Source organism: Diabrotica undecimpunctata, chromosome 2 (genome assembly GCF_040954645.1).
Source record: "Diabrotica undecimpunctata isolate CICGRU chromosome 2, icDiaUnde3, whole genome shotgun sequence".
Classification (NCBI taxonomy): Eukaryota; Metazoa; Arthropoda; class Insecta; order Coleoptera; family Chrysomelidae; genus Diabrotica; species Diabrotica undecimpunctata.
The window spans coordinates 136,407,298-136,695,655 of record NC_092804.1 but is presented as its reverse complement, the minus strand read 5'-3'; the positions used below and the strand labels follow the sequence as shown (position 1 = coordinate 136,695,655).

The window sequence follows — 288,358 nt, the reverse complement described above, 5'->3', positions numbered from 1 at the left end:
CAGAAAGAAGATGTAAATATATACGCATATAAAGATACCTCCTTTAACTTTAGATGCAAATATACAAGATGTGGTTAACAGTTATAGTGGAATCAAACAGTAATAAAAAAGTATGCAAAGACATTACCAAGCAATTATTGAAACTTATGGAGTATACTCTAAATATTAAAATTTATTGGTTTGACGAGCCGTTTAATATTTTATATTCTAAATAATTAATGTCTGACTAAATATGTAATTAATAACTGAATAATCAAATTTCTTTTATAAAAAAAACCGTTTAATACTACTCACTATTTAAATTTATATTACTAGAAGTTAAATACATTTTTTTTTTCATTTGTATCAAATAAACATTAACTAAATGAAGCAACTACTTGTTCTTCGTCTTAACAAATCATTTCTTTTATTTTGTGGCTACACGCACTATCGATGGACACTGTACATTAAGCTTAACCCAATTCATTGACCAATCCACCTCTCCTGCACCAAAGACGATCGGATGATCTGAACCACGGACTCGTAAGGACACTAGGCACACATTTACAATTTACATTTACCAAAAAAAGAAGAGGTAGCTGAAATCGTGAAGGACATAAGTTGCAACATAAGTTAGACAAGTTGGTGTAAGAAAGTAAGATCAAAGAACAGTACTGTATAACACTTTCAGTGTCTCACGGTGATAGTCTTTTCACTCGCGGTTCTTTAATAACGTCCAACAAATGTTAATAAACCTCGTTGCGGTTATCTGGTGCGCGGTTGCGGTTTTCGCCGCGAGCGGCCGCAGTTATAAAAATGAAGTGGTCGATTTGTTTCCTGAATTACCGGTGGGTATTGTGGATACGGATAATGTGCTATGTAGGGAACATTCCCGGATTTACGTGGAACATCTTAAAAATTTGAGCTTATGGGCACACGAAAGTACGTAAATAATTATTTATAACTTTTAAAATTATATTTAGCTATCAATTTTATTTAAAAAATAATAAATGATTTATCTTTAGAATAATATACGTTAACTTTTTAGTTGATTTAAATTTTAGTTGGTAAATGGTACTGAAATTATTATTGTTTTGATAATTTTATATTGATATTGGTTTTTGATCCTAAAATCCAAAAGTTAGAAAAGGTGTTCTTTTCCCGATTTTCATAATATTATTTTTATATCCGAGTGTAAAGTTTGGAAAAAAATTGTAAAACCTTAGTTTTCAGTATTTCATCTTGTTGTAGTATGAACTAAAAGTCCAAAAAAATAAGGAATAAGAACAAACATTACCATTAACGGTCATTACTGAAAATGATGTGCTGCGCCGAAAAATATCTAATTATTATTATATCTTCTAGTTTTATTTAGTAATCTCAAGAAATAATAAAGCAAATCATTGGCATTAAAGTGATAGACAGTTAAGTAAGGGTTGACTATTTTTAGTCCGACTTAGAAAAGATCTCTTTAATGATTAATTTAAAATATAAAGGTATAGATATAGTTCCAAATCGAGCTAATAAATTTCTATAGAGTGAAAAATACCGTAAACGTCGCATCATATAAAACGCTTAGGCCAGGGGTGAACCCCCCAAAATATGACCATGGCCTATATTTCGTTGGCAACCGGGCAAATTTTGTACCAAAATGTTCTTAATAAATATCTGCATCTACAACTTGTCTAAATAAATTTTTTTAATCGGTATGGGGGAACAAGCGATATGTAAATAATCAAGAAAAAAGCAAAAAATTTGATTTTATAATTTTAATGAAATTTTATATTTTACTCGCGGTATCTTGGCTCGGTTTAAATATTTTCATTTTTAATTTTGATGTAATATATTATGTACATTTTTCACAAATTTATTGTCACCAATTTTAAAATCTCTCTTTTTAACTAATCAAAATATTGAATTTTAATTAAATTAGTCAAAAAGGCTATAGCGGGATAAGATGGTAAAATCTGCACTCGGCTGGATTTTTTAGGGTTAGACACTCGAAAGTACATATTTAGAAACCGCTTTAGCCAAATTTTTATCTCCCTAGATAGACCCTGGTGTCCCTTACCGCAAAAATGTGCTTTTTCGAAAAAAAAAATTCCTGAGCGATGCTTTGTTTTAAAAAATCTGAAAAGAAATCACAAACATACATTTTAATGCCCAAAAATACTCTGATTTTTTCCGATTTTTGGATCAAAATTGAACTCAGAAAAAATATTTGAATTTTTCAAATATTTGAAAATATTGATTGATATTTGAAAAATTTTAGGTTATATAGGTAATTTTTGGCAAACTTCTGAATCGTTATTTTTTGTGTCTTTTTCCGTTATTTTAAATGGCGGTGTTAAATTTTACATTTTCGCTTTGGAAATTATCAAAATTCGAAAAAATCATTTTTTTTATGTGTCAATAAATAACGATTTTTGTTATAATTTTTTGTCATTTCTAATAGAACAATCAGTTTACCCTTTTCTGACCAGAACATGCTCAAAATACGAAAACCCTATTTTTTGATATTTTTCCCCATGTTTTTAGCACATAACATAACATAATATAACATAACCTAACATAACTGCATATGAATAAAGAACGATTTTTCATCAATTTTTTTTGATTTTTCTAATAGCATGGTCATCTTGGCCATTTACACACTGAAATATACTTTAAAATCGAAAAAACTGCATTTTTCGAGTTTTTTTTTCATATTTTAAGCACATGACCTCATTAAGCACGTGATTATCATTTAAATATTATCATTTATGGATTAAATTAATAAAATAATTATATTTAATTTCATATTTGACCTTTTTTTAATTTCTATTAATAATAATGAAATGAAATGAAATTATAAAATAGTAAAAAATATTCAAAATTACATTAGAATAATAGTTTAAGTCTTCGTCACTATCTTCGTTTATTACGAGGCCATTATCTGATGTGATACACATATCTGAAATAATTTTTACTGGTCTAATAATTTTGACTTATACCTTGCATCGCTAAGATAATAAATAATTGCGTCAATGTGAGAACAAGACCCTACAGTTCTTAATTCATGAGGACAGTCACAAGCATCGTGCAAAATACCGCAGTACACAAATTTTGTATTTGACATCACATTTGTAGTTCTTACTATTCATTTGTCTTGGTCCAACTAAAACTTTAACAATATTAATAAAGTTAAAAATAAATGCATGCATTAAGTATACCGATATGCATGTTGTGCCACTTATATGTAACAATAAAATTTATGCCGTGAAAACGCTTTTAATATAAGCATTTAAATATTTTAAATATTTATATATTTTAAAGCAAAGTTTCTACACCGGCGTTGTATTAATTTTTCCCTATAGCAAATGCAGAGCAGATTGTCACGAAATTAGCGATACGAAATAGTTATGAGTCCATTTACTCTTATGCCGGAAGTCCCTTATACAACACCCTTATGTAAACTTTTCATTTATATTGCTAACTCCTACTGAGAAATCGCAACACCTACAGTACTGTGCGAATTAATGGAACCATAGGCTGTTTTAATGAAAAAACAGTTTATTTATAAAAAAATTATATTTTGTCAAAACAATAAGGGTAAACTTAACATCATTTAGTAGGAAATATGGCTACCTTTGGCTGCAATTACTGCTTTCACCCATTTTAGCATAGATTCTATCAGCTTCTGACAGTTCCTAAATATACTTCCATCTCGAAACCCAACCTGAATGGCCACTTCTATCATTTTTATTTTTGTAGTACAGTCGACTTTGCGCAGTCTAGCTTTGCAAATGGCCCATAAATTTTCAATGGGGTTGAGGTCCGGCGAATTACCGGGCCAATCTGAAACATTAATCTTCTTATATTTGAAAAATTTCATGATTTGCTTTGACTTGTGACAAGGAGCAGAGTCCTGTTGAAGAATCGCTCCTCTTAGGGACTGAAATTATTGGAGTTCTGTGTCCAAATGCTGTTCCAACATAGATTTGTATTTTTGGCTGTTCATCTTGCCTTTGATTGGTACCAAAGATCCAACCTCCAAGTATGAAAAACATTGCCAAAACATTTTTTTGACTGGATGTTTTACTGTTTGCTAAATATGAGATAATGTAAGGTTTTTATTGTCAGACTTCCTGACGAATTTCGACCGCTGTCCCTAAACTACAATGTGAGTTTCTTCTGTAAATAAGATTTTCCTTCAGTCGTCAACAGTCCAATTAGAGTATTTTTTGGCCCACAATAACCTTTGTTTCTTCAGTCGTTCAGTTAGAAGCAGTTTTTTCTGTAAACGTATTGCTCTTCTACCATTCTCCAAAAGTCTTTTCAGAACAAGTGTGTTCCCTTAACGTGATAATATTTTACACTTGCTAGGCGTAATATCATTGATAAAATTAAACGAAATAAACTCACTAATTACCGAAAACAGCAAAAAATAGTACAAAATAACACAAACTTAGTGGGAAATGTTCTAAAACACTCTCAAATAAAAGGCAGAGAAAAGTAAGGTTATGTTTTCAGTGCTTGGTCAGTTGTAAATGTGTGGACACTGTTGCCAACTGTGAATATTGAAGAATGTCACAATGATTCCATTAATTCAAACAATACTGTAAGTAAAGTGAAGACATATTTTAGAAAAAACTTATTTATCCAAATGGTTATGTGCTAAAAACATGGCAAAAAGAGTTTGTCATATTTTGAGCATGTTTTGGTCTGAAAATGGCAAACCTAATCTCGCTATTATAACTAACGAAAAAATAACAAAAATCGATATTTATTGACAGGCAGTTAAATTTATGTGGTGAAAAAATGGGTAGGGGGAATACTAATAAAATGGATAAAAAAAGTTGAATTTTAAGGATGTTACCTACAGAACCTAAAAATTCTTTGAAAAATTTAAATATTCTTCTTCTAAGCCTAATTTTGATCTAAAAAATCTGATAAAATCAGAGAATGTTTAGTATTAAAATGTATGCTTGTCAATTTTTTCAGATTTTTTAAAGCAAAGGATTCCTCAGGAAAAATTTTTTCCGAAAAAACTCATTTTTTACGTTAGGGGATCGCAGGGGCCACATAATAAGCTAAAAAATTGGCTAGAGGGGTTTCTAAATACGTACTTTCGTGTGCCCAACCCCAAATAAAAATCCAGCCGAGTGCAGATTTTACCATCATATCCAGCTATAGCCCTTAATATTTAAAGACTCATAACCATCTTATAGTCGATTAAAATGTTTATATATGTATAAAAATGATCTTCATTTAAACATTTTTGGCAAAAGTAGGATTTTTACCCTAAAACCGTATTTTTGGAAAAAAATATATTTTTTTTTTTTCGACAAACAGTACACTATTCGTAGTTTATGCATCTTTTTCGAATTAGACTGCTATAAGTTGCAATAAAAGCCACGTTCAAGAAAAAAAATTAAATAATTCTCAATTAAAGAACGATTTTCCAGAGAATGAATTTTTGGTTATCAGCAGAAATTGCTTTTTAAATATTATGTAATATAATTTGATTTAACTGTTTTTTAAATATTAATATTTTACTAATGAAGTAAACTATCTCAGAAATAATTTCAAGAGGATTATTTGACAAAGATGATTAAAAGTAAAATTTTATTTCACTCTTATCAAATATATTATTAACGAAATCCAACACTTTTTAGAAAACTTCTTTAAATATTACATTTTACTCTAAAATTGATTAAAAAGGAGGATTGAAAAATTGGTAATACAAATTTTTAATTAAAAAAAATATATAGCATAAGGGTAGCATATTTTCCAAAAATCTCAAAATATTATGTTTTTTATGGGATTAAGGTACAATTATTGATTATGATTGTAATGAAAATCACATTTTTAAGTAGCTAATATTTGACGTTTCAATTTCCACTCCGAAAATCGTTCTCTTCCACCACCTTAAAAAAATGTGTTGTAGCCACTATGGGCCGTTGGCCTACAAGATCTAGGTCAAGCATATCAACTTTAAAATACCATAACCAATTAAAAAATCTTTGGTTATACACTGTTTACATAATTTGTACAAAAAAAACTTTTTTGAGAACGGTTCCCGAAGTGAAATAAATGAAAATAAAAATTTTCCGGAATGAAAATAATTTTGTGGCTTTATCTCACGAAAAACATAATATTTAACTTAACCATGCCACAATGAACTAGTTTCAGAACCTTGCTAAATTAAGTTAGTTTTTACCAAAAACAAGGCTAGATATCCCGAGTTAAATATCAAATTTCATTAAATAGTTCCCCACTCCAATCAAAAAATTTTATTTAGAAAAGTTTTTATTTTAAAGATACTCAGAAGGACTAGAGAAAGAGATGGACAATGAACATGAAATAACAGAAACAATAGAAGAAAAATGGGGAAAATTTAAAAATGCGATGATAAAAACAGCTAAATCAATATGTGGAACCACAAGAAATAACAACAGAGGGAAACGAACATCTTGGTGGAACGATGAAGTGAAAAGAGAAATAAAAGAAAAGAAGAAATTATGGAAAGAATACATCCAAGACAAAACACAACAAAAATATGAAAATTATAAGAGACAAAGAACAAAAGTTAAAGAGATAGTTAAGAAAGAGAAAAAGAAAAGTTGGGAAAAATTCGGGGAAAAGATGGAAGAAAACAGCATAGAAAACGTAAAATTATTTTATAGAACACTGAAAAACCTAAGAAGCAACAAAGAAACGAAACTGAAACAAATAATGAACAAGGAAGGAACAATAATAAACAACGATAAGACAATAATGGAAAGATGGAGGGAACATTTTCAGCTGATACTGAATGGAAATCAAGCGAATACAATGGAGAAGGAAAGCCACAACAGAAGAGTATCCATGAGAAACACGGAAAATCCAGAAGCTATAGAAAAAGAAGAACTGGAAGAAGCAATAAGAAAGATAAAGATTGGAAAAGCACCAGGAAGCGATAAAGTAGCACCAGAAATGATGAAATATATAGGAGTAAAAGCAAAAGAAAAATTGTTATACATATATAACCTAATATGGAAGAGAAAAGTAATACCCAGAGAATGGACAAATGCAGTAATTATACCTATATACAAGAAAGGAAACACAAGAGACTGTAGGAACTATAGAGGTATATCACTACTATGTGTAGCAGCAAAAGTATACGAAACCATAATAGAAAGGAAAATTAGAAAAGAAATAGAACATAAATTAGAGGATGTACAAAGTAGATTCAGGAAAGGACACAACACACAAGACCATATATTCACCATGCAACAAGTAATAGAAAAAGCCTTAAAGAAAAATAAAGAAATACATCTGAGCTTTATAGACATGGAAAAAGCATTCGACTCAGTAAAAAGAAAAGATATATGGGAAAGCCTAAAGAAGAAACAAGTAAGTGAAGAACTGATAGAAGCAACAAAGAGTATATACATGAAAACAACAAATACAGTAAGAATGTTAAATATACAGTCAGAACCATTTGAAACAACCCAAGGATTTAGACAAGGGGGAAGTCTCAGCCCAGTACTATTCATAAATGTAATAGATGAGATAGTGAAAGAATGTAAGAAAACATTCAAGAAATACTGCATCGGTTGGAACAGAATGCAAATGATAAATGCTGAGATGTGTATATTTGCAGATGACATAGTATTAATTGCGGAAACTGCAGAAAAACTGAAACACAACTTAGAGAATGGAAAATAAACAAAGAGAAGACTCAAATAATGAAAATATCAAGGAAACAAGGACGGAAGATCAAATATAAGTAATGATAGACCAACAAAAAATAATACAGACAAATTCATACAAATACTTAGGAACAGTAATCAACAACAAAGGAGACATCGAGGATGATCTTAACAAAAGAATGGAAAACACAGGAAAACTATTCCAAGCACTAAATAGAGGATTCCTTAATAACAAAGAAATATCAACAAAGACCAAGATGACAATATACAAAACAATATATAGACCTACAGTGACATATGGAGCAGAAAATTGGATATTAAACAAAAGACATCAGAGCAGAATTCAGGCAGCAGAGATGAAATACCTCAGAAGAACGATAGGAGTAAAAAGAACTGATAGAATCAGAAATGAAGAAATAAGAGAAAGACTCAAAATCAAACCGATACTTGAGTCAATCAAAGAGAAAAAATTGGCATGGTTCGGACATCTAACCCGGATGGACAATAATAGACAAGTAAAAAGAGTGTGCGACGCCAAACCAATAGGAAAGCACAGAAGAGGAAGACCCATTAAAGAATGGAACAGTGACATCTCGCAGATACTGCAGAGTAAGGGTAAGACTTGGCAGGAAGCAACACAGATGGCATCCAATAGGAAGGAATGGAGAAAGTTCATTTAGAGCTAGGACACCTCAGAAGACTGTCAAATATTGTAATTTAATGATTTGTAATTTAATGAATTGTATTTTAAACGACCCAACACCGAAAGGTACAAATGGGTCTACTGATTAAGTAAAGTAAAGTAAAGTTTATTTTAAATAAACATCCTATTTAATTTGTAATCTGTAAATTTTATAATAGGCAAATGTTAATGACAATAACTGAATATTTAGGAAAACTACCCAGTGACAGTTTATTTTTAATTATCTAAGGTTGGGTTTAGAAAACTTAACTACTTCACAACACTACACTATAGAACAGTACGAAGGGTCGAAAATGTGACATGCAAATCTTATGGAAGATGTTTTTTAACCTTTGCTGGACGGGGGACATCTAATTAGGTGTTGAGCCCATGCGTTGGGGCAATTTTCTATGCGTTCGTCATACTTCTGAAATAAGTAGGATATTTCTTCTTTGACAAATTTCATTTTAAGATCACAAGCAATAACACTGTTAGTTACGTACCATGGAGCGTTTACGATAAATATAAGTACTTTGGACTGGAATCTTTGTAGGATTTGAATATTTAAGTGGGATGATGTCCCCCACAATTGAATTTCGTAGCTCCATATCGGTTTTAGGAAGACTTTGTAAATTAGCAATTTGTTGGTAACTGTTAATTGTGATTTACGACCTAACGTCCAGTACAATTTGCTAAGTTCTAAGCCCAGTTGCTTTTTCTTAAAAAATATATTTGTCCTCTAAGTTATTCGTCGGTTCAGATAGGTTTCCAGATATTTTGTATCTTTTTTTTTACGAGAACTGACCATTTAATACCACAATTAGACAGATACCTCACCGTAAGGTGTAGGTGATATGAATAGATTTAATTTCGTTTGCATTACTTTGACACGTTTTTAGCCAAGAAAAAATACCATCTAACTGAATCTGCAAAATTCTAGAAGCAATGACAGGATCTTTGTGAGATAGCATAATGACGGTATCATCGGCATACGTTGCAATGTTGTATTTTTGCTAGTAGGAAGGCCAGCTGTATAAACGGGACAGAGGATCGAACCAAATGTACTTCCGTGAACCACAGCAGATCTTACTCCCTTATCCGTATCCTTTTTATCCTTTTTTATCACTCCACTCCACAGACGCTACTAAGCACAATTTGTTTTAATGGGGAACAGTTTGGTTTAACAATAAACATAAAGAAAACAAAATTCATATTTACCAGTAAGAGAGGTAAAGTCATATCAAGGATAAAAAAAATGAAGATATTAAACAAGTGGACAAAATAAAGTACTGAGGAGTCTGGATTACTGAGGATCTAAATGAGAAATTTGATCAAAAATAGAGCAATCAAGAGCAGCCTTTTTAAAGATGGAGAAATTTCTAAGTAATCAAAGTCTCAATCTGCAAATCCGAGATCGTATGGTAAAATGTTACATCCACTCTATTCTTCTTTAGGGTGTTAAAGCTTGCACTGTTAGTGTTGACTTGATGAGAAAGCGGGAAGCTTTTGAAATGGGGCTTTTTAAAAGAATTTTGAAAATACCATGAACCGATCATATTACGTACGAAATGGTATTGCACCGAATGGGAATAGACAGAGAAGTTTTAACCGCCATTAAAAGAATAAAGACAACATATTTGAGGCACATATTTAGAAATGGGAAGTACGAGTTGTTGCAGCTGATTATGAAGGGTAAAGTCGAAGGAAACTCTATCAAAACTTCAGGCTTTTGAGCTATGGTCATACAGAAGGATCCTGAAGATACCATGGACAAAGTCACCAATGAAGAAGTACTGCGGAGGATGAACACAACTGCGGATTTAATCAACATCGTGAAGAGCCGTAAGCTGCATTACTTGGGACATATAATGAGAAATCAAGGCAGATACGAGATACTTCAATGCATATTGCAAGGTAAAATTGAAGGAAAAAGGGCCCCAGAACGAAGAAGAATATCTTGGCTTGATAACCTGAGAGCATGGTATAGAAAGACCTCAACATAGCTATTTCGTATAGCAACCAACAAAGTCGTCATAGCCAGAATGATCGCCAACGTTCGGAATGGACAGGCACCCTAAGAAGAAGAAAGTCGAAGGAAAAAGATGTCCTGGTAGACATCAAATATCCTGGCAAAAAAACATTCGCGACTGGACCGGGTTAAACACACAGACACTTTTAAGAAAAGCAAAAGATAGAAACGAATTTGGAATTGTTATAGCTAACTTTCATTAGTGGAGTCGGCACTAGAAGAAGAAGAAGAAGATCACTTTACTTATCCATCTAAGAATTCTCATGTCTCTTCCATAAATTTGTTGTTCCTCTATCCTCTTGGATATTCTGAATGTCCAACATTTAGTCCCGTACAATAAAGCTCGTCTTATGATAGTTTCCATTTAATTTCATTGGAATCTTTCTATCACACAACACACCTAATTCTACTTCATGCATCTTGTAACGATAAGACTACCAAAGAGAATTGAAATACTATTATAAAATAATACCTCAATTAACCATGGCAGCTTAGCGTCTATGCTTCGCCTAGCTCAATCTGTCAAGTGTGAATCCGTCTTGTCTTAAACTATGAATTAAACAATGAACACTTAGCAGGTAATAAATAAAACAATAATTTAGCTAATCATGTTTATTTAAAATAATATTTAAGTAGAAAAAATAACTCTGCCCAAAGCTTTACAGTATACAAATTTGAAACTGATACTTATGGCATAGATGGGCTTGTTGCTTCTAGTTATATGTTGCCTCTAGATTTGTGGTTAGGTCCTGTTGCCGCCTCCAGAGCATGTGGGTAGGTCTTACATACAATTGCAGTTGATTAGTCCCATAAATTCCATCTATCTATACAAGGATTTTTACAGCTGTCGCCGCGTTCCTTCTTTCAGCCAACGTCTCCAGTCCTTTCTGTTCTGCCATTCTCCATCTCTAAGGTCTCGTCTTTCCATGGCCTCGTCCACTTCATCCCTCCATGATCTTCGGGGTCTACCTCTTTTCCTCCTTCCTATTGGGCTCCAATATGAAATCTTTGCTATCCACCTTGTATGATCTGTTCTTCTCACATGTCCATACCAAATTAAATGTTTTTCTTCGATGTAGCTAAGTATGTCTTGTTCTACTGCCATTCTTCGTTTTATCTCCTCATTTCTGATGCGATCCATTTTTGTCACTCTGCAGCTTCTTCTCATGAACTCCATTTTAGTTGCTGTGATTTTGGACCTGTTTCGTTTATTTATCACAAAATTCTCTGCTCCATAGGTCATTATACTGCGTACCAAGGTGTTATATAAATTCCATATTTTCCATAAAACATTCCATAGAATTTCAATAAATTATCCAATAAAATTCTCCAATAAAACCAATAAAATCTTCAATAAAGCCAATAAATTCTCCAATAAACCCAAGAGAATTCTGCAGACGATAAAATGAAGCTTATTATAATTCTTACCTTCTTTTATAAATTTTAGAAACAGACAAAAAATAATATCCCACTATGTTTAGAAAAGTTGATTGACAGAAAGTAGGGAGACTAAAATGAAGTTTAGCACAAATGTCATAGGACGTATGCCTATGATGGAATTAGATCTTCTGTCAACATAGAACAGAATGTTTACTAGCGGACAGAAAGAGAGAATATTTATTCTACGGGACAGTAAGAGAGAGAGGGCACCAACTACTTTTTGAGAAAAAAATAGTAAAAAAGAAACTGAAGGTTAAGAAATTAATAGATCAATAAAGAAATTAAAATAAAATAATTATTTAGATATAAATTAATAAAGATGCGGTGTTTATAACATTATAATCTTCATTTATTTTCCTATTACTCTGTAATACCGATTCTACGTACTTAAAATTATTACTTTTTAGAATCATTTAACTATCCTTTTCCATTTTACCAAGTTTTACCTAGAAGTAAAGATATTTTAAAAATTTTACAAGTCGTTAATGCAGGTCAAGATAATAATCGCATGCTAGACGCGAAGAAAGCTCATCATTGTAAACCGAATTAGAATATTAATGGGTATTTAACTGAAATAAATCTTATAGTACACGATTCTATTACAGCTGATTTTCATAATAATACTAGCGAATGCATTTCCAAATGTAGGTTAATTCTTCATGCAGTTTTGCACTCATACACTTTTATTTATTAGCCTTTTTACGTAATTTAGTCGAATTGAATAATAATGTATTTACCAGTTACGCATATTTTACGCATACTTTGTTCAAGATGTAAGAAGTAATTAAATTATGTTACATAAATTTTTAATTATTGTAAATATACTACTAAAGATTATTATACATTTTTTTTAATTGTGCACGTTAGACTTATTTAAAGAAAGTTGCGATCGTGTCACAGAATTAAGAGCGTAGGCGCAAAAATTTCGGGCCAATGCTTTTTAAATGCCATCATTTACGCTCTAAGTTAAATTTTGTCCAATTATTTATTAGTTTAACCCTAGAAAGGCGAACTATTATTTATTGGCGGTTAAGTGGGACTTTCTTCATTTTTACGACATCTAGCAAAAAATTGGAACAGAAATACAAATGTAATTATAAACACTTTTATTATCCTTAACTTCTTCCGAAATTTTGAGGACATCTTTAACATTTTTGCTTCTTAAGATTTTGACGTAAAGTCGTAATTCCCAACCATTCTTTCAGCCAGGGTTCTGCGAGATGATGAGCCAATTCAACCATATATTCGTACAGGGATAACACTTTTCTGTTTGATTTGAATGTATTTGTGGTGTAAATAACATATGAGTTCATACTTGCAGTATTTATCATAATATAGAAAAGACACAAGGGCCATCTCCTCGTTTTACGATACGCATTCATATTCAAATATATCTGATCAAATGTATCCACTCCGCCTTTCGGTCCATTATAGTCAGCTATTATACTAGATTTGTTATTTATTTTGGAGCGCCTTAGTGAAGTGTTGAAAGAAGTAAAAAACTTTAGTATTTTTCTTTGCATATATGATCTTCTTCTCATTGCGCCGTCTCCTTTCGAAGGTTGGCGATCCAAATGGCAATTGTAGTTTTGGAAACTGCTGCGCGAAAGATCTCTGCGGATGAGCGGTCGAACCATCTCCTCAGGTCTTTCAGCCACGAGTTCTGGCGTCTTCCTACTGATCTTTTGCCCTGTACTTTTCCTTCCAGTATAACTTGAAGTAATTCATATCTTTCGCCTCTCAGCACATGACCCAAGTATTGGATTTTCCTCTCTTTGATTATTCTTAGTAATTCTTTTTGTTTACACATGCGACGAAGTACCTCAACATTAGTAACTCTTTGTACCCATGGAATCCTCAACATTCGTCTGTATATATACATCTCAAAGGCATCCATTCTTTTTTCTATTTCAGAGTCCATTGTCCAACTTTCACAGCCATACAGTAAGATAGAAAAAACGTAACATCGGATCATTCGGATTCTAAGCTGTAGACTAAGGTCTGATCTTGTAAAAAATGTTTTAATGCTCATGAATGTTTTCCTTGCTTGTTCGATTCTTGATAGGATTTCTTTTTTTGGATTACACTGACTATTGATATTTGTTCCCAAATATTTTATGGAATTTACCTGTTCTATTATTTGACCCTTGGCATACACCTGTACGTTTATTGGTGTCTTTGAAAATACTAAAGTTTTAGTTTTGGAAACGTTTAGATGTAAACCGAACATTTCGCTGTGGTGAACTACCGCATTTATTATATTTTGTAGTTCTTGTGCGTTGCTTGCTATTAAGACGGTATCATCAGCATATCTGATGTTGTCTATGCTGATTCCGTTAATCTTAATTCCGCCTTGGACCTCGTCTAATGCTTCTCTGAATATAGACTCCGAATACAAATTAAAGAGTAGCGGTGATAAGACGCAACCCTGTCTCACTCCTCGTCGGATTTGTATGTCTTCGGATGTTGTGTGCTCTATTTCAATTGTTGCCGTTTGGTGCCAGTATAGTTCTGAGATAATTCGCAAGTCTTGTTCGTCAACTCCAGTTGTTCTCAGAATTTCGATCATCTTTTGATGGTTAACGCAGTCAAATGCTTTTCGATAGTCAATAAAACATGCATATACATCTACATTCATGTCTCTGCATCGTTGCGTTAACACATTTAAAGCAAAAAGAGCCTCTCGTGTTCCCAATCCGTTTCGAAATCCGAATTGAGTGTCACTCATCTGGAACTCGCACTTCTTGTAAATTCGTGTATGGATAATTCTGAGAAAAGTTTTAAGGACATGAGACATCAAGCTTAATATTCGATAATCATCGCATTGTGAGGAATTCGATTTTTTTGGTAATGCTACGAATGTTGATTTTAGCCAGTCTGTTGGTATTTTACCTGTGTCATATATCTTATTGAATAGTGCTGTTATTAAATCTAGGCTTTTACTTTCGTTATCTGCAATTAGTTTAAGTATTTCGACATTGATATTATCTGGACCGGTGGCTTTTCCATCTTTCTGAGATTTTACTGCATGAATCACTTCTTCTTTGGTTATTATATATTTGGTTATATATTATATATGATACTAATGTCTTTCTTTTATCAAAACAAAACATAGAAGTATTGGGATCTCTGTTTTTTGCGTTTAACAATTCCTGTGGAATTTTTCTTTTGTGTTTTCAAGGAGTTCCGATAATTGTCAGTTTGTACTGATATTTTAATAACTTCTCTGCTAAGCTAACTGATGTAAACCAGTTGTCCATGGTAATATTTCTATTACTACGATGGACTGAAGTTTCTTTGCAAAATATGTACCCAACGGGAAACCAAAAGGTTTTCTTGACTAAATAAGGAATAAAATCGATCATCTATTTTGAAGAGCTGACACATATCATTACGACTTTGACCACAGACCATACATACTCGTGTATGTATAGGAATATGTATGGTTTGCGATTTTAACACAATACGAATTAGTTTTATCAGGTAAATACATTCAAAAAGGGCAACGTCCTCGAGATCCTACTATTTTATCAATAGTCAGATAGGATGAGGGTGGTATATATAATTCTCTGCAGGTATTAATAAGAATATCCTATTTGAAACGCTGGCCACTCATGCAGGCCTGATAAAATTTTCCTAATATAAATATATTACTGTCAAACATTATATTTCACAGATAGATGACTATCTTTATTTGCTGCAGACCTTATTAAAATTGTCAATAAAGCTTTGAGCTCATTTCTACTCATGTCAGAAATATTGGTACGACTTGCATATTTTTTAGATTGTCTTGAAATTTTAATATTTGTGAGTAAAGCCGCGTTTACACGATGACAATTAGCGAGACAATTATTATTGGAAAATTGTCATCACGTGGTTGCGGTTTGTCGGAGGCCAGTCCAGTTGAACGAGAAGATGTTTATACGGGGCCAACTATTGCCATGGCAGTAGAGAGCTAAAACATGGCCGACTGCTCGTCATCTGTTGTGTCCGGTGAGAAAACTGGCAAAAAACAAGACAGTACTACTGGCCTATACCGTTCACACAGCGCCAATTGTCGCGACAATTGAGATTTCGAGTGGTGGGGGCTCACTGGGCCCAGCTCATTGTCCTCAGTCTACTCCAGGAGACAACTGAATTTTGGGCCAGTTGTGAGGGCAGTTGGCAAGGCAATTGGCCTGAAGTGCTTAGACGAAGACAATAATTTCATGCCAGTCAGTTGTCTTCTGACAATTGTGTCGCCAATTGTCATCGTGTAAACGCGGCTTAACAGAGTACGACAAAATATATTATCTAAAAAAAATTTAATAAATATTTTTTAACTTTTGTGTAGTTTTTGTTATTTTTATCTTGTTTGATCCAAACTCCAAAGTATCTTCTTCTAACTCCGAGTCACTTCCACTATCCTCAAAAGGTTCCTGCTTACTATCTTCACCATTCATTATACGATGTATTTCATCGTTTTTTTCATTTGCTGTTAAAGGTTTTCTTGAAGACATAGTGCTACAATTAAATAAAATAATATTTACTAAATATATAAAAAAAGAATTAGATAATGACTTACCAAAAACGTCACCGGCGTCCAAATAAACTTGAGAGAAAAAAACCGACGTAGAAATTGGACTGCCAAAAAATTTACGATTTGCCTCAAAAATTCTAATAAGTAAATACAGTAATAAAAAAACACACCCATCAGCTGTTAAATCAAGACTAAAAAAACGGCTACTGAGGAGTGTATGGGCACAGAACAGATGACAATAATAAAATTGTTATTTGTTCTGTGGTATACACATAGATTACGCGATCGCACCCGAACTGCGACGCAAATGGAAGAGCGTCGTCAAATTTATGTGTCCACCTTTCTAGGGTTATTGAGTACGGTGTATCCAAGTTCTCTTAGCACGACCTCGGAAAAGTATTACCACAGGAGCATTGCAGTTAATTTGTAGCATTGATGTTAAAAGGCGTTACAGTACAGTTACGAGTAACAAGTAGTTGGCACTGTTAACCTTTCTAATACTTATCCTTCTACATTAATTTTTGATTTTTTTGCTTAATTGACATTACCATTATTTTGCTTTTGTCAGTGTTTATTTACATATTCATTTTCCTTTAGTTTTTTATATAAATATTTATTATGTGTTTCAGTTTCTCTTCCGAATTATCTATTAGTACCATATTATCAGCAAATAGTAATTCTTATAAATCCACGTCGTTCATTTTCTTTTTCATCATGTTTTTACTTTTCTTCTTGCATTGCTTTATTGCATCATTAATAACTAGTAAGAAGAGTAATTGAATTAACACACAACCTGTTTAACACCTGTCATTGTCTGAAATTCATACGAACAGACTGTTACGTTTTTCTGTGAATTCAGAACTCACTAAACCACAAAAAAAACTGACCAAATAACAAATATCTCATTAGCAGTTATAAACTGCTAAACTGTCGCAACTGTATTGATACATGAACATCTGTTCTAGAGATCAGAGTTCGCCAGCGAAGGTACGAACGTCGAATCAGCGCTTTCAATATGAGATTCCATAAAAATATCGCTAGTAAAGCATTGATAGAACGCCAGGTAGAATTTTCGAGATAAAATTGCTTCGCTTCGTGAATTCTAGGACCGTAATTGCAGTCACATAACAATACGAATTCAACAATCACATAAAAATATACACGTACTCTAAGGGTTTAAAAAATTATACGAACGATAAATGAAAAAAATATTCTGGGCGGCAAAAAATGCTACAGTGCAAACAAAATAATCTTATATTGTACTTTTTATTTTTTAGTGAGGGATTCGACAGCCAAGTCGGTAACAGGAATTCTTAGAGGAAATATTGCTCAATTTGGGCAGTTTCAAGAATGCCTTAGAGCAAAGGCACCATTTCAGACTCAGTACTGCGTAACCACCGTAGTCGCTGACGTACCAACACCAATACCATACAGAGATCCCAAGTCTTTGGACTATTTACCTGATGAATCTGTTCTCCGAAAAATATATGTAAGTACATAGTAAAATATGTAATTATAATTACAAAAATGTTATATTAAAAACTTTAAATAGAATATTATTTTATTGTTTGGTAACTTTTTTTTACTTTTTGAGAAACTGGCTAAAAACATATACACACAGTTAGAGGTGCATAAACGATTTATGGCCATATTTGTAGTTTTATAGAAAACAAGGTTTAAAGTATTCAGATAAAAAAGACTAATCTTCTTGGCAATTAAATGTAGTTTCACAAGCGGTAGGCTTAAAAATGAACTACAGTAAAACAAAAATACTGAGCCGAGACCAGACAAATATAACAATACAAAATCATACCATGGAAAATGTCGAACATTATGTATATCTAGGTCATGTCATCAAACTAGGAACATTAAACCAAGATGCTGAAATTAAAAGAAGAACACAACTGGCATGGGGCGCTTTCGGCAAACTAACATATATATTGAAAAACACCTCCATTCCTGTTAACTTAAAGAAAAAGGTGTATAACACATGCATACTATCAGTTTGTACTTACGGCTTGGAGACAGTAGCCCTTACCAAAAAATCCGCTAAAAAATTGGAAACAACGCAAAGAGCAATGGAACGAATCATGCTTGGAATATCACTAAGAGACAAGATTAGAAACATCGAGATAAGACGTAGAACGAAGATTGGGTATATTGTGAAAGAAATTACGCTGAAAAATGAAATGGCACTGGGCAGGTCACGTAGTCCATCGATAATAGTCCCACGATATAATGACAACAGGTGGACACGGAGAATTCTAGAACGGAGACCAAGGACGACAACAAGAAGCATGGGAAGACCTCAAAAAAGACGGGTAGATGACATAAGAGTAGTGGCGGGCAAACATTGGATTAGATTGGCGCAAGATAGAGAAAGATGGAAGCAATTGGGAGGGACCTACATTCAGGAGTGGATGGAAAACGGTTGACAAAGAGAGAACCTTCTTGGCAGAAATGAAGAAATCTACACGTTTGGTTGTAATTTTTTACCACCAAGAAAAAATCACCACCATCGTCCAAAACTGCTTTGGTATTCAACAAGGAATTCTTCCACGTATATACTTAAACGACTGTATGGGGTACTTATTGGAAAATATTTTGTAAGTATATTGTGTTTAGAAGAGTTACCCCTATAATTTTTACATTTCAGCAAATCTTTCTATTTGTGCAGTGGATATATGATTTCAGGCACCATTTCTCTAGCATTTGTTCTTCTTCCCAGAATGTCATCACCATGATTAAATTTGATTGCCTCTCTTATTTCCAATATTAAAGAAGGACGTATCATTTTCCACTTTGGTGCCAAGTAGTTCTTTGAAGTGCTCAACCCGTCTTCTTTGTACTGCATCACTGGTACTAATTATATGTCTACGTTTGTCGCTATATATTGTCGGACTTATTTTAAATTTATTTATGGTGTAATTTAGAATGTAATAGAACTTTTTGGTTTCATTTGGCCTCTTTAGTAACTGTAGCTCTTGCATAATCAGGTTTTCCAAGTTCCGCCTTTTTCTTTTACGCACGCGTTTTTCTCCTGTCCAAGTTCTTTGTAGGTTTGCTCATTATACCGTGTTGTCCTTTGTTGCATAAGCTTATATGCATTATTTTTTAGTGACACCTTCACATTTATTATCAAACCAGCCATTGCGTGGAGTGGGTCCTTCGGGTCCTACGACGCCATTTGCCTACATTGCTCATTAACTGTTAAATTCTTATCTGCTTTGTTTTCATTTTCAAGGTAATTTTGATACCTTTTTAGTATGCAGGGCTCTTTCAAGAGTTTGAAATTGTGACAAGTGCTTCTCATGCACTTCCCTTTTTTGAATTTGATTTTCTCGTTCTGATTTTTATGCCTACCAAGAAATCTGAATTTTTATTAGTCTCGCTATAGGTACGTACCTACATCCATTAGATTAGAGAAGTGCATGGTTTCTCTGAGAATATGATATTATATGATTGATTCTTTGTTGTCTGTCCATGTTACTTTATAGATTACTCTTATGGAAAAAGTAGATACCCCCAACGACTACGCTCTTGGAAGCAGAAGGTCTTATCTATCCATTGGATGCAAGGAATACACGGAAGAATTATTCGAAGAAGAACAAGAACCAGAAACCAATGTTCTTCGATACTAAGGACCAGAAATAACTGAGAGAACAATAAAATACCGTAGCCACATAATATAAACGCCGAAATATTTCAACTATTTGAACATGACGAGATCTTAAAAAGTATATTTCATTATGAATCAGGATCAATAAGATTTATGAATCAGGTAAATTGCCAAGAGATTGGTTAGTTTTTTCCTTCATTCCTCTTCCTAAAAAAAAGTGCCATCAGATGTTCCGATCTTAGGATTACATAATTGGATAGGATTACTTAATGAGTCGTACACTTAAAAAATCTTCTTGCTGTAATTTATTCTTTCACATACAGAAAACTTTTGGAAAACATTAGTGATGTTTAGTTTGGCTATAGAAACTGACTTGAAATGCGTCAAGCATTATTTTCTATACAAGTTTTGACACAAAAAGCTCGGGATGTAAATTGCGATACTAACGTATGCTTGATTGATTTCGAGAAAGCCTTAACAAAAGTAAATCACAAACTGATTCAAATATTAAAAGAATCTGGAATCGACGACAGTTGGAGGTAAGACCAATGTACACCATATTCACAGCATAATAGTCAAAGTCTGTAAGAAGAACAAATGCCAGAGCAATGGTGCACTGCAATCATAGGCTCACTGCACGAAAAGGGGTATTTGTTGGAATGTAAAAATTTTAGGGGTATAAATCTGAACACAATATACAAAATATTTCTTAAGATCCTATACAGCCGTTTAAGAACGTACGTGGAAGAACTCCTTGGTAAATACCACATTTTCAGAATATAAATGCAAGGCGATCTGTCACAAGCTTTTAAACGGGGTTACGTGGTGGTTTATTCAGGGTTACGGCACGGAGATGCACTGGAGTGTCTTCTCTGTAATATAGTATTAGAAAAGACTATAAGTCATGCCGAGGGAAACAATCTTTAGTCAAAGGGAAAATATAACATAGATTATGGCTTACGCTGAAGATTTGGATTTTATCGCCAGCACCACACGAGGACCTAAAAAGGTGGTTTCCTTTTTTCTTAACGACCGCATAAAATATGGACCTTATAATAAACAAAGAAAAACCCACAAGGAAAATAATTCCTGCAGCTGGCTGTATACCAAGTATCGCAAAAAAGAGGTTAAATCTTTGTAAATGGGTATATTTAAAAAACACTTAAAAGGGCTACATCAAATAACACGAACGTTTTCGGAATAATAATTCCATCATCAGATTAAAAAAACCCTTTAAAATACATAAGGTTAACAAAGATTGTACATAATGTTGTTATTAATATTTGATGTTTAATATTTAATTAAATTTTACTTTAGGTAACATACATCCATGCCTTAAGTGAGTTCCAGCGTCCGGAGAGTAAACCTCTTCAAACGGACTTCAGCTGGTAACTGAGTAACCAACCTTACAATATATAGAACACTCATCCTACCAGTGCTGACATATGGGACAGAAACATAAACAGTCTCCAAAACAAACGCAAATGACTGCACGTTTTTAAAAGAGCGCACTGTAATGGGTGCAGTCTGTGAGAACGTTATTTGGAAAAGGCGATATAATTTCAGGCCGAACGAAGTTTAAAGAAATATTAAATGCTACAGATGTAATATCTGTCATAAAAATAAATAGGCTTAGATGGGCTGGACATGTGTCAAGAGCAAATGAAAATTACCCAGCTAGATGAAGCCTATTAGCGGTACTAGTAGAAAATAGGGGTAGAGGTAAACCAAGACTGAGATGGAGGGATGGTGTTGAAGAGGACACTAGGAAGCGGTACAGCAAACTGGCAACCGTTTGCGATGAACAGAAATGACTGATGAAATAGACTGAGAAAGGTTAAGGCTCAGCTGGGGCTGAAGCATAACTGATGATAATGATGATTCCCTCCATCTTTCAAGTATTCTCCAATTTTCACAAAACAATGTGTTTTATTTGTTCAGTATTATTTCCTTGCTCCTTGTTTTCTCCTTCTTCTTCTTCACGTGCCATCTCCGCGTCGGAGGTTGGCAATCATCATGGCTATTCTGATCTTAGATGCTGCTGCTCTGAATAGTTCAATTGATGTGCATCCGTACCATTCCCTCAAGTTACGCAACCATGAGATTCTTCTTCTTCCTACACTTCTCTTGCCCTGGATTTTCCCTTGTATAATCAATTGAAGTAGGTTGTATCTCTCATTACGCATAACATGCCCCAGGTATTGCAGCTTTCGTGTCTTGATGATTTCCAATACTTCCATTCTTTTGTTGATTCTTCTCATGACTTCGTTGTTTGTTACATGCTCGGTCCATGATATCTTCAGGATTCTTCTATACACCCACATTTCAAATGCTTCCCCAACTTTTTAGCAGTCGACGCGTTAAGTGTCCATGCTTCTATCCCATAAAGCAGAGTCGAGAAAATATAGCACCTTGCCAGCCTAACTCTCAAGTCCAATTTTAGTTCTCTTGCACAAAGTACCTTTCTCATTTTATTGAAGTTTGTACGTGCTTTCTCTATTCGAACTTTGATTTCTTTGGAGTGTTTTCTCCTATTACCGCATAATTTTTTTATGTATATAAAAAATGTTTTTCTTTTGTTCTACCGATTCTATTTCAATACGTTAGTTATAAAGCCAAAACTCTTTTGCTCCTTTAATCTTTTTGTGGACGATTATATTTCAGCTAAGTTACTTTGTTCCTGTGATTATCCTGAGAATATAATTAACTAGGTAGTTTCCGCTTGATATTTCAGTCACAATACAGCAGCTGGTTAAATCAACATGTGATTCTAATCTGTGATTGTCTGGATCAAACCCATAAAGAAATCCTATGGAACCTTCATCAATATGATTCAATAATGATTATAGCTGCTGCCATGTTTTATGTCCTCAATTGTTTCGCGGGTGCTTACTTGATTAAACCGTATCACACCTATCCTAGATATCTATAGGATGTTCCCTACCTGCTATTGGAAAGAGACATGTTAGAGTGCAAGACTTTCAGGCTTCTTTTCTTTGCTTCTTTTATTATTCTTGTAAATGTTTGTGAATATCCTTAGTTCTAACACTGTTGTTGTTTTCTTCTTTTGTCCATCAGTAACAAGATTTCTTCAGTCATCCATTTTTGTTTTGTACATATTGCGTTTTTAAAAGATGGCTAAGTAGCTTCTATTTCTTTTGGTTTTACGAAATGCATAATTTCCGTAATTTTTGTAGTTAGCACTGTTTTGTGTAACACTAGAAGTCGCTGGTGAAATGAAATTAGAAATAATAATGGAAGAAAAAATGCAATATTTTGACTGTAAATAAATTAGCGAAAATAGCAAATATTAATTGTGAATAAATTACGAAAATTAACTGAGTTTAAGTCATTACTGTTATCTGTACAAGAATAGACTTACCTTTTGAAATATTGGTGTATGAATTATTATGAATTATTGTAGCCGGCAGTAGAATTGGTCGCTGCGTGTCGCGACACTCACAAAAAGGGACGTTCCGATAAACTCGATATGCTTACTGTACGCTGTCTCGGTAGGAAGTGTGTTGTCTTGAGATGGTCAGAAAACTCTCTGGTTACGCTTCGAGGTGGTCCGTAGGGCAAGTGCATACCCCATAAATCAGCGCTATTGTATGGCGCTTTTGAATTGCGAAAATCTAACTTAATGGTCACTGAAATATGATACTTTACAGCGGTTTGTGTTTACTGGCGATATACTTTCCAAATATAACAAGGGAAGTCAAATTCTTTGAACTAAAAAACCGATTAAATGTGTTTAAGCCAATTTAACAATGAGATTTTACTTAATAACCTAAAACAATATATTTAAAGCAAATAAGTAGTTAGAATAGACCATTAAATAAGATCACATTACAGTACAGTAAAAGACAAATAATAAACGTAAAATATGAAAATAAATACTACATACTTTCCCAAACAAGCACTCTAATTACGTTTTCTTTTGTTACTGGTTTTTTTAGTTCATCCAAACCAAGACTTATTGCTTTCCTCTTTTGACATTTTTATGTCAAGTTTTGCAACGACGAGATTGTGGCATATCCAATATCATACTCAAAATATTATGTTTTCTATCCCTCTGATCGCATTGCTATATCGTTTATCAAGCGTATACAGTCAATATCTTTTTTTACTCAACACGATATATCAAACAGTAGATTCAGTCATTTTATTTATGTTTTTTTTTTTTAAATAACGCAAAATAGTTTCTGGTTAACAATGTCAGAACAGTGTTTTTAACAAAAAAGATAAATCGAGAGAACCGGCACAATTAGAGAAAGTCACGTAATATCATATTTTTTATTTTTATCTAACTATACATAATATTTACATAAATAATTATCTAATGTATTTTGCATAATTAATTGAGTAAGTGATAGTCGTTTTTGGCAGCTGAAAAAAAGTAAAAGTTTCTGTAAATAATTTGCCTACCTAAATATTCCACCAAAAATGTGTAAATGGTTGTGAAGATTAAATAATCAAACAATTCATTGTATTATTATTGACTTTATGTATATAACTATAATTAAAATAATGGTAATAACTACTAATCACTTAAAATATAATTAAATTATCAGTTATTTATAAGTTATTTATAAGATTATAAATACTAGAAAATAATACATCAATTTTGGGTTCAATATGTGAGTTCACAGTACGTATATTAATAAAATTATTACGCCTATCATTAGCCGAAAAGTTCAATCTCAAATGTCAATCTAACAACCAAACTAAACTACTACAAAAAATATATGACATATGTTTCTAAGTTAGTTGACAAATGGTGGCGCGAAAAGAATGAATTCTCCGATATTAGATGTCCTAATCTCTCAATATTTAATAATTCCAGTGGAAACTGCATTTATCCTATTTGATTTAAATATCTCTTATTTCAAATTCAATGGTGGTTTCCCCAGCTTTGATAGTAATAACTCAAATATTTTTTATCAACAGATAAAGTTACGTTCAATTCAAAATCTGCTCTATTTGCTTTAAAAAATTCTGCGGCTGGTGATAATTTTGTTCAGGGGGGGAGCTGATTCGAGAATACAAAAAAACCAAAAAGGTACTACAAAAGCCCACTTTCTAAAACGAACTCAATTCTTACATTTTTATCGGAGATGAACTTTTTCATCAACTCGTTGAGGTCAGAAATTTCTCCAACTAAAATTTTTTTGATGGACAACATGGCAAGCGACGCAAGTCTTTCTTCCGACATTATATTCCTTAGTCGTCTTCATGAATTTCAAAGTAGAGAATAATTATTCAGTATCTGCAGTTATCATTGGCGTCCTTATTAAAATAATCAAAACCTAGCTTATTATACTAAATGTTGAATTTAATTATATTAAATTTAAAGTGACTAAGAAACCGATTACATTTGCGTTTTGTTGTGCTAGTTCTGGTTGCTATTAAAATATCGTCAATTACAAATTCACGACATATTTTCCTTTCTATAATGTTTATAATTTTCTTGCATATTTCTTTTTATTTTATTTATTATATTTTTTCAAAACTGTCAATAGCATATTTCAATTTCACATAGTCCGTTTCAACTTTCTGCAGTTGGTTGAACAATATGTCAACATGAGGCATTCTTTTGTAAACGAAATCTAACCAGTACTAGAATGTAGGATCATTAAAGCATTTGATATATTATAGGATTTTCGGACTTAATATTTTCAAAATATTCCAGGAAGTTGTTTCGATTTTCAAATACAGTTTGTATCGCTCTAGACTGAAAATTCTATCGTGTTTGCGATGGTTTTTCAATTTGTTTGTTCGTCGTTTACTTTACGCTATTGTTCTACCGGAGATTAGAAAAACATGCGGGAATACCGCCTTCGATATCAAAAAATATACAGACACTAGGAGTGCTTGACATCGTATTTTGCAATAAATGAATTTCTCGGATTTTAAAATTAGTTCTCCGCAATTGTCCAATTATTACAGCAGCACCGTCGTAAGTTTGTGCAATTAATTTCTCTGATGAATCTTTTAAAATAGATTAATTTGTTTCAAAATCCAGGTCAATATCTCAACAGAATTTTGACTTTCCAGATTTAAAAACCCAAAATCGCTCATGAATTTTTCTGCCAAAAAAGTAACAAAAGACTATTACCGTCTGAATTTGTCTAGATACTTGGTTTATCGTTTGCTATTAGTACATGATATGAAGATTGTTTTATTCCACTTAAAATTTGCTCTCTATATATATGTAAAACATATAATTTAAGAGCTTATTTTTTATATTTTTTGTGTAATTTAAGTTAAGTGCCATTCAATCTTGCTCTGAAGCTATTTTCTTGTTTCATCTTAAAGTAATTACTATTTTATTGGCTATAATGGCTATATTTTAATTGTAATAATTTTAAGCCACAATTGAAGTTTAAAATAAGTTTATTGACGTTTCAATTTTCACTTCGGAAATCGTTCTCAAAATACAAACATTAATAAATTAAACAAATTTTGTTTTTTGTTACTTGGTGAAAAATTCTTCTAATAATTTAATTTTATCTCACTCATTTATATTGACAATTCAGACATATATGTTATACATTTTAAAGTGGACGACTTTAAAATCATATTGCCAATATTGCCGAGTTGCGTTCCTGGGACGACTTTATTTTAATATAGTTCATTCGATTACATATCCACTTTAACTTGAGAATATCTGTCAGAAAAAATCATAGCATGTGATTCGTCTTTAAAAAGACAACCATGTGCTACGATGACAGTAGAATTCTCCTGTTAGTGATTCCATAGTAAATCATGAGGAAAAAACCAGGAAAAAATCCTTATAATACTATCCCGGCATGGTAACTATTTGGTCTTACATTTAGTTTACTCTTAATAAACACCAAATTCTGATTTTATATGTATCGTTAGCTCAGAATTATACTGTGATATGTGCAGCAAACCACAGTTTGCTTTCACCATCGAGCTTTGAACTTTTACAACCAACCGCTGCTTGCTTTAAATGAAGGATCGTCATTCAATTTCATGTTGAAAAACAACGCTTTTTTTGAATGAACCACAAATACAGACCGTGTCGAGTGATTAATTTGTGGGTTTTTCATTGTCTTACGACTTTTCACCCGGCCATCCAACGATTCCATTCGCGAAGCATACTTTTCAATTCCTTCAGCATTTTTCTTTAAATCATTGATTGTTGTTGTCGGAACATCATATTTTTTGCTCAATGCGACAGCAGAAACACCTTTCTTTAGTTCTGCAATAATTTCTATTTTTATTTTTTTTTTTTTTCAATTGACAAAACAACACGTTTTCTTTTTGATGCTTCAGATGTGGAAGGCTCCATTTTTCAAAACTTAATTGATCAAACGACTAAGTGACACAATCAATGTTCGAATTTGAATCAAATTGAATTATGGTGACACACAGATATTGATTGTAATAATTATTGTGCTGGGGGTTTTATTTTCGGCTTGCGATTCTAAAAATAGAACTCTAAAAGCATGGTATCTTTTATCATTACCTATTTAAATTAAAGATTAATCCAAAGTCCTGAATAAGAACAAAAATTATTTACATAAAAAAATGGGGTGGTGGTATAACTGCACGTCTACATTTCAATGAATTTCGTTTGGCTTATCGCAATGCTCAAACAAAATGAATTGATGACTAAATTTTTAATTATGCATTCAATATAACTTATCTATGGACCCTGACGGTTAACAGAGGTGACCGTTAATAGAGAGACAGATAATCGAGGTTTCACTGTACTTATAATTTTTTATAAACTTTTATAATTTTTTATAATTATATTTAATTTTATTAGTTAATTTAATTTATTTTTAGTCATACAAATATTTTGAAATCAAAATTAGCCAAATCGATCCAGACGTTCTCGAATTGTTATAAAAAAATATATTATATAAAATTATAATAAATGTATATGTATATTATATATATTACGGTATACCGCAAGGTTACTATATCCGTCTCGATTTTTCGAGTCACGCTAAATAAGCTTTCGGGTCCGTACAAAACATCATATCGAGCGATAAGAAGAACTATTCACTTCAATAAACACGGTTATCATTAATAAACATAACGTGATTTTATGTGAGGTTTATAATAGCAGTTATATTGGATCAGCAGCTTTACTTTAAACCAGCATTTAAAATACATTTGTTAATAATTCAATGAATAGCTCTTCTTCTAATATGATGAATGAAAATTAATGAATGAAAGTTGTTTCGTTTAATCTAACTAACAATTAATTACAAAATTTTATACATCAGTATAAATCTGATTGCATAATACACATGTTTGTCGGATAACCAAAAAAGAATAGGTACCAATCAAAACATATCACTGAATACTGGTTTGAGGCAATACCAAATATATTTTCATAATTAAAGTTCAATATATATTTATCTTTCATAACAGAATCAACCACATGTAATTCTTGCGAAATGTAAAACATATGAAAGTTGGCTATAAAACGCCCATTTTTAAGGAATATAGATATCCTTAAGCGTGAAGTGTGAGCAAAACAAATTATGAAATCTCAGTGCGGCGATTTTGGTAAATTTTATCTGGCAATAATCATAGAAAAGGGAAAGTAATATTTGCAAAATTAGTTAGACAATAATTCATAGAAATAATTGTTATATATGTAGTTTTAGTTTAACTAATTCGTTTGAAATAAACTATGGATTTTTTGTCAACCCTAAATTATTGCAGGGGACAAAGGTTTGATTTCAAGAGTGGTAGTCTGTAAAAATACACAATGTAATCAATCATTTTATTAAAAATCCGAAATATATATAATTTTTACTTTAAGATACTTTTTGAATCATATTTATTAAATAATAAATGGACATTGGACATTATAGATCTAAGTGTATTTAAGTGTTCACGAAAGATTTTCTATATAACATTGTTCACAAACTAGATAAAAAATCCACAGTATGGTGGAGATATGTGGATGATGTGTTCTCCATTTGGCCTCATCACCAGAAACATTGGATAAATTCCTGATGGACATCGATAACAAAGAGAAATCCATCAAATTTACCATGGAAAAAGAAAGTAACAATTCACTTCCTTTTGTGGATATCCTAATCACAAAAGAGGTTATTGGATATACAATTAAAGTTTACAAAAAACCAACCCACACCTACAGATAAACCACAACGTAAAACATTAAAAAAGGAATCATCAAATCATTATATGATAGAGCCCAGACCACCTGATCCAATGAAAAGAATTTTTAAGAAGAAAAAAAATTGATAACAAAGGTTCTAACAAAAAATGATTACCTATTGTCAAAGAACAAGGAACAAAGAATTCCAGAACATGAAAAAAAAAACAATAAAACACAATAGGCAATCCAGAAATACTTACATGAAGAAACTAAAGGATGACAACAATACCATATGTAAACGGCTTATTAGAAAAATTAAAAAATATAGAAAATAAATAAGAGAAAGACTCAAAATCAAACCGATACTCGAGTCAATCAAAGAGAAAAAATTGGCATGGTTCAGACATCTAACCCGGATGGACAATAATAGACAAGTAAAAAGAGTGTAGGACACCAAACCAATAGGGAAGAACAGAAGAGGAAGACCCATTAAAGAATGGAACAGTGACATTTCGCAGATACTGCAGAGTAAGGGTAAGACTTGGCAGGAAGCAACACAGATGGCATCCAATAGGAAGGAATGGAGAAAATTCGTTAAGAGCTAGGACACCTCAGAAGACTGTCAAATATTGTAATTTAATTGAATTGTATTTTAAACGGCCCAACACCGAAAGGTAGAAATGGGTCTACTGATTAAGTAAGTAAGTAAGTAAGTAAGAAAATAAATACATCACAACAACATTTAAAAGAACCAATACACTTAGATATATCCTGTCCAAAACCAAACCTAACAACACAGACAACAGATTAAAGAACTGCATCGATAAAATACCCTATAAATGTAACTACTTTTATATGGGAGAAACCGCAAGACCACTAAGTGTGTGGACAAACGAGCATGATACATACATCAAAAACAGGGACTTTTGACAGATCACATATATGCATATATGCATCAGCAGAGTGTAGCATGCTTTGGTTGCCAATACTAAAAGAAAAAGCCACCAACAAAAATATACTAACAATAATGAAATGAGAAATCCTATATACACTTCATCCTCTATCATAATGCATATGCAATACACAACACACGTTCACTAGAACACTCTACATACATACAAACGTTTACAGCATATATTAACAATACCGAAAACTTCGAAATCTCTATGGGACAAAAACGTCTACTCGCACATATTTTTCAGCCAAGTATGGCATTTGCCTAGAACCTTAGAGTAGGGAATTTTACTCGTCAAAGGAGAGGTAACGCGCCATCTAGCCTTCAAGCGAAAGTGAAGCCGATTTTACCCGGTCCGCCATTCGTTTGGTGCTCATTTTCGGATTGACACAACTCGTTTTGTTAATTATTTTTGTGCGATTTCTGAGTGAAAAGTAGCACTTTTTTTAACTCTTTAAAATGGTGATGTGTTCGGCTTACGGTTGTAAAAGCAACAACAGAAAGAATGAAGTGGAAGTTACATTTCACATGTAAATAAATATTTTTGTTATGAGTGCGTAGATGAAAATACACTAAATACTCCTTTATTTTTACATATTGCCATTTAAACTGTTATTTATTTAAAAAACAACACCTTAATGTACCTAATTACATAACTAAAATTACATGTTTTAGTTATAAATTTCGAAAAATTCACATGTAAACTTAAAAACAGCATAAAGGAGCACCATTTTACCAGTGGTGTATGATTAAATTAATTTATAATGGGATTTATAAAATATATTATTGCAACTACGAAAATGAAATATTTCTTCTTGTTTAAATGAATTAAAGTTAAAGGAATTTTCCGGTTGTGAAGCTACTAAAAAATTTATACAAATTACAAATGTTTTTGATATTTTAAACAGTCGTTCAGTAAGAGCAAAACATTTTAAGAAAGCATTATGTGATAGTAATATAGAACAAACAAAAAAGTTTGTATAAGAGGCTATTACGTACTTCTCACATCTTAAATTTGATAATGGACAGTTAGTAACCGATTCGGGAAAAAAAACTGGATTTTTGGGAGTTATCGTCTCTTTAACCAGCATTACAGGGTCGTACAACCCAAGTGTTCTTGGGTTTTACGACGACATTGTTATTCAGAAAAAAATTATTACATTACCTTCCTTTGTACAAAGTTAGTCAAGATCATGTTGAACGTTTTTTTTTAGTATAAGATCAAAAGGGTGATGGAATGATATTTCTACTGCCAGACAATTCACTGCTGCTTATAAGAGGTTGTTAGTGCGTAGTGAAATTCGATCTGGTGGTTTAGGAAATTGTGTTCCATTGGACGATATTCCTATTTTAAGTGGTTTATGTCGATTTAAAAAACTTAAGTTGAATATTTGTTCACCTGAAGCTCGATTATTAGAAACATTTTATGAACAATCTTTAGAAACTATTTGGAGTGAACATGACTACATAATGAATTCGACTGTAATTAGTGAGTGTTCCGTTCAAATAATTACTTACATAGCAGGTTTTGAAGCCCGAAAATTGCAAAGCACAATAAAATGTGTAGATTGTGTAGATGCATTGTCTGGAAGCAAATTAAATTATTTACTCATTAATTACAAAAAAATCAAGGAGGATTGATATATCCGTCCAAAGATGTGATTGCAATTTGCAAAACGTCGGAACATTTTTTAAGAATAAACGAGCAAAATTTGGGAAACCCCAATTTTATCTCTATTCTAAAAAATAAAATCATGCTCAACTGCGTTCAATTTGAACAATATTTTTGCAATCTACAAGAACATATTTTAGGGCGTGCTTCAAATCATATATATTTTTTAATTGAAGCAATAATGGATAAATATTTATATATAAGATTACATTTTATAACAAAAAAACAAAATGAATTTGATAATGTTATTCGAAACAAATATAACAAATGAATACTGTTTAGTAGACAATAAATCGATAATTCACAAAGTTGTTTGCTTCTATCACATCCCCTAATCCCTAATCCTGGTTTATTTCGACCTATGTATAAAAGTTTGACAAATTAAAAAACTGTCATTTTTTTAAATCTTTTGTGTACGTCTTGCATAATGTTATGAAAAATTAATAAAAATAGAAAATTAAACTAAAATTATGATTACTATTATTTGGAATTTAATTATGTAGTTTTATATTGTTCTTATTGGCCTAGGTGATACGCCACTGGTACACGTGTTTGGTGCTCACTCAGCTTCACTGTTGTTATCGTTGCGGTCACTCCTTTGACGAGTAGAATTCCCTACTCTAAGCCTAGAACACTATGGCCAAAAGCGAATCAACCTCCAATTTTGTGACATGACATAATCTTATCGAAAATATTGGCGGTTATTAATTAAAATCAAGATTAATATCAAAAAAAAAATCCTGGCGGATTACATTATTAAATGCTCGTAGATGTTTTATGGATTACGTCTTAGTGATTGCAGAAAACTGGCCTATGTATTGGCCTTCACAAACAATTTAAAGACGCCTCTGCAATGGTACCTTAATAAAATTGCAGGAGAGGAATGGATGCGAAATTTTATAAAAAGAAACCCAAATATTACTTTGAAAACTCCTGAAGTATGTAGTCTATCATGGGTTATATCCTTTAATAAGCACAAAGTAGATATGTTCTTCGATAATTTCTCCAATGCAATCAAACGCAATGAAAGGTTTAGCGACGGAACACGTATTTATAACCTTGACGAAACGGCTACAGTGACTTATCAAAAATCATCGAAAGTTTTAGCCGAAAAAGGAGCAAAGCAAGTCAATATAGTGCTACAGGAAGTCATTTACCACCTGCGATGGCTTTTCCACGCGTTCATTTTAAGGAGCACATGATTGCTGGTGCTTTACCTGGTACTTTAGGACTTGTGTCTCCGTCCGGGTGGATGAATTCTGAGCTATTTTTGAAAGTAATGGAATACTTCATTCTACACACCTCCAGTTCAAAGCAAAATCCAAGTCTTTTGCCTTATGACAATCACGAGAGTCACCTTTCCATCCAGGTTATAAATCTTGCTAAGAAAAATGGCGTTACCATTGTTACTTTTGCACCACATTCAGCCTACAGCCTTTGGATGTTGGTATTTTCCAGCCTTTTAACTTGGCTTATAATGCTGCCATAGATAGCTGGCTGATGAATCATCCTGGAAAGCCAGTTACTATTTATGAAGTTGCAGGTTGTGTGGGCGAAGCGTACCAGAAGGCAATGATTTCATGAAATATTACGTCAACCTTTGAAAAATGTGGAATATATCCATTTGACAGTGAAATATTCACAGACATCAACATTTTGCCATGCTCCGTCACTGATAGACGTCAGTTGCCTATGGGTAACCAAACCCCCCTCGCGATCTAGTTCACTGGAAGCTGGAGAAAAAAATAGATTTAAAACTCTGGAAGAGATTCGTAGATATCCTAGAAAAGAAACATCCAAAAGCCGAAGAAAGGGAAAAAGCATGATAGCTACTGACACTCCAGAGAAACTTGAGCTGGCAGAAAGGCAGAATAAAAAGCAAAAAAATATAGGGGCAATAGATTTTCAGAAAGCAAACAGTGTTAAGCGAAAGATAAAAGAGAGTGATGAAGATGAAGCAGATGGCAGAATGGCATTCCGATGCATCATCTGAACATTTTGAACCGGAAGTAGACTCAGTTTACTATATCGGAAAGCTACTTTCTTGTGTGACAGATGCAAATGAGGTGGATGCCACTTTTATGAGAAAAATTGAGATAATTGATTCTAAATTTTACTTTCTCACAGCTTCAGATATTGCCACAATTTCAATAAAAGACATTAAGATGATATTGCCAAGGCCAGTTTGTTATGGTCATATCAAACGGCAAAATTCATTTTTCTCATTGGAGATAAATTTTAATTTAATAAATTTACGTTAATTCCGATCTCTATTTTTTTTTTAATAAATAAGTAATTTGTAACTTAATTTTGTTTTTTATTTGTTTTTTTTATATAAATAAATATTTTGTATCTTAATTTTTTATATGTTTTCTTTCATGCATGGGTAACACTGAAACAAATGACAACTTGACCTTATATGTCAAATACAAACTAAACAAACCGAGCAATTTTCTCAAATTTGACTTTTTCTTTCGTAATGAATGCATGTGAGAGTACAATCCTGAAGAAATTTTGTTTATATATATCATAGTAGTGGACTTATCGTCTTCTTCTCTAGGTACCGTCTCCTCTAAGGAGGTTGGTAATCATCACAGCTATTTTCACTTTTGAGATTGCAGCTCTGAACAAGTCGACGGAACTGCAATTATACCACTTTCTCAGATTGTCTTCTTCAGCCAGGAGATGCGTCTTTTTCCAATACTTCGTTTTCCCTGTATTTTTCCCTGCATTATGGTTTGTAGCAACACATATTTATCTCCTCTCATAACGTGGCCGGGATTTTGTAACTTTCTTATCTTAATCGTATTCATGATTTCCATTTCCTTTGTCATCTTTCTGAGGACCTCAACATTTGTTATTCGGTCTACCCAACTTATTTTTAATATTCTTCGGTAGGTCCACATCTCGAATGCTTCAAGTCGATCGCTCACCTCTTTTTTTAAGGTCCAGGTCTCCACCCCATACAGCAGCACCGAAAACACATATGAACGTAATATTCTTATTTTGAGTTGCAAACTAAGGTCTCTACTGCATAATACTTTTCTCATCTTATTAAATGTTGCTCTAGCTTGTCCAATTCTCATTTTTATTTCTTCTGTATACTCGTTATTTTCATTAATAATTGTACCAAGATATCTGTATTTTTTTACTTTTTCTATTGGAACCCCTCTTATGTTTAAAATGTCTTGTTGTTGTGTTTTGGAAATTGTCATAAATTTTGTTTTATTAGCATTAAGCGTTAGTCCGCTTTCCTCTCTAGCATTTTACTACATTATCTAAAAGTGTCTGTAGATCTTGTATATTCTCTGCAATTAGTATAGTGTCATCGGCATATCTGATGTTGTTGATGAGTCTGTCGTTGACTTTTATTCTAATTGTTACATTTTCGAGTGATTTTTTAATTATTTCTTCCGAATATAGATTGAACAATAAGGGAGAGAGTATGCAACCTTGCCTTACGCCTCTTTTTATCTCTACTTCCTCCGAAAGTTCTTTGCCTACTCTGACTTTAGCTGTTTGGTTAAAGTAGAGATGAGTTATTATTTTTAAGTCTTTTTTGTCAATGTGTTTATCTTTAAGTAACTGTATAAGACGGTTGTGTCGGACCTTATCGAACGCCTTATTGTAATCAATAAAACAAACATAGAGTGGTTGCTTTACATCCATACATCTTTGCATGAGGACGTTAAATTCAAATAATGCCTCTCGTGTACCCATGGCATTCCTAAATCCAAATTGGGTTTCAGTGATGTCTTGTTCCACTTTTCTGAAAATTCTTAAATGGATAATTTTTAAGAATATTTTTAGTGTGTGACTCATTAGACTAATTATACGGTGGTCATTACATTCCCTTGCGTTAGGTTTTTTTGGTAATGTAATAAATGTTGATTTAAGCCAATCTCTCAGAATAATACCCGTATTATATATAGTATTATATAAGTCTACTAATAGATTGATCTGATCTTCTGATATTAATTTAATTATTTCAGTTGGAATTGTGTCAGGCCCCGCAGTTTTATTAGATTTTGCCAGATTTATTGCATGTATTATTTCATCCTTAGTTATATTTGGACCTATATCATGTTCCTCGCAATCGTTCATGCTATCTTGTTGTGTCCTGTCGTCCTCAAACAATTCTTGGACATTTGCCTTTGATATCAGATATTATCTTACCATTCGTGTCAATCAGGATGTTACTATTGTTGGACCGTCTTATACCTGCTAATTCTTTAATTTTTTTGTGCAATTCAAAACTGTCATGATTTCTCTGGAGTTCTTCTACCTCTAAACATTTGTCGTTGTACCACTTCTCTTTAGCTGCCAGTATTTTTATCCTGATCTCCTTGTGTGTGGCTTTGTATTCGTTTACATTTTTGTTTTTGTATGATCTTCTTTTGTCCATTAGTTGCCGGATCTCATCTGTCATCCATGGAGTCTTAGCTTCATCGATTTTGTGACTACTCAGTGTATCTTTAATTGGCATCATTACTGTGTTCTTAAATGTTTCCCATTTTTTGTTGGAATTTTCATTATCATTGATTATTGTTTTGCTTAACTCTTCGTTAATTTTCAACATTAGTTCTGCTTTTATATTTGGGTGTTTTAGCACAGTGCTTATTTGTTGTGTCTTTTGTTGATTTTTTATTTTCTTTAACTGGATTTCGAATTTTACGATTACTGAATTGTGGTCTGATGACACATCTGTTCCTGGATATGTCCTTGCCGATTTGATGGAGTTACGGTATCTCTTATTGATAAGGATATAATCTATCTGGTTTCTGATAATTTTTTCTTTGCTATCCATAGGTGATTTCTATGTATATAATCTACGTGGTGGTAACTGAAAGAATGTATTTGTCGCTATCATTTCAAACTCCTGACAAAATTCCGTCAGTCTTTCCCCTCTTTCGTTCCTTATTCCTAGTCCGAATTCACCAATAATGTCTTGGAATTTACCGTTTCCTAATTTGGCATTTAAATCCCCCATTGTTATTGTTATATCTCTATTATTGGTGCTGTCTAGTGCTTTTTTAATGTCATTGTAGAACTTTTCTATTTCATTTTCATCTTTATCTGCAGTGGGGGCGTACACCTGTAAGATATTAAGAGTTCTATGCGCTGTTTGGGCTGTGATCATTAACACTCTATCCGATATAGGAACAAAACAAGTTACAGCCTGACAAAAACTGCGATCAACCACTATCGCGACGCCATTATAGTGGTGAATATCTTTATTTCCTGAGTAGTATATTTTGGCACCGTCGACTTCGATTTCGCCAGATCTAGGTCATCTGGTCTCGCTTAGTCCCATTATATTGACTTTAAGTCGCCTCATCTCATGTATTACATTGTGGATCTTCCCTGCTTCATATATATAGACTTCACATTTCAGGTACCTATCTGCAGTTAGTTTATATTTTTGTGCCTGGCGCGGTCGCATGTTGGCGACCTGGGAGGCCCCGCGGTCTAACTGAGAATTGCCTTCCCTGCCGGATCTTGGTATCAGTAGTTGTGAAATTGTCATTTATAATAGCCATAATAATTGACAAGAGATATCTATTTAAAGATCTTTAATGTAGTGGTTTCTCGTTTTCTTCTACATCCTTCTGCCGGTGACCACTTCTTTGGTTCATCCGCCTTTGGAGTCTATTTCTCAACTCCAGTACAAAAGAGTGCCCTATCACTTACCAACTCATCCGCCCGTAGCCGTTGGTCAGTAAGTGAGAGATTGCTTATACCGGCAATCACTCGGACCCTATCTTCATTGGCCATCTATAGATAGATGTTGCCCATCTTCTACCACGTGGAGGTTGCAGATTTGGATTTTTGTTTCATTGGGATTAAGACCTTTCGGCATTTCCTAATCCCTCCAGAGCTTTAGAAGATGGACTTATGGTTTAATGTGGACTTATGGTTAAATGAAAAAAAAGTGTCTCACTGTTACCCAGTTTCTCCTACACTTTTTCAACAAAATTATTTAATAATCTTTTTTTGCAGGTAATATTATGTAATTGTCATTACAATCAATTGTGGCTTATTCCCATATAAAAATAGTATTTAACTTAGAGATGCCACAAGAAAACCGTTTCTGAAACTTAATAAACACTATTTATAATACCAATTAAGGTTTTGAGCACGTAACTTGTAAGTTAATTTAATTCTAATTTGTGACTGTATTTTTTAGCGCAATTTACGTTTTGTACAGGTTGACAGGTTATTATGTTGTAAAAATGGTATATCCGTAAATAAATAAATAAATATTTAGTTTAACACCCACTCACACTGTTTTCGACTAGCCTTAGTGCATAATGTCAATGTCATATATCACAATTTTATTGATTTATTTAACAAACATAATAATAAATGCATAAATGTTTCAAAAAAGAAAACACTGAATATTAAAATGTTAAACGTATTGTGCTATAATTTAACCGCCTCGCGTCCCCGAGAAAAAATTTATATTACTTTTCGTGAAGAGGCGAATTAAGTATTTTATATAAAATGGTCAATATCTTTGATCGTATCTGAGTTAATAAAACTCAGGATCATCAGCTTTTTTGAAAGTTGATCAATATATCATTTACATAACTTTCAATCTTCTTCTTCTCATTGCGCCGTCTCCTTTCGAAGGTTGGCGATCCAAATGGCAATTGTAGTTTTGGAAACTGCTGCGCGAAAGATAACTTTCAATATCAGACCTATAAAATATGCCGTGGCCTTTCATTCATGAATTCGACAACAGTAATATTTTTCAAAATGTATTTTAATCGCGCAATTATACCAAATAAAATAATAATGGGTTGTGTGGAATGGAAAGGTGTTGACATATTTATATAGGTATTACTACTAGCCAAAGAGAACATCAATGAAGAAATCAAACGAAAATTCGCAATCATTTCAAATACATTGGCGAAATTTTCTCAGAACAGTAGTGCCTAACCTAACGAAGCAGTGGCGTTCCAAAAACTACTTATGATTTACAATAGGTCAAATGTTTGAAGATACATAGATACAAAATAGACACAATGTATTAAAACATAATATTATATATTGTATATTTGTATATTGTATATTATATATTACTAAAATAACTTATGAATAGTAAATTAAAGAAACATTTATGAGTATTGTCGTTTTCGTGTTTTCTTGTCGCTGAACATTTCCCAGCCATGTCAGTCTTTGACTTTTCACAAATCTTACAATGTCATACCCATCATTAAGTTCATTCTCCTCGTCGTTTCTCCCGATTCTCCATGTGCCGTCTTCCTCTTGCACCGGGCCAGATACTTTTCTCAGTATCTTTCTCTCGAATGTCCTGAGTAGGGCTTCTTTTTTTTTTCGTCATTACCCAGGTTTCACAACCATAGGTTACTACGGGTCTAATTAAAGTTCTGTAGATAGTCATTTTGGTTCTTTTGTCAATAATTTCGATGTCATCAATCTTTTATTAGTATAGTATGTACGATTTCCACTGGAAATACGTGCATTAATTTCGCTACTTATGGAATTCTGATTGATTTCTGTGCCCAGAATGTAAATATGTAAAGACATCCACACGTTTAATAGTATAGTTGTCTATTGCTATATTATTTTCATTTTCAAGTGTTCTTTTGATGGTCATATACTTAGCTTTTTTTTCGTTTATTTTAATTCATTTTTTTTTTGTGCTTTAGGATCAATTTAATTAAACGTTTTCATTAGTCGTGTCTTGCTTCTACTAATAATGGCGACATCGTCTGTCTTCTTCTTAAGGTGCCTTCTCCATTACTGAAGGTTGGCTATAACTATAGCAAATTGCTCTCTATATTGAGCTGTTCTTAGGATCAAATGTGTGGCCATGCCTGTCCAGTCTCTAACATTCTTTAACCAGGAGCATTTTCTTCTTCCTGGATCTCTTCTTCCTTTCACTTTCCCTTCCATTATAAATCGTAGGAAGTTGTATTTTTCTCCTCTGTAAATATTTTCAAGATAACTTGTTTTTCTGTTTTTTACAATATTTAGAACTTCTCTCTCAGTATCCATTCTTCTTAGCACCTCGTTGTTGGTCACGTGCTCTGTCCAAGAAATCTTCAGCATCCTTCGAAAAACCCACATCTCAAAGGCTTCTATACGCCTCATACTTGTAATTCCGCGAGCCCATGTTTCCACATCGTATAGCAATATGGAATAAATAAACGTTTTTACAAATTGGTATCGGATATCCAACGATAACGTAGAGTTTATTAGGAATTTTTTCATTCGTTGAAATGCTGACCTAGCATATTCTATACGAGCACGTATTTCGACCTCGTGGTCAAGATCGTTTGTTATCCAGCAACCAAGATACTGGAATCTTTGTACTGGTTCTATATGTTTGTTATAGATACACATATTAATGTCGACATTTGGTGCACGTATAACAGCCATTACTTTTGTTTTATGTGTGTTTATATTTAGTCCCAAGCTATCTCCCTCTCTGGTTATGACATTCAAAAGTCGTTGTAAACCCTCAGCACTGTCCGCAATAATGACGGTGTCGTCTGCGTATCTTAAGTTGTTTACGTATTCTCCGTTGATTTTTATTCCTTCTTCAATATTTTCGATGGCATTTTGAAAGATTCGGAATATATATTGAATAACAGTGGAGAAAGTACACAGCCCTGACGAAGTCATTATGGGACCAAACTAATAAAGATTATCACAATCGAGATATGGCTCGTAAGATGTGGATATTCCTGGCGAAAGAAATGGGTGAAAACAGTAAGTATATGTATAGATATTTGCATTATTTTTAATCTAATATTTATTTAATACATATTAAAGTATATTATACTATTTAGTATCGTCAATAATTAAATTACGTATATGCATTTTATATTTTGAGTGGTTAAAAACGATCATATTGAAATGTAACGGACCCAGCGTTACTATTAAAATAGGTTTTAAAAGCATTTCTAATATCATATGCTTGTTGATTTGCTCTGTTGTTAATTCTTGATCTATTTGGTTGATGCCATAGTTGCCACTGTTTCTGAAAGATTTAATTCCTTTATACCTTCCTGGCCAATGACAATGTTATTAAGAATACATGTACATTTTACAATTATATCAACTTTGTTTGGGTAAACTTCCATTTCGTTTTTTAATACTCTCCATTTCGACGTTAATATCAAAAAAGCACATTCCACCATTCTTCTCGATCTTGAAAGTCTATTATATTAAATATAACTATATATTAAATACTTCTTCTTCTTCCTGCAAATCTCTTTTGGGATAGGGCCTCATTAAGTAGGTTTTGAGAGGATATACTTCATCACCAAGAAGGACTTTTCAAGATGTTGATATAGCGAACTATGTGGAAAAACACCTCCATCGCTTTGTTTTCCAAAAGTCCCAATATCAACGCAGATAAATTTGTACTTTTCATCTGCAACTGCTTGAAGTACTACAAAGAAATATCGTTTATAGTTATAATACATGGATCCCGAATTAGAGGGACATCGTATTCGAATATGTTTGCCATCGATACATCCTATACAATTCGGAAAATTCCATTTATTCAAAAAATCATTGGAAATTGATCGAATCGAAACATGTCTTCTGTTGGTAAAGGCATATGCCGCTCATAAAAAGATTCACATATGATAGTGCACGTTTCATAAACAATTAATCTTATAGTTGTGTGAGACATTCTGAATGAGAACGCCAAAGAGCGAAAAGCGAGTCCAGTGGAAAAATATCTAAAACAAGAAACAAAATGAATTAAATATTTTAAGACAATAATTATTGATAATTGTTATTATAATTATAGATAATTGTTTTAGATAATAATTATTGGCGCACACACACACTTTGAAGATGAATTTTAACTTATTAATTTTGTTTCAATTCAACGTAATACGTATTTAATTTTTCATTTTCTAAAACATACTATTTACTTCTTGACTTTTAGGTGATGTACACAAATCGAAATGGAGAGGATTAAGAGATAACTTTAGAAAAGAACTAGCAAAAACAAATAAATCATATTTTTATTTATGATATTTAACATATAACATAAAATATTTCACAATGATGCTTTTCCTAAAAGACAAAATGACCCAAAGAAATGCTACAGGAAATATTCCTCCTCTCAATAACCAAGAAAATTTATATGATGAAAACATTACACCAGATACAATCTCTGAATCTGATTATGATAGAAATCATAATTCTGAATTAAATTCAGATCCAGAATTAAATACTGAAATTATTTTCACTACGACACCCAAGGCTGCTAAAATAGCTCCTACAGATAAGGAAACAAGTACAAAGGAAAAAAAAACTAAATCTTCGGTATATGAAAAAATGGTAGCTATAGAAGAAGAAAAACTTAAAGCATACAAAGAAAAGTGTAAGGAAAGGCCAAAGGAAGAAGATGGTGACTTCCATTTCTTCATGAGTCTGATGCCGTACATGAAAAAAATACCCGAAGACCAAAAATTGTCAGTACGAATAAAAATACAACAAGTTCTTTTGGAAGCCCAACAAAGTGCTCAGTATGTCTGGCCAAGAACTACTGCAGTGGATCAAGAAGCCCAGCCACGTGCTCAGTCTGTCTGGACAAGAACTACTACAATGGATCAAGAAATCGATCAAAGCGTATATCAAGTGGAAATACCATCAGATTCATCAGAAAATGAAGTAGGATGTCCAGTGTAGTGACTTTTTTAGTTTATTTTAGTTTTTATATCCTAACTTCATAAAAAGTATTTCTTTTTTAAGTTTGTATGAAAATATAAATTTAGTTTAATAAATAATTTCATAAGTAATGACTTACCTTAATGTTAATGCCAGTTTTTCTGCTGGTTGAATACACTTTCTAAAGTTCGAATGTTTTTCCAGTCTTTCGGAAATATGAGACAAAATATAATTAAATGTTTCAGGTAACATTCGAAAATATTCAAAAAACTTCTGTGGTTGGCGTAACAAATCATTCCATATTAAATGAAACTCGTCATTTTCTTCTCTATTTCTATATATATCATTTACCCATACTCTTGAGTTTTCTAATATCAAAAGACGTAAAAAATTATTTTCTAATAAATATTCTTCATCCTCGGCCATGTTTTCTGAACACATAGTCGCAGTTAAACGCTTGCAATCCGACCACCTAGTCGCACTACCAATGTCGTCCGTTTATGTCCGACTGATTGGTCGTCAGACTACGCGTCAAATATAACCGTAGCCCTACATTCGCATATATCCTCTTTTCTTAACATGTATGAAAAAATATATAAAATAAATCATTTCTGAAAGCTGTTTATCAGTAACAACTTATAATTTTTTATGGAACTAATTTCAATTAAATACAAAGAAAAAAACACACATTTAATATATTTCTGGAGTTCTAATTGGGAACTTACGACCTGAAGGCTTTGTTCTTAAACCAATGTTGGATAATGAATAAACATTTTAATAGCTTTTAGAAACATCTATAGAGTTTTATAGTTGTTTATTGTTTAGTGATAAAGTTAACCACTATTAATATATTTTAAAAGAGATTGTAATTACCATGAATAATGTAGGTTAGCCTAACCCATTGCCTTGATAAATTGGGTTATAATAAACATTTAAAATGTTTTTTAATAATTTAATCAACTAAATTCAAATGCTAAATCAACAGATAATAAATTGATGGATTTTTAGCAAAGTTTTAGTATTGTTTTGTCATTCATACTATTCAAATTCAGTATACTGATATTGCTTTTTCCAAGGCAATTAAAATAACAAAAATTATGAGGAAATATTTTCTTTATGTAACATAAAACACTGGAAAAACTTATTTTAACAAGCTAAATATTAAGAGAGCTAATTAATTATTTTTATACCTGGAGTTCACTTTCACAAATTCTTTGATTTTATAATATCTGGTCGGCTTGGCTCTTGTTGCGACAACCATCAGCATTTTGTGTATAGATAATTAGCTGATCTTCTTCTTCTTCAGTGCCTTATCCGGTCCGGATGTTGGCGATCATCAAGGCTATCATGGTTTTGTTGACTGCTCTGCGAAACAGCTCCGCTGAGGTCATCCCAAACCATTGTCGGAGATTTTTCAACCACGAGATACGACGGCGTCCCGGTCCTCTTCTGCCAAATACTTTACCCTGCATAACAAGTTGAAGAATTCGATATTTTTCTTCGTTCCGCATCACGTGGCCGAGGTACTCAAGCTTGCGTTGTTTAATTAAATTAAGCACTTCTTTTTCTTTTGTCATGCGCTGTAGGACCTCAACGTTGGTGACATGGTCCACATAAGATATTTTTAGTATCCTTCTGTATATCCACATCTCGAAGGCTTCGATTCGTTTTTCAGTGGCTTGCGTCAGTGTCCAGGCTTCAACTCCATATTAGCTGAACCAAAGGCAGATTATTGTACGAATAAAAGTAAGGGAGTTATACTTTGACCAACATATCGTGCAACTTTTAGCCCTTCATTGGGTTCTGTACATGCGTAATATAAAATTGATCATCGATCATCACGAATTTAGGGTATGCGAAACATTATTTCTTTTTACCGATGCTTTTAGCTCATGGCACATGTGCTCAATCGGATTGAATATGCAATAGTAAGGAGGAAGCCTGAATACTGGCCCATTTCTTTCGCTAAACTGTCCCAAAAATATTATTTTTTTAATTGAAAATGATTTTAGTGTTTCAAGTAATTGCTTTTTAGAGTAATTATCTTCCTAATATATTATATCATTATCCATCATATATTCCTGGATTGTATGTTTGGTGTCATTAGAACATTGAACTTTATTCAACCTACGACTGTGGTAGCTGGCACTGTCGATCCCAATGACGCTATTTGGTGGTATATTTGGCAATAACCTCGTTTTAAACTAATTCTTGAATAATTCTGACGTGGTATGATCATGATATATGATAATACTACGCATCAGAAAGTATAACCCTAGAGAGGACGAAACTTATACAAAAACTAATATTGCACTGCAAGATACCAGATGCAGAGAAACAGCATAATGATACCAATGTTCAAGAAAGAAGATAAAGAAGACCGCAACAATTATAGAGGTATAAATTTTCTGAACACCGCACTTAAACTTACTATAAAAGCCCTTACCAACAAAATCAATAAACTAACAAGTTTATCAGATGAACAACAATAATTCAGATTCGGAGGATTCTGCGTAGACGTTGTATTTGTACTAAGACGAATCACAGAAAAGGCCATCGAGTACAATAAACCAGCATATCTATGTTTTATAGACCTGACAAAGGCCTTCGATCGCATCCAAGTCGAAGACGTATTACACCTACTGTATAAAACAAACATACCAATCAATATTATACAAATCATCGAAAACATTTACTTCCATAATCGGATACAGGCAAAGATAAATGGAAAACTAACACAGTGTATACCAGTATAAAGCGGAGTCAGACAGGGTGACTTGTTAAGACCACTTCTCTTTAATATAATAATAGACGAAATAATACAAGCAGTACGTAAAGGTGATGGTTACAAAATGGGGAACAAAGAAATCCAAATATTATGTTATGCAGACGACGCCACATTAAACCGTCATGTACAATTGATCGACTATAACGGAAATTGAAACCGTTGATCCCATCCATAACAAAGAACTCCTTCTCCACAAAGAGATACTTCTTCGCTTCCAAGTACTTTACCCATAAGGAAAGGAACAATTTTTAATATGTTTTCATCAAACTACTCAGAAGAATGGGAAACAAGTGGACAATCTTCAGATTATATCAGCCGTTTTGAAAAAAGTCCGAGGCAACTATCGGAAAATGAAACTCTATTCACTGCAGCTTGAAATCCGAAAGTTGTTACTTCAAACCATAAAGTTGATATTCAAGCTCTGCAGTTGGTACTTCCATCCCAATTTCCGAAGTTAGCACAAAAGTAACTACATACTACTTTGTAACTACATATGATACATCTCCACTACCTCAGACACCTACTCAGACAAGAAGTTCAAGATCTTAGCAAGGATCAACTGTGTTCACGACTACACCAAATTATATTTTGATGAAATCAAAACAAAAAACACCCAAGTCAACTTCACAAGCAGGTAGAAAAGCTGTAAACAGAAAGGTGTTTGGAAAAAAATATAAAAAAATAACAGATTTGATGATATTTTGCTCGGAATTATTCAGTAAATCACAGGCGAAGGAGGTTTAGATTAAGTACAATTTGTGCACTAAATGGTGTTTATTAACTGTGTGCAGGTGTAACTTAAAAACAGAAATTGTATATTTACGATTTTTGTAAATAAAAATGTAAAAATTACTTTTTCTGTACAAAAGTGCCATAAGGGTCATTTTACCTATTGAAGGGGATAATTTTAGCCTTACCATATTGTAACACTTACTTACTTACTTACACTTACTTACTTAATTATTTCGATTTTTGTTATTTCTAGCCTAAAAAAATTATAGAGGGACCATTTTGCCCCACTCTCCCTATAACTTACAAAATTATGTTAAAATAATTTTAGTCTATAGAAAATGTCACACTGAGAGTGCAGTACGGGTAAGATACGGCAATGCTTTTCTTATGGAGAATAAACGCGCAGGGTTGTCGGTTTTCTCCAGCAGTTGATTGCTCATTGTCTCACAGGACCGGCTTGGATAAAATGCATCTGCCGGCAGTACGAGTAAAATATTTTATATCATGTATACGTATACAGTAGAATAAAAAGGCATTGATGAGTTATTGACAACGAAAACTATGAATTTTGCATATAAAACGTCAACATGAGATATACAATTGAATCATATTCATAAGAGTAACATTTGAACACCTCTTTACAAGAACAACTACAATAACTGTAGTTTTAATGTTTTACATAAAATAGAAAAAACCTACATAATTTCTAGGAAAGAATTTGGAAACTTGGAAATGATATTATTTATAGATATTATATATAATATTCAAATTTCCAATTCTTTCATAGAAATTAAATTTTTTCTATTGTATGTAAAATATTAAAAATACAGTTATGTTGTTTCTATAAATAGGTCTTCATTTCTTTTGTAAAACTTCTGCTACAAATTACCATCATTAACATAATCACCTAAATATGGCCATAAACTTGTTTGTCATAATTAGTATTTGATAAACTCCAAGCTTTCCCTATTTCACCCCCTACCCATTCTTAGGGTGAAAATGCTTTTGGAAAACGAAACTACACTTCAAAATTTAGTCCGAGTTTCAACAGAGAGCATGGAGTCCCATAAGTTTGAATCCGGTGAATTATTTAACGGTTGCGCTAAACTCGTAGTGTTAAATGTGTTGTGTTTTTTACAAAATACGGAACAACTTAATGTAAGTGCTGCTGTAAGACGTACTTCGTTGATGACTGGTGTTAGCGAAAGAAGCATTTACAATTTCAAAAAAAAAAGAACAAAGTGGAACGTTGAAATCGCCAAAAAAACGTAAAAAACGAGTGTGTCAATCAAATTCTAGAATATTCACATAAGACGAGGGTGTAAGAAGTATTCTACGGAGAATTGTTCATTGTTAATTTTTCATGAAAAATTTGCCGCCATTCTTAAAGCATATACATAACTTCATACAAGGTAATGAGAATATACAGCCGTTGTCTCTTTCTACTTTATACAGACTTCTGAAAGATATTGGATTTGTTTATAAGAAACGTGGCCGAAGAAGCATCATGGTGGAGCGAGAGGATATTATTCATTGGCGCCATAATTATTTGAGAACTATACGACGTTTGCGAAAAGACCATTGCAGTATCATATATTTGGACGAATCGTGGGTTAATGTTGGCCAATCTATAAATTACGAATGGTGCGATACTACGATACAAAACAGTCATGATGCTTTTCTCAAAGGTTTAAGTACTGGCTTAAAAGCACCTACTAAACGAGGTCCACGATATGTTTTATTGCATGCAGGTTTTTCAGGAGGTTTCCTTCCTGGCACACAGCGTGTTTTTCTGGCAAAGAAAACTGATGGCGACTATCACGATGAAATGGATGCCGCATATTTTGAGTCGTGGTTTAAGGAGACATTAATATCAAATTTACCAAATAATTGAAAAAGACTTCGTCAAGTAATTTTTTTCGAGGAGTTTTATTTGAAATCCGAGCTATTAGAAGCAGCGCGTGCTTTTAAAGATCAATACGATAAGTATCATCTTGATGAGTATGCTTCACAACATAATGTTTATATTTTAAGGCTTCCTCCATATCACTGCGAATTGAATCCTATAGAAATGGTGTGGAACCAAGTTAAGCGATATGTAGGTACCCATAATACCACTTTTAAAAACGACGAGGTACGCCAGTTGATCGAGGACGGTTTCGCACGCGTCACAGAGCAAAATTGGCGCAATTATGTCACTCATGTTGTTGAGAAAACGGAAACTGAGATGTGGACTGCGGACAACCTGCAAGATGACGTAGACCAATTGATAATACACGCGAATACAGGGGAGAGTAGCGAAAGCGAATCCAACATCTCGGATGTAGAGGACGACTTTAGTATAATTAATTGAATATCTATGAGTAACCTCGATTATTTTACACTGTATAACCAATAAAATGCATTTACCAGTCCGATCAGAGTATGGGCCTTTCGTATATTGGGCTGGGTGCACGGAAATCGAGTTCCCGGAGGTTCCACCCTGTATATTTATAGCTATCAAGAAATGTAATTTAAAATATATTTGTTAGTTTAATAAAGTATAAATATAATATAATGTTAAATAACTTACACTATAAACCTTATACCTGCTCATCTGGTCAAGTGTGGGCAAGGAAAACCATTATCCCATATGGAATAACACAAGGTTTCGCTGAAAACTACCAGGTTGCTATGCCAAGGAACTAGGTAAACTTATGTTGTGTTTAAAAAATGCGAGACTGCATTATGTTTTAACAAGGACAAAAACTGCACTTCAGATTTCCACAAAAAAAAATTTCATAGTAGGTGTTAAAATTTCGCAGTGATTCAAGTGCGCAACTTGTTATTTTAATAACATCGCCGGGATTAAAAAATGTGCAAAGCTTTTTCGATATTCCCGTTCCTGATAATTTTTCACATATTTACAAAAGAAAAAGTTTTTCTTGGATATTGGGCTGGGTGCACGGAAATCGAGTTACCGGAGGTTCCACCCGGTATATTTATAGCTATCAAGAAATGTAATTTAAAATACATTTGTTAGTTTAATAAAGTATACAGTTTTATAATAAAATTCTCGCTAAAAACTTAAGGTCTTTTTATTCAAATTCATGCCTCTTATTTGGCTACTTGAAGGCAATTATTTTATCAATATATTATTTTATAATAAATAACAGAGCCCGGCGTAGAGATCTGGGTACGGTTCTGTGACTACCACTTGGACCTGTTAGTATCGCCAAGCACAAGGCGTGAAATCCGGCAATTGTGCATTCCTATATTAGCCGTACTGCACTCTCGGTGTGACATTTTCTATAGGTACCTGTTTTATAATCCCCAAGTATAAAAAGTCATATATTTAGTTATAAAAGTATCTAAAATGTATATAAAAGTATAAAGTATCAAGTCATACAAAGATACATCTATATGTACTAGTAAAAAGTAGTCAACTAAAGTAGTAAATATATTACTACTATTTACATTGGCCTAGGCAAGCAGAATCTTATTCTAATTTATCTTTTAAGATTTGGGACAATGATAACTGTTAAATTATACTGTGAATTATAGTAAATAAACAATTAAAACATATGATATTGAAAGTTTAATTTATTAATTAGACTAATGCTTTTTACTTTAACCTAGGCCATCAAGGTTAAACACGTTTTATCGTAATGGACAGAATATGCTAAAGAGTGTCAGTTTTGGAATGATTTATTAAATGTAGTCAGTGACTATGATACACATTTTCACATTTATGAAAAATATCATTATTGGTTAGTATATATATATATATATATATATATATATATATATATATATATATATATATATATATATTATATATATATATATATATATATATACTATTTTGTGACAATTAGTAAAGTAAAAGGTTGGACTACATAATATAAAGGGTGTCCAGAAACTCTCCTGACAAACGAAGACCGTAGGTTCCTCAGATAATTTTAAGATAATTTAATCCAATTTACCTAGTCCGAAAATGCTTTTTTTTAAATACCTCCAGAACGTTTTTCTTTAGAAAAATGAAAACTAGTACGATTATTTATCTTTTATAGTTAAATCGATTACGTTAATTGTGAGTTTCTAGGACCAGTCATAGGCATCCGTTTTGGGTACGTCAACAGGTATTTTAACGCCTAATTTTGATGTTTTTAAATTTAAAGCATTTGTGATACTACATTAATAAATTTTTAGGTATTTTAGTACTAAGAGTTACTCTGACTTTAAGTCGATAGGATATACCGTTTTCTAGAAAAATCGATTTGAAAATTTTTCGTTTTTTGCTTATGAAAATAAATTAATAGGTGCCTTCATTAATTTTATAAATTATCTTTTGTTTCAATAAATGCAGCAAAAAACAAACATAAATACAATTCGCAAAATAAAGTTTGGGAAAAGAAGCAAAACATTAAATTTAAAATTTTATTTAAAGACTTTTAAAAACAAAGTATTCTATTCACAATAAAAATTCCAAAATTATTTCCAAATTCTTTGCATGTATCTTGTAACCTTAATACGAGTTGTGCACGATTTTGTATCGGAACTAAATAAACAAATGATTTTATATATCTCCAAACACAATAATAGCAAGGATTTAAATCTGGCGATCCTACTGGTCAAGCAACTAGACCACCTCTTCCACTCAAGTGGTGTTATCAAGAAAGTCCCGTACATTCCTGCTACATTGGGCCAGACAGCCATCATGTAGAAACCAAAAGTTTTGCCAAATATTTAAAGGCACATCATCTAACAAATCACGTAAAACAGTTTGCAGGAAATGTAAGGAATCAACACTATTTAAACGAGCAGGCAATTCCACAGGTACAAGTAGATAATCGTTAACAACTTCAACCCAGACGTTTGTGCTAAACTTATGATGATGCTTAAGTTCTTGAACAACATGGTGATTGTCACCAACGTACGAATAATAATGTGCATTACGTACATTAAAAATTTTTTTGCGAATGTCTCCATTTTGATTTTTGTGATTTTGTAACCATCTAGCGAATTCTTCCAGAGCAGGAAAATCTCCTTGTAGCAGTACTTGTACCTTTGTAAAATGAGAAGGATATACATTTTTGATTTGTAAGATACTTCCTACGGGAGATTTTAAAATTGTGGAATACATGGCAGATAGTTTTCGAACGCTAATTTCTGAATTTTCCTGAACTTTTATTAAAATAACATCTTCATGTGCTGCTCTTACATCATTATATCGTTAAGACCACTGAGCTTGTTTCTCTTAATCCTTAATGAAGGGCTGTAAATGTTGAGTAAGTGGAATGCTCACAATTAGGAAATTTTTCAGCGTAACTATGTTGTGATACTCGACCTCATTTCGCCATAAACTAAATGCTTATCAGCGCATTCTTTATTAGTAAAATCTATTTTTATTGAATTGAAATTGTCTTGTTGCAATGCCACAAAGTAAAAAACTAAAAAATAAACTTCGCGAAACGATAACAATTTGACTATGAAAAACGTATATTATATGTACTTCTGTTGGCGGTTCAAAGCCAACTAATGCAAAAAGTATTAATTTAAAACTCATGATGAAAAAGCGAAAAATTTTTAAATCGATTTTCCTAGAAAACGGTGTATCCTACCGACTTAAGTAAGTCTACCTTTTAGTACTAGAATACCTGAATATTCGTTTATCACGAATGCTTAAAAGGTAAAGACAAAAAAGGTATGCTTTAAAATAACCGTTGACCTACCCAAAATGGACGCCTATGACCGGTACTATAAGTCACAACTGATGAATACGATTCAACTCTGGAGGATAAAATATCGCACCAATGTTCATTTTTTTAAATAGAAGCGTTCTGGAAGTATTTAAAAAAAACTAATTACAAGATGCCATCTTCAAAGAGCCCTAGCTCTATTGGGAAGCATTTTCGGACTAGATAAATTTGGTTAAATTGTCTTAAAATTATTTGAGAAATCTCCGGTCTTCGTTTGTTAGGAGAGTTTCTGGACACCCTGTATAAGTTCAGCTACAAAATCTCTTATATCCTTTATTATATGAGATACTGAATCAATTTGTTTACAAACATAAAGGAAACCTAGCTGTAAGCTTCACATTTTAAAATTAGTTACAAATATACAGGGTCTTCCATAACGCTACACCGCATCAAAGGTATGTTTTTTAAATTAAACGCCTGTATTTTATTTTAAATTTAAAATTCCTTTTTACTTCCTGGTTACAAAAATACAAAGTTTTTTATTTGCAAAAACCCGCTTCAACCTAATAAGGTTATTAGCGGAACGGTAACAATTAATTGCACTTTGCTTACTAAATTAAAGTCTTTTAAAAACAAAAGTAGGTTATCTATAGTGTTTTTTTAATTTAAAATGTCTTTAAGATTGTTTGGTATATGGTATTAAATTCTGTGACGATTAAACTTTATGCACTTTTCCACTAGCACATGTTTTACCCTAAAGGATGAACAGCACTCATCACAAGAAGAACGCCCTTCTTTCCAGCTTAGCTAGTCGCGTTTTTAACTCTCGCATACTAGTCAGTGTCAGTTTAGTATTCGATCAAAGTGATCGGTGCATTTCTGGTCTAAGAGTTTTAGATGCGTTTTCAGTGATCAACGGTTAAGATATAAAAACTTAGGCTAGATCTCAACTTAGTTGTAGTAACAAAGTTAATTATTAAATTACGTATTATTTAATGCTTGTGTTCTTTTTTCTCACTTTAGTGGGTGGTCCTTCAAGTTGGAATTAATTAGATCACTTAGTACGCTCTAAATGGTTAAGATCGTCATCCTAATTTGTGAAACAAATCTTCCGTTTATTTCTACCAATCTTTAAAACTATTAAGTACAGGTATAGAAAATACTTAGGACAAACTAAACTACATTGATTTATGTTTATGATGGTGATATAAAATACTAAGGAAATAATGAATTTGTGTTTTGACTTACCCTTATTACATTTCAAGAGAATCAGGAAAACCAACTATTTTTATGAATTTTGACCATCATTTAAAAACTATGGTTGCAACAGGCCGTTTCTTTTATACTCCTTTTAAATTATACAGGTCATTGAACTTGGTACTATTTTCTTAGAAATTTGGTTGTAACTTTTTAAATACCCTTTATACCATAAAACCACTTTTTATTTTTGTAACAATTTTAAATTTAAAAGAAAATAAATGGTGTTTTATTTAAGAAAACATATGTTTAATGCGATACAGTGTTATGGAAGACGCTGTATATTTGTAACTAATTTTAAAATGTGAAGATTACAGCTACCTCGTATTTTTGTAAATAACTTTTTTGGTATCTCCTATAACAACAGGTATATCTGACTTTTATGGCATTAGACATTATGTTATTAAGAGCGTGGTATTAAAGTCGCGTGTTAGCTTCACGTAAGCTGACATGACATACAAAAAGAAAAATAATTTGCTACACTTAGAGACGAAAATGAAGATACAGTAGCTCACTTTTTTTTAAATACAATTTAAAAACTCTTGTTTATAATTAATGTGCACATATAAATCGCTCTGGTTTTACTAAATATAGTAAACTATTAGACTTGACACTGGCAATGGTGTTGCCTTGATTATTTCCAGGATAATTAATATGTAATTATAGATATTTTGTGCTGTAAATTGTATACTTATGTAAAACGGTTCTTGTATTTCACTGTCTTTGAGATAATAATGATGAATTAAATTTTTCACATTTAAATTACGTTTGATAATCAAAATATTTATGTAGTAATAATCATAATAATGTTACATATCAAAAATGTCTAAGGAATACCATTATTATTCCACTATTTTCAATAAAAACTTTTTTTGTTTGTAAATCAAGGTATGCCATGTAAATTAATCTGTCAATCACTGTTTTAAGGCAAAAGTGACAGCGCCTCGAACTCGAAGTCATGCGATTAATTGCTTCAAATTGTTAAGAAATAGTGCTTCAAATTTTAAAGATATGTAGTATGTATTTACTTTAAAATTTTATTTAAAAAAAGATCAATAATTGTGAATATAGTCATGGAGCGTCTGCATTTAACACATCATGTTAAAATGGTAAGTGTTGTGAATATAATTCAGGCAGGTCTTTCACAAGCTGATGTTGCACGTCATTTTGACGTGTAATGGAGCGTGATTTCGTGATTTTGGCGTCGGTATGAACAATTTGGTAATGTCGCTGAAAGTCATAGAGGAAACTACTCTTTAACAGGATCGGTATGTGGTAGAATTAGCTCGTCGAAATGTGCATATAACTGTACGTGAATTCTATGGAGCCTTAGAAAATACTCACAACATTACTGTATTTATCACACTGGTATTTTGGTATTTTGAACAAAACTTAAGGAAATTACATGAAACTGACCTACGCGCCAGGCGTCCATTGAGCGTTCCCAGGTTACTTCATGGAAATCGTAGACTCAGATTAAGGTAGTCACAATATCATGTGCAGTGGGGCTTATAAGAATGGAGTTACGTATTATTAATAGATGAAATTAGGTCTTGGCTCTAGCCTGATTAAAGAAGAATGGGAGTTTGGAGATGAGCTGGTCGACAAGAGAGACTCAGGGTGTTCGTCCATATAGTGGTCTACAACTGTTCCCGCTTTTGTAGAAGGAACTTTAAATCAATCTGAATATATTGATCGTATCTTAGAACCTGTTGTTTTTTCATTTGCCCCTACTGCAGGACCTGATTTGCGTTACATGCAGGATAATGCTAGGCCACATACTGCAGCAATAGTAAGAGATTGGCTTCATAATGAGAATATTACACTTTTACCGTGGCCAGCACAATAGCCAGATAATAATCTCATCGAGCATGTATTGGATATGCTTCAATGACAGATTGCTCCTCATCTACACAATATTTATACCAGACAAAGTCTTTAAGATCTCCTTAAACAAGAATGGATCATATTGTCTCAAAACGAAATTGATAATTTTATTTTAAGGATTCCAAGGAAGGGTCAAGCTTTAGTTAGTGCTGCTAAAGGAAACAGATTATTATCCTTTAAATATCCATTAAATTAGTGTACTTCTTAACTTTTGTTTGACTATTTTATCATAAGAAAATTATAGTACAGCTAAATTTATTGTTGACTAATCAGGCATTACAATAGTATGCCACTTTTTAAAATGCAATCAAAATTGATGTATATCCGAGAAAAAAGTTAGTGTTCCCATTTTTGATGTATTTATAAGGACCGTGAAATATTTTTTCTTTATGTGCTTCACGCTACAAGATTCTGCCTATTTTTATTTTTGAGTTTTCTTGTCCTAAAAATATTAGAAATATCTATTTTTGCATTTGTTCCGTGTTAATTTTTATATTACAGATTTATTTTTCTATTAATATGTAACGATAAGACTACCAAAGAGAATTAAAATACTATTATAAAAATAATACCTTAATCAACCATTGAAGCTTATCGTCTATGCTTCGCCTAGCTCAGTATCTCAAGTGTGAGTTCGTCTTGTCTTAAACTAGGAACCAAACCTGAACCCTTAGCTGATGGCAAATAAAATTACTTAACTAATCATTTAAAAACAACTGCCAATGCTTTACATTAAATAAATTCGAATGATACTTATGGCATCAGGGCATCGATGGGCCGCTTGCTACTAAATATCTGTGGCCTCCCAATTAAGTGGTTAGGTGCAGTTATTCCATAAATTGTTTCATAAAATATTCAGTAAAATCTTCTAGGAATATCCAGTTATTCCATATTCTCCAATAGTGTTTCGATACAGCCAATAAAATCTGGAATACGGCCAATAAACTAAAATATCAGAAACAGCTTGTATTAGAGACACATCAAAAATGGTTTCATTTCCTTGCCCTTTTTCAAAATTACAATGAAACAAATAGCAGATGGCAAGGATAAAATGAAATATAATTCATAATGGCGGTATTAGATCTTTGTTTTGATACAGGGCAGCGACAACCGCTGATACGTATTTCGACCTCCTTAGGTCTCGTCAGAACGGTATAGTCACTGCTCTCTTTCACTGCTAATTTATCCAGCTGTTTGTTTCGCAAATTTTAGGAAACACAGTGGTAAAAATTTGAATTCGGTTTCGCTAGGTAGAAATCGTTTGATTTCTCTTTTTGAAATATAATTATTATTACTTAGTTTAATTCTTTGTTAAGATTCCTATATGCATATAACTGGAAGCGTGGTTAACATTTTCAGAAAGAACAAGAAGTTCTCGAGAACACCAACAAAAACTCCAGAGAAAACAAAATGAGGAAACAAAAATTAATCAATTACTAATAATGATGAGCCATCTCACCGATGACATTAAGGAAATAAAAAGAAATCAAAAAGAAAGCAAGGAAACAATAGAAAAGCTCATTATGGAAAACAGAGAGCTGAGAAAAGAAAATGCATAACTAAAACAAGAAAATATAGAGATCAAGGAGGAACTCATAAAAATAACAAAAAACATGGAAGTTATGGAAAAACACCGACGAATAAATAACATAGTTATGAACGGCCTAAGGATAGACACATATGAGCAAGCAAGGTTAAAAGGAACAATCAATAATTTCATCAAACAACATATAGGGGTAGAGGTTAAAATAAGGAATGCTCACAAGTTAGGCGAAAAAACATGCCTAATTGAATTAGAAGACCAAGAAGAAAAAAGAAAAATAATGGAAACAAAGCACAAATTAAAAGAAATTAAAGAGTACAAAATATATATTAACGAAGATGCAATCATAAAAGAATGAAAAATACAAAAAACAATTAGAAACATTGCTCAAGAAGAAAGAAATAAAGGAAATGAAGTCAAGATTGGAGTAAAAAAATATGGGTAAATAACAGCGAATGGAAGTGGAATGACAAAGAAGGTGCCATAGTTAAAACAACGTCAAAAAACTAGCAACTAAATGTACTACTGGAATCACTACTGGTTCAGGTTCAAGGGAAAATACCAAAAAATCACCCTCATAAATATTCACGTGCCTTCAGAAGAAAACGATAATGATTTCGAAAGAAGTGAGGTTACAAATATTGAGAATGCTGTCAGAATTATAAAGTATAGATTACCATGAAAGTACTCACCCCAAGAGAATTCTGCAGACCATAAAATGAAGTAAGTCAAATTTCAATTTCTAAGAAGACATAACCTCAAATTTGGCGGTTATACACTCTTTTCAGCACAATTTTTTGAAAACCATTTCCGGAATGGAAATCGAAACGTCAAATTTTAGTTAGTAAAGATGTAATTTTAATTACAATCAATTATGGCCTAATCCCATATAAACACAATATTTAACTTGGACATGCCACAAGAAAACAGTTTCAGAACCGTATAGTTTTTTATAAATCCACAACTGCAATGCGTTTCTATTGTTCTAGAAATTATGTCACTTTAAATTTTGACTGATAGTCATAGTTTAATTGTCTAAGACGAAGGACATTTCAATGCAGACACGTAATTTAATTTAGTTTACCTATATATTTTGAATTTTTAATTCTTGACATGTTATTGTCATATTAACGTGACAAGTTAAATGCAATACTGTAAATCATCCGAACGTTAAACAAACACGATCGCGTAAAATGCGACATTGAAATCGTAAGTGGTTGCATAACTGACCTACAAGCAAGAAAGTAGGTAAAGCTTTAACAGTCAGTTATAAGAGACTGGCTTTTATATAAGGTATGCTATTATTTACCATTATGTAAGTTTATACAATACAGTCCAGCGCGATCATTCACATTATGATATTTTAATTGGGACCGGCTGGTCAGTAAATATGTAGGATCGGTTCCTACCGATTTACTTTTTGACCAGTTACGTAATGTACGGCTAATTTTATGTAATTTTATGAGGTTTTGTGTCCTAAATAAAAAGTTCAATCAGATTTTTTAAATAAAAGTGTGTACTTCTTTGGTAAATTTTATGTAACCCCAAATTTAAACATTAACTACTGTATATTCATTATTTATTATCAGACGCGGCATTACAAAATTTAAGAACAAGGTATTTATAAAAACTATAGAAGAAAATAAAAGCAATAAAGAGAAAAATCGAAACTGGCAAAGTGGAAATCTTCCAACCTAAAAACAAAAATGAAAAGATAGCCTAGATAGATCAGGAATATTACACATAGTGGGAAGCTTCTATGAAACATTATTATATCAAAGTCAAGTTACTTCAGAGCTCATCGAACAGCCATTATTAAATGTACAGAATATAGGATCGCAGGAGGAAATTTAACATATGGAAAATAAGAGAGCTCCGATGAAAGATGGTGTAGTCATTGATGCAAGTAAAGTAGTAGGTCCACTTCTGAGAGAAGAAGCAACGAGAAGTTCGACGACTTCTCTTCGATGGCAAATTAGGTGAACTGCAAATGCAAGCTTACTGAAAGCTATTGTACGATGTTAGGAATAACCTTTTATATCGAGAATACATCTGCAACGCCGCAGAAGGGTTCCAGCCCAATGAATGTCATTAATGAGCCTTGTTTGGCTATTTAATTGCTCTTATGACCCATTTATTGCCTGTGCCCTTGTACCCACGTTACCATAACATTGCTACAGCCTCCTAGTTTGTTTAAGGCACCCACACAATATCATACCAGTGTAGAATTGACCTCTACACAATTGAGTACCTTAAGCGCTACCTGGCTATCTGTGGAGATGGCAATTGAATGGTGCGTTCTTTTCTAGCTTTCTATTTCTTCCACGCAGTGATGGATTGCCGCTATTTGCCTTGAAAATTGTGGCATCCTTAGATGTCACAATGTACCGGGAAATTTATCCTTTACTTCATCCCTACTATACCGGCTCCTACATCCTCCGATGTTTTTGAGCCATTAAAGAACCAGGTAGTTTCCGCTTGTATGGGTATACCTTCCTTTCAATCTTCCCTACCTGGTATATTAATTTTGAATTTATTGTCAAAGCTATATCTTGTAGATATTGCATCGGTGGGTTGCCCCATTACGATATCTACGTTTAGCTTCTTGATTAGCTGTCTATTGTCAGTACTATGTGGCTGGCTTATGTGTTATTGACTATGTATTATTCTGTGCATCACACATCTGCCTTCGCCATGTTTAAACATATGAAGTGGTGGAAGATTCAGCAGGACTTACAACGCCGCTGTAAGAGTTAATTTTATGGCCCCCTAATACGCAGGCATGCTAGTCTTTGTGTAGTACTTAGAAGCCTTATTGCTTCCACTTGCTGCGTCTTTGTCCACTACGTTGCAAACCCATAGGTTATCATTGGTCTAATAACCCTTGTGTATGTATAACCTTAGTGTCACTTTGAAGTTAATCTCATAATTCTTACCACACATCCTTCCACATCTGTTCAAGAACATAGTAGCTTTATGTGTGGTTTTGAGTATATGAGTATTCCACGTAAGCCAATAATCAAAATACCCCTAGGTATTTTATTTTTTTAGCAAATGGAGTCTCTGTTCCTCCCATCACTGGTGGTTTTAGGTCTTGTAATCCTTTCTTTTTTGTGCAGTTAATGATTTGTTGTTTATTGGGCATTGACTATCTCTCTTGTTTATAGCACTTATCAACTATGTTTGGGACTACTTGCATTCTCCTGAATAACCTAAGATAAACCCTGAATTTGAGCGCATTTGCCCCTGAAGAAGATTGCAATATCATCAGCCCATCCTGTATAGTAAAAGTCTTTTGTATTCAGATTTGTGAGAAGGTTGCCCAAATTAGAGTCGACAAAACTCCTTCTTGTGGATAGCCTAGAACTGTTCTTGCTTTTGTGGTTGCTTTACCCAGAGTGGATATTACTATCCTATTCTCTAGGGATGCCTTTATCCATCTGTATATTACCACGGGTATGCCTCCTCTACTTATTGCTTTAACCAAAGAGTTATTAGTAACAATATTAAATGCCCCTTTAATATCTTTAATATCATCCAACTCAAGTACGTAGATTTACCTAGTTGCTATGCATATTGACGATTGCTTTGAGGATTATCTTTTAGCACTTTGTCTATGATATACCTATCCAGAAGCCTACCCAGCGTTTTTAATAGAAAAGACGATAAGCTTATTGGTCTATATGACGTTGTCTCGACATCGAGTCTATATGACTGGCGTTAGATTTGATACTTTACCTGTATATATATATATATATATATATATATATATAATATATATATATATATATATATATATATATATATATATTACAGGATCCAACTTGTAAATACAATACATTATTTTGTTGGCGAAGGAGAACGGGAATACGGCTATCGCCGTATTCTTCTTCTAGGGGGCTTCCATCTGTGAAGTTTTTGGGGCCAACGTTCATCAGGCATTCTCAATAGGTGTCCAAACCATTTTAAACTCTTCTTTCTATTCTGTGAATGACCGTTTCTGTAGCATTCATGTTATTTCTTATAGATTCGTTGCTTTTCCTATCCAATCTTGGTGTTCTAGCACTTCTTCTCAAATAATCTATTTCAACTGCCAACAAGCTTCTGTTCAGGTCTGCATTAATTGTCCATACTTCAGAGCCACAACAAAGAAGTGATTCAACCATGGTTTGCCCTATTTTTTTTGTTCCTTTTGGAAATGTTGCAATCCCACCATAAGGAGTTCAGACATCCTACAATTTAACGTCCCTGATTAATTCTCCCAAGCCGTTCTTATCAATGAGTGTACCTAAATTTTAAAAATTTTCCACTTGCTTGATTTTCACGTTCTCGTCTATCAACACTTCAAATTTTGCATCTGAATTAATAACTAAATATTCTATTTTTTTCATGCTGAGTTTTAACCCCCATTTTACATATTCTCTGTATAGACGCTTTATCATAAATTATAGATCATAAGAATCTTAAGCTAGGACGACTTGGTCATCCGCAAAGTTCAGAGAGAACAGTACGTCATTTCCTATGGGGATTTCCATTCCCTGGCAGTGGTTTTTCCATTTTTGGAGGGCTGCCTCAATATATAAATTAAACAGTAACGGGTGACATATTGCATTCTTGTCTTAGTCCTTTAGGTACTTAGATACTTTACCTACCGTGGGGAAATATATGATTTTCACCTTTTGCCATATTCTAGATTTGATCTCCGTTGCTGAACTGGCTCTGAGGAGTTTGCATGTGTGTGGTATCAATAACTATAATCCCATATGCAAAAGTATCGGATATATTCCATCTGTCCCTGAAAACTTATAGGCCTAAAATGTATTTATAGCCAGTCTAATTCTGCTTCGTCTTGTGATTGCTGTGGCTATTTCTCAATCTATAGAACTTGGCCTAGTCAGCCTTTGGTCTATGTTGGTTTGCCTATCTGGATCATTCAGAATTGTGCATGCATATGAATTATGTAAGACTTTTTTCTTTGGACTCCGTAAATTTGTCATAAGCTTTCTTTAAGAAACCTACTTCTTTAATGGTAAAACCATACTTCGCCCGGACTTGATGGATTCGAGAGTAGACTAGGTTATCTGTAATTTCCTCGCAAAACTTTAAATCTCTAAAAACTCTATATAAATACAATAATTTCCTATAAATACAATAATTATTATTTTTTTTAAATATTATTTAGTTTATATTATAATTAAATTTGCTATTAAATGATATTTATTTATGTTTTATTTTAATATTTGGTCTGAATTTGGCAAGTTTGTCATAAGTAAACAACGTATGCTTTGTTAATACGTTAACAGGTGGCGTCAGGAGCAAACATAATAATTTATTTAATTTGGTTAAAATATAAAAAATAGATAAATATTTAAATTACTTTATTTAATTGTAAATATATTATTTAAACTTAAAAAATACAGAAAACATATTATTACCAACTGTTGACTAGATATTTTTGGCATTTTGTTATAATAATTACACCAAACTTTCTGGAGTGCCTAACTATTTAATACTATATTTCTTCTATACCTAAATGTTATTTTATTGAAACTAAGTTCTGTATAACACAAAATAAGTAAAATAATTATAAAATTATTTATAGAAAATTTCTGTTGAAATTGGTTGAATATAGAAATGCCACATTTAAGATTCTTTTAGCGACCTTGTCTTTACTATTATCACCTACTTATTAGATATTTTAAAAAGTACACACGACACAATCTTACAAAAACTTAAGCAAGGGCCATTAAATTGGGGTCATTTTTGTTTATCTATGACTGTATTGATCTAGTCAATATTTTACCTTCATTGATGATTGATGTCGATGACATTTCTACATTAAATGGGCTATTCAAAGAAGAGTACTTCTACACTTCTTGTATATATGTATATACATATATACATATATATATATATATATATATATATATATATATACATATATATATATATATATATATATATATATATATATATATATATATATATATATATATAAGATGGTGGTATTATTGACTGTTGCTTTAAATACCAAGTGGTGATTCTTGAGGATGCAGTCAGTCTATTTGGCCTATAAGACAAAGAAAACTCTTTGACTTACTGTCAAGCTTTCGAATTTATTTTAATTCTATTTCTTCAAGACATCTGTTAACAAATGAATATAAAAATTATCTAGTTGTAATAATTATTAATTGTCTTACTATATATATATATACATATTATGATGTTGAAATTTGATCTAAATTTAAATATATTTACTGATTTTCTAACTTTCAAATAATTAATTAATTTAATCAGTATTCCATTCAAACTATAGAACAAAAAAGACTAAAAGAGTATGGACATATAAGAAGAACTAGTGACAGCAGATGAATAAAGAGAATAACCGAATGGAGCCCCATAGGAAGGAGGAAAAGAGGACGACCCCTAAAATCCTGGAGGAACGAAGTAGACGACGCCATGAGTAAGAGAGGCCTAAACGATGGAGAATGGGACAACAGAGAGAGATGGAAACGGTTGAGCGAGGGAAGGCAGTGAATACTGTAGAATGCCTGAATATATGAATATATATATATATATATATATATATATATATATATATATATATATATATATATATCCATTCAAACTATATCTTAATAATCTTAAGTACAGCCAACTTTAAATCAAATGTTTAAATTTATTCTCATGGTTCCTCTTTGAGTCCTGAAATACTTTTGCCTTATAACAGTGTGAAAATATACAACAGGAGCAGAAGGAAATAAAAGAAATGTAAATTGTTCAATAAAAATCAAATATATCGATAAAACACCTTTAAAAATGTTTATTACAGATATAAAAACACAAAATCTATTGTTCTAAAAATGACCTGGATCCTCTTGTCGATTCGCTCGCTAACCTGATTCCTGGGATCTAAATTATCCTAATACAAATTATCCTATAATTTTATAGTACGGATTATAATATTTACTTATATTCTATTAAACAAGAAATTAACAAAGTAGATTTTTTTTAATTCCTCTATTTATGGTAATCGGTTATCAGTTAAACACTAAAAAAAAATATGTTTAAAAGACAGAAAAAGTGACACAATGAGAGCTACACTCAGTGGTGAGCATGCTTTATCTATATTTAGGTTACATTACCAAATTTCTTTTTTATTTATAGAAATAACTATTCACAATTTAAACAAACTTCTATCTAATCTCTAGCGGTGGAGAGATCTCAGGAAATGTCAGGGGATCGTTGGCGAGTGGATTTGGATTAAATGTTAGTCTAGTAGTTTTTACACTGTGTGGCGGTTTCTTCTCTAACAGTTTCAATATTCAGGTCATGATGAATAACATCGTTTGGCACATAGCATGGGGCATTGCAGACATCACGAAGAACTTTGGATTGAAATCCTTGTAATATTTGCAAATTTGTATTCTGGCAGTTCCTCAGATTTGAATCAGATGAGATCCGGTATTTTTCGCCTGTTAGTATGCCAGTAGTTAGGTTAACCTGTGGATAGAGCGCTAAGCTTATTTATCACGGCACTTTTGAGTAGAGTTTGGCCACGTATAGTTATGATCCTTGATCCTTAAAGTCGCCAGCGGGGATGAATTTTGATTATAGTGTTTTAAAGTAGGTAGTGAAATCATTTTACTTTATCGGTTTGTTTGGTGCGCAATAAACATCAGATAAGATTAGTTGTATATTCCAGTCTTATATTGATATCGAAGTGGCCTATATGTTTAATTCTTCAGTTTTGCTTGTTTCATGGTGCCTAATACTATTTCTTACTATTATTGCAGTCCCTCCATGAGCTTTGCCTTGTGGATATTCAGTGAAGTATATTTGATAATTTTGAACCTTACAATAACTTTTATTTGTCATTATGTGCCTCTTAAGTCAGCATGACGTCAATGTTGTGTTGAGAAATAGATGCTTTTTGACTATGGATTGTCAAGCCCTTGGCGTTCCCGACTCCAATCTTTAAATTTTAAACATTTATTTTGGAGATAAGACTCATTAGAGGGTCAAAAATTGTGTTTATACACTCCATCATTTTTTAAATTATTTGTTTAAAGTTACCATTGTCTAATTCAGGTAGTTGTAGAGGCGGTTGAAACTGAGATTGCAGCATGGTGGCTTGTTGGATGTTTTGTTTGTTTACTGTTTGATTAGTTGTTTTCCCAGATATATTGGCGTAACTTGGTCCTACTTTTGTATTTGTTGGGTTTTTTATTTTTGGCTTTAGTAAAGATTTTTGTCGAAGAATTGGGAACATTTTCTTCTGTAGTTCTTTGTATACCTGACAGCCTTTGTAGTTGGCAGGATGATTTTTAGAACAATTGATACACTTTACTTCGTTATTTCGACTTTTCCTTGGGCACTATCTAGTCAAATGATCTCCTGTATAGTTGACACAACGTGGATTTCTGTTGCAATACTTTTTGGTATGACAATAGTTTTGACATCTTTGACATTGAGGTATATCACGTTTAGGATGTTCAATTTTAATTATTGTATTCATTAAGTTGGTAACTTGGTAGATGTCTTTGTTATTTTTGTTTGTGGCTAACTCTAAATTAAATAAAGAAAGGCACTTTTTAGTACCTCTTTGCCGAATGTTAGATATATTCAGAACCTTGTGGCCCAGTTCTTCAAGGGATCTTCTTTTAGATCCTCCGGTTCTCTCAATGCATGGATACTTTTTAAAACTACCCGAAAACTACGATTTTCTTTTAGTTGGTATGAGTAAAATTGAGGTTTTTAGAAAAAATAATATATTTAATTTTTTTGTAAAAGAAACAAACGAAGACAAATAAACAAATTATTTAAAAGAAAAAACTTTCAAAAAAATACTTTTTATGGAGAAATATTTAATATAGATCTTGTTGAATTATATTAGTAAAAACTAGTAGTGAATTTTAACAATTTCACCGCATTTTACGGTATTTCATTAAAATTACATTAAATAAATTGATTCAGAATAAATGCAACACTTCTTATCTTATCAAAATTGAAAAATGCACAAAATAAAATTAAAAAATATATAAGGACCCCGCTTGGGTGTTTCATTTAAATAGCATGGGATTTTAAAGGTTTATTAAAAATTATATTTTAAAAAATAATTTCGATATAGCAATCCAAATGTCAAATCAAATAGTTAATTTATATCACGTGGTAAATACTCAACAAATTACAATAAATAAAAGCTGTTCATATAAAAAGAGGCCTATTTAAAAACAAAAATAATAACAAAACAACAAATTAGGCAATTAATAAAATATATCTAGAATCGAGTACAAACGTAAATTGAATCAAGATAAGAATTAAAGCAGTCTCTATGGTAATTCTTAAAGTAAAGCTTTTACCTGTTTTGAGTTATTTAAATTTTGGACACAATATATCATTTAAGTATCATGTTGTGAATAATGTATTATATATTATAATATATAGTACATTCAGAAAATATTATTAACTAATATTTTCTGAAACTCCACTTAAAAAATAATTTAAATAAATATATTTTAAGGTTGGTATCGGTAACTTAGCCGTTTCTTTTTTGTTATAGGACCATAAAGATCCATCACAGCAAGCAAAAAATGTAGTTTTAATGGGATGGTGTATGCCTTCTTCTTGTACACCATATGATCTCAAAACATATTTAAATGGTTACTTCAATACAATTGATTTTTCACTCAGGGATCACAATGTATCATATTCTTCATTTATTGAAGACAAGAATTGCCAAAGGGAGGATGAAAATAATGATCTTGATCAAATGGACATTTCATTTGGGTAAGTACAAACTTAAACAAACAAAATTACTAATAAACTTTTAGAGGGAAATATTTCTTAGGTTATTTTATCGTATCCAGGATACCAACAACTTGAGTCTTTTATTTCCAATGGCTGGCCACACATATCGCCCCGTCATTAGCTAAAATGAGGTCTTCATATGTGCAGATCTTCTCAGGTTACTAGCACAACGTGAGACGCCAGTTCTTAATCTGTTTAGCGCTTTTCATCTCGGGCAAGATAATTTCTGTCCAGCAGCCATTTCCTCGGAAGGTTGGAAATTTCGGTGCTTCGCCGCTTTTTCGACACCTTAGTCGGCTGTGGTTAAACAAGGAATCTCTTTGATTCTTATGTTGTTTCTTTTGTTCTACTCTACATACTAGTTGGCTGGTAGACACCGTAGAGCTCGAATGTCCTTGTTTCGAGCTTATGTTCTCTTAATGCGAAATCCTCGTGTCACAACACTTTTAAAATATAATATTATGAATATGTAAGCTAAGGTTTATTTAATCTTACTATGTGGCTAGTTTCCATTACTATTAAGGTAATGGTGTGATAAGGCCGAAAACGTTATAAAATTTTTTAATCCTTTTGGATAATTTTTTATAATAAACTAGTGATTTTACCCGTCGAATGCGACGGGAGATCCAATCAATTCCCATCTTCAGTCACTCAATAACTTAAAACAAATAAAAACGGCGCCTGGCATTGAGATTCACGTAACTCAAATGGCTATGAAGCACCAGATATTGGGTGTCTCTCTGAGAGACCGAATCCCAAACGAAGAAATACGTCGTATAACAAAAACAACAGACGCTATCGAAAAAATCGCGTCGTTAAAATGGAATTGGGCAGGACACGTCGGCCTATTATCAGCCAACCGATAGAGAAAACGTATTTTAGAGTGGAGACCAAGGCAAGAAGTAATACGGAGCAGAGGATGCCCACCAACTAGATGGTCTGACAACCTGAAGCGTGCTAGCAATAAATGGACGCAAGCCGCAGAAGACAGAGACAGATGGAAAGAGCTGAGGGGGATTTATGTCCAGCAGTGGACGCATACAGGTTGATGATGATGGTGATGAATATTTCTTTATGTGAACACCACACATTTATATATATATATATATATATATATATATATATATATATATATGTATATATATATATATATATATGTATACATATATATATACATACGTATATATATGTATATATATATATATATATATATATATATATATATATATATATATATATATATATATATATATATATATATATATAAGCGAGGTTCCTACAGCCTCTGTCACTTCTCGCGTTTTCTGTCCATCCATTCGTGTTCTTTGACGGCTCTATCTCTCATTATGTGCCGTACATTTTCTTCCCATGCAACTGAAGGCCTTCCCCTTCTTCTTCTTTGTTGTGGTATGTAATTTAAAGCTTTTTTTGACCATTTATCTTCATTCATTCGCTTCACCTGACCATACCATACTAGTTGTCTCGTTTCAATTCTGTTTCTATTTGTTTCTATTTGTCCTCCTTCTAATATCTTCATTCCTGATATGTTCTCTTTTAGATACACCACACGCTCTTCTTAGTAAATACATTTCTACCACTTCTTTTCTTTTTCTATCTTTTTGCGTGATCTGCCAAACTTCTGCCCCATAAGTCATAATAGGATCTACCAAGGTTCGATAGATTGTCAATTTCGTTTCTTGTCTAATATCTTTAGACCATAGTAGAGAGTTTAGAATGTTTACCGCTTTTTTTCTCTGCTGCGTTCTGTTTTCGATGTCTCTTTTGGTAGTGCCTTCTTTAGATATTATAGATCCGAGATATTTATATTCATTACATGTTTTTGTGTTTCTAATTTCTAACTCTGGATCTTCTTTATCATCTCCTATTTTAAGATACTCTGTCTTTGACATATTCATATTGAGGCCCCATTTTTCATATTCTTTCTTTAATTTTCTAAACATGTAGTCCAGTTCTTCCTGATCATTCAGTATCATTCGCTACTACTACCTGATCATCTGCGAAAAATAAATAGACATTTACCACCGCCTATGTCTACTCCCATTCCGGATACTTGTTTCCTCCACTGCTCTAGCGATGATTGAATATTTATTTTAAATAAGGTCAAAGATAGACAACATCCTTGTTTAAGCCCCTTTGTTATTGAAAATGATTCAGATATAAAGTTTCCTTCTTTAACGACACTTCTTGCATTTTTGTATATATTTGCGATAGCATCCACATACTCTCTACTGAGACCTACTTCAATGTCTGAAACAGTTTTTTCAAAGGTACCGTATCGTATGCCTTCTCTAAATCTACAAACAATAGGTGGGTAGATAGATTCCTTGCCCTCCGTTTTTCAATTACCTGCTGCAGAACGAATATACCATCAGTGCACGATCTTCCTGCACGAAATCCATTTTGTTCTTCTATGTCTTCGTATTCTGATTTCACACCACACATTTAAGTTCTTTAAAATTTTAAAAATCCTAATATTTTTCTTTAAAAATATTATTTAATTATTTAAGTAATTTTTAAAATTTGTTAAATATTATATAGAGTGTATTCATCATTTTTAGTATTATCTTGTATTTATATTTAATAGCTTCATTTTGATTATTATTAGATTTAATTTTATTTTATTTAATTTTGTATAATTTTCTTTAATTCTATTTAGTTTTAATTAATTGTATTTACTTTGTTTATTTGTTTTTCAAAATTTTATTTATTTCTATTTATTTTATTTTATTTAATTTAAATTTATTTAATTTAGTTTGATTTCGTTTTATTTTATTTAGTTTTATTTAATTTTAGCTAATTTTACTTAATTTTATTTAATTCTATTAACCTTTATTTAATTTTATTTAATTTTAACTAATTTTATTTAATTTTACTTAATTTTACTTAATTTTTGTTAATTTTTATTTAATTGCATTTTGGTAAAACGTTGAAGTTTGTGAAACGTCATTTTATTTTTCTAATAAGTGTATACACGTAAATGTATGTAAATCTTACCCTACAATTAAAGTAACTTATATTTTAATATACGGACTTAATTTCCAATATATGTGATCAAGCAACAACATCCATCAAAATAGTTAAACAAACGGAGCCCATTAAGATACGTCGAGGAGTCAGACAGGGTGACACTATATCACCCAAACTATTCAATCAAGCTTTGGAAGACGTTATGAGGAAATTACAATGGAAAAAATCGGGGTATTAACATAATGGCCAATACTTAAATCACTTGAGATATGCAGACGACATTGTATTAATAACAGATAAAAGGGAAGAATTACAAAATATGATGGATGAATTAAATAGCGAATCAACAAAAATAGGTCTACAAATGAATTATATGTAAAACGAAAATTATGACCAACCAATCAGAAGAATGAATAATTACAATTGCACAAACAACTATAGAACAAGTAAAAGAATATGTATATTTGGGACAACTAGTTAAATTAAATAAAGAAAATCAGACCGGAGAACTAAATAGAAGGATATGGTTGGCTTGGGTATCCTTTGGAAAACTTTCCTATATACTAAAAAATAGAAAATACCCCCAATATTTAAAAACAAGAGTCTTCAACCAATGTATACTTCCTGTTCTCACCTACGGTTCTCAAACTTTGACGTTTACAAAGGAAAACATGAAAAAAATAGCAAAGACCCAAAGAGCCATGGAAAAGCAAATGCTGAACATCAGGCTATCAGACAAGAAAAGAAATACTTGAATCCGCAACAAAACAAAAGTGACCGATGTATTAATGCAGATAGCAAAACTTAAGTGGAAGTTCGCTGGACATACCATAAGACAGAAAGACGACAGATGGAATAAGATGATTAAACACTGGAGACCATATAGTTACAAACGAAAAAGAGGAAGGCCACAAATGTGATGGTCAGATGACTTGAAGAAACACGCAGGCTCGACGTGGAAGAAGGAAGAGGAGGCTTATCCAAAATTTGACATCAAGGGCTGTATAGATAGATATATATATTTTAATATTTGCGAAAAAAATAATTACTGATGAAGTACTAAAATTTATAAGTAGGGATATTTGGATCATCAATTGGTGGCGCAGTTACCCTGCCGGACAAACAGTGTGACTTGTACTAGGATATATATATATATATATATATATATATATATATATATATATATATATATATATATATGTTCGGATAAGTTTCCGCGGTCAGATGAATGAAAATTACTGAGTTCTCGGGAAGAACCGCGTTGAGAATTTAAAACTCAGTTTTTTAAATCAGAGTTTTAAATTCTCAACGCGGTTCTTCCCGAGAACTCAGTAATTTTCATATATATATATATATATATATATATATATATATATATATATATATATATATATATATATATATATATATATATATATATATTTATATACCATTTGACATCAAGTTTTTCCTTTATTGGATTTTAAGCACCTCACAAAATTTATTACTAACAAAATTTATTTTTAGGTTAGTGTGTGCAATAATTGTTTCTTTGGTAATATCATCGACGTTATATGACTGCTTCCGAAACTACTCAAACGAAAAACTAGTAGCCAGTAAGTACTATTTTGTTATTTAAAATCTACGTTGTTCATTGTATGTTAAGAGACAACAATGTAGATCTAACATTGTTTTAGTTTGCATATCGCATATTTTGTATAAAATATACGATAAATTCTGATAGTTAAAGAAAGATTTTATGGTTAATTTTTTTAATATTATGCTAATTTTATATTATTGAAAATAGTTTAAAAATAACCCCGGAAAAAAAAGCCACGGATGGCATTCAAAAAAGTTAATTTCCAGTAGTGTTTTTTGATTGCATTGAGTAAAACTACCCTTATCCATATTGCCCTACCCGTACCCACGTTGACTCTCTAATCTGTTGTCTATCGTATCTACTTCTCTATTATATTACTTCAACCTTCAACATTCTAACTGCTTGAATTCATCTAACATATTTAACATTATTTTACGCAGGACGAATCATCTACTCTCTTAACAGCCTAAGGTGACTACAGCCTAAGGTAACTAACAATCTCGTTCATCACAATCTGCACCTTCACCTCACTAATCATAAAATCATGAAGTCTTCTTTCTACAAACTTTTGCCATTCTACCAACAAAAAAGAAGGTTTAGCTACTACACAAATATCAATCTAGAAATCAGTGATTTCCACCTCACGCTGCTTTTTTTGTTTGCTTTTTTTACTTAAAATTAACAGAAGTGGTGTTACATATTTTTCAACAACAGACAAAAAATTACTACATATGACAATTTAAGTATCCTTATATAAACTGCAGAGAATTAATTGAATATACTGGTGGTCTCACGAAATTAGAAAAATAAAAAGAAAATGAATAAATTGAAATGTTACACCATATGGTTACACCATATGGTTTCATCTTCATTGTACATTACAAATTTCGGCACAGTTTTACAGGACTAACTAAACTTAGGGAAACTAGGGAAACATTTTAACTACTAAAATAGTAATTAAAAGTGTTTCTATATTATAATTTCCCAGTCTTTGGATCCAATATTATATCTTTTCCAGAAATTATGTATTGTATATATCAGTATATATATATATATATATATATATATATATATATATATATATATATATATATATATATAGTATTATACAGTAGAGACCTTAGTTTACAACTCAAAATAAGAATATTACGTTTATATGTGTTTTCGGTGCTGCTGTATGGGGTGGAGGCCTGGACGATAAAGAAAGAGGTGAGCGATCGACTTGAAGCATTCGAGATGTGGACCTACCGAAGAATATTAAAAATAAGTTGGGTAAACCGAATAACAAATGTTGAAGTCCTCATAAAGGAAATGGAAATCATGAATACGATTAAGATAAGAAAGTTACAATATCTCGGCCACGTTATGAGAGAGAATAAATATGTGTTGCTACAAACCATAATGCAGGGAAAAATACAGCGAAAACGAAGTATTGGAAGAAGACGCATCTCCTGACTCAACAATCTGAGGAAGTGGTATAATTGCAGTTCCGTCGACTTGTTCAGAGCTGCAATCTCAAAAGTGAAAAAAGCTGTAATGATTACCAACCTCCTTAGAGGAGACGGTACCTAAATAAGAATATATCGATAACACATTCATAGGCTTCTTCACTCGGTATACTCTGTGTTTCTTTAACAAATCTCGTCCATTAAAATTATTGTTATTTTAAAACATTGGTTCCTCTTTCCAATGAGCCATCCGTGTACATGTACATGTTGGTCTACTATCTTACTTTACAGGACTAATACAATAGCGATAATTTTAGGTTCTTTTTGATTTTATGCATATTCTTCACTATTCTTTTGATGTCATTATTTCTCTGCTTTCCTTTCAAATGCTTTAAAGCCCTTCTTTCATACACATTTTTGTCTAATTTTACTTTAAGTGAGTGTCCTTTATTTTTTTACCGCCAAAAATAAAAAATAGATGTTTTATTTCGAGAATACATAATTTTTTCCTGAAAAAAAAACATAACCATTTTTATAAGGTTTACATATAATACGAAATATCTTATTGACGTCAATTTGAGAAAAATCAATATGATATCAAATATTTACTAGATACAGATAGTATTATGATTTTTCCTGTATATATAATTTATAATAAGACAACAAAAATAGATATGTTTACAGCTGAAAAACCCTGAAACTAAAAACGTTAAGAAAAAAGTATAAAAGTTGAGAAAGTAATAGAAACGATAGAGAACTTGGTACAGGCAGATATTGAAGTAGCATGGACTGCTCTAAAAACAAGAATAACAAAAATACAAGAAGACATCGGGTTTACGAAAAACAACAGAAAACAAAACATGGATAACGCAAGAGATCATGGACCTCGTGGACGTAAGACGAAAACATAAAAAAAACTCAATAGAATATAAACAAATTAAAAAAATCATTATAAAAAGTGCAGAGAAGCTAAAGAAAAGTGGATGTCAACAATTCCTAGGATTCTAATAAATTCGGGAAAGGTACGACACCTTTAATGTGCATAGAAATGTAAAAATAATGACAGATGGACACAGAAAGAGACAAGAAATAATATTAAAAAATAATAATAACGAAAAAGTTATAGGTACAGAGGAAAATCTGGAGAGATGAAAACAATGGATTCAGACACTTCTTGACAACGATAGACCTTGTTCGCCACCATCCACAGATTATTGAATAAATGAAAAAGGTCCACAAATAACCAAAGAAGTTATTTATGCAAAAAAGGGCAAAATCTCAAACGAAAAAGCCGCTGGTCCAAACAATATCTATGTCGAAGTACTTAAATTAATTACACATCACGAAAGTAAAAGCAGACATGATAACAGCACACCATTAGACAGATTAAAATTCATCAAGCTTGATGTCTCATACCAACTGATTGGTTAAAGTCGACTTTTGTCACAATACCTAAGAAACATCGTCCAAAGACAAGCGGTGATTATCGGACAATAAGTCTGATGAGTCACGTTTTGAAGATCTTCTTGCGAGTAATACACAGCAGAATTTACACGCTGTTAGAGGACAGAATTAGCAATAGTCAATTTGGGTTTAGGAGTGGCTTGGGTACAAGAGAAGCCTTGTTTAGTATACATGTGCTAGTACAGAGATGCAGAGATATAAATCAAAATGTATACAAAATTGTGCAATCGATTTTGAAAAGGCTTTTGATAAAGTCCGACATAACAAAATGCTAGAAATATTGGAAACAGCTGGATTGGACGATAAAGATCTACGAATAATAACAAATATATACTGGCATCAAGTGGCAAGAATAAAGGTTGAACAAGAACTGTCGGATGAAATAAATATAAAAAGAGGAGTGAGACAAGGCTGTATATTGTCGCCTTTGCTTTTTAACTTATATTCGGAGGAAATATTTAAGAAAGCCTTAATGGAGACAACCGAAGATATTATTGTGAATCGAGTAACCGTCAACAATATTAAGTATGCCGACGATACCTTAGTGCTTGCTAATTGCGGAGAAGACCTTCAAAATCTAATGAACAAAATAAAATAGACTTGTGATCAGTATGGATTAAAACTCAACGTTAAGAAAACTAAATATATGATAGTTAGCAAACAAAATTATATACAGGATGACGGTATAAAAGTCGGAGATGCCACACTGGACAGAGTAAAGAAACTCGTGTATCTCGGCAGTAATATCAATCAGAGCTGAGATCCAACCGCAGAAATTAAAAGCCGAATAGAACAAGCCCAAGCTGCCTTTGTAAAAATGAGAAACGTACTTTGCAGTCACGATCTTAACATTGACCTTAGAGTTCGAATTACATCTTGCTACATCTTTGCTGTCCTGCTGTATGGGTGGAAGCGTGAACTTTAACTGAGGCTATCCTAAGACGCTTGACTGCCTTTGAGATGTGGGTATACAGACGACTACTGAAAATAAGCTGGGTCGACAGAGTTAGAAATGAGGAGGTCCTTAGACGACTGAACCAAACAACACAACTGGTCAATATAATAAAGAAACGCAAGCTGAAATACTTCGGTCACATTATGAGAGACCCTGAAAAATATGATCTTTTACATCTGATCATTCAGGGAAAGATCCAAGGTAATCGTGGTCGTGGTAGAAGAAGAACATCATGGCTGAAAAATCTAAGGCAATAGTATGGAAAATCAACTACATCGTTATTTATAGCTGCTGTCAATAAAGTCACGATAGCGAATATGGTAGCCAACATGATATCCAACGATCGATAACGGTCATGGAACTAGAAGAAGATGTCTCATGTCCCTAAAACTTTTCTCAGAACCATCCGTACACGAATTTACAAGAAGTGTGAGTTCCAGATGAGTAACACTCATTTCGGATTTCGAAATAGACTGGGAACACAGAAGCTCTTTTTGCATTAAATGTGTTTCACGTAATTCATGTTTCTGCATCACAACAACGCAGAAACATAAATGTAGATGTATATGCATAATTGATTGATTATCGAAATGCATTTAATTGCATTAACCATCCGAAGATGATCGAAAGTCTGAGAACAACAGAAATCGACTAACATGACTTGCTAATTATCTCAGAACTATTGTGGTATCAAACGGCAACGAACTTTGTACAACAAACATGTGCTGAAGGGTGAAAGATATAAATTATTTTAAATCATATTGGAATATAAAGTATAGGGTAAAAGATCAGTTGGAAGATGCCAGAACTCGTGGCTGAAAGACCTGAGGAGATGGGTTGACCGCTTCTTCTTCGAAGCTCTTCGAAGTTCTAACCACAATCTTTTCTTTAGTACGTAAAATTTTATTTTCCGTTATGATGTTTATGTTTTTTTTTGTTTCGTACTTTTTATACACTTTTTCTGTTTATTTTCTCCATTTCGACTGAAAATTATTTAAAATAATCTTTTTTCAGTTGTTTTATGCCATAGGTTTCAATTTTTAGCTGATTTGTAATATTGTCATATAGCTTTACAATTCTATAGCTTTTTTTCTCTTACACGATAAATTGTCCACGACTTAATACCATATAAGTGATTATTAAATATAGTATCGGGGTAATCGCGCTTCTTCTATCTTATTCTATTTACAGCAGCTAGAAATAGATCAGTTGACGTTAGACCAGTCCATTTCCTAAGATTGATAAGCCAGGATATACGTCTACGTCCAGGGCCTCTCTTACCCTTAATCTTGCCTTGTAGAATGAACTGTAAAAGTCGGTATTTATTATTACGCATGATGTATCTGAAGTAAGCCAATTTTCTGTTCTTTATGGTGTTATTAATATGTTTGTCTTTTCTCAGCCTCTGAAGAATAGTATGTAAGTTGTGTGGTGTATATATGAGACCCTTAACATACGTCGGTAGCATATTTCAAATACCTCTAACCTGTTTTATGGCATCTTCTGTAAGACTCCAGCTATCTACTTCGTAGAGGAGGACACTAAAAACATAAGATATTATGCGTATATTAATACTTAAAGATATGTTGCAGATAATCTTCCTAAGACCGTTAAAAGAGATTCTGACTTTTTTAATATAATTTTTTTATCTGTAGCTGTGATTCCATTGCAGCCCAGATACCATATTTTCTCCACTCTTTCTAACGGCGTATCGTTTACTGTAATTTGGGCGTTTATGTTGGTGTTCTTACTACTGATCATTCTACATGTCTTCTTAAAATTTAGTTTTATGCCATATTTGTAACATGATACTGCAACATTATCAATCATCCTTTGGAGCCCCTGCGCACAATCTGCCAGCAATACGGTATCGTCTGGTAAACGCACATGAAATTGAATTGTAGAAAAGTGTCTAAGACATACTGATAGTACAATGTTAAAGTGTTATACTTTAATACACCAATCCTCATTATCATTCTCTATGCCTTTCTGCCTATGCGGGGTCAGCTTTCCTAATTAGTTTTCTCCATAAGTTTCTATCTTGGGTCATATCAAACACCCTTTACCGATATGTCTTGCCTAAGCGTCTCCCCCATATCTTCTTTGTTTTTTCTCTTCTACTACTTCCAGGAAGCCGCAGATAAGCAATTCTTCGTATCGGGTGATTAACGTCTCTACGTTAAACATAACCAAATCATCTTTACCTATGCCCTTTCATCTCCTAGACTTCCCCTAATATACTCATTCCTAATTTTATTCTTTTTTGTCACTCCACTCATCCATCTAAGCATTCTCATTTCCGCTATATGCATTCGTTGTTCCTCTTTCTTTTTAACTGCCCAACATTCAGTTCCATACATCATAGCTGGTCTTATGGCTGTTTTATATAATTTTTCCTTAAGCTTCCTTGGAATTTTTTTGTCACATAACACACCACTCGCTTCCTTCCACTTCGTCCATCCAACCCTAATTCTACTACATGCATATCCATCTATTCCCTCATTACTCTGTAAGACTGATCCTAGGTACTTAAAACTATTACTTTTCACAATTATTTTACCATCCAAATATATCATTCTATTTGTACTAACTCCATCCTTAGATGACCATTCCAAATACTCTGTTTTAAACCTTTTGCTCAAGAGCTTGTCTTCACTGTTTCAGTTTTTTTTAAGTTGCTTTCACTATTTCCTACTAAAATTACATCATTAGCTTATGAGAATAAATAAGGACTAAGCCCCGAGCCTTGGTGCAATCCTTCTTTCGCATGAAATGTATCAGTCTCTCTCACACCTGTTCTAATACTAGTTGTTACTCCCATAACAAAATTAAATTACTTTATTACACCAATACTGGTACTAATTCTTACTAAAAATAGTAACCTGGATGGTACGCGTAGGTTAAATTCAGTCCTCTCACAAAGTCTTCCCTGATGAAACTTAAAAGTTGAAACTTGTGTAGGAGAATCGTGAGAGACTTGAAATGAATCGAAACGCAACCTTCTCAACAACCAAGATGTTTTTTTTTTAATAAAATTTATATTTCGAAGATGACTTCTCATCTAGAAGACATAACGTCATATAAATAATAGTTTGTTTTGTGCTTTATTTTCTAAGCTATAGATATGTATACGCTAATTTGATTATCGTAATAATATTTTTTAGGATCACCAATTGCTTCACTTTTTCTTACGTTCTCTATAAAAGGAAATTTGAAAAAACTACCACATGCAGATGATTCCAATCCGGCTCTAACTATCTTATATGGAATGCGCGTTATTTGCATTTGTATGATTATAACGGATCATAGATTTGGAACACATCTTTCATCTGCCGTTTTAAATTTTGAGTTGGTAGAGGAGGTAAGTAGCTTTTATTATTTAATATAACTTCCCAAAAAGTGAAGAAAACGAATGTTTCAATGTAGTTGCTATTGTAAGAGATTATCAACTTTAAAAAGTTGCAGAAAAAATTTCCGATAACAAGATGCAGCGCCTGGTCATTTTGGGGTTCTCCTTCGTATGAAAACTGTAATTGGGAATTCATGTAACCCATTGGTAGTTCATGTAACCGTAATTCCTTCTTCGAATTTGATATTTCTGCATTTCATATAGAAGTCTCTGCTAATATTTGAAATTCCTTTGAGTCAAAAATTCAAGAATTAGGAAGAGGTAGCATTTGATAAGTATTTTTAGCTTTATTTTAATCACCGCCGTAACAAACAACGATTCAGAAGCATACAGAAGCTCTGATAATAAACAAGACTTTAAATTGATTTTTTTCCAATTTCATAAACAGATCAACAAATTTTTTCACGTACTGTAAATGAAGCATCTGCGTGTAGTATTTTTGTTTCCATCTTTTATTTTTGATGTCAATATTAACCTCGTCGTAAGACCAGAATACAAGAAACACATATATAAAACGAAGTCCAGTTAAACTCAAGAGGAAAAAATGTCAGACTATGATCTACTGGGTGCTACTCACGGTGCTACCTATAATAGACCCTACGGTGCAGCAATATATGTACACACAAATATAGAAAATGCAGCCTTATTTTCCACTTCTACCAAGAACAATATCCACGAGAAAACTGTGAAAATAGGCGAAATCACAATAGCTAATACTTATAAACCCCCTGCTCTCACCTGGGCTGCAAATCTCCTTAACTACTACGAATACCTCTACGTAGGGGAGTTTAACAGTCACATCCACCTCTTATTCGACGCTAATGATAGAGGCACTTTCAGAACTGCAGCTTAGAAGAGGAAGTATAACCCGATCTTTGTTTTGTTACCACTGACGACAAAAACTACCCTCTACCAGTATCTAGAAAGGTTATATCTGATTTCACTTATAGCGAGCACCACCCTGTTCCGATCAAAATCAGCATTAGCATTCCAGTTATAAGATCGTTTCCACTCAGATGAAATTTCAGAAAAGCTCTACAAATCTTGACAAATGCTTAGGATGCACTCCACCAAAAATAGTAAACTACGAGAGATTGTCGGAGCAATAATGACTGCAGCTAAAGCAGCAATTCCTAGAGGGAACCACAGATAGTATATTTCTGGATAGTCGAGGTTTAGGGAAAAACTGTATGAAAAATTGGAAATGGCAGACGAATTACTTCACAATCTTAATACCGCTAGGGGCGAGAAAAGGACTAGGACAGTTGAAAATCTAGATTTTAAAAACTCAAGCACGGTCACTGCTGTGAAAACTAGGAGGCAGTAACCCATCCGACAGCCCAATCCATCTAGTAAGACCAAACCAAGTGGCGTCCTACATAGTGCCTACCTCAAGAGCACTCCAAAATAGCTTACACGCAACTTAAGTTTAAAAAGACCTTAAGACCCACCATAGACTTAGTCCTTGCACTGACTAACTATGTAGAAACGGGCTTTTAAAAAATTAAAAATATCCATTGTTTTTATTGATTTATCAGCAGCATACGATACCATGTGTAATAAAAGGTAATATATAAATTAATGTGAGCGATTCTATGCAGACGGATCGCTGATGTCATCAATGCTATGCTATACCACAAAAGTTTTCCATTGACTATGGGCGATGAGACTAGTATCCAAATGAAACTGAAGAATGGCTTTTCGCAAGGATCGGTATTGGTCATTCTACTCTTAAGTCTCTATAAAGCAGACATGCTCGAAATCACATCAATGAAGTTTGGATATCCCAACGACTGGCCACTTGCTACGAGCTATAAAGAGTTTGTAGAATTTTAACAAACGATTGGCTGCCTTCGGGAGATATTTTCACAGCTGGAGTTTGTATCTTTGTTGGAAAAAATATTTATATCACTTAGATAGAAATCAGATAGACTTGAATCCCAAATAACAAAAAGTCATTCCGACGTTGTAAGTTAATTAAATTGACCCATTCCAATTAACATATTTCTATTATTTAGTTGAGTTTCTTACATTCTAAGTTTAAAATCGTTTCCAATTTCCTTAGCGTAGGCCTAAGGACCTATGACCACGTGACTTTCCCATTGGTCATTTAGGTCACGTGATACATAAACACGGCTCATTAGAAAGAGATGCAGGAACTGCTTTCGGTCAATTTTCTCTGCTGCACTGGGGGAACGGGGCTGTACTACAGCGTTCAGTCTATTTGTGTTACATGTCTATCAACAAATTACAACCTAACCTAACCTAACCTAAACTAAAATTACAATATTATAAATTATATTGTTTTTGTTTAGATCATTATGTTGATATTTTTCAGTTTATCGTTTTTTTTTAATTTGCATATATTTATATTTTAGCAATATAGATCGCCAATTGGCAGCATTTTCTTTCACGGTGATGTATTTGTTGATTCGTTCTTCATTTTAAGCGGTCTGTTAGTGACGTATTGTCTTCTAGTTCAATACGACAAACGATTTCTCAATCCTGGACTGATAGTATTCATGAGATACATTAGGTAAGAATATACCATATTTTTTATAATTATACATTTATTCATAGCTTAAATTGGAGTTGAATATATCTATTCTCAGTTTTAGAGCTTATTAAATTTTTTATTTTATAAAATATGTGTTTAAACCCTTGACAATTACTTTAAAGACGCATTCTTGATATGTCATTCTTCAAAAACCTAGAGTTCTGTAGTGCCACTATAAGTGGTGACATCACACGAATACGGGGAGGATTTTACAAATATTTCGCTCAGACGAGGCGTTTTTCTTATATTTTTTTGTTATTTAAAAGGAATATCCCACCGGTTGGCTATAAACCATAGTTTTAAAAAAACTTAAATCTAACTTAAACTCTTAAAAACATTTATTATTCTATAACAATTTTTAATTTAGTTAAACTAGCCTTATGGAATGCAACAAATTTTGTACACCATGTTTTACAAGGTTCTCCCTTAGGTTAATATATCTCTTTTGATCACTTATTCTTATTTTACTTAATATTTTATTTATTTTCTTGAATTATATTGTTAGGTATTTTATTCTGCTATTGACCATACATTTAAGTCTGTAGAGTCTTTCTTATATGGCGATCTTAAGTTCATCATGTACACACTATGAGTACAAGTGCAAGTAGACGACTTTAAAATGATATTGTAATTATTGCTGAGTTATGTTCCTGGGACGACATTATTGTAAGATAGTTCATTGGATTACTTGAAATCAACCTTAACTTGAAAATATCCGTCAGAAAAATCATAGCATGTGATTTGTCTTTAAAAAGACAACCACATGCAATGATGACTATAAAATTCTCTTGTTAGTGATTCCATAGTAAATCATGAGAAAAACTAGGGAAACAACCTCGTAATACTATCCCGACATGGTAAGTACTTGGTCTTACATTTAGTGTACTTGCAATAAACACCAAACTCTGATTTTATAGGTATGTTATTTAAAAAACATAAATGATGTATCCTCAATATGTTACTGACTTACTAATAGTAGTATTTCCTTTTTATTGATTTTCTCCTTTATATGGGTAACCAGATCTGACTGCATTCTGCCAAGGAATTTGTGACGGAATTAGGCTCATTTAGCAAAATTAGAGCCGCCTCTTTGATTTTTCTCTTTTTATCATCTGTTTCTTTTAGGACTATACTTGAATCGTTCCATTAAACCCTATGGTCATTTTCCCATACCTGATATATATTCGAGATCTATCAAATTCTCTATGTTTAATATTAGATTGATATTCACTTACTCTAACATTTAATGGTCTTGTGTGATGTGAAAATGATCGCATTCACAAGGTATTTTATAAATACACTTCTTTGTTTTTTCTTGTTAATTGTTAGGTTTAGTTTTAGATAAAATAGATCTCAATGTGTTTGTTATTTTGAATGTTGTTGAAATGTTAAATTTATTTCTTATCGTTTTAGGTTTTTCTGATTATTCTTTTGTGTATGTAATGTTCCTTGTAGATGCTGTACGATCTCGTTCATCGTTCAAGTTGTGCTGTTCCGTTCTGTCGATTCTATTCGAATATATTGATATTATGATTTTATTTATAATTTAAGTATCTGTTGTGTTATCTGTTGTGTGTTGATTTTCTATGCACCTTAGTCTCATATCCAGTATCGTTATTTGAGATTGAAACATCTTGTATGTGTGTGTTATTATATTGTGTGTGTTATTATATTCCTTTTCCATGATAAATGCTATTGTCTCTTCTTTATCGTATATATCATTTAGAAGTATATTCAACAACTCTGATTCATGAGGCCATATTGAGAATACATCATCTACATATCTCCACCACAATTTAAAATTTAATTTAAAACTCACAGTAAGGTCTAGATTGGTAGATAATGTATTCTCAATATGGCCTCAGATCAGAGTTATTTGACACATTCCTGAATGATATAAATTATAAGGAAGGGACAATAACATTTACTATGGAAAAGGAATAAAGTAATACACTAACTTTACTAGATGTTTTAATCTCCAAGAACGATACTGCATCTGAGTCACAGGTGTATAGGAAACAAACACACACCATCAAATATCAAAATTATAAAGCTAATCATAATATCAATAATAAAAAGAAAATCATTAAATCCTTATACGATACATCCAAAATTAAGTACTTGTTCTAACGAAAACTTGTTCTTGGAAGAGAAACGTAATATAATATTAAAAAATGATTATCCTTTGTCGTTTGTAACTAAGGAATTTGTAAGAATCGGCAGAAAGGAGCAAAACAACTTGGAACGAGATCCTGCAGCATCCACAAAGGATAATAATAACAATTTATAAGAAAGAACAAAGATTTGTATTTATAAAATACCTTGTGAATGCGTTCATTTTTATTTAGGTGAAACATCAAGACTATTAAATGTTAGAATAAGTGAACATCTCTCTTTGTCAGCCATTTTCCATCCACTCCTGAATGTAGGTCTCTCTCAATTGCTTCCATCTTTCTCTATCTTGCGCCAATCTAATCCACTGTTTGCCTGCCACTGCTCTTACGTCATCTACCCATCTTTTTTAAGGTCTTCCCATGCTTCTTGTTGTCATCCTTGGTCTCCATTCTAGAATTCTCCGTGTCCACCTGTTGTCATTATATCGGGTTACATGACCTGCCCTAATATCCCTAATCTTCGTTCTACGTCTTACCTTGGTGTTTCTAATCTTGTCTCTCAGTGATATTCCAAGCATAATTCATTCCATTGCTCTTTGCGTTGTTTCTAATTTTTTAGCAGATTTTTTGGTAAGGGCTACTGTCTCCAAATCGTAGGTACAAACTGGTAGTATTTATGTGGTATACACCTTTTTCTTTAAGTTTACAGGAATGGAGGTGTTTTTCAAGATATATGCTAGTTTGCCGAAAGCGCCCAATGCCAGTTGTGTTCGTCTTTTAATTTCAGCATCTTGATTTGGTTTTCCCAGTTTGATGACATGACCTAGATATACATAATGTTCAACATTTTCTATGGTATAATTTTGTATTGTTATATTTGTCAGGTCTTGGCTCAGTATTTTTGTTTTGTTGTAGTTCATTTTTAAGTCTACCGCTCCTAAAACTGCATTCAATTGTTGTAATATATCATTCAGTTCCTGGATATTATTATCGGCTATTAAAACTATGTCATCTGCGAATCTCAAGTGGTTTAAGTATGATCCGTCGACGTTGATACCATTGTTGTTCCATTCTAGTTTCTTAAAAATCTCTTCTAGAGCAAGGGTAAATAATTTTGGAGAGATGGTGTCTCCTTGTCTTACTCCCCGTTGTAGTATTATGGGATTAGCTTTTGTGCTTTCGTACAGCTTTATCTGCATGGTGGCATTTTCATTTATGTTTTTAATTATGTAAGTGTCTCTTGAATCTTTACGTGCATTTTCTAGAGATTCAAGCACTGCCCATAATTCGATAGAATCGAATGCTTTATGGAAATCGACGAACGCCTTATGAATTGGAACATTATACTCGGTGCATTTTTCTATCAGTGTTCTTACGGTGTGCAAGTGGTCTATGGTACTAAAATGTTTTCTGAATCCAGCCTGCTCGATAGGTTGATAGAAATCGAGCTTATGTGTTAGGCGGTTGGTTATGATTTTAGTTAGTAATTTATACAGATGTGATAGCAAGGCTATTGGTCGGTAATTCTCGATGTTTGCTTTGTCTCCTTTCTTGAATAATAAAATGACTTCGGAGTTGTACCATTCTTGAGGAATCTTTCCTTTATCAATTACTTTATTAAATAAAATACCTAATACCTGTTCCATTTTTCTGCCACCAATTTTCAACATTTCAATTGTAATTTTATCCTTTCCTGGACATTTCGTTTTTAGCTGATTTAGGGCCATTCTTATTTCATAGTCGGTTATGTCCGGTATTTCTTCTGAGCCGGTATTAATTATGGTTCGTTCAGTAGGTCGTTGTTGTGGTTGTGTATTTACCGAGTATAATTTAGTGCAGAATTTTTTAAATGACCTCGCTTATTTCCTTTCTGTCTCGGACGGTGACGTTTTTCTCATTTTTTATCTCGTACGATTTTTGTTATGCCGCTTGAGTTTTTTGCTTTCAGTACTTTCATATTGCAGTGAACATCAATCTTATATTAAAAATAGATAATTTGATGAATCTCAAATACATTATGTAAACACGCATGAGAAAATGAACATAGGGTTCAATACAACGATTAAGTATAATCCTAAAAGGAACAGATGGTAAAAAGAGAAAAATCAAAGAAGCAGCCCTAATTATGCAAATGAGACCAACTCGGCAGAATGCAGTAGAATCTGGTTACCCAAATTAAAAGAGGAAATCAGTAAAAAGAAAATACCAGTATTATTAAGTAAATAACATATCAAGGATACATCAGTTGTGTTTTGAAGTAACATACATCTAAAATCAGAGTTTGGTGTTTATTGAGAGTAAACTAAATGTAAGACCAAATACTTACCATATCTGGACAATATTATGAGGTTTTTTTGCTGGTTTTTTTCTCTTGATTTACTATGGAATCACTAACAGGAGAATTTTACTGACATCGTTGCATGTGAATTTTCTGACGGATATTCTCAAGTTGTAACGAAATATTTTTGCCTACCTTTGTATTGAGGACAGAAATTATTGGAGGTAGAGATAGGGCAAGCAAAATAAACGAAACTGTGCGAACAGCCCTCAGGGTTTGTTTCGAGAGCTGGGTCGTGGATAAGTTGAATGGCAAGGGGTCGGATTGGGGCAACTACCAAAAAAATGAAACAAGGGACTAACAAAAAACAACAAGAAAACCTCTAGCTATTTGAAATAAGGACGCCGCTTCGAAGAATCCAGAAGAATCCGACGACTTAAACCAAATATTGAAAGAACTTAAGACTGTATTTCTAAAAGCTGAAGACCACCTTAAATACACGAATCAAAGAGGCAAGAAACAAAGACTGGATTAAATATATAAAGAAATACAAAGACTAGTAAAAAAAAGATAGTGGAAGCAAAAGCACAGTGGCTTGTAGAAACTTGCGAAGAGATAGAAGACCTACAGAATAAACATGATGATAGACTTCTCCATAAGAAAATTAAAGAAATGTGTGGGATCAGAAACGCTAGGCAGTGTGACACAATAACAAGCACGGATGATAGAGTCCTGACCACAATAGAAGAAATAAGCGTTGAATGGCGAACATACATACAAAAACTATTCTTAGACGATAGAACAATAAATATTGATAGACAAACAAACATCGAAAATAACGACTTGCCCATCTTAAAGAAAATACGCCTTAAAAAATATGAAAACCGCAAAAGCCTCTGGACCTGACTACGTTCATAGTGAAATTATACAACTTTTGGAAGAAGATAATTTAGAACTATTATCAAGACTCTTCAACAGTATATACAAGATTGGTACAATTCTACAAGATTGGTTAACGTCTACGTTTGTGCCTATACCCAAATCAAACTACGCAAAAAATGTAACGACTTTCGATTAATAAGTCTCATGACTCATATTCTGAAGCTATTTCTAAAAATTATCCATAACAGAATTTACAAAAAATGCGAAGAAGATATGGGTCAGGAACAATTTGGCTTTCGAAACGGTATGGGAACTCGAGAAGCTTTGTTCAGTTTCATTGTACTCATGCAAAAGTGTCGGGATCAACAAAAAGATGTCTACTTGTGCTTTATAGATTATGAAAAGGCTTTTGACAAAGTCAAACACGATCAGCTAATAGAATGCTTGCAAAAAAAGAACCTATATCCAAACGACATTAATACAATACGTGAACTCTACTGGAACCAAAACGCCTCTGTCAGAACTGAAATGGGTGATACTGAAACCATCAACATCCAAAGAGGAGTTAGTCAAGGTTGTATACTATCACCATTATTATTCAACTTGTACTCAGAGGACATCTTTGCACATGCTCTAGATGAAGCACAAGAAGGAATAAAAGTCAATGGAAAAATCGTGAACAATATTAGGTATGCCGATGATACAGTACTGATTGCCGGCAGTGAAGAAGAACTACAAATTCTGTTAACCAAAGTAGTGCGAGAAGAAGAACTATACGGCCTTAAGGTGAATGTAAATAAACCAAAACAATGGCAATTTCAAAAAAACACACACCAGTTATAAACATACTAGTCAACAACAATCTAGTTGAACAAGTGAAAAAGTTTAAGTATCTAGGCTGTTGGATACATGAGACCTTAGACCAAGAACAAGAGGTTAAATGTAGAATAGAACAGGCAAGAAACACCTTCTTAAAGATGTGACAGTTACTCACTACCCGTAATCTTGATTTGTCCCTACGATACCGCATGATAAAGTGTTATGTATATAGTGTACTATTACACGGCTTGGAAGCTTGGACGTTAACAGTCAGCTCGTTACGACGTTTAGAGAACTTTGAGATGTAGGTATTTCGTCGTATGCTGAAAATTCCATGGACCGACCGCGTTAGAAATGAAGAAGTTTTAAGGCGTATGAATAGAGAACGTGAACTCACAGAAATTGTCAGCAAGCGTAAAACGTCTTATCTTGGACACATATTTAGACACGACAAGTATAACTTCCTTCAGCTTATTATAGAAGGGAAAATAGAAGGCAGACGCGGCCCGGGTAGACGACAAATGACCTGGCTGCGCAACATCAAAGTTTGGACAGGATTAGACTTTCAAAGTTTAATAAGGAAAGCCCAAAATAGGGAAGACTTTGCAGAGGTCATCGCCAACCTTCGTTAAGAAAACGGCACCTAAAGAAGAAGAATGTGACTACAGCAAAAACTTTTAGATAGTATTATTATATTAATATACTTACTTAAGTTATCTTACTTAAGTCTATCTCACATAACTCACGATCCGTACCTTAAAGTAGTTCGTAAACTTAAAAAATGGATACCGATAAATGGAAAACTTTTATCAGTAGGGTATTAATAAATTCATTAAACAATTGAAAAGCATCTTTTTTAACGATAAAAGTTTATTTAAAATTTAGTAAAAAATTTTCACGATTCTTAAATCGATTTCCCATGAATACACTTTGGATATGATAATGTAACAAGAAATTAAAAGAGGTAGTTCCATATTTAAATATTTATTCTTTTTAGACTGACACCAGTATATGCTATAGTTATATTTTACTATGCGACATTATTTAAATACGTTGGAAGTGGTCCAATGTGGAAGACGATTGTTAACGCCGAAGTAAACGACTGTAGACAAAATTGGTGGACAAACATATTATATATTAGCAATTATGTTAATCCTGAGAAAATGGTAAGAACTAATTTAAATATTTCTCAATAGTTATTTATCGTTTTATATGATATTTAGACATCATCATACTACAATTATTTTGATAACTTACCATTTCCTCCTTATGAAATCCTCACATTTTGATAAATAAGTTACGTTTATTTAAAAAAAAATTATAATAGATGTTTATAATAATAATTTTTATCTACAGTAATAATAAATAATTGATTATTCATTTCCGTGTCCGGAACATACATTTCAATCAACCAAAAACAATTTAGAATTGTGCAAATAAAACTTAAAATCTAACAAAAAGACTAAAATCGATACAAAAGTGTATCATTCGTTAATATAAATATGTATATTTAATTTTTTTTATATTTTATTAAGTCAAGATTATGCAACTTGCTTCAAGTATACATCATCATCATCAATGGCGCTACAACTCTTCGTGAGTCTTTGCCGCGTTTACTATTGCCTTCCATGTTTGTCGGTCCTGTGCCAGTAATTCCCATTGTCGCACTCCCATTTTCTCTAGATCTTCTTTGACTGCATCTTACCACCTTTTTTTAGGCCGCCCTACAGACCTTCTTCCCTCTGGCCTTTCCCATAACACATTGTTAATAAGGCGATTGTCGTTACTGCGTATCACATGCCCTGCCCATCTGAGTCTATTGGCCTTTATATATCTGACTAGATTTTCTTTTCCGAATAGAGACTCTAGCTCGTTATTGTATCTGCCCCTCCATTCGTTTGTCACGCTGTCTCTGCAAGGGCCATATATCATTCGAAGAATTTTACGTTCCCACACCAGCAATTTATTTATTTCTCTTTTTGATAGCGTCCATGTTTCACTTCCATACGTGACGGCTGGTCGTATTATGGTCTTATATATCCGGATTTTTGTGTCTCGTGAAAGAAGTTTTGACTTTATTAGATGTTGCATTGCAAAGAAAGATCTGTTTCCTGCCATTATTCTCGTTTCAACTTCTCGCTCTAATTTGTTGTCATTTGTGATTGTTGCTCCTAGATATTTAAATTCTTTAACCACTTCGAAGTTGTGATCATTTATAGTAATGTTTTGTCTTATTCGCCGTCGTTCTTGTTTTGAGACGACCATGTATTTTGTTTTGTCTTCATTTATTTTTAGACCGATGTTTAATGCAGCTTCTTCAAAGCTCGAGAAAATATCCTTAATTTCTAATGTTGATTGTGCTACTCGTCTACGTTATCGGCAAAGGCGAGTATGATTTTTGCTCCCCGAGCAGTTATGTCTGGTTTGATTTTTGGATATATTTTTAGCATGACATATTCTAAGGCCAGGTTAAACAGCAATGGGGACAACGGATCTCCCTGTCTCAGTCCAGAATTTACGCAGAAAGCATTTGATATTTTTCCCCCTATTCTAACTTGTGCAAAAGAGTTACTTACACACATTTGTGTTACCGCAGCCAGTTTCTTGGGTACGCCGAGCTCGATCATTGCCTTCCATAATGTTACACGATTAATGGAATCATAAGCCTGTTTGAAGTATATAAAAATCTGATACGCGTCGTGATTATATTCCCAATACTTTTCAAGTATTTGTCTTATTGTAAATATTTGATCAATAGTCGATCTGCCAGGCCTGAAACCACACTGGTAGTCACCAACTATTTCTTCGGCGTATGGTAATAATCTTTTTAATAATATCGAAGCCAATATTTTATATGTAGTGTTGATTAGTGAGATTCCTCTGTAATTCATGCATGATTCCTTTTTTTCTTTCTTGTGTATTGGTACAATAATACTACCACACCATTCTTTCGGCATTATTTCTTGTTGCCAGGCCATTTCTAGTAAAGGGTATAATCTTATAAGAGTATAAGGCTTCATAAGTATACACATAGTTTATATCTGTACAGACTAGTAAATGATCAGGAGTATATCTCCACAAAAAGATCGATCAAGGTTAGTATAGCACTATGTTACTCCTACAATTTGATACTCCTACCATCAGTCAGTTAAAATTTCTCCACTTAGTATACCGTAACTCATGTCCAGGTGCGAATGACTCACTAGGCTGTAGGTAAGTATTAGCCGGTATAATCTATCCACAGTTAAGTACATTTGTCTTGTGGTGTCCCATTTACAGGCGTAGTTCTTTGTGTGAAGCTATGTCTTGACTTAAGTCGAGGTACAGTAGTAACGTTATTGTACATAGGGTCTCTCGCCTCTATAATCTGCTTCCTTTTCTTCACTTTTGCTGCTTCTTCTTCGTCACGTACCATATTAGAGTAATCCGAAGTTGGCAATGTTTTTGTTTTTAACCAATAAACCTGTTTTTTCCTACTCCTCTACGGCGTTTTATTTTACCTTTAAGGATCAGTATTCTATTCTTCTACTTTCTCATTAGTCGTTCTTGTTGTCCACGGTATCTTCAGCATCCGTCTACGAATCCACATTTCCAATGCTTCAATTATGTTCATACTTAATACTTTTAATGTCCACACTTCTGCTCCATACAAAAGTACAAACCCAATATATCACTTAAGCATCCTTTGTCTTAGTTCTAAACTGAGATGATTATTTCATAGAAATGTCTTTATTTTCATGAAAGTAGTTTTAGTCATCAATAACGCTATATAGTTATATATATATATATATATATATATATATATATATATATATATATATATATATATTGTGACGATTGGGGTTTATAGAAAATAATTTATAAGTTATATACTACATAATATTAGATATTAAAAAGTATTTGATTATTTTAAATAAGTTATATACTAGAGAATTTTATAAAAATATATTTATGTGAGGGCATTTTAAGAAATTAGCATATAATAATTGTAAAAAGTTGTATTTTAGTAGTTATGATTTTGTAGATATTTTTAAGTGAGCCATGTGACTAGGCAACACACTATACCCTCCATTCCTAAGTGTCATTTTAAGAATTTTACGAATATAAGTGGGGTTATATTGTTTGAAATGTGTATTTTATTAAATTAGAGTGTTAGTTACTAATTTGAATGTTTATTCTGATCTGAAAAGCCTAAATGTAAACAAAATTATTAATAGAAAAGAATGGAATTCTCTGGATCAGCGGAGATGACCATTGTTTACAGTCGAACATTCTCGATATAATGATTATGGCGGTGGATCGAACAGATATTTTTTCGAGAACATCTATATGAAAGTAATGGAACAAATTGGAACATGATATCTTACGAGATGGTTCTAGAATATCCAAAAGATATAAATACCCGTGATTTGGATTCAAGATGGCAGTTTTTGAGTTTTTTAGTCAGAAGTCAAGCAGTTTATTATGAAAGTTAGTAGAAGATAGACACAATTAATTAGTGAAGTCAATTGTTCACAGTTTTAGTAAGTCAGTCAAGCAGTTTTATAAGAAATATGAAAGTTAGTTGGAGATAGTCCAATTGTTTAATATAGTGAGTTAAATGAAGATTAAAAATTATGCATATAATTTAATGCACATTTATAATTATACACAAATAATTATTGAAGATAAAAAAAGGTATATTGGAAGAAATTAAATTATATTATGGTTGGAGATTAGTATAAATCAACTTATAATAATTGGATATTGGTATATTGAAAAGAAGAATAAATATAAATGCTGTTTGCTGGTTTGATTGGTGATGTATAAATGCTGGTGAAGAAAACTATATCTTAAATTGGTAGAAGCTGATAATTGGAAAAAGTAATTTCACAAAAACAAGGATAACCGAAGTACGAAGACATTCAGTGGTGATTAGAATATATATAGTGGAAAACAGTTCATTTAGGCATTCAGTGAAAGAAAGGTACAAAATTTTGTTAATATAATTTAGTTAGTGTCATAACAATTTCAATTTTGAAGATAGTTTGTTTAAATTTTAGATTGTCTATAGAATTTAATTAGTTTTATAAGAATATCAGTTTAAAGATAGTTTATTTTAAATTTACATTGACTAGGTTAGATATATATGTGTGTTTCATAATAGTTATAATAAAGATAATTTAAAAAAGTACTTACAAACTAATTCTTTGAGAACCGCGATAAAAACCCTATATATTATATTATTAAAAATACTCATTGCTCATCATTCAAACAAAAAACACATCATAACAATATATATATATATATATATATATATATATATATATATATATATATAGCGCGCTATATAGCTTTAGATGACCGTATGTGCACCGATTATGAATATAAAATTTCTAAACGTGTGTCAAAAAAAAGAAAGCATTTGCAGGCATGCGTTTATATAGCAAACTGACAATATTTTTCATGCAGAATCACGTCCTGAAGTTAGTTGCACGTATTTATTAAAACTCTGTATATTTTACAAATATGTATTATTCAAAAGGACTAAAACCCGACACTTTGAACCTATGTAACTCAGAAACAATTGATGTCTGAGTCTTGGCCCAATAATAACCCTTGATCAGCCTGACCAAAGCTATCTCTCTGCAAAGTTTCGGCCTATTTAACTGAAACTACATTTAGATAAGAAAAGTGTAAGGGTCCTTTATATTCACATTTGCTACAGGGCTAAGAAGGTACAAAATATACGAGCGTTCTTTTAAATTGACCGATGTATTTATTTTATTTTACAATAAATTTGAGCAGTGGTCGCAAGATCCATATGCCCATGTGAATACAATGTTATATAGTGTACAATTAAATGGTTACATTACAATAATAACATATTAAGCACTAACTAACTAAATAAATATACAAAAACATGGGTAATAGCAAGTGTTTAGTACAAATTAAATGTTCAACTATGGAGCAAATGGTCATCCAGTTTATTTTTGAAAATATTGACAGATGGAGCATCTATGATATCAGCCGGAAGGCTATTCCATATCGAGAACACTCGATTACAGAGAAAAATTGTCTAGTTGTTGTTAAAAAAGTTTCCCTTTTAAGTTTGTGCCCACGAAGACGATTGTCATTGTCTAGTATAAACATATCCCCCACATTTCCAAAGTTGTATTTTACTATCCGAAACGTAATAATTAAATCTCCTCGAAGTCGACGTTGTTCAAATGTAGTGAGATTGGCCATATTCAGTCTTTCTGTATACGTAGATCTTGAGCGACCAAAAGACATCCTAGTGCACTGCCGCTGTACGTTTTCGAGAATATTACGATCGCGCACTAATACCGGACACCAAACAGTTCCGCAATATTCCAGAACTGGACGAATGTACAGTTTAAACAGATGAACTGAGCTCATAAATGACACTCTCGCAAACGTTTTATTTAATAGATATAATTTACTGTTACATAGCTTTTTTAGAAATATGCAAAATATGTTCCGACCAACTTAGATTGTTATTAATTATAACACCTAGATCATTCTCATGTGATTTCACTGTTTTTAACACACGCCCATTAATAGAGTAAGAAAGACACGGATTATTTTTACCCATGTGAAGAACTACACATTTGTACACATTAAGAGGCAGCATCCAAGTAGAGCACCATTCCGATATGCAATCAAGGTCATCTTGTAGTAACTGGAAATTTACGGAGGGATCGGAAAATAGCTTCGTGTCATCTAAGAAAGCTTTGCTGCATTTAATGTGAAATTGTAGATCACTTGAGTATGCTATAAATAAAAGTGGGTACAAAACTGATCCTTGCGGTACCCCACTTAAAACCGTTCTCTCAACTGAGAAAGAGTCCCCAACTCTAAAACAAAACTTTCTATCTGTTTAATACGCGTCGATCCATCTCAGTAATTGACCAAGGATACCAAGGTGTTCCAATTTATGTAATAGTCTTCGCTTTGAAACTCGATCAAAAGCTTTAGCAAAATTGAGGTAAATAATGTCTACCGGGGCTTTTCTGCCTAATGCTCTTGACCATTCATTGACACACCAGAGAAGATTTGTCATTGTAGAACGTCCTATGACAAAACCATGCTGCTGTTCTGGTATGACCAGTTCATTTTGCAGAAGATCAGAAATTGTCTCGGCAATAATAGATTCCATTATCTTAGATATTATAGGTGTTAAGGTGATAGTTATTAGGATTCAATTTGTGCTCTTTTTTAAAAATCGGTGTTACAGATGCGGTTTTCCATATAGGAGGCAAAATATGTGTGGTGAATGATAAAGACATAATCACATATAAGTGGGTAAGCTAAAGCATCAGAACATTTCTTTAAAAATAAAAGAAGATATTAAGTCGAGACCAGGAGACGAATTATTTTTTAGCCTTTGAAGATGATGTTTAACTTTTTCAGGAGTAATGATTATATTTTCAAGGGAAGAAGAAACTCGTGACGAAGTAATATTAGGCAACTGATGATTAGTGGGTTCTACAGAGAAAACCTTAGAGAAAGTACTGGCGAGGACTTCGGCATTCTCATAATTACTTTGGGATATATCCCCATTATCAGTTTCCAGTAAAGGTATAGAAACTTTTGTTGTCAACGAAGATCTAATATACTTGTACAATTTTTTACAGTTATTACTAATGGCTATACTCTCTTCGTAGGCAACACGAGCTTCATGTAGATATTTCTTTAAATGTTTGGAAAAATCTCGATGAATTAGTAAATCCTCTATGCGATTTGTACGTCTATATTTGTTCCACAACTTTCTTTTATACTTGATCAGATATATTAATTCCCCATTAATCCAAGGTTTTATGTTATTTTTGTATATGGTTTTTTTGAAGGTATTTGGGTTTTTGCAGAAATTAACAACCATTGCATTTTCAAAATCAATTATTTCATGTACCGTTTTATTAACATTAAGATTAAAAGTACAATACTGTAAGTTAAACTGAATATAAAACGTTATGACTGCATGATCTGAGTTACCTACTGGAGATCTTATTTTGGGATGTGTTCATAAATGGGGATCATTAGAGAATATCAAGTCCAAAATAGATGGTAAATTATTGATTCTGAAACGAGTCGGCTCCGTTATGAATTCATGTAAATTAGAATTTAATAGAAAATCTGTAAATATATTTTTGGAAGTTGTTAAGCCACTAGGTGGATCAGTTATAGACCACGAAATGTCTCTAAAATTAAAGTCTCCAATAACAATCAGATTCTCTAGCCTAGACAGTTCATCAAGTGATGCGATAAGGGACTCATCATCTGCTAATCTAGAATCACAAGGCCGATAAACACATACTAGATGAAAAACAAAAGAGGTTTTATGACATATTCTTAAACCAAGAAGTTCCATATTAGGGACAGTAAAGAGATGTAACAGAGAAATTATTAGTAATTTCTGAAGACAGGTAGATACAAGTTTCTCCTCCACGTCGATTACGACGATCACACATATAAAGGAAATAATTATCAATGTTTTAAAGAGAGTCAAGATCATTAACCATGTTTCAGTGATAAGAATTATTTGAGGATTTAGGTTTTGGATGTTGTATAAAAATTATTTAAATTTGGAATTTAAAGTAGCTAGATTAGTATAGAAAGAGAGAAAATTATGAAAACCTGAAATATCAGAATTAGTGACGAAAGTTTACAATTTTATGGTTAAATTTTTCTCTACATTCGATTTTCTCTGTTCCAATTCCACTCGAAGTTCTTTTAGACATTCTATTTTGATTCGGAGTCTTGTAAAAGTTTCTTTCTGTTTTTCAAAATATGTTTGGCTTAGTATTTAGTTTATTCAAAGCTAGGGATCCATATTGAAATGTTAACGTTTGCATTTTTTTAGATGATGTGTGGCTAGAACCAACTACTCACTATGTCAACTCATAAAAAAGTGAGTAGTCTAGCCCGCTGAGCTTTCGACGCAAAAACCACAAAAAATAAATATAAAATTAAGCAAAACTTTCATAGACCATATTATATTTGAATTTCCAGTTTATATAAAAATTTAATATATAATATTTGTTTTATTATCTATTTATATGTGTATAAACTATACAATTAATCAGATAAGTAAATACCTATCATAAAAAATATATATTTTTATTTTTCAGTGCATGGTACATTCTTGGTACCTTCCGTGCGATTTCCATTACTTCATGGTGGCAGTAATTTTATGTATAGTTATATACAAAAACAAGAAAATGGGCCTAATACTTCTCTCTTTCGTAACCATGGCCGCTATTATAACTCCGTTCGCTATAGTTTGGTATTACCAGAAATCTGCGGTGTTGTTCTTTTATCCTGATTTCCTGAGGCAACCGAAACAACAGGAAGATTTCCTCTTAACTTATTCCAAGTCACACACGAGGGCATCACCATACTTCATTGGAATGATTGCCGGATATCTGTACTACAGGATGAGAGGATCTGAAAAATGTCTAAAAAAGGTAAGTTGTTATTTATTGTTACTGCTATGACTAAATTGGAGAATAAAAATTTAACTGAGGAAATATCCATGCATCATTACTTATATACATAACACATTATATACATAACACACGCTACCACTGAACTCTAATGCTCACCAAATAAAATTTCACTGAATAACTCTGGTTCAATTTAAAACATGGCTGATTTCGTCTGCGCGAACGAGATGCGCATACCATTGGCGTACCTAGAATTTTCTGTGGGTGGGGTTTTGGTTGGGCACCGAAATTTTTTTCATGTTGCCTCCATTTTGAGTCCCAATAGAGTCCCAGAGAATATTGCCCTGGGGGGGAGGCAGGGGGCTTAACCCCCAAAACCCCGCCCCCTGGGTGCGCCACTGACGCGTACTTATGTTGACAAGCAGAATGGGCAGCCATTCTGATTGTTTAATTATTCTGTGCCTTAGATCAGAGTGGTTATATTAGAGAATTTTTCATTTCCACCGAAATACATTCCATAAAATGTTTTAAAGATTTTTGAATGTAATAAAGGGTATTAACAATTAAATAATTACAACAAAATTACCAAAAACTTTAATGATAGTTATTTAACCAACAAGTGTATTAATAAGGGCGATTAACAATTGAGATATATTAACGCGCGAGCGAAGCGAGTGCGTTAATGTTCGAGATTGTTAATCGCCATTTTAATTCACGAGTTCGTAACAAAACTTTTCCGTCGACCATACTTTTTAGAAATAAAAATATCTTAGTTTAAATTTTTATTTACTTAATGATAAATAATGACATACAATGACAGACAGTACTTACAGCGGCTACTTCATTTTAAATAATTTTTTAGTGGGAATATAAATAGGTATGTTTGGTTGCCTACACCACAGGTAACTGCCAATCACAGAGCGTTAAATGTGGTTAAATTAATTTATACAAGCAATGTATGTTGTATTGCCTATAATAAAATCGTTCATTAATAGAAAATCATTCATTAATAGGGGTCATTAATCAATGATTTTGAAGGTGTTAAAATTAATCATAAATGAACGGTCGACGGAAAAATAAATAAATGAATACATAAATAAATTAAATAAACAATTAACATACATAGAGACAAGTGGTACTTGTTTTTATTTAGTTTTTTTGTGATGATAATTGAATTAGTGTAAACAAATCATTTTTATATTAACGTTTGTAAACAAACCGTCTCAATTGTTGACAAAACTAAATCAAACAGAAAATGTAGGCAATTATAATATATGGGTTTTTGGAGTATATTTAATTACTATAATTTGAAATATATATTTATAATTTTAAAACATTTGAAAATATAATTATATTTCTACATATTATAAGTGCTAATATATTTCTCTGATTTTATCCACTCTGTACGCAACCATTAAAGGTATTGTTACGTAAAAATATGAGTCATAGTTTTAACCTGTAACATGTTTTTATTCTAATATGTTGTAGAGTTTACGAGAGGCATCTATTTACCTGAACGACCTTTCAGAAAAAGGTCGAACCGATGCGAGGGAAATCCAGTTTGCCTTTACCGTTTCGCCGTCTACTCAAGAATGATTTGGACTTTTCGAGATAACGGCGATTTATGTATAAAAATAAAACATTTTTATATGGAAGGACAGTTAATTCTGAACCCGCGCTCGCGAATTTGTTACGTACGGATATATTATAAATTATTGTCAGATAAGTTAATATAAATAAAGAAATAAATTAAATCCGTAAGTGTTATAAATATTGAACCTTTTAATAAATTCACAACAAATGGTGTCAGAGTGAGATCGAACATAAATTAGACTTATAATAATAATACAAGTGAATACGTAAAATAAATTGTGAAAATGGCTACGATTTATGAGCTCACAGTGACGAATTTAAGAAGACATCTCGAAGACAGAGAATTAGCTTCTACCGGAAAAAAGGCTGAGTTAGTCCAACGACTAAAGAACGCTTTGCTAGAAGAAGGTCTAGATCCAGAGACTTATATATTTGAAGATGCTGTCATCTCGTCGATTTCGAAATTGGAGAACAAAGTTTCTGACGATATTTCGAAAGTTTCTTTTGATGTAGCCAAAGTTTCCGGTGATATCGCATCATTAGAGAACAAAGTTTCTGGCGATATTTCGAAAGTTTCCGGCGACATCGCTTCTTTAGAAAGCAAAGTTTCTAACGAGATTTCTTCCCTGGAAAGCAAAGTTTCTGCTAACATCTCTTCAGAAATCTCTAAAGTCACTTCTGAGATGTCTGCCCTGGACGATAGAATATCTTCGTTAAAAAACCAAGTTGCTGCCGATAAGTTGGCCTTCGAAGAAAAGATTAAAGAGATGGAAAGGAAGATGGAAGAAACAGGGACAGCAGAGAGAGGTAACAATCCGATTACAGTGGAGATAAAAGAAGACGAGACGAAATTTAAGTTGGAGACACGGCCGAAATTTGAAGGAAGTGGAGGTTCTATTCATGTTAAAGTCCCAACTTTCGACGGAAAATCATCATGGAACAACTACATGAAACAGTTCGAATCAGCCGCAAGAGCAAATGGATGGTCTGAAAAAGAAAAGGCTGTAAACCTGACTATCGCTCTTCGAGGAGATGCCTTAGATGTGCTTCAGACCATAGCCGTAGAGGAGACCGATGATTTCGAACAACTGAAGAAGAGGTTAAATATGCGATATGGCCACGAACATTTGGAGCATGTATATCAGTCGCAGCTTAAAAATCGTAGACAGAAGAAAGATGAGGCTCTTCAAGAATATGAGGTAGATATTGCCAGATTAGTACGATATGCTTATCCAACAGCTCCCGAAGACATGATGGAAAAATTGGCCGTTCAAACGTTTATTGATGGTCTTCGTGATCATGAAATGCAGAGAACACTACGATTAGCTCGTCACAAGACGCTGGTTGATGTCTTATCCGCCGCCCTCGAATATGAGTCAGCTACGCAGGCCTCTGGAGGGTACAGTAAAGTTAGGACTGTAAAAGAGGAAGGAGAGGAAGATAAACTTGACCAGCTCGTTAATATGATGAAAAGCATGACATACAAGAAAACGACGACCATCAGATGCTGGAATTGTGGCGAAATAGGACACGTACGAAGCTCCTGTAAGCACCCTAGGTACGACGCAAATCAAGAAACTCACCATCAGGAAAACTAGAACGGGTCAGCCTTAGGGGGGCAGCTTCGACCCAAAACTTTTCCAAAGACCCTCTCATACTAATAGCTTCTTTGAAATGTCGTGAAGATAGTGTATATGTAGATGGAGACATAAATGGTAAAAAGCATACGTTGTTGGTGGATACCGGAGCGACCAGAACCATTATACGCCCGACAGTTATAAACAGCCGAAAGAAACTGTTACCAACGAGGTTGCGACTTCGGACCGCTACAGGTGAAAATGCCAACATTCATGGAGAAATCCAAGTACAATTGGGAATTGGAGCAGAAAAGTTTGTCCATACTGTTATAGTTGCTGACATCGAAGAGGATGTTATATTAGGAATGGACGTAATGAATATGCATGGATTCCAATTGGATTTTAAGAATAAGGTAATCAAAGTTGGCAACGAGGAAGTATTTCTCCATCCACATAATGACAACACTGTGCAAGCAGCCATTAAAGAAGATACAGTCGTGCCTGCGAGAAGCGAAACGATCATAGTAGCGCGGCTACAGGGAATTGTGGACGAAGGGAGACCTGTTATGATGGAGCCTTGGAACCACGACGATGAGGTTGGCCGTGGAATCATAATTGGAAAGGAATTGGTGACTTCGGCTAAAGAAATTCCTGTGAGACTTATCAATGTCAACGACTACCCAGTGACCATAAAGAAAGAGACAAAAGTAGGAACTTGTGTACCTGTGACATCCATAATCCGTCAGGCGACAACATCTGATAATTCCAACGACAAATTCGACCAAATGGTTGCAGTTGCAGGACAGTCTCTAAATCAGATGGAGAAAAGGAAATTAAGGGAATTTCTGCGGCAGTATCGTGATATTTTCGTACCGAAAGGAGGAAAGACGGGAAGAACTACCGTTGTTAAGCATAAAATTGATACTGGTAATGCTAAGCCAATTCGTCAAACAGCTCGACGATTACCACAGGCGAAGAGAGAGGAAGCTGAAACGATTGTTCAGGAAATGAAGAAAGACGGGGTGATAGAACCTTCTACGAGCCCATGGGTCTCTCCGGTGGTCCTGGTTAAGAAGAAAGACGGAACGACGAGGTTCTGTGTGGATTACCGTTTGCTGAACAACGTTACCAAGAAAGATAGTTATCCTCTGCCTCGGATCGATGACACATTGGACACATTGGCTGGAAGTAAATTGTTTTCTACTTTAGATTTGAAGTCTGGATACTGGCAGGTAGAAATGGACCCAGTTGATAAAGAAAAGACAGCCTTCACCACAGGATCTGGATTGTGGCAATTCAACGTTATGCCATTTGGACTTTGTAATGCTCCTGCGACATTTGAGAGGCTTATGGAAAATGTGTTGAGAGGGTTATTTTGGAAAACATGCCTGGTTTATTTGGATGACATAATCGTCTTGGGGGAGACATTCGAAGATCATTTGAGGAATTTAGAAAACGTTTTTAATCGACTTAAAGCTGCCCAATTGATGCTAAACCCCAAGAAGTGTCAGCTATTTCAAGGTAAAGTCAATTATCTGGGTCATATAGTCAGTAAAGAAGGAGTGGCCGTGGATAAAGGAAAAATCGATTCCATTAAGGAATGGCCAAAACCAACTGACAAACATCAAGTGAGAAGTTTTCTTGGACTATGTACTTACTACCGGAGGTTTATTAAGAAGTTTGCAGATATCGCTAAGCCATTAACGCGACTTACGGAGGAAGCAAGAGATTACCGCTGGGATACAGACTGCCAAAATGCCTTTGGGACCTTGAAAAAGCATTTAATAACAGCACCAATTTTAGGGTATCCACTGCCAGAAGGAGAGTTCATCTTAGATACAGATGCAAGTAATGTGGGAATTGGAGGAGTGCTGTCTCAGATTCAAGGAGGACAGGAACGAGTCCTCGGATATTTTAGTAAAGTTCTTTCAAAACCTGAGCGGAATTATTGCGTCACGAGGAGAGAACTTCTAGCAGTAGTTAAATCAGTAGAGCACTTCTATCAATACCTCTATGGCAGAAAGTTTCTAATCCGAACCGACCATGCCGCCCTTAAGTGGTTGATGCAGTTTAAGAATCCAGAGGGTCAGATAGCCAGGTGGATCGAACGACTCCAAGAATACGATTTTAAGATTGAGCACCGGGCCGGAGTTAGCCATAGAAACGCTGATTCTCTTTCCAGAAGGCCATGCCCAGTAGAGTGTTCCCACTGCAACAAAACGGAATCCAAGGAAGCAGCAGTGCTAAGAACAACGATGGTCAACGACGACTGGACGCCTATTAAGATCAGAGAAGAACAAGAAAGAGATCCAGTTATACAGAAAATTCGAAAATGGAAAGAGGAAAACCGTCGACCACCTTGGCAAGAAATATCAAACCTATGCTCAGTAGTTAAGACGTATTGGGCCCAGTGGGACTCATTTATCATGGAAGATGGCTTGCTTAAACGAGTCCTGGAAAATGATGACGGTTCAGAGAAGAGAAGACAGTTGGTGATCCCAAAGAGCAGAATAGCCGAAGTACTTCGTCAGTTACACGACAGTCCATCGGGAGGGCATTTTGGTGTAAGGAAAACCCTTCAGCGAATTCGGGAACGGTTTTATTGGATGAACAGTTCCGACGACGTAAAAGACTGGTGTAAGAAATGTACTATTTGTGCTACGAGTAACGGGCCTCACCGGAAAAGGAGAGCTCCTATGAGACAATATAATGTTGGAAGCCCGTTTGAAAGAATAGCTTTGGACATCGCTGGACCATTTCCAGAAAGTGAAAATGGAGGCAAGTACATGTTGGTAGTAATGGATTACTTTACTAAGTGGGTCGAGATTTACGCACTTCCCGACCAGAAGGCCGCCACCGTTGCAGATAAGTTGATCCAAGAATATATCAGCCGATTTGGAGTGCCTTTGGAGATACATAGTGACCAAGGCAGGAACTTCGAAAGCGATCTATTCCAAGGAATATGTGATAGACTAGGCATGAAGAAAACAAGAACTACAGCATATCATCCGCAATCTGATGGTATGGTAGAGCGGATGAATAGGACAGTCGGCAAGTATTTGACGAAGATGGTGTCCGATCATCAGCGAGATTGGGACCAATACCTTCCGTTCTTCACAATGGCCTACAGATCTGCTGTTAACGAATCAACAGGTCAGACACCAGCCAGAGTCCTATTCGGACGCGAAATGCGACTACCTTGTGATCTAGAATTTGGGTGTCGACCTGGAGAAGATGTAGCAGGTGAGGATTATGTGATCGAATTACGAAGCAAAATGGACGATATACATGAGTTGGTCCGTTCCCACCTTCAGATCGCTAGCGACCGAATGAAGAAACGGTACGATACACAAGCCGAAAAGGGTTGCTTTAAGAAGAACGACAAAGTCTGGCTGTATAATCCCAAGAAGCGAAAAGGTTGTTCTCCCAAATTGCAGCAGTTTTGGGAAGGTCCATACCTCATCATGGAGAAGATCAACGATGTCATCTACCGAATAAGCAAGATTCCGAGGGGAAAGCCGATGATAGTACACCATAACCGGTTGGCATCTTTCGAAGGTGACCACGACGTAGATGAAGAAGTGGAAGTAAACCAAGTCCAAGATGTGTCTGACCTCACGTTTGAGGAATTCATGGGTGCCTATGGAGGTACCGGTAAAGCGAGACATGGTGTTACCACTGAAGAAAAGCAAGATCTACTCGCGCTCCCCGATGACTACTCGCTGGCCCTTACCATCCCGGCCAGTATCAAAGACGCACCAGGGTTGGCATCCGTCTTTCGAAGGAAGTTTGGTCGAGTTGCAGAACTTCAATGCCAAGTGCCAGCTCCCGGTAAAACCTTGAAACTCCAAGATGCATCACGTTACCTTTTCTACCTGGTAACAAAAGACACTGCCCGTGACCAACCTACCTACCGAGATGTATGGGAAGCCTTACTTCAACTGAGAGGGCACGTACTAGAATCCGACGTGCAAAAGTTAGCCATGCCAAAGTTGGAGTGCCGCCAATTAGATTGGAGGGTTATCCGAAATATGGTGGAGGAGATCTTTAAAGACACCGAAGTCCAGGTGTTAGTCTGTTGCAATCCGCATAGTTACTGGTGCGGAGAAAAAACCGTCCCTTGTCATTTTTATACAACTGGAAGTTGTAAAAGAGGGTCCAGTTGCCGATACCAGCATACCGTTCCAGTTCTAGTCCCAACAAGGTTCCAGGAGGAACCATCTTTTGAGAGGGGGGCAATGTTACGTAAAAATATGAGTCATAGTTTTAACCTGTAACATGTTTTTATTCTAATATGTTGTAGAGTTTACGAGAGGCATCTATTTACCTGAACGACCTTTCAGAAAAAGGTCGAACCGATGCGAGGGAAATCCAGTTTGCCTTTACCGTTTCGCCGTCTACTCAAGAATGATTTGGACTTTTCGAGATAACGGCGATTTATGTATAAAAATAAAACATTTTTATATGGAAGGACAGTTAATTCTGAACCCGCGCTCGCGAATTTGTTACGTACGGATATATTATAAATTATTGTCAGATAAGTTAATATAAATAAAGAAATAAATTAAATCCGTAAGTGTTATAAATATTGAACCTTTTAATAAATTCACAACAGTATCCTCGCTCATCGTGTCCTAGAAACACAAATAATTTCATACAGTTAAATCTACATAAGCAAATGGTTGTCTACTTCCTCATTTCATTTTCTTTGGTACATATGAGGTAATAAGTTTGTCAATTAAACCACATAAACTCATTAAGACAAAGATATTACAATTGTAATAAAAATAAAAATAATTTTTGGTTGTAGAAATGTTCATTAATTGTGTGCAAAGTAAAAATAATATTTTTAAACAATAATATAGAATAAATTAGCTATCGTTTTACACGTACAAGGACATGGAGGTCAATGGACTTTTTAGGTTTGATCACCAGTTTTGTTCATTCATATTACCTCAACTGATTTTATTTGTCTTGACAGGAGCAATATATGTTCTTATTCTGTTTTATTGACTTCCATGTTTTGCAGTTGAGGCGTGTGCCCCAGGATTATTTTAGCGGATAGTCGTAAGATGGCTCTAGTGAGATTGTCTTCACGAAGCAATTCCACCCTTTCCTTGTACATGTAATTTCATTTTTAGGACTTGCAGCAGCGCCGGGAAAAAGAAAAAACAATACAAAAATTGCCCACACCAAGAAAGAAACACGATGTCCGAAGTTTCCTTGGCCTTTGCAGTTACTTCTGCCGCATATCACTTTGTGAAAGCTTTTTGAAAGATTTTTAAACCTATCCATAACCTGAATGAGAAGAAGCTGCCAATTTGACTAAACACCAAACTGCCAGCTTGCCTTGACCACTCTCAATCGTAAATTGACAATGGCTCCAATATTGGCATATCCTAAAGAACAGGGTCTTTTCATGCTTCATACGGATACTCCTCAAAGAGGAAGACGTGGAAGACGTCATAGAATACTTCCAAGATACTACTGTGTAACCAGGAAGGAGTTATTGACAGTCGTCAAAGCAGTAGAACACTACCATTCGTTCCTCTATTGCAGAAGATTCTTGATAAGAATCGACCATTCTCTTTTCAATGACTCCTCAAAGATACCTGAAGGCCAGATAGCTCGACGGCTGGAGAAACTACAGACCATGCAAAGACCGACTCTGCGAGCGTCAAGAAGAACGAAATGGCCAGATTCTACTGTCCAAAACCATAGAGGGCGAATGTGATGAAATAGCTATAACCAAAGAAAATCATCATGACGAGCAGAAGAAAGATCTAGATCTAAAGATGAGTGTCTGGACAATGCAGCTAGGTCATAGTGGTAGGAGATTGCCAAATATGGTCTATCGACAAGCTATGGAGGGCTGTTGGCTTCAGTGGGACTCCTTGAGTCAGCGAGATGACGTCATCATTCTTAAATGGGAGAGTCCAGATGGAAGGAAAACAGTACCTTAAGTTGTTCTCCCAATGATATATATTAAAGAGGTGCTTGTAGAACTCCATGATATCACTGGGACTTCATGGAAATAAGTTGCTGTCGATATTATGGGACTATTTTCACTAACAACATCAGGAAATAAGTATTTGATTGTTGCTACGGACTATTTTTCCAGATGGTCAGAAGAAGTTGCACTCGGGAACCAAGAAGCTGTTGGTGAAGCCCTGCTTGAGAATTTCGTTTCCCCACATGGGGTTTCACTTCTACTCCATTCCGAAAAGAGGCGCAACTTCAAATTGGAAGTTTGGAAGACAATAATGGCTTTGCTGAGTGTTAAGGGGACCAGAACAAAAACCGGCAGTTCTTCCCCAGTCCGACGCCATAGTAGAAAGACATAACCGGAGTATCAACAACTACTATCAAATTTTTCTCTTGTTTCAGTCTCTTCTAATGCTTCCAGGTTCTATTTATTGGAGTTGACTTTCCATTTGATCTTTTTTTCCGTTGAGCGCGCTCATTTTTATTATTACCAGAAAGTGATCCGTGTCCGCGTTTGTCCCTCTGTAAGATCCCGTATCCAGCATTGTTTGTACTAACTCTTTGGTTGCTGAACATTTAATTTGATCTTCAATTTGATTTTCACTGCCAGTTGGATATCTCCAAGGTGCCTTATGATTTCTTGGGTGCCCAAATTTTGTGGATAGGAAAGTCATATTTAGTGTTACTGCGAGTTGACAGATCCTGTGGCCATTGTCATTTGTTTTTCATGTAGAGTTCCTTTTCCGTTTCCGACTAGGTCTTTCAAGTATCCTTCTTTCCCCAGTTGTGTGTTTACGTATCCCAGTAGTAATATGATGTCTTTGTTTGGTATTCCGTCGCATGCTTAATTTAGGTTGTCCATATAATTCATCTTTTACTGTTGAATCGGATGTTTCAGTTGAAGCATATATATTTATTAATGTTATATATTGTTTTTCCAGTGTAAATCTCAGCTTGCTGCTTGCGAGGTTTTTATTTATATTAAACCCTACTCCATTCTTGCCTTGTTTGTTGTTTTCACTGTACATAAATACATATGCTTCTTTTGTGATTTCTCCTGTTTTTTTTTCATCTTACTTCTTGTCTGGCAGCGATGTCTATTGTGTATTTTTTAAATTGTCTTGCAACTTCTTCCATCTTTCCAGTCCTTGTATTTTTTCTTTTTGCTTCTTTGATCTTTGAACGTTATGTTACCTTTTGTTGTTTTTTTCTTGCTGTCATCATCAAATTTATTCTTGTCCGTATTTTTGCCAAATTGGTTGCCATTGTCTGAGTTCTATTTCTGTCCTTTCCTAGTTTTTTGGATCCATGCTTATCGCTGTTTTGGCTTCCTTCATTTTAACAAATTTATTATCTTTCTGACGCCATTTCCACACTGTCTCTTATCAGTTTGCTGTGTGCTATCTTTAGTCGTTTACCTGCAGATCTAAAAATGTTTGCTTCTTCTTTAATTTTCATCTGTATATCTCTATTACTCTTATTTAATTCACCGTCGATATATGTTTATTGATCTTTAATTTCTTTTAATATATATCTGTTTTTCCGGGTTTTTAGTTTTTCTTCAAAGATTTTCATTATTTTTCCCTATTTCTTAAATTTTGCCCTCCAATTTCAGTTTATGCTGAAAGAATTTGGGCACCCCATCTTTTAGTATCTTTTTGTCTTTCAAATCTAGATCTGAGTTTTTAATTAATCTCTTTGTTACTTAATTCCATATTTATTCTCTTTTCTTTTTCCATTTTATCCATCTTCTCCTCTATTTCGTCCATTTTCTGTTTCAGTTCTTTATTTTCCTTTCTTATATCTTCGTTTTCTTCTCATAGTACTTTAAGCTCCTGTCTATACTGATTCTGTTTATATTTTATTTCTTGAATATCTGTAGTTAGTTTTGTTACATTCTCCGTCAGTTTTTCTAACATTTTTAGTGCTAGACCCATTTTATTTCCCTTTAGATTTTTTCCACTTTTACCCCTCCTCCTTTTTTTTGGTTATTATCCATATCATATTCGTTATCATCACTATCCATTTTATTTTTCGTGCGTTCTAGTTTCTGTAGTTTCTGCAGCCCACCGAAAGCTTCAAAAGACCAGTCTTCCCGCCGGATCTCTATTCGCTAGCAGAACTGCAATTACTGCTCTCTTTTAATTTCAATTTCCGAATTAAATATAATTTACTTAAACGCCGGCAAGGTCGCAAATAATTTTGGTGTGGCCAACTAGCTTCTGTGGGTGTTATCAGCTGACCTTAATTACTGTTATCGGTGAGGTATATTTACCTGGTTGTTCAGTTACCAAAATTATGGATTTATTACTCGCTGAATTCAGTTAGAAAGGGAATTTTTATCACTGCCCTATAGCTACTATACAGTTAATCACCTGTATTGAAAATTTTTGGAATCTTTTTTGTTGTATATTGCGAAAATAGAAATTATTACGCACAGAAATTGTAACAAGTTCGTATTCATTCACGACAACGTTGTCACTCCAATATAACCCCAATATAAAGCGAATTGTTGAACGATATGCAGTAACACACAATAGAACTAAAGGCAGACCTTAAATTAAATGGACCGATGACATTAAACGAATGGATCCAGAAAAAGCAACCAACAGAAACGGATCGACATATATCTAAGAGAAGTTTATACCCGACGATGAATGGTATAGCTGTTTATGATGATAATGAAGATTGAGCAATGGCTTAAAAGCCCTGTTAATGATTGTTTTAGTATTTTATAGTGCTAGTAACTCGTTTGTTTTTATTTTAAATAAAGGTAGTAATAAGTAATCAAACGGAAAAAGAAGAAAAGTTTTTCAAATTATTTAATCGAATATATCGAGTAAATTTTAACATAAATATACCCAAAAAAATGCAATTACTTTTTTATTTTTTCTTTTTTTTACAAAATAAAAATATCTAACAACATAGTGACGGTCGTAGCTCTGCAACTAAGATATTGGCCTTCTCAGCCAGAGCGCATGAGTTGGATTCTTGGCACCAACAACATTTTGTTTTTTAAAAAAAGATCATTAAAAAAAGAAGAGTCATCACCGTGCTTCGCAGGGCACGTACAGTCGTCGGTCCCCCTGGGCTAGTGTGCATCGACATTTTAGTTACCTGAAACAGGGCTAAAGATGCAATTGGCGCCGGAACAACCCGAAAGGAGCTTTCCGGCAAAAATGCCATACGATAATTTTTTACAATTACAAATCATTTTTCAACAATCCGTACAATTTTTCGCTTGTTCGCGAAAAAAAGTTCAGTACAAACTGCTTTTAGTTTTTTTAATTATTCAAACGAGTTTTCTGTATAAAGATCACAACCATGGGTGTGGTATCACTAGCGTTTAAATTGTGTAATATTTGATAAAATAGGATAAACTTTCACTAAGGAATTGAGCAGCCAAACGGCGTTCTGATATATATTACTATAAGAAAAAACCTTCGACCGATTGACCCAAATAACCCAGAGGTGTTAATTTATTCTAGAAATAAATCTACAGGATGAAGACTAATCTACTACTGCTGAAGATTATGATATAAGCATTATGATATAAGCATATTTCTGAAACTAATTTATTATGGCATGTCTAATTTTAAATATTATATATCCATCCCATCCATCCAATGGCGCTACAGCCCAAATCGGGCCTTGGCCTCCTTCAACAGGCTTCTCCAACCATCTCTATTTACCGCTGTTCTTTTCCATGAACGCGTTCCCAGGCAGTTCCTGGCATCCTCATCGACTTCATCTTCCCATCTCTTTTTAGGTCTTCCAACAGGTCTTTTTCCCTGCATTCTTGCATTTAATAATTTTCTGGGGATTCTATTCTCATGCATGCGGACCACGTGCCCTGCCCATCGTAATCTCTGCAGTTTAGTATGTTGTGCTAGAGTTGGTTCGCTATATTGCTCGTATATTTCTCTATTGTACCTAATTCGCCAGTTGTTGTTTTCACTTATTGGGCCCAGGATCCTACGTAATATTTTTCTTTCAAACACATCTAATGCATTGGCAGATTTCTGTGTCACCACCCATGTTTCGCAACCATAACTTACTATGGGCCTGATTATTGTTTTATAGACCCGGAGTTTTGTTTTCCGGTGTACGTCTCGCGATTTGAATATGTGGCCCATCGCGAAATAGGCTTTCAAACAAACTTTCAAGACAAACTTTCAAGACAAACCAGATCAAATAGACCGGTGCAACAACACTTTATTGACGATATAGAACATGTAAATAGATTCACATACCTAGGAATGGATCTGGTAGCAAGCAATGAAGAAGAACCGGAAATATTATATATATATATATATATATATATATATATATATATATATATATATAGGCTCGAAGTGGATACAAACTGCCTACAATAGAGAGACATGAAAGAAGGAAGAGGAGGCCTATGTCCAAAATTGGACAGCAAGGGCTGTATAGTAATAAAAATCACATTTTTAACTAAGTATGACGTTTGACGTTTGCAAAAATAAATTATTATTCAAATGCTGGGAAACCAAAGTTTTTGTTATTGGCTATACATTTCCCAGCATTTGTATAATATTTTTTTTCATTCATTATAAATTGTCTTATGTTTTTGGTATAATAGATAAATATTTTGATATAATAGATAAATATTTGAGTATTAAACAGTAAAAAATATGTTCTATATTATTTTATAATATATCTACTTTACCTTCTTTATACGTGCTTTATGATTTTAGGTATACTCACACATAATTCTTCTAGCATCTTTAACTGTCATGATAGGTTCTATAGTCAGTGGCATTATCTTCTACGACCCAAAATATGATTACAATGCTGTAGAGTCTGGTTTGTACGCATCTTTACATAGAGTGGCCTGGTCCGTCGGATCCGTAGGAGTTTTGTATGTTGCAAGTTATGGACATGCTAAACTAATATATAAATTCTTATCCTGGAAACCATGGGTTCCAATTAGTAAGCTAGTCTACGGTGCTTATTTAACTCATATGCAGTTTCAAATCAGAGCCACCGCTAGGAAAGGGGGATCTGATTTTGTTACCTATTTTGACATTGTAAGTATACACATTTTATCTATTATTATACACACATACAGAACTAGTATTATTTAAATATATATTAATAAAATAATAATATTTATTAAACATAATTTTAAATTTAATTTACATTAAAATAAAAAAATACTCCCAACTTTTTAACAATTTGACAATTAATTGAGGATAAATTAATTAAATTTTGCATCAATATGACCAAAATTAAATATAATCTAATGATCAAAGACAAAAATTTGAAGTCCACACATTATAACATTTGTGAAATCACCAGATCGTTAGGCTTGAAAATACGTCATGAACTTACAATAGGAAATTGGACTTTCCTTACAATAAATGGGCAACAAATGATCAAAATGAGTGAGTGGGACATAAGATCAATAGGGAAGTAAATTTGTTCAGTAGAACAAAAAATGGCAGCGATGGACTTCCGCATGGATAGAGGTATAGGTAACTTCCTTCAGTTGATAATGGAAGGAAAAAGAAAAGGAAAGGGTGGTCCTGGCAGACGACAAATGACCTTGCTGCGTAACATATATCGAAAACCTCAACAGAGAGAAAGAATTCAGAGCATTCTATAAAAAAGTTAACATAAACAGAAAAGAATTCAAAGCAACCACAAAATAATGCAGAAATAAGAATGGCGAATTATTAACAACAAGGAAATATGTATTGAATAGAAAGAACCACCAACGATTCTTGAAGTTAAAGATGCAGTTAAAAAACTAGCCAGAAACAAATCACCTGGAATAGATAATCTCCCAGCTGAACTATATAAAAAAGGTGGCCATGATACCGTTATGGCATTACAGCAGCTTATAAAAGAAACATGGACACAGAAATCTCTCCCCAATGATTGAAATATTGGAACACTTTGAACCATACCCAAAAAGGGAGATATATTTGAATGCTCTAACCACAGTAGAATTATGCTTCTAAATGCAGCGTAAAAAATATTTTCCACAGTACTATGTCACCGTATGGCACCATATGCAAAACGGATAGTAAGAAAATACCAAGCTGGTTTTAGAGGTGGTAAATCGACAATTCATCAGATTGCAACCCTGAAACAAATTTTTGGAAAAAACACGGGAATATGGCATTAATACTCATCACATATTTATAGACCACAAATCAGCCTACGACTCTGTGAGTAGAAGAGAAATGTTCAAAGCAATGAAAGAGCTAGGAATACCAAATCAGTTTTCTAGAAAAACAGAATTGTCAATTGTTCTACTATAGGAAGAATCGTGCAGCGAGTTTGAGGAACTGGTACAGAAATAATTAAGATGACAATACGTCGCCGACTAAGCGAAGCTTGGTTAAAGGTTCTTCTGGCTATTTTGGTCTGTATTGATCCTGCTTAGATTGTTCTGGCGTTATGTCCAATTTATTTACTTTGTCCCTGAAGTTGTTTTTCTCTGTGATATCTCTTTCTTTTATATTTGCTCTTCTGAGGTCTTTTCAAGTCTCAATTAACCAAGGTGTTGGTTGTTTGAGTGGAGTTATGTACTGCAATATTTTTTTGTTAGCCTATTTCCTGGTAGTCTTTTTAGATGTACGAAACATTTCATACGTCTTTTCCTGATGTCAGTTTCTGTGCTCGAGATTTTTTTAACTATTTTATCCGATTGTAGTTTATATCCATTCTCTAGTTGTCTAGATAATGATTTTTCTGATTATTTTTCTTTCTTCTTTTTTATGTCTTCCAATTCGTATTTTTTGTTGAGGTTTGGTGCCTCGCCTACATGTAAAAAGGAGGGTTTGATAACGGTGTTGTAGTGATAGATTACTATTCTGGTGTGGAATGTTTTGTGTCATCCCTAGTGCTTTTTTGGTCTTTTGCAGTCGGTAATTTTGAAATTTTCCTTTTTTTCCAAGTATGTTTAATTTCCCAAGGTATTTAAAATGTTTACAACAAATTCAGTTATTTCTAAAGACAGTTGTTTCTAATTTATTGATTATCGATCCTACTGACGACAAATTCAGTTTTTTGGAATGATAATCGTGGGCCCACTTTTTCCTCGCATTATTTTAGTGTTTCAATCTATATGACTACTGTGTCTTCGTCTTTTGTTCTTCTTTTAATGGCACTACAACCCTTTGTGGGTTCTGGTCTGCTTAACAACGTTCTTTCGTTTTGCCCTGTCAGATACTTTCCTTCGCCACTGCCTGATGTTCATGTTCATTTAAGATGTTCCTCTACATCGTATATCCACCTTTAACGGGGCCATCCTCTTGTCCCAGGTGCTTGGGGTTTTTATCTCTGGATTTCTTTTGCAGCTCGATTATCTGGCATTCTTTCGAAATGGTCAAGCCAGTTTAGTCTTTGTGACTTTACAAATCTAACGATATTTGCGCTCTGCATTAATTCATCCAGTTCATACTTCATTTTTATTCTCCAGGAACTATCGCTATAACGTGTTGGTCCAAATATCTTTCTCAATATTTTGCGCTCAAATATTCTCAATTGCATAATGACGGTATTAGATTTTTGTTTTGATACAGGGCAGCGACAACCGCTGATACGTATTTCGACCTCTTTAGGTCTCGTCAGAACGGTATAGCCACTGCTCTGAAATACGTATCAGCGGTTGTCGCTGCCCTGTATCAAAACAAAAATCTAATACCGTCATTATGTTTTATTACTTACTTCGTTTGGAGTACAAGAAACTGAATTCACTACGAAATTTGACCAGGATGAACGGCATGTGGAATGCAATTTTAGATTCCCTTGCCGAGTAATTTATCCAGCTGTTTGTTTCGCAAATTTTAGGAAACACAGTGGTAAAAATTTGAATTCGGTTTCGCTAGGCAGAAATCGTTTGATTTCTCTTTTTGTTTTTAGATGGCGTAGTTACGTCCGTATATAGTTATTTTGATAACTATTGTCTAGGACGGGGGAGATTTTTGTTTTGGTTCAAAGCAATGGCTATACCGTTCTGACGAGACCTAAAGAGGTCGAAATACGTATCAGCGGTTGTCGCTGCCCTGTATCAAAACAAAAATCTAATACCGTCATTATGTTTTATTACTTACTTCGTTTAGAGTACAAGAAACTGAATTCACTACGAATTTTGACCAGGATGAACGGCATGTGGAATGCAATTTTAGATTCCCTTGTCGAGTAATTTATCCAGCTGTTTGTTTCGCAAATTTTAGGAAACACAGTGGTAAAAATTTGAATTCGGTTTCGCTAGGCAGAAATCGTTTAATTTCTCTTTTTTTTTTTTTAGATGGCGTAGTTACGTCCGTATATAGTTATTTTGATAACTATTGTCTAGGACGGGAGAGATTTTTGTTTTGGTTCAGAGCAGTGGCTATGCCGTTCTGACGAGACCTAAAGTGGTCGAAATTCGTATCAGCGGTTGTCGCTGCCCTGTATCAAAACAAAAATCTAATACCGTCATTATGTTTTATTACTTTCTTCGTTTGGAGTACAAGAAACTGAATTCACTACGAATTTTGACCAGGATGAACGGCATGTGGAATGCAATTTTAGATTCCCTTGCCGAGTAATTTATCCAGCTGTTTGTTTCGCAAATTTTAGGAAACACAGTGGTAAAAATTTGAATTCGGTTTCGCTAGGCAGAAATCGTTTGATTTCTCTTTTTATTCTCAATTGATTTCCATCAGTGGCTGTAATGGTCCAAGTTTCATATTCATATGAGACCACTCGTCTAATTTCTGTTTTGTAGATTCTAAGCTTAGACTCACGATTCAGTAATTTACTTTTCATTAAATATTTGTATGCATAAAAGCACTTATTACCGCTAAGAGATCTATGTCCAGCAGTGGACGCATATAGGTTGATGAAGATAATAGTTTCTTTCAATGTTGGTTCCTCAACTATTTGTTCTGCTGTATGATGAATTATTTTTTCTTCTTGGTTTTGTTGTTTTTTGGCTATAAGAGCTTTTGAAAATGCTCCTTCTACCTTTTCATTTCAACATATATGTGTTCCACTTTCTTTTTGGTCCCTTTTTCTTTTCTTGATGATCCGAATCGCAATTTACGCATCTATAAAATCTAACATAGATTACGGAGTTTGCCTATCGGTTAGATATTAATATATGATCAATTTGATTAAATTTATTAGTACCAGGTATCATCCAGGATTCTTTATAAATATTTTTGTCGGAGAAAGACATACAGACTGCTCTGAGTTTATTTGCGATTTCCAACTGGGTTACTCTTATACCATTGTAGCTGGTAATATCATTTTAACTATGCTGACCAAAGGATTCTGAATATATTGGCCCCTTTCCCAACTTGGCGTTCATATCACCCAGGACTATAACTGCATCTCCCTTTTTCACGTTTTCACATTCTACTTGTAGTTGTTCGTAGAATTGATCGGTCACTCCTTCCTCTGTTGTTTCTGTTGGGGCATGGATATTAATATATGTAGTATTATGAAATTTACCCCTTGTGCGTATTTTATATATTCTTTCATTACCTAGAGCGAAATTCAATATCGACGATGCGCTATTTATGGTTTACCACTCCAAAGTCTCCTTGTCTTTCCGCTTCACAATAGTATAAACTATAGTCTTTTTTATGTATGAATCCATGCCCTTTAAATCTGATTTCTTGGAGAGCGGCTATATCCACTTCGTATTTCTACAGTCCCTGGGCAATACTTTGCCTGCTTGCAGCATAGTTTGGACATTCCAAGTTCCCAATCCCAATTCCATCATGAAGTCCTTATTCCGTAGCTTTGGTCTTTGCTAGTTAGCCCCTCCGGTACGTTGTTCATAGCATTCGTGATAGCTGACTTTAAGGTGAAGTGGTTATAGGCCTATTGCACTCGAGGCCGGTGCCAGGGCTGCTGGATATAACTTCTGAACTATCCTCGGTTTACTCTGGTTATAGTAGCTAGACATTTCCTCCAGGCCAATGATGTTATGTTATGTATTAGTTTATGGTTAAACCGCCCATTTTCGGTCAGGGGTTGGGCCCAATAGAAATTAGGAATTATGACAGCAGGAGTGTTGCTCCATTTAGTCGCCTTTTACAACAAGCAGGAGAAACTGTGGGGATATTCTTCTATAGTGGCCTGTACCCCACACGGGCAATTCGTCTTCTGTTACTATTGCTAAATGATCTGCAAACGCGCGGTAAGGTATGTCAAGATTCGTTTTAGTAGTTCCGATTATAATTAGTTCACAGTGGTTTTCTTCACGTATTTTTTTCCATTCTTCCACAACTTTGTCCAACACAATGATAAACAGCAAGGGTGATAGGCTATCTCCTTGTCTAAACTTTCGTTAGTGTTTGCTATATGAGTCGTCTTGTTTTGTGATCCAACCCGTTTTATTTTAGTATAGACAGGAGTCTGTCAGTGATTGTCTGTCTATTGAATCAATATTTATTGTTTTTAAGTTGAAATTTTGTTCCTTTCCGATCTCTTCGGTCTGGATCTGGCTTGGTATTAGGCTAATTTGGTTCTATGAATATTCTTGTGTTTTTTTTTCAGATGCAAGTAGAGACAATTTTATATCTACTGCTAAAAGAGAAATTTCTTTGTAGTTATTGAATTCTATTTTGTCACTGTTTTTATACAATGGGTGGATCAAGATCTGTGATTTTTCTATTCTACATATTTCCTGTATAATTTTTGATATTTCTAGTGATTTTGCTGCTAAATCAAGAATTCAGCTTCTATCCCGTCTTCACCTAATGTTTAGTTATTTGTAAACTTGTATATATGTGATCGTATTTCTTCTTAGGATGGTGTGGAGGTTTTTTCTTAATTCAATGTCTAAATTTTCTGAAACTGTTGTTTTGGTTCTATGCAGTTCAATAGTTGTTCAAAATATATGGCTTATTTTTTGCAATTATATTTGTTCGTTAATGCCAATTTTCGGTCCTGTTTTCGAAAACACAGGTTTTGTGGTGTATATCCTTTGATCTGGTTGGCAAAGATTTTATAGAAATCCTATGTGTTGTAATTCTTAAGGTTTTCATCAATTTATTCCAGCTGTTGGTTTACGTATTTTCATTTGATTTGTCTCAGTAATTTAGATGTCTGTTACAATCTTGATAATATGATTTGTTTCTCTTATCGAGTGTATTTTCACATTCTTGATTCCACCATGAATGTTTCGGGTTTGTGCGTAAAGAGACGGTTTCTTTGGCTTTATCGATAAAATTTTATTTGGAATTCCTGCTAATTTTCTGCAGGCGACTGGTCCCATTTTTCTGGTAATTTTGATTCTTCACATCAAATTTTGGTATCATGGGCATTTTCTTGTTCAACTCTCTCCTTGGTGTGAATTTAACCTTATTTCGCGTTCAGTAATAGTTAGAATCGATGAGGAATCGATGTGAAATACCGACGTGATCGATTTGGAATTCTCCGAAGAGATCGCCAGGTTTTTTGTGTACATATTGAGATTTTTCTTCTTAGATGTTGGCATGATTTTAAGGGACTGTTTTGTCTGCATAGGTCGATTTATTTATGTGTCGGATATCTTCCAAGGATTTTGATGTCTTCTCTCGGTATTTTTGACCGTATTTAACGTATAAATGATTATTTTATCTATACTATGTAACTATGGATTATTGAAAATTATAAGTTCTAGAAAAACAAATTGTTTATGATATGTATCTAATTTATATGATTTAAATTTCAGATAAGTTTTGCTTTCTCTGACATCGTATTAGCCTTTTCATCGGCGTTCATTTTATATTTAACAGTGGAAGCACCTTTTAGGAACATATTCAGTTTGTTATTATCGCCTCCTGCAAGAGACGTAAAACCGAAACCGAAACCAGTAGAAGCTCAAGAAAGTGTTAATGAGGTTACCTGTGATAGTCATTTATAAAATATTTTGATAGAATAGTTAACTAGTATTAAAGATTTGAACTGTTGTGATATATTTTTATAGGTTTATGTGGTGTACAAACTACAAATAAATAAGTGTGTGTTAGATTTATATCAAAGAGGTACTGGAATTTTTGTTAAAAAAATGATCTCAGAAATAAAGGTCGGTAAAGAGGATTGATATGGGTAGAGGAAGTGCGCCATATATGGAATACCGTTTTGTATTTGGTTTTTAATTTTTTTTGTTTCTTAAAATAATGTGTGATACTTCATTCATAAATACACATTAATGTTTTATATATCAGATTTTAATATTTAAAATAGGAAAATCTGCATACCGGGATAGTCAAAAAGTGACATATGAAAAAGGTACATTTTGCACCTAATATGGAATATGTACTTAATATGGAATATGCTGTAATAACACAGTAATATGCATTTAAATAAAAAAATAAGATTTAAAATTAAACACTATCTATTTTACGAAATTCTTTATTTTTATATTTTAACTTATTAGGATTTAGATACTTTCTATCCCTTGGCAAAACATGTTAATTGTCTTTGCAAATCTCACAAATAAAGATATCAGTTTCACACCCGGAACAATCTATATGGCACCATTCTTTGCAGACAACGCACTGTATCCATTTCTCCTCTTTTTCTGTCCTCCAAAAATTTTCTATCGCAATAGAAACAAGTACCATCTTCTTCTTTAGGATTGTCTGCTGCAATATTTATCATGTCATCACCATCGGAAGAATCGTCTTTGAAACTTACTGATTCGGATTCTGAAGAGTAATCTTGAAATATTGTCTTCTTTTTCGTCTTACGTAGATGCTGGTAACTACAGGATGGTTGTTGGTTATCTAATGATTCCATTAGTATTTTGCGCTTTACTGTTTTGGCTTGTTTTGAAGAAGAATTTATTGAAGTTTCTAAAGCGTCTTTGTATAGAGACGAGATAATAGTCGCTACTTTTCCAGATGCCCTACCTCTTCGAGGTCCTGTTTGTTTTTGAAAGGTTGGCACCGGTGTAATATTTTCGGGCCCAACAAATTCATTTTCATCTACACTATTGTCGGCAATATTTTCAACTACTGCATATTGTTCTTTTTCAGTATTTTCTTGTTCTACAGCAAGGAAATCGCTTTCGTTAAAGACATGGCGATTTATAAAAAATATTCCGGTCTTTCTGAAGCCATTAACGGCAATTGTCCCAGTTTGCACCTTAAGATACGCCTTTCCAAATAGTTCAGCAATGTCATAATGTGTAATTGGTCTTTGATTAGACCTTCAAAAAAATCAACATCTCACTATAATGGGTTTTTAAGGGTCCCATTAACGTTTTATCTAAGGGCTGCATGTGGTGGGTAGAATGAGGGGGCAAGCACACTATGTCAACAAAATTCTCCCTTACCAAATTTATCATTTCTAAATTTCGACAATGTGTATGTCCGTCTAACACTAGCAAGACTGGATCGTTTTGTGATGGTTTCACTTTTTCAATAAAATATAGGAACCACTGTGTAAAAATATGGGTTTGAATCCATCCACTTGGATGACACAAAATTTTTGAACCAGGAGGAGCACCCTTTTCCAATAAAACATTGTGGTTTTTTCTGGGAATAATCAGATATGGTGAAACAAAAGTTCCTCCGGCACTCATACACAAGACTGCTGTGACTAAAGAACCTCTTTCTGCAGAAGTTAATGCTCCTACCTGCTTCGAACCTCTAAGCGCAAGAACGTATTGGACTTTAGACTGAACAATACTTAATCCAGTCTCATCCACGTTGAATACTCTATCAGCTGAATAATCATGATTTTCAAATGCTGCCTCCAAAATATCAAAGAAATATGTCATGTTTTCCTTATTAAAGCCTTTGTCTCTATGAATGGACGTTCCAATTGGTTTCTGACAGAAATTATATCCTTGTGTCGTTTCAGGAATAAATTCAACCATTTTCTTCCAGCACTTTCCTTTTCTTTTGAAAATGGATTGGGTATTTTATTAACAGTAGCCAGCTGATAAGCCATACTTTTAACATAATTTCTTGTTAACCCGTAAAACTTTGTTTCCATTAAAAGTAGATAATCTACGAACTGATTTTCTGAGTTTTGTGGTAGGACTGCAGATCTTCCTAATTTTGTTTTAACAACCTGGACTGGTGTAGCATTCGTCTTAGCTGATAGACGAAATAATGTAGTGCGTGGAACATTGAATATATCTGCGGCTTTTTTGTATTACATCTCCTGACTTCGCACAGCTTGGATGGCACGAACCATATCTTCTTTTCTCCAATTTTTACGACCCAAGGTATTACTCTAAAAAAAATATTAATAAATAATTTAGACAGTATTTATTAACAGAAATCCTATGTAGATTTACTTCTTAAAATCTTCAAAAATTAAGTGTACCTAATATGGACTATTCCATCATAGGAACAGTATAGTATTCCATATAAGGTACATGGCCATATTTTTTTTCGTTAGCCGAATTAAAGTATTTGCAACAGGTTAATGTTAAATTGCAATATCGGAAAATTAAACTTATGCTTTCTAAACATGCAAGACATAATCGGATATTTCTATGCTTATTTTAAGTATGTGTATCAAAATGTAGAATACATACCTTAAATAATTTTCGAGCCGGCGTAAAAACAAACATAACTACGAAATTACACCTGCTACTTTCAACGGTTTAACAATGACTGTTTCTACAGGCTACAGGCACGACAAGCACTGGCTACACGCTGGTGATGTCGTTCCAGTGTTGCCACTTTTAGTTTGTTCAACCTTAGGATATTCCATAATGGTGATATATTCCATATTTGGCACACTTCCTCTACCAATCGCCCAAACTAGAAACTTATGGAGAAATGTAATCAGGTATACCGGCCTCGCATATAAATAAAGGCAAAGAGAATGATTTAGTCAATGTAGTAATTGCCTTACCTAAAGACACTACAATATCATCAATTAATTTACTTAATAAATAAATAAATGAATTGAGTCTATTATTGTGTTGTTATTTTGATATATATTTTTTGGAAACTTTCACAACTGTTTTAAATTATGAAAAATAAATTTTATTCCACTTTTTAAACAATACTTTTAAATTTTGACCATAGCTCTGAAGATGGCTCTGTAAGCCGAAAGGGTTCAGCTACGAATTAAATGCTTACACATTTTTAAAGTATGTACTTTTTTTTAATTCTTTTATTTTTCATAAGTGTGTAAAAAATATCAGTCTTTTGCAACTAATAATTAAAGCTTGTTCAAAATGGCCGATTTGATAATTCTAAAATTTAACTAGTTTAACGAAATAATTATTTGATAATTTGTAAACCACATGTCAATCATATTTAATATTGTAGTATAAATTATATAGGAACTACGTAAAATTTATCTTTACTAACTACTTTTAAATTTAACTAAAATTTAAAACTTACGAAACTTGATTACGATATAATAAAAATAGTATATTACACAAATCTTACCAATAAATTTGTGCAGTTTTATCGTATTATGTCGTTAAATTACTTACTACAAAATATACAGATTTTGTTGACCGTACGAATTAAGATTTATTGCAATCCCATCTCTAGAGTATATTTAATATAATGCTCTAAAACTAATTTTTTGGTTAGTTTTTAGCCATAATAGCAATATAAATAAATAAGTAAGTAAATAAGTAATACGCTTTATTGCCACTGAAAATTGTACAACTTTTATGGACAAAGCTTATAACAATAAGACAAGAAAGAAGAAAAAAATCAGAATAAGAATCGTTTGTACTTTTAAATAAAAAAAAAACAATAAAATTCTTCCAAACTTAAATATAAAAAATACTACCTAATTAAGAACCTACAAACTTCGTAAAATGTACCTAACAAAAAATAAAAATTAGGAAAGCAGATTAATGAATTAAGGGCTCAAATATTCCACCTCCTTGTGCTAAATAGTAACCAAATCTGTCATACAGATTTCTCCTCATATTTTGGAGTAGGGCTGGTAGTATGTAGTAGTAGTAGTAGTAGTGATGCTTGCAGAGAAATGAAGTATTTTTGTCCTTAATTCGACTAGGTTTGTGGCCATTTCAAACTGATGCCCATAAATGTTTTCTTTGAGAAAACCCCAAAAAAAGAAATCGTTAGGCGCTAAGTCACAGGATCTAGCAGGCCATTTAATTGTACCACGTGTGCTTATCAGTCGATCTGGGAACGTTTGATTGAGGAAGTCAATAGTTGCTCTAGAGTTGTGAGCCTAAGACCCATCCTGTTGGAAATAAACCTGAAAATTAACGGGAAGGGGTCGAAATGCCGGAATGATCTCATTCTGTAAAAGTTGTAAATATTTGGGCCCGTTTAGGTTTCCATCGATAAAAAATGGACCGACAATATGGTCGTCTAACATCCCATTCCAAACATTTAACTTTTGCGGATGCTGCGTTCGCACTGCAACACTGAGGTTCTTATTTTTCCAAGAATAATACCTTGCAGCGGATGGCTGCATGGATGGATGGTTTTTTATGTAATGAAAATGAAGATTCGTCAGAAAATAAAATATTTATTAAAAAATGTACATTTTCACTCTGTTTATCTAACATAATTTCACAAAACTCCATCCGCCTAAAGTTATCGTTCAGAAACAGTTCTTGTGTTGGTTGTATCTTAAAACAGTGATACCCATTCCTTTTTAGAACTTGCTGGACAGTTCGAGCATTCACGTTAACTTCCCTAGCAATTTGTACACTATTGCAGGGTTCACTAGCTTCCACAAAAGCACAAATATCAACATCCCTGTTTTGACGCTCCTCATGACACTTTTTACAACTGTTTGAAAATGTTTAATTGTATGTTTAACTGTTGTAACACTTGGTGTGGGTCTATTTTCGAAGGCGACAATAAATAAATCAATTACTTCGCGTATCGAATGACCCTGAAAGTACCATGTTACAAGTTGCACTTTTTCTTGGACAGTATACAACGTAATAGGCATTTTATTAATTATTTGTTTATTCTTTTAGAACTTCGTTTGAAATTTTTAATGTCAATGTGACAATTACGACAATTCGTACCTACTGTGAAATAAATATAGAGGTGAAAATGTGTAACATGTCACAGCGTTTGCCATTGTGTTGTATGGTCAATAAAACAACGTGATCTGTATAAATAGGAGATAGCGTCTTACTTTTGTAGGAAGTAGTGTTCAATTAATTACCTTGTTTTCTTAATCAACATCATTCGTATTCGTATAGTAACAACTTAATCATAATTTCAAAATAATTAGATATAATGTAAAAAAAAAGCCCTGGCAATTTTAATGCATCCATTTATTTTAAACTGTTTTTGTTAATGTATTTATCTACTTTATTACTTTATTAAATACAGTGGTCCACCAAATTAAAACAACACTTCTTTGAGCACGAACAATTTTTTTGAGAATGATGCTAGGCAAATAAATTTAAAAAATTTTGATATGTATAAACAGTAGTTAAACAAATCCACAACAACAATTTCTCTGATATTAAAACATCGAAAGTTGATATTTTTTGGATATGATTGAAACTACAATTAATTGTGATGAAAGGTACATTTTTTATTTTACTTTTGACGTTTAGATTTCCAACCCGGAAATTATTTAAAAAAAAATCTGAAATAAGAGTGGTCTTTGACCTATATGTTTTTGATTGGCGGTAAGCATAGACAGGTATTATATGTCTATGTCGGTAAGAGAGAAGATCAATTTGACATTTGATTTACTTGGTCACAGTCTTACAGGCATCAGCCATGTTTATACTTTTTTTCTTCTTCTTTTTGTGTAGACATGAAAGTATCTATTTTTCAATATGCCTACAGTAAGTTGTCGTTTCATCGTTCTTGTGGTCTTCCCACTGATAATCTTCCTAATGGGGAGCCATCACTCGCCATCTTTACCACTCTATTTGTTATCATTCGGCTTATATGATCGTTTCATTCTACTATTCTCTTTCTTACCCAATCCTTGATGTTCTCCACCTTGCATCTCCGTTGTATATCTAAACTTCGACCTCTATCCCATAGTGTCTTAACATCGATTTTCTAAAGGTTTTCATATCTGATGTTTATACTTTTGAAGCTGAAAATTATGAGAGGTGTTTTTATACCTTTGGATTGATCAAACGTTTTTCTTAATGACGATCAAAACCAAAATCCCGGCGCTGGCCACTCCATAGCTTTAATTTTGCATTCGTGTAAAAATTTCCGTATAAAATGATCAATTTGTGATCTTACGTTAAATTAAGAATAATTTTGGCGCAGTAAGTATGCAGCAGGCACCAAACGTTGGTTCACCTGGTTGTGAATATAATTGTATTATTAAGTTTATCCTGAACATCTACAAAGTGTGCTCTACTGTCTAAACTTTTTCCGCCTCAAATTATCCCAAATACAACTCCCAATCGGTGTACTTCTTGGATCACAAACGGTAGTAGCCGTTCACCCGGACGTCTTACACACGAAAATAACCATCACAACTGGTTAAGGAAAACTTATACTCTTTGTCTAGACGAGAAAGGTAAATATCTGCAACTTTAAAGCTAACGAAAAAAGTACAGGTCTGCAATATCAGATCTTTCAATTAACTAAGCATTATGATGCCAATGAGTCGTGATCACATGTGTTTCCTTTAAGGTTAAATTAGTAAGTCTGTAATATTACCTAAGCTTAAATTGTGTTTGGCGATTTGATCACGAATTTTTAATGGTTGGTGTCAGGTCTATAAACAGTTTTTCTTTTCTGATTTGTACCATTTTATGGCATTATTGTTGAATTTAGCTTGGTACTATATAATTTATACACTTCCACCCTTTTAAGTTAGATTATCAATATATGACAATTTGACAATGTGTTTGTAAAAATAAAAGTATATTGTGATATGTACATTAAAAAACTAGCATAGGTACTGATACGGCAGTAGCAAAACTATTTTGTACAAATATAAATACTTATACCTAGTTTATAGTTATTTTTTAAAATTAAGTTTTTATATATGTTTCCTAAAATCTGCATAACAGACTACCGTAAACTTTACAATTAACTGTTAAGTATGTAATATTGGACAAAAGGCCTTAGGGATATATGAAAATATAGTATAATTATTACACCGTTGTCAAATATTTGAAAGTGGTTAAACTTTACATTTGATTATGTTTTGCAGTTTATTAAATAACAAAGTTTAGTCAGCGAGGGAATTATGATAAAGCAAGGCAATTTAACGGTCATTTAAATTGCTCTATACTTACAAGGGCGAAGCTGACATTACAGTGCTGCACAATACTATACACTACCAACTTCCAACACAAAAACTCCTATACGTTCCTTAGGTATAACTTTAGATCACTTCTACTAACATTAATAATGAACGAATATTGGTATCCTGGACACTAATAAATCTCTCCGCAACTTTGAGTCCCACATTATTTGCCATTCATATTTAAGTCTGCCTCCTGTAACGGTATTTAATTAAGCATCCAGAAATCAGATCTAAGTAACCCAATTCAGTTTAAGTATTTAAAATCCTTTTAATAATATTATTCATTGCTTATTGCTCAATTCGATTGTTTGTTTATGACATTGAAAATATCGGTGTAACTAGAACACGCGCTGACCTAGTAAAATTTGCAATGTAATCAAAAGCTTATTTAATAATGTGTACAAATTATATATTAGAAAAACATGAATGCATAAACAAACGCACGTAAGTTAAATGCCCGGAAAATAACGGGAGTAGATCATTAAGAATTAAGAATTAAGAGTTAACAGTCGAAGCGAGTGTTGTCATCCGTCAACTGGGTACTCTCTCTATTAATGTACCCAGAGAACCAATAAAGTAATTATGAGTATCCAGTGAGTTCGAGTTAATCAACCCCATGCAGGAGGTAAACTACCCCTAGAGTTCCATTATATGGAACTCTTGATGGAAGCAATCTAATAAACATTTTATGATTATCCAACATTATTATACTCCTACCAGTTTACTAAGAAGAGTGATCGGTACTCTTTCCATGTGAAACTTTAAACCTGTGGTGGTACACATTGAAACATATAGTGGTGGTACACAATGACATCTGTTTCATTGTGTACCATACTGAATCAATCTATACCAATGGCATTCTATTGAAGGTGTATCATGGTAAGGAGGAAGAAAAAAATATCAAGAGCCAAATTTACAAATGAACAAATAGCCGCAGCAGTCACAGAGGTTAAAAAAATGGAACTGCACTTCGCGTTGCGGCAGATGTGTTTGGCATAAATTTTATCACATTAAGGCGATACGTTCTAAGAGAAAAAAATTATCCAAATGCAAAAATGGAGCCAAATTATGCTTTTAGATTAGTATTTAACACATAGCATGAGACGTCGATGTGTAATTATATCAAGAACCAATAATGCCTTTTGGGTTGAATATTCTAAAAGTCAGAGAATTGACATATGACATGGCTGCTAAAAACAATATCATTATGCCAGAATCTTGGAACGCCAACAAATGTGCAAGCAAAGATTTCTTTAACGGCATTTATAAAAAGAAATTCATCATTAAGCCTCAGAAGGCCAGAAGGATGTTCACTGTTAAGGCTTACTTCATTTACGAAACCAAATGTTGAACGATTTTTTTTAAATTTGAAGCAAATAAGTATACGTAAAATATTTATAAATTATTAAAGATATTCCCATCTACAATTTAGATCAAACCGCTACTACGACTGTTCAACGACCAGATAAAGTTGTTGCACACAAAAAGGTGTGTAACAGTTGAACCAGTGCACAAATGCCGAAAGAGGATTACTTGCTACTACTTGTGCAATAATTCGAGCAAATGGAACATTCCTTTCTCCGGTCATTGTTTATCCTTGTAAAAAGTTTAATATGATTATACTAAATGGTGCTCCGCCAAGAACATTAGGACTAACTAATCCAAGTGGATGGATGACTGCTGAACTATTCACGCAAGTGTTAGATCATTGTATTAAGCGTATTGGTGCTAGAAAAGAAAACCCGTGTTTAATAATATATGACATTCACCAATCCCATATGTCTCTGGAAATATCAGAAAAAGCAAATGCTAATGGCATAATAATTTTAACCTTACCCCCACATACAAGTAATAAGAAACAGCTTTTGGACAAATAAGTTTTTTCCTTCAAAAACTAATACAACAGTGCGATTGATTTATGGCTTCTTAACTACCCCTGCGTCCCTATGACACTGTACCAAATAACAGAATGTGCTGGTATTGCCCACTAAAAATCAATGACACCTGAAAATATGAACGGCTTCAAATCTAGAGGTATCTACCCTTTTAATAAACATATTTTTAGTGAAACCGATTTTCTATTATCGTCTGTTACTGACAGATTGATGATTTTGAGAAATATGACCGCAAAAAGCTATGGTTGTACTAAGAGATTTTACCAATCACGAAGAAAATGCATCTGAATCTTCATCTTCATTTAATATAGCTTCTACTCCATTTAATACATCCCAAGAATCTGGACCGAATTCAATTCTTGAAATACCTTCGACATCAAAAAGTCCTGTTATTATCTTATTCGACATACGAAGTTTTCCTATGGCCGCACCTAGAAAAAATTCAAATCGTAGACGGAAATCAAGGAAAAATGTCATTTTAACTAGTACACCAAAAATAAAAGAACTTTCTTATGAAACGGAAGTTAAGAAAACCCGCACAATAGCAGCAGTCAAGAAAGTGAAATCAAATATTTGTTAAGCTTTAAGCACAAAAGGCTGTAAAAAGGATCCTCCCAGAAAAAAAATATCTGATTTTAGAAGTTTATGATGAATTAAGTTTTCCTATGATGCGGGAACAAAAAGAGACTCAGAATCTTACGCAATTGCTGAAGATACTGAAATTTTAAAAGACTCTTTTGTGTTAGTGAAATTTGAGAACAAGTATGAAAGTTTCCAATTCATTTCACTTTCCAGATGTTCCTGATATTCATATGGGTTCGAAATCTGATTTTGTTATGTTATTGCCAGCACCTATATATATACAGAAAACAAACGTCTATCTATTATAGATTTGGTTTGGAGTTTAACAATTTTATTGAACGGTAACTTGAAGAAATGATAAATATTTTTTGTATTTAATCATTGTTTTTAACACGTTTCATAGTGTACTACCTTACGTCTCAAACTGTACCACCGGTGGTACACATTGAAACAAATTCAGTATTGCATATTTCTGAAAATTTGTAAGTTACTATTTTTACTTTACTCATAATAACTATCAAATGTTATAGACAAATGTACACAGATAACAGAATTCTAAATGGAGATTTTTTCGAAGATTGCATTCCAATGTAAGAGTACATTTCCTAAAAAATGTGTCATTATGTACTTGTCTCCCCTGCTTAGATGCAGATGCATAGTTTCATGAATTGCGTCTTTTTTGTTTCAAATATATTTAGTTGATTCCATACTTTATCCCAACCTTGTATACTAATAAAAGGTCCAAGTATGGCACATTTTTCTTTCTCATACCATGTTCATATGTGACAATGGTTGTAAATTCTATGGTCTTATATTATAATCTTGTATGTAGAGGAAGTAAATATTGGAAACTGTTTTAAAACACAATCTGTAATCGTGTTTAAGTTGTATTTCTGAAATTCGGAAAATATTAAATTATTAAACACAGATCTGACAAGAAGCGTCCAACCGCGACCTAACTACCAGAAAAGAAAAAAACCCCTTATATATTTGTACATTTTGCGACTTCCGGTCGTTCAATATATGTAAATGTAAATTTATTTTAATAGTTTAGTTTTTTATAATTCCTTAGATAAAATGTAAATGTTATAATAAAATTATCTTTTAATATTTGTTTTTTTTTTAATTTTTTAATTTTACCTCAAACACTACTCATATTTTATTGTTTTATGGCATTTATTCCAATTTGGTTTAAAATAAAATCGGTGTAAGCTATTGTTCTTTAAATATTCTTAGGCACTGAGAATTGTATTGACAGCAAAAGTGTTTCTTATGTAATAGTATTTACCACATTTGTTGCAGTTAATGAGATTTTACTGAAATTATATTACATAGTATTAAAAATGCTAAAAACTATTTTTAATAAATATATAGAAATAAGCGAAGTACTCACAGCTTGGTTAAACCATTTAGGCTCATAGTTGCGTTAACGCAACACATTGAATGTAATTTTTTTACATTCTTATTGAAGTTAGTATTGTGTTAAGAAAGATTTAACCATTCAGAAAAAAATTCACGCAAAAAAAAAATAATTCGAAATAGTGTTAAAAATAGCAAAATAACTATACAAATTATTACAAGCGAGGTACATTCTCAAAAAATGCTTTAAAATATTTAGGAATTATTATTTTATCATTCACAAGATATTTTCATAGCTTAGGGACATAAAGTAATAATAGTCTAACGTAAAATTTATTTGTTTTTAGAAAATAATGTCGTTTCAGGACTTTGAATATAGCGTTGCGTTAACGCAACTATGGGACAATAAGAATAATACATAGAAGTGACTAATTTCTTGTGTAAACCTAACTCACCTGATAAAAACGTGGTGTTTGTTATTTTGTCTTGCGTATGCTCGGTTTATCAGTCGTATCGAATATCAATGCGACTGTTATCGGTATTTTTTGGATACTTTGCCACTGGAAAAATACGTGAAAACAGGCTGCTAAATTGTCCGTTGGAGAACATAAAATCCATTAAAAAAAAAGAGCGCGGCACTATGGATTGTCGCTACGATCAAACTAATAAAATAAGTGTTGTGCCTTGGAACGATAATTATGTGGTGACGGTGGCAACCAATTGTGATCCAGTAGAGCCTGTTCTTCCCGTAAAACGATACAATCGCAAGGTAAGAAAAGATATCGCTACCCCACAACCCAACAAGATAGCTAAATATAATAAATGCATGGGGGAGTGGACTTACATGACAATGGAGTTGCCAATTATAGAACTAACTTTGAAAAATAAAGGCAGATATCGAGCACAGTTTTATTAATTAAATCATGCCAGGGTAAGATTTAAATAATAAAACTGTGCTAGATATCTGCCTTTATTTTTCAAAGTTCATTTATTCGAGCATTCAACCTCATATCAAATTATAGAATTAATATCCGTGGTAAAAGATGGTGGTGGCCGTTATTTATAAACATGTAGGCTCTGCTGTCGTTAATGCCTGGAAACTCTACAGAATTGTACATGAGGAAAACCCAATTTTGCAGTTAGATTTTAGGTCAGAACTTGTGCGAAGCCTTGTTAGTGTTAACAAAAGTAGCACAAAATATGTTAGAGGTCGTGGCTCTAGTTTATCCTTACCAGTTACCATTTACCTCGCGTTTGGATAATGTGGGCCACATGATTGAACGCAATATTAAAAACTGAAAAAGACGTTGTAGGCTATGTAAAAGTACAACTGTTTTTATGTGTAAAAAATGTAATACACCATTGCATCCACATTGTTTCAAAGTCTACCACAAGTGAAACCACAAGTGAAAATAAAAATATTTTTATGTTATATGTATGGTCCCAATGTTGCGTTAACGCAACGTTAAAAAAAATGGACGTGTAATTTTTTTTCTTCATGTAGCTTTTAAATTATCTTTATTTGTGTTTAATTAAATATGTATTTAATAAAAAATCATTGGTTTTATTATGTTTTCTACAAGTGGGCCTAAATGGGTTAAATGCTCTTTAATACTGATATTTAAAAAGGGAAATAAATATAAATTAGAAAACTATTGGACAAGCATATTAGATAGATATCAGCCTCGGGAACAGGCAGGATTTAGAAAAAGTTATAGCACCATAGATCAAATACAAAATAATAAGAACACCAATTGAAATATCAAACGAATACAATATCACGCTCTGGATAACTATGGTAAATAACGAGAAGGCATTTGACTCCATAGAAATTTATATATATATATATTATTGTGATATTTGAAGTCTTGGTGCGCCAAGCAATAATTAGCTAATTAATTTTTTTTGATTAATTAAAATTATTTAAATGATATGATTATGACTCTATCACAATTTTTAATTCTTTTATCTCAGGGTTAAATTCGTGCTTCAATATCTATGCTATTACATGTGAAAGGTAAGGTCCAGAGAATACCGGAATAATAAAAAACACATATGATCTAACACTATATATTGAAATAAAAATAATGAAATAATTCACACTCAAACGTTTTCAATAAACAAACCTCATATAAGGATTCTCAAAATTTTGTTCTCCGTACGTGAACAATCAAAATTTATGGTACAAACAATATTAATTGAAATCTCAAAATCCCAAACTATTCTAACTCTCCTAATCAAAATATTTATATCCTTTCTAAATTACGTGTAAAAATTGTGTTATCAATAAAAGAAAAAAAAACTGCAGAAAACAAAAATATCTCTCTCTGATGATGAGTGGTCCAAATCCTTGTTCCTTGTAGACTGTATTATCTCCTCTCAACCGCTCCCTATGTAATCAGCAATCTTACACAGATTGTTGCAAGTATATCGTCCTTAATGATCTCCTTCAAAAGCACAAATCATTCAAATTATGATAGCCTTTTCTCCTCTCAATAAACTGAATCTCTCGTTGGCCCGAGTGAAAAATGACTCTTGGAATATCTTCTCTTTACGATAAACTGAATCTCTCGTTGGCCTGAACAGTGACTCTTGGAATATAAGTAGAGAAATATGACTTACAATATTTTGCTGCTTCAGCTCCTGTCAGATACACTAACTCCACAAAAACTCACTAACATTCCGCACTACTGCTTGCTTCATTTCAGGAACCGCCAGAGAACAATCCCTGTTCCTCTTACAGACTTGGAAACCAACTGACTTTTTCTCTCTCCTCCTCAATCTCGCTAAACTTTTTCCTACATACTTATCCCACCTTTTTCAATCTCCGCCAATCAAAACTCGTCACAATTCCCCCATTTTTTCATTTCGATAACAAACAAATTTTTACCTATAATTATAAAATTTCCTAAAACTTATTTACAAATAATATTTTCTATAATTCTTAAAAACTAACAAAAACCTCTATCTAAAATCTCTTCTATTTGTCCCTAATCACTGCATTAATGTATTTTGGAAAACCCCGTTCAATTGTCTTTTTGTTTTCACTTAAAATTATGCGGGTCACTCAAGTATAACAAAGAAATAATTTATGCAAAGCTTACTTTTTGTTTGGTACAGGTAATTCAAGAAATTAATAACTCTCCTTCTTCGAAATGTTTGTTGGATATTATCCTACTTATCTGAATTATTTTAATGTTATTGAATTTTGAAATATTTTTAAACAAACCAATATTTTTCTCGATTTTACATATCATAACAAATCCCCGCCATTTGATCTGCCGAAAACTCTTTGTTAAATTTTAAAAATGACAAAAGTTTTCTAGGATCAAATTATTTCACTATGTTATTAAAATCTACTTATGATACTGACAAATGTCGTGAATGTTAAAATACCCCGTATATTGCCTGTCTTTATACGGGATTGGATATATTTTCGTTTTAAATTTTTCCAAGTATTTTCCCTTAAAAGAAAGTTCATAATTTTTAACCACTTGATTTACTTTATTAACAAAATCTCCATGGTTTCCTAAAATCTTCTCTATTTCCTTCTCCATGTTTTTTCCACAATTTATTTTTCTTTCATCCACCTTTTGTTCACATGTGTTCACTGTCCATAATACTTCTTCACAAAATTCTGGATTCTCGTCCATCAGTGCCATTTTTTCTTCTGTTTTCTTTTTATCCTCTAATTCCCTTTGGTATTCCGAGCACCATGTTTCTATTCCTTTCACTTCTCTGATGATACCTTCTTTTTCTTCCTGCTTCCATTCTGTTTTATCGTCGGTTGCCAACAATTCTTCTGTACCTTCTATTTCCTGTTTTTCTCTGGTCTCCATCTTATTTTCCTGCTTTCTTTTCGAACTCTTCTTCTTTTTCTTCCTTCTCTTTTTCTTTTCTGTTAGATCTTGTTCTTGTACTTTCGGTTTATCCTCTACAGTCATATCGATTTCTTTGCGTTTTTCCTGTGCATTGATCCTTCCAGAATTTGTTTTCCTATCTGTTTGCTTTTCTTCTCCTGTGTTGTCTGGTTCTGCTCTGATTTCCAGTTTATTTTCCGAAAAATTTATGGTGATATCTTTTTTCCTCAATTCATCAATTCCCGCTATCATATCATGATTTAAATCTTCAATCACCACACATTTCATAATATGGAATTTGTTTCCCACTCTTATCTGTACTCCCAAGCCTTCGTTTACTGTCGTCAAATTTTTATTGTTTGCACCCACTAAATCAACCCTAGGAATCTTATACACAAATCTGTCCAAATTTAATTCTTTTACTAGTTTTTTATTGATTAGCGATATCTCCGATCCAGAATCAATCACAATTTTAATCGCTTTATGTTTTATAAATGCATCTAAAAATATTAGATTGGAATTAGAAATTTGTCTGTCGTTTCCTATTGCTACATGATTCATCTCCCTTCTATTTTGTTGTTGGAAGCTCTGATTATTTCTATCGTCCCTTTGTTCGTTCGTATTCCTATTCGGAGGATTTTGTGCATCTCTATTCCTGTTGTGATTTTCATTTGTTCTATTTTGTGTATCATTCCGGTTATCGTAATTTTGTTGTCTATTGTAATTATTGTAATTTCTCGGCCTATATTCGTTTGTTGATCTGGGATGTCGGTTTCTCTGGTCATAATTTGATGAATACCTTCTTTCCGCTCCATTATATTGGTCATGTTGTCTTCTATTTCTCATTTCTTTTCTTTTCGCTTCTTTTAATTGAAGGAATTGGCACAAACTATCAATATCTTGATAGTTTCTCAAAATCACGTGATCTTCCAACGTTTCCTCAAAATGTCTGCTGATCATTTCTACCAGCTGTTCGGTAGAATATTTGTATTCTAGATATTTTGAATTGTTATATATCTGCAAAGCATATCTTTCTTCAGATATTCCCATTTTTTCGTGATATTTTCCATTCTGTAGCTCTTGGTTGATTTCTCTCTGTTTATTTTTCCCCCAGAAATAGTTGAGAAATTTATTTTCAAAATCTGTCCAATTTTCAAACTCATCTTCCTTGCTTTCATACCATAACGCTGCTCCTTCTTTCAAATGGTTTCTAATTGTTTCTTTGCAATCGTCAAAATATCTAATATGTTGTAATTTGGTTTTCAGATTTTTAACAAACGGTACTGGGTGTGTTTTCCGAATATCCCCGCCAAATTGTATTTTCGACTCGCTTGTTCCATGGATGATAACTTCTTTTCTCTCTACCCCTCTTAGTTCAATTTCTGCCATTTGTTTTTCATTTTGCTTTAATCTTCTTTCTACTTCCTTCCTGTCTTCTTGTAGCGCCATTTCAAATTTTTCTTCTAACTGTTCTAATTCCTTTTTCTGGACAATCTTTATTTCCTTCATCGTATTTTGGATATCTTTTATCTCTGTCTCTTGTTTTGCATTCTTTATGGTTATTTCTTCTATCTGTTGTATCAGTTCTTTCTTTATCCCCTCAACACATCCTTTAATTTCTTGTTCATAGTTTTCCAAACGCTGCTCTATATTCCTGTTATTTAGTTCTATTGCTTGTCTTGTTTCCCGTTGGTTTTCTTCCATTCTTTTTGCTGTTTCATTCATTGTTTGTTTTGTTGATTCTTGTATTTGTTGTGTCTGTAGTTGCATTAGTTGTAATATTTTATCTATTCCTGATAGTTCTTTTCTCTCCTCAACTATTGTCACATTTCCTTCATTATCCGATACTTCTTCCAAAATTGTTTCATCTTCTCTGTTATCCTCCTTCCTTTCCTGCATTTTACTTTGTCTCCTTGTGACAGACATGTTGTTACTTTTTGTTATTGTTTTTGTCCCCGCCAAATGTGAAATTTTACAACACTCTATATGTTTCAGAACACGACAATATTTCTCCCCAAATGTATTAAATTTTCACGACAAATATCAAATATGCAATCAGTAAAATTCAAATAATTCAAAATAAATATCAAATGTACGATTGGTAAATAATATAAAATCAAATAATTCAATAGCAGTAAATATCCACTAACTACGATCAATCAATAAATCAAATTTATATTCCCTGGAAAAATTGTCAAAATACTTTCAAATTCAAATTCCCTCAATGTTATATGTTTTTCTCTCTGGATCACCTGTACTTATTCCAGATCTCTTTCCCTTCCTTCAAATGTAAAGCTGCGATATTTTCAAGCCCCACGTTTTGGAAGCCAGTTATTGTGATATTTGAAGTCTTGGTGCGCCAAGCAATAATTAGCTAATTAATTTTTTTTGATTAATTAAAATTATTTAAATGATATGATTATGACTCTATCACAATTTTTAATTCTTTTATCTCAGGGTTAAATTCGTGCTTCAATATCTATGCTATTACATGTGAAAGGTAAGGTCCAGAGAATACCGGAATAATAAAAAACACATATGATCTAACACTATATATTGAAATAAAAATAATGAAATAATTCACACTCAAACGTTTTCAATAAACAAACCTCATATAAGGATTCTCAAAATTTTGTTCTCCGTACGTGAACAATCAAAATTTATGGTACAAACAATATTAATTGAAATCTCAAAATCCCAAACTATTCTAACTCTCCTAATCAAAATATTTATATCCTTTCTAAATTACGTGTAAAAATTGTGTTATCAATAAAAGAAAAAAAAACTGCAGAAAACAAAAATATCTCTCTCTGATGATGAGTGGTCCAAATCCTTGTTCCTTGTAGACTGTATTATCTCCTCTCAACCGCTCCCTATGTAATCAGCAATCTTACACAGATTGTTGCAAGTATATCGTCCTTAATGATCTCCTTCAAAAGCACAAATCATTCAAATTATGATAGCCTTTTCTCCTCTCAATAAACTGAATCTCTCGTTGGCCCGAGTGAAAAATGACTCTTGGAATATCTTCTTTTTACGATAAACTGAATCTCTCGTTGGCCTGAACAGTGACTCTTGGAATATAAGTAGAGAAATATGACTTACAATATTTTGCTGCTTCAGCTCCTGTCAGATACACTAACTCCACAAAAACTCACTAACATTCCGCACTACTGCTTGCTACATTTCAGGAACCGCCAGAGAACAATCCCTGTTCCTCTTACAGACTTGGAAACCAACTGACTTTTTCTCTCTCCTCCTCAATCTCGCTAAACTTTTTCCTACATACTTATCCCACCTTTTTCAATCTCCGCCAATCAAAACTCGTCACAATTCCCCCATTTTTTCATTTCGATAACAAACAAATTTTTACCTATAATTATAAAATTTCCTAAAACTTATTTACAAATAATATTTTCTATAATTCTTAAAAACTAACAAAAACCTCTATCTAAAATCTCTTCTATTTGTCCCTAATCACTGCATTAATGTATTTTGGAAAACCCCGTTCAATTGTCTTTTTGTTTTCACTTAAAATTATGCGGGTCACTCAAGTATAACAAAGAAATAATTTATGCAAAGCTTACTTTTTGTTTGGTACAGGTAATTCAAGAAATTAATAACTCTCCTTCTTAGAAATGTTTGTTGGATATTATCCTACTTATCTGAATTATTTTAATGTTATTGAATTTTGAAATATTTTTAAACAAACCAATATTTTTCTCGATTTTACATATCATAACAATATATATATATATATATATATATATATATATATATATATATATATATATATATATATATATATATATATATATATATATATATATATATATATATATATGTATATATATAAATACGATCGAATTATCGGGTAAAGTATATATATATATATATATATATATATATATATATATATATATATATATATCGGTGGTGAAATTATTAATAAGATCAGATGCGCAGATGGCACTGCCATAATGACAGAGAGTCTAGAAGACCTTCAAATCCTGTTAAACGCTGTAAACAACGAATGCACTGAAAAAGGCTTAACAACTAAAGCAAAGAAAACAAAATGGATGGTGGTCGGAAAAATTAATATCGAAGACTCAATACTAAAATTAGAAAACAAAATTCTAGAAAGGGCCAACACTTTAATATCTGGGTAGATGGATTGACTGTAGGATTGAAAGTGACGAGGAAATGTCGACCAGAATAGAAATTGCACGAAAAAACTCTATAAACTGGCATTCTGTATTGTGCAATAGAAGTCTGTCATTGACCATACGTCTAAGAGATTGAAGTGCTACATCTCATCCACTTTGCTCTATGGATGTGAAACCTGGACAACAAAAATAAAAAGTCTTAATAAATTACAAGCGTTCGAATTGTGGTGTTACCTTCGCATGCTCAGAATCCCATGGACAGCACACATGTCTAACAAACTTGTGCTAGAGACCATGCACAAAGAGCGAGAATTGATCAACATCATCAAAATAAGAAAGGTCCAATATTTCGGCCATATAATGAGTGGACCTAAATATCGCTTACTCCGGTTGATCATTCAGGGCAAAATCGAAGGAAAACGCTGGGTCGTTAGAAAACAACTGTCCTTGCTGTGTAACATTAGACAATGGACAGGCCGAACGGTCGAGGAACTGTGTCATCTAGCTGCCGATCGTGAAACATTTCATCAGCTTGTTAATACAACGATAGCCAACGCTTGAAAATGAGCACGGCACACAAAGAAGAAGAGGTCTCATCCATTTAAATATAGTTAATCTATTTTTTTTCTGTTTTCTATTCACTCATTTATACCTTGTATCTTACATTTGCTTCTAATATATTAAGCTCTCTTTCATTCTTGGTCTTTATCTGATACATAAGTCATTATTGGTCTTATTCTCCATTTACAAATTCTTGTTTTCATTGCCATGTAGTGTTATTAAGGCATCCAGTCAGTGTAATTTTTTTTTTTTTAGTGTAAGAGAGTTAGAGTTTAATATTTAGAGTATTAGAAAAATAAATCCAAATGGTAAAAATGCTGACATCAAGGACAGAAACAATTTTCATAATGCTTTGCTATTGTATAAGTGCCTATCTATAACACAGTATCCATATAGTATTATAAACATATCCGAAATTACTATGGACTTACTTAGAATACTAAATTAATAATTTCACTTCACTTTTCGTGGATTCCGTGTCTAAAAAAATAAATAAATATAGTAAATATGCCAACACCAGGAACAGAAATACTATGCAAATTGTTTTCGTCTAATAACCTGTAGTAACTCAACAAAGGAGCCTACAAGTGACTAGAATAAGAGGCACAATATTCTCTAAAATTAGATACTATGGCTAACAAATTTTCACCATTCAACATCCTAATATAGCATATGCAAATGCATCTAATTAACAGCATGTGTAGTCGGAAAATAGATTTAGTAGTATTTTAATATTTTTTTGAAAAAACTAATAAAATATTTTCCGATACCGGGAATCGAACCCGAGCCTCCTGGGTGAAAGCCAGGTATCCTAGCCACTAGACCATATCGGATTTATAGAAGCAAATTCTCGTAATTATCTTCGAAAGTTTTTTATTATTTATAGCAAGCACTGTTGGAAATTATTTTATAAGCTTATTATGGTGTGTATAATTTTTGGATACTTCATTGATGTTTATATGAATATTCAATGTTTCTTTATAAATTACCACTATTCTTTTAGTCTTGTGCGGTTTCGTAGTTTTAGCGATTTCTCTGGTAATAGGTTTTCTTATTTTATCTATCCATCTCGAACTGTTGTCCTAACGATTGGGTGTTATAATTTATAATAAAAATTCTTCGAATTTTTCAAATAATTTTAATATTCCCATAATGTTACTGCAGGTTTCACCGGAACAATTGAGACACGCTGCAGAGCATTTGAGGCCCGCTTTTCGGCAACCATACCCACACATACTTTTACAGTATCCGTTGCATCTGCAGAAAATTATTTTCAGAAGTTCGGAGGGAGCTTGGGTTTTGAAAGTTTTCCAGTCCCAATCATCAGGATCGCAGTGTCTCCTGGTGATAAACTGATGACCATGAAAACGAGCTGCATCTTGTGTTGGAGGGAGCGATGATAAGTTAAATGTATTTTTGGTCGCTATCTTGACGAATCGTGTATATCTCATATTGTCACATTATCATCTTTATTTCCACTATATAAAGAGACGAAAAAATGTTTGTCTCTATGCCTCTATCCTCATCACACAAGAAACAGTACCATGAATCTTTTTTTTTAATTTGGTTTTGGTTTTGCTGAGCTATGAGATTGTGCACTAAAAAAATCTCTGGTATCTTCTTGTGCTTTCGCATTAATGGCCTATCGACGTTTTTTGTTGATACTTTTAACTCCAGTGTAATCAGCAAACCACTGGAACTAAAACTTGCATTTAGTTCTTCACATGGCTCTGTCTCACTTATTTTTGCAACCTTATTTTTATCATATTTATTTGACGTGTAAACTGCATGACTATAATCCTCGCTGGAAGCTGTACCACTTGTGTAAGACCCAGATGAGTCACTGTCTTCATCTGAGATGTAAGTTTGAAAAACTTTGGTCAGTCCTTTTTTTTTTGGAAATTTTCCTTTTTTCACTACTCGAGAATGCTTTGCATTTATTATTTGTGTTTACACCGCTGCAGGATAGCTGTTCTTCGAAATTTGTATTCTTTTTGCCAGTTGTTTCAATTTTTGGTTCGGTTGTAGGATTTTCTTGAAAATCTTTGACAGTTGTTTTAATCTCTCGTTGTGTCAGACAACTAGGTGCAAAGGCACATCCGGAATAGCATTTGGATTGAATGGCCATATTCCAGTTGCTTCAAATCCAGAACAAATATTTTTTTGCGTCATTGCGTTTTTCCAAACCGGCCTAAATATTTGCCCAAATCTTGCTCGGTTGATGGTACGTTCGTTATTATGGTTCACCCAAAAATTTAAACCTCCTCATCCCAGTAAGATTCAAAACTCCTGAAGACTGCTTTTTCGACTGGTTGAAGCTTAGGGGTGGTGTTGGACGGTAGATAAAGCAGAGTTACCTTTTTTTATTGTAGCTTCTACAATTCTAATGTCTAAATGAGATGAAGCTCCGTCAAAAATTAAAAGGGCTGGTCCAGGATTTTTGAATCGGCAGAAGTGATCTAACCACTCTATGAATACATCTGCTGCCATGCTTCCTTTCTTCGTCATTATAATTTTTGTTTCTGCTGGAAGATTACAATACTATTCTGGTTTAACTCGTTGCCCTTTTATAATGATAAGTGGCGGAATGCTATTGCCTATGCCGTTGCCACATGCCACGTTTGTTATATTTTCGCCGTGATCTGGTGCAACGATATGCACCCTTTTAGCACCTTTACTAACCAATATAGTTTGTTGATGATGCAGTGTAAACTGGCATCCGTTTTCGTTCATGTTGTAAATTTGAGCAGGTTTCCCTGCTAAGCCTTTCTCATATAAAATCTGTCGAAGTTTCTCGAAACAGTCACTAATCACTGTACGATTCAATTTTTAAGCTCTGGCCAAATTGAGTTTTTGAGCCCGACGCTTTGCAATGTCAGGATGCCTAGAAAAAAACAATGTCATCCATGTTTTTCCAGCTATCTTCTTTTTAACCAAGAATGGATGCCTTATTTCTGTCTCTTTGACAAAAGCATACACGTTTTTTTCTTCACACCAACGTCACACAATCTTCATATACGCCTAACCAATTCATCTTCCTGAGGTTTTGTAAGTACTGGAGGCCGCTCAAGTCGTTTTTGTGAATTACCACTAGCTAGATGGTTACGTAACGTACGCCGAGGAATATTAAATGTAAGTGCTGCCTTATGAACATGAACAGCCATACCATTTCGTACGGCATTCATTGCAGCTTCAATGGCCTCCTCCGTCCACTGTGACCTTTTTCTGTTTCTGTTAAAATCTTTTAATTTAATTTTTTTACACAAGTGTCCCTTTTTGCTATAAGGAATAAACTTTTTTATTGTTCTTTTTAATATTACTCTGCTATATTTTAATATCTTTATTCGATCTACAGCATCAACATATTTTTTTTTCTCGGAATCCGTCTATTTAAAATCGGTTGTACTGCTCCAATTGGCGTAATGATTAGAGGGAAAACTTTGTCGTCATTCCGATATGGTCTAGTGGCTAGGATACCTGGCTCTCACCCAGGAGGCTCGGGTTCGATTCCCGGTATCGGAAAATTTTTTATTTTTGTTAATAATAAAGAATAACGTATTGTTTAATTTCATATTTCTGCTTTAAACAGTGATTACTGCATATAATTTACAATTAACCAGTTCGTGCTCAAATTGATGATACCTATTAAAATATCTTTATATTTTGTTAAATACCACCCTGAAACTAAAATTTTGCAAGAACGAATAAATCAGAGGATAATCTTGGCAAATGAAGAACAAGATTGTCGTATTAGAACATTATATACAGATGCAGTATTCGTCATAAAAGCAAATTACTGAGAAATCATTAGAGAATAGTAGACCAGCACTTTTAAATCTGATCGACTAGAAAAAGCACCCTATCAGTAATATTAAAAACATCTACCAAAACAACAAAATGGAAGTCAGAATACATAGACACTTACTAAACCCAACAGAACATAGCCAACAGAAAAAGACAGGGAGACTTATTGAACCCTATCGTCAACTACAACTTTCTTAGGAATTAAATCATGAAAAGTGTCTACACAAGAAGAAGATTCACAATTGAAAGAAAAAATCAAAATACTCTGTTATGCAGAGTATTTTGACGATTGACGATGAGTTGACGATTATAAGATCTCAGAAAACCAACACAATAGTAATTACTAGAGAACCAACCAGATATAAATTAAAAATTTATGACGTCAGAATTAAAGAAGTATCGAAAATAAAATATCTTAGGCTTGCATCGTCCCGATATCTAAGCTAACAATGAATAAAGATAAAACAAACCACATGATGATCTCGAAAACCCCTGTTGACAATATACATCTGACATTGAAGGGTAAATCATTAGAGAGGGTCGCCAAATATAAATCAGAGCAATTATAAACTCAGTTAGATCAAAATGAGAAGATAAAGGTCAGAATTAAAGTAGCTCGAAAAGGATTAAAAATACAAGTCAATGTTTACAAATAAGAAATTAAGAATGGCTATCAGTTTGATGTTCGTCGAATGTTATATATAGTCGCAATTACTATATGTGGCTATATAGGCATATTCTTAAAATTCCTTGAACTTCAAAAGTCTCAAACGAAGAAGTGTTAAGACGTATTGGGCGTGGCAAAAAGCTTATGAACGCAATTAAAATAAGAAAAACATCGTATTTGGGCCACATACTTCGAAACGATAAGTAATCTCTACTACACGTCATCATTCAAAGAAGAGTAGAGAGAAGAAAAGGCTGAGGGATATCAGAGATTGGACTAACCTGTATTGAACATATATTTCACGTTGCAAAAGATAGGGAAACGTTTAAAGAAGTGATCGCCAACCTTTATTGGCTAGATTTGCTTGTGATATGTTATTAGAGTTTTTCAACGTAATCTGTAGTGAAATCCATTAGATAATCATATTTGATAAACATGTAGCATTTGTAAATTCCTTGGTATATATTGAAATCCCCTCGTATATGTATTAAAACACTGAAGAATAATTTCAGTGTATTTCTATTTCCTTTCGTACAAGTTAAAACACCGAAAAAGTATTTCAATTCTTTTTTGCGTCGCCGAGTTGATATAAACCATTTCATAGTTTTTTTTATATCACGGACGCGTATTTCTTTGGTATTTTCTTTTGATTGAGGCAGCTTAATATTCTGCGTTTCAAATAAATATTCCCGTTAAGTGTTTTGTTTATACCGTTTATACTGTTAAGTTAAGCGAATCATTTTTAAGAATTTACTCACTCTTGATAAGGCCGGCCGCTGTTAAAGGCGTGTTTAGTTTTATTGGAGTCCGAATTCAGCTTCAAATTCGTAGTTTTTTCGTTTCTCGTCCTTTTTTATGGAAAATAAGTAGTTTTGTGGCAGTTAATAGTTGCAGTTCAAGTGAGGTTTGAAGATTTGGTCAAGGAGAACAGACGTCGTTTAGTTCAGTCGGAAAAAATCCGGCAAATTTGTGAAAAAAAGTGATTTTTACTCAATGTAATGTGTCAATTCTGAACGAGTAATCACTGTTTTGTGTTTGTAAGAAGTCTCTCATCTGAGATATTTGTAAAAGGGCGTTTACAACAAATTTGAAAAATAGCCACATGGTTCCAGATTTTTAAGAAACGGAGCTTCAAATTTTGTGTTCAGTGCCAACTTCAACCTCAAATTGTATGTCCTAAGAAGCCGTTTCAGAATACAATTTGCAGTGTGAGATGCAGTTTTTTGCGTAGCAGTAAATCTCCAGTATGATTCCAGTTCCCAACCTCAGAAATGTAAGTAAAGTAAAGCGATTTTAGTGAAATCCAGGTAACTTTTTTTTGAACTTTTAAAGTAAAGATAGACATTTTTTTATTAATAATTGCTTTCATAAACTAAAGAAATTGTAATAATTAAAATTTTAGATCTTAGGGCGCGGCTTAGCTGTCATTTTATTTGTTCTCAGTTTAAGATTTAGTGGTGACATATGACAGCTAGCTTTATTATTTTTGACATCTGGTAAATATCTAATCATATTTGAGATTTTGTTTTGGTTTTTTAGAAAAGGTTAACCACTATGCATAGTTTCATTTAAAAAGATAATTTTTTATTTGTAATAATCTGTAAGTAATTTATAAGTTTTTTAGTATCTCCAACTACTAGAGTTTGTAAACGGATAGGACATAGTAAGTGTTTCTTTTTCGTTATTTTTGGTATTTATCTTTGTAACTAATTAGGTATATAGTATTTTTTTGTATTACCATCTATATTTGTAACTGTTTATGGTGAGACAACAATAAATGTGTAATTTTTTTCCCTAAACCATTTTGTTTATTTATTTTAAAAAAAGTTTCTAAACCCTTTTGTCTCATCTTTGTAGGTTCCCAAATCCAACCCGCTTGCCATTCACTTATCCACGACCCAGTTTCTCCAAATAAACCCTGAGCGCCGTTCGCATAAGTTTCGTTTATTTTGCTTGCCCTATCTCTAGTTCCGTAATTTCTGTCCCCAATTTTCAACCCCCCATGACCTACTGGTTTACTTTCTATTGTTTATGCTATCTATAAACTACGGCGAATAAAAATTTAACTGTTTAGGTTCTGTATGTATGGGTTTTTCATTCTTTTGTTTTATTTTGAGATCTCATTGGATCCTCTTGCATTTTCAAAGAAATTTATTTTTCATATGTGAGGATTTGAGTTTCATTTTAAAATAATTCTTTTGATTTTATTAATGCTTTTTATCTTTGTTGTTGAAGGTTATGAAACTAATGCTGTGTAGCGTTTTTGTAGTAACTATAATGGTGGCGGCCATAGTGGCTCAGTGGCTTGGTACTCGCTTACCATTCACGGGACAGCTTATCGCAGCTCTGCCTTCCGTTTGGGGGCAGAACTGCGGTGAGATTCAAACAACTACGGTCGGAGGATACGCATGTATGTATGCATAAGAAGGAAAACGAAGGAGAAAACCTGGACTTAGAATCGGACAAAAGAAAAACATCGGGGCGAAGTAATGTCCTAACGGACGATTTCGCCCTAGTATGAGAGAGGTGGTAGATGGTCCCGGCCACTGAGTCGCCACAGTGCTTCGGGGGGCTTGTAAAGCCGTCGGTCCTGACTACTTAAGTAGTCGTTAACACTAAAACCTGAAGGTTACACGAATGGAAGATGTACAAGAAGCCAATTGGCTGCAGTACGCCGGTTAAAACAAACGACTTCAGAAACTATAATGGGAATAAATGATAATGTTAATTAAAAATAGTTTATATTTGATGATTAGATTTCCACCTCGGAAATTAAACATTATTCAAATTGTGGGTTATTTTCATTAAATATAACAAAGTTTGCTTGAATTTGTTTTAATTTTAGTTGGAGTAGAAGAAGGAGAAGATTCAGCGGTGTCCATAGGTTCAGAGAGTAGGAGTCTGTTAATAGATGAAATTTTATTTGATAAGTCTACGTAGTTAATGTTAGAATTCTAATAGAATAAGTGAGGTTTAGTTTGAATGAAGAAGTAATGTTTTTATTTTTTTCTTTGGATTGGTATATTTTATGTTAGTGTAGCTGGAATATATGCAGATGATATGGGCTGTTATATTTATACAATTATTAGCGTTATCTCTACTTGTGTTGCAGTTTGAGTATGAATGTATTTCATGTGAAAGAAAAGGTAGGTGATGGTATTATATAGGCGGTACTCTTCGATTATCTTCAAGGCCTTTCATTCCTGACGGAATCTTTGCCGCTCTTGCTTAAAGCTTTCTGATTCGCTCAAAGCAGTGAATCACTCCGCGTTTTTCTTGTATATTGCCAAAGTTTGTTCTATGACTTGGCTTTCGTTACAATTTTCTTTCACTTATTTCTATCTGTGCATAGTCCCTTCAGTTTCTCACTTTCAGGATTTTGATATATTTCATAACCTGGTCCTCCCATCTCTCTCTATATATGTCCCTTGGTCTTTCAGTTTCTGGCATTCATCTGGTGACCTTCTGAATCAGTAGGTCGTTTTTCCTTCTATCTATGTGTCTCAACCAGTTTTAAATAGATCTGTCTGTAGCGTCCCCTGCACATTATTTTTAAAATAATTACTAATATGACAGAAAGATTTTGTTACATTTAGAGAGCTTACCACAAGTTCGATCTGAGGATTCCAAAAGGATGAAATACGTATAAGCGAATGGTGATGCTTGGTATTGAAATTAAATCTTAACTGTCTTTCGTAGAGTTGATGTTGCCTTCCATTGTCTTGTAATTTGTAAGATTTATTTGTAATGGGTAAAACAGAGTTAAAACTTAAATTAGAAATTATTAGTAAATGTACCTTATGTGACTTTGTAAGTAGTCCTTTTGTTGTAAACGCCCCTTTTTGAATTCAAATTCATTTACGTCCATCTATTATAAATAATTAGGCAAAAACAGGGTGAAAATAAAAGATAATGTGATTTTTGGATTAATATATTTGTATTATTATCTTCCTTAAACATTAATCACAACAACAGTAAAAATAATTTTTTTAATATAAATTCGTTATAATTTTAGATAAACACTTTTATATACAGTTATATAAAAAAAGTCAAATATACGCTAATATACCAATCTTAAACATTAAAACTGTTACAAGCTAGAAAATTTCTACTAAATAAAAAAGGGGTATAAAAATTCTACAAAAATATGAGTATAACCTGATCAAATACTAAGGTTTAGAAGTTTCCTACCACAAGTAAGGCTTCATTTCATCACAATCCTAGTAAATATTAAAAAAGATTCTAAATAAATATGGGGTACAAACTTAGGTATAAATAAAATAATTTTAAAAAACGTTCAACTATCAATCAGACACCTCTAATGCCGTCAGTGAACAACTCAGTCTCTGGTAGCTTTGAACTTTGAATAACTTGATTTATTTCATGTAAGAAAAGTTACCGATACCTGCGATAAATCCATCAAAATAGTATCAAAATATTAGCAAATGCATATCGATTTGCATATCGTTCAATATAAAGGGTTCTTCCGCCTTTCGACTAGACATTCAATAGAAATAAGCTTAAAGATAAAAAGATAAGTAATTAAAATTTAAAGTTGTTGGACAGAGTTTTATGGAGGTAAAGCAATGCATTATTAACCCTCTACTCGTTCAGTTCATTCAGCCTTGAGTTGGCTGGTTTCACTCGTTTGGACAACGTCTATTTTTTCGAGCAGGGATCTGTATGTTCCCATAAAACTGAAATCCTTTAACATCGACCTAGTGACGATAATACTTTAAATATGTAATATAAGGGTCATTTGATTTCGCTATGTGGCTAGATTCAACTACTTTTTAGATGTTTTCACTGATGATTATCCAATAGGACTGAAAACCTTCTGAAACTTTTAATCTTTTTTGGATAATTTCAATTTTTTTTAATAAATACATACCAGAAGTTTTTAATTCATTGTAAGTGTTTTAACTATGATATACAACCAACCACTCGGATTCTTTTCTTTTAATTTTTAGTTTTAGTTACTAAAATACCATCTACTAAATGTTATATAAAGAACTTCTACTCCAAGAGAAAATGTCGAAAAGTGTATTGAGCCCCGTCTTTGTCAGTAAATTCAGTCAGATCTGCCTTCACATTAGCGTACAAGAATGTACAGCAAAGTCAAGTGATAGATATCAAAAATGGCAAATAAATTTGAGTTCTCATTCAAAAATTAACTGCTTAAGAGTTAGACTCTGTGTGACTTAAAAAGAGTAAAATTAAAAATTATATAAAATCGATTCGTCTTGTTTTTTTATTACAATATTCATAGGAATCGTGAACAATTTTTCGTTTTGCTATTAACATTTTCAAAAAACTCAATAATGTGGCGTCTTATTTGACTTTCTTGCTTATTTTCTTTCTTTAAAAATTCAAGAATATTCTAGAATTTTTGTGACTCAAGCAAGTTTAGTCCTTTGTACTTTTCTTAATTTAGTTTCTTTGGAATTTAGTGTTTGAAATTATTCCTAAGTACTTCTTTCAGGTTGAATTTATTCATGTACTAAATATATTTAAGTCAAAGCTTTGAAATGAATTTTTATTTTTTTGCTGTCGTTTCGGTCTACCAAGGACCACAAAGATTTTTTCATCTTTCTGATGACTGAGTTTTCCTCCACTGCATTTTAATGGAATGTTCCTCTCTCGTTTCTTATGACGACTTGCTAGCGGGGCGAGGAGCTGATATCTTCCTCTTTAAGTGCCGTCTCCCGATCGGAGGTTGGATATCATCATTACTATCTTTACTCTATCTACTGCTGCTCTGAAGAGTTCTATAGAACTGCATATCTATCTTCTACGGCACTACAGCCCAAAATGAGCCTTGGCCTCCTTTATTTTTTGCCTCCACCCTTGTCTGTCTGTGGCTGCTCTTCTCCATACACGGACTCCTAAAAGTGCTTGTGCGTCGCTGCTTACTGTGTCTTCCCAGCGCTTTCTTGGCTTTCCAACTGGTCTCTTTCCCTGCATTCTGGCGTTCAGTGCTCGTTTTGGTAGCCTATCCTCTCCCATTCGTATCACATGTCCGGCCCATTGCAATCTTTGTATTCTAATGAAGTCTGACAGGGGTGTTTCCCTATACAGTTGATAGAGCTCGTTGTTATATCGAATTCTGAAGATTCCGTTTTCCCTCACAGGTCCTAGTATTCTCCTCAGTACTTTTCTTTCGAATGTGTCGAGTTTGTTTTTGGATGTTTCTTTCAGGACCCATGCTTCGCTGCCATAACATGCTATTGGCCGAATTAAAGTTTTATAGATTCTCATCTTTGTATTTCGGTGGACACTTTATATAAACTGCATATAAACCCTTAAATTATTAAACCATGACACTCTCCTTTTTCCTATACTCCTTCCTCCTCTTATCTTTCCCTGTATTATCAATCTTAGCAGTTCATATCGCTGTCCCCTCATTACGTGTCCCAGATATTGTAACTTTCTTATTTTTATTGTGTTTATTATTTCGCAGTCTTTGCCCATTTCTCCAATACTTCCGTGTTAGTTTTCTTCTGTGTCCATGCTATTCTAAGCATCCTCCTGTAACACCACATTTCAAAGGACTCTAACTTATTTATGTGTTCTTGCTTTAATGTCCAGCTTTCAAGTCCATATTGCAGTATCCAAAACCCGTAGCATCTCAGTGCTCTTACTCTCAGTTCTAATCTAAGGTCTTTGTTGCAGAGAATTGTTTTCATTTTTACAAACGCATTTCTTGTTATTTCTATCCTAGCTCTTATTTCGGTTGTTTGATCATTATTGTCTGAAATCCAGGTTCCTAGGTATTTGTATTTATCAACCCTTTCTATCGGTACATTTCCCAAATGAATGTTTGTTGGTATATTTGTTTTCTTTGTTATTATCATGTATTTGGTCTTTTTTATATTCATTCTTAGTCCATATTTTTCACAGAAACTGTTTGTTTTGTTTAGCAGTAATTGGAGTTGTTCAGTAGAGCTTGCCATAATCACAGTGTCATCTGCATATCTTATGTTGTTAATAGATCTTCCGTTAATTATTATTCTTTCACTTTGAGATAGTGTTGCTAGTAATGGGGAAATAATACATCCCTGCCTAACTCCTCTCCTGGTTTCAATTTCTGGACTGGGTTCGTTATCTATTACGATTTGTGCTCTTTGATTCCAGTAGAGGTTTGTTATTATTCGTAAGTCCCTATGGTCTATGTTTTTTGTCTTTAGAATTTGGACTAATTTTTCATGTCTTGCTTTGACAAATGTTTTTTCAAAATCAACGTAACAAACATGCATATTAACATTCATATCCATGCATCTTTGAGCTAACACATTAAAAGCAAATAATGCTTCTCTGGTTCCTAGTCCGTTTCTGAACCCAAACTGACTATCATCTATTCCTTCTTCCAGTTTTTTATTTATACGACCATGTATTATTTTAGGAATAATTTGAGAATGTAACTTATTAGTAACATTGTTCTGTATTCACTGCAATATTTAGCTTTTGTATTTTTAGGGATAGCACAAAAGGTGAAGAGTAACTATTGTTTCGGTATGTGTCCTGTTTTGTATACTGAGTTAAATAAGTCTACTATAAAGTCTGAAGCTGATATAGTGAGAGGGATAAGGTTCTTAGTAGATTTTACCTTATCTCTGAGACCTTGACGATCTTGAAATCTTTTTTAACCTGTCTTGCCCATTTTAAACAAGATGATAATCTTGAGATTGAAAATTGAATGCCATGAGTAAGTCTTTGAGGATTCATACGTTCTAGGTGATCATAAAACAGAATATATTAGGAATAAGTTATGCTTATTCATAACCATTCTCCGTTTTCTCAAGGTTTTTCTATCTTTTGTTTCAAATTTTCATAATGGCCCTTTCTTTACCATATTTAAACATTCGAATGCATATAGGCCTAACGGCCTAATCACTGTTAGTAACAAAGTTTTAAGTTTAAAAATAAGCTTCTGTTTTGTACAGGTCTTTGCACATATGAAATGCATCTTCTAATATCTACTTTCAACGGGAGCATTCTCTGAAGCATCAGGTGTAATAATCTCTCCAAGGTATTTCAATGAATTTTTATATTATATAAAAATTAAATTATCATTCAAAGTACCCTAAGACTGTCCAAAGATTATACTTAATTAATAAAAATGTTAGATATATTTAAAATTAGTCAAGTATAAATAACTGCCAAGTTATTAGGTATTGCTTCTACATAGACACTAAATCTAAAATAACTTCATTGATTTTTTAATTAAATACGTCACATAATAAAAGAATTTTCAGTTTTTTTGCTGTTTAATAATTGGTTCATGTAAGCTTAATATTTATATTTTAAACCAGCTAATTAATTAAATAGTAAACATTTATAAGCATACATAATTTATAATACTTAAACTTTTCTGTCTGGCATAGTCTTATAATTTTGAACAAAAGAACTAATCACATATTCCTTTCACGGACAAGTCGTGACCGACGATAAATAGAAATAGAAGTATTTAAAATTAGCGTAATTGGACAAGGCCTCAATAGATATAAAATCTGGTAAACGTATTTCAATAACATTGTACTTGCATAAAATATTAAATAAATAAATAAAGCATTGTAAAAAATCATAAAATTAAGAAACAAACTGAATAGTTTTAGTGTAATTTCTTATGTGATCAACGGATTACCGGTAAATGTTTATCCTGACAAGATTGTTTACATTAATATGGTTCTGAAACTATTTTCTTGTGGCATTTCTGTCATCTACTATATTTATTGGTAATTAATCACAATTTTAATTGAAAATGCGTTTAAATTTAATATAATTAAAAATATACGATATTTACATTCATTTTCCATTTTAATTTTTGGGAGTTGCAGACATCTCTGGAGACGAAAGAACAGTCAGAACAATGCAGAAAAACCTGTAAATATCAACCCACGAACGTCAAACTAGTCAATCTACCTAAAGGGTGATGGAAATTGGTTTTTTTGGGTGTGAAAAGAGTTATTCTCATTGACTACTTAAAAAAAATTGACACCAATAACTGGCGTGTACTATGCAGCTCTATTGCAGCGTTTAGACGTCGATTTGAAAAAAGTGCGCCCTAATTTGTCTGATAAACAAATTTTCTTCCATTAAGACAATGCACATGTCCACATTCATATCTAAAAAAATGGCTCAACCGCTTTTCCGAAGGGACAAAAAAGTTTGGGAGAGAGATTTTGTTAAAAAATTAATCAGAAAAATCAGTGTATTTTTTTTTATTTAGGTTAGGATAACTGTAAACCCTTAGACAAGGAAAGAGAGGGAACGCGTAATCGTATGGAATTGACTGATGCCTGACCGGCACCAGAGGAGTTGCCAGGTCATATTTTATTTCTTCAGTAGATTGAGAATAGTGGATATATATCAATAAATAGATTTGTTTTAAATTCATAATTGAACACTGATGTAATGATCACCTTCTGAACATGATTTTATCATTATATACTTTTTAGTAGATCGATATAGTGTTCAGTAAACCAGTAAATTGAAGTTAAAATCAGTAGATCTACTGAAAAATCAGTAACTTGGTAACCGCGAGAAGTAGTAATGGGCAACGTACAGGCGCACCAGAACATGGCGATCACATCGAAACTCGACTCACTTTGCGAAGGTTTCTTAAATGAGCGTTACCTGTCCTCTCTCTTTCCTTGTCTAAGGGGAAACCACACTCGTAAATACAGACATTCTAGACAGAAAACTTTAAGTATACTAAACGAATACTAATTTTCGTGAGCGAATTATATATTTTTAAATGGATTTTTTATGGATTATAAAATAACTTACACTCTATTTTTAACCTTTTGCTTCACTACACTATTTTTTAGAACAAATTTGAATATAATGTATTAAATGCTCAGAACGTTTTTTAAACTATTATGTTCAGAATCTTTCTAAAACTGTGCAAAATAGAAATTAAACTAGGAGTTTAAAATTACCTGAACATGGGCAATTTGTTTCATTTAGAACCTGACCACGTGATATCGTTTGTTCAATACTAAATGTTAAAGCGATATTTAGGCGTCATTATACCTTATATTTCTTTGATAGGGAAGAGGAAAAATAATATAGAATTAAGTCTATACTTTTCTATAATCTAAGGGAATCTTTGAAGTTCGTTGTATTAAGTTTAAATATTACGATTGAGATAAAGGTGAGTGAACTCCGTGATTAGTTGTGGTAAACATCAAAATTACACTAGAAGTATTATATAATTTATATTATTTATAGATTAAAATAATAATCACATTATATTCACACACACATCACAATTATAAATATTAGTTGATTAAGTGATATTATCTGGTAATAGTTAGTAGGTATGACGTAGCGGTCTTGTCACATATTTGACATATGACATTTGCCAGTTATGCGTCTCAAAGCTGTCTTAGTTTTTTAACAGTTACGTCATAGTCGTTAATAAAATGACATGCCTCAATGATAACCGTGATTCAAAAACAATACTTACTTATTAATAAATATATCAAAAATTACATGATATATAGTTCAAGTGAATACTAATTTAATAATTTTATATATCAAACAATGTATTTTCTGTTCTAATCTTAGACAGACTTCGTTGCTGAAGTTTTTCGATAAACCTGGCACACGTATTACTGCTTTGAGCGATGTTAAAACTTGTATACAGATCCAATGTATTAGTCAAATCACTTAGCACGTTACATCATATTGTTCATTATTTACCTCCATTTGTCTTGTTATTTCTGATCTTAATTTGTCTTTTCCGGCGTTCTACATTGAGTATCACTCATTACTATATAAAAGTACACTTTCTGGCAATTTGTAATAAGTATTTATATTATTAATGATTTATGAAACTTGAGAGAATTATATAATGCTCTTAGTATGAAAATTAAGAAATATCAGTGGTGCTTACATGTTTAAACTAGTTTCACAGTTTTAGAAATATTTGTTGTAAAAATTTAGGAAGGTAAAGGTTAAGACAACCATTTAAAAATGTTTTTGTTGATGAGGTTTGAAAATATTCGACAGTTCATCAATAAGTGTCTCATAGCGAAAAGCAACCCGTATGTCGGGTACGTTCGTTCTAGCGATGTCGTTACCAGCAACACCCTCTTTGGTATAATTTGGACCCAACCAGTACTGCTTAGTCTTGTGAGAAAATCCAGACATTAAGACGCTATTTCTAGCCAATTCACACATGTCACAACTGGACAGCTTCCACACTTGAGCAGCAATGCTGTACTCTTCCATCAATGGTTCTTTGGTAAAGTGGAATTGTAGCGGATCGTCCGAAGATAACGAAACCATTAGTCCTCTTGACAAATATTCGGGTAGAGGATTGCGGTGGTAGTTCAAGAATAAGCTATTGTTAGAAAGAGGACTCATAGCAATACCTATCTGAGCTAAGTAATACAAATACTGCAGTACTGGAACTTTTCTCAAAAGCAATCCATGGGAAATATTCTCAGAAAGCATATACCCACATACTAAATGCTGAACTGGTCCAGCTTCACCACAATGTGGTCTAAGAACAAACGTATGCAAACCTTTCTCGTTTCTAAAATGATTTAAAATCGTTAAATTAGCGTACATGTAATACAAATAATAAGCATAGTTAGGATTTTCTACGTCATTCCAATTATCAGGAGTAGGGGTGTCTTTGTCAAATAATGGATTCTTTTCCGGTTTACTTTCGTCGTCTACTGAATCAAAGCCGATGACATACTGAAGAAAGTTGTGGAGTTCCGGGTGGGAGCTTGGTTTAGCTGTCACTTCAAATAATGGAAGGAAGATATTGTCAATAACCTCTTGGAAACAACTCAGGACCTTATTTGTCTTGAAAATGTCACTAAAATTTAAAACAAATTAATAATCAAACATATATTATTAAGGGCGTAGCCTGTAAGATTCATTTTCATGCAACCGGGAAAATTAGTGGCTCAATGATGTGATACAGATATTTACATCGACACTACATACATTTAAGCAAACATTTGATAGAATAAAAAGAAAAAAACACTTACGAAAACAGAAAATGAAGTGAAGGTAAATAATAAACTAACAGAAAAATTTGAAGGAGTACGACAAGGAGATCCATTGTTATTTAATATAGTATTGGAAACGGTAATAAAAGAGACTAATATTAACAGATCAGGTCTCATATATCATCAAAAACATCAATGTTTGGCATTCGCGGATGATGTAGTAATTCTGTTCAGAAGCAAGAAATAATTAAAAAAAGGTAGTGGAACAACTAGAAAAGTAGCTCGACAAAATGACTCTATATAAACAAAACAAAAACCAAGTACATGGAATGGTCGGACAAGGAATTTGAACAGGGAAAATATTTAAAGATGATAACGGATAAAGCAAAAATGTATAAATTTGAACAGGTAGATCTAAGCCCCGTCCCATCAGGTTTCGCCTGACCCCTGCGAAAAGTGAGCTATCCCTTAGATTAAAGGACGGAAGGGACCAAAGAAGCTAGTCCTGAGAGTTGCAACTCTAAACGTCGGAAGCATGACAGGTAAAGGAAGAGCTCGCCGATTTCATGCAGACGAGAAGGATTGGTATAATTTGTGTGCAGAGAACTCGTTAGAAAGGTAATAAGTCGAGAGATCTTGAAGATATATGCAAGTTAATATACAGTATGATGCAAATGTATGGAATAAATTCATTATTTCAGAAACAGACGACTTTTAAAAAAAAAATCTTAAAACACCTCAATTTTAATTTTTGAATGACCATCAACTGATATATATGTGTTGGACATTACGTCACCAATGTCGGCGTAATGACGTAATCGACGATTTTTTTAAATACAAACCGAGGTCACTTGACAGCTCATTTGAACAGCAAAATAGCGTCTTTGCAATGATGTAATCACTTGAATATTTATTTCTACAGGGTTCACCAAAATTATGAACTTTGTTAAGTAACATGGAATAACAATAAATATTCATTCCCTGAAAAAAAATACACTAAGGAACGCCACTGGAAATAAAACAAAATGCTACATTATAATCTGAAATTAATTATTGTAGTAAGTATTCCAAGTTATTTTTCAAAAATATTTATTCAATATCAATGTTGTCATTGACTCGTCTTTATTTGTCAATTATATGTGAATCTTTCAAATAATAGAGGTCAAATTTTTACTCTTTGAGTTTTTTACCGACATTAATAACAGCATTCACAAAAATGAAACTAACAGAAACAGAACGACTCGAAATTTTAATTATGATTGGTAATGGAAATAGAGTGAGGACTCGAGTAGAAGTTCGTAATTTATTTAATGCTAAATACCCCAATCGCGAACTATTACTCAATCAACAATAAGTAAAATTGAAAAAAAAATTAGAGAAATGGGCCATGTTAAAGATCTTCCCAGAAGTGGCAGAAAATCAATATTCGAAGACAAGAAACTAGACGTTGTACTGGCGTTTCAAGAAAATCCCCATACCAGTTCTAGGCAGGTCGCAGTAGATAATAATGTCCACCAATCAACTGTTATAAGAGTGCTAAAAAAGGAGAAGTGGCATCCATACAAAGTACATCTGGTCCAGGAGCTATTAGATTACATTGATAGAAGAATTGAATTTTGCGAAACCGTTATGGAAAAATGTAACAGAGATCAGGGTTTCAAACAAAAGGTACTTTTTTCTGAAAAAGCATCTTTTATGCTGAACGGTCACGTAAATCGCCAGGCATATTGATACTGGGCAAGTGAAAATCCACATTAGATGGAAGAGTATAGGACACAATATCCCGACAAGGTGAGTGTTTGGGCCGGCATTATAAACAATCAAATTGTAGGGCCATACTTTTTTGAGAAAAACTTAACTGCTCGTTATCTAGAATTTCTTCAGGATTATCTGTTACCACAGCTGAATCAGCTATTTCCAAATAGAAATGATTTGTGGTACCAACATGATGGGGCTCCCCACACTACGGCGTTGAAGTACAAAATTACCTTAATAACGTTTTCCTAAGTAGGTGGATAGGTAGAAGGGGGCCCATCCAATATCCACCAAGGTCTCCGATTTGACTCCGTTAGACTTTTTTTGTGGGGATATTTAAAGAGCAGAGTGTATCAAAATCGACCGAATAATGTAAAACAGTTGAAGGAGCGCATCAGAATGGAAATTGCACAAAGATTACCTGAAGTCATCGAAACGTTAGGAAAGAGTTTATTGCTCATATATCACATTGTATTATTGCTGAAGGTCGTCAATTTGAACATTTGTTGTAATTAAGAATTAAGATGAGAAGTGTTTTATTGGAGGTTATTTGAATGGACATATTGGCACAGAAAGAGCGGGAATAGAAATAGTTCATGGAGGTTTGGGGATGGGAATAAGAAATGATGGAGGAAATAGTGTGATTGACTTTGCAGTGGCATCGGATTGGGCTGTCATAAATACGTTCTTTATGAAGAATGAAGACCAGTATGTTACTTATAGTAGCGGAGGAAGGGAAAGTCAGATAGATTTTGTGCTGTGTAGAAGTCAGCTAAATGGGGCTACGAACTGTAAAGTGATAAATTGTGCGTCTGTAGCTGGTCAACACCAATCGGTGATAGTGGATACGGAGATAAAGGTGAGGCGGAAAAGAAAGCCCGTAGGACACCAGAAAGTAAAGTGGTGGAAGTTAAAGGATAAGGATTTGACAATAGTAAGTAGAGTGCAAAAAGAGCTTGAGGAAACTGATACAGTAAATGACTGGTGAGAAGCCAACAATAACAATAGAGAAGAAACTTGGTGGTGGAGAAATACAAAAATACAACGAGAAGAAAAGAGAGCTACATTGAAAAATGTGTTCCTAAGAAGTAATGTAAGCCTCGTAAAGGATATCTATGAGGGAGCGTACACTAAAGTAAGAACTGCTGCCGGATTGACCGAAAGTTTTCCGGTGACGGTTGGTTTGCATCAAGGTTTTTCTCTGAGTCCTTACCTGTTTAATCTTGTTATGGGTGTACTGATAGAGAAAATAAGGTAAGGGGCCCCTTGGTAAATGCTCTTTGCTGATGATATTGTGTTAGTACAGAAGAATAAAGAAATGTTGGAGAAGTTGGAGTGTTGGAGTGTTCCAGAAGGGTTATTAAAAAGGAAGGACCTTAAGGTTAGCATATCGAAAACGAAGTATATGTGGTTGGGAGGAAGGGGATATGGGGACGTAGAACTGCTTGGAGAAAAGCTTGGATTAGTAGGAGAATTTAAATACCTTGGCTCCTAAATAACGGAAAATGGTACACTAGATCGAGAAATTGCCCACATTGCTAAAGCTTTGTCCCTCCAAATATAAAACTTGGCAGGCCCCCGGTCTTGCTACCTTTCGGCATACGACCATTAGTGATACCACTGCCCCTACGAGTCCGACACCAAAATGAAGGTGGCACGCCACGTACACAAGGCACGTGTCGTGGGACTCCACCTCCCCCGTAGTACCTGTGTTGCGATTACCTCACCTATCCGTGATCCCCTCCCACGGGCGGACAGGCGAAGCAGGCAGAGGAATTTCCACCTCGCACGTAGACAGGTCGCCGCCGTGGATCTCTCCTCTACCACTCTTAAATCTCCAGGCGGGTACGTGCCGGAACACCGACACCACGATTGGTGGTGTAAGGCCAAAAGAGGTGTGTACGGGCCCAGCTCGTTCAACCTCGCCTGGTTCTCTTGGAATGGGAGTAGAGTGGTCCCCGGTGACCGTGACGCCTAAACGTCTCGAGTGCGTTTCTACAAATCCAACACCTTAAGCGACGGCTCTCCACCTCTCGATTCCTACCCATTATTTATATTTATATTTATAAAAGTCGTGCTCTGTAACTAACAACATTTTTTAAAAAGAATATTTTTCAAGATAATATAATTTCAAAAATACTTACAAAAGTCGAGGAACTTGAATCAACCAACGGACGTTATCGGAGTAAACGTTCTCATTTATAGCCCACTTGGCCAATTTATCCCATTCATCTCTGGTTTTTCCATAAATACTAAGTCTCAATTCAGAATTTTGATACTTGGATTCTTCCAAATCGCTAGCAACTTCCTTGATGATATTGGCAAAATATTTTCCATTCAAGTAGTTATCCGTTTTTAAGAAAACCTCGCGTAGTCTACTTTCTCCTACGGGATTATACTTAGCATTGAACTTATCAAATCTGTGGAAAGTATTTCGATCGGCATGGACGTCCAGCATGTCAACGGTGAGGTCGTATGTTGTAAGATTCATGGACTAAAAAATAAGTGAGTAGAGAAAAATACTTTTTATTTAGAATTAGAACTGAGGTAGCAACATTTGTTATTAAAACGACATAAAAGTAGGTGTTTAATTAAAGAAAAAAAACATTTACTTAAACTATTATTACAAAAATTTACGAATCGAAATAATACCGCATTTAAGAACGTTTTTTCACGAATACTTCATTAAAAGTGCTGTAGCTATAATATATTTTAATTTAATTTTATATGCTAATAAAAACAAACAAAAACATGGTTATGCATCGGAACAGGGCTGATTCAACGATTACACCCAATGCGAGAAAAATAGAAACGAAAAATATTCTTCGAATCGGTACGTGAAACGTAAAATCACTAACCACAAGAGAACAAGAAATAACCAAAGAACATAAATAGAAGAATATTGATATCTGTGCACTTCAAGAGATAAATAAAAAGGGAAAAGGTCAAATTATATTAGATAACTAACTAATGTTCTATAGTGATGTTGCGAAAGAACATCATTTTCTTTATTAGTTTCGTTTCAAAGTATTTCAATATTGCACTTCTTCGGTTTGTTTCGGCATATTTTTTTAGTTTTTGCCTGAGATTGATAACGACTGGATTGTGGTCTGATCCTACGTCCATATCTGGGTAGGTTTTTGCACTCTGGATACTTGATTTGAATGTATGATTAATAAAAACAAAATCAATTTGATTCTTTACAATCTTTTGATTATTGTCTTGAGGTGATTTCCATGTATAGATTCGCCTGGGAGGTAGTTTAAACGAGGTGTTTGATACCACATATTCTTCTTCTTGGCAAATTTGTATCAGAAGATCGCCTCTGTCATTGCGTGTGCCTATTCCGTATCCTCCAGTGATATCGGTTACTTTTTACTCGCCTATTTTTGGATTAAATTCGCCTAGTATAATGTTGATGTGGTGTTTCTTGAGGATTTTTGTGATGCCCGTTATTCCTGAATAAAATTCTTATACCTCTTCTTTGTCTGCTGTGGGTTCATGCACTTGTATTAAATTGAGCATAGTGTTTTTACATTTAAGTTATACCAGCGCTATACTTTCGGAGTAAGAGGTGATGGTTTCTAGAGATTTATCAATGTTTTTGTGTATGATAAACGCGACGTCATATTGTTGAGGACAGTTATTTTATCCTCCAGAGAAGTAAATAGCATGGTCATCAATTTCTAGTTTTCCTGTAACGGGCCATTTTACTTAGCTTCATCCTAATATTCCAATAGTATTCCTGCTCATTTCTTGAATTACATTATGGACCTTTCCTGTTCTTAGTAGGCTTCTAATATTCCATATTCCATTTTTTTTTATTGATTTTTCATTATAGTAAGTCGTGTATAGATGCAATATTCGTCATAAAGTAGATAACAGAGAAAGCATTAAAATACAATGCATTCCAATGTTTGATTTACTTAAAGAAAGCATTTGACAGAGTAAGATTTAATTATGTAATAGATCTCTTGTATAACAAAGAGATCCCGCTGAATATTATAAAAATACTTAAAAACGTCTATCAAAACAACAAGACGGCAGTCAGAATAAATGGACAACTTTTGAACCTATAGATACAGGCAACGGAATATCTATATATCTTTTCCCAGGCATTCTCTTTGATTATAACATTTCAATAGTATTCATGTTCGTAATAAAAAATCGAGGGATATTTCTAAACTTCTTCCACCAATATCTTATCCTCATATGCATTAAATTTAGCCATTTTTACTGAACGACTGCAAGTTGATTGGTTCACCTAGCAGTCGAATCGCAACTGCTGTGGCTAGATAGTACCGGTCTGCGACTGAACGGCGTCAACCAAAACGTATATGCCATGCCAGCCGCTATTACGATTCAATCGCAGTCGCGAACCGTACCAACCAAACCATACCTTTAGCAGTGAAGCAATCATGTCATATGAAAAAGTTTATTTGAAGTGTAGGGGAAAGGATGAAGTAGATGGTTCGATGATTTAAAAGTAAATATCTAAAAAATTATGGTCTCACCTTCCTACATTTGGTGGATAAAAAATAAATATAATAGTAAATAGTAGTAAATAGTAAAATTAAAAATAAAATAACTTAAACAAGATGATCGGTAGAAATATTTTTATTTTATTATTTACATAAATAACTAGCAGTATCGGAATTGCCAACAAATCACCCTTTTGAAGATAATAAAAAACATCAATTTCCTTAAAACACACAACTGTTTATATTAATTGTTCTTAAAATTAAAAAAATGCGATTTATAGAACAAGAAAGTTTAGTTGTATATCCGGCAACCCTGTAATTTTTCGGATCGGCATTTATGAAATATTGACACAAAACCTGTCAATTTTCTTCTGTATGAAAGAATAATTTCAGGTACTTACATATATAAGATGCACTAACACTGAATTTAATATAGTTAACTATTTAATACAATAATATTAACTTGATATGTGCTTCTATTTGAGAAGCGTGAGATGAACTATTTACTTGCTTCTATTTGAGAAGCTAAAAAGAAAGTTTGACTTGCGTGCTTCTATTTGAGAAGACAAAGACGACATGCCTTAAAGGTAGTTGGGTTTGAATAGTTTAAATCTGAAAAAGTGACAGGAGCAGAAGATACACTACGGCAGAAAGAAGTCATGTCATGCTGATAGTATGTCTTTAAATTAGTGAGATATATGGATTAGTGGTAATAATTTAATTATTATCGTTTATTTATTAAACAAACTATTGTAGATAATAAAATTAATTTTCTACATAAAGTCTCTCCCTCCTCAGTCATGGCCCGCAGAGGGAGTAGTTGTCATCGTGTATTGTCTGTCTCCAAAGATTTGAAGTAGAAACTAGTGAATTTGAATAAAAAAAATACCAGCTATTTTCTATAGAACTAATAATACCATTATATAATCGGTTTAATAACTATTTGTGTTACCAAAGTTCCACTTTTACCTAAAACTGTATAATCACCTGATTCTGCATTACCTGAAAGACTTGACGAAGAGTCATAGGCACTCCCTTCGTTACTGAAACTACTTCTTCTGCGTTATTTTTTAAAGTCTTTTTAATGAATCGCAGAAGATGCTTTTGGTTCATACACGACGCTGCGTGTATGTGGGTATCTACCTTACGGATATTGTAGAAGTCTCGATGTGGTACAGCCTTCTGTGAAGCCAATTCTCTAAGTTCGTTGAGCAGTACATGCAATTGGAATTTAGATGACAAATATGTTAAACGCCGATAACAGAATGACTTTCTAAAAATATAAAAAGGTTAATATACTAATATTAGATACAATACACGAAGCGATAATGTAATTAAAGTAATTACACTCAAGTTCAATGCAATAATTAGATTAAAACGGAACGAAGAAATATAATTAATATGGTGAAGGAAGAGGTAACAGAAGATATAATAAATAATAAATATAATAAATAATAACAAAATACAATAGATCTGTACTCCGACTAAAATAAAATTCTAATATTCTCTCTCTTAACCATCTTTTATCCGGAATAGGACATAGAAGTCCTTTACGACGTTTCACCTATTTCCATTCAAGGCTTCACTTTTTCAAATTAGACCCAAAGCCTTTTTTAGTTCATCATACCCCTTGGTCTGCGATTCATTTAATTTTGTTAATCGTTTATCCTTTTGTATCATAAAGTAGTTATCTCTAGCCTTGATGTTTTTTCTTCGACCTATGTAGCCAAAGGCAGTGTAACACCATCGTAACCAAGGAATGCATGGTACAGGAGAAAACTGTTGACTAAGCGATGCGCCAGAGAACTGGCGAACTTTGGGGACTAAAATGGACATTAAACAAAATAGGATGGCTCAAGAGAGGACTCAAAAGTAAGTGACTTTTCTAAAGTCATAAATAAAAATACAAATTGAACGAGCAGAGAGGCGACCACGGTCGTAGATTTTCTCGGTCTCTGTCGCAAATAGGTCTCAATGACTCCAACCAGGGCCCCTACGGGCGAACCCTCTGCACTTTCTATAGAACTTACTATTTATTGCAATGGAATGATTCAATGTCAATGGGTATACCAAAGCCAAATAAAAAAAACTACAGGGTCCAGGGATACAGTATTATCGCGTTATGTAGAAAAGGAAAGTAAAAGGCGAGTTTCCAGCTCCTAAAATCTGGAACAAATGAGTTAACCGACACGGCTCAACAATTATCCGATCCCTTGGATGGTCAACTTAAAATCGGTATTGTTTAATAAAGAAACTCAAGAATACTCATCATTTTCAAAAGGATCCATTAATAAAACAACAAACACGGCGCCTCAAAGAGCATTTGGTATAATAAATGTTTTAACTTTGCTATCTGGATATATGGATATATGGATGGAATATACAAGAAATAACAAACAAAGAAATACACCTAGATAAAGAACTATAGAAGTGGAAAATTGATATAGGTCCACTTAGGAAATCAAAATTGGTTCCGAGCGGGTAATCCAAACGTTAAAATAAACGTATTGTAATTATTCTCCATTAAAAATGTAGATAACGAATATATTTAACACTTAAGATGCCAAGTAATCCCTTACTAGATTATATCATACGTAATACAACCACATAACAAATAGGCTAGGCAGCTAACACAACAAGGTCACCAATAGCAGTCAAATCTTGCAGATTTCTGGCACTCGTGGCTTTAGCCACGACCTGTTTTTGGCCTTCCCCTTTTTCGATGTTCTGTCGTTTGCCAGTACATTATTTGCTTTTCTTGTTTCTGAGATACGTTGTGTGTTTTCATACCATGTCAACTGTTTTTTCTCGATATCATTGGTGATGGTTCCTTTAATACCCATAAGTTCTTTAAAGGTGTCATATCTTTTCTTGAAGAAATCCTGATGCATCCATTTCAACAGCTGTTAATCTTTTTTATATTTCTCTGTTAGTCTCCAATTCTCAGATTCATGCAATAAATGCTATTTATTAAAGTTTTAAATATATTAAATTTTATTTTCTTTATACTGTTTTTATTTCATAAAATATTATTGAGGCAGGATATTGCTTTTTTCTATTCTTCTTCCTATTTCTTAGTTGTTCGATCCAGTTGAGTCAAAGATTACTCCTAGATCATTATTAGCCCTGACAGTGTTACTGTGTTCCTCTATTATTTAATATTATATTGCTAGGTTCTTCACGATATAGAGATATTTGGATTTTTGACGCGTAAGTCCCAGATTTCGGACTTTTCAATGAACTTGCGCACAATACATCAAAACGATCTTCCTACAGTTCCCAATTTTATTAAAAATTACATTGAGGATCTCAAAAAAGGGCCCTTTCTTAGGTCCGCTTGTCATTATGCTAATTTCAGTACTGATTTCAGTACTAAAAATATTAGTTACGCGAGTCGATTTAGTATGAAAAATTCGGGTTTGTGTTTGCATCTTAATTTTAATTGGAATCTTAAACAATGAAGTTTGTTTTAGATTAGAGTAAACAAAACACACAGGTAAATAATAATGGTGAAAAAGAAGTTAAAATTATGAGCAGTAGCTTTAATTGTAATAATGATGCTTAAGAAAAAAATCATTCACTTCTTAAAAACGCGTATGTGTAGAAAAAAATGCAATGGGAGAAGAGGGTTATATGTTGAATGAAGAATTATTAGAAGACCCTTTGGCCTTTGACATAAAAACTTTTTACAAATGAATAATAGTTTATTTAAAAAATTGTTACGACTAGTTGGGAATAACCTCACTTTTAGGTGATATTTCATCATTTTTAGTACAAGAAATTAGAACATGCTCTAATTTTTAGTACTGAATCGACGCGAGCATCAAATTTGTAGATACAATCTTTTTAGTTCTAAATTCAGTACCTACTGAATTCAGCATACTGGCAAGAAGATCTTAGCGATTAATTGCGATTAATGAATTTTCTGATGGGACATATGTTGCTATTAAAGTTGATCATTTCGTAGTCGTAATTTTATTTTTCAGTGTTACCTTTATTAAAATCTTCACTAAGGGTTCTAAGATCAATTTAGTAGCTCGGATAGTTTGATTAATATGTCTCCACTGGTCGCGCTAATCTGTTACATGTACTGCCTCAGTATACTGTTTGTTGAGAAGCTATTTCGTAATGTCTGACCATCGCTGTGGAGATCTGCCGCGTTGGCGTTGACTCCTTGGACCACCAACCGCTCCGTTTTGTGATCACTGTGATGTATATGACCAAAGAACTTCTAAAGTAAATAGTACTAGAGAGACTGTCCATGTCTCGCATGCATAGTAAAACATGGAAAAGACCAGAGTTAAAACGAGTCTCTTCTTGTTTGTCATAGTAATGAGACGATCGCGCCATACCCCATTTAGTTCAGTTGTTGCTACTCGTTCTAGTTGTAAGCGTCTTCGAATTTCGGGTTCACAACTGCCTGTGTTGTTAACTAGAGCTCCGAGATATATCATAGCGGAGACTACCTCGCACCCCGCAATAGGTAGAGTGTCAATAAAGTGTTGTTGGCGATCAATAACCATGATTTTGGTTTTGTTGTAGTTAATCATGAGTCCAAACTTAGCACTTTCTACTTTTTTTTAATTTTATCAATTAGTTAGTTAATTTCTTCTGGAGTAGAAGCTAGAAATGCTATTAACACTTCCAACATTTTAGTATAAAATTTTCTCAAAAAAAAACGATTTCCGAAGTGGAAATTGAAACGTCAATAAATTTATTTTAAACTTCAATTGTGGCTTATTTCCATTAAAATAGTAATTATTCTTTGCTTCACTTGTTGTCTGAGAGTAACATATTCTTCTCATGTTCCCCTGATTCTGTCGTTTAGCCATTTACTTACCAAAAACGTACTTTTTTTCATTTTAATCATCTCTTCTAGGTCGTCACTGTATTTCTCCAAAAGTTTGCTGCTTTGTTTATTTTTTCCTTTAGGTGTTGATATATTTTTGTTGGAGTCCATTCTTCGTTTAACTGTTGCATATTCTGTAGCCTCTTCTGATATAGTGTTCGAACACTAAATTGTTGTAGAAGTTCTACTTTATGCCTCGTATTTGCGATTTTTTGCATCTCCTCATCTCTCTGGATATTGTCTTTTTGTCGTCTTCCGTATATATTAATTACCCTAGTACTAATCGGTGGTTACTTACATATTCTGCTTGTCTGTATACTCTTACATCTTGTAGTATTGTTTTGCTGGGTTTTCTTACTATTATTAAATCAATAATTGATCTTTGGCTTCTACTAGGTTCCTCTCATGTGTAACTATAAATGTTTTTATGCTGAAATCTTGTGTTGGTGGCCAAATCGTATTCTCGACATATTTCAATTAGCGGACTTCCATTATCGGCTAATTTTTAGATGGCTGTGGCAAATTCTTGAGGAGACTAGGACCCACGCAGGGTCGTAAAGCCAGAATGATGATGACAATGTTAAAATCTCCATTTAGTAGAATATCTTCCTTTACGTTTGTCTTATCTAATGCTTCCTTTAGTGCGTTTAGTGCATATACTCCAACATTTATTTTAAGACACCGAAACGTAGGTAATAATAGATGATTTTACATAACTGAAAATTATCTAATAACATAAAAACCATCTAAAATAAAAGAAAACTACATAGTGATATACTTACAATGGTCCATCCGCTATCATATTACACATTGTATAAAAATCATCAGTAAATGTTATAACATCAGGATATTCATAATTACATGGTTTGTTATTTTCCATATCCTCTTTGTTCATATACACGTTGTAAACTCCACTACAGTTCTTAAAAGTATGGTCTGTGTCTGGTATATTTGGTGCTTCCCACGGTGTGTGAACTGGAGGATGAATTCCATGGTCTAGAAATAAATCATAATAGTTGGGAGCAATACTAATAAACTGTTATTCCACAAAGCCTCAATAAAGCTTTTTATTGGTTATTACAAACACACAACAACATTAGGTTATTCGTACACAATAGTAACAAAAATATGTTAAACGCTTCTATAATATATTCGCACAACATATCACCAACTAAAAACAAAGGCACATATATATTGAATGAAAAGAGATCCCACTAAAAACCAATGTTACATTTTGTATTGCTACAAATACACTACAAATATTATTATACTATAAAAAAGAAGATTTTTGAGTGATAAATGATAAATTTATTATTATATTAACAACCTTACGTAAAAAGTAACCTAGTCACTTTTTACCCTATTCCATAAAATAAAAACACAATCTGCACTGGCAGGTGCAGATTGTGTTCTCTATACGATCTTGTGCAATCTATACAATTCTATTCAAATCTATATCCTTATACCTCCTATGGTTCTACACCCCAATTGAGCCCAGGCCACCCTCAGAAAACCTCTGCATTGGTTACGGTATGTATTCATTCGCCTCCACGATTGACTGCCAAGAAGATTCTCGTCCACATCCACATCTTCTGCCCATCGCTCGGTCTTCCAATAAGTCTCTTTCCCTGCATTATTGCATTTTTAAGTTTTTTTAGACTGTTTTTCTTCCATTCTAGATACATGGCCTTCACATTGAAGACGCTGTAGGCGGACATACTGAGATAAAGTTGGATCTTTGCAAAATTGATATCAGTTTTACGACTTAGGAGAATACACGTGTTGTTTGTACGTTCTTTTTGTTGGAATATGATTGTTCTGTTTTTCAAAAATCTTTCATTAGTGTAAAGTTGTTTAAAAAGTAAACTTGTGCAATTTTTAAATTTAAAACTATGGTTGGGAGATTTGCTAGATCTGTTCAAATTGTTACTTGGATTGATAATAGAATGAGTCAAAGAGAAGTGGCCAGACAGCTTGGAGTCAGTCGTTGTATGGTCCAAAAAATATACCAACGATTCGTAGAGACTGGATCTCACGAACGACGACCAGGATCAGGTGCGAGAAGAATCACGACGGCCAGAGAAGACCGTTCTTTACAACGCACTTCTTTGCAAAATCGCTTCTTTACGGCTAGAGCAATCCAAAACCGTTTTCAAAATGCCCACGCGTGGATATTAAGCATTTCTACAGTGAGAAGAAGGTTGAGGAAATTTGGTCTAAGGGCTCGCTGCCCAGTAACAGGATCTTTGTTAACAGCAGCACATCGACAACGCCGACTTGAGTTTGCTAGACACCACGAGCATTGGACAATAGAAGATGGGAAAAATGTTCTGTTTAGTGATGAGTTCAGGATAGGTCTTTATCGGACGGATCGCATCAAAACGTTCAGCAGATGTGGGGAACGATGTGCTGCTTGTGCTCTGGAGGAGACTCTGTAATGTTTTGGCAGGCATTTCATTCGAGGGCAGTACTGATCTCGTGTTTATTAATAGAGGAGCGTTGAATGTTCACCGATACATTACCGAAATTCTAGACGAGGATGCAATGCCTTTTGCTGGGTTTAAGGCGAAAACTTTATTTTCATGCAAAATAACGCGCGGCCACACGTAGCCAAGATGGTAACGCAATACTTGGAAACCGTCGGTGAGCCAAAAATTAATTGACCTGCTCAAAACCCAGCTTTGAACCCGATTGAGTTTGGGATCAACTCAAATGAACAGTAAGAAACAGAATGTGTGCTCCAATAAATCGTGAGCAGCTTCGATTGGCGCTCATGGAAGAATGGAAAGGATTTCCTCAAGACAACATCCAGAATTTTATCAAGTCAATGCCAAGTCGAATGAGGAGAGTAATTCAAAATAGAGGTGATAATACAGAATATTAAAAATCACGACTTTACATTTTTTATTTAAGAAAAGGTTGCATACTGCTTTAAAAAATATTCTTAAACATTACACAAACTTATAATGACAATCAATTTCTTGTAGGGTTCTTAAAAATTAAAAAATGCCCAAAATTTTAGATGGCTTCTTTTTAATGACGCGCAGTGTATATACATATAATATATTATATATTTCATAATTGTGCCTGATTCTCCACCTGTTGTTCTCATTTTTATGGGGCATACTATTCGTTCCACTACCCTTCTTTCAAAGATGTTCGTTCAGGCAGTGTACCGATTTACCAAGTTTCATATCCATAACTCACTATAGGCCGGATTATGATCTTGTAGATTCGTGTCTTAGTTCTTTGATGTACGTCTCGTCTCGTGATTTAAATATCTGGTTCATAGCAAAGTATGCCTTATTGGCTAGGATAATCCGTTAAGCTCAGCATCATTAATGTTGACTCCTAAATAGATAAACCTATCTATACGTATTCGTATAGACGTATTCTCGCCTGTTGCTTTGAATCTGCTAATGATACCTATTTTTGTCACCTGCATATGCTGCCAGTTGGACTGATTTATTGATAAGTGTGCTGTTTATACCTTCTGATGTTTTTCTAACTACTTATTTCACTGCTAAATTAAATAGGTTCGTGCCAGCCCATCACCCTATTTTAATCCTTGTGTTATTTGAAATGGGTTTGTTATCTCATGTTGTATCTGTATCTGAGCCACTATGTCTGTTATCGTCATTCAAATAAGCCTAACTAATTTGGACGGTATTTCAAATCCACTTAATATTTTGTATAAATGTGCCCTGTTTATTGAGTCATATGCTTGTTTAAAGTCGACGAAAATATTATAGATACCTATGTCATATTTAAAGGCGTTGCTTAAAACCTGCTTAACCGTGAATAGTCGGTCGAAGGTTGATCTTCCTTGCCTAAACCCTGCCTGATATCCTCCGATGATCTTCTCTGTGATGGGTTGTAGTCTATGCGTCTAAGCGTAGGCGCAAAATTTCGGGCCAATGCTTTTTAAATGCATTCATTTTTTTCGAATCCTGAGAAAACTAATAAGTATTTTTTAAAAATTTAAAAGCTGAATGAAAGATTACGTTATTTCCAAGGGCTAAAAGTCGCTGAGAACTTCTATAATGTTTATTTTAATAAGTTACAGGGATGAAAAAGAAGAGAAAATTTAGTGTAATTTTTAATTGGAAATATCTCGCTCAAAATTTTTTTTGTTTATTCTAAGGGACTTTCGGCCCTCGATAATAATATAATCTTTCATTCTGCGTTTAAATTTTTCAAAAAGACTTATTAGTTTTCTCAAGATTCGAAAGAAATGAATGCATTTAAAAAGCATTGGCCCGAAATTTTGCGCCTACGCTCTTAAGTATACTGGTAAATATTTTATATCCACTATATCAGATATCCGTATAATGGTCTGATTTTTTGTAGGGTATACTCCCAAGAGACATATAACTCAAAATTCTACAGTGTGTATTTATCTGATCCAAAGGATGTGACCGTATTGAATTGAATTGAATCATTTCAAATAAGTTGAATTATCTTGAAGGCTGTTCGTTCTATAAGTGTTTCTGCTGCTTGAAGCTATTGAAATAAACTAAGTCTTTTGATTTTGAAAGCAATTGGCCAATGTTACAACACAATACAAAAAATATGAAGAAATGTAAAACAATACAGCCCTGCATTTGACTCGGCCCGAAAGCAATACACTATATTAGTGTGACGTCAGGCTACCATTATTTGAGGATAAGTATGCTTTGATTCTAAATAAATCAGAGTGTCTATTCTCATATACATCGCAAACAACGCTTTCTAAACAAAGTAAGTATATATTTTCTTTTCGAAAATTAATATTTCCACTGTGTGAAGAAGTTCACAACGGATAATAAATTTAATGGATCTTAAAAGTCTAATTATGAAGTACAAAATATAGCTCTGCGCGTATTAAAATGTATGTTAAGGAAATTTTAGATTAAACAATCGGTTGCCCAAAATTTATATTTATAAAATAAAGATGCTTGTTGTACCATAAAATTAAAAAAAAATAGCGACATACTAGCCATAGGCTATAGCTTATTATATATACCTAAACAAAAATTATGGATATATGTATGCTACATATCACAACATACCGTAGTTCTGAATCCATTTTATTGTTGTTCTGAAGCTATATTCTTCTGGTACTTTACGTGGGTCATACAGAAAGTAAAGAACGATTGCTTATCATGAAGATTTCGTGCGCGCCAGTTACCTCTGTCTGTACCATCGGTAGTCACTACATCTTTTCGTATTTGCTTTTTTAGGTATTGTCACAAAAGTCGACAACAGCCAATCTGTTGGTGTATACATAGACAGTTTCCAGGTGGGTCCAATCATTATTGCATTGAGACATATGACACCTCATAAGACACCCCTGAACTTGGAGTCAATGTCGTTGGTATAAAGTTTATCAGGTTTGTTGCAGTTTGTTTGCAGTGTTTGCAAAGTGGACGTTAAAAATCTCTATTATGGACTTTTTGACGACAAAGGTCATGATAAAGCCAACTTAAACTTGACACTTGATTTTAAGCAAAAATTATTTTAAATAAAATTGAAGGCTACCACGACCATAGTCAGATTCAACGAATCGTCGTCCAGACTTGGATTATCTGTTTTTTGGACGACTCGCATGAGGTTCTATCTTAGCACTTTGGGCTCCTAGAGCCGGGGGAAGAATATATTTAAATTATTGACCCTTATATACCTGGTCATTCAGATCGTCGGTCATTGTAAACTATTGGTGGTGAATCTTTGAAAATTGGCAGAAATTGAAAAATGTTCCTCTTGTGGAGGATGGAAATGGTCCGGAAATGCTCCTTATATATATATATATATATATATATATATATATATATATATATATATATATATATATATATATATATTCTTTGTGAAGGATATTATTATTTTGGATACGACGGCGATGAATATATGAAAAAAAGAATATGTGGTAGGTGTAGTATTAAATTGAGATGCCAATTGATAAGTAGGAGTATTTAGATATGGATGGGCAAACTTTTGGATGTGGACCTAGAGTTACCTTCCGCGAGAAAATTTCTTTTGGGCCGGTATATGGTATGACGAAGCATGTAAATAATACTATTTGTATGAGTCTGTTTATTTTCATCTCGAACGAACATTTTGTATCTCATTCTACATAAGAGTGACCAACACATTAAGAAAAGGAAGGATCCGTTATATTCTATCTCTATTTTTAACCTTATAGTTAGATGTTGTGTATTCAAATGATCGAGAAAATTAGGAAGAATATTTTGACTATGAGGCCAGATGGTAAAAGTAGTATTAATATTTATATCAGAGTCATACTTGGCTCAGATGTGATCCCAGAATTGAGAATTCAATAAATATACCGGCAATAAAATGAGAAAGAGGGGTGCGTATTGGGGCTCCAGGTACCCTTTTGAAGAAATTCTCTTTAATAGAAAAATAAATACAAGAAAGGTATTTATTTGCAAGATAATCCAGAACCAAAGACTTCGTCATTCTTGTCAATGTCTAGATGAGCACGCAAAACAACGAGAGAATACAGGATGGAAATGTTGGTGAAAAGGCATAGCACATCAAACACCACAAGAATATTTAGGGAGTCAACAGTTTAGTGCGAAATTAAGCTAAAGAAATCTGTGGAACTGCCGACTAAGAAAAAAATACGACCAGTATAAGTAAATTGGTTTGATAATTATTTTGCTTAATATATATTTTTATTGCTTTTATAAGTATGTATGTTGCTACGTTCGTGAGATGAATGATTTTGATTAAAATTTCCACATTATACAAATGTAATAACAATTAACTTGCAGGTATATTATTAATTTAAAATGAACAGTTAAAAAAGCGTTTACAAATTTGTGTCTACAGGTGAATGCTGATTACTACATTTGAGTGAATACATATTTTTAAAAAATGTATGCAATAAGTGTCTGATCAACAGTTATTTTTTTTTTACATGTGTTTAATAGATCTTCTGGACAACCAACCTATCAAAAATTAGAAGTGTTGACAAAAGAGAACTGAACAAAAAATCACTCAAAATACAAAAATGTTATTCACAAGGACCGGTCTAATGGGCTTTTCTAAACTAGCAGTTCCATGTTTTTTACACAAATGTGAATAAGTTACCTGGACCACTTTTTAATATCTTCTCGACATTTTCAACGGTCAAAATCTTCAACATAGAATCGTCAAACGAAGCTCTGGCAGTTCTTAGTAGCACCTCCGCATATTGTCGATCTATGTCATAACAAGCAGGTACATCGGGTACAAATGATTACATTAGATAATTAGTTTTAGACCACAGCTATATCCTGAACTACTTTAAAAATATTATTTGGAGTTCTCTTTACTTACAGCTTTAACTTTTGTACTATATGTTACTTTTATTGTGTTAATAATACATTTTATTAATATTAAAATAAAGTTATTTATTAATATTAACATTTTCATTTTTTATTAAAATTAATATTTTTTTATAATTAATATTTTTTTATTCATGTGAGAGATGTAACTTGTGATGAAGAATGAGTATTCAGGGCAAAAATAGAAGAGAAAATGAGTTGAAACATAGAAGGGATCCTAATATAATTTGGAGAAATGGCTATTAATAGATACTGCAATATAAATACGTAAAAAAACCTTAGGAAAGAAGTTGAAAAATAATGAATCCTCATGGAGACAAAAAAGAAATCTGGGAAAAATAAAAGAGAGCAGAAAACTGTACACAGTGTTGGAAGAAAATAGGCCTACTATGTTCATTGCAGTCTCCATGTAATAAAGCTGAAGGAAGTTCTGCTTCTTTGTCGGTCCTGGTCTGCTTAACAACGTTTTTCCATTATGCCCTGTAGGATACTTTCCTTTGTCACTGCATGATGTTCATGGTTTTAAGATCTTCCTCTACATCGTCTATCCACCTTTTAAGGGGCTTTTCTCTTGTCCTATTTCCTTGAGGTTTCCGGCTCTGGATTACTGTTACAGCTAGATTAACTTCATTTTGTTTCTAAATGGAAGAGTGGAATTTTGCGCTCAAACTTTCTCAATTGATTTTCATCAGTGGTTAAAAATGTCCACGTTTCACATCCATATGCAACCACTGGTATAATTACTGTTTTATAGATTCTAAGCTTAGACTCACGATTCAGTAACTTACTTTTCATTAAGTCATTGTATTCATAAAAGCACTTATTGCCGCTAAGAATCCGTGCTTGTATTTCTTGACTGACGTTGTTGCTGTCATTTAGTATTGAGCCTAGGTAGAGAAAGGTGGGGCATATTTGTAGGTATGGTTGTCCGCCTTCATATTCTCATGTCGATTCGAGTTTGTGCACTCCATATATTTTGTTTTCCTTTCATTTATATTTAGACAAAATGCAGCGACTTCCACTTTCAAATCTATAGCTTTTTTGCTTAATGCCCTTCTATTGCAGCTTATCATGGCAACATCATCCGCATATACGTATATTTGAGTGGATCTTATATTAATACAGCCGTTCATATCTAGTTTTCTAATGATAGCTTCCAATTTAGAGTAAAAAGTGTTCTTAATAAGGCATCCCCTTGCCTAATTCCATTTTCAAGATCAAGTGTACATATGTCATATCCCCATATAATCTCAACATGGCCTTGGAACCCTCCAAAGTAATTTGTATAAGATTAACAAATTTTTTCGGTATTCCTAACATGGATAATTGTTTTAACATTTTTTGTCTATTTACTGCATCAAATGCCTGTTAGAACGCAATATAAAAGTTGTTAATTGATATGTTATATTCAGCACATTTTTCATTTGTACATTTTAACATAATATATGTATTTGGTCTATAGTTGACCTCTTTGATTTAAAACCGCATTGTTATTCACCAATGATTTCTTCCAAAAATGATTCTAGACGGCTGTATATAATTCCTGATATCTTGTAGACGACATTTACCACTATGTCTCTATCATTTTAGCAGAGTCGTTTGCCTCCCCCTTGTACATAAGAAGTATGATTCCTACTTTCCAATCCTCTAAAATGAAGTAAAGGAAAGGTTGCCGGTGTGATTCATAATAACAGAATATTGGGAAAAAACCAAACAAAAAAAACACCAAACAAAAAAACTCTCAATCTTGTATAATTAATTAATAAATCATGCTGATGATGTTATATTTATACAAAAGTGTGTGAGTTTTTTTCCCAATATTCTGTTCTCTGAGATGACTTCTAGTGTCCATATGCGGAAGATTAGTTTATGGATACACTTCCATAGCACATTTTTTATCAGTTCTGCAGTTATTCGTATATAGTTTCTTTCCATGTTGGTTCTTCAACTCTTGCTCTTGAACATGCTCCTTCCCCCCTTTTTTTAGTTCTGAAGGAATTAACTGAAGGAAGTTGAAAGTATCAATATTGAATTCGTTGTTATTTTCGCCTGATTATTACTTCTACTAGTTTGGACTACTTCTGGACAGAGAAAGTATGGAAGATTTTAAATAAATAATACAGAACCAATCAATGAATCTCTTATGTCTTTTAGAACTCGTATATCGGACCAGAAGATGATGGAACTAGAGGAAGAGCTGAAAACAATAAAATGAGACATCATCGGCCTCAGCGAAAGAAGATGTAAAGAAGAAGCTTAAATTACTGTTAAATCAGGATCCGTATTTAATTTTAGACTTTGACTTCAAATGGTAGAGTAGCATTCACTATACATAGAAAACACACACAAGATATAGTTAAAATTAACAGCATACGACCGAGGATTGTACACCTCATCTTCAACTTTTTTCGATAAAATGCATAAACTTAAATGGACATGGATAAGTCCAGATGACACTGTCAAAAATGAGATACGATTTTATCATAACGAACAGAAAAGAATGATCAAAGACATCAAAGTGCTTTACAAATTTTCGATAGGAAGCGACCATATATTAACTCGATCAACGGTACGCTTAAATGTCAAATTGGCAAGAAGCAAGATGATCTCAAAACCACAAATGGATTTCTCCGAAAAACAACAACCTTTATAAAGATACACTAACCAGACATTTACAAGACAGAAAACGAAATAGAAGATATTGAGCAAGCAAATAATGGCGTAACAACGGCAATAAAACAAACGGAAAAGGAGTGTTACCTGACAGTCGTGACCCATAAAAAAAGGTATGAGATAACCAACAAAAGACAAGATCAGCCCCTGTTCAAAATCACAAACCAGGGATCAGAACAAATGGGAATCAGGTGTGACTAAAGATCATCAAGACCAAGACGCATATAAGGACTAATCTGTTGCTAAATCTTAATATTGCTGTTGATGGAAGTCATGTTGAGGAGGCTGCATCGCATTAATAATTAGGGCATGAAATTCGGTTGGGCAAAGATAATCAGATATACGATAAGATTAACATAAGCTGAGTTTGGTAAATTGAACTGTGTATTTAAATCAGACCTACCCATCTGCCTCAAAAGGTAAAATTTTTACCAGTGTGCCTCACCATCTGCTCAATTATGGAGCGGAAACATTAACAATCAGAGTACAAGGTACTAAACAAAATTCGAATGACTCAGAGAGCTATGGAGCGCCAGATGATATTTGACAATCGATGGACAAGACGTATTGTCGAGTGGAGGTCAAGACAAGAAGAGAACTGACTGACGACAGAAGCGTGTTAGCAGTAACTGGATGTAAGCCGTAGACAGAGACAGATGGAAAGAGACTTATGCCCAGCAGTGGATACGTATAGGTTGATGAAAATGATTAATGAATAATTTGCTATCAAATATTTGGTTTTATCTGTTTTGCAATATACAAAAATATTGTTTTCATCTTTGTATTTATACAGGTGTATATGAATAGTCTATTTGTAATGGAATAAAATTCCATTTAAAATTAATTTTTTCTAAGAGTATCACCAACTAATGCAAACTTCTAACTTTTAATAAACACAAATGGTATAGCTGTATTCCAAATACATTTGAACCCATAAATATAGCAAAAAATAAAAAAATCAAGCCATAGTTAAATTCTAATATATCACTTATTGAAAAAAATAAGTAGAAGAAACTACATCTACATCCGAATTTTTAGTGAATCATAAAATTTATATTTCTAAGTTCAAACGAATTAAAATATGTATGTACATATTATCGTATATAAACAGTACAAGTTTAAAGATATGAGCCAACAGGACTAAAGCGTCTGATGCTGTCCTGTGTATAGCACGAAAAAACGTTAAAAGAATGCACCATTGCCCAGTACGTTCAAATGACTGGTTTTTGATAGTCTCCCACGGTATATCAGTAAGTATCGAGGTGGTGAGAGTGTCTTGTAGACAAATCTTGTAAAGAAATTGTAGACTACTGGGCAGATACGTTGTCCTAACCGAAAAATACTTCTTTTTTACTAAACGAGGCTATTTCTCTATTTTTTGTTATCTGGATATTGTAGTCTGTATATTTTGCCCTTAATATCTAAAAGCTAATGTTATCGCCCTATCTCGTTGCTATACCACCTTTTCAAAATCATGGAGGGTATGATCCTATATCATATACAAGTGTATGATGTAAGTATATTTAAGTTTCTCTGCAGCCGAGTACGCGGCTAAATTCTAGAGACTCTCGACACACGCCTCGACATACAATGGTCCCTAAAATCTACTCCATCGTAGGAATAGCCCCCCTAAGATCAGAGCAGCTGTACCCGTAGAGGCCGAGAAAGACAAACAAGCTGAGGACCACCCTCACCCTCTGCATGATCACGCCAATCATCCCGCCCGACTAAAGTCACGCTGCAGCTTCCTTTATCACACAAAACAGCTGGAGACCTTACCAAGCGGATGGAAGAGAGAACTTTGGAGTCGACACGATCCTTAAACCTCTACTTAATCATAAAGGTCATATTATCATGGCATATCAAAGGCATATTATCATGAACGTATAGTTTCCGGCACGTAGCGTTTCCAGTCAAGCAATCGGACTGCACGTTCTCATTTTCATACAAAGAACGTTTCAGTTTGGTTTGGTGAAGATATGATCTCGCTTTTCTCGACAAGAGTTATGTGCAATTGCTCTTCTACTTAACGATGAAGAAAGATAAACTGTAGTAAAAAGAAGGTTTGAAGTACATCCAATGCTAAGAGAAAGGAAAAAGGAAGGTGAATACTGGATATTATATAAAGAATTAATTGATGACGATGAAAAATATTATGGATGTTTTAGAATGAATAGGATTCAGTTTGAATAAATTTTAAATTTAATTACACTTTTAGTTAAAAAACAAAATACTACATTTAACGAAGCCATACATATCAAACCAAAGAGTATTTTTAAAAAAAGAAGAAGTATCACTTTCGTGCAAAAGTCCTAATTGTTTATCACTTCCGTGATTAATTGTCACAAAGCAATAAAAACACATGCATAAATGACAAAATAGTCTCAAAAATTATTTTTTTAAATATTCTGTATCAAAATCAAACAAATACCTAAATAAACAACCAGACAAACAAGAGGAGAAACTCACCCCTAATTCACATTATCCGTACCAACAGGTTTCGACTCGTTCCGTAGCCGTCGGCATCCGTAAAATATTGTTTTCGAATATACTGAACCGAAACGTTAGGTGTGTGATACGATACGTTCTGGTCAGTGTGAGTTGCTCATATTTAAAATCATTTAAATTATATTTTTCGGAAACTAAGCGCTACGTGCTGGAAACGCAACGTGCATGATAATATGTCACGACCTTAAGAAGAAACTATCTGCCGGATCAAACTTATCTTTCTTTATTTGAAAATCCCTAAAACCGGCTGCGGAGTGGATTGACAAGCTGCAAGTACAAAATGAAAAAGTGGGGATACGCTGAAGATGATATGTGCTGTGCAAACCGATCATTTACTGGTGTGCGAACAACCACAACAAATTTGTATCAAAAGACCTAAAGCTAAACGGCGAAAGAGCCCTGGATGTAGTAAAGCACTGGAAGCTCACAATTTGACTGGAAGAGGACACGGAAAAGAGGTAAGTAAGTAAGTTGCCTTTAGTATAAACTTCTTAAATTATTTTTTACACTTTCCATGGACACTCTAATTTAATGTGTGAAATAAGAGTGAGCACTAACAGCGCAGTCACTGACTTTATCTGATCTGCAATTCAGGCCCAGCGATATATTGGAGATGCACTTTTCGCTTCAGGAACATTGAATGGACAATTAAAACATGTTAAATAGGAGCTATTTTGTTTTCACTTCACGAAAAAATTACAAAAAACTTGTAAACTGGAAAAGTGATTGTTCTCACACTAAATATCTCACACTACATGGTATTTTTATAATTATGCGTTATAAATTTTCAACAAAAAACAAATCAGATGTAAATATTGTTTTTCTACTTATTTTAAGCAATAAAATCTTAAAATGGCACTATTAGCTCAATAATAGTGGATATTTTAAATTATTTAAATCAATATTATATAATCTAATAAAAAACAAATTAAATAGTAGTAAGCTAAAACTTTAAACTTAACTGACTGGTTATATAGTAACTACATAATATATTACAATATATACTTAAATCAAAACTATTTATTTATTCGTTATTTTATTTTTTTGTACATACTAACCTTCAATAGACTGTTTCTCGTCGTGTTTTTGTTGTTCCTTATTAGGATCCAAAAATCTACCTGCAGTGGAAGAAAAGTTTTGGTAAGACATTTCCATATACCGTTTTCGAATTTGCAATGCCTGAACAATGAGTTTGGAAGCTCTCTCTAGATCCTCAAGAGGTACCTAGTAAAAAAAATTAAAAAATTCGTCAATTCGTAAAATATAGGAAAACTAAACCAACGAAAAAAGGCTCGTGCCGAGCGATTAAAGAAATTAATCATCAAAACATGTTTGTGATAGGTGACGAATCGTGGACTTCAACTTCAATAAATGAAAGTTGTTCACGAAAGAAGCATTTGAAAACAGAAGTTTTCTGGTAAAACCAAAATTGTATAAAAAGTATAAAAAAGTGGATAATATTTTGAAAATAAATCAATCATCCAATCAAAAATTATTAACAATCTGGTTCCTGGTATATAAATAAGATTACTTTCAAACATTATTTTGAAAAATATATCATTCTCACGTCTGCAATGAACATAACTTAAAAAATGTTCATTCTTTAACTGAAAATAGTCGAGGAAATGAAGCAATAAACCTTCGAAAATCGGCGCAATAAGACGGATTTAAATGCAGTTTGATGCATTCAATTCCTAAGAACGTCAGGAAATTTTGTGAACTAATTCGATCATTAAGAAATAAAAAATTGCATTTTTGCATAAGAAAAATGCATTTGGAAAATTAATTTTCCAGAGTTTCAAATTAAAAAAGAATTAACTCGGCAAATATTGAATAAAATGTGCCTGAACACGAATATAATGTTGGGGAAAGTTACCGGGTCCTGGTGACCAGCAAAGATCCAGGTTCAAAAATTTATTTATATTTATTTAATTTGTTTTAATAGGTAACGGGTAGGAACTCCATTGGATAGTCCATTGGATAGTCCTATCAGGGGAAATGAATCAATCCCTGCCTTCCGCAGATTCCAGGTGTTTCCTGGCCCGGGAAACTAGTACCTGTTTAGGGTCCTTGTCCAGGGTTACGGATGAAGTCCACAACGGCATTCGTGGCGGGGAAGAATATCTTCACTACGGCATGGAGGGCGGAAGTGGCAACCTTTGATTTTAGGGTTTGTATAAAATCAAGCTGCTGCCTTGTAGTTATAGTCGTTGGATCGTCAAAGGCTAGAGGAAGAAAACCTTGATCACAAATTACCCGGTCCTCCAGGTTGGGGGTTGTGGCATTGGACTGATTCTCCAATACTCGTCAAAATTTTAACATACCAAAAAGCCTAAACAAAGCCTCGGAACTTTAGATGGGTTTTCGAGGAAACGACCAAAGCTAAGAAAACGGATTATGAATATTGGTACATGGAATATACAGGGGATAAACCAAAAGATTGATATCATTGTGCCTGATCTAGAACAAATGAAAATGGATATTATAGCACTAACTGAAACAAAAAAAAAGGAACTGGCACTCATATGGTAGGAAATTATATACATATATTCACTGGAGTCCCGAAAGATAAAAGAGCCGCTAGGGGAGTATCAATACTAATAAAGAAAAAACTTAAGAATAATATTACAGACTGGGAAACAATTGATGAAAATATCCTAAGAGTAAATATAGACATATATGGGCACAAGATTACCATGATAGCCGCTTATGCCCCCTCTGATGATGCAACAATCAACGTGAAAGAAAATTTCTTTCAAAAAATCGAGGATATACTTAACAACATAGGAAAAAACAGAGAAATAATTATGCTTGGGGACTTCAATAGTAGAACGGGATATCAGAAAAACAGTAGAGTAGTAGGACCTTTTGGAGAAATGGCAACTAATGATAATGGCGGTAGACTTATACACTTATGTGAGAGCTATGAGTTAAAAATTAGCAATGGATTCTACAAACATAAGGACATACATAGATATACCCGGATTCAACAAACACGCAATCTAAAATCAGTCATCGATTATATTATTAGTAAACAAAAATCTGTATTGCAGTGGAATGATGTAAGAGTTCTCCGAGGAATAACATCTGGGTCCGATCACTACTTAGTAAGAGCGAAAATTTTGTTCCCACTTAAGATAATACACGGAGACCAAAACCTAGAAGACAAGCAAGACTTGCAGACAGTAGATACTCCGAAGTACAACTTCAATAGTTTTATAAATGATAGTACTAAACAGCTATACCAACGACGACTGGATGAAAAACTACGAGAAATAGAGAGACAAACATTTTCAAATATTTACGAGAATATTATTGCTAGTTTACACCAGGCCTCTAAGGAGACACTCGGGACACAGCAAAACAAAATTAGTAACAAAATATGGTGGAACGAAGAAATCGAATATATGGTAAAACAGAAAAAAGAACAGCATTTAAAATGGCTAAATACAAAAAATACTGAAGACCATCAAGCTTATAAAGAAGCCGATAGACAACTACGAAAAATGATAAAACAAGAAAAGAATAAAACATGGGATCAGAAATGTCAAGAAACCAATACATACATCGGAGGGAAGCAATGTACAGAGGTATGGAATTTTATACAATCAGTAAAAAATACAGGAAAAGACAAAGCACACATACACACCATAAAACCAAGACAATGGAAAGATCACTATGAAAGCTTGCTGACAGATACAAGACAAGAATACCTAGCGAACTCCCCAACACAGTCAGTACATATACAAGGAGAGGAAGCGAGGGTAGACATCGAAACAGTAAGGAAGGCTGTAATGACCCTAAAGAATGGTAAATCCGCTGGACCTGAGGGAATCTATGCTGAAATGCTTAAGAATGGAACTCATAAACTATTTGAAATATTAACTTATGTGATCAATCAGTGTCTAAATGGACACCCAGTACCAGAACAATGGAGAACGGCATACATGTCCTCAATACACAAAAAGGGGGACAAAAGGAATTGTAATAATTATAGAGGCATATCGGTAACCAGCACCCTGAGCAGACTGTATGGACGAATTTTGAGAAATATGATCGAGGAAGAATATAAGCACAATGAAAGGGAAGAACAAAGCGGGTTCCGTGCAGGAAGATCGTGCACCGATAACGTATTTTGTCTTAAACAAATAATAGAAAATAGATCGGCTATGAATCTAGAAACTCATATTACTTTTGTAGACCTGCAAAAAGCATATGACAACATCCCCTTAACAAAACTGTGGACAACGTTGAAAAGATCTAACATCAACCACACATTGATAAATGCTGTACAAGAACTATATAGAGACTCTAAGGCACAGATAAAAACAGGAAAATATCTAACGGAAGAATTCCTAGTTACAAAAGGCTTGCGACAGGGATGCTGTATCTCACCAACCTTATTCAAGATATATGTTGCAGCGGCATTGGAAAGATGGAAAAGAAAGGTACATAGGATGGGTATAGAGCTTAGCAATGAATGTATATATACACTCCAGTTTGCTGATGACCAGGTAGTGCTAGCGACCGACAGGGAAGACATGCAGTACATGCTAAGAAAACTGATAGAAGAATATAATGACTGGGGAATGAATGTCAATACAACAAAAACCAAATATCTTTGTATTGGAAACGAGTCAGATAACATAGACCTCGAAAACGGACAACATATTTCCTGCTGTCAGAGCTATGACTACTTGGGTGTTGCCTTTGACAATACAGGAACTGATAAACGGGAAATAGAAAAACGAATCACTCAAGCAAAGAAAGTCTTAGGATGTCTCAATAGTATACTGTGGAGTAAAGAGATAACGAAAGGAAGGAAATTTAATATATATGAGACCATGATTAAAACTACTCTTCTTTATGGCGCTGAAACATGGAGAATTAGTGAAAAGAACAAAAAGCGAATAGAAGCAGTAGAGATGGATGCAATGAGAAGATCTTTAGGTATTTTCAGACGAGACCGAATCAGAAATGATGTAATAAAACAACGTATGGGAATAGAAGGAAATATAACTCAAGATATAGAGAAGAAACAATTAAGGTGGTATGGGCATGTTCAACGGATTCCAGCATCAAGACTCCCCAAAAAAGTAATAGAATGGCAACCGATAGGTCGACGGAAAAGAGGGAGACCCAGATTAGAATGGCAACACGGCGTAAACAAGTCCATGAGCGAAAGAAATTTAACAACAAACGACTGCGAAGATAGGAAGAGATGGTGTTTAGGTATCGGACAACGTCGAAAGACGTTCTAAACCGATGTATATATATAATTTGTTTTAAATTAAACACTGCTCTTTAAAAAGTTGGTAGCACTGATGCTACCTTTAGGCTACTTAAGGTGAGTTCTTTTGAGAATCTGCATAAAACGCCCGCAGACGAGGTGAATACGATGACGCTCTGTTTGATGATGCTTTGTCGATATGATATTTATATTTAATGACCTCGAAAACCCCCCAAGAAACAGGTTTTGTAATGATTTTATATGGAATCTGCAGACAACTTCTTAGACGAGGTAGGTACTGTCCTCCTTAGGCACCAGATACATCGGAGATCTTTGCCGACATGATATTCGTGTTCAGCGACCTCCAAAACCTCCGAGTAGCAAAATTTTACGTAGTTTATTACACATTTGCTGAGTTAAATTTTTTTAAATTTTCAACTCTGGAAAATGCATTTTCCAAATGCAATTTTTTATTTCTTCATGATCGCATTAATTCACAAAATTTTTTGACGCTCTCACGAATCGAATACACCAAATTGCATCTCAATCCATCTTACTGCGCCGATTTTCGATGGTTGAGCCGATTTTTGTGCTTCATTGCCTCGACTAAAAAGGTATAATACACTTTCTTTATTCGCATTTGTTCGTTTATCGTTTCTTTTAGTTGTTATAAGTTCGCTTTGCTGTATCAATATTGTCGGGAAGTTCGTATTAATGTATATTCTTTATGAAAGAAGGAATCACTGAATTAAATCATCAGTACGACATTGGAGCATGGGCTGTTCCCGAGGAGAGTGGAATAACAGCTTAAGCACTAAGGTAGCACCTATAGGAAGTTAAAACGCAATGCGCAATTTGCCCAAAATCAAGAAGGAAAAAGAAGGCGAAACAAAGAGGAAGTATTTGTTTTGAACGATGGTATCATAAATAATTTCATTAAAAAAAATTACAGTTAATATGCATTATAAAAATAACTTACTCCACTCGTGTCTTCTCCAGAAATTGAAACACGTTGGAAGTGCGGTACATATAAATCATGATCATCAAGTTCATCTACTTCGGCAGTTCCTTGAATTGATGGTTCATAGTGACTACGCTTATCTTCTAATACCCTAAAACAAAACAAAAATAACTTATATATCTTACTAAATACAAACTCCAGCACAAAGCTAAATAATAACTGCTATTTTCGCACTAAAGGAGATTCAGAACAGCTACTACGAGTATAAAGAGAAATTGTATAACTATGTATGCCCCGTATGCAGCAATAAACCAAATAAATATCCGGCACATGTTAAGAAGATAAACAGAACAAAAAACATAAAAAATTGAAATTATTTAAGATATCAACAGTTTTGTTTGAAATAGTATTGGAAAAGATTATAAAAACAGTAGACGAGAAACAAATCATTTTTTAAGAAAGGATTACCAATGCCTCACTTTTGCAGACAATATATCACTACTAGCTAAAACAAAACAAATAAAAACCAAAAACTGAAACAAAACTAGTTATAAAACAGATTTGAAATAAACAATAAAAACTGAAAATATAGTCATAGAACAAAAACTATAAACAAGAAAACCTTAATTTTGGAGAACATAAAGTTTATTATTATGATTTTGAGAAGGTCGGTAGGTTCACATACTTGAGAGTTCCGTTAAAAAAATATGGCCAGGAAAAGAAAGTAATAAGTGCTGGTAAAATATTATCATAACTAACCAATTCTAAGAAATATATTTAAATGTAAGTTTCCGTAAGACAAAAGTTTTGAATCGGCTATACTATACTATAGTTGATCAGTAACTTGTTTAGATAACATTTTATTAACAAGCATAAGCAATGAGATAGTTGGTTGCGGTATTGTGGACTCATGTATTTCTGATCATCTTGCTCAATTTCTCTACTTAAAAATAAAATCTGATAAAAATCATAGTGCTAATACATACAGAAGACATATAACAAGTAATGGCATCCTGATGTTAAAACAGTCGTTAAACAACGTTGACTGAGCTTCAGTTTTTTCTCTCAAAACAGCAACAGAATTAGCTCAATTTATTACCGAAATATATGTAAAGTTAACTGAAATTAATTTTCCATTAAAAAAATCACAAACTCATAGTAAAGCTCCAATTTCTTGGTTTGATGGTGAACTAAAAGAAATGCGAGAAAATCTTTCCACAGTCAAGATAATTGCTGATGTTACAAAGGAATATAGTGAGTATAAAAAATTTAAGAAACACTATAAGCTTGTTTCGCATGAATTACTGTTGGAAAAATGCATAAATACGGTATTAGGGGAAACACTCTTAATCTATTTAAATCATACCTAACAAATAGAAAACAGGCAGTTTTTCTTAATAACAGCTATTCTGAGTTTAACACTGTCGAATATGGTGTACCTCAAGGTTCGATATTAGGACCCACATATTAGGACCCACTTTGTTTCTTATTTATCTGAACAATTTATTTCACTACACTTTTCCTATAAAATGTGTTTGCTTCGTAGATGATACAACTCTCATAAATACTGATATTAATCAGAATAATTTAAAAATTAAAATAGATAGTGATACCCAGAAAGCAAAAAAACTGGTTTGAACATAATGGGCTAAAGCTAAATGAAGAGAAAAAACAGAATTTGATTTTTAGTTCCGATTGGAAGTATATCTCAAGAAATAGTGTTAAACTGTTAGGAATCTTTCTAGATGATAATTTGGATTGGAGTGCTCATATAGATTAATTAAGTTTTAGATTTGCTACAAGTATATTTTTAATATGCAATTTAGTTTATATGATTCCTAAAAATATCCTTAGAATGTGCCACTTTGCACTATTTCATAGCCATTTACAGTACGAAATAACTGTTTGGGGTAATTCTTCTCACGCAGATCGAATTTTTAAACTACAAAAAAGAGTAGTGATACTTTCAAGAGCAGAGTATAGGGAACACTGTAAACCTTTATTTCTGGATTTAGGTATTATGCCACTATCTTCACTCTATATATATGAGACGCTGATTGAAATTCACGCCAACAAAGGTAAGTTTAACATAAACTCCAACGTCCATGATCACGATACAAAATCTAGGGATGCTATTAGAGCCCAACGTTTTAGGTTAACAAAGTTTCCTATTCTTTAGAGGCAATTACAAGTGCTAAGGATGAAGAATCACTTGTCCGAATAGAAAACTTTAGAATTTCTGCTGAAATTCTAAAGTTTCTATTCGGACAAGTGATATTTGATGACAAGTTTATGAACAACAATTAACAGAAATACAAATGAATATGAAAGACATAACACGAGAATATCAAAATAGAAACAGATTCCACAGAAACAGAGGAGCATCTCAAGCTCAAAGAGAAAGAAATGATAATCAATGAACACAGGTGAGATACCACAGGAACAGAGGCACAGCGGAAGCATATTATGCAAAGCATGTACAACAAACAAATTCAGTGACTAAAATAGATTTTTTTCTATGCATATAGGCAAATAATGAAACAATTAAATCCGAAGCAGACAAGTGAACCTCTAGATCTGCTTCGACCATACTAGTAGAACCGACGTCAAGCACGACGCTGCACGAGGATATGCTAGGATTGTGCTAGACTCCCACTAAAAATAGTAATTGCTTTAAGATGCCACAAGAAAATAGCTTCAGAACAATATTATGAAACACTAGTAAAGGGTTTCAAGGTTTGCGGATTGTTCCAATTTAAAGCAGACGTAATTGACTACACAAAATGTTTCGGTAAAGAAATAGTAAAAAATTTGATTATTTCAGATGATCATCGAAAGAAACCCAAGATGGACTATAATACTTTTGTAAATATCTTAGGTTTTAAAAAGGTTTATTGTTCAAAATTTGGAATTTCTTTGAACATGATCCAAAACATTCAGATAATCCAACGGTTTTAAAAAATAGAGATACAAACATTAATTTTATTAAAAATATAGTGTATAATGATGTCAATACTCTATAGTGTAACACTAATGTTTATGACTTAACATCCACAAGTAAAATTATTGTTCAACATAATTTATTGGGAGACTTCTCGAGTTGTGTCGGAAAGAAAAGATAAACGTAGCATTGAACGACTTCGACCGACTAAGCAAGGTTACAAAAAAATAAGGAATTAAAAGAAGAACAGGAAAAACAAAAACAAGAAAGGAATCGGAAAAAAAAGTAACAAAGAATCAGTGTAGCAACAAAAAAAGTCTAAGGTTCTATTTGTTCAAATGATATTCAATCGAATAAATTAAGATGCGATGATTGTAGTTTTTATTATGACTGTTAAGAATAGACAACATACCTAACGACGCGACGGTCATCAATTTTGTATGTCACAACTGCTCAATTTGAAGGATACTGATTCGGTAAATTTTTGGTTTGTCTTATAGTTTTAATTTGTTTCCAGTTTTTTATTGTATTACAACAAAAGTCCAACTATTAAATTTGAGTGTCCCATAACTAAATCAACTGTTCAATAATTATAATGTTTGTAACTATTTTTAACAAATACGTATTAAAAAAATGTTTAACACGTTCTTTAAATCTTTTTAGACATATTGTAATAAAAATTTCAATTCGGTCTGCAGTCAACAATGTGTATTACAAATTTTTGAAATTGAAATTTTCTTAAGTGTCCAAGAACTGTATGGTTTACCCTACAATTCAAATAGACAGGTGAAGAACTAAACAAAGCAACCGGAATAACACGTTCAGAATTGCAAAAGAGATTGTGCGCTAAAAATTATAACTTTTGTTGCCAAAATTGATAACTCTATGTATAAAATATCTAAATTTCTATAAAAAATCATTATATTGTTGAATTAAACATATGACAATCACGTAAAATTACATAAATAAATCACCTGTCATTCCAAAAGTTTAAATTAGACAAAAACATTTTTGTGGTAGCTAATAGTAGTGTTTAAAAGCAGCCCTTTTGCTGGAAACGTCGTCAATAAACTAATCGAATCGAAATACTTCTGAATTGTAATAGATATTGGGATTGATCTATCTTCTCCCTGAATATTAAATCATTAAAGTTTTTACTGGACTACGTATTGAAACCGATCAGTGGCGGTGGTGTTTGTTCTGTTTTATAATGGAATATTTGAATAGTATAACAAATAGGTCTTGACTGACCCTTTTTTCCCTTATAGTTTATCATAATGAAAATAGTAATAGACCATTGACATGAAAGTATAGTGGTATAAGATAAACAACCATAAGGTCCGCGGATAACACTGATATACTGGATAATAAATATAAATTAGAGCAAATGATGCATAAATTAAAAACCAAATAGTGGGAGATCCGTAAATAAACGACAAAAAAAGAAAGTTATGATACTTGAACCCCAAATAAATGGACCTATTTCAATTGGAAGAAACCTTACCATTAAAATTATTAATAATATCTACGTACACCTCTCAAGGAGTATAAGAATATAGCAGGAACTCCGCTCTAGTGTATAGGGTATAAGAATAAGGTAATAAGGTCAGAAAGGCCAAGGTATTTTCCAAAAAGTACTGATTTTTTATCCAGTATTAAGATTCTTATCAGGTTGTTCTACCTTTGCCGTATTTTTCTTCTAAAAACACTTAAATTGAAAAATATCTAGATATTCATTTAGCATTTTAATTGACATTTTCCTCTCTAGAAAGTTATTTCTGTGTACGTCTCTAATTGCCTTCCTTATTTCTTTTCCGTTTATTGGGTGTATTTATTTATTTAGCGTATGGCAGTTTAACACACAACATATTATAATTTAACATCTTAAATCATTTAAGAATTTACGCTGGTGTTGCGTATGCAAAGTCCAGTAGGTCTTCATCATATTTCCTCAAAGGTTAGTCAGGATTACTTTTACAGTTCGATTATCTGACATTCTTTCTAAATGGCCAAGCCAGTTTAGTCTGTGTGACTTTACAGATCTAACGGTATCTGCGCTCTGCATTAATTCATCCAGCTCATAGTTTATTTTTATTCTCCACGAACCATCGCTACAATGGGTTGATCCATATATATTTTTTAATATTTTGCGCTCGAATACTCTTAATTAATTTTCATCAGTGGTTGAAAGAGTCCACCTTTCACATCCATATATGATCACTTTTCTAATTACTGTTTTGTAGATTCTAAGCTTAGAATCACGATTCAGTAACTTACTTTTCATTAAGTGTTTGTATACATAAAAGCACTTGGATTGGATTTCTTGACTGACGTTGTTGCTGTCATTTATTATTGAGCCTAGGTAGGAAAAGGTGGAAGCATATTCGTAGGTATGGTATGCTTGTGCTGTTACTTAGAAAGAAGATAATTTCCATTCGTAAAAGTGTCCCTTATACTTTGTCGCTGCTGAACTTAATCATCAGTCATACAGATGTTAGATGGCGTTGACTTTCTGATTGAATTTTCTACGGCATACCATGGTTTTTGTTACTTAGGTTTTCCAATTATCTGTTTGTAATTTGTTGCGTAACTTAAAAATAAATAATACTAATTTAGGTAAAGAGAAATAAGAGTAAGACTTACTCACAATCAATTTATTCTACCACTGACGATCACATAAGTAATGTAGTACACCACCTACAAACTACACCCTTTTTTAAATTAAATGTGCGTTTTTATCTGTTGATTGTGTTCCATTTGTTCCTTAAAAGATTTTTAATATACTTGAAAATTAATTTCTGTTTTTTACTGACATCACAATATTTTCTCTCTAACAAAAAAGACCGAGATCTGATATTTATTTACTTAAATTTACCTTGGATCATTTGCACATCCAAAATAACATCAAAATCATCTTATTCTACCTTGTTACTGTCTGTTTAAAATTAATAATATAAATAAATAACATTTTCAGAATATATCTCTACAATAAATATAAATAACATAACATCACACTTCATTTTCAACAAACAATTTACATTAATAACTACATTCCTATTCTAGTTGTTAATATCTCTTCCCTCAAAAACTTTTCCGAAAGTCGTCAATTAGTGCAGTAAAGCCGATGATCACCGGTCTCCAGATAAAACTCTATAACGGAGTTTTACACTATGTATTCTCAAACATTTAATATTAATCCTTGTATCGGCATTTGTGTAAGATTTTTAGTTTAATTTTTTTTCATTGAATTATTTATTTAATTAAATGGAATTAACACTTATAGTCCGGTAAAATAAGGATGCAACCTCGGAATGAAAGATAATAAGCTGAAAATTTGCATACGTCTTTATTTTGATGGTATAAAACTTACCTCAAAAGTCTCATATAATCACGTGTCCGTGACTTAAGATATTTAAGGTCAAAGGTCACGAAAATGAGTTTTCTGCAAATATCTCGTTTCCCTTACACTTTATGACATTTAAAGTGGTAAGAAAAATTGTAGAATGGAAAATTCTCTTCAATTTTTGTCTCAAGTACTTTTATGTACCTTCAACCCTTCTTAAGATAGAGCGCAAAGAGTGGAGGACCGCTTAACTGTGTATACGGTAACGCGAAGTCAGCCAGTAGGATTCAATAAATAAGTTATATAGTTAATTATTCACTTAAAATACTATTATTATCATTATATTTTTATTATTTATTATTTAATAAACTATATTTATAGATATTAATTATAAAATATATATTTTTTATATAATATTTATTTTATTTTTAACAAACATACAATATCAAATGAAATATTTCAAATGAACTTTAATGATATTTTTAACAGCTGTATATATGATAAATTAAGATCAAGTGCAGAATTCAACAATAATCATTTTTATATTTAATTAAATACATCATATTTATTATTTTTTTAAATTATGTTTATTTATTAATCCAATAATCGATTTATTAAAGTTACAAATATAATATATATTCTTTTATTATGTATGGTTAATATTTTTGTATTAATTTTCTTTTTCATCGTCTTCTTCTTCTTCTTCCTCTGACTGCTCAATATCGGATTCATCATCATCATTCTCGTTTATTAAAGTATCAGAATAAAAATATTCAAGAATATCAGGTGCATATTCACTTTCTTCATTGAAATCATCTGAAGTTGATGAAGCGTTTAGACATGATTGTCCATTACACTGCCCACAAATTAAAGTACATTACAATCCTGATTTCCTGCATCCGCAATTAGAACCACAACCTTTCTTGCAATTGCAAAATATTGTATTCAGCAGTTCTTCTGGTGCTGGCGGTAATAATGTTGTTATTGGTTCCAGAAATTCATTTTGCATTACCCAGCCGAATTCTTGGGGTTCTAAATCATTTCCCTACCAAATTTGGGTCTGATAATAGACACGAATGATATGCTGACGAGCTGCTGCACTTGAAGGTGGAAGACTTGATAACTGCACTGGTTTGTTGAGTCTTGTTGATTTGATACTTGTTACAAATAAAACACAAATCAGCCATTGCAATTAAAAATATTCACTCAAAATTATACGTCTGTCGATGCTAAGATGTCGTTTTCAACTGAACGATAAAATAAATTTTTTTCGGTAAAGAAATACTAACGCAGAGAAATAGCTCTACCCTACCATTCCCATCATCAAGTAAAATATCCCTCCACCGCTATTGTGCCTATATACATAGAAGTCCCAAACTCATTCGCCACGGTGTGTAGAAAGTCATATTAAAAAAAACCGGTTAGGTCATATATAACAAAGGAGCATCTGCTACAGCTTCGCAGAAACAGCAACCGCCGTACAAGAGATTTGTATTTCGAGATATAATATTCGTAGTAATATGGACGAAAAGTATTTTATTTAATATTGTATGTTTGTTAAAAATAAAATAAATATTATATAAAAAATATATATTTTATAATTAATATCTATAAATATAGTTTATTAAATAATACATAATAAAAATTTAATGATAATAATAGTATTTTAAGTGAATAATTAACTATATAACTTATTATTTATTGAATCCTACTGGCTGACTTCGCGTTACCGTATACACAGGTAAGCGGTCCCCCACTCTTTGCGCTCTATTTTAAGAAGGGTTGAAGGTACATAAAAGTACTTGAGACAAAAAATGAAGAGAATTTTCCATTCTACAATTTTTCTTACCACCTTAAATGTCATAAAGTGTAAGGGAAACGAGATATTTGCAGAAAACTCATTTTCGTGACCTTTGACCTTTAATATCTTAAGTCGCGGACACGTGATTATATGAGACTTTTGAGGTAAGTTTTATACCATCAAAATAAAGACGTATGCAAATTTTCAGCTTATTATCTTTCATTCCGAGGTTTGCCCCCTTTTTTGCCTTATTTTACTGGATTATTAAAAAATTGCACACATATAATATTGGCATAGTTGCTATATATTCTGTACCAGACAGCATCCTCATACGGTTTATTTTATATTCAACATTTAGTTTGCCATGTACCGTTGACCTGAATATGCATAGAAAATTATAGTATGCGGAACCGGTTCTCGGTGGTAGAATAAATTGTTTGTTTATGTAAATAAATTTACCTAAATTGAAATTGATACATACAGGCAACATATTCAAGATTTAAATAATAATAATTTATATTTCTTATGTTCGAATATATCTACGGCTATGGTAATAATACATTCGGACAAATTATAGAGGTCCTTTAGTCCCTCATGTAAACGTTTGTAAATATAATTTGTTTTATTTGCATACGTAATAGGTTGATAATTATTCTTTAAAGTGTAATGTCAAGGACTCGCAGCAATTGGCTATATAATTTGTCAACATTGATTATTAAACAGTTATAACACAAATGTTAGTGTTGTATATTTCCGCTTTCATCTGTATGGAAATCTGTTTTGAGTATATGTTAAGCTATTTATATAGATATATGTACTCTTGTAGTTGTACTCAGCGTACAAAATATTTACATCCCTTAGCAATCAGCTGCTTTACCATTTGACTGAAAAAATTATCGAGTAATATCAAACCAACTTTCGACATGGAAAGTCAACAATCGATCAGCTCTTAAAATAAATTGCAAATAAACTTTAATGACACGTTATTGGCATTCACATCTTCATTGATTTTAAAGGTACAATTTCTCAATCTCAATCTACAGAAGTCAGTTTACAGAACAGCTTCAATATCGCTCACTCAAATTTGTAAAATGATTTTTTTTGAACATCCCATTTATTTACAATCTGTAATAAAGATTACAATAAGTAAATTGTTTAATTAGATTACAAGAGACTTGCAGGAGACTGTCCAGTGACAATAACCTATTAAATCATAATTTAAGTAACAAAATTATTTGTGACTCTAATATAATGTTTATAATAAATAAAAATTTTGTTTTTTTAAATTTAAAAGTTTAAAATCTTGTTGGTAGATCGCTTGGAGTAAGACGCTTTAGCCTTCTGTTTGCCTGGGGCCTCATAAGGTTCATCGCTAGCCTGTTAAGATGGTTTCTTGGGCAATTCATTGAGCATGTACCACGTTGCATTTGTGATAATACGGAAGGTCTTCGATTGGAATCTCTCCAGTATGTCGATATTGGATCTTGATGCAGATCCCCACAGTTGGATCCCATAGCTCCATATTGGCTTTATCACTGACTTATATACTAGGATTTTATTGTACAAATTCAGTTGTGATCTTTTTCCTATTCGCCAGTACATTTTACTGAGTTTCAGACCCAACTGTTTTCTTTTCGTGAATAAGTGTTTCTTCCTCGTTAATCTGCGGTCTAGGTGCATACCTAAGTATTTTACATCATCCTCTTGCTGTAGTGTTTTGTTATTTAATGAGGCGGTTGGGCATATACCTTTTCGATTAGTGAACGTTATATGTACTGATTTGCTTTCGTTAACTTTAATTCGTCATGTTTGTAACCAAATCTTTATTTTGTCGAGATTGGCCTGGAGCAGTTGTGAAGCGATATACGGGTTTGAGTGAGCCGCAAGGATTGCTGTGTCGTATGCGTATGTGGCGGTGACGATGTTTTGACTTGACAGGTCCAAGGACACTACCCTGTGTAAATCTGTGTTAAATATTGCACTCCTTTCTTGGGAAGTTCTTTTAGAATTTTTACAGTGATTAAGTCGAACCGTGAGGACTACTTCTAAAGACTGTGGCTTTTTCTTTGTTACTTTTAGCCCATTGTCCGTTACTGGCCCGGATAGGCGGATAAGAAAGTTGTGGTCGATTAATTTTTCGTGTTGCCTTCATTAGTGAGTATTCGGAGGCTTCCGTGGCAGATAGATTTTGTAAATATCGTTTTATGTCATTGTTTTTATTGTTGTTTAACAGTGCTTTTAATCTTTCTGTAGCTTGGTTTAATCTACTTTTATCCTGAGGTGCTTGGGTTCTTTGCGTGTTTAGGATATGTAGTAAAAGCAACGATTGACAGATGGAAAAATACATGTCAGATGCAATTTACTGAAAGCTTCCAAATAGTCAAGGGGCTAAAGAAAACTCCTTCTCAATGGAACAATGCAATCAATATTTTATTACACAAACAAGGAGAGATAACAGATCTAAAAAACTAACGTCCTATCAGTTTGCTTTCACACATATATAAACTGTTCACAAAAATGATCAAAAAAGACTGAAAGCTAAATCAGCCTAGCGAATACGCAGAATTTAGATCAGGAGACAGCACTAACGACCACTTACTAGTGTTAAAGAACTTGATAGAAGAGTCTGCAGAATACAACAAACCATAGGCGCCAATATTTGTCGAATACGAGAAAGAATTCGATACCATAAGCCATCATAAAATATTAAAAGCATTGACAGAATGCCGAATAGACCATCACTAGTCTAACATAATCAAATATATCTATCAAAATGCCACAGCTAGCGTAAGACTATCTGAACTAAAAACAAATTCTGTATACAGCTAGAAGTACGGCAAAGAGACACCATCTCTCCAAAGCTATTCGCGACGCTTTTAGAACATACTTGTAAGAAGGCACATCTGAACGAACATGGTAGAGAAGTTCCATTTGAGAAATGCAAATGACGACATCGATAGTCGTATGGATGATGCAATAATAATGTTTGAAAAATTATATCACGCTTCCTTAGAGGTCGGACTAAAGATTAATATGAACAAGACGCAAATAATGACTAATCTGGTGCTAAATCGAAATATTGCTGTTGATGGAAGGGATATTGTCCAGACTGCATCGCATATCGCAAGTACTTAGGACATGAAAGTCGGTTACGCAAAGAACTAGATAGACTAACGACCTGAAGCGTGTTAGCAATAACTGAATGCAAACTGCACAAGACAGAGACAGATGGAAAGAGCTGAGGGAGACCCATGTCCAGCAGTGGACGCATACAGGTTTATGATGATGAAAGAAAAACAATGAGCTCTCACATTGTTCAACCTGGCTATTGAATGTCATAACGTCAAGTCAAAAGAATGTCGAAAACTAATATCATAATGAAATAATCAGTACAGCCAGTAAGTCAACAAGTCAAGTAAGGCAACAAGAATGGCGAAGAAGATTGAAGCAGAAGTAAAAAGACAAAAACACTAACACAGACAATAACAAGAGAAAATAGAAACCCAATTATAGTAAAGGACGTGAAAAAATTTCACATTTCCAGTCACTAAAACATCAATGTGCTTCTCGTCTAGAATTTTTAGGATTTCTATAGGAAGCATATCAGGTCCAGGGCTTTTCCCACTCTTCATTGTTTTTAATGCGTAATATTTCTTCTTTTGTAATATATGGACTTATTTCTTCTGAGTAAGTTCTATGTACTCCAGATCTCCTCTTTCATCATCGAACAATTCGTCGATATATTCTGCCCATCTTTGTACTTTCTCGTCCGTATGTGTTATAGCAGTCCCGCGTCTATCCAGAATTGCACAAGTGGGATTTTGTTTTCTTAGTCCTGCCAGTTCTTTGACTTGCTTGTGTAGGTTAAACAGATCATATTTATTTTGAAGGTCTTCGATCTCTTTGCATTGCTCTTCAAAGTATTTTTCTTTTGCCTGCTTTATCGTCTTCCTGATCTCGTGCTTTATCTCTCTGTATTTATTGTTATCCTTGTATTTAAATTGTCTCCGTTGTTTCATCATATTGAGTATCTCGTCATTCGTCCATTCCTCTTTTCTCCTTGCGTAAGTCTTTAGTATTTCTTTACAGAGTTCCAGTAGACAATCTTTTAGTCGATTCCAGTACTCGTCAATACCATTGCTGTTTGTGTTCAATTTGTTGCAGTTCACATGCAGTTCATGTTGGAGGCATTCTTTTACTTTAGGTTCTTTAAGTTTTCTTGTTTCTATTGTAGGGATTCTTTGATGTCTTTTAATATTTTTAAGGGTGAGTGTAATCTTGGCTATAAGTGGATTGTGATCTGAGGCCACGTCTGATCCAGGATATGCTTTCACGGCTTTAACAGCATTACGGTATCTTTCATTTATCATAATGTAGTCTATCTGATTCCTGACTACTTACTCCGATGTATCTGCGGGCGATCGCCATGTATTGTCATTTACTGCTCCATAAATTCGCCTTAGTACTTTTCTTTCGAAACATCCTAATATGTTTTTATTATTTTTTGTTAGAGTTCAGGTCTCTGAACCATATGTTAGGCCAGGGTGTATTATTGTTTTGTTTTATTTTTGTATTTCTCGATATAATTATGAAATTAAGGAGGAGGTTGCTGCGGTCGTATTATTTTCAGTGTTAAGGAGCGCTCCCAGGTATACAAATTCGGTCACTGCTTAGATTACGTTGTTTTCTATAACAAGTGGTTGTAGTATTTGTGGTTGCTTGCTTATTTTCATATACTTCGTTTTGTTGGTGTTTATTATTAAACCAATTTTTGTAGCTGATTCTTTTAATGCTGCATACGCCTCTCGTACCGCGTTTTCCGATCTCCCAACAATATTGATATCATCAGCATAGGCCAGGATTTGCACTGATTTATTATATATTGAACCAGTGGTTGTGATTTGTGACATACGTATTACTTTTTCCAGAGCCAGATTGAACAGTATACAGGAGAGAGGGTCTCCCTGGCGCAGTCCATTATTTGTTTTAAAAGGTTCAGACAGTTCTCCCTGAATTCGTACTCTACATTCAACTTTTTCAAGAGTTAGTTTTGTTAAATTTACCAACTGATTTGCTATTCCTATCATTGCTTTGAACATTTTTTTTTTCTATTCACAGAGTCGTAGGCTGCTTTTTAGTCTATAAATGTGTGATGAGTATCAATGCCATATTTCAGTGTTTTTTCCAAAATTTGTTTCAGGGTTGCAATCTGATGAATTGTAGATTTATCACCTCTGAAACCAGTCTGGTGCCATACGGTGACATAATACTGTGGAAAATATTTTATACGCTGCATTTAGAGGCGTAATTCCTCTGTACTTAGAGCATTCAAAGATATCTCCTTTTTATGTATGGTACAAAGTATTCCAATGTTCCAATCATTGGGGAGGGATTTCTGTGTCCATATTTCTTTTATAAGCTGCTGTAATGCCATAATGGTATCATGGCCACCTTCTTTATATAGTTCAGCTGGGAGATTATCTATTCCAGGTGATTTGTTTCTGGCTAGTTTTTTAACTGCATCTTTAACTTCAAGAATCGTTGGTTGTTCCTCTTTCCTCTCGTCTGCTCCCCTTACGTCGTCTCTTTCGTCTTCCAGGTTTTCTTCTTTTTCCTCCATATGAAGTGCCTAGTTAAAGTATTCCACCCATCAACTCAATACATCTTTCCTTGTTGTTAATAAGTCGCCATTCTGACTTCTGCATTGTCTTGTGGTTGCCTTGAATTCTTTTCTGTTGATGTTAACTTTCTTATAGAATGCTCTGAATTCTTTCTCTCTGTTAAGGTTTTCTATATATTTAAGTTCCCTATTTAGGTGGTTTCGTTTTTTTCTTTTGTGTATCCTCTTTTCTTCTCTTCTATTTGTCTGGTAATTCTCTACAGTTGTTCTAGTTCGTCGGGTAAGCATCTTTCTGTAGGCCTCCTTTTTTTTCGACCTCTTTGACCATATTCAAAACCCATGTCATTTAGTAGCCTACGAAATTTAGTTTTTGAAAAAGCTGGTAGGTCCTCTCCATTATCCATTATTCTTCACTCTGTTCAATATGCTGTCGACGGTTAGTTTTTAGTAGATTTTTTTTCCAAAAAAAAACCATGGACAATTTTCCTTATTCGAGATTTCACTCCCTCATCGTAAGTATTCTCAGGTGAATTGTTTTTGTCTCAAAGATCTTGTTCATACTAAAATTATTCACGTTCAAATTTCTAATTATCAAAAATAATTCCATAGATTCTAACAAGTAAATTAACAAATTTAAAAAAACAGATATAATTCTGAATGACCAACTTGAGGCAAACAGTTCTCCCCTCCTCAACCTATTTCATTAAAGACTATAAAGTGTAAACGCATGCCAAAAATAGATCACTTGAGAAAGGCAATCAGCCGAAACAGCTGTAGTGTTAAGATTTTATAATAAATGTTGTGGAAGTTTTGAAAACAAAGTTTTCAAAAGTTCAGTGTTTTATTGTTACATAAAATAAATTTCCATCAAGTAACGGTCGAATCCATCAACTATAGTTATTTACTTACTTGTAATTTAATTGTCTTTGAATAGCCAATTTCTTTTCAATCTGTTCAATAGGGAACTGTGGGACTTCATAAGGAGCAGAAATTTCATTTGACAAATCTGGTTCGTTGGCTGCATAAACTGCATTTGCGCCGAACGTTGGGCTTTCATTTCCTGTAATATAAAAATACCATGATTACAATAAATACAACAACTTATTTACAACAATTTTTTTCTTGTTATATTATTATTACAGCATTTAATTTTCAATATGTTTAGGAAAAAGAGTTGGGTAAATTGTTTTAAGTTGTAAATATAACGTTTGGTAAAAGCCTAGATCACTATACTATCTTCCAAGCAGAAATGTATGCTATAGAGGTGTGCCTGCAGAAACTAATAAAAAGGAACTGCAGGGACCGTTCTATAAAATTATATTTGATAGCCAGACACATTAAAGGCACTGGAATCGAATCGGATTGACTCCAAGTTTGTTTAGAACTGTCTTCAGATTCTGATTAGGATCTGAGAATGTAATAGAGTAAGTTTACCTTGAGTGCCTGGACATATCAGTATTGAAGAAAACTAAAAAGCGGACCTACTTGCCAGGGGAGAGGAAAGGGAAACATTCCAAGGACCAGAACCTGTTGTTGACATGTCAAGAAGCACAGCTAAAAGAAAATATCGGAATAGGTGGAACGGATATCACTGGTATGGACAAATGGATCGCAAAAATTCGAAGGCTTTTATTCATGAATCTTCGAAGAAGAGATTCAAAAATCTACTAAATATAAATAGGAATGAACTGTAAATTATCGTAGGTCTCCTAATAGTACACTGTCGCCTCAAGGAGAACACGAACAAAATCAAACTGACAGAAAGTGCGAATTGCAGATTCTGTCAGGCTGATGACAAGACGGCGCGGCGGAACACGTTCTGTGCAACTGCCCAGGGTTGGATACATTTGACCATTATCAATTCGATACCTACGATTTTATAAAAGTGTCATCTAATTCCAAAATAATAGACTTTGTTAAAAAAACTGGGCTGAAGGAACAACTTTAACCTACGAATGAGCCACGAATGAGACCTCTTACGTCGTATGTTGACCCAGTCATATTAAACCTAACCTAACCTAACACTATTCCTAACGGTTGTAGATTAAATCATGGAAAAACTATCCGATAATAGAACTAGATTGAATTTATAAAACTTGTGGGAGGATTTGGATTATTATTATAATATTACGTCTTACGCTTCTTCGTCCAACTATCTTCCCTTGCATTACAAACTGGTTAAGGAACTCAAGTTTTCTCTTCTTTATAGTAAAAATAATTTTAAGTTCAATATTGTCTTTCTAACACTACTGCTTTGTGACTCTATTCATTCGATGATAATCTGTGAATACGTCTGTATACCCACATTTTAAAGCCCCTTATCATGTTAAGAGGTTCCTTATCTAGTGTGCAGCTTTCCACACCGCATAAGAGTACAGGGAAACACATAACACTTAACCATTGTGATCCTTAAAGTCATAGAAAGATACGATGCTGTAAATAGCTTTTTCACTTTGACGAACGCTGCTTGTGTTTATTCAATGCATAAACGAATTTCTTTTGAATGCTGTTTAGTCTGATTGAAAATAGTTCCAGGATATTTCTACCGAGAAACCCACACAACGATCCATCCATTAAAAACGAATTGTTCACAATTAGTATTGTTAACTTTTTTTGATTAATTGTTATTAACTTGTACGCAAGAGATACCTTTAGGAATAATAAAAACGATCTAAAATATCTACCAAAACAACACAATAAAAGTAAAAGTAGAAGAACTAACTGACCCTACTGAAGCTGGAAATGGGATAAGACAAGGAAATTTCCTGAGTCCTCTATTGTTCAACCTGATTATGGATGAAATAATAAAAAAAGTAAGAACTAAAAAAAAATACCAAATGGGAGAAAAACCACTTAAAATAATCTGCTATGCAGACGACGCAATACTACTCTCTCAAAGTGAAGATGATTTACAGTGTATGCTGCAAAAAAGATAAAATGCATGGTAATAACAACAAAACTAAGATGTAAATTGGAGCTGGAAAGTCAGATAATAGAACAAGTAATAGAGAACAAGTTAAATATATAGGCATCACATTATCTATCTACAGAAAGCTCGAAACAGAAGTGGAAGATCAAGTGAATAGAGCAAACAGAGCCGCAGGTTACCTGAATGAAACAATATGGAGAAATTAAAATATCAGGAAAGAAATGAAAGGTAGAATTTACAAAACACTCATGAGACCAATAATGACATAGGAGGCAGAAACGCGAGCAGACACAGGTGAGAGGTGCTTGGTGGAGAACATCAAGGACTTGGTAAGAAATAGAATAGTAGAATGGAATGATCATATAAGCCGAATGACAACAAATAGAGTAGTAAAGACGGCAAGAGACAGTTCCCCAATAGGAAAACGATCAGTAGGAAGACCACGAAAACAATAAATCTAAAGTCTACATAAAAAGAAGAATTTTTTTGAAACGACCCGCATATTTGTTTTCCTGGCCAATTTTAGTTGATTAGTATGTAAACCGTCCGTCATATTAACTATACTATATATATATATATATATATATATATATATATATATATATATATATATATATATATATATATATATATATATAACTATAGACACTGATATCAAAGAGTCACTGGTCTGCCAATATGTTGGCTAAACTATAGCTCTATCACCAACTAATCGTCTAATGTTTTACTGAAAATACATTCAGAGTATAAATTGAATAACATTGGCGAGAGAATACATCCTTGTTGTAGCCCAGCACCCAAAAAAAAAAGACCGATAGGCTTACGCAATATTCCAATGTAATGAGTCTTAAAAGAAAAACAGAGATAAGGAAACTTACGTTTGGAATCAAACATGGAAAAATGGCGGTTGCAGATCATATATACAAAAAAGAATAACAAAAGCACAAAATGCATATGAGTAATTCCTTAAAACATATATAGAATACAAAGCACGTGGTGTTCGTGTGTATTAAGGTATAAAAACTTAATACACACCAATAAGGTACCAATAAGGTATTTTTATACCTTAATACACACGAACACCACGTGCTTTGTATTCAACAGGTATACTAGCCACTCCTGGATATCTCCACTTCATGGTTTGTTCCAGTTTCACTTTTAATTTTAATATATAGAATACATGATATCAGAAGGAACTTAGCAAAATATTCAAAAGTTACGTTTGTATACAGAGGCGGAAACATGAAGAGATAACTACAAAAAGATTATTCCAATACATATTACTAACAAAAATCCTAGAAATATACTGGTTTGAGAAAATATCGAATTCAGAACTACGAAGAACGAACCAAGATAAAATTACCATCCAAACAAAGAAATGGAAATGGATTGAGTATTCATTAACGACAGATCAAACTAATATAGTCAGATATGCACTAGCGTATAAACCTGACGAAAAAAGAAGAAGTGAAAGATGACTTTGTTTGATAATATTATGTCGTACTTCACAGACTACTAATTAAAACTGACAAAACATGAATAATCATCTGTCTTTTGTTTTTCTCTCTCGGTTTTTACTCCTTCAAGAGTGTGGTCACGCTATTCTTTCATATTGATGAATGGTAGGTAGGAAGATCTGGTATATTATATCCATATCAGACTAAAGTAACTAACCAGGTTCAACGTACAATACAAACAAACGTACAGTACAACAACGTACTGATAAATACAAAAATTTCCACCTCATATTCTACACTTAAAATATCACATAAATCATTCACACAACAACATCTCGACCCAATAAAATACAATCTAAAAATAAAAACGCATCTCGAATGTACTTTGGCGCAAAATAAAAGCTGAATCATTAACCTTTTCACAACTCAGTTACTATATTTGCAATAAAAAAATAAACTTTTGTTTATTTTTTAATTTTAAGAGAATTTTAAACAAATTCTATAAATTATTATGTTTGCTCCTAACGCCACCTGTTAACGTATTAACAAAGCATAGAAGCATACGTTGTTTATTTATGACAAACTTGTCAAATTCAGACTAAATATTAATAATACAATATAAATAAATATCATTTAATAGTAAATTTAATTATTATATAAACTAAATATGTTTAAAAATAATAATTGTATTATTTATATGAAATTATTTTAAAACGATAGTTATTATAAAAATTTAAACAGTTGATTCAATGTTGTTATTAATCGGATGACATCTATGACCTATGTCTATGACTTTTATTAAATTTTGACACTCATTACGAATCGAATCTTTTATAATGACAGATTTTCTTTTAATTTTTTACTTCTCATTTAATGTCTACTCGGGAGGCTCTTTTTTGCGTGCGAATACACTTGCATAAGAGCATTGAGTTTAGGAAAAATATTTACGTTTGTGAATATGTTTTATAGATTTCGAAAAAGCCTTTGATAGAGTACCACATACACTACTATTTCAATGCTTGGACTCAGTTGGTCTCGACAGGTATGACATTAGATTGCTCAAAAATCTTTACTACAATCAGACCGCTTGTATTAAGGTGGATCAAGAGGGGCTAAAGTTTTTATTAAGCGTGGTGTCAGGCAAGGACGTGTTATGTCACTGATGTTGTTTAATGCCTAAACTGAGCCAGTTTTTGAGATAGCGTTAAATAATCGTCGCGAACGTCTTAAAATCGGTGGTGAAATTATTAATAACATAAGATACGCAGAGACACCGCGATAATGGCAGAGAGTCTAGAAGACCTTCAAACCCTCTTAAACTCTGTTGAAAGGGTTTGAACATTGAAAAGGGAATTCGTTTAAACAACGAATGCAATGAAAACGGGTTAAAAATCAACGCAAAGAAAACAAAATAGATGGTGGCAGGACAAATTAATATTGAAGACTCAATACTAAAATTAGATAACAAAATCCTGGAAAGGGTGTTGACACTTTAGATATCTGCGTAGTTGGATTGACTGCAGGGTTGAAAGTGAAAAGGAAATTCCGACCAGAATAGAAATTGCACGAAAAAGCTTTATTAACTGGTGTTTGGGAAAGTATGTGGTAGTTATTTTCATATTTTACATTCAATATTTTTCTTTTACTGTACTATAATGTGATCTAATTCAATGGCATATTCTAACTTATTTGCTTTCAAATATATTGTTTCTGGATATTTCATAAAATCTCGTGAAATTGTTAAACTGGCTATCTCATTTATTATGTTTTAAGTACGGAGAATTTGACTTCTTTTGTTATTTTGGTGTCGATAATACACACAAAACGTGTAAAGTATCGTGTTACACTGTGACCATTGAATTGGATTGTCGCTATTCAGAAGTGTCCTACAATAGGGTTGATTTATGGGATGCTCTTGCCCCACGAACCGTTGACCACCATAAGAACAGCCAGAGGGTTCTGTTTCTGACCATCTTGAGACACACACTTCGACTTCATCACCCAAACAGCGAACAGTAAGCACCGGAAGTTCTTTCTTCTATGCCTCGGATGGCGTCGTGACGCACCGCGACCAATTCTTTTGCCTGTCACGAATACATCAATATTTCAAAAGGTGAGTCTATATTCTTTGTACAGACAACACACTCTAGACCTCTAAGCTTTATACAAAACAACTGGTGTTCCCTATTGTGCAGTAGAAGTCTGTCATTGACCACACGTCTAAGAGTATTGCAGTGCTACGTATGGTCCGATTTGTTCAGTGGATGTAAAACCTGGACAACAAAAATAAAAAATCTTAATTAATTGAAAGCATTCCAGTTGTGGTGTTAACGTAGCATGCTCAGAATCCCGTGGACAGCACGCATATCTAAACTGGGTTTAATGAAATAGTTCGTGAAAGCGCTGAATCAGGATAAACCATATTTCCAGTATTTGGGTAAGAATTTTCCTAAGATCTCTTCTGAAAAAATAAAAACTGGAATTTTTGTGGGACCTGAAATTCGCCAACTAATGATCGACACTGATTTTGAAAAATGCATGAAAAAGCTTCAAATCAGTTGTTAAGGGGTTTCTTGGGAAGCAAAAGCTTCTTTTGAATCCCAATTACAAAGAACTGGAAGGCAGGTGGAATACTACTATGCTGGTTGACTACATCTGGAACCTTACGAGAGACTGTAATCCAGAGGAAGCTACATCTAGAAATTCAAGAAAGAGGATGTTTCTTTTGACTTAATGACAAGCAACATTAGATTAATTTGTGTAATGGTTGTAGAGAAGGAAAATAGAGTAGAGTTTTTAACTTGTGATGATTGTTTTATTTTCTTCGTCTTAATATTTTCATTTATCAAGCATAGCCACTATAGCAGATCTATCTTTTTGTACAAAAGTTGGATGGAGATTTGTAAAAAATCAGTACGCGATAGGGAAAATCTGATGGCAGATTGAGATTGAACATGACAAACAAGTTATAAAACACCTTTCACTTCTCAGTCATAGATTTTTTTTTCATTGCAGCACTGTGCTATTTTTGTAACTTATTGACCATTTTTTAAACATTTCAGTTACAATTTGTATGACCATGACCGAAAGTTCTCAATAAATTAAATATATTTCAAAATATGTTACTTGGCTTTTTCCTTGGTTAAAAATATCACAAATATTGGCACGCGTTTTAATATGTGACATGCATCGGTTGAAGTTCAAAAGAAAAAGCGATACGGCATACAGCATTTTAAATGTTTGACGTAAAGGAACTTTTTTACTTTTAGTTTCAAACGTAAAATTCAGTGTTATATTGTGACTCATACAATATTTTTGTTAGTCTGCTTTTCTCTTAATACTTACCAATAATTTTGGATGAAGATAGGTGAAGTATTTTTTTTTAAATTTTTGTAATTTGTATCTAATGAGAAAATTACCATTCTAAGATAATAAACTATGTTATTTTTAAAATAAACTTTGAACGGCAATAGAAAAGAAGTGTATAGATATAAAAAAAAGCTTTAGCCCCTTAGCATTCTTCATCGGAGAGGGATGCTTATATCTCTGTTGCAGAAGAATTTCCTCATCTTTATGAAAGTGGCCCTGGCAATTTCGATACGTTTGAACGTTAACATTCAAACCGAAGAGAGCTTCTCGAGTACCTAATCCCTTTCTGAACCCCATCTGTGTATCACTAATATCTGAATCCAAGTTTTGATAAACTCGGTTGTGGATGACTTTTAGAAATATCTTTAGTAGATGGCTCATTAAAGATATTGTTCGATGTTCTGAACATTCTTTTGCATTGGATTTCTTTGGCAGTGTAACGAATGTAGACAACAGCCACTCTTGAGGTATAATACCAGTTTTGTATATTGTGTTAAATAAGTGCAATATTATACCTATTGAGTCATCATTCAAGAGCTTTAGCAATTCAGTAGGAACCTCATCAGGTCCATTTGCCTTTCCAGTTTTGGAATTTTTAAGTGCCGCTTCTACTTCACATTTTAGGATTTCAGGTCCCGTTTCACCATTTACCTGAACAATGTTATTTCTGTTGTCCTCAAACAATTCTCTTATGTATTCACTCCATCTATTAATTTTTCTGTTAAATCTATAATAATCTTTCCGTCTTTGTTCTTAAGCAAACTTATTTGATGTCTTCTTTGAGTTCCTGTAATTTCTTTTACTTTTTTATGTACATTGAATGTGTCATATTTTCTTTCATAGTTTTCCATTTCTACACATTGTTCTTCAATCCATAATTCTTTGGCCTTCTTTATTCTTTGATTTATGTTCTTATCAATCTCTCTGTATTTTTGTGCATTATTCTTCATTTTACGTCTTTCATCCGTTAGTTCTAGTAAGTCTGGTGTCATCCATACCTTGTGTTTCTTTGCAGATCTGGTTAGGTGTTTCTTTCCCGTAGTTCTTATTGTAGTGTTTATATACTTAAGTTTTTCATCTATGTTTTTCTGTTCTGCGGATTTGACTTTCTGCTATTCTGAGGCTGGTGTTTATTTGTTCTTGCACTGTTTGTCGTAGGTGTTCACTTTTTAGCTGGCTTCAGTCTAACGCTGGGATGATGGTTTTTCTTATTTTATTTGGTCTAGCTTCTATCACAGATACTACTGGATTATGATCCGAACCGATATCAGCTCCAGGATAAGTTTTAGTAGATTTTACGGCATTACGGTATCTTTTTGTCGCCATTATGTAATCTATTTGGTTTCTGATTACTTTTTCTTGAGTGTGTTGAGGTGACGTCTACGTATACAGTCGCCTTGGAGGTAATTTAAAAAATGTATTAGTTTTTATTAAATCTTCACTTTTACAAAACTGAACTAAACGGTCACCCTTATTCACCGACATTTTCTCCAACTTTACCCTGACCTACCTTAACGTTCAGATCGCCTATTACTATGTTAATGTGTTGTCTCTTTGTTGTTCTCATCGCCTCGTTTAAAGTATTATAGAATTGTTCTATTTTCTCTTCGTCTTTGTCTGCTGTAGGAGCGTACACTTGTATGATGTTTATTATGTTCTTATCTTTCAATTGTATTAACATTACACGCTCTAAGAATGGAGTAAAGTTTACTACGGCATCTTTACATTTTTTTGAGATGATGACTCCAACTCCGTATCGATGGGTTGTGGTGTCACTTCCGGCATAATAAAACATTCCATGATTATTTGTGGGACATTTGCCATTTCCTGGCCATTGTGTATCACTCATGCCTAATATGTCTATACCCAAAAGATTCATTTCCAACACGGCGTTATCTAATTTTCCCGAAGAGAATAAGCTCCTTACATTCCATGTAGCAATTTTTATAGTTGTCTTTTTCTTATTACAAGGGTTTCGTAGGTTTACGACCGATTATTTGTCTTCCCCTGCCGGATCTTGTTATCCGATGTCCATGATGAGTACTTCTTCTTTGCATATCTGCCATGATAATTGTTACTAGGGGTACTATATGAGTCTTTAATGCATTGGTTCCCCGTTGCCTTCTGCATCCTTATGCCGTTGATCATTCTGTAGGGTTCATCCGCCTTCGAGACCGATTTCTCAGTCTCAGGACAAAAGAGTGCCCTAAAAAATTACTAATTAAGAAGAGAAACAAGAGAAATCATTAGAATACAACAAACCGGCATATCTATGTTTCGTGGACCTTAAGAAGGCATTTGACCGGGTCAAATTAAAAGACGTTATCCACTTATTATACGCAAGAGATATACCTCTAGTAATAATTAAAACGAACGAAAATATCTACCAAAACAACACAATAAAAGTAAAAGTAGAAGAAGAACTAACCGACCCTATTGAAGCTGGCAATGGGATTAGACAGGGAGATTCCCTGAGTCCTCTATTGTTCAACCTGATTATTGATGAAATAATAAAAAAAGTAAGAACTAAAAAAGGATACCAAATGGGAGAAAAACAACTCCAAATAATCTACTTGCAGGCAACGCAATACTACTCTCTTAAAGTGAAGATGATTTACAACGAATGCTGCACCAATTTAATATAACCGCCAGAAAATTTAACATGTTAATTTCCCCAAAAAAAGACAAAATACATGGTTACAACAGCAAATTTATTAAGATGTAAATTGGAGCTGGAAGGTTAGATAATAGAACAAGTTATGGAGTTTAAATATCTAGGCATCACATTATGTAGCTACAGAAAGCTCGAAACTGAAGTGGAAGATCAAGTGAATGGAGCAAACGGGGCCGAAGGCTGCCTAAATGAAACAATATGGAGAAATAAAAATATCGGGAAAGAAACGAAATCATCAGACCAATAATGACATAAGCGGCAGACACAAGACCTGACACAAAGAGGACAAAAAATATGTTAGAAACAGCACAGATGAAAACACTTATGGGACAGAGCTAGAAGTACAGATATACAACGTAGATTCAAGGTGGAGAACATCAAGAACTGGGTAATAAATAGAAGAGTAGAATGAAACGATCATATAAGCCGAATGACAACAAATAGAGTAGTAAAGACGGTTCCCCAATAGGAAGACGATCAGTAGGAAGACCACGAAAACGATGAAACTACAACTTACTGGAGGCACGTTGAAAAACAGACAGAGTCATGTCTATATAAAAAGAAAAAGAAGAAGAAGAAGAATATGACAAGTTCTATTATATTAGACGATTCTTCAAAATGATACTGAATAATATGGAACGTGATCCTGATATTAATGTTAATGTTATGAATGAATAGCAAAATGCACCGTCAACATAAAAGAATCATTGCAAGAACTGAAGTTATACACATTGAAATCATGCACAAAAAAAACTGTAGCCTGTTCTGACTATGGGAAATGAAGAAGAATCAGGGAACGTTAAAACTTATTGTTAAGAGCCAAATTGCTAATGTCACTGATAAATATCAGTATGAATTAAATGAGTTCTTAAAAACTGCCAAGTAAGAAAATTATTACTAAATTCTTTAAACCATTGCCTAAACCTGAAGATTATACGTAATTAACCAATATATATGGTCAAAAACTTCAATTAAACTAATTTTTATGTATTTGGTTATTTATTCCGTCACCTGGGAACGTATCTCCTATAACCCCATATAAATTACCATTCCATATTCACGGCATATTTACGGAACGTATAGCCCGCGAATAAAGAGCTTCTACGAACGATCCATCAATAATATTTTTCTCTCAACCTGTATTTGTTTCGGTGAGCATGCATGCATACCACGTCGTATTTTATTATGATGTACTCACTTTATCCTTGGCTAAAGTTATTTATTTCAGAACTTCATTTAATTAATTTTCTAGTGTATTTATATTTTTTTTTGTGTATTTATATTTAGTTTCATTATTTTATAATTATGTCGAGAACTTAAATTTATCTTGCTATAGCCCCTCTATATACTGTCAATTAGGAATACCAGGATTGTCCTTTTGAAATTAAGAACAGCATGCCTTTAAATTTAATATTAAAAAAATATTAAGCAAGTTTAGTGAACATTAAACTAAAACTCCTGGAGTAGTGATAGTGAATACGGTTTCTTCATGTATCTTTCAGAATGTTGGTTACCATCATAGCTATGTTAATTTTATTCACTGCCATACTAAATAGAATGCTTGTATTAATACCATCCCAAACTCGCAAGTTCTTCAACCATAAAGTGTTTCTTCGTCCTGGACTGCGTTTGCCTGCTATTTTCCCTTGCATAATATTCTGTAGCAATCTATATTAATTTGAGACCTCTCATTCAGTGTCCGAAGTACTGCAGCTTTCTCTTCTTGATGCTTTTTATAATCTCATTAGACTTGCTGAGACGTTTTAGTATTGTGGAGTTTCGAGTCTTCTCCGCCCAAGAAACTTTTAAAATTCTTCTATAGCACTACATTTCGAAAGGCTCAGCGAATTAGATCGCTTTTATTCACAGTCCAAGATTCGACACCATAAAGTAAGACCGAGAACACGTAGCAGCGAAGTAGGCGGATCCGCAATGCCAATTTTAGGTCTGTGTTACATAATACCTTGGACATCCTTCTAAAAGCAGCTCTGGACTGCTCAATTCTGGATCTAATTTCACCGTGACTCTCTTCGTTACAGTTTAAGTGATATCCAAGGTAAATAATTTGATAAATTTGCTCAAGTTTGGTACTATTTACATATATAGATGATTTTATAATCTGTTGGTTACTTATTACGAATATTTTGATTTTCCGTATGTTTAGATCCATTGAGTCAATACTACGTACAAGAATAACAAAGAGATCTAACTTACAAGATCTAATCAATTTCGTAAATCAAACCAAATCCTAAAAATAGCTAAGGTCCAGATTTTTAACATTAGTTGATGTGACGAGAAAAGAACAATCATGAATGAAGAAGCGATTGGTATATATCAAAGATGGAGACTAAATTTTCGAATAATCATATGAAAACTTTGTCTATTATAATATTCAAGAATTCAAAACGGTTCAATTTTGAACCATAACCATAGTTACCATATGCTTAAGGATACAGAGTTCTATAGTATAATTATTTTTGGATGTCGATGGTAAACGCTATCTATATAAAATGCTAATGCTGTTATACTGTTTGTCCGGTAGAGTAACTACGCTAAATAGGAAAGAAATCTGAACTACCAACATCTGACATTGTCCTTGAAAGGATACGTTTAATTAATAATACTAATAATATTAACTACATATTAATATAATTAATAATACGACTAATTTTTTGGCAAAAATTGTCAAAATATTGGTTGTTGTAATTTTAAGATAAGATTTAATAAACAAAATTATTTAAAGATTTATGTTAATTTAGATTTAAACACCTGGCGCCACCTAGGAAAGAAATCTGAACTACCAACTGACATGAATCAGAACTTTTTATGTATGGAAGAGAAGGATTAGGTACTATTTTTTCCAATGGAAGTGGCTGTAAAGTTAAAAAGATTCAACCGTTCTAATCTACAGCAACATTCTATAACCTAGCGATAGATCAAAATGAAGACAATTTTGAAGATGAATTACTAAATGCACACATTATTGATCTTTCTGAAGTTGAAGATGTTTGAGCTAACCTTATATAATATTTTAGTTTTATGTATATCAAAAGACGGGTACATTTTATTCTATGAATAAATGTCTATCCTCCAGATAATTTTTTGTCAGATAGGACAATATTTATCTGGAGGTGAAAAGACCGACCTTTCATGCAAGAAGTTTATTATTTTAAGAATTTAATTTTAAATTCTTTTGAAAGTTTGTTGGTCCTAAAATATTGATGCCATGCGAACTTGGTGATCGGTAAAAAATATAATACAAAACTCGAGCTTTTCCAACAAATAAATTGCCAAACTAGAATTACGCTGGTTTTATACGTAGGTCGATTTAAGAAGACGACTTTACGCAAAAGTTCAGCGATTCTCCAAAAGTGACTTATTTGTTATGAAAGTTGTACAACAGACTAAATTATCATTTTGTTATAATAACACATGAGCAAATAGTAAAAAAAGACACAAACTACATAACATAAATTCCATTATAAGAGTAATAGAAAGTATTATTATTAATTTGGATGGTGTAAACACTATGGAAATATCATACCAATTCTTACCTTGTTCCGCATTCGTAGCAACGACTACCTTGCTATCATCTGAATAGCAAACATTAAAACTTTCATCGAATGACAAATTTTTATTAAAACACAAACTAAAATTTTTATGCTCAAATTTTCTTTCGAGCTTTTTCGCTAACATTTTCTATCACAAAAATCACATCAACAGTTTATTCACAGTCTACTGGAGCACTTAGAATGCCGCGTCTGAATTGCCCAATACGAATATCATCATTATCGTGGAAAAGCAAACAGGACTGTATTTATAGTTTATCGATAATTAATTCTGTATTAATTTGTATTTGAAACGCATTGCCAACTTAATTAGCAATCACATATGCACTGTATGGGACAAATTTATTCGTTGGTGGTTTAGTGTTTGAACTAACCAGGTGACGGTAATAAGCTTGATGATTTTGTTGTTAATTATTGAGTAATGTGAATTAAAGCTTTTTTATATTATCTACACTGTTGCCACTAACAAATATGCTTTGAAGAAGCCATCGATCTAAATACACAAAAGGTAAAGAGAATACTATACTACAGAACAAAAAAATTTAAATCACTTAAAGAAATGTATTTGTATAAAAATGTATAAAAATTGTTCCAAAATTTAGATTCTAAGAAAGAATCAGAATGACTTTCATGTGTATTTTAAAACTAGTTCATTGGTTTTTGTTCGCTTAGTGATTTTTTTAGATTGTGGAGATTTTGTTTTAATATATATATATATATATATATATATATATATATATATATATATATATATATATATATATATATATATAAGGTATTAAAGCTGAATACAAAAATAAATCAGAAAACACGACCGACGACTAGGACCCCACCTACCTATATACGTACCAATCACAAGAAGCGTTGCTGAGGACCGGCCGAGAGAAGAGTGCCAAGATCGACTATTTAAAGCTACGGTTTGTTAGAACAGTGCGCAGAGGGCAAGAAAACTCTACAATGAAGAGCAAGTATACTAACAGAGGACAGTTCGTAGCTAAAAGCCGACAAGCACTGCTAATCGCCGCACTGTGTGGGCCCCAAACAGTGAGGATTAATCAACAACTACAGGACCCTCATCAAGACATCCTACAAAAAAAAATATTAAAAAACGGCGTAAGCTAACCAAAAAAACTTAAAAAACTCATAAAAATCCGACGAGAGCCACCCAAAAAAAATTATACAAACAAAAACAAAAAACCCGGGCAAGTAGGGCCCAAACACTTGGGCAACAAGTCTCCGGACTGGACGTAGACCGGTGCGGAGACTTGGGACCCAAGCAAGTAATTTTAGATTCGCGGATAAGTCACTAGAGGATACCAAGAACAAAACGTGTCACGCTGGCCTTAATTTAAATCGGTTAGGGAACCATGTTGGAGTTCTATTACCCAGGACTCCCACATGAAGAGCATTTGGTTGATAGTTGTGCCCCTATCGCGCATCAGAGTGCCCCTATCGCGTCACGCTGTCCTGAATTTAAATCGGTTAGGGAACCATGTTGGAGTACTATATACCCAGGACTCCCACATGAAGAGCATTTGGCTGATAGTTGTGCCCCTATCGCGCCTCAGAGGGCTATAGGGGGAAAGGGATGGTCTGGAGCATTGGAACGCGGTGGGGTGACTCCTGTTTTTAACTCGAGTTAATACACCTCATAGGCTGGGTTTACTTAAATTGTTTGCTTTCTAACACTGCGCAGCGCATGGCATACACGTACAGCAGGATCTGTTGTACTCGACTCACGGCAGTTTTGGGTGAGTCCGTTTGTTAGATTAGTTTGCATACATATATTCTGTCGCGCTACAAACAAGTTTAGAAATTAGTTTCTCTTTGTTCTCTTAAAGGTTGTACGTTTAGAAAAATGAATTCTCTCCAAGCTTAACGCAATAATTTTATTACTCCAAGAATAGAAAGAATAAGAAGAGTTGATAATTTCAAATCTAAATAAAAGAAATAAAAATGTAAACGAAATTTTTTCATGTCGTAATACAAAAGGTGCTTTTAAATTAACAGTCGAAAGAAGACTGTTTCAAAATAAGCAAAAATTTCGAGAATATTTTAGACTTTCCAGAGATGTATTTGGAACTTTTACAATTTATAAGGGATGATACTATATCAAAATACAATTATAATTTCGGTATAGATATTTACGCTGTAAGCTCATCTGAACGTTTGCATCCAAATCAAATCGCAATTGATTCCAGCGCACATCGACTGCTATCGATCTAAAGCGCGCGCAACTAAGCATAACCTAACAAACCATTATCATAGAGAACCATTCCTTTGGTTTTGACTGACTGTTAGTTATGCGTTGCCGTCGGTCACTGTTCTAACAAACCACAGCTTAAGTAACCGCTTCGACCGGGAGAGATCGGGTCATCTTGCGAGAGATATTGGTATGATGTGTACCATAGATAGAAGCACAGAAAACCTAAACAGCAAACGTATAATAAAGACTAGATAATCTTAGCTCTATCAAAAGAAGATAACATGCTCACCTTTGGCATGTTTCAGAAAACCCTTAAAAAAGTTACAAAAAGCACAAAAAACAGCTTCAGTCATATTTCAAAGTAAGTTCAAAGTTCAACTGATCAGTTGCTATCATCAAGTCCTCGCAGACACTTTGTCTCAGGACCAACAACTTCATGTGGAGTCGTACGTTGCCATGTTATCTAATCCACTGGTAACTTTAACATCCTAATATATAAGACTAAATAATGTAAACCAAATTGTAACCTATAACTTTTAACGGGTTTTAACCCAAATATTTAGTGGCTCAAAACATGTACACCTAGACACTGATGATGGAACATGGTTTCCAAAAACGTTTTGTCTTCATGACACAGCCCAATTGGGTTTTTTAATTTATATACCTTTTATAAAGAATTTTAACAAATTTTTTGGTATAAATGAGTGAATACTAAATACAAAAAAAAAGAATGGAACAATGACATCAGTAGACATGTTGCATTGTAAGATGCGTATGACGATAACGTAAGCACACTATTTACCTATGTACACAAACAATATAGGCCCTTCTGCTCGTGTCAGAAAGAGGTTGGGTGTGCAAAATTCATATACAAGTTGTTTGTATTCTCTGAAAAATTAAAATGAATTGGGCACAATTCCTTAATAGTTTACACTCGTAAAGAAACGAGCTCAGACAAAGAAATAAAATGAAAAATTTAAAACAAAGCTAACCTTTATTATTTTGTAACGAACAAAAAGTTATTAAAAGATTCTACGATAAAAGGTTACGTCATCCCATAAAAGAAATAAACAGTCTGTGTTTAGGTATCAAATTACAAATGAGAAGTGCTTATACGAAACTAAAATTAAAATCATATCGTAAGAAAACAAACATATATCTTGGCATTGGATTATGAATGAGAAATACTTATATGAAAGCAAAATTAAACTTTATCCCAAATTTCGAAATTCGTTCACTTAAAAAAAGATATTTATATATTATGTAGATATTTATATATTATGTAGATATTTATATATTATATAGATATTTAATAATTAAAAGATCAATTTGCATTTGGCACAACCTTAATTATCCAAATGCTTGTGTGGCTTGTAGAAAGGATATAATTTTTGCCAACTAGGTACTCAAGCTGGGGTATTAGAACGTTGAATCTATCAGCAGCAGAAACATAATATCCACCATAAAAATACATAGGATTGGGCGGCTAAGCAAACGGGATATTCTTCGAATTGTTGGTTTCAGAACACATACCATAAATCCATAGCTATTTAGATAACCTCGAGCCAATAAACATAGTTCTGGCAACTATTAGGGCTCCCGGTAAGGGTCTAAAATAAATATTTATTTGAAAATATAAAAGAGAAAAGGAATTTTTTGGTGTACCTCGTAAAGAGACCACTCAAACAAAATTTCGTCCTGTCTGTTGGACGTTCAAAAAGAGAAAGGGAGATGAATGGTGGATAGTTTACGAACGCTCGAATTTTGAAGCCAAGATCGGAGCTATTATGAACTACAGTTGGATCCTTGAGGTAATTTAGATGCATTCGGTGTATAGATGGCGTGAGCAACATTGATTTGAATATTTACTAGGAATTATAATATTAAATTTTTAAAACTTTGAAAAATATTTTGAAACTTTTGAAACGGTTACAGCATGTAGTTTACTACATGCATTTTCCGGCGCGGACATTGCGACATGAATCAGACTTAACCCTTAACAGCTAGTATTGTAGGATTGTAATTGTAAAAAAATGTAAAAGTAGTAAGCCATAAAGCAATATATTTCGATTTGCTCTACACGCCGACAGCGTTAATATCACGTTAAAATATCATCAAGTTTGATTTTAAAAAGAAATTGAAGAAAAATAAAAAGTGCTTGAAAATGGAATAAATTAAAGCCAAACTACAACGTATATAAATAAACCATAAAATATTTATATACTAATGCACTAGAATTAAGAGTACATGATACATTATATAGTAATACAAACTACATTTAAGGTACCGAAATTTAAGGTATACAAATAAAGAGAAAGGTACATAATATACATATATATATAATGGTACATATAAAAGAATATTAGCTCGAAAAGGAGAAACAAAATTTGGAAATACGAAGCAGTGGACCAACTTGCGAATGAAGCTGCACTAGATGAAAGCATCCCTGTGTCACAAATGCTAACAAGAAACGACCATAAAACATCCATTAAAAAACATATTACCAACTTATAGCAGAGTAACTGGAATTCCACATCCAATAAATTAAAAGATGTTATAGAAACTGTATCATATTAAACTAGCTACAGTATCTCGCACATGTGATGCTGGGCGAGAAGTATGGCATACTGCGACTCATAATGCAAAGAAAGATAGATGGCAGAAGAAGCATAGGATGAAGACGAATTTCATGGCTTAAGAACCTGAGAGAATGGTTTGGATGCAGCTCAAAACAACTATTTAGAGCTACTGCCTCAAAAATTAAAATAGCTATGATGATTGCCAACCTCGGTAGCGGAGATGGCACCTAAAGAAGAAGATAGAAACTGTCGGCACCACCTTACCACTCCCATTCAAACGTTGTGAACAAGTGATAATAACTCGACTACGATTAGGACATACTATACCAACCCATATTCACATAATAAATAAAGAAGCCATTCCTTTCTGCCACAACTGCAAGACCCAAATCACTGTGAAACATATTCTGTTAGAATGCAACTAAACACCTAAACCATTAAGAAAACACCTATCTTTTAAAATAAATTTTTAACAAAAATTTTTATATAAATACTTAATTTTTTCAACTTAATTTAACGTTTACAGTTTCAAGAATATTTTTACTTCTAAAATTGACCCAAAAGCATTATTCCATAAAAAAATATTGTCTAAACAATTATTAATAAAATGAATTAAAAATTTAACATAATTAAACATTTTTTATGTATGTCACTTACGGCCATTATTGTTAAACTTATTACCGTTTATAAAAATTTACGAAATTTACGGTTTTTTGCTGATATATCAATAAATTATTTATCAATTTTAATGTTTAAAAAAGCACAATTGATCGTTTTAACATGATATTACTTGGTCAGTTGGTTTTAGGTTAAATAAATGTTAAAAGTTTTCCATTTGGAAAATTCCATGACTAATAATATTGATTTTTCTATGGATTAAAAATAATTAGATATCTGCCAAAAAGTTTTAAATTATTGTATTCATTTTTAAAAATGGTTAAGTTTCTACAACAAGACTAAAGGTCGCGGCATATTATCGTGCACGTATAGTTTCCGGAACGTAGCGTTTCCACTCCAGCAATCTTAACGATAAAGAATGAAAAACTGTGTTAAAAAGAAGGTTTGAAGTACATTCAATGCTAAGAGAAAGGAAGAAGGAAGGTGAATACTGGACTTTATACAGAGAATTAATTGATTACGATGAAAAATATTATGGATGTTTTAGAATGAATAGGATTCAGTTTAAATATGTTTTAAATTTAATTACACCTTTAGTGAAAAAACAAAATACTACATTTAACGAAGCCGTACATATCAAACCAAAAAGTATTTTTAAAAAGAAAAGGTATCACTTCTGTAAAAAAAAGTCCTAATTGTTACAAAGCAATAAAAACACATTTATGCAGAAAGCATAAATGACAAAATAGCCTCGAAAATTATTTTTTTAAATGCTCTGTATCAAAATCAAACAAATACCTAAATAAACAACGGAGGGAAAACGACGGACATCTAATTCACATTATCCTTATCAACCGGTTACGACTCGTTACGTAGCCGTCAGCATCAGTAAAATATTGTTTTCAAATATACTGAACGGAAACGTTAAGTGCCTGAAACGCTATGTTCCGGACAGTGTGCGTTGTTCATATATAAAACCATTTAAATTATATTTTTCGGAAACTAAACGCTATGTGCTGGAAATGCAACGTGCACGATAATATGCCACGACCTTAAAAGGAAAAACTGAAAATAAGAACTCCACTATTGATACTGATTTTAGATACGGAAATTTGGCAGTCTTCAGAAATAATGTGTTAAATTAATCTTGAAATGTAATTAATATAAAAATAGTTACAAATTGTATACGTTAAAAGCTATCTAATATTTTAAGATTTATCTTTTACACAAAATAAAAAATTTAAACGCGATTTTCCAATTTGTCACGACCGGTGTTAATTAAAAGGCTGACCGTATAATACTAAATTATCTTCATCTTGTTTGTTCCAGATGAAGTGTAGTGTATACTAATTAGATTTCAGATACACTATCGTCACTATTCACGTGTTGCAGGTGTATTTAACCAACGTTAATACGGTTATCGGTAACTCCCTTCGGTTTCCGCAAGAATGATATATTTATCTAATATACGGATTATTTTTTATTAAATTAAAACCAATTTATACAGTCAAGCAGATTTTATTTTGTAATAACGGGATCGTGAACAAATGTTTTAATGATACACACACATTGAAACAAATACTCCAGTCGTCAGAAAAGAAAATACCACTGAACATTTAAAAATAATATGAACATGCTGAATTTTGATAAAAATGTCAATTTTGGGATCCCAAAAATATGCAAAAAAATCGGTTGCCTGTAAAGTCGGTTTTACGGGCGAAGATTTTACGTGACAACGTCTTTTTCTCGGTAGAATATTTATTGATATGAATATTATTAAATTGCACAATAGGAACAAGGAATTGAATGAAAATAAGAATTGCACAAATTTTAACTATAGAAATATATTTTGTTTACTAAAACATTGTACATGTAAACTTAAACTTAACTAATTTCTATTTGAGTGATTTTGTTGAGGATAGGACGATGATAGGAGAAATATGAAATGAAAGGAAGTGTTTCTGCTGTAATGTGTAATCCAACGCCAAGAACGCTCGAGAAAGACAGAGACACAAGCACTCACCGATTCAACGTGCCTAATTCTCTAGTGCTGCGCGCGCAGCGGACCGATCATGTTTGAGTGGGAGAGAGACGCGAGGCATTCGCCGGTGACTCATCGTAACAGACGTTAGCGGGCGTTACACTTTTTCATGAGTGACTCCGAGCCACAACCTAATTTAAGACATTGTCACGTCAAAAAGTTTACTGCTCGTACACGCTTGCTTCCACCTAAAACCACCCTCGGGTAGGGGGTGGGAAAGGAAAAAAATCGATTTAGCAAGAAATCTGCTATATGCAGTAGAAAACAATGTTACAGATAAAAAATGTAGCTGAGATAATTTTAAACAAAAATGTTTATAAGCACTTTTTGTGTACCATAAACCGTTCCCTCTGAAACAACGCTTAAAGCGACCGGCGATTTTGATTGTCAGATACGCGCGCGCAATCAATTTTAAATAAAATTTGTATCAACTCGACGGTAAAAATTCGATATCTCTTGATCAGAGTGTCCTATCAACCTAAATCAAAATGCGTTTTAAAGTTGAAGAGAGCAGCTTTCGTATATTTTTGTATTTTGCCGCAAATATAGTCAGTTTTGATGAATTTCGTGAAATCAATAAAATGTAGCATATTCATTGACCGGTCCCTATGAAATTTCCATTGTAAAAGCCTAATCTTCACAACCTATAACATGATATTTCGGTTTTAAGTTTTGGCAACAAATGTGAGAGATTTTAAATATTTCTAAAAACTCTGAATTTAAACTTTTACGTCACGAAATTTCTAAAATGTTTATTATCCCTACTGTCCTGTTCGTGTCTATTTGACCAAAAAAATTATTACGGGGCGTACGTTTTGGTGTTTCGTGACTTTATTACCTAATTAGATATTATTAATATAGTGTTTCAATACGAGATAAAAAATCAACTTCCTGATTTTTTGATAAAAATTAAATTGTTACCTATAGTACGTTCGGGTCAATATGACCCACGTATTTAAACCGTTAAAAATTACCTATGTACGTATGTGTAGTTGGCAGTATTTTATATATTTTCTAATAGTTTGTCAGTCAGGTACGTCTATAAATAGAAACAAGTTTCTGCAAGCTAGAACTTGTAAAAAATGTGTAGTGTAGCTGGACGATGTCATTTAGAAGGGCAAGGGCATGTCACGTAGAAGGAAGTGGGGGTGATATACAAGTGGTAGGCTGGTAGGGTAGGACACTGAAATGCCAAGCGCATTCATTTACAGTTCAAATTGCAGTCTATTAGTTGACTTTAGATGCCGCTGTCCCTTCAAACAGTACATTCCAAGCAAAACAGCAAAATATGGCATAAAAATTTAGGCTTTATGTGACAGTAAAAGTTCGTATGCTCTAAAATGAAAGATCTATACAGGAAAGGAAGCAGGTGCCGCGCCGGAACGGAATCAGGGAAGGCGTGTGGTGTGTGACTTGTGTAGTGATTTGAAAGGCCACAATATTACTTATGATAACTTTTTTACATTATATAATTTAGGACATCTTCTTCTAAAAAGAAAAAATACAATGCTGGGGACTATAAGAAAAAACGGCTAGACTTTCAGCACAAATTGCGAATAAAGAAGTTCATAGTTCGTCCTTTTACTTCACGCAAGATACCACTTTTGTTAACTATATTCCAACTCCGCCTGCTAAACGAGCACGCTGTAAATTTTGCTCTACAAACAATAACAAGTCTATTATTCCAATAATATTTTATGTTGTATATGTCACAAACATATTTGTAAAACTCATTCTTTTTATTACTGTCCCAGTTGTAAACTAAATTAAATTTTGTAGGTATTTATTCTTAGGCTTTTCTGGGAAAGAGGCCTTTTATTTTTGTTAATAAGGTTTAATTTACATTAGCAACATAATTTTTGTTTAATTAACTATAATTTTTTGTTAATAAAGTTTTGTTTAGCACCATTAGCTTATTTTATCTCGATTAAGGACCATAAACCATAGTTGGGTCATATTGACCTGAACAGTACATTAGCATAGTTGACTCGAACGGTACAGCAGGGTTAAACTGCTTCTTTTCAATTACACAAGTACGTTTTTCAATACTACACAACTTCAACTGCAAATTCCACTCAATACCGTCTTCGTGATGGCATTTTCCGTGAGGTGCCATCGTTTGTAATGTAAAAGTTTAAATTTTACGTTTTTTAGGCATATTTAAAACACCTCATATTTTTTGCCAAAACTCAAAACTGAAATTTCATATTATAGGTTTTGTAGATTGGGCTCTGAAAATGAAAATTACACTACGACCGGTCAATGAAAGTGATAAATTTTACTGATCTCATGCGAATCGTCAAAAATCGCGCAACGTTTATTTATTGAACAGATTTATAGAAACTGATTGAAACTTTAAGTGAAGTCCGGGGGTATGAGTGGAAAATTTTTTTGCATCTTTTTGGGTTCCCAAAATTGACGTTCTCAGCAAAATTCAGCTTGTTGGTCTCGTTTTTAGATATCAAATCTCTGACCTCTGGACTAAATGTTTATTTTTCATTAGAGTTTTACTAACGATATTTGTGTCTTTTCCAAAATAAATATACCTACATAATTAAAAATTATTTACAGTGAACTATATCCTAAGAACGGTTAAGAGGTTTTGCATTAATGCAATTAAATAAGACATATTGACAAGAAAACTTATAACAATACGAACTGCCATAAAATTAATTTTATTAAATTTGAATCTTCAGAAATCGAAAACAAAAATGAAAAAAATAAAGTCATTGTTTACAATATCGTCCATCGAAAAATAAGAATTAAAGCAACAAAAAACTCTCCAGCCTAGTACGGTGCTGTCTTTGAAATTTGAATATTTTTATTATTTTATTGTAATGCTCATATTTTGACATTAACATTTCCTAATATGGTTAGGGATAAACCGATAAATGTTAATTTTAAAATTTAATGTAAAAGGTTAGTTTTGTGCATACATTGTATAGAAAGTTCCACCGATAAGATACAATAAAACAAAATATTATGACTATTAGTTTGTGAAGAAATCGTGATAGAATCGTGAAATTTATATTTGAGTCACTGTTATTTAGGCGAGGAAATAAACCACTAAAAAGCACTGGACCTACCAATTTTCCGTAGCGAGATAAATGGTTATGCAACTTCTTGCATTCGATTGGGGAAAATGTCAGGAAAGTTTGTGAACAAAATTCATGCTGGTACAATGAAAATTGCATTTTGTGCCTGAGGAAACTTCATTTGTGCATAGAAAATCAAACATTTTCAAGTCGGAAAATATAGACAGGAATGAGTTCAATTTTATTACTCGATGGGTTTTTGAGGTCGCTGAATACGAATAAGATAACGACCATGGTCCCGGTGCCCAGGGTGGATCTCGCCTCATGGAGTTTCATGTTAATTTAATTCTAAATCAGTCGACACTCATTGCTTGAGGGTTTTAAAGATCGCTGAACACTAATATGATAACGATGATGGTCCTCGAGCTAACTGGTGTCCAGGATGGACCTCGTCTCCTTGAGTTTCGTGTTAATTTCATTCTAAATCAATCGACAGTGATTATTCGGGGGGTTTTCGAAGTCGCTGGAAACGAATATTTGCTCTCACTTTTTTCTTAAAAAACAGTGCAATTGACAGATTAATTTACATGACATACCTTGATTTTTTGTAGAGAAAAAGTTGTCAAATCAAATGGCATCTAGTAACAAAGAAGTTTTTTAAGTTTATATTGAAAAAAGTGGAATAATAATGGTGTTCGTTAGACTCTTTTATGTGTACTTCTTTAAAAATATAATATCAAAAAGCGATGAAAAAGGTATTTTAATAGTTTATTAAATAAAGAATATAGGTATCTTGAGAAGTGTGGACAGCTTAAGACGAGACAGGGCAGAAAGTTGCTAACAAGTTTGTTTATTAGAATTATGTAAGTGGGACAAACGCCAGACGAATGGAGGAGCGGTATACAAACTGTCCTTTACAAAGGAGATGTACAACAATGCACAAATTACAGGACCATAATACTACTTAGTGATAAAATGGAAATATGGAAGAGTAAATTATTTTTGAATTACTGCTGCACTGGATTCAGCGTGCCTTCAAATCGCTATGAGTAAAATGTGTCAATCAATCAATCCATGTTTTTACCTTGTTTAAGCTTCTGCCTCTTCAAGGAAAGGGTGCTCCTTTTTTTATGGAGCCAGGGGGTGTGGTAAACGTAAGGGTGATATGCGTGTGGCGTTATAGTGGTGGAGAGCTGGGGTTCAGAAGGTGGCGTATTGTGATGAGGAGCGCACAAGAGGAATTATTGGTAAGCAAAACAAGCCAAGGGGAGGTATTGCAAGGTTTTACCATCCATACTAGGAACGGCTCTTAATTAGCGCTTTTGGCTTGTAGTTGTTAGCTGTGATATTTTATGGGGATTGATTCTAATATATCAAAATACTCATCAGGAAGTTCGTTTCCAGTGTTATGAAGAAGTTTTGCTGGAGAAAATAGAACTTTTCTTTTAGGAACCCTGGTGAGTATTTGTACTCGGAGATGGCAAGGAGTTTTAAGTATTTATTTGGCTCGGTTGTTTGAGCCTGCTATAGTGCGAAGCACATACCTCCTGCTGCGGGTCAGTATTCTGTCCTTAATTGATGTTATATTCGCTACTTGGTGTATGAGTGCTGACGGGTAGTCTCTGTGCTTCATCGTGCAGAATCTTAGTATTTTTCTTTCTGCGGCCATGATGGTGTTCATTTGGCGGGTATGTATTCTATTATCGGTCTTATGTAGGTTTTATACGTGTGCGATAGTGTTTTATTTGATTATTGCCCATTTTACTGGACAGCGCTGCCAGGAGTTTAGTCCTTTTTCTTACCCTTGTCTAGGGTGTTTTTATGTCGGTTTTCCAGTTGAGGGTCCTACTAAAATAAACTCCCAAATAGGAAACCGAGTTTCTGAGATTAAGGTCTTCTCCTAGCAGGGTTATCCGGCCCTGGACATCACGGCAGTGGGGAAATTTAAATAATATTAATTGGGTTTTGGAGGCGTTAATAGTCACTCTCCATCTATTGCACCACCTAATAACTCTGTTTAGGTAGATTTGAGCCCTTTCGAGTACAGAGATTTGTCCACGCATTCTATGTGGATCTGACGTGAGAAGCGCAGTGTCGTCAGCATACAGCAGAATTCCGATCTATATTGAGGGCGGAGGATGTCACTGTTGTAGAATGTGTATAGTATTGGAGCAAGAATTGAGCCCTGGGGTACTCCAGCTTGTGGAGTAAATGGTGAGGATAATGTATTGTCAACTTTAATCCGGATAGTCCGATTGGAGAGATATGAATTTATTAATTTAATGAAATTTGTGGGAGTCCAACAAGGTAGAGTTTTTCGATCAGGCATGTATGCCAGAACTGGTCTAATGCTTTCTGGACGTCTAGGAATATGTCTATGAGGTGTATTTTTTCGTTAATTGATTGTGAAATGAAAGCTGCTTCAATCAATGCATTTTGTGTGGAGTGTCCAGTCCTGAATCCGAATTGAAATTGATTTTTAAAGATAAAAAATTACAGACATATGGTCCGAAACAATTTAATTTAGAAGTTGATTAAGTATAAAACTTAAAAATGTAATTGACATGCTTGAATCATAACTAAATAAGAAGGTGGGCCAGTATTTATCTATATCGATTCTTTCTGGTCTGAAAACCGAAAAATAAGGCTATATAAATAAATAAGTCACACTGCAACCTATGAAGCGACTAGAAGCTTATAGTTAGCAAGCAGGAAGACAAGTCCGACCAATGACCTTCTCGTCTTTGATAATACCTGGTCCAGTTCCATGCGAAATGTCAATAATTCCAGACCATGGTGTCTCAATTTAGAAAACAATGTGTTGAACCTTTTCGACCTAGAATTCCTAGGTCTATTATATATTTAGTATAACTTTTTCTACTGTACGGGTGTACAGGGACTTGTAGTCTAGGATCCAGGGGAATTGAGTACGCACTTTTATGTCCCCTTGGTACTTTTACGTTTTTTATGTTTTTGGTGTGTAGATTCGATTTTTCGAGAATACCAAGCTGAAAACCCATCTGATAATTTGTTATTAACAATTTAATTGTTTAAATTATTGTACCTCCTAAACTACCAGAGATATTTAATTTTAACAAAATAAAGATTGTTCCCTTTGAAAAAATGAACAAAATGGCATTTGGTAAAAGTCCGGTACTAACTAACGCAGAACTATGGGAACCTACAAGAGGAAAAGTGATAAGGGCAAGATAGTTCCCGATATCATTCAAAGGGCAGTTTCAACAGTTTGGCAGAAGTAATAATAGTGTCGCGAAAGACTTCTCAATATCATAAGAAACACTTCAGCGCTACGCAGTTAAAGCCAGATCACATGGTGAGACTGTAAAGCTAAATCGTGTAGGTTATTTCAATAGGCGAAATATTTTTCTGGGGACCAAGAGACACTTCTAGCTAATTACCTGAAACAAGTTTCAGGTAATTAGTACAAACAAGGAGCTCAGAAAATTTGCCTTCCAGTATGCAAACCATCTAAGAGTTCCAGATAGCTACCAGACAAACAGTAAAATGGCGGGTCCAGTTTTTTATACATCTTATATCAAAAGGAATAGAACATTGTCCTTGAGGACAACACAAGCCACCAGTGTGTCAAGATCCACTTATTTAACAACTCCAATGTACACATGTTTTTCAAAAATTTGAAAACGGTAGATCAGCGTCAGAATTTGCAAGCATCGGATATTTGTAACGTTGACGTAAAACGGAGTAACCGTTTTATCTCTCCCTCCGCACTGCTCGCATAAATTGCAGCCTCTAGATAGGCGTGTTTACGGATCCCTAAAAAATACTGCAATGCAGCTATGGATAACTGGATGGTGAACAATCCAGGTAAGACATTTTCCATATATGATGGTATTGTAATATTGAGTCTGTCAACCAATATAATGGCTGGTCAACCAATATAATGGCTGGGTTCAGTAAAACAGGGATATGCCATTTGACTGAAGGTATCTTTACAGAGAGTGACTTCTTGCCATCATATGTGATAGACAAACCTACACCAGCAAATGAAGAACACGCTACCGAAAATAACAGCAATATTTCAACAGTGGGGCAAGCTAAATTCATGGAGAATCCACCGAAAAAATTCTAGAACATTTCCCAGATCTCAACGACAATTTGTCTGCAAACACAGCCGTATCGACAAAAATAGAACCTGCTAATTCGATATTGCTTTCTCCTGAAGAAATAAGGCCGTTTCCAAAAGCAGGTCTTCGACAAAATTCGAGAAAATCACGGAAGAAGAAACAAACTGCTATTTTAACCGATACTGCGATAAAATACGCTCCTGTGAAAAAAGAATGCGAGGGAAAAGAAATATCCACATAAAATAAAAACATGCAACCAAAGGAAATACATCAAGAAAATTAGAGACGGTCGAAAATTTGTTTTCCGGGAAAAAAGCGATTCCATCTACGTCTGCAGCACATTATGATCCTACATCTGATGGTGAAACTGAGTACTTAGTATGTGAAGAACCCTATCGAAATAGCACTGGAGGTGATGAATGTGTGCAACACACCCACTGCAAAAGATGGGCTCACATCAAATGCACGAAAAAAAGTAATGTCACTTTTTTCGTATACATCAATTGTGTTTCGGATGACAATTTGTGAGTTTCGTTAGAATTTGAGAAATTGATGATGAGAATTGTTAGATTTTCTTAATGTCAATGGTCAAAATAAACGTGAAAAATTGAATCTACACTTGATTTTGGATTGTTTCACTATTATAACCCTTATGATATCACTAAGAAAATATTGAGTCAACTAACCCCAGGCCGTTAGTCAACTAAACCGGCACCCGGGGCTAGTTGACTTATTTTAAAAGGCAGTCAAAATTTACTTGAAACTTTTATCTACGGAGAATTTGAATAAATTTAAAATGTATGTACAATACCTATAAAGGAGTATAGAACCAGCAGACATACTTGAATTTAACACTATGAAAAAAATAAGTGTAAAAATTAATTATTGAAAAAATAAGTCAACAAACTCCGGTCTCCCCTAAATAAAAGTGAATACTCAGCCCCCTGACTCCTAGACTATTGATAATAGTTTATAAATTGTCCCATTTTTGATTTATTCATGAAATAAACTTGTTTACGTAGGTTGACAGTACGAATACCTATATTGGGTTATGTCCTCTTACATTTTTACATTACACTTAAAATTAGGAAAAAGTGGAAGAAACATTGTGATTATACAACTATACATTCGACGGAAAATTACAAATTTAAGAAGACAAAGAAAGTAACTTTCCAACTCTATGCATACACTAATATCGACAATCTAAGTATAAATGAAACCCTATTACTACAGTTAATACGAACATGTGTGCTAAAAATAGATCTCATTATTTATACACTCCGATAAGTGTAAGCGATAGAAGCTACTTTTTATTCAGAACTATGATGGATGATGATCAGCTACACGAAAATCTGATTGCACACACCGATCAATCACAAAATAATTCCATCAGAACTTAATCTTATAATGCTTGTTTTGTTCTTTATTTACACTACCTACGATAAAAAATAGACTAGCCTAAAAAAGAAAACCGCGAAGTAACCGTGTTAATTAATGTACCTGATTAGTTTACTTACCATACAGAGGCATTTTTTAGAACTAATAAACACAACACTATAATACGTTTATTAGTTGCTTGTAGAAAGTAAACAATTGCACAGTTATTAAAGAAAACTACTGAGTCACAAAAATAAAACAGTGATAAGAAAGCGGTTTTATTTAAATTTTATCTAAAGTAAATATTCTGCTCGTAAGTACATTATTATACTCGTATTGTTGAATATTCAACCTGTTATTTTAACTTTATTATGTATTTTTAAGTTTATATACAGGGTGTTTGTGAAATCTACAAAAATGTTTTTTATGGCGATCTCTTTTTGGGTTCTTTGGGTACACTAAACGTCATTTAAGTGACGTGAACGAAATTGTCTTCTTTTTATTTTAAGACAATCTCTCGTTTTTCAAATGTTTTGCCAGTAATTGATTAGGGTCTTTATTTGTGTCTTTCTTACTAGTTGCTTAGGAGTGGTTGTTTCTCTGTCGTGGTTTTATTAATTTATGTTTTGTTTTTGAGGCTCATATATTTATTTCTACATAATACATCCCTAGTCCAGTAAATAAACGTGAAATACGGCTATACTCTGTAATTTTTTATGCCACCACCGAATTGCATGAAAGTTTGGATATAAGGTCGTGGCATATTATCGTGCACGTTGCGTTTCCAGCACATAGCGTTTCCGAAAAATATAATTTAAATGGTTTTAAATATGAACAACGCACACTGTCCGGAACATAGCGTTTCAGACACTTAACGCTTCCGTTCAGTATATTCGAAAACAATATTTTACTGATGCCTACGGCTGCGTAACGAGTCGTAACCGGTTTGTAAGGATAATGTTAATTAGATATCCGTCGTTTTCCCCTTGTTGTTTATTTAGGTCTTTGTTTGATTTTGATACAGAGTATTTAAAAAAATTATTTTGGAGGCTATTTTGTCATTTATGCATGTGTTTTTATTGCTTTGTGACAATTAATCACGGAAGTGATAAACAATTAGGAATTTAATAATAATTAATAGGTTTAACAATTATTTTAGGATGAATAGGATTAAGTTTAAATATGTTTTAAATTTAATTTCACCTTCAGTTAAAAAACAAAATACTACATTTAACGAAGCCATACATATCAAACCAAAAAGTATTTTTAAAAAGAAGAGGTATCACTTCCGTACAAAAGTCCTAATTGTTTATCACTTCCGTGATTAATTGTCACAAAGCAATAAAAACACATGCATAAATGACAAAATAGCCTCGAAAATTATTTTTTTAAATACTCTGTATCAAAATCAAACAAATTCCTAAATAAACAACAAGGGGAAAACGACGGACATCTAATGCACATTATCCTTACCAACCGGTTACGACTCGTTACGTAGCCGTCGGCATCAGTAAAATATTGTTTTCGAATATACTGAACGGAAGCGTTAAGTGCCTAAACGCTATGTTCCGGACAGTGTGCGTTGTTCATATTTAAAACCATTTAAATTATATTTTTCGGAAACGCTATGTGCTGGAAACGCAACGTGCACGATAATATGCCACGACCTTTAGGGTCTACTTACCCTCCACTTTACTTTTGGACTTGTGCCCTTAGTTGCTTTTTATTTTTTAGTGTGAAAACGACCCCTGTTAGAAAAAAATGATAATTGTAAATTCAAGCAATTTGAAATGATTTAATTATACTGTGACATTAAATTTTGATTTCTTTACTGTTTTAATTTTTTACCACATAATTTGTACCCTTATAAAAACCACCCCTTGCAAAAAAAATCAAATAGTTGTAGTATTTATTTTTTTCCATTGAAACTGTAAATGCAATAATTTTTTTAATCAAAATGTTATGAATTTATTTTATTTCAATTTAAAAAACAAACCTTATTAGTTTGTAAGGATAGGTGAAAGTATGTCTGTGCCTTAATAGTACATTAAGGCAATCAACCATTTATTGACACCTAACCATATTTACAGACATACAACATACAGACAGTAGCACTTACCAAAAAATCTGCTAAAAATTAGAAACAACGCAAAGAGCCAGGAACGAACCATGCTTGGAATATCACTAAGAGACAAGATTAGAAACACCGAGATAAAACGTAGAACGAAGATTAGGGATATTGTGGAAGAAATTACAAAAATGAAATGGAGACCAAGGACGACAACAAGAAGCATGGGAAGACCTCAAAAAAGATGGATAGATGATATAAGAACAGTGGCGGGCAAACAGTGGATTAGATTGGCGAAGATAGAGAAAGATGCAAGCAATTGGGAGAGACCTACATTCAGGAGTGGATGGAAAATGGTTGACAAAGAGAACCGTATATTGTATTTACACTTACAGCGATTTAAATTCATGGATTTTACGATTTCCTTGGTATATTAGGCAACACTGCGCCCCACTACGAAAGTTATCTAAGGCGCCATTTTTTAGTAAGTTCGGTTAGCAAGAGTTAGTGCAAAACATTTGTGAAAAATTAAGTGGTATTTGTGCTAAAAGTTAAGATAAGCACATTTTTATAAAATTTCTAGCACCTTTACTTTTTGACGTAAAGTTATAAAATCAAATCTCCTTTATACAGAAAGATCTGCACCAAAGGCGAGATTGAAAATTGAGATGTCAATAATTGGTTTAAGAAAGTTGTATTTGACCAATTATTGACAATAGGTCAATGATAGGTCTTTGGGTTATTATGGAAGTTTGTAAGTATTATGATTACTTACTTTACGGTGATGTTGACAGTATTTCTTAAAACTAAATGCAACCAATTCTTGACACCGGATGTCAATAATTGGAAACGTTGTGCCAATAATTGGATGTAAGTCTGTATTTTGTATTTTTTCAGAAATGGCGCCGAGAAAGGCTTATGCCCCTGAAAATATGGCACAAGCCTTGAAAGAAGTAAAGCAAGGAGTTCCTACAGCAACAGCCGCTAAAAAATATGGCGTAGCCAGAAGTACGCTAATCCATAAAAGAGAAGGGAAGTCGCCATTAGTTTGCTCTCCAGGGCCTGCAACTATACTTACTTCAGAAGAGGAGTCAATTTTAATTTAGTGGATATTAACACTATCTGAAAGACACTTTCCTGTCACAAAGACGCAGTTGCTTGATTCGGTACGAAAATTTATGAAAGAATCGAATAAGTTAAAAACCTTCGAAAATGATAACCGGCCCAGTGACAAATGGTACCGATTATTTCTAAAGAGACACAAGGAAATTTCTCAGAGGGTTTGCCAAACTTTAACGCCTTGTAGGGAATCGGTTACCAAAGGTCAGCTTAGAAACTGGTTTGGTGAAATAAGAGATTATTTAATTTTTAAAAACTTGTTTCACATTACAAGCGACTCAACTAGAGTATTCAATATGGACGAGAGTGCCATTGGCTCTAAAATCCGATCAAGTTTTGGTTAGGAGAGGAGAAAAAAGTGTTTATAAATCTGGAGGCGACGAGAAAGAAAACCTTACAGTATTGGTCACCACGAGTGCAGCTAGCTCCTCCTATGATAGTGTTTTCTTATACCAGAATACATATGTAATGTATTTAACCCGTGGCTTGAAGAACAAAACATCGATGGTCATTCATCTCATTTACATTTACATTTCTTTAATTTATGTGCTAGTAATGGTATAGAATTAGTGGCTTTATACCCAAATTCTACACATCTTCTCCAACCACTAGATGTTGCAGTTTTTAGACGTCTAAAGCTTGCCTAAAACCAAAGAATAGATGGAGTGAGAAGGAGAGGCAGACCCAGAGCCCGATTAAAGGATCAGGTGGAGGAAGACTTGAGAATGTTGGGAGTACGAAAGTGGAAAGCCAAGGCGAAGAATAGGAGAGAATGGAGACTTATCCTACCCACCATGGGTTGTGGAGCCAATAATGACGATGAAAGCTTGCCTACAAAAATGAGGTGCAAACGGGGAAGATTGAAAATTCAAACAACAGAGCTCAAAAACTCGCAAAAATTTTTGAGAAAGCTTATATATATATATATATATATATATATATATATATATATATATATATATATATATATATATATATATATATATATATATATATATATATATATATATATATATTATAATACTGTCAAAATCAATAAGCGGTGAAAAATATTGGAATGGGGTGAAATCCCTTTCACACTGTAATTCTTGAAGATCAAAAGAAACAAGCACTTGTAAAAGTGACTTACTAGTGTAGTAATACAATCCCGATGGTAAACACAGCTACCCAGTTTTACAAAGAATTAGTCATGACAACGAAGATTCACATAGTAAGTAATTCACATAGTGTAATTGTATTTGAAAGATTACAATAATTTATTTAATTCTTGTACTTGGTACAGTTTTTAACATGAACATGTTAAAACACTCTTTAATTCTTTTCTTCTGATGAAGCTGAAAAACAATTAGACCGCATACCTGTTAATTTACTACAAAATTATAGGTATATATATATATATATATATATATATATATATATATATATATATATATATATATATATATTCTCGCTTTTTTAGCTTTCCATTGACCCTTAAACAAATTGTCATAATCAATACAACCTAGAACCGTTCTAAACGGGTAAAGGTTTTATAATTGCATATTAATGATAGTCCTAATGTCTCATGCTTGCCATAATTAATTACCTCCAGTACTTTTGTCATCATCCACAAACGAATTAACTCGAAGGAAACTTGGGGCGTTTACAACATTTAAATCGTCAGGGTTCGTGGGTAAATACACTCCACGGGAACACATCTCGCAATATCAGGAATCTAAATTTATAGTTTACAGTTTTGATCACGCAAATATCGCAGGTAATTTCAACAAACTAATGACACTACTTTTCGAGTCAAACATACCACAACAACTAAACGGAGAATTAACTGGCACATCTTCAAATCGTATAAAAATACTCACGAATTTTCAACTCACGAAAATTAAAATAAAATCGTTGAACAACTTAATCCCACGGCAACAAACTTTTTTGTAGCAGATTCGATAGACCTTTATTAGTTTATGGAGCAATAACAAAATATTGTCATGTGATTACTTATTAGCAACTCAGTAAAATAATTATCAACGGATACGTGAATTTCAAGGTTGCACAATTATTAGGATAATGTGACAAATTGGAAATGCTTATTGATCAACATAACAAAATACTTTTTTAATAAACCAGTAAATTTATTGGCTGGAATAAAAACAATTACATGCAGTGGCGTAACAAAAGATAAAGATTATGAACGGGGCAAACACGCGTTCTGCTATTGTAGCAGGTTAAAAAATCTATTTAGAATACATTGAAATAAAAAAACGCAATCTTTATGTTCGCGATAGCAAACCTCGAAAATATTTTGATAACTTTTTTCTCAAACCATTCTTTCAGTCTTAACGTACGCCTATATTTTTAGGCATGCCGAACATTGACGTAGCCATGATTTTATTTCGCTAGTGTCTCTTCGTTTAAGTTCGCTCCCTCCTTTCTAAAAAGAATTATTTAATTTTTTTTTTTTTTAATTATTTTTATAATTTTTTTTATAACAAAAATACTTACTCTTTTTAATATATTTTTTTGAGTAAGAAGTAGTTTGTCATTGACGAAAAACTTGGCACACACAGATGACAATACCATGGTCCTGATAAAGTATTTTTGTAAGTATTATTAATGAATATGTAGGTACATGAGGAACAGTATTTGTAAGAAAAATAATTGGACTTTTAATTTAAAACAAAATATAAATAGCAATTTATAAATTATTAAATTGCATATTTTAGAGTCTTGCTAGTATGATCAGGAAAAAATTAATTACTTGATTGGTAATATGTTAAAAACTTAATTTAAAAGTTTATTTAAAATACTTTAAAAAATGAGTTAGATATAAGTGCTCAATGCTGATATAAAACACAATCTGAAAAGTTCAAATACTGTCGAAAATCCTGTATCTGGCCACTATTTAAAATAGTTTGAGGCATTACTTCCTCATAAATTATTTTATTAGAACAAATATTCGATGTGCATCTTCACAATAATTTCATAATTTTTAGGAAAAATAAAAATATTTGTTAAATTTAAAATAAAATTGTCCAGTTTAATATTTTTCACGTGTTTATTGAATTTTAAAACCATCAATATTTGATAATATTTCGGCTTTTCAACTTAGAATACACAGGAAATTAGTGAGACAAACTGCATGGGGTAATACTGCATAAAAAAATAATGACAGTTTGCTATATACACTGTTTACTAATATATACTAATATATACTATACCATCTGAAAACAGTTTTCTATTTCAGATACATCGGAAAAGTACCAAAACAACCGCAGTGACAGCACAAATCAACAGCTTTTGAGTGCAGAAAACTGAAACTAAGTGAACTTCCAGAACACTCCAATTCAACAAAGATTGCACAATATGCATTTATATTAAATATAACAAGACAAAAAGTATTACAAGACAAAAAGTTAAAACAATCGTTGAAAATTATAAAAAGGACAATAATGTACCTATTGAAAGAAGGGGTGGAGACAGAAAGACAACAAAATTTTCAACTAAAAATCAAAGTGTTATGGCTTTTATAATGAAGCTAAAATGTATTGAGTTACATTATTGCCGTGACAAATCCGAACGGAGATATTTGTCTGAAAACTTCTAGCAAACATTCTACCGTATTATATTACCTTATGTATTCTACATAAGCTCTACCGTTTTTACTCAAGTGATCCATCAAGTGAACCTGTCAAGAGAGGCTTTTTCAGGGAGGTATTTAACAAAAATTTCAATTTAGGTTTTCGTACACCACGTAAAGATATGTGTTCCACATGTTTATCACTAGAGGAAAAAAGAATCCACAAGGTACGAGCCAGAGCATTCTATAATTTAGTGAAGGAAGAAAATACCAACATAATCACTTTCTACTTTGACTTTCAGAAAAACCTGTCCTTACCAAAAGTGCCAGACCAGCAGGCATATCACAGCAGGCAGCTTTATTTACATAATCTCCTGTCGTTCAGGGATACTCAAATGCTGCACATGGGCCTAAGAACTCATTCAGCTATTGCTGGACCGAGGAACAATACGGGAAATCTTCCAATCATGCAGCGTCTGCAACCTGACACCGTTTATGAACTTAAATTACATCTTATGCCAAACACATTATGTCAAAGGTAACTACTGTGAGACTTGTGTGTGCAAGCGAACTCCTGAATATAAAGACAATGGAGCTATTATTCCGTTAGAGGGCATTCATTATTATCCCTCCCGATAGAATATTTGGGCTGATTGAAAGAGAAACAAAAAAAACTTGAAGTTGTAGCAAATCCTGCAGATTGTTGTAGCATCCTATTACGATGAAAGAAAGATTATACTACTGTTTTGTTAGCTGACCAAGATTTTAACTTTTTCGACTGAAAGACCGAGGCTGATAGCCTCATTAAAGCTACAAGGCAGTGGTATTTTAAACTTACAGAATGTAAACGACTTTATCTGAAGCGATCCATCAAAAAACTTGCGAGACATTTTGCTGAAAGGTGATCCAAATTTCAACGTTTCAACTGGAGTATTTCGAAGCTTAACCAAGATTAAAGAAAGGTTATCTCGTATCAATCCTACCATACTTAAAGCCAACAATATACAAAATGTTTTGGAGACACTTGAACTCCAAAATCCAAGGTTGGAATACTACAAAGCATCTTTACAGAACATGGATCTACCAAGAATGACTTTTGATTTAACTAGACCCATTTCAAATGACTTGGAGGCAGCGAAATTTGTATCAAAGTAACGAAAGTTACAGTATTATAATCACTATTATAATCATTATTATAATCATATTATATCATATTATAGTATCACAATCGCCAATGTTCATTTTTTTTTTATTTTCTCAGTAGATACTTTGACAGACTATAAAAAATGTGTGTGAAACAAAATCCTTATTACATATTTACAACAAATTATATTAATTAGGCAAATCGTAGCCGAAATAAAGGTACCACAGAATTTCGTGGCTCCTGTAAAATTGGTCAAGGTGGAGATTGGCGACTTTGATATCTCTTACGACTGGACTATTAAAAGACTAGACTATTATTTGACTTGACACGGCCAACGACCAATGAGAATAATAATCTAAAAATATCACTTGAAATGTTCAAAATGCCTCACATCCTCACAATGTGTAAGCCTATTAATTGATGCATATATTTATAAAAAATATCGACCGACATCTTCATCGACGAGAAGTTTTAACAGAAAATATTATCTATAAATATTTTCCACAATTAAGAGTAATACCATATTCACTGTATGATTTTGAAAATATTTTTTAGCTATTATGATATTAACTAATATTAATTTTTTTCTGCAACTTAATTATGTGTTGAGTTATTTCCTCATTCCATTTATCTGTTTTTGAACCATTCCTATTCGCCAGAAATTATTCGCCATATTGTTTTGCTGCCCTATGTTATTGCAATATATTGCGTAATTGACACGCAGATTACCAAAACAAATTTGTTTTAATTTTACGTCATCGAAAGCAGGATTGGATTGGCCATATTAGCAAATATCACGCAGATTTATTTAGTCGGCCATTTTATGTCGTACAAAATCAATTTTGATTTTTTAATGGATATAATTATTTAACCCGTAACTGCAGACGTGAAACACTTACATGCAAACAGAGGTTTTTTTTTGAGAAAAAACGGAAATGACTTTTAAGCAACAGATGTCTCAAATGAAGTATGCATCTATTGCGATTAAATTAATGTTTACTTAAAATTTCGTAAATTAACCAGCATTATAAAAAATACGTTTATTTCAATACGAATAAAAAAGGATCATATTCAAGGTCCAAAAAATTGTAAAATTGTAAGGAATAATATGAAAAAACAAATCTGTGAAAATTAGTAAAAGATAAAGATAAAGTTTTATGTTAAAGATTCTTAATTAGACCACCCATATTAAATAAAACACTAACATAGCAAAAACTGCAAGGCTCCCACTTATCATTCATTTTTAAGTCGAACAATCTACACATATTTTTCTGGAACACTCAAGACTCAATTGGTCTCCTCCATTACAAACAAATACAAAAAATCTGTCTTTTTTAACAGCAGGACATATTTTACAGGTCTTTTTTCTTTCCAGTTTTGTTTCATTGAAAATTGGAAACTGTTCTTGGATTTCCAATACTCGTCTTATACACATTCTCACTTCACGGTTTATACGAGGATTATGAAACCTGCGCTGTAGCTCAGGCGTTACCAGTTGCATAGCTAATTGTTTCACATATTTATGTCTTGTCAGTTTTACATTATCCCAAAAAGACTGATGTACTATATAACAATTCACCAAACTGATATCCAACATTCTGTAAAATATGGTCATTGGCCATCGCCTTGTTCTTCGACTGCAAGATCCTTCCTTTTGTTGTATTATAATAAATAATTCTTTCAGGCTTAAATGTATCTGGGCCAATTAGTTCATAATGGAGCATAGAAGATACAAGCAGTACTGCTATTTTTTTCTTTTGTACGTGGGGCAATATTGTTATATCTTTCGTATGACCATACAAACTGGAGCCTACTTCTCTATCTTGTTTAGGCAAGAACTCTGGTGGAATTTCGCGTCTGTTCTTTTTTAATGTTGCAACAAAAGTTAATTTTTTTGTTTTTAAAACGTTTACAGCTTCTGTAGATAAAAACCAATTATCAGCTGTAAAATTTCTATTAGAACCGAAAATTGGTTTATAGTAAGCCGTGCCTTGTGCCGGTTTTGAAAACTGTTTCTACTCATTTGGTAAAGTTCTACCATCACTGTCTTTACCACTGACTATAAGCGCTTAATAAATATCCTGATCTAGCATCACAGAGGGCCATAATGATATTTAAACCATATTTGCAAGGTTTTTTGGACATGTTGATTTTAAATTTACAGTGCCCACGAAATGATACCAACATTTCGTCCATATTTACATTGGATCCAGTTGAATATCGTAACTGACAATTATTATGGATAAGAATGTCAAAAATATCAGAAATAGCGGCTGTAGGATCAGTTGCTCTTTTCTGAGTTAGTGTATCAGGGTTATCAAAGCGCAGACAAGAAATAATAATAGCAAATCTGTTGGAATTAGCTATGCACCGGAATATGTCTCGTCCTAATCTATCCGTCGTAAATATAGATCTGATAACCTCATGCTTGGATTTAAAAATAGCTCTTAATAATAGAGCACCAATAAAAGCCCGACACTCTGTAAGGTCCAAGTCACGGAGATCACTGGTAAGTTGCTACAAATATTTACTTCTGACTTTTGCTATATGTACACTAGTCCAATATACAACTGTTTCCAGTATTTTATTAGTAAATAGTAGGTTCCAGGAATTTATGGATTACTAGTATTATCATTGCAATTTCGTTATACCGGACATATAATCACAATATTGTGATTTGCGGTGAGGCTCTTCTTATTTACTGCAGGTTGGGAAGACCACTTGTAGCGATATTTATCATAATAATGCTTTTTCTTCTCTTAGGTTAAATCTTCTTCGCTTGACATTTGGTGAAATTCTTGATTATTTCGTTAATCTATTGCTTCAAAAGGTACAACAACATCGTTTTCTGTATTACTTTCTGAATCAGGTTTACTTGGAAGCTACTTTCAGTCACTTCTCAGTCCATATTAAAAGAGTTTCTTCATATTGAGGATCATTAAATTTGACGGCTTTTACCCCTTTAGAACATTAAGGTAAATTTTTGTTAACCATTGAAACAATGAAAATCAATACTTATTTTTACAGAGTGTAAAAGTAATAATACAGATAAAATTGTTTTACAGCTAAACCAAATAAACACTACACCTCAAATTTCGACAACTGTGTCACAACTGATATTGAAAAGGGTAGAGAGAGTTACAGAGGTCTGGTTGTATGTAGTAGAGATATTTATGGAAATGCACATTTGCTTTCTGCCTCTGAGACGTCACGTCTGTGGTTAGGGGTAATAAGTATATAATATTGCATATATTTCACTGCAATATAGCAAGAAATGTGTTATTTTTCGATACTGAGAAAAAAAAGAATACAATCACTTATACGTTAAATACTTCTTAAGTGGGAAACTTAAGTAATGTATCCGGCATTTTTGTGTTCGAGTTTGTTTTTGCTAATTCTAGTAGAAGGGCTCGAATATATTAGACTACAAGCCCATGAATCACATATAAGTAAATACTACAATATGTAATAACAACTTTAAAAACTTGCCACCAATTCTTATCGGTACTCAAAACATGGGGTCTCAAATTAAGGGTTGCGCCTTAGACTTATCTTAGACTTATATTGGCTGTTCCAGCCAAAATATACGGCGTTGCAAAAAATTAATCTATATACCGATCCGAAACTTTGTGCATGAATGCCGTACTGTTTCAAGTTGCCGAATGTGGGGAAAAAGTTTTCCGAAAATAAAAAATTTTCCCAGCTCCTTGTAACAATATTTTTGTACGGCGTTAGGTCGTAGGTCAATATTTTTTATTACCTACCTAAGTTATAAATGCGGTACAAATATAAAAGTCCCCCCTTCCTTGAGTGGGAAGTTTATCTTAACTGTGACTCACCTGTACCAATAAGAATTGACGGCACAGTTTCTAAAGTTGTTACTTATTACATATTGTAGTATTGTTTTATCTGTGATTCATGCTGGGTGAAATGACCCATTCAAAATCTTCCATGGGCTTGTAATTTATACCGCGAAAATTTCTTACAGTGGTTGAAGCACACACTTTTGATAGAAATAACAAAGAAAGGGTAATACTTTTCGAGTGTATTGCACAATCCATTACGTAACTCCGAATGACAAACTTTTGCAATTCTTTGTTCCAAATCCTGTCTCATAACTATTAAAAGATTACAATTTCGCCGTGTTGCTTGTTTCTTGGTTATAAGCTAAAGGCCATACCATTCTGTTTATAGTCTGCACATCAACATAGGTCAACCTGGTTCTGGGGTCATATAGTCTGGGAGTAAACATCATAAATTGGTAGATATGATTATTCCAAGGAATATTAAAGATCCTAGAAAGATGTGACTGATTACCTGATACACATTACGCTGCCTGAGTATAACAAGGGTGTATGTAACAAAATTTTAAAAATCGGCAATTTTAGGGTAACAGATTGGTTCTATGTAACATAAGGCACCTATAGAACTTTGTAAATCTAAAACCAATCTCCCCTACTTGAGTTTTAAATTCGGTGCGCATAGATGCGACGCACTTCAACAGTCAGAGTCAGAGTTCACGTTCAGAACAAAAGACATACAAAATAATTGTGCTATTTTTAATGCAATAAATACAAAGCATTTATAGTGCAGTTTCATTTTAATTCAGCAAATACAGAACACTTCAAGCGTAAGCTACAAAAATATATGCACACAATCCTCTAAAATTAATCTAAAATAATTGGTGTATGTTCTGAAAATATGAAAAGATGGCAACATAGTCCTATGTTAAACATACGACTTTGTTTTTCGCAGTAATTCTTAGGCATCGATTAATCGAGAAGAAAGCACATGATGCATAAAGGCGAAACGGAACCAGAGAATAGCCTTAGTCTTGGCTAAAGAACATAAGGTAGAAGGCATGTATGAATGAGTACTATTTGGGTCAACACACTTAATTATAGACAATCTACGGCAAAATAAGAAGATTTTGGTCAGTCTCAAAAACTGACTTACACAAATATGTATGAATCTCGATCCGTTCTTATCTATTTAGTGCGTCAATGTTATTTCCAAATAAAATGCTGCTCCGGAAAAGTTGCAAATGAGTAACGTGTTTCTAGAATCTAAATATAATTTACGAGTTAAATTTGAATGGAACATGTGCCAAAATTACTTGAAATCGTGTCAAAACTAATTTTTTTATCTGTTGGATTTTAATATATAAACACCTACACGGAAGTTCATAAACTAGTTTACTAAGGTCACTGTCACTAATATGGCCAGTTCCAAAAATAAAATATAGGAATGTTAAAGAGAGATATCTATAAGTCTAGACATTACTCGCATTTATTAATACAACAGTAAATAAGAGTTGCTTTATGAAACGTATTGCAGATAAGGATTCTTTGGCCTATATTACAATTAAAATTAAATTTTAAAACTAAATAAGCTTTAAGAAGCTTAATATCTCTTGGTCTTGTGAGTTTCTAAGATGAGATATAAAATTCTGCTGAAGCACTCAGAAATATACAAGGTTTTTGTGTGATATATTATAAAAGAACTAATTTATAGGCAACATTTGCAAGAGAATTGAATAATTCAAATAAGCTTTCAACGAAAAATCGAAGATTTATGTAGAGAATGCATTTCATGTTCGCTGATGTTGCTTTCCTTGAGCATTGTTCAGTTGCGTGATCTTCGGTGCACTTAACACAGCGTGGTTTATAATTGGAATATTTTTTGTGTGCATAGCTTGAACATCTGATATATTGCGGGATATGCAATGTCTGTGGAGATGAGGAAGAGAAATGTTATACATTTCAAACATTTTCTGCGCAATGTCCTTATTTCTCTATGGCTTCTTTTATGTCTTTGACATTACAGAGTGTTTTTCAAAAAAAAAAAACAAAAGTTTGACTCTTCCCTCAATTTGTATGTGTAGACTTGTGGGTCTTTTTCCTAAAGATTTTAGTTATTGTCTTATTATTATCTGGAGATTTAAGCTGGACTTGCTCGTAATTTAAAACCTGTAACGTTATAAACGTCACATCTTTATTAATTTATATTTAAATAATTATTTTATTTTAATTTCTTTATTAATTTATTAATTCCTTTACCTTCAGTTTCGTTTTTTACTATTTTTTCTTCAAAAAGTAGTTGGCGCCCTCTGTCTTTCTTTTCTCTCTCTTTCTTTCCGGTAGAATAAATATTCGCCCTCTCTTCTTCTGTCCGCTAGTAAATATTATGTTCTATGTTGACAGAAGAGCTAATTCCATCATAGGCATACGTCCTATGTCATCTGTGCTAACTTCATTGCAGTCCCTTGCTACTTTCTGTCAATCACCTTTCATGGTAAGAATTTTTTTTTTTTCAGTAATTAAAATTCATAAAAGAAGATAGGAATTATTATAAGCTTCATTTTATCGTCTGCAGAATTCTCTTGTTGTGAGTACTTTCATTGTAATATAGTATACTCCCTTTATAACGAACACGGTTATTACGAGGTTTCGCTTATAACGAGGTACATTAGATGTCCCGTGAAATTTCTATTGAACTATAACCCTTTATAGCGAGGTAAATTTGCTTATAACGAGAGAAAATAAGATTGAAAAACGTATTTTTTACGTTTTGGCCCGGCCGTAGCTATAAATAAATACCCTTTTTAACTGCGGGCCGCCCGCAATAAACTTCTTACAATTTATGATTCTTAGTCGGAAATGTAAAATTTATGATTCACAAGTGTCATTGTATTGGGTTGACCATTCACACCTAATAATATGGGTCCTAATAGACAAGATGTGGAAAGTGTTTTAAAGGTTGTCAGAAACTTTATCCAAGGACAAAACGCAAATGAAGAAGCATAAAACTGTTTCACATCTTTAGAAAATATGATAGATAGAATACTGGACAATTGAAAGCAGTCAAAAATGACAAAATAACTTTATACGCTTTATACATATTTACAGAATATAGATTTTTTGCTTAAACGTATATCCTTGACAGTAAAAGTAAACAACTCTTTTTTGTTTTAATGCATTTCATTGACAATAAAAGTAAACAACTTTGTTGTTTCAAAACTACATATTCATATGTATGCACAATATTATTGTTGTTGGATATAACGAAATCCGCTTATAACGAGGTAATTAGTCTGCCATTTCAGTTCTCGTTATAGAGGGAGTCTACTGTATATATTCTATAATTCTGACAGCATTTTCAATATTCGTAACCTCGCTTCTTTTAAAGCCACGTTTTCAATCCTATACATGTAGGAATATTATAACAGAATTTAGCTAATTTGAATAGTAATTCTATTTCATTTTATACTTGCCATTTGCTATTTGTTTAATTGTAATTTTGGTAAAATAATTGGCAAGGAAATTAAACCCCTTTGATGTTTCTCTAATACAGGCTATTTAATATTCTAGTTAATGGGATATTTCTAAAACATTTTATTGGAATATTTTATGGGATATTCCTAGAAAATTTTATTGAAAATACTTTATGGAGTGATGTGGGCCTAAACAGCTATCTTCAAGACCTACTCACATGCTTTGGAGCCGGCAACAGGACCTGTCCACATAATCTGCAGGCCACACATATTTAGAAGCAAGCAGCCCATCGATGCCACAAGTATCATTTAAATTTATTTAATGTAAAGTATTAGGCAGGGTTGTTTTTGCTATTGAAATATTATTTTTTATGTGTTAAATAAATATGATTAGTTAAATCATTGTTTTATTTGCTACCAGCTAAGGGTTCATTGTATAATTCATAGTTTAAGACAAGACGAATTCACACTGAGTTAGGCGAAGCATAGGCGATAAACTCCCATGGTTGATTGAGGTATTATTTTTATAATAGTATTTCAATTCTCTTTGACAGTCTTATTGTTACAAACCTTTATCTCATATCTCATTGGCTACTTAATTTAGTATTTAGATTATATTTTGGCATCCCCTATAATGGGAGAGGAATACTTGGACTTTTCCCATTTCCTTAGGTTGGAAAACCAAGTATATTTTGTCACTACCCCAATTTCGTATAGCACAGCTATTTCGTATAGCAACCAACAAAGTCATCATAGCCAGAATGATCGCTAACGTTAGGAACGGACAGGCACCCTTAGAAGAAGAACCCCAATTTAAGTTAACGCCACCCCTGTGACTTGCAACACGTGAATTTCAAATATTACCTGTTATAAGTTAGGCCAGACGATCGTCAGCATACCTGACACCCCTCCAGCCCGCACGCCAATATCAGGAAGGTAAAGTTTGTTTAGCAGAAAATTGTTGACTTCAATTAGTAAATATTATTGACCGGTCCGGAGCGATAAGCAAATGAGGTAGACAGAGTTGGTCTTTTGACAATTAACACTGACTAGACAGTACTCCTATAATAAAGCAAAGGATCCATAAAATTTACAATAATTACGACGACAAAAACAAAAAAACGGATGTAAAATATATTGCTTTGTCTTATATACCCGAAATTATTGTTTTCAAATGAGTTTTAAAATAAATGAAATATATTTTAATTGCTAAGATTACATAAAAACAAACATTAATGATAATTTGTGGTTCTGAAAAGAACCATTTTTTTAATCGTAATATTTGTAGATTTGATGACAGTATCACTCCACACATAGTTCTGTTTCGCTATCGCTATCCTCATCTAAATTAATTATAATCGGTTCAATTATATTATGATCTACATGAACATATGAATTGTCTTTACTTATTACGTGTCGGAATGAATTTCTTTAACTACATGGAAGAATATCATTGACACATTTTCTTATTAACTCTACAACAGTACTACTTAACGTAGGAGAAATATTTTGTGACCTCACGTTAGACCTCAATTCGTGCCACATATGTTCTATGGGATTAAACATACAATAATAGGGTGGAAGCCGCAGCACTGTATGTTCCATTTCCTCTGCCAATGTATCACAAACATATACTTTTTTTATAGAAAATGCCTTTAAAACTTGTAAAAGCTCTTGTTTTGTGTAATATTCTTCAAAATACATATCATTCGTCTCCATGTAATTTTGAATTTCCAATTTAGTATTATTCGAGTTTTTAGCCTTACTTAGTTGGCGACTGTGATAGCTTGCATTGTCCATTACTATCACGCTATTCTGAGGAATATTTGGCATAAGATTATTTTTGAACCATTCTTCAAAAAGTTCTGCCGTTGTATCTTCATCGTAGTCGACGCAGGAGTCTTTAATATTCTTTGCAGAAAGCCACAGGGCATTTAACCATTTCTGATCCAGCATCTAAAATCGTTATTCTTTTCCCTTTATTTGACGGAGCTTTTGTCTTAAATTTACCGGAGGAATGGGCAAATCCTTTAGGTCGCGTTGAATGTGTGTCAAACCATGTCTCGTCGAAGTAAATTATCGGGCGATTTTCAAAACGGAATTTTCTTATCGAAGTTATATACTCATAACGCCATTTTTGTAATCTATGAGATTCCATAATTACTTGCGAGGCTACAGCTTATTTGGGTTTCTTCAACATTGAGCCGTTGCTTCAGAGCTCTTAATGTAGGTATGCGTTACTCTTCGTACATGGTATAGACTTTTCGACGTATCAAGTCCTTATCGGCTTCGTCCTTACATTTGGTGGAACTGGAATCTTTACGTCGTTTTTTTCTTGTTTCTATGGGATTTAATGTAAGTCTTTTTACTGTGGTCAGAGGTATTTTCGTATAATCGCATAGTTCACTCGTAGCGGAAGTTGTGTCCAGTCCTCTTTTCAGTAAGGTACTGTATATAGTTTTTACAATTTGCTTTGCATCTACAGATAAATAATAACTATTATTATCCCACGGACGCCACATAATGATAGAAAACGTAATGAATAAAATGAGTAATACTACTTAACACTTCCAGTGATACATAAAGACAAACAAATTTGATCAAGAACTCGTATTTAAATACTGGTTGGTGTTCAGTTCCATAAACTTATTATATAAATACCTGAAAACCACAAAAAGTGATTAGCAAACCCGTCGCGCACTACCATCGAATTCGAAAAACCCTCGTATCACTACAGTTTCGTCAATAAAGCCTTATCTGTATTAATGAAATTATAATGAGTTTGGATTGTACGCAATTAAATCAACATTAAGAAATGAAGATTGACAAATTTTACCAGGAATCATATTTAAATTTTACCTGAAACCGAGCCTTTTGTACTATTATCGGTTAACCCAGGATATTTATAGTCGGTACTAATTGAAGTCAACCATTTACTGCTAAACAAACTTTACCTGTAATTGTATTCAAAGACAGTCACCCTATGTTATTCAAGTGGTAAAGGCGCTCAAGACATTGTTCTCTCTCTCTCTCTCTCTCTCTCTCTCTCTCTCTCTTTGTCTCTTTCGTTCTACACAAGAGCAAATTGAAATTATTTAATATTGCAAATTGTATATTTATAGATTAAATATATATCGTGGAATTAAAATAAACTGGTGAAGCAAAGTGTTGTATATAATTTCATCCCATAAGAGAAAGAATCAGCTACCATACAAAATCCTGTAATACAAATTTAAGCTTCTCCTTGTGAGTGTCGGTCGTTATCCTTTCTTGTATTCGTTTTGAAAACGATTCAGAAGTTGAAATAGGTGTCGATGAGTTTAATAGATATTTATTGCTCTTCTTTTGTTTTGTCGATCTTTTATCAGGGCTACTTCTATTTATTTTTCTGTGAATTGCATCTCAATTATAATCTGAGATTTATTGATTTGAATATTGATTCAAGTATTGGCGCTGTTGGTTTAAATGTTGGTATTGAATGGATATAAAGGAAAATAATGGTACGTTGTACTTAATGACTGTATTGATGAATGATGACTAACATTGTTGTTTAATCAAGTGACGTCATGAGATCTGCGTTAGTTGGGGAGTTGTCCAATCTTTGTCCAAGGTAGGTTGTGTGATGCTACAAAGTATTTGTGACTGTTGTTTAGATGGACTGCACCATTAGTGTAATAGTGAAGACCATTTAAATAAAAATGAATACATACAGCGATCACAATTTATCTAACACTGCCCTTATAATTTTATTTGTCGAACTCATATTCATCGAGAAACTCCCGTACTATAATTAAACTTTATTTTGATATTCATATCACCTGTAGCAAAAAAATATGGTCAGTTTAGAAACATATACTTAAAAAGTAATTAAAACGCATTTACATAAATATTAACGTATTTAAAACTTGTAAATATATTATTCGGTAAAAGGAACTTTTGATTTCTTGGTCCCCTCCTCGTCTAACTTTCATTAACATTTCTTCAAAAAAGTTCGCTCTAACAACAACTATATAACTCACGCAAGTTCCTCAACCAGGATATTTTCTACAGTCTATATAATATGTCCTCTTTTTCTTTTTTTTTTTCTTAAATGGTATTGTCTGAAGTACTAAAGGTTTCTTCTTTTTATTGTTGTCAATAACTCACATTCTTGATCACTTTCCAAAGTACTTAATCATTACTTATTATATCCGTCAATGATATTTTTAAAATGCTACGGTAGCACCATATCTTCATAAAGGCGTTATTGTTTCTTATATTACTCAGTTTTAAGGTCCACGTTTTGTACACCATAAAAAAGAGTTGCAAAAGTTTCCTATAATTTTTTTTTAATTATTGTTTTATCATCCAGCAGATGGAAAATAGTAATTACTTTAAAATGCCACAAGAAAATAGCTTCAGAATGATATTGATAAGGGTGCACTGCCCCGGTGGATGAATGATTCGTCTCAACTCATGGGAATTATATGGTTTTAAAAGTAAGTAAAGATGACAGAGGAATGAGTGGCGAGGGATCGGAGGCGTTCGCTCGGTCTAAGAAGCAATTATGTAGTTATGGTTTGGTAAACGAAGCCTTTCATGCTCCCGTAAGTGTTATGAGATGTGAGAGAAGTGGAGAGATCAAGCTCTGAGACTGAGACCACCATCTTCAGAGATAGTGCTATGAACGACGCTTGAGGCAGTCCCGGCTGGTTTGAGGCGTAAGGAAAACGGAAGAAGAAGGTAGAGTCGCCGCAATCGCTGGAGCATGCCTCTGTTAACCTTAATAGGTTGGGAAAAACAGATGTCCCTGTTTAAGACAGAGATCGCAGCGGTATTGAAGTTGACGAAAGTGAACATTAAACCAAAGTAGAAATTAAGAAGGGAATGGTAAAAATTAGAATCTTGTCCTACAGACTGGAGAGTGAGATCTCCCGTGCCAGGGAGTCCATCTCTTTGGTCAGTAAGGCAGACCAGAGTGAAAAGATAGCACCTAGGAAGTGCGTATCTTCGGAGGGAACGTCGACAATAGCATCCCTCGTCGAAAAGAATACAAGGCGTGCAGGAATGCAGACCACAATTGTGGAGGACCTAAGAGCGAATGCGGAAGAGTCCACCGGTTCATTTTATTATTTGTAGGCTTTATTTGTTCCATTCTGTTACTTTTACATAGAAATAATAGCCTATATAAATAACAATTGCACTTAATATCAATTGGATCGGAAACTTCATATTCATCAGTGCAACCAGCACTGTTATTTTTTGACATTAAATTAAACTATTTTCATTTCAACGTATCATTCAGAAAGAAAATAATTCTAAATTTACAATATTTGGGCTACCGATATTTTTAGACCACGTAAATATTTACACTAAGTATTCAAAAATATAAAATATAATGTATATTTTACATAAATATCCCTTTTAAGCTTTATAAAAATAAACGAATAAATATTAAAGATATTAAAAATTTATATGGCCCCTAAACCTAAATACAATGTTTTCAAAAATGTTTGTATCAACTTCTTACCGGTGTAAACATTCACAGCAAAGGTGCTAAGAAAATATTTATGAGATGCAGCTGTCCAAAAATAAAGACATTAGATACTGTTCTCCAAATATAAAATGCCTAGTTTATTACTAGTACCAATAATAATTTGGCAAAGCAACACATATAAAAGTATTTTTACTGACTTATTTAATTTTACTTTTACAGGAGTTAAGTTTTAAATAGTTTTTAACAGTGTAGTTTTCAGCGCTGTTCTGCTTTACCACAACATTTGAAGCGAACCTGAAGAGGATCGCAAGATCCTAAACGGGGACACACATGTTCATCCTATCGAAATAAAGAATCTTTACCTATCCCTCTAAATGAACATTGTAGAAGTTATAATTTGACTATCTGTCAACTTCAGAAGCAGGTACTTGGCACTATAATTTCTTTTATTTGGCACGAGGGTGAAGGAAAGAGAGGATCCAATGTAATTGGATCTTGTCTTTTAAATTTTTTAAATGGCATATCGAATTCATTAAAAGGTAACGTTAACATCACATTTTATTCGGATAAATTCGGATAATGTTTCAAATTTGAATCAATGGCCCACAAATTCCTTGTTGTTAGATAGCCCAACTTGATGATCATAGGATGATAGAAAATCTTTAAACCATTACCTTTTTGTTTCGTAGATCTTCCTCGATAAAAATTTTCATATCTTCAAGATATTTATAACATATATTATATTAATACAAACGATCGGTATTGAGTGTGAAAAGTAACAAAAAACTAGGTTAAAGAATATTGAATTGCAAAAATCATTATACGTAAAAAAAAATTATTTTCACCTAAGATACACTTAAAAAACGCATTACCAAATCCCAAAGATGCTAATTTTATAAATAATTTATTTATTTATACTCCAGTCGTCAGAGACGAAAATGCCACTGAACCTCTAAAAATCATACGAACAAGCTAAATTTTGCTGAGAATGTTAATTTTGAGACCCCAAAAGAGATGCAAAAAAGTTTACTACTCCTACTCTTCTTCCCCCTAAACCAGTCGTATCTTATAGAAAATTCAATTATCTTTATTTTATTTCAGTACATAAATCATTCATTCATAAATCTTTTAAAGTTATAAGCAATTCCCGACTTATTTGAGAGGAAGTTAATCATTATTCCAGAAGTTATCCACACAACTTTTTCTGCAAAAATCCCAATGCCACCTCTCGCATCGAAATGTAGTCGTTTTGTTTACATATCCGCCTTGGTCTATTCATAGTTTTCATAGGAATAATACCAGTTTATGATGAAAAATAAAATCTTTATTTAACGAACCGGCTTAGTAATGGAAAACCACTGCCAAAATATCAGTGTTTTATTGTTTATTTGTATTTTGAAACTGTTGCGTATTTTTCCTAGTTATTTGATATTATTTGCACAAAGATTGCTATTAATAGATAAAGACTGCTATTGGTAGATTCTACAATTGAGAACATAATAATGTTTTTCCTAATCCATGAGATAACTTACCGTTCATCAATTGTGTTAAAATGATTTAAATACCTACTCACCGACCTATTTGCCTTTAATATGAACTAAAACAGAACAATAAAAACTATATAAATATATAAACTATATATATATATATATATATATATATATATATATATATATATATATATATATATATATATATATATATATATATGGGATACCAAATGCAGAATTGTATGATATGATTATAGTTTATTTCGAATGTCACCAAAATGCCGCTATTGTCTCACGTATATATTCTGTAAGATATCCTGACAGGAGACATTATGGCAAAGAAGTATTTGAAAGAAAGGCAAGAAGATTCAGAGAAACTGGTAGTTTTCATCGTTCTTGTTTTATACGACGTAGTAGAGGTATGACCGAAGATAATTCAATCAATGTTCTTGCTTTAATTCAACAGAATCCACATATAAGTAGTCGGCAAATCTCTATAGAATTAAACATACCCAAAACTACTGTTCTAAGGATTTTAAAACATCACAGGTTGGTTTTTCATATTATAAAATGAACGTTTAGGTCAGAAACTTGGAATTCCCTTTGAACTTTAGATTCAACTGTTATTTTAATATTCCGATAAAAACGGCAACACGGCGCTTTTATCCTTTTATCCGTTTCTTAAAAATACTTATGCACGATTTATCTTGTGAAACAATTGTGGATTTTTCAAGATTTTTTGAGTTTTAGTAAATATGGTGGTTCCTTTTTCACCAATATTTGTTGTTCTGTTTTTTAGACTGCATCCTTATCATGTAGTTCTCCACCAAGCTTTACATGAGAAAGATTTTGATGCAAGACTGGATTACTGTAATTGGATGTTAGGGCTGCTAGAAGAACAACTGCATATCATGTCGAAGATTTTGTGGACAGACGAGGCTACGCTTAATAGTGCGGGTGGTGTTAATCTGTATAATATGCATTATTGGGCTGAAGAAAATCCGAACTGGATACATGAGCTGCAGGTTCAAGGTAGATCGAGTCTTAATGTTTGGTGTATTATAGTTGATGGAAAGATCGTAGGTTCATATTTCTTTGATAGAACTTTAAATGGGGAAACATATTTGGATTTTCTGGAAAATCAGTTGCCTGTTTTATTGGAAAGATTACATTATTACAACGATGGAAAACAATTTGAACATTTAATTGGACATTAAGTTTTAATGATCGAGATATTTGTATGATCTTTCACATATTTAATTTTAAATTATAATAAAGGGTTCAATACTATACTTACTTATGTTTATGCGTTTTTATTCATTTCTCGAGTGGACAAAAGCTATTAACATGCGGTTTGCGCCATTTTGTTACGAGTTTAATCCAGTTCCATTATAATTTACAATAAGTAGGTGTTTCTATTAAACATTTTAAAGAAAAACAAATTTTTATTTTCTCTATTCGAAAGTACCCTCTATCCATGACAATTAAAACTAAATGCAATTGTTTTACAGTAGATGTAAATTAAATCATCCACAAACTTTCTAATGACACTAATTTCGTTAACATCGGTTGATCCAAACCAAAGTTATAGGTATTTATCCACAAATACTTTCCCACTCTCCCCCACCCTTTATTTGAAAAAATAAAAAAAAGTACCTGAAAAACTTTGGGCGGAATTTAGGCCTCTTTCTAGTTTACTTATTTAGCACTTGGTATAATTGGCCATATTTAAAAAAAAACTGGTTTTCAAATTTTTCTTTACAGGTTACGCCCCCTAGCGGTTAACCCAGAAACTTGAAAGTTATTTCCAGCGATTTCTCTTGGCCACTTTTACTAAGGAATTTTTTCTCCTAAAGTTATAACATGAATAGTTTGTGATATATACCCGAGAAATCGGCTTATTGGACCACCCGGTACATAATATGTTCAAAACAGTACTTACAATATTGGTTAAAAGCACCTAGGTCACTAGTAATTAAATATAAAAAGCAAACAAAAACAACCAAGAAACAATGAAAACAATAAAATTACACATCAAAAATATACAGAGTGATTTAAAATATAATTGTAAACAGAAAAATTATTTTAACATACTAAGAACATTACACTAGATATTGCTCAACTGTCCCGTGTCTGCCTTGTAATTTACTGCACATTTTTCTCTATTAATATGACACATTTCTAAAAACAATCTTTTTTGTAATTATTCTTTTGCTGTAGAAGCCTGACGTTTGAGTAGTTCAGGTCAGGGTAGTAAAATTCACGATAGTCCGGTAATCTAGGGTTAATCTAAGACTGTGAATGATAAATCAACATCAACGAATGATAAAGATAAACCCCTCTGTTCTGCTTTCTACCAGTTTCTCTTTCTGTCTCTCTCTCTCTCTCTCTCTCTCTCTCTCTCTCTCTCTCTCTCTCTCTCTCTCTCTCTCTCTCTCTCTCTCTCTCTCTCTCTCTCTCTTCTCCTGCATTTTTTTCTTGCTTTCTTTCTCAGATTAAGCAATAGCAATATGTCGGTGTCCAACAGTTATTCTTTTTTACACGAGTTGTGATATAATCCGTCAACTTCTTATAAAAACCGATCACCCAACGTCCGATTATATCATATTATTATTCAGCTAGTATTTTTGTTTTTTGGAAACCACTGTTAGCATTATGCATTTTTCTTTAATTATACTAACTCACTACACACAGTCTGCAAGTGTTGCATTGAATCTGTTGCTAGAAGATTTGGGTGCGTCCTCTGTCAGTCGTTGTCTTTATTTTTGTTGTATGGCTAATAGCCGATAAAGATTTCTTAATTTGTGACTTGATTGTTTTAAGCAAATTGTGTGACTTGATTTCTTTTAGCAAATATATATTTTTCCAGATCAATTTTTTATCAAGATGGATTCAGAGGCACTTTATCTCATCTTCTTGTCTTGGGGTATTTGTTTGTATTTCAGGCGTACTACTTGACAGATTCCTCTACGGATTGTAAGTGAAGCACACGCCCACCCTGTTTATTTGGTTTAATTCTATGTACATTTCTGTAGCCATTTTCCAACTCTATGTATGTTATTTTGTAGAAGTTCTTATAATCTGTAATTTTATTATATTATTTGTCCGAAAAGTTTAATTTTAATAACCTTGTGACGTATCAATTTCTTTAAATTTAAAATCTTTAACGAAACTGTACTTTCACGTTAACTCTATCTAAAGATTAATATTTTGTATCGCTCTGAATACATGTAAGTGTTTACATGTTCTGACGAACGTGTGTTCATTCCCTTATTTAAAATACTTCATGGAAGTGTTAAACTTGTATAATCACTAATCACTAATAAAATTTTATTAATTTTGGCCTATAATTAAGTTAGAGTGTTAATATTTTCTTATGAGAACAGAACCACCCCTTTTTTTAATTAGTTTGGCCAGAAGTTATAAGAGAAAATATCGAGAATATCGAGATGTACTTTTTGAGTTAATTTTGAATCTGAGTTTATTTTTTATTTAATTGTTTTAAAGGTTTTTTGGTGCAGAATAGATTCCTAAAGTGATGTTTTTTCCTCAAAACTACTTAGGAGTTATGACAATTATTTAACTTTAAAAATGCTTTCGTCGATTTATCCAGATCTTAATTATTGTTGTATTTTAAACATGCATGTATTGGAATGGGAGCAGATGTCCCATCAGACCATAACCTTCTCAAAAATGAAACTGTGGGTAAAAAAAGACAATAAAATCCAAAAGTTCTAAGATGAATACTCAGTTGTTTAAGATAAACGAAATACGTACTGAGGCTTCAACTTGTATAAATCAAGAAATGAAAAGATTAACATTAGAAATAAAAAACACCGAGAATGTCGACATTATGTGGAGCAAAATCAAAGATTCTGTTATAAAGACACAGAACGAAGCTCTACAAAAGAAAGAAGAAAGCAGATGACTCAAGAGATCCTAGAAATCATGGAACAAAGAAGAAAATATAGAATCAAAAACCCAGATAAATACAGAGAAAAACATTAATTAATAAGGAACAAAATAAAAGAGGCTAAGGAAAAGTAAATGATGGAAACATGCATTGAAATTGTGGAATTGCAGATAAAACATGAGCATTATAATTTACATAAAAAAGTTAGAGAATTATCTAGAAAATCAATTGAAATAAAAAAGTATGGACTAAATATATTAAAGATCTTTTCTTGGACACAAGAAGGAAACCAACATAAATTGATAGCGGGAAATCTCCAATAATATTAAAATCTGAAGTCCAACATGTTATAACTAATTTAAAATCTGAGCCCCTGGGCCAGATAAACTTCACATCGAGCTGATTAAACTTATAGATGAAGATAATTTAAGCGCAATAATTTTCAATTTTACTATTTAGGTGTTCCTCAGGCGATTTTTATAAATTGACACCCCCATCGAACAAGGTTGTAACTAATTTTTAGCGATTTTACAGGAGAGGAAAAAACGAAAATATGTAATTTTAATAATTTGTAGCGAAATGACTAATCTCTTTTACACTAATGAGATACGATATTTATAACATAATTACTTATGTTTACTTTGAGATGTATGTTTTGCAATTTGATTAACTGTTGAAAATCTTGAGTTTGATTGAGATACAACCTCGAGATTAAACATGACTCTTCGCAGAAAAAGGTTGTAACTGGCTTATCAACCATTTTACATTCCCCGTGTTAATTATTTTTTCCGTTTTACCATTAAAAGATTGTATGTTTTAAGTTATTGGCATTATAAATAAGAGAAAATTAGTTTGTATGGTATATTTAAATAAAATATTTATTAACTCGTAGTTTTCACAGTTTTAATTGGAAATTATAAATTTTACAAAAACAAAAATATTCTACGACTACGAACAAAATAATCACTATGAACAAAATAAATAATTTATCTCAAATTTTTATTCTGAATCTGATTGTTGAATATTTTTAGGGTCACAAAATTTTAATTGTTTATAGTAACGTTGATATATTTCGGCAATAACATTTGAATTACAAAGGCTGTTTAAATATAATTAGAATAAACGGGAGGTATATCTGTCATTCTTATCTTTTTTTTGGCTTCCTAGCTAAAGAACGTTGAGTTACAGGCATTTGTTCTAAATTAACGCAGTAATTATTTTCGGAAAGAACGTGAACGTGAGATAATTTACGTGAATTATTTTGGCATTTTCATTGCATATCTGTAAATATTTCATTTCAGGCCATTTTACTTTATTACTTTTAATATCTACTTCAAAATTAATATGGGTGTCTTTCCGTTTGTTCAATCGAAGCTCTTTTACAAGTATCACATGTTGCCAGTGGCGCACCGAGGGGGGGGGTGGGGGTTAAAACCCCCCCAGGACCCTATTTCGACACTGTTACTTACACATTTTAAGGACTCAAAATGGAGGTAACATCATAAAAAAAAATTTGGTGACCAACCAAAACCCCCCCCCAGAGGTAAATTCTAGGTGCGCTACTGCATGTTGCGCATAAATATTGATGTGATTAAAAAAATCTATGTTAAATTCATTGTAGAATACTTCTCGATATTGTCTCTCGGTGGCTTGTATCTCTGGTGCATATTCATTATTACGTAACAACTCGTTATAAAGTTGATATAATTTGGGAAACGTTAAATATTCGTCAAAATATGTTTTACGAGCTTTCACGAGCTACGAGCCTTCACGTAATGTGACTCTACAACTGGTATCTGAGCAATATGTGTCCTCATACTTTGTTTATTAGCTTCAGGTATTTTGTTTGGGCGATTTCCGTGTCTCGTTGATCGGCTAGTGAAACACAATCAGTTACTTCCATATCAATTTCTTTATAAATCGTGTTAACCCAATGTGTAGAGTATAGAAAAACATAAAAACCGGTCTGTGTACACCCTGGTTTCATTTGCTTTTCTTGGATTTGTTGACCTCGTTGATTCTTGAATGCCAATTCTATTTTTCCCCTTTTATTTAAGTTGCATTTCCAATTGTTGGTATTGCGTGTTCTCTTACAACCAGAAGTACATTTTCCCGGCATATCTCGTTTCTTTTTTTATGCGAATTTTGTTCTATAATAGTAGCAATACATTTGATTTGTATATTTAGGTTGGTTTTTGGTTCAACCTCAGCTATTTCTTGCAGATTCTTTGGTACATCCGAATAGCTACTTCCTATAACAAAACTATTTTTATATCTACCTGAAGACCACATAATAACAATAGAAACAAATGTTACCAATTCGTAACAAAAGGAAATTGTGGTCGTCTATTAAAAAGAAAAAGTTAATAGCAATGGGTATTCTAAAAACTGACATCTTCATTCAGAAATGGAAGGTACATATTCGAACAAATCAGCAGGGAAATGCTCTCTATGACCACTAGAATCTACATCACTACCATTCGGGTCTAGAAATTTGCTACAATCAGTCCAAGTTTCTTTTAAATTGAACGGAGTATTAGGAAAACTATTGAGAATTAAACTCACTATGCCGTTTATATTGAAGTATGCGCACTGTGTTTTACTGAATTCGCCTAAGTTGAAATCTGAAAATCGATTACAAGTTTGTTAGATGGGGGTGTCGAAATATATATTAAACCACCATGTATAGTGCATTATATACTCAATTAGAAGATATTTACTAAAAGCACATGTTTTAAAACCAAATATATCTTAAATTATCAAAAATGATAATGATATTTTTAAAATTGTAAACTTGATACGTAATCTACAAAGAGCTACAAAATTAATTATCTATATGTTTTTATTCATAATATATACATTTTACTTATTTGCCAATTTATTTTTAAGCTCGTTATCATCTTGTTATGTCATAATAAGTAACATACCATATTTTTAAAATGTCATGGATAATTATTATCGATGCATATCGTTATTAACCTTTTTTCTTTCTTTCTATCTATCTATCTATATATACACACACACATATATCGTGTCTAATATATGTGAATATGTGAATATTATACAATGAATTAGACAAAGAAATATTACAACAAATAAAAAGAAGGAAGATATTAAATAAATCTAACAAAAGGGGAACCGACGAATATAGAGAACTTAATAGGAAGATTAGAAAAGGAATCAGACAACAAAAAAGAAAAGAAAACGAAAAATTAATAACAACAACTATTGAAAAAAATAAGAGTATGAAATGCCTCAGACCGACACTAGGACGACGTCAGATGATATCATTAATGGGAAAAGACGAAAATGAAATCACAACTAGAGAAAACATACTGACACGAATAGAATAATTTTACACAGAACTTTACAGAACACATCAACAAGATGATGAGATGAGACCAGCACGGAAATTAATAAAAAATGTTGGATCAGAAATAATGCCAAAAGTAACAATTTCAGAGGTAACTACAGCATTGGAAAATATGAAGAGAAATAAAGCTGCAGGAGAAGATAATATTACCACAGATATGATATTAGAAGGAGGTAAGGAACTAATTGCAATTGTAACTAAGCTTGTGGACAGTTGTTTACATCAGGGGAAAGTCCCTAAGAGCTGGAACAACTCTTAGCTTGCCATTTGTCATATATACGTTTTTTAAACATTTTCTTAATATCATTATGCAACTGGATATTTGATATAGGTATATCCAAAGTAGAAGCTTCTTTTGCGGCTACATCTGCAGCCTCATTTCCTACAACTCCTACATGTGAAGGTACCCAGACAATAGTGACAATTACTCCATGATCCGTAAGTTTATTATATATGTCATGTATTAAATTTACCAGAGGATGATCTGAGAACATGTTTTTGATTACTTGTATTGATGATAAGGAGTCTGTGCAAATCGCTACATTGCGGTCAGTTGGTTCCAACATACGAAAAGCTTCGACGATACCATATAGTTCTGCAGTGTATACACTACAAACGGCAGGAAGTTTGATTAGTTTTGTAGTGCTGAAAGAGGAAACAACAGCACTACCCACCCCTACATCATTTTTAGAGGCATCTGTATAAAGAACTTTACGAAACTGATTTCGATTAAGTATGTCTAGGAACAATTGTTTAATTATAGCTTTAGGAGTATCATGTTTATTGAAAGAGCAAAGGGAAGTATTGACATTCGGAAGTTGCTTATGCCACGGAGGATGTGTAGAGATATGAAAGGGTGAAGTTGCAGAAAGATCAAAACCATCGAGAATAGAGTTTAGTATGCAAGAGAGGGGTTGTGCAGCTCTAGTGGTCTGAGAATGATTAATGAGATTATTTGGTTGTATAATTAGTTGATAGACTGGATTTTGTGGATTGGCTGATAAGCTAGCTGCATATGACAAAAGAAGATGTTGTCTCCTTAACCAGAGTGGTGGTTCGTTAGCTTCACAGTACATACTTTGAGCTGGGCTAGATCTGAAGGCACAGCAGATTCTAAGACCCGTATTGTGTACGGAGTCAAGAGCTTTCAGATGTGACTTGGAGGCAGACATATAGACAAAACTACCATAGTCTATTTTTGAGCGAATAATGGATCTGTAAACTGTAAGCAATACCTCTTCGTCGGCTCCCCAATGAAAATGTGCTAAACTTTTTAGAATATTAATATTTTTTAAGCAATTGCCTTTTGTTTCCTGTGTGTGTGTATTCCAAGTAAGTCTGGAGATACACAATATTTGAAATACCTGCTATGTACCGGCTCAGTTATTTATAATTTCTCCAATGTGCGCGGTTGTAATATTTTTTTATCAGTTTAATGTTTTGTACTGATTTAAGGAATCAATTTCACCTCAATATAAATATCGATCTTGATTTGGCCAAAAAATCAAATATTAATTTAATACAATGTAAAATAACGTTATTTAACTGTGTATTAATATGTGTATTTTGTGTCTCCTATACAATTAGGATATTTTTACATTGGATATATTCCATTCCTAACGACGTTCTAATCAAAATAAAAGACCGTGTAGGTTTACGGGAGGCCTGATACGTAATATTTTATTAATCCATTACATTCGCAATTTAAAAAGTATGTTAAAACATTCACGAGAACCAGAATTACCTAGAACATTATATTATAAGCGACGTAACTCGGTGGATAAATGAAATATTTAGTGTACTTCGTAGCAATTCCTGGTGTTTTAATAATAAACGCAAAAAGTTGCAAACAAAGGAGCGTATATTCAGCCTTTCCATCACAACAATGAAGTTCGGGGTATGTCAAGGTCGAACGGAAACACTAACAGACAAAAACAATTTCAATGTATTGTAATTAAAATTCGCGTGTTATCAATTGCGTAATATCATTTCACTTTAAACTAAACTAAATTTAACTGAACATCCTAATTTGCATGAAAACTAAAAATAAATCTGTATAACTATTTTTCCAATAATGAAAAATAATATTTAATAGAAGTTACTTCGTTTCTAGAGACGACACTTTACTAGTTTGTCTAACAACAATTCTAGGATGTTCCAGTCTGTTCATACATTTGTGAATTCGAATAATTGTTCAATTGCTCATTTACACCTTAAATTCAGTAAACGATAAGGAATCCTTTTGTAGATTATTCTTCTTCATCTTTCATGTCATTTTGGTTGGTTACCATCCTTCCACCCCAAATAGCATGCTTATATCAATACCATACCGATCTCGCAAGTACTATTTTCCCTTGCACAATATTTTGTAGCAACTTATATTTGGAACCTTTCATTACATGTACGAAGTATTCCAGCTTTCTCTTCTTGATGCTTTTTATAATCTCAGAGTTTTGCTAAGACCCAATCTTCTCCACCCGATAAACTGTTTAAATTCTTTCATAGTACCACATTTCGAAAGCCTCAATGCGATTTAGATCATTTTTATTCACAGTTATTACACTTTTATTATTTATTTTTATTACATATTACATAGGGGATAATACATTGAAAGGAGAAATTACTATAGCTATCTGATTAGATCTATTTAAAGCTGTCTAGAATCTGGATCATACTGTGCTATTAGAAAAGTTGAACAGATAGGGTGTTAGAGGACCGGCCTTGGAATGATTCAGATATTATCTGTCTAACACAGCAGAAATTGTTGTTGATGAAAGAATGACAGGAGTTATAGATGTGATAAAAGTTAGGCAAACATAGGGGTATCTCAGAGCCAGCATTTTAGGTTCAATTTTATGTATAATACTTATCAATAATTTTGAGAAACCTGGAGAAGAGAGGAGAAAATCAGGAAACTAGAAAAAGAGACACTAAAAGATCGATTCTGACAAGGGGCTCATTCAGAGCCTGAAAGAATTAACTGCTGCACTAAAAGAAGAATTCGATGTTTCTATACCAAAAAAGAAAATAATTATAGATAGCTCAGATGAGAAATACCTGCAATAAAATAAGAAGACAGGTAAGTAGTGGTAGATAACAATGACCTAGCATTAAAAGAAATGGATCTAAAGTCTGCCTAGAAGAATCGCAAGAAACAGATAATTAAATGCAAGGCAAATGAATATAACAAGATTTGTTAGACAGTGGAAGAAGATGTATGAAAAAAAGCCTATAAAATTCTGATTGAAAAAATTAAGCCTACGCCTTTTAGTATTCCCTAAGAAATCAAAAAACAGGCAATAAAGGTGCTATTTCCGACACGAGAAAATGCTACATGGATAGATGAGTTTGACGACGATGCTAACGTAAAATAAATTACAATAGAAGAGCTGCTAAATGCTGCCCGAAACTTAAAGGACAACAAAGCACCAGATTCGGATCAAACACCTGCTGAAGTAATAAAAGTTTTAGCTGAGGAGAGTCCAAGAAAAATCACTAAGGTACTAAACAAGAACATCAAAAATGGAATTTTCCCAGATGAATGGAAACGATAAAGATTATTACTTATACAAAAATCAGACTATGATGGAGACGCAAGCTCATACCGACCATTATGTCTGGTAGATGCTATGGGCACATTATCGCATAGATGTTATGTTATGGAACACATTATCGCTGGAAGATTAACAGAGGAACTGAAGGAAAACGGGATCTTTCAGATGGGCAGTAAGGATTTAGGAGCAAAAGTTCAACAATAGATGCCATTAGTAGTGCCATACAGGTCGCAGGAATAGAGTCAAAGTCATAAAAAAACAATAGAAGTCGAAGTATATACGCGCTGATAACTATTGATATTAAATATGATTTTAACGCAGCGTCGTGGAGGATAATAATGCGAAAACTTTGAAGAATTACTAAATATATAATATAGCAGGCGGCGTACCACAGGGATCTGTTTTAGGACCACTATTGTGGAACATCCTATACGATCGAATCCTCCGAATAAAAGTACTAGAAGACGTGGAACTGATGATGATGATAGTAAACACAATATTGGAAACAATCTCCGAATGGAGAAGACAACACGATCTCCAGCCCCCACAAAACATAAGTCGTGCTACTAATTGGAAGAAAGAGGATAATAGACAGCCTAGCTATCAGAAGCTGAACTGTTCTAGAAAAAATAATTTTCTTATATTTCATTTACATAGGTACTCCATCATTTATCATCATAGCTGCTTAATTGTAGCTCAACTTAACGCTAGAAATCTATCCGCAGTTCAACTTTTCGTTACTAGATGTCAGTGTATTCAATTTGTTACTGTATTACATTCAACAGTTTGGAAGGAAAGAATAGTATAGCTTTGTGAATTCATGCGTATTAACGAATGTGCAAGTTATGGAACCGAGATTTGAGTAAGTAGTTTTATTAGTTTACTATTAAGACTTTCCGACAATTTAAATAATTATTGTTTGACTGATGAAGATTCGGCTGACGAGGATAATGGTGGATTTGTAAAAAACCTGTCCCGAAGACAATTATTAGCAGAAGACAATAATTATTAGCAGAAGCCGAGCTGGGTGATTTTCATGGTGAACCAGAAGATACTAGTGTTTTTAATGAGATGGAAAACGAGCAAACACCACGTATGTCATCACTTGATACAGAACCTAATACTAATTTTTGAAATCACTAGGGAAAAAAGTATACTAAAAGAACTTGGATCGATGGAGATGTTGTAAAAACATCCGACTTTCCCAAAGCAGACTACTCACAATTTAAAAATATGAGCCCTATAAATTTATTTGAGTTGTTTTTCGATAACGAAATGCTAGGCCATATTTTACACGAAACCAGAAAATACGCTGTGAATTGTCCTGATCCGAAGATTACCTTGGGCGAACTCAAATGTTTTTTGGGTATTTTGATTGTGTCTGGATACAACTGTCTTCCTGGAAAAGGTTTTATTGGGACAATGGAGCAGACATTTCCAATAAAATGGTTAAGGATGCAATGCGTCGCGACAGGTTTATCCAAATAATGCGTTTCATGCACTGTACTTATAATACGCAAATGGATTTAAATGATAAAATGTGGAAATTGAGATCAGTAATCAAAAAATTACAGAGTTCTTTTCTCAAATATTATCAACCAACTGAAAATATGAATTATGATGAGTCGATGGTGAAATATTACGGCCGCCATAATTGTAAACAATTCATTAGGGGAAAACCGATAAGATTCGGTTATAAAGTATTCTACCTTAACTTCGAAACTAGTTAACTTAACTACGTAACTCCCCCTGTCTCGATGTTGGACACTTTGCCACAACAAGAGCTGCCTTACCAAATCTATGTAGATAACCTTTTTACTGGATTCAATTTAATGGTGTATTTAAAAGAAAAAGGATATGGTGTCACAGGAACAATAAGAGAGAACAGAATACAACAAGATGTTCCAATTGTCGTTAAAAAAACTATGTCCAAACAAACTCGAGGTTATTCGGTTTCAAAAATTGACAAGGAAGATGGTATTATGTTGACAAGATGGATGGATAACGCCGTCGTAACAATGGCATCTACTTCATACGGTGTGGATCCTATTCACCAAGTAAAACGTTATTCACATTCTGAAAAAAAAATTGTCCCAAGTTCCTCGCCCACATGTTGTTGGAATGTATAACAAGTTTATGGGAGACACTGATAGAATGGATGAGGATTTAACAAGATACCGCATAAGTATTCGTAGTAAGAAATAATATTGGTCTATACTTACAAGGTTAATTGATGCTGCAGTGCAAAATTCATGGATAGTTTATAAGTGTTCAGGAAGACCGACAACTAATTTGAATTTTCGACGTGAAATCGCGACTACTTACCTTACCAAATTCAGAAACCTTCACATTAGACCTGGTAGACCAACAACAAGTAGAAATAGTCTAAGTGTTTTAACAGAATCTCTGACAACATTAGGTGCGATGGAGATAACATTATACCTGTTCCTAACAAAAAACGAAGGTGGTCTGCAGGAAAAGGGTGCTGCTCAATAGGACGTACGCAGTGTGAGAAATGCGATATTGGACTCTGCATTGAATGCTTTTAATTCAGTAAATTTGTACTGTAAAGTGATACTAGTAGGAAAGTTTTGGGGAAGTTCTTATTTTTTCATTCCATATGTGTTTTGGGGTGCTAAATCTGAATCTGAGGTTTGCGGACAAAATTTCGTGACGCAACATTTAAAAAACCAGAAGAAATCGGTTGTTTTTTGCTTTTTTCCGGTTTTTTGCTTAAAACTCGAAAACTGTTAACTTTTAGTAAATGGTCTGTTTACAGAAATTAAAGTACTTAAAGTTCTGTACAAATGTCACTATTTTGGTTATTGTACAGACGAACCGTTCGGTCTCAAGTGCAAGTTGGAAATTGGCAATTTGTACCGGTGTGGCTGCAAAACCCACTTTTTAGATTTGTATTGAAAGGTTTTCAGTTAATTTCCCCTATAAAAAAATTTAAGTTAATTAAAATAAAGACCGAGTCATACAGATAATTCACGTTTTGACTCAAATATTATAGCTAGATTGCAAAAAATCAAAATAACTCAGCTAAAAGGCAGTTAAAGCCGCTTTACATTCCAAACGGCAACAATGTGCTAAACTGTTGTAGACGTTGTAGCAAAGAATATAGACGCTTAAGCGTCTATATTCTTTGGTTGTAGTATGTGTGTACGTGTAGCGCACACTAGCGCGCTATAAACTGGATGGCACTCGGTCGGCATTCGGCACCGCATACACACATACACAACGTTACGTTACGAACTTAACCCCTATCCTCTTGCTCTTTTTGATGAGCATGGGATGAGGAAAGGAACAAAATTCAGTTTGTACAAGGCTTTTACACCTACTGAACAGACTGACTTTAACGATACAAAATATGTCATCGACGGGGGTTTTTTGTTACACCGGGTAAAATGGCGCCAAGGTCAGACATATGCAGACATGTTTTATTCCTGCATGCGATGAGTGGTTGTGATACTACTTCTGCATTGTTTAATCAAGGCAAACTGAAATTTCTTAAAGCCCTGCAGAAGAACAAAGATTTGCAATCGGTAATTGAAGCTTTCAAAGACCCTAATTCAAGTCAAGATGAGATTGCCACAGCAGGAAACATGTTTCTCACGGCTCTATATGGAAAAAAAGACAAAACTAAACGATTTAAGATATAAACAATACGTATCTTCATCATTCAAAAATAAGACCAACATTTCCTCATTGCCCCCAACTGAAGCTGCTGCACGAGAACATTCACTGAGAGTTTACTATCAAGTGCAGCAGTGGTTATCCGGTCAAGCCACACCTAACAAGCAACAAAAAGACCCAAGTGAGTGGGGATGGCAAAAAACTAGTAGTGGTCTTGTGCCAGTACCAACTACTTTGGACCCCGCACCAAACTCAATACTCCGGTACATTTCATGTAAATGTAAAAAGGGCTGTCAACGCAATTGTGGATGCAGGAAGGCGACTCCATTGTTCCCCAATATGCGCATCATGCGAAGGACTGTGTAACAATGTTGAGCCCCCAGAAGACAGCTCTGACATAGACGTAGAAGAAACTGAAGAAAGAGAGAGAGGTATGTTGGATCTGACAAGTTATTTTGTATTCATTAATCTCTCCTTGATATATGATATGTGCCTCTCCTCTTTTTATTTTCCAGGAGAACGACTCCCGACGCTGACGATGGAGCAATCAGACGCTGAACCAGGACCCGATGCCATCGAAGAACCTCAGTACGATGCGGAAGGTATGTTTAATCTCACAATCTATTTTGCAATCTTCATCTCTTCTTGATAAATGACTTAACTTTAAACTTTTATTTTCCAGAACAAGCAGAACCAGGACTCATCGTTATCGAAGAACCTCAGCCAGGGCCTTCCAAAAGACAAAGGCTCATATAAATTTTGCATATTATAATTTATAATCATTATAATATATGATCATAAGTAACGAGATTTTAAGTTTTATTTTGTTACGAGTTCTACCTACCTACTGAATTTGCATAATTTTTGCCTTTTTTCTTTTTAATTACTTGTGTGGAAAACCAGGTGACATTTATCCAACGGCAGTATCCATAAAAATTAAATATTGAAATGTAAAAAGTGGGTTTTGCATAAACTGCTAAAAATTTACAATTCTCAACTCGCACTAGAAACCGAACGATTCGTCTGAAAAAAAAACTAAATACTGGTATTTGTAGAAAATTTTAAGTACTTTAATTTCTGTAAACAGACCATTTACCAAAAGTTGATAGTTTTCGAGTTTTAAGCAAAAATCCCGAAAAAAGAAAAAAAAACGGTTTATTCTGTTTTTATTTTAATGTTGCGTCACGAAATTTTGTCCGCAAACCCCAGAATCGGATTAAGCACCCCAAAAAACATATGGAATGAAAAAATCAGAACTACCCCAAAACTCTCCTAGCAAAAATACAATTTAACTGAACTATTTGCCATATTTCATAAAGAGTAAATTTTATATTTTTATAGTATGTTGACCTAGTGTTAACATATGGTCACAGTTTATAATGTCATATATTCAATAAACAAATAAAATTTAATAGGTTGTTCTGCTTATTTGTATTTTTCCTAAACTAAACTTTGGATAGGAAAAATTAATACAAAATAAAGTGCATTGATATTAATCTTTCGTCTCTACACACAACTTTAAGTAATTCTATTTAAAATAAAATATGTATTGGCGATCTCAAAAGTTCAAAAAACTCTTTACACCTAATCATTTCATTCACCTAAAAATCTTATTTTATCTACAAAGTTTATATAAAACTAACGCCAAAGGTGACTGACCGTGATCTGAAAAGTAGCTAAAAATAATATCCTTCATTTACATACATATAGCATAAAAAATGTATATTTTTGTAATTTATATTGTTATGTGTTGCAAAATGTTTATATAAAACAATTGCTATTAAAACAATATAATGTGAACTATATTTTTGGTAAAACAATACATTTATAGATATTATTTTGATAGCAACACAAATATAATTATGTACCGAATTATTTATAGCAAACCGTGTTAGGCGAGCGGTTTACCCCTCAAAAGACGCTTAGAAACAGAATATACCGAGTAAAATTCTTTTTGCATTTCTAATGCACCAAACGTTTTTTATTCGATTCTATATATTTTTCCAAGATGAAATGTATTTTTTTAAAATTTTTACAAGTGGGCCGGCAATTGTTATTAACAAATAACTAATACAAAAAAGCAATTTCACCGAATTGCTTCGGAATCAATTTTTTTAGGTGTATCTCATCAAAATAAACACTTTTTCTCTCTTAATAATTTTTCGAAAAATCCTTCCTTTTCGAGTTATTTGCATTTTTTTGTTGAAAAAATGCCTTAATTAGTGATTTTTGGGATTTTTTTCCTAAAAAACTACTAAATGAATTGCAATTCTACAAATAGCTTTATAATCTTTAAACCGTCGAGTACAAATTAGAATTTTTTAACAAGGATAATTTTTTTCTCTCTTGTTAAAAACGTGGACCCAAATATTTCGAGCAGTCTACCGCTAAGTATGTACCTACAGCGGTTGCGGCGATACAGGCGTGCGGCACGTAGAAATATTTGTTTAAATTTAAAAAAATGAATATTACGTACAATTTATTAAAAAAAAAAGATATTTCTAATTATTTTTTATACAAGACATATTATAATTAAAACAATTAAAATTAATTTTTTACAATGCTATAATAATGTAATTTTTCTTTTAATATAGGTACGTGGTGACTATATTATTGAATGTTTTATTACAGTGAAATACATTAAGGAATATATAATTAATTTTCATTGAAAAATATAATAAAATTAAAATTTAATATTAATTATACCTCGTTTTCATTGTCAATAGTTTGAAAATTTTCGTCAACAGCAACAGGATTTCCATCTAATAAGCTGATTTCATTGTCTTCAATAAAGTCGTCTTTAACATTTTTACAATTCTCAATATTCGAAATATTTGGGTCCACGTTTTTAGCGAGATAGAAACCATTTATCCTTGTCAAAATATTCTAACTTGTACTCGACGGTTTAAAGATTATAAAGCTATCTGTAAAATTGCAATTCATTTAGTAGTTTTTTAGAAAAAAATCCCAAAAATCACTAATTACGGCATTTTTTCAACAAAAAAATGCAAATAACTCGAAAAGGAAGCATTTTTCGAAAAATTATCAAGAGAGAAAAAGTGTTTATTTTGATGAGATACAGCTAAAAATTGATTCCGAAACAATTCGGTGAAATTGCTTTTTTGTATAAGTTATTTGTTAATAACAATTGCCGACCCACTTGTAAAAATTTAAAAAGAATACATTTCATCTTGGAAAAATATATAGAATCGAATAAAAAAGGATTGGTGCATTAGAAATGCAAAAAGAATTTTAGTCGGTTGATGCTAGGGGTAAACCGCTCGCCTATGTAGGTCTCATGTAGCGACATTGGGAATATCAAAACGCATTCTAGTTTTACACCAAAATTTTTAAGGCTACAACCAAAAAAAGTAGAATTATTACTTAAAAAATTGGTACAGTAGTGGGTAGTGTCGGTACTGCAGACTAGCGCGAAGCTTTATATTATGTGTTCTGTATTTTTAAATGAAATTTTTAAAACTGAATAAAATAATTTTATTATTTATTTATTTCTTTTTTAATTAATTCTGCGACACTTTTAACTGGCATTTGATCTGCCCAAATCCACATTATATAAAATACAGTTCTGACGGGTACTTGCAGTCCTTCAAAAAATGTACCGATACATATGGGATACAACTTCTTACATTTACTGCACCAAAAACCATGGGTTATTATTGTACCTGTCTTTTTATCTAACTGTACATAAATGTCAACAATTTTGAATTTTACATTTAAATTGTTCTTTAATTAATCCAACATTTTGCAAATATTAGATTAATTCCGCATCGTTTTTGTAATATGTATTATACCAATAATAGAACACACTGCTATTTTGTCAGAATAAAAGCCAAAAAGTTATACATTACATCATTTAAAATGTTTGAAACTTACGACAAAAATTGGCATAAAAAATTAATTATTTTGGTAAATATCAACAACTATTTCATTATAATTCAATACTCTACTATTCCTTGCTAATACGATATAAATAAAAGGTTAGTAGAAATATACAGTTTTGTTTTATAATTAAATGAAATGTTTACGTGTTATATACAGACCCCCTTGTCGAAGAAATTGACTCTTCCAACTATTTCGTGCGTATTGAGCCCCATGCTCTTTAATTTGATCATGGACGCAATCATCAAAAGCGTTAACAAAGGAAGATGATACAGAATGGGAAACAAAGAAATAAAAATACTCTGTTACACAGACAGCCCAAGATGAAGATAGTCTGCAAAGACTGGTCCACAGATTTAACATAAGAGCAAAAGAATTTTTTAACTAGCGCAAAGCTTCATACTGTGTTTTCTGTATTTTTAAATTTTAAATAATCTTTTTAAAATTGAATAAAATAATTTTATTATTTATTTTTTATTATTTAAACTTTCGCTTCAAAAATAATATTTAAGAACTACATAAAACTGCTGTTAGTTAATATCCGTGTAACAGATTTTAATAAAATTGACAAAGTTTACATGTTGTATAACGGACTCCTTCGCCGCGTAAATGGACTCCTCCAGCTGTTTTCATTGCTGTAAGTTTTTCGAGTTTATAACGAGTGTGATGACGATGGGAAGAGACTGGTCTGTTCAATCGAAGACTTGGTTCATGGCGAAGCAGAACTTCAACAGCTAGGGCTGCTCTCTCGTTACTAGGGCTTTGAGAAACCGAACGATCATGGCAGTTTCTCTTTTAAATCAATCGCAAGAAGTAAGTAATATAAACATAAGTGAGTGGACATTTAGGAGGCGACTTGATCATGCTAAATTATCTTCTCTACGCTTTTCCGTGACCGTCGGAACTTCTTGTGACGCTCACACGGAATTGGTCTATTTTGAGAATTGGACGCTAACTGCCCGAAGGTACCTGTGAGGTTCTAGAAGACCATGTCTTAACACTCATGCATTTCTTGTAGACGACGCAATAGTATAGAGTTTAAGTCGACATCAACCAAATACTACCATGAAGAAATGGAATATTTCATACAAACAGTCCAGTTCATTCCATAAATACTGTTACCGTTATGGATAATGTTCGTTATAATTTGCGATTATTAGAATCTTTTGTAGAAAAGCTGATATTATAAACCAGTTTACCGAAGAATATATACCATTTGGAAATGACATGTTGAAAGGGAAACTTGTAGCCTCGCCCATGTGATAACTTCATATCACATTAGGATTTGTATTAACGACTGTTATACGAAGGGAAATATTTTTCATTCCGTCTCACCTAGCAGGTCTATCTGACGAGCTAAAAATAGCGAAACACGTGTCAGAATGGCTGGTTTGACGTGATGTGAATATTTCTTTCCGTATATTATTTTTCATATCACATGTTACACAATTTAAAACATTGTTATTAATAAAAAACTTAGTGGTCGCAAGGTACATATTAATTTATTACACTGGTAAAACCATAGATGTACAGTTTAATGAAATAAAGCCCATACCTGAACATGCTCAACTTCCTTTGGCCTGTTCTACATATTAAACTCTGTAAATTTATTTGACCAATAAATGGTTTGCTGTAATTAATATATTCAGACATGAAACCAAGCAACAGGGAAAAGCAAAAAAGCAAACGGAAAAGCCGCAGGGCCTGGAGACATTCCCATAGAGCTGGTTAAATATGGGCCGACTGCACTTTTAGAATTAATAGTAGACCTTTTCAATAAATGTATGTGTGGAGACCAGGAAATCCCTAAAGATTGGAATAAATCTTATATAAGCTCCATATATAAGAGAGGGAATAAAAGAGACTGTTCCAATTATAGAGGTATTAGTGTGACGAGCTCTGTGGGCCGGTTGTACGGCAGAATATTAAAGAAGAGGGTTGAAAGACAGATACAAGATATTGAAGAACAAAGCGGCTTTCGTACCGGGAGATCCTGCCTTGATAATATATTTATCCTACGACAAATAATTGAAAAGCGTGTCGAAAGAAGTAGAGAGACCCATTTGGTATTTATAGACCTTGAAAAGCATATGATAGTGTCCCGTTAAAGAAAATGTTTGAGGTCCTCAAAAGGTCCGGATTGGATTCGACGTATATCCGAGCGATATATAAATTGTACGAAAATGCAGTTAGTTGTGTAAAAATTGGAACCAGAACCTCAAATGAATTTAAAGTCACTAAAGGCCTAAAGCAAGGATGCTGTTTGTCACCGACACTCTTTAAAATATACGTCCAAGAAGCATTGAGGAATTGGAGAAATAAATGTAGATTTATGGGCATCGAAGTGGGACAAGAAACTCTGTATACATTGTTGTTTGCAGATGATCAGGTGGTGGTTGCAACCGATGAGGAAGATATAAATTATATGAATCGAAAATTATTTGAGGAATATGCCAAATGGGGGCTTACTGTAAACATAAGCAAAACAGAATATTTAAAAATTGGAGGAAATACCACAGATCTGAGGCTTGAAAACGCAGTCATAAAAGGCTGCAACCAGTATAAATATCTAGGAAGCATCATATCAGCAGATGGCAGAGTTAAGATAGATGTACAAAACCGAATAACTTAAGGGAAAAAATGCATCCGAATACTGAATTCATTACTGTGGTCTAATAAAATAAAGATGCATACCAAACTTCGCGTATACAGAGCAATTGTAGAACCAATTACCACATATGGTGCCGAATTTTGGACGATGACAAAGAATGAACGAGATAAAGTAGACGTTGTGGAAATCGATTATCTTAGAAGGTCATGTCGAGTATCGAGAATGGAAAGAATCAGGAATTAGGAAATACGAAACCGTACAGGAATTAGAGATACTCTTTCAGATAGAATACAAGGAAGGCAATTACAATGGTATGGTCACGTGATGAGAATGGAGGAGGAGCGGTGGCCAAAGAAAGCCTTAATGTATGTTCCGCCAGAAAGAAGGAAAAGGGGAAGACCACCAAATTCCTGGAGAAGAGAAATTACAAAAACAATGCAATCTAGAGGCTTAGAAGAGGGAGATTGGAGAGATAGGAAAAGATGGAGGCTGAAATGCGGGAAGCGGCAATCGCCGTAGGACCCCCGTTATATGATGATGATGATGAAACCAAGCAACAGAAGACAAACCAAAGGTATGTTTCAGAGGAGCCATCAAATGCAACTCTACCCGAAAAGACATAAGAGGAGAGTACAAAGAAAGGAAAAACAAGCTAAACAAAGATATAAAGAATGCGCAACGCTCTTGTTGGAAAGGTGATGTACTTGAAAAATATAAGTGAAGAGTGGCCTACAAAATAGCAAATAGAACCCTCAAAAATATGGTACCCTATATGCAATATAAGTATGGATAGGTGAAATCAAGAGGGAGAATCTGGCTAGTTCTTGAACTGGGCTGGGCAGATCCCCAGACGGCAATATCGCCTCGGTCCCCAGGCCGATATGTGCTCTCTACTGCATGCAGTCACCACAAAATTCGGATTTAGAAACGAGAAATCTGCAGTAGACGCAGTCTAACAACGTCAATGTGACCAGACAAAATATATAACATAGTATCAAAGAATAAAGAGATACAATTACCAGCTTCAGTACCGCAAGAGTCTGTATTAGGCCGCCATTGTAGAACGTTATACCAAGTTAGCCTTCTTAGTTTTACACAACGACAAACAGTTAATGCTTTGGAAAATATATATTGCCAATACACCATCTAATAGAAGAGAGATGCCAGTTATACAAGATAGAAATGAGAATCAACCATTTGTACGAAAATGGATTAGAGGACGAAATCTAAACAAATGCATGCTTTAATATTAGTAACGCATGGATCAAGAGGTTAATACTGGACGTAAAAACATGGTATAAATTAAAATTTAAGAGAATCACCTATTACTTTAGACACTTCCTAATGGAAATAAGAGAAGACGTTTGCAGAGTATACAATGTTACAGACAATGCTGAATTTGGATGCAACATATCCAGAGCGGAGGGAAATAATATTAGGAGCAAAACCGAACGTAACAGTGATATTATACCTGAAGATTCTACATAGATGGTAGGTCTAGTAATGATACGGTTCGGATCATTAAGAAGATAATTAACCGAAAAGAGATGTTAGAGAACACACCAGAAGGAAATGTTGGCAGAGCGAGGTAGCTTACAATTTCCAGAAGAAGATGTATAACACAGTGACGCATCTGAAGTTACGAAGGTCGCGGCATATTATCGTGCACGTATAGTTTCCGGCATGTAGCGTTTCCACTCCAGCAATTGAGCTGCGCGTTCACATTTTCATACATAGAACGTTTCAGTTTGGTTCGGTGAAGATATGATCTCGCTTTTCTCGACAAAAATTATGTGCAATTGCTCTTCTACTTAACGATGAAGAATGAAAAACTTTGTTAAAAAGAAGGTTTGAAGTACATCCAATGCTAAGAGAAAGGAAGAAGGAATCTGAATACTGGACTTTATACAGAGAATTAATTGATGACGATGAAAAATATTATGGATATTTTAGAATGAATAGGATTCAGTTTAAATATGTTTTAAATTTAATTTCACCTTCAGTTAAAAAACAAAATACTACATTTAACGAAGCCATACATATCAAACCAAAAAGTATTTTCAAAAAGAAGAGGTATCACTTCCGTACAAAAGTCCTAATTGTTTATCACTTCCGTGATTAATTGTCAAAAAACAATTAAAACGCATGCATAAATGACAAAATAGCCTCGAAAATTACTTTTTTAAATACTCTGTATCAAAATCAAACAAATACCTAAATAAACAACGGGGGGAAAACGACGGACATCTAATTCACATTATCCTTACCAACCGGTTACGACTCGTTACGTAGCCGTCGGCATCAGTAAAATATTGTTTTCAAATATACTGAACGGAAACGTTAAGTGTCTGAAACGCTATGTTCCGGACAGTGTGCGTTGTTCATATTTAAAACCATTTAAATTATATTTTTCGGAAACTAAACGCTATGTGCTGGAAACGCAACGTGTAACTCGGGAGGAAGGGAGGGTCGCTGGAGAAGAAAAGGTGTGTTTTTAGTTGGTAGACGGATCCGCGGGTGTTTTGCACTTGCACGCCTCCCTACAAGGAGGAGTGCATATGCTTACACTACTTGATCGGAGTCCAAGACACGCTGAGTCATCCCTTGAACTCATCGGGGGACATGGTTGAGTATGGTCTTTTGGAAAAATTTCCTCAAATCCTTATACAAAAATAGATTCAAGATAGATAGATTGTTCATTCATATATTTCTTTATATTATTAAACTATACAGTGATGAGTGCCTTAAGAACCGGCAAAATAACGCAAAAGATAGAAAACATAATACGTTGTGAAATAAAAAGAGATGAAAGTAGTAGAGGTGGGAAATTATCGATAGAAACCTCTAATTTACATTAAATTACATTAGGACTATCGATAGTTTCCCACCTTTAGACGTTAGCTTATGGGCTAGTTGACTTCAGTCATAATATTACAACTATGACGTCGAACATTTACATTTTTTAAATTTCGCATAAAGTAAAAACTGATTAAAGGCAATAAAGCAAATGTAAGTAAACAGTTTAATTAGTAGTAATTTGATAATTAATTCTGTGTTGACGAATACAGAATAACAAGCTATGATAATTCTGTATTGAGAAGAGTGTATGCGACGTCTCAAATCATAGTTTATTATTGATCAATACTTTAATTTTGGATAAAAAAATACTCCTGAACTTGAACTGTTTTTACTTGCATTACGTGATACGTATTACTATGACTGAAGTCAACCAGCTCATAAGCTAACGTCTAAAGGTGGGAAATTTTCGATAATTCTAATGTAATGTAACGTAAATTATAGGTTAATATCGATAATTTCTCACCTCTACTACTTTCATCTCTTTTTATTTCACAACGTATTATGTTTTCTATCTTTTGCGTAATTTTGCCGGTTCTTAAGGCACTCATCCCTGTATACTTAATTACAAATTATATAATTTAATATTATAAATAATTTTTATGCTTAATCTTATCTCATTTCATTGTATATACTGTTAGAAAGAATACTATTGAAGAAATATTAGATTAGATACCATGTATACATATGATGAGAACATATTTCGATTATAACTTTCAATTATTATTTAATCTTCCCAAAAATTACATCAAAATAGACTATATAGAATAGCTATTTTAGCAGTAAAGAGATCAAAGTCTAGAGGTCAAATCAAAGATAATTAAAGATTATTAATATGGTTCGCAAATGTGTTACTTTCATTTTCGAAATCAGAATTCATTAACCAAATATTTTAATTATCCAATTTAGCAATCGAAATGTTATTAATAAAGAGTTTGTTTTACTGTTTGTGGATTTTTCACTCATAAATATATTTGTCTCACAAATATATTCCATTCTGTTGTTTCAATACTTAAAAAATATGTCAATGATTTCTTATTTATGTTGTACATATGTACCAACCAGCCGTGATTCATAACAGGTGGAATGAGTATCTTTTAAATCATCTATGAAAAAGTGAAAATTTTGAATATGATCAAGGTTGAAAAGAAACAGATATTCGAGAAATTGTTCGAAACAATATTCAAATTCGTTTCAGTTCTTCTATTTCCCTAGAGACTGAAAAGATTACCGCTATAGTACGTGATAAAATATTAGTGAGAGTGGAAAATGTCTTGAATATCTGGAAAGAAGATATGAATGGGAAAAGGATACCCGTTGTAATAAAAAAGTGTTACTGCAAAAAGTGTTAAATTTGTACTAACATGTTCAAGAAAAGTTTAAAACACAAAATACAAGTCTACTATTTTTACTGGATGCCGAGGATGGTTGCCCAATTTACGGAATAGATTCAGCTTTAAAAAACATTAAAATTATAGAAGTTACATTCGCAAACAGCAGCGTTATATCCAATTGAATTTAAGAAAATTATTGAAGATGGGGATATTGATAGCAAAATATTGATAGAAGATTGGTTCAAAATTTTGCTCCTCGAAGACCATCAAAAATGTAGGAAGATGAACAATAAATTAAGATGGCGATCTTACTACCATTTAGAGCGTAGTTAACAATGTAATAAATTACAATTCGAAGGACCACCCACTAACGTGAGAATAAAAAAATACCATCATTAACAAATAACATCATTTTAAGATCTGGCAAAGTTTTTACGTAGAGTTCTTATATTTAAACCGAAGATTCACTGTCCGATCCACACAAATCCGCGTAGCACAAAACACTATAGCACTGATACAGTTTTAAGGTCACTAACTAGAACATCAACTAAGGATGTTTTCTTTTAAACTTAATTAACAAGAAGCGTTTGCGAAACGTCTACCTTTTAAACTATTATCTATCTAATATAAGCGAAAAACACAATAGAGAGATTTTTTACTCTAAACTAAAAGCGTCCAGGCCTCGCTGGATTCAAGCTGATACTAATAAAAAAGCGTCCACCCTGGGTGGATTCTAACTTTTTACTGACGTTCAATTATAATTGCAATATATATATATATATATATATATATATATATATATATATATATATATATATATATATATATATATATATATATATATATATATATATATATATATATATATATATATATATATATATATATATATACAGTGATGAGTGTCTTACCACCCGGAAAAATAGCGGAAAGGATAGAAGACAGATTAAGTTGTGAGATAGTACGAGATAAGGTTAGTTCTTAGACGTGTCTATTTGACTTCAGTCATAATTATACGGATGACCTCGAAAATATTTTATTTTAATAATTTCTGATGTTAGAATAAATGATTAAATAAATTAAGATATATTATAGTAAAAAACATTAATTAGTAGCGATTTTAAATTATAAATCTTTAAGTTTATTTAATAATAAAAATAACTCAACTGAAATATTTGACTAAACTAAAGGTAGGTATGTTCTGTCCGAAAATAATTATTGTATGTGAAATTGGTGTAATAGTTAGAGACGTTGTCTATTGACAAGAAGATTGGGGTTCAATTCACACCAAGGGTAAAATTTTTGTTTTACTCAATCAAAAATAATAGAAAATATGATACATATTAGGTAAAAGTTTTCGAAAAACTCATTATTTACAATTTATTCTTATTCCAATGTTATAAAATAGAAATACAAAATATTTCAAATTCAATTCCAGTTTTACAGTCTTCAGTTGTGAATGCAAAATAATCCATTGAAGACTGTTTAATGTCAAATTCATCACTAAATTCTCAGTGTTAATATCAATTCCTCTGTACAGGTAATGATTTTTAAAACAATTGACGACATTGGAATGGATGCGCGCGAACAGCTACCTGCTTTATAGCTAACCAAATCATCAAGCCTTCAAGTTATCAAATAATAACACATCAATTGTTTTTACGGTAAACAGAAACTTTTTATTGAAAAAACAATTCTTGAAAAGGATTTTAACGGTCGAGGAAAAAGTGCAAATTGTTGTCTGGCATGTGAATGGATTATCAGACAACATGATTACACAACAATTTGTAAATATGTTTGCAAATAGGCCGGCTTCAGCACGATCAACAATTCAGTCTATTATACGTAATTTTTTTACTTATGGATCCGTGTTCGCTCCAAGAGGAGTTCGCAGACGAAGGGAGGTAAATCCAGATTTGGAACTAAGGGACACTTTGATTTGTGCAAGTATTGAGCAAAATCCTACCCAATCAACATCTCGTCTCGGAGAACAATATGGAATTCCAAGATTTAGAGTAGGTGAAATTTTGAAAAGACATCGATACCGTACCTATAAACTTCATAAATCCAACGAACAATTCCCTGGAGATCAATATAGACGTTTAGAATTTTGTCAAACTGCAATGGAAATGTCACATCAAGATGAACATTTTTTAGAGAACGTTTTGTTCACCGATGAATGTACGTTTTCATTGCATGGCCGTCACAATTCAATGAATGCTAGGTATTGGTCTCGAGGAAATCGATTTATGTCGCTCGTACCCAGCGTCTTCGAAAAGTAAATGTTTGGGGAGGCATAATAGGGAATCATGTCATTGGTCCATTTTTTATAGACGGTATGTTGACTGGGCGGAAATACTTGGAACTTCTGCAAAATGAAATTGTCCCAGCCCTTCGTAATTTATCAATACCTTTCGATTCCATATGGTTTCAACACGATGGTTGTCCTGCACATAATTCTCGCATCGTCAGTGAATATCTCAGTGCGACTTTTCCTAATCGATTGATTAGTAGCCACGGAGATATTTTTTGGCCTGCAAGATCACCTGATCTTGCACCTTGTGATTTTTTTATGTGGGGATATATCAAGTCGAAACTATATGAGAGATATAACGATGAGAACATCGTGCCTTGAACTCTGATCCATCAGACTTTTATAATTCTTTAGTGACAGTTTGGGTTATTGTTCTGCTGCTAATGAAGGCTTATTTGAACATATTGTAAATACGTTTATTTACAATATTTTTTTATTTTTGTAGAATTTTTACTTATTTAAACAATCTTTAAAAGTTCTTTGAATTTTGAAGAATTTTTACTTTATTTTCGAAAGAACGACGATACTGTTTTTTCAATAACATTTTTTGTTTTAACTTTAAACACTTCTAATACTAGTAACAACTGACATAAATGTTTAGTGATTCAAAGCAAAACGATCTTTGCATAATTTCAAATTATTAAAAAAAAAGAAAACCACATGTGAGTTTTGAACTCTAATCGTCTGCGATGTCTGTATCGCAATGTCGAATTCTTACCACTAATCCACGAATGATTTATAATTATTCCGTGACAAGAGTGTATGAAACTCCTCAAATCATAGTAGAAATTATTCTTGGTTAATAATTTAAAATTTTAGATTAAATAATCACTATTATTTAAATTATTTTATTCACATTTTTGCTTTATTGTGGTCAATCAGTTTTTACTTTATGCGAAATTAAAAAATGAAAATACGTCACACATACGAAGTTACTCATAATAATTATGAACGAGGTGATTTAGCTCGAAGCTAACGTCTAAAGGTGTGAGACTATCGATAGTGGTAATGTAATGTAATATAAATTATAGGTTTCTCCGATTATTTCTCACCTCTACGAGTTTCATCTCTTTTTATTTCACAAGGTAACTATGTTTTCTATCTCTTACGTTAAAAAGCCAGGTGGTAAGACACTCATCACTGTATACATATTGATATTAATTGGATGACATTATTTATGACTTTTAAATTTTGACCATCGTTACGAATCGAATATTTTATTGACAGAGATACTCTTTTAATTTTTTACTTCTCATTTAATGGCTGTGTTTTGTTACGTTATTTTTCATGCAGTCCTTAATTTAAACCTGCTTAGAATAAATATATACTAGAAACGAATTAATCGAGAGTAGTGAATCGATGTGAAGAACCGCTATTTCGTAACGCTACGCGTGACGCCTTCTCGTGGCGCTAGTTTCGTGACGCTCTCCTCAGCCTTTTACGATAGAGAAAACAGTAATACCACGCCACTATAGAAACTTTGCTTCAAAAATGTCTTGTTATTTTCCGACAACATACTTGGATGATTGCGGATGAAGGTAGTATTATTTACGAAATGGTTTCACGGATATTCCATCCCTGAAGTGAAGAAGTATTTGGAGTAGAAAAGGTTTTCCTTTCGAGTTTTATTAATGATAGTTAATGCACCTGGCCATCCTCAAGCCCTTTGCACTGAAAATAAAAACGTCCAGGTGGTGTTTATGTCACCTCACACAACTCTGATACTTTAGTTACTTGACTAGGTCATTAGATAGGTCAAGGCCTCATACATCCGCCAATTTTTTGAAAGTATTAATAATAGTCATCGATTAATAGACCCTGATATTGACATAGTGGAATGCTGGAAGTTGTTTAATATTGCTGATGTGATAACTTTAACATTAAAACACCATTGGATGAACTGAAACCAGACACGGTCACAACCTGTTGGAAACAATTTTTGTACGGAATCTGCCCACGATATAAATAACTTACCAAGAATCAATGGAGATGTTAGAGTGATCTCTAGAAGCAGCAACGAGATATGAAAAAGATGCTAGAAAAACTTAATCGTTTCCAGATGGCACGGAAAAAGTGTCAATCATTGAACAGCTAGTCCCATTAAGAACTTCTATACATAAGAACATAACTTTTAAAAATCTAGAAAAAAAATTGTCGCATTCGACCATTCGGTAGATAATGGTAATAGTCTAGAGCCAGGGGGGGTTGATAGTTGAAGTTTATAAGAGATTTAAACAAAATTAAGCTATACTATAAAATTTGAAAATCTGGCTAATGGAAGTTATTAAACAACTCCAAATAAATATTTTAAGCTTTGGTAAATGTTTCTAAGTTAATTTTTGACAAAGATACGGAACTGTTAAGGCGAACGGTCCGCTTGCACAACCGCACACGTAAATTAATTTTCAATATCTCCGCAAAAAAATTGACACACAGAAACATTTACGGAAGCTTAAAATGTTCGTTTTGAATTGTTCTATATCTTCCATTATCTAAACTGCAAACGTTTACGGCTCAATTTTGTTATACGTGATAAAGTATCCATATCAGTAATTTTCTCAACCACACACACACACATATCTGAATCTACATGGATTTTACATATGAATTGGTTTTTATTCACTTAACCAAAGTGATCAAAGCTGATAAATACTGTAAGAAGATTGGGCACTTCCATATTAATGGTGGAAATAAATTTATTATTGAAATTAATGATGATAGTGACGCAGAAAATACGGAAGATAAAGAAAATGTCAGAAAGGAAAAAGAAAAATTAGAAGTGTAATAATGAAAAGACTCTAGTTTTAAAAAAGTTGATATATTTTGGAAAGTGGTATAACACGACTACCACTGAACTGTTCCGCGCTGCAATAAACAAACTAAAGATAGCCGTGATGATCGCCAACATCCGGAACGGATAGGCACTTTAAGAAAAAGAAAAGGTATATTTTTAGTTTTTGTATTTTTAAAATAAATGCGGAGACACGCTTGCATTTTTTGCCGAATTTTGAATATTTTGAACTGCATACACTGTTTGCATAAAGTTCTTTTAGTATCAATCATTCTAACAATAACAAGAGTAATTACAAAATGCTATTCTGCATCAGTTATCAATGCAAGCTTGTGGTAAGAGGGAGGGTCCCTGTAGAGTGAAGTGTAAATAAAAAAACAACCAGCCGCCACAGTATATCTTAAAGAGGAAATATCAAAACCTATAAAACTGAGTGTTATAGTATATTTCTTACCGCAACTATACCTTCACCGATTATTCGATAAGGGTTTGGATTTAAAACTTGCAAAAGCATTTATAATTAAGAAGCTTCATCGTTAACATCTCAATAATTAACACAGGATATAATTTGGTTACATTTATATTAAAAAATGAAAATCCGTGAAATGAATGAATATAATATCCATATGATGTAGTCATGCAATTTATATATCTATGTCAGTAGATACAAATGTATTTATATGTTGATGTAATATGTTTAGTGTTCAGGTAATCGTTGTAATATCTGGATCATATTGCCCCATACTATTTTAAAACTAGATAAAGTATATTTAAGACATGATATGAAAATTATCATCACTAAATAACGCGAAACTCATGCAATTAGTTGTAAACGTTCTAAGTGGACATGATACTTTAAAATACATTACTTAAAGAGGAAGAAAGATATTAACAACCAAGCAGAGCAATCAAAGGTTAAGTCACTGAACATCTTACAATGTTACTTTAGTCGCCACACTAAAATTGATTAAATGTTATTAAATATGTAGGTACCGAATTACCAGCGGGATGACGCCTCATTAAGAGACGAGATTACGAGTTGACTGGGCATTTTTGTATTACATATTCCACAAGAATGCCAGGAAAATATTTATTATTAGTTTCACCTTGTGGTTAAGTTTCAATTGTTAAAGTCACTTAAAAACGCTAAAGCATTCCTATGATAAAACGGTTTAGATACGCACCGATCAAAATGTAAACAAACGATCTTCACGTGCCATATCAGAATTATCCATCGTTGGCGAACACCATTGCGAAGGTTTCTCGATCTTCTGTCACATGGAATAATTGTCCTGCATTTGATATATGTGTAAATATTATGTAAACGATGCATATTTTAGATTCGGCGTTTCTACATTATTCTCGTTCTACCATATTGAGTAAAGTTACGTATAATGAGAAAAGTTAACCATGTTCCGATGGTATCTTAATCCTCAGCATATACACATTTTCAGCATAATCTTTTGTAGTGTGAAAGCGAACCGGTATGAGTCAGGCGTTTATCCATGTTGGAAGAAGAACCTGTTTAATATAGCTAAAGGTGCAGAAAAACCACAGGCCTGGGACTGATAGTCCCAGCGAATTTGTTAACATGTATTTATCTATTTACTTATATGACTCAATTGTGCTACCAGTAAATTGCCGGCAATGATTTCAAGGGAAAGTTAAAAATAACTACACAATGTTTTTAGGAAATGTGAATCTGTTTTTACACAATGTGAACCATGTTTTCTCCTAAATTTCTGTAAGTGAATAGTGAATAAGTGAATTGATATATATATATATATATATATATATATATATATATATATATATATATATATATATATATATATATATATATATATATATATATATATATATATATATATATATATGTCGGTAAAAGACAAAATTGTAACCTACTTTCCAATAAAACAAGATAATTTTGGCAACATCGCCATTTGTTCGTTCTCGTCAATGGTAAACTGTATACCACACAGGCCCATCGCTATGCTATGTATTCTTTTTGGAGGTAACCGCGTAAGTGTAAAGATAAAAATTTGATATGCCGACTGTTATCGACTGATACAACAGAAGAACGGGTATACAAATAACAAAATGGTACTTTGGGGGCAATTCAGTACAAAAAACTCTTAATGTATTCATTATGGCTTTTGAAAATAGGCCAATGCCTATAGAAAAAACTGTATTAGCCATTATTAATCAATTTGAAAAGTTTGGCTGTACTAATGGCAGGTGTAAAAAATGTTGCCCATCAGATCAACGTCGCGAAAAGAAAATTTCTCAAGAAAGAGAAATTAGAAAAATTCAAGTTTGTGTATTGGCTGAAGCGACGCCGTATTCAAGTAAACAAATTGCCGATGAAGGCGATTTGAATGCAAAAACAGTGAGGAATATTACGAAAAGAAACAACTACCATTATTATAAAGTGCAGAAAATATTTTCTGATGATCAATTTAAAGGATGTAATTTTGTGAAATTATGATGGAGAGATACCATGCAAATAATAATTTTTTGAAAAATATTTTGTTTACAGATGAGTCCTCCTTCACAATTCACAAGAAACATAATCCATCCGTTGTACGTTATTGGTCTCAGTAGAATAAGCATTTGAGTGTGTTTGTGCGTACGCAGTATCCACAAAAGTTGAATGTGTGGACTGGAATTTTGGGAGACCATATTATTGGTCCTTTTTTCATTGAAGGCAATTTAACGCAGTCAAATATTACCAATTACAGCAAAATCAAATTATTCCTGCACTTCAACGTCTTCAAATTAACTTCAACGAAATTTGGTTTCAACAAGATGGCTGTCCTGCACATAATGCAAAAGCCGTTAGAGACTATTTAGCGTTAATTTTTGCTGAACGTGTCATAAGTACAGACGGTGCAATAAAATGATCTCCTTGGTCACCCGACTTAGCTACTCTAGATTTTTATTTTTGGGGCATGCTAAAAACGAAATTGTACAGACATGAGTTCGAGCGAGCCACCAACTTTGAGGAACTGAAGGGAAAGATAATCCAACTTAGCCAAAACATATAGGCAGATGAACTCAACGCCATGAGAAATGCGTTGTATAATAGATTTGGTTACTGTTCGTTACAATTTGGTGGTCTGTTTGAACATTTAATTACCTAAGAATTTTATTTCGTTTAGAATTTCTAATTGTTTGGAATTATTTTTAATTTAAACAGTAGTTTTGAAATTATTTTTTATTTGATTTCATTTTTATAGAACAATTTTTATACTTTTATACTAATTTTATCTTTTTTTGTTTCATTTTTATTTTCACACCTACTACCTCCAAAAAATCTAAACGAAAATATGGTTTCAAAGATATTATTTGGAAAATACCAAATAATATCTTATTTTTAATTAAAAGACGTAATTTTTCGTCCAGTTTAAATTTAATATAACACACCTACTATCCTTCCTAATGCTTTACTGTCTTTATTTATTATGCTTTATGAAAGACCAACCCACGAACCCATGCTTTACGCATGACAAACCAAATAGTTCTGTTCAGCTCGTTACCACAGTATTAAAATCAAAGTGTCGTTACTTTGATGACGCGACGTTGCCAAATAATTTTGTATGAAGCTTTTTTATTGTGGCGTCATAATGCAGTTTATTATTTTTATTGGGAATAAGGCACAATGTGACTTTAAAATAAGGTTATTTTGATGTTTAGATTTTCAATTCGGAAATCGTACTTAAAATACGAAACATTAATAAATTTTATTTATATAAAACGATTTCCGAAGTGGAAATCAAAATATTAAATTAAACTTATTGTAAAGTAAAATTGTGGCATATTCCCAATGAAAAACAGTAAGCTGCCGTTAAATCAATTGGCCCAAATTTGATTATCTTAGAATATTGTTCAAATGCTAAAAAGACAACAGGTCAAATAAAACCAATAAGTTTGGCAACGTTGAACTTCTCCTCTTTTATTAATTTCCACTAATGCATTGTCGACGATATAAAAGGCGGATCTAATATACCTCTCTCTTTTTAAACAGGTGTTACTCCATATCACGTAAGGTCCATACCGACCATAAACTTTTACCTATACTGTATATATACTGTTATATTCCAACATAGTAACTCAATGAAAAAAATGTAACTAGTGAGGCCAGCCCGCATAGCCAAATAACATTGAATATTGATAATTGCTATTTTTTTATGAAACAGTAACACATCTGACAAAAATATGTTCTAAAATAGGTTAAGTTATCACAAAAAAATGACAATAATAAAGAAATGTTCCATCATTATCATCATCATCTTGGTGCTACAGCCCTTAGAGGGCCTCGACCTTCTCAAGCTTTCTACGCCATTCTATTCTGTCCCTCGCTTGCATTTTCCAGTTGCCGACTCCGATCTTCTCGGCACCTTGTTTTACCCCGTCCATCCACCTCAGCTTTGGTCTACCCCGTCTTCTCATTCCCACGAGTTGCGCTGTTAGAATATTTTTTATCATGTTTGACTCAGGGGCCCGGGCTACATGTCCTGCCCACTGCAGGCGGTTTCGCTTAATTATAGTGGTAATATCTTTACCACCAAACGTATGCTTGTAGATATTCTGCAGTTCAAAGTTATATCTACGCCTCCATATTCCGTTCTCACAGACCGCTCCGAATATCTTGCGTAGCACCTTTCTTTCAAAAATGGATAGAGCGGATTCATCTGTTTTCGTTAGCGTCCATGCCTCTGATCCATATGTGAGAACGGGGACTATCAGTGTTCTATACAGCCTTATACGAGTTTTTTGAGACAGACGTTTGTTAGCTAAGTACTTTGATAGACCATGATAACACCTGTTTGCAATTATTATTCGCCTTTTTATTTCCTCAGATGTGTTATTATTGGGGTTAACCGATGTCCCTAGATATATGAACTCTTTGACTGCTTCGAAGTTTTGGTCATTGATGATTAAATTTGTGTCAACATTTCCAGCTCTTGTGTTTGTGTTAGTCGCCATGAATTTGGTTTTATTTTGATTTATCTGTAACCCCATTCGTTCTGCTTCTGCTACTAGCTCGGTTAGGATTTCCGCAGTTCTCGCCCTAGTTCTTGTTATAATGTCCACGTCGTCTGCATATGCTAGAATTTGGACTGATCTATTAAATATTGTTCCCCTGCTATCTAAATTAGCGTCTCGTACAACTTTTTCTAAGGCGACATTAAAAAGCTGACACGCCAGCGCATCTCCCTGCCTTAACCCCCTATGTATTTGAAATGGGGTTGAAGAGTCGTTTTGAATTTTTACTGCTGATAGCATCTTCGCCATTGTCACTTTTATCAAACATATGAGTTTTTTTGGAATTCCTAACTCATTCATAGCGTTGTAAAGACTTGGTCTTAAGACACTGTCATATGCCGCTTTAAAATCGACAAAAATATGATACATATCTATGTTAAACTCTTGCGCTTTTTCGAGGATCTGTCGTAGTGTAAAGATCTGGTTAATGATTGAACGTCCACGCCTGAATCCTGCCTGATATTCTCCTAGAAACATTTCAGTATAAGGCTTTAATCTCTCGTGCAAAATATTTGACAATATCTTGTATGCTGTATTTAGGAGAGTTATTCCGCGGTAATTATTGCATTCCAGTTGGTTTCCCTTTTTTTGTAACGGGCAAATTAAGCCTAAGCTCCATTCTTCAGGCATTTGCTCCTCAGACCAAATTCTACAAACAATTTCTCGCCTTGGTGAGCTGCTCTCCACCGTGCTTAAATAACTCTGATGGGAATGTTCCACGTGCACGTAAAATGACGAATTCAGAATGGTATTTTAATGGCGATTTCACTAATGTAGAAATGTTTTCTGGAATAGTAGGTTTGTACTTGCTATTCGTAACACCATCATAAAAATTAATCAAAATAAAAAGACTGATGTTTTACTGTTATTCTAATAAAAATGCTTCTTGTATACATGTTTGCTAAATTCTTAAAATATTCTAGAACACTATTATTTACCTTATACTTACATTTAATTAGTCCCTAGGCGTCACGTTTCAATGTTTGCAACTATGAAATATGAAACGTGTGCGCTTATGTATGCTGGTTGATTACAAAGAATTTTTTATTGAAAGTGACGATTCTTTGATTTTAATTACTTTTAGAAGTATTATAGCTCAAACGCAATTAGAAATACTTGACCTAAAATACTATTTGACGTTTTGACTTTTAGCTTGACCAATCGTCTCCAAAATACTACTAAAATAGTAAAATAGCTCGAAGTATTGAAGTGGCAAATAAGATTGTTCTTAGTGATATAATCTGTTAGTCCAGGATATCAGGGTATGCAAAGATTTGCTTGAAATTTTGACAATAATTAAAAAATAGCTCAAAGATCATAATCTACCCGCCTATATAAAAAAATAGAATAACGCATTTTAAGACCAAAACTTTCTTTGGTTTTTCGAAGTCAATATTTTTGGAATTGTTTGTGACATTACACGTCAAAAATCATGTTTTTAGCCCGCCGTAACACGCGTTTTTTAACGAAGTTGAACGCGTATGAGCGTCACCCTCACCTACATCAATTCCAGTTATTTCAAGGGAGAATGCATGTATAAAATTACACAGGGTTATACTTACATATAATAGAAAGTCTTATAAACAAAAATATTTATTAATTTAACAAAACAAAGTAATAAAATAGTGTAAATCAAAAGTTTAGAAATCCGAATAAATAAATCAAATATAATTAGATAATAGACAAATAAGATAATGAATAATGAATATACAACTGAAAAGTTTTAAAGGCAATGCACGTATCTAAAGATCATGAACGGCTAGACACATATTCTTCCTCTTCTATTTCCCAACAGGAATTATACAAAAATATAGCTAAAGCTTTTATGATAGACTAAAAAATGGTGTATATTAAATTTTTTCAAGCACTTTTTTTTAAAAAAGGGTTGCGCTGAAAGGGCTTGACGATGGTACTAAACGCATGCGAATACAACCTTTAAACAATTATATCTAGTTGAAAATGTAAGCCTTGTAAGTGAATCATCCTGTAAACTTACGAAAATTTAAGCATTTAAGTGAATCATCCTGTAAAGTGTGACACCAAAAACCAACCCTAAATATTTCTAACATTTTTAAACAATGTTGTTTTGAAATACTAAGGTAGATATTTTCGAACTTATAAATTTTAAATATATTTTAAATCACGTACATATAAAATTAGTTTGAAAATCCACTTCCACTCCTAAAAACGATCATTTTGGTATACTTTCTTTCAATTCTCTTCACAATACATAAAACTAAAACTATAAATTAGACCATACTACCTATATGAAAAAAGGATGTGATCAATTTAGAAAATGAGGATTTTTATTGTTTATTGCATATAAAATATCGTACCTCTAAAAAACCCTTTTAAGCAAATGTTTTATTGTTAAATAAAATATAAAACCATCAAAAATAAAAACCCAATAGAAATAAATGAGATCTCTTTATTGCAATAAAACAAACAGCATCTGTAACAAATCAATAATCCCATGAAAACAAAACATAACCTATATAATTACTGACCTTCTCTCGGCTCTAGTATATTATTTTCATATGCATCCCCTTCACCATCTGGGAATTCTTCATAAAAAGCGGCAACAGATTCCGGTTTTTTGATGCCATTTACACACACATCTGCCATTTTGTCCAATCATACACAATTAAACACAAATGAAAACAAAAATATGGTATTGTCTGCGTGTGGATACACTTTTGTTTGTCTAGCGCTTAACTTCACACACGGTCAATGCCAGACGACCGACTGATATAATGATTACTGATACACGAACACGATACACTGTGGAATGAGAAAATTTTTAGTTAATTGTGCTGTGCTTCAAATATGATACTTAACAATTAGCTGTTAGAAATTCTTTAAGTAAAAAATTGATTCTTTAACGTTGGTCGTGTGCGTGTCTCGTTGTGTTGTAGACGGTATTAAGAGTAGCGCGATTCTATCGATTTTAGCGCCCGCTGATATTTTTCCATGTAAAATGATAAACTCGTTGAACGGCGCACATGGTAAATATTTTATTTCGTCTTTATGATTTTCCGATGTTATAAATAGAATAAATGCTTGGCAAAAGTCAAAGGCTTTAATTGAATTTTTATTACTTATTTGCTAACCTTCGTTTCATTTATTTAATCAGATCCTGTTCTATCTGATTAAATAGAAATGTATAAGACAAAAATTCAAGAAGCAGTATGGGAAGTGCCTGAAAGAAAACTTGTTTTAAAGAAAAATTATTAGGTATAGGTAGCTGGTGGATGAAAAAAATGTAAGTATAAAATATACTTGATCGAAAGGATAATGAAAACTAAAAAACTGTAAACGGTATAAATAATTGTGAAAAAGAAATTTAAAAATAAAACATAGAATTGCAAATATTCTGAAATAAATGAAATGGTAGGACGATCTATGTACAAAATCATTAAATTAAAGAAGAAAAATCAATCTCACAACAATAGAAAGTGAAAATATTACATATTACGATAATCAATTGGAATAACAATGTAAAGTGTAGGCGAGACAATTAAGTAATAAACCTACCAAACTTTTGCAGTTAGATGAAACGCAATGAAACTTGTTGCATTCGATTTGCAAGAGTGTTGCAAGAAAATTTTGTGAACAAAAATGATGGTGTGAAAATGAAAATTGCATTATTGAACAAGGAAATGCATTTTCCAAAGGGCATTTCGAAGTGAAAAATTTGTAATTCGGAAATAACTGACCTAAATGAGTTCAATAGTACTACTCGGGGTGCTTTTGGGGTCACCCGATACCAACATAATGACGGTGAAGGTCTCCGAATCATCTGGTACACCTGAGCCTGGAGTTTTGTGAAAATTCGATACAAATCAGTGCACACTCGTTATTCAGGGGATTTTTGGGTTTGTGAACACTAATCTAATGTCGGCGATGGTATGCGAGGCACCTGGTACACAAGAGGGGTGTCGTTTCCAAGAGTTATGTGGAAATTTTATACAAAATCAGTGAAAACCTATTACTTGGGGGGTTTTTGTGGTCGATAAGCACTAATATCATATCGGAGATGGTGTGTAGTGTAGGTATCTGGTGCCCAGGATGAGCATCCTATCCTGAAGTTTTGTGGAAATTCGATAGAAAATCAGTACAAACTTATTATTCCGTAGTTTTTGAGATCGCTGAACTCTAATATTATGTCGTCAATGGTGTGCGAGGTACCTGGTGCCCAGGATGGACTAAGTCTTCTGTTTGTGTAAATTCCATAAAAAAACAACC

General features: G+C 33.2%; 2 protein-coding genes and 2 non-coding genes across 10 annotated transcripts; 2 read left to right on the top strand and 2 right to left on the bottom strand.

Moving 5' to 3' along the window:
* The first annotated feature begins 640 nt into the window (after positions 1 to 640).
* LOC140434931 (nose resistant to fluoxetine protein 6-like) lies at positions 641 to 127,733 on the top strand. The gene is made up of 10 exons (XM_072523570.1): positions 641 to 921; positions 17,603 to 17,814; positions 65,796 to 66,022; positions 70,538 to 70,626; positions 77,642 to 77,838; positions 80,265 to 80,422; positions 87,534 to 87,702; positions 95,668 to 96,003; positions 109,862 to 110,194; positions 116,830 to 127,733. The coding sequence occupies exons 1-10, from the start codon at positions 723 to 725 to the stop codon at positions 117,019 to 117,021; spliced, it is 2,112 nt and encodes a 703-aa protein (XP_072379671.1). The 5' UTR covers positions 641 to 722; the 3' UTR covers positions 117,022 to 127,733.
* Positions 127,734 to 137,500: 9,767 nt separating this feature from the next.
* TRNAE-UUC (transfer RNA glutamic acid (anticodon UUC)) lies at positions 137,501 to 137,572 on the bottom strand. Its single transcript has one exon. It is a non-coding gene; the product is annotated as a tRNA-Glu (tRNA).
* A 2,617-nt stretch (positions 137,573 to 140,189) lies between these two features.
* On the top strand, positions 140,190 to 140,261 carry TRNAE-CUC (transfer RNA glutamic acid (anticodon CUC)). Its single transcript has one exon. It is a non-coding gene; the product is annotated as a tRNA-Glu (tRNA).
* A 4,864-nt stretch (positions 140,262 to 145,125) lies between these two features.
* AMPdeam (AMP deaminase) lies at positions 145,126 to 287,047 on the bottom strand. 7 transcript variants are annotated; one of them, XM_072523564.1, is made up of 9 exons: positions 286,621 to 287,047; positions 197,588 to 197,738; positions 182,992 to 183,124; positions 177,841 to 178,006; positions 171,366 to 171,476; positions 165,050 to 165,263; positions 160,406 to 160,691; positions 157,082 to 157,431; positions 145,126 to 153,046 (listed from the first exon to the last, which is right to left on the bottom strand). In XM_072523564.1, the coding sequence occupies exons 1-9, from the start codon at positions 286,736 to 286,738 to the stop codon at positions 152,185 to 152,187; spliced, it is 2,391 nt and encodes a 796-aa protein (XP_072379665.1). In that variant the 5' UTR covers positions 286,739 to 287,047; the 3' UTR covers positions 145,126 to 152,184. The 7 variants fall into 7 exon arrangements, with proteins under 7 accessions (XP_072379665.1, XP_072379666.1, XP_072379669.1 ...); XM_072523565.1 differs by lacking the exon at positions 286,621 to 287,047 and adding an exon at positions 231,411 to 231,786; XM_072523568.1 differs by lacking the exon at positions 286,621 to 287,047 and adding an exon at positions 226,779 to 226,898.
* Positions 287,048 to 288,358: the final 1,311 nt, after the last annotated feature.

Excerpts from the sequence above, each read along its gene's own strand:
- AMPdeam (XM_072523562.1), bottom strand. The coding sequence starts at position 210,803 with ATGTTAGCGAAAAAGCTCGAAAGAAAATTTGAGCATAAAAATTTTAGT. Across the intron at positions 157,432-160,405 it reads TTCAGGTAATGCAGAATCAG|TCCATGAATCTTACAACATA; the intron begins GTGATTATACAG and ends CTTATTTTTTAG. Across the intron at positions 153,047-157,081 it reads ATTCAAGTTCCTCGACTTTT|TGACATTTTCAAGACAAATA; the intron begins GTAAGTATTTTT and ends TTTAAATTTTAG.
- LOC140434931 (XM_072523570.1), top strand. The coding sequence starts at position 723 with ATGTTAATAAACCTCGTTGCGGTTATCTGGTGCGCGGTTGCGGTTTTC. Across the intron at positions 66,023-70,537 it reads CAAATGGACATTTCATTTGG|GTTAGTGTGTGCAATAATTG; the intron begins GTAAGTACAAAC and ends ATTTATTTTTAG. Across the intron at positions 70,627-77,641 it reads AAACGAAAAACTAGTAGCCA|GATCACCAATTGCTTCACTT; the intron begins GTAAGTACTATT and ends AATATTTTTTAG.